Consider the following 273,979-nt stretch of genomic DNA (forward strand, 5'->3'; position numbering starts at 1 on the left):
ACTTGGCCAACGGACTATGACCTAATCTTTCTCATTCTGAGAGGAGCCCCGTGCCCAGCAGTGGGACATTAATGAGTTGATAACGACGTATGACACAATTAAGAAAAGCTTCTGTTGACTAGAAGGATTGAAGGTGGAGTCCCCGGAGACCATCACACCTATATCTAGTTTTTTTTAATTTATTATTTATTTATTTAGTTGCACCAACAAGGTATACACCAACACGAGATCACGGAATCCTCTTGGCAACGTAGAGGACGGCCACCGGGGGGGTTTTAGTGCGGTAAAAATCGCACATAACCCTGTGTCACTCCCACGGCACCGGGTACCTTTTGAACGTTTCCCCCTCGTAAACAAAAAAAAAGGTACAAATTATCACAAGCCACAAAACAAGTGTTACCTCTATTATAGGCGCAAACAACACTGCACAGAGGATAACAGAAAGTATCAAAGTATCGGAGTATAAGAATAGTTTTAAGTAGTCTTACATATGAGGCACCGATCTCAATCATCACGAGATCATCAAATTAACGCATATGTGATCGGCTTCAAGCTTCAGCCAGAACCCCTGTTTATACGAATTTGTTTATAGTTTACCGACCGATAAACGATGGGGAAGAAAGGTCCTCGAGTGGCTACCACGTGTAGGCAAAAGGAGTTCAGGCCGCCCAGACCAGGTGGACCGACGACCTGAAGAAGACGGCGGGAAACCGCTAGATTCAAAGAGACCGGTTGGAGCCAATTAGTGGAGGCCTATGTCCAGCAGTGGACCTCAAAAGGCTGATGTATGGATGGATGGATGGATTATCCTTACTAATATTATAAATCCGAAAGTAACTCTGTCTGTCTGGTTGTCTCTTCTTCACGCCCAAACCACTGAACCGATTTTAATGAAATGTTGTACAAAGATAGTCTGAGACCCGAGAAAGGACATAGGATAGTTTTTATCCCGGAAATTCCACGGGAACTAGGGATGGCGATCTAAGATCAATTAATCGGAGAAACGATCTTTTGGACCCAAAACATCGATTATTTTAATCGATATTAGTAAGGATTGAATCGTAAACCATGCATTTGATCAAGTGATGATCTTTAGCAAAGTTGAAGGTACGTTTTACGTATGTTATATTATTTTCTATTAAAATTCTCGGGTCAAATTCTCGGGTCTCAGACTATTTTGGTGCAAAATTTCATTAAAATCGGTTCAGTGGTTTAGGCGTGAAGAGGAGACAAACAGACAGACAGACAGAGTTACTTTCGGATTTATAATATTAGTAAGGAGTAAGGATATGAATCAATTTTTAATAAATGAGATTTGAATTTGAATTTAATATTCACAGGTGGCCTATTACCATCAGGTGGACTAGCTGTACGTCAGTTTGCGATCTTTGTCCCGATTTTCTCATCAAAAAAGGTGCAAAAGAGTGCTCAAAACCAGCGATGCTATACACTCCTCTGGTGTTAGAAAACCTCGGCTGAAAACAACAAAAACAAATCTCTATGCTAAAACTAGTTCCTACAGCCATACTCATATGTAACCCGGCGGGGTGCTATCTCAATTCGTGAAGATATAAAAACACCCTTGTTCATATTAATCTGAATTACGTACAACCCTTCCAATAAGGGTTTATTTGTACACGATTTTGATGCATATTGTCTGAAGCATTGGGCACTGTGTTAGGAGAGATTGAAGCTGTGTCGCCTGCTGTATTTTGGTGATGTAGTAGAATACAGACTAAAACGGAATAGAGGTTTTGTTTTTTTTTTTTGTATCAAAAATTAAAAATGTAGGAATTTGGTTCAATACAATTGAATGTCTCTATTTACGCACAGGGTACATAGAAAGTTATTTCATAGTGATTTTTTTTAAATTTTTACTATTTAATCTAGATAGTTCCACATTTAATTGAAAATATAATTCATAAATTTTATTGGAAAAAAACAGTGTTAATTGCATGCGTTGCTACATGCTAATTTGAAGGTTGTGGTCAAAAACATTTGTTTGAGGGATTTCAACTTAGTCTTCACGTACGCTAGTGTTAGCAACACTTCTGTGACTGATCTTAGTTAGGATTCTTAAATTATTTGGAGATGATTACAGATGTGTATGGGCGGTAGCGGCCACTCACCATCAGAGGGACTGCATGGGAAACATCGACATTATTTTGTAAAAGTAATATGCAGAAAAGAACATATTGTGATAGGAACTAAATATGTCATAATGATGAAATAAAATATTACGATCCGCATGGCGACGCGTCGCCACACCGTACACACTACTGCATATAGACTGTATATATATACCATCGTATAGCGTGGCGACGTCGCCACGGCATGCGTCGCCACGCCAGAAATCGGTTTTATGTGCGGCTATAGATGTTCCACATCAAAAATCTCTCTTCTGCGAGTGAAGCAAGTAATAATTAATTTTTAATACGCGAGTAATTTCAGTAAGAGAAGTGCCTGGGAATCGAACCCCGGACTCCCAATGTTAGACCGTGTTTACCGAATTGCCCACAACAAGAAACTATATTTATTCCAATTAAAAATCGAGAAAAAAACGTAACTGTGTATTTTGCAAAAACAAAAGTGATGCAGGAAAGAGAACCAATCGTCTTCCAGAAGTCTACGCTTTATGTCTGTCAGGTGTCAAGTTATAATAATTAATTAAAAATCAAAAATCCCGACTGCACCATAAAAGCTAAAGTAGAATTTCCAAAAACGGTGAAATAGGCGTTTTATTATTTTTATCCAGAAAGCCAAATACATATAATAGTATCATAGAAGGTATCTGCTTCAAAATCAAAATATGTTTAATTTACTTTCATTTGATACCCCACTCGATAGGTTCGGTTAACTTTTTTTTTTTAATGTGTTACTATTTTCCGCTAAAAATTCGCCCTTTTGATTTTTTTTTCTAACACCTATCTAAGGACACTCGGGTCATTGAGACGAATATAATGACACCTTAATTGTTGAAATTTATCCAGCCGTTTGTAAGATCGGATCAAATAAAGAAAGACAAACATACAAGATACGCGCGAAAAATATAACCCTTCCTTGGCAGTCGGGTAAAAAAGGCAAAGATAATCTTTTTGTGCGAACAGACCGAAATTTAAACTAGCGTCATTAGACTATAACTGCATTTAACTCAAATGGTTTATCTTATATATTATAAGGTTCTCGTGTCACAATGTTAGTTACCGTACTCCTCCGAAACGGCTTTACCGATTTTCACAAGTTCATATGCATATTCAGTAGATCTGAGAATCGGCTAGTATCTATTTTTCATACCCCTAAGTGATGAGGGTTATTCACCCTTAACATTTTTTTATTTATATGGCAGCACAACGTTTTCCGGATCAGCTAGGTTTTTTATAAAATCTTAAGAAACCTCTATATTAAACTACTCTATACCCAGTAGTACGCAACACACATCTCCAGATCTCTTATCTTTTATTGCAAAGATAGTGATGACTCACGAAGAATCTGATTTATCGACACTCGATACTCTAGCAGCAAACGAGGGAAGATTAAAATGTTCGATATAAATTTATTCCGGTTTCAATATTAAGATGCGTCGGGAAATATTTATTTATTATGGATGTCATTTCGTGTGTCGTTTGGTAAGTAATGCATTATTAAAATGGTTGCTTATTTAACCACTTATTAGAAATTAATTATCACTTGCTAAACGGTGTAGGAAAACATCGTGAGGAAACCTGCATACCTGAGATTTATATTAAAAAAAAGGAATCTCGAAGGTATGTGAAGTCTACCAATACGCACTTGGCCAGCGCGGTGGACTATGGCCTGATCCTTCTCACTCTGAGAGAAGACCCGTGCCCAGCAGTGGGACAGTAATGGGTTGATGATGATGATGCTTATTTAAAGGCATGTCTAGTATGCAGCTATTTAGTTTAAAAGTGTTCGCTATTTGCGTCAAAATTACCATATTAAATACAGTACCAATTGCGAACCACAGATTGGCAATTTCTGCAAAGTTTTTTTTATAAATGTTACAGGATAAATATACCTACATAGGCTAGTGCTTTCGAAAAGCTAAATATATAAATATAACCTTTAATCCTTCTAAAATATTTACCTTTTTAATACAGTCCACCATAGATATCCATAATCAATCCCAGATCATACCTGAGGTCGCTCACAGATGCAGTGCTACTCCTGAGGACCAAGTTTGAATGCCTCGGATTAGTTTGTCTCCCCGTGTATTCATATCGATGATATTTTATCTATGATTGATAGGAGACATATTTTTCTGAATCATTACAGCTTAGTCCTCAGGGGTAGCGGCGCATCCGTGGCCGACTTCAGGTAGGAATCTCATTTTATCTGAGATTGATTACGGACGTCAACGGGCGACAGTAGTCACTTATCATTAGGTGGACTGCATGTGGTTTGAAGGTGGTAGAACTCTCTGTGGTTCGACTCCGGCGGCATCACCGCCACATCTATTTCTACCTAATAACAGCAGTGATAGGCGCTGCTGTGTTCCGTTTTGAAGGGTGTGGTAAGGGAGACAGACTTTATCGAGACGTTCCAGCTTAGTCCTCACAGTAACGGCGCATCTGTGACCGACCTCAGGTGGGAATATCTAATCCTACCTGGGGTTGATTACAGATGTCCATGGGCGACAGTAGCCACTTACCAGTGTGGACTGTATGCTCGTCTGCTACTCCTATATTATAAAAAAAAAATGCTCGTCTCTTACTCCTATACTATAAATGAAAAAAAGAAATATATATGAATACAAATACAGCCGAAAAATTCACGCAATTCCAAAACTAGCCATTAGTTTCCCTATAAAACACTTGGTTAATAATCCAGAAACGGCATGCATTTAGCAGCTCCCACCCCTATGTTTATGGCATCATAAAAATATTCATAATGTGCGCCCCAAGGACTGAGCTATGACTCTAACGAAAGGAATCGAATCGAATTATTTCGAGATGTACGTTTAATAAATAAATGGGTTTGCATTTCGTTTTGGAGTGCACGTAAATTAAGTTATTTTGGTGTAATAAAATAATCATAAATAACTTTTTAAGTAATATCAATTTTTGCTAACTATTGAAAGGGAATAATTTTATATGAGGCGTTGCAATTTAGTCATTAGATTAGAACAGATAATAATTTAGGAGTGATGATTTAGTCCATATATTAGAATAAATAATAATTTAGGAGTAATTACTGTATTCGTAGGAGTAATTACTGTGTTCGTTCGTATGTGTTAGTGTTGTTTGTATTTGTGTGTGTGTTGGGTGTTGTATTGTGTTGTGTCTAATGGACTACTTGCACAGATTAATAAATAGTTTGCTGCTTGTTCGTTCTCACTTCGATAGTTTTTTTTTAAATTTCATAATTGAAAGCCGATAGGTAAAGTTAAATAAAAAACATTCAAAAATCGATATTGGTGACTACTTATTTGTTAATTTGTATATCAATTTGGATATACGTATCTACTTAATATTAATGGTGGTTAAAAACGTCGCTGTATTTTAAACCACATACCTATTAAATATTGTGAAATGATAAACATAATTAAAATCAATGAAAAAATAATTAATAGCAACCACATTCTAACTTGTACTTAATAAAGGTCTATTTAAATTATTTCCTTGTAATCTTAAAAGCAATAAAATTGTATTATATAATTTACCTCGGGCAAAGAATTAGCTTTGCTATTCAGCGAGGTAATGTCGCCAGCGTTTTGGGGACTCTTCCAAAAGACAAAAATTTGGATGAAGCTTATTATATTTAACTATTTTATTATAAGTATTTTTAAAGCCTGTTTCATATATTATTTTGTACTTTTTATTAGGTTAATATTGTAAATAATTAAATGTAACTTGTTGAAAATAATAAAGGCTTATATCATAAAATTGTGAATCTTCTTTTTATTGTGTATATTACTAAAATTCATTATTACGACTTGTAAGGAATTATCGTAAAAAAATAAATATTACGCCGCGCTCACTTGGTTTCATTTCACGTTTGAAGCTATTCAACAATAGATGGCGTTGTTGTCAAAATCTTTTAAGAAAATACATTTGGCATGAAAATATTTATTTCGTAATACTTGAAGACCGTAATTTCCAGATATCTTTTCACGTAAGGCCTTATTCATATTTTCAACACAATTATTCGAATTGTGTCGAATGCATTCTTACTTTTCCATTAGTACCTTAATAATTAGCATATTAAAACTGAATTAAAATACTTTGCTCATACCTTTTCACAGGCGCTTGTTAAGTATTACCAAGCCAGAAATTACCAAGACAGAGAGATAAATACGGAATGATTTCGTAGATATATTTAATGATTACATTCTTGAAATCTTAAAGTAATATAAAACAAATACTTTTCAAATCAAATAGGTACTGAGTTTTGTGGTATCAGTATTACGTTTTCTTGTTAGCAACTTCCATTTAATATCATGATAGTTAGGTCGTTGGCAACACTGTTCCTTTTGCCGGAAGGCATAATATACAATCTGGTTACGAATGTGACATATTTAGGACATTATACATGCATAACAATAATAAATATATCAACCACAATAATAGGCCAGTATTAACGACGCACCAATTTGCATTGTAACAGCAAAAGGTGTGTTATGCAGATATGTGAGATATTTTCACTAAGTCTTGACTTGTAGTTACGTATTTGGGTATTGTAAGTACCTAATGAAAGGAGCAGTTGATATGTGGCCACTACCGACCATGACTATTGGTCGATATCTTATAGGGCAGAACGTCGATCACAGATGCATCAGTTCATCTAATAACTAACTTGGAAAGTCTTATTTTACTTTCTCTACTTAATCAGGTCCTTTAAGACAGGAAAATTAAGCGATCTTATAAGACAGAAATGGGTGTGGCGGTCACGCTGTCCACATTGTAGACTACACTTTTGTTTTTCCTTAGTTACTGAGAGATCCCAGCTGTGAACAGTTGGATATAAAAAGGGTTGCAGCAAGACTTATCGATATTTCAAATAACGACAGTAATTAGCGATAATCATACGGTATTGTTAAAATAAAACATTGATATGGCACTTGTATAGGTCATTTCTTATTATAATGATATAAAAATGCCAACAAAACAATTTACTCAATTATTTGACCTAATAGGCATGTCGGACGAACCCACGCGTTACGCCTATCCATATCTTAGAACTACCTGTAACTTCCATATCTGTCTTTACAAGTAGCCGTAGATGGCACAAGTAAACCATAGTGTACTCTTGTCTTCGCTCATTCTCCGCTAAAAAACACACATCTACAATAAAAGAGCAAAAATATCGATGACTCAGAATATTCGTAGCAATTTGCGCGAAATCGCCACTCGCTTACGTTATGCTTGGGAACGTGAATCAGCTGCAACAAAAAATCAATACTTGACGCTATACGCCAATCTTTACCCATTTGTTACCGTTTACGTACCTCCAATTAAACATAAAACAAACATTTAACGTAGTTTTAACTATTTATGACCTACTTTTGTCTCAGTTTAGCCGAAATTAGCACTAAAAGCGCTAATTAGGGAGGCAAAATTGAATTAGCAGCGGTGTGAACATAGCCGCAGGTGATCGCAGTTAGCTGAACCTCGCCCAGATGGCGCAGTGTACTCGTGATGTTGATACATACTGTAAGGGCGTGTGTGTGCTTGTGTAAAAATTTAAGTGTTTTGTGATAATCCAAGCGCTAATGGGAGTCAAAAACGGTGAGTCCATCAACCTAACTTCCTTCTCCGCCGTCCACAGTATTCGCAAGCCAACAAACTTTACAGGAATCGCGTAAGAATTACGAAACCGTACATATGTCCGATCAGACGTATAACCGGACCAAATTTGGGTCGCGTCTTCGCTCTCGCGCTTCCTTCTGCACCCGGTCGTCTGAATTTAGTCGGGTTGCATTCCCGCCATCTTGTGGCTGGAGCTTACAGGATTTTGTATAAATATATACCTATCGATCGAAAGCTCCGTGTAACCCAATTTCGGTATTATTTCCTTCCTGCTTTACGCTTTGGGCGTTGGAGACATACTATTCGACATGCTAATTCATTCATACCGAGGTAGATATGAGTCATATACGTTTGTTGACATAGTAAAAGTTAGAAATTTGGCTGATAAAGTGATTTTTTCGGTGCTTCCCAGGGGTGAATGACTTGGAAACTTAATTAGAATTACGGAGGGGTGTGCCTCCACCCTCCGTAAGCGTATTTGTCTTCGCTCGCTTCGTTGTGGCCTTGCAAGAGGCGCCTACATGACCGTACTCAGTAGAAGTGACATCACAAATTTTAAATAGAATATAATGGTTTTTAGAAACACGAACGAACGCTAATGAACGTTGTTATAGCGTTACTTTTATGCAACAAACGAGTTTTTGTAATTAGGTGAATGTCAAATGTAGTTCTTACATTTTTTGCTAATTTATGCCCTTATGTATTTTCAAATTAAGTTTTACATTACATTTTAATAATCTCCTATCGTATATTGTATGTATATACCAGCTATATAAAAGGTACTTTGTAAAAATATTTCGAGTTACCCTATGAAGGATCTCAATTCTCAACTACTTATATAAAATTATTTTGTATTATCACTGGCATCCATAATTTACATAACAAAATATGTGACATATTATTTGTCAAACATTCGTTTACTTGACAGTTTTAAATAATTAGAAAAAACTTTGTCAATGATTCTGTGATCATTCAGCCGAGACAGACAATTTGCAAACATAGATAACATTGAATGCTGAATTACCTTTACTTAGTATTCTATATCAGTTGTGACCAAAGTACCACAAAAAGGCTCATTCATTAAGAATAAGCTCCTTATATGCAGTGTTAATCAGAAGCCTACTCGCATATAATTTGCATAATGTATCAATCAACTCCCATATAATTAAACAAGTTACTTACAATTCTTTCAACGTACTGGCAAGTTATGTAACTTGGTGGCTATTATGAAATTTGTGTATGAATTGGATTTTTTTTGGATTTTATATTTTTAAATATTTTTTCTTCATTATTCTTGTCTATGGGTTTTATGACCACTTTAATTTCTTTTTATTTATATTGTCTATTTTCAATTTCAATAAACAATATTTATATTAAAAATAACATTAATAAGATATTTTTATATTCTCATAAACGAATAGTAGGGTTCTGGAGTTATAGATTTAATATACATATGTTTACCTAATTAGGAATCGAACCTGGTACATTGACAGCTATACTGCGTAGCTGGTCAAGTTTTTTAATACTTGTAAAAACAAATTAATATATTGAAGAGTTTATTTTCCTTACAAAATATATTTTCCTTCTAAGATAAGGCAAGATTATAATAATAAAAAATATGTACAGTTAGCATAATACAAGGAAAATTCTGTTTTATCAATTTTCCTCAAAAAGTTTACCAATTAATTTTATATTTCTTTAACTTCACATAAGCTATAAATATGTATAAGCCGCTGACTAATAAATATATGACTAATTGGATACTATTTGGATGTAACATATTAGTCATAATGGTCTTCGTTTGACTAGCGTAGGGAATAAGGTTTGATTCTTGGCTGACAAATATTTAATTGAATAAAATGACAAATATTTCATTGAATTAAATGACGGTATAATCATCGTCATACTTTGAATTGTAGCACGGAATAATTATTTATTCTTATCATGAACACTAGTTAATATCTTTTCTTAGTGATGATGATGATGATGAACTTCTTAGTGATTATGATGATGATGATTTTTTGCTAAAAGTTGTTAACCATAATTTACTTAACATTGCCTTTTTATTATCGAGAGGCAAATCTTCAAAAGGTACCCTGTGCCGTGGGAGCGGCACAGGGGGACTCTTACCGCACTAAACCCCCCCGGTGGCCGTCCTCGCCGCTGCATAGAGGACTCCGGGATCTCCAACGGAACCCCTCTTGGCGCGTTGTCCCGTCGGGGTCCGCCCAGGTGAGCTTGACGCTCGGCACACCGTCTTGTGTATACGACGGTATGCGACCACACGTACCGTCGTCCATCCCAGGGTCGCTGTACGGGCGGTTCGAGCTCCCACTCTTGCCGTCCGCAACCCCGGAAGCCCCCTTTTAGCCGCCTCTTACGACAGGCAGGGCATATCGTAGCCCTATTCTGGTCACGGAACTACAGGGACAAAATACATAAACACCTAGACTCAGAAACAGAAACCTAAATTCATAATTTAGATACCTGTCTGGCCGGGGATCGAACCCGGGACCCTCTGCTCGTCAAACCGGTATGGTGACCACTCCGCCACGCGGGTTGTCAAATAATATATGACGTCATGTTAAATTCGCTTAAATTGTGGGAGTAAATGGTATATTTTTAAGCAGTCGAATATTTTTTGTTTTTATAATATCACTATGTTTAATGTGCCACTAAAAACAAAAATATTAATAAACATATGACTAATCCACAATAAAATGATTCAATTTGATTTATTTCCGCAATTTTGCGTAGCTTATTATCATACTAGGTATGTGGTTGTTTCATTCAATAATTGTTATCAACTTTATGGTAACACAGTAACTAACACTGGTTATCCTTATTAACATTATATCCTTCAAATGCGGAAGACAGCTCACGATATCTCAGACAGAGATATATATGGCGCCTGCTCTGTTTATACTAAAATATTACACACTAGCTGACCCGGCAAACGTTGTACCGCCTCAAAAATCTATTTATCAAATATATTTTATATAAAATATAGCCTATGTTAGTCGTGGATAATGTAGCTTTCGAATGGTGAAAGAATTTTTAAAATCGGTCCAGTAGTTTTTGGGCCTATTCATTACAACCAAACAAACAAAGTTTTCCTCTTTATAATATTAGTGTAGATAGATATAGGTGGCATCTGCTATTTTCATGCTAAAGTGTGCATGTATTATGGTAGTAGAACCTTCTGTTTCGATTCCGCCACACCTATTTCTGTTATAACAGCAGTGTTAAGCGCTGCTGTGTTCTGGTTTGAAGGGTGTGGTAAGGGAGACGTACTTATCCAAGGCGTTTCAAGTTAGTCTTTAAGCAATCTGCGGCAATCGCATCTGTGGCCAGCCCTATGACGCTAGGACGCTAACCTTATGTGTGGTTGGTTGATGTCCGTGGGCGGCAGTGGCCATTACCATCCGGTGGAGGGCATGGCTTGTTTGCTGGCTCAATATTATAAATAATTGGCCAAGTGTGAGTCGAGCTCGCACAGGGAGGGTTAAGTACCACCAAAAATTTCATATTTTTATTTTTTGTTATCATAGCAGCCAAAGAAAAGAAGTAAATTCAGTGCGAAAATTTAACTGTGTCTATTACGGTTCAATAGATAAAGCGAAAAACGCCGTAAAATAGCAGTATCTTGTATTGCGATACCCATTTTTTATTATTTTTATTTTTAGCATTGGTTGTTATAGCGCCCATCCTCATACTATGTAATGTAAAAATCACGCGTCTATCTATTACGGTTTAAGAGATAGAGTCCTGTGACAAACGGACAGACGGACAGACAGACAGCGCAGGCTTCGTAATAGGGTACCGTAATACCCTTTGATTACGGAATTTTAATTACGGAACCCTAAAAAGGAGTTACAGAGAAAATACAAAACGTAATCGAACGAGTATGTAATGTTATATCATAAGAATTTCTCGTGAGTGTAAAGCGCGGCCGTATCCCGTAATAACGAGGTCTCCGGTCGAATTTAGCGTTTATGTCGAAACAATTGGGCCGCCGCTTCCGTGGTTATGGCGTGTCGGGACGCGGATTTGTCTGCGTTCAAATCTTAGGGAGTTAACACACTAAACAATTGTCGGTGGATGGTAAAATCCATAAAATGATTTTTTTTCACACGAATAAGGTCATAAGGATTTTTATGAAGTATGAAAATCTTTAACTTTACGAAGTGAGAGCCTGGTGCCTGGTGCCTGGTTGTTCGTCTTCTATGGCGATTTCATCCTCCACGCTCGCGTTGTCCATACAGGCTGAATACATATAAAAATACTGTTGTAGATAGCGACTCATGGTAAACTGGTATCGATCGCAGACATCGCAGATGTATCGATTTTCAATTTTCCTCTTGTAATATGTCTCAAATTAAACCCTTGAAACCAGAACACTCGCTTAACACTGCTCCTATAAAAGAGATATAAAATGGCGATTACGCTGTCCAAATTATGTCGTTCAATAAATATTTTGTAAAGTAAACTTTACATAAACATCGGTGCATCATAATGAGGGCGCGTTCAAAGCAACGCGACGACAGCTCGCTAGCAGATTGCCGTAATTGTGTCAAGTGCGGCACCACAGCAGCACCGATGACACTGCTGCTGTAAGCGATGATGTAACGCTGCGGCCCGAGTTGTGAGAGGTAGCGGAATAGTAAGAAAAAAATAATTAATAATCGCGCACCGGCTTGTATTGAAATCGGTAGTTTTTTATTTGTTGAGAGTCATTAATTATTCAATTCTTTTTTTTTCATAGATAATAATATCCTTCTTCTCTATAACGAAACACCTTGTGAAGTGGTGGTAGTTGTATTGACGTTCATTTTGATTTGATTTGAATACGGTACCTTTGTATGTTTGTCCGTACATCCGTTCCACACATTGTGACTAGCAAGAAAATAAGAGAAAATGTTACTTATGTGCAAGTCTTAAAAATTAGCAATGATTCTAATTTATTTGATTATTCCCTATATAAGGGATTTGTGTCATGATTTATTATCTACGTTACTTTTGCCATCTTTTTTGAAATCCCTATGGGATTTATTTTATTGCAATCCCTTATTTAGTCCCACATACTACAAGCGATTTGAAAGATAGCAGTTTCGATGCAGATGAACTAATTGCATAACAATCTCAACATTGCAGTGCGTCTGCAATTATTGCAGCTCCAATGCAGACCGTCTGTATAGAAACGAGATTTACCGAGAATGCGCAGTGAATTTCGATGCAGTAAAGTTGACTGCACAAAACTGCATCCAAACTGTAATATTGCAGTTGGCCTGCAATGTTGCCGTTACAACACAAACAGTTATTCAAACATGGAGTTTTATTAATAGACTAGCTGACTTACGAACTTTGTACCGCCTCAAAATCTATTTATCAAATATATTTCATATAAAATATAGCCTATGTTACTCGTAGTTAATGTAACTTTCGAATGGTGAAAGATTTTTTAAAATCGGTCCAGTAGTTTCTGAGCCTATTCATTACAACCAAACAAACAAACAAAGTTTTCCTCTTTATAATATTAGTTTAGATTATTGAACGCTTTGTAACCAAGACTAATCGCTTATGCCTTGACCTCTACGAAGGCTGTCTACACACGTTTGTTCAGATTCTTAGATTTCTAGACTCACCTTGTTTATAAGGAAATGGTTAGGATTCTGACATTTTGTGTTTTGGTTTTAAACTGGATATTTCAAGGTTTCGTCTTAAAAATTCATCTTCTGTGTTACATAATGCTGTAGACTTTGTGAAACTAGTAGTGTCCGCGGCTTCGCCCTAGTTTAAAAAAAGATGACATATATATAACTGAAAATTTGTATATTCATTGGAATGACAGTGGTGCCATCTGTCGATAATTGGTCGTACTATCTCAGAAACCTTCGTGGGCTCATGCACAACAACTGCTAAAGATCATCACATGATCAAATGCATAGTTTTACGATTCTATAAAAGAAATACAGACAAACATTATTTTATCTATATATAGATAGAAAACGAGCTTGCAGTCCAACTGATGGTAAGTGGTCACCAAAGTTGCGTTACTCATCATCATCATTATCAACTCATTATTGTCCCACTGCTGGGCACGGGTCTCCTCTCAGAATGAGGATTGGGCCATAGTCCACCGCGCAGTCCAAGTACGTATTGGTAGACTTCACATACGTTTGAGATTTTTTTATATATCTCTCAGGTATGCAGGTTTCTTCACGCTGTTTTCCTTCACCGTTTAGCAAGTGATAATTAATTTATAATACGCACATAACTTTGAAAAATCAGAGGTGCGTGGGATTTGAACCTCGGACCTCTCGATCGAGAGGCCGAGTTTCTTAACTACTAGGCTATCACTGCTTATTTGTGTTATTATCTGAAACTAAGTTCAATGCAGCGTTTTTCTCTCTTATCACACCCTTCAAACCATAAAACAGCAGCGTTAAAAACTGCTATATCCTTCAAACTAGAACACAGCGGCGCCTAACACTTCTATTTTAAGGCAAAAATAGGTGTGGCGGTGACGACATCTCGAACGGTATAAGTAGTTCTACACCTTGAAAAATGTTTTGCGAATAAACTTTTTTCACAACTCTGGAAGGTAATGTTTTTCAAGCGTATGTAGCTGTTTATGTATAATTCAATGATTCCTGCAGTCCAAACGACAACGGATTTTAACATACGAGGTGTCGTTGGATTCGCTGTGGGAGTGACATAGGCTATTTTGTTTTTATATAATACTAGCTGACCCGCAAAACGTTGTGTTGCCATATAAATAAAAAAAAATGTTAAGGGTGAACAACCCTTATCACTTACGGGTTTGAAAAATAGATAGAATATTTGAAACTGCGATGGTAGCGAAGTCTGTCGAATCCAATGTGAAACATTCCAAAATCAACAATTACTTACGTATTACTTATTAAAAAATAATTAAAAAAACCTTTTCCCACGGACTAAATTGTGAATCTAAACCATTCTCAAGTCCCCTTGAACACATACAACAAATTTCATTAAAATCAGTCCAGTCGTTTAGGAGTTCAGTGACATACACACGCACATAAGAAATATATATAAAGAATAAATATAGGAGTAGCAGACGAGCATGCAGTCATGAGCATGCACCTAATGGTAAGTGGCTACTGCCACCTGGACATCTGTAATCAACCCTAGATAGGATCCGATATTCCTACTTGAGGTCGGCCACAGATGCGCCGCTACCCCTGAGGACTAAGCTGGAACGTCTCGGAAAAGTATGTCTCCCTTACCACACCCTTCAAACCAGAACACAGCAGCGCTTACTGCTGCTATTATGAGGCAGAAACAGGTGTGGCGATGGTGCCGCCGGAGTCGAATCACAAAGGGTTCTATCACCTTCAATATATTTTTAAGCAATCTATTTTTTTTTGTCTTTATATAAATTACTAGTTTCAAAACAAACCTTTAATAACTATTCAGTAAATAGGCTGATCAATGATCGCAATCTTGCAAATATGTAGGCTATTTTAAAAGCATACTAGACGTTCTTCCATTGTATTTTTTTTTTTAAAATTGTCACGACACTTTACCTAAACACTATTAGAAACGAGGCGCCTCATATATTAAATAATGTAAACAAATTGATAGTAGAGTCAAAGAACTCGTAATTAATAATATACTTTTTGGATTTTAGTCTCTACTATATAGTACTGTGGTTCATATTGCGGTGTTATTGGCGGCAAATGTACGAGGTGTTTGCCAAAATTTCTAGATCTGTCACCGTCTAATGTTCTTTGTGTTTTTTTTGAGTTGGATTAACCTTTTTTTATTTGTTCGTGTGTGGGCGGTTACATCCGACGCCAAATTCTTGTACGGTTTTTCAGTTTTTGCTAAGGAACCCTAGATTTTTTCGGTGCAGAAAGTAGACATTCTGTAAAGTTGTCTGTTATAAAGTCAGCCTTGTTAAAATTAATTCATCATTTTGATTCATTGATCGACTCCAAAATGGGTTTCTGTTTTGATATTTTGCAAATTCAGTAAATGGAAATGGCACTATTGTCATTAGTTTTGCTACAGCAAGGTGAAATTTTAGTAATCGATAGGGCTAAAAATAAGACTTGGTTAATTGGTCCCATGCTCTATAAGGTGGTAGGACCATCAGTGGTTCGACTCCGGCGGCACCACCGCCACACTTATTTCTCCTTAATAACAGGAGTGTTAAGCGCTGCTGTGTTCTGTCTTGTAAGGTGTGGTAAGGGCGACGTACTGTTCTGAGGCATTCCAGCTTAGTCCTCAAGGGTTCATCTGCATCTGCAAGGCGCATCTGTTGCTGATCTCAAGTAGGAATCTTATCTGGGTATGATTACGGATGTCCATGGGCGGCAGTAGCTTCCCATCAGGTGGACAGCATGCTCGTCTGCTACTCTTATATTATTACAAAAATCTATCTCAACGACCTTCAAACTTTTGCCATATTTTCGGTAAAACGAAGCCAACGCCACGCCCAATTAGCGCCAATCAGTTGGCCCAACTTCCAACCTTGGCGCTCCGCCAGCTGTGAACTCATTGTATGGTTTGCTGATGCTTGCCCCAATAGCTTTTAGCGTAGCACTCATTGCATATGAACTGGATGCTTTTTAGGGTTCCGTACTCAAAGCGGAAAAGCTGAACTCTATTAAGCCTCCGCTGTCTGTCCGTCTGTCACAGCACTCTATCTTTTGAACCGTAATAGATAGACACTAGATTTTTTTACAGACTTAGTATGTATAACGGTGGCCGCTATAACAATAAATGCTAGAAATAAAAATAAATTATAACATTGTCGCCATATAAGAAAAAATACTGGTTGTATTTTTCGCCGTTTTATCTATTTAACTGTAATAGGTAGATAATTATAACTTTCAAAATGCAAGTTCTTCTATGGCTGCGATGATAACAAATACTTAAAATAAACATTTCTGGGGACTCGAGCCGCCTTATATTATGTAAGTCAACATAAGTAAAACATTGCTGGTTTAAGACAGAAATAGGTGTGACAGTGGTGCCGCTAAAATCGAAACCATACGAAATAACCTAATTCCAAGATGATTCTAAAATGTCTAAAAGTTTTCAAAGATGTTTAAGTTATTTCTAAAAATAAAACAACTTTTCTAAGAACGGACAAGTAAGCAGTCGATGATTCACGGAACGAGGCCACAAGAGCAAGGTCGGCTATGTTGATCATATTTATGTTTATTTAAATGTAAATGGTAATAGTTGTGGTGATACTGGTGTGTGAATGTCAATTTGCAAACTTCTTTAGAATAAGAGTAGGAAAAGCATGATGTCCACCTGATGGTGACTGGTTGTTGCCGAATGTAGTGGTTTTAATCGGTATACCGGCGCGAACTAAGTTTTTTATTTAAAGAAGTTTGTTCAAAAGTATATGTGACGGAAAAAGTTACACTACTTTGACGTAAGTAACAGATTATATGTGTTACATCGACGCGCGCAATTTCGTCCCTCCCTGAAATGTACTTTGATCTGTTTTCCTAATTTATGTGTTACATCTGCGCGCGCAACTCCGTTTTACGCCAAAAAAATACAATGATTTTTTCCAATTTATGTGTTATATCGAAGCGTGCAACTCTAAACTAATCTATGCGCTAACACTATGCGGAACCAAAATGCACTCTCATCTGTTTTCCCAAATCCGCCAGAAGTCTATCTTCAAAAATAAAATAAAAAACTCTTTCTACACTCATATAATATAAGAATATTTCTACACAAAAACCCAGACCCAAGTCAAAACCCAAGAACAGAAATCTAAATTCACCAATAAGATATTGATGTTGACGATAGTGGACGACCCGGGTGGCGGAGCGGTCACCATACCGGTCTGACGCGCAAAGGGTCCCGGGTTCGAACCCCGGCCAGACAGATATCTAAATGATGAATTTAGATACCTGTTCTCGGTCTGGGTGTTTGTGTATTCGTCTTTGTGTGTGTACATGACACCCATAATACAGGGAATCCTAGTATGGGGCTGTGAGTGCGTGAGTTTTTCTTTATAATATAGGAGTAGCAGACGAGCATGCAGTGCACCTGATGGTAAGTGACTATTGCCGCCCATGGACATCTATAATCAACCCCAGATAGGATTAGATATTCCTACCTGAGGTCGGCCACAGATGCGCTGCTACTCCTGAGGACTAAGCTGGAACGCCTTGGGAAAGTATATCTCCCTTACCACACCCTTCTAACCAGAACACAGCAGAGCTTAACACTGCTGTTATAAGGCAGAATAAGGTGTGGCGGTGGTACCGCCGGAGTTGAACCACAAAGGGTTCTACCACCTTCAAAAGCGAGTGAGTGAGAAAGGGTTTAAATTGTTTATCTATCGGGCCTAGGATAGAACTCAAACCCCTTTGCGTATCAAACCAGTAGTGACTCTTCCGCCATGAGAATCATCAAAAGTTGAATTCTAAAACTTACCTAACATGAAATAATTAATATACCACTGACTCACACTTCCCGGCTGATAGTCCTCAGGGTGAGTCAACCAGGATGTATTTGCTACCGGGAACATTTTTATCTATCGTCTGTTTATTATTATGGTTAATCATTGATAAATTGGGTAATATAGTCATTCGGGCAAAATCTGAATATAATTAAATCGTTTTATTTTCATATTTTGTTTTATAGATATGTGTTAAATATCAATAAACCGGACAAGTGCGAGTGAAATACGCGTGGACAGGGTTCCGTAGTAATTTAACACTGTACATGGAAAACTTGTTCTCCGTACAACATACTCCGGAAAACATACGTAATTTATGGAAAATATGTTTATCAACAGAAAATCTATAGTCATACAAATTAGGGACGATCTTCTTTCATCCGTTTATTGAATGCAATCTATTTTTTATATGAAAGTTAGTGTCGTTAAGATACTCAGCCTCTTGATCGAGGGATCCGAGGTTTAAATACCATGCCCACATATTTTTGAAGTTATGTGCGTATAAGAAATTAATTATCACTTGCTTAAACGGTAGAGGAAAACATCGTGAAAAAACCTGCATACCTTAATCTTAAAAAAAAAGTTTTCAAAGGTATGTGAAGTCTACCAATACGCACTTGGCCAGGGCGGTGGAGTATGGCCTGATCCTTCTCATTCTGAGAGGTGACCGGTGCCGTATTGGGTCAGTAATTGGTTGATGATGATGATTAGCAGAATAAGTTTTGTTTTAAATGGAATTAATTAAAACGTGATTTGACGGTGAGGGAAAACATGGAAACCTATGTAGGTCTCCTTATGCTTGTTGACAAAGGATAAGAAAAGGAGTTGACAGCCAAGTATGGATAAGTAGGTATATCCGTACTTGGCCAGCGCGGTGGACTATGGACTAATCTTTCTCTCTGCGAGAACATCTACCTACAACTATTATATCTACCATTATACGCCTACCTTTGTTTACTACCTACTTATAAGTTTATAGGGTTCCGTACCGAAATGGTACGGTTCGAGGGGGACTGGGCGGGCGAAAGGGATGGTTCACCCCGGGCCTCCGATCTTGGGGGCCTCCAAACACAGTTGCTAAAAACATGTGTATCCGTCAGCGAAAAAAGAAAGTCACCGAATCACAGCCTAACTTTACACTGGAGGCCTCCTTACGAGACCTTAGTACGCCACTGTTGCTATGATAACAAATATTAAAAATAAAGTAAAAAAATGTGGTACGGACCCATTCATGTGCGAGTTCGACTTGCACTTGGCCAATTATTTGTATATTGCAAAATAATCCAATTGCGGTCAGCTGGTAAATGACTGTAAACATTGTATGTCATGGTCACTTTATTGACCAAAATGAGTCAGATTTGTAAACAATAGTACTTGTTGAGGAAAATTGTATCAACCCATTGAAAACATTGTTAAATTCATTCATAACATATTATGCTGTTGTTTTACTTAATGATTAGTTTGTAGGATCTTTGTTTGTAGATTATTGCCCTTTTCTGTTCGATAATAGCAGTATTTGGTGTAAAGTGTGTGGTAAGGGAGACATACGTATCCAAAACCTTCCAACTTACTCCTCAGGGATATTTACGCGTCCATTGCCAACCTCGAGTAAGAATCTTTTTTTTTATTATGTAAAGAGTAGCAGATGCGCATTGCAGTCCACCTGATGGTAAGTGACTACTGCCGCCCAAGGACATCTGTAATTAACCCCAGATTGGATTAGATATTCCTACCTGAGCGGGCGCAAATTCGTTCTCGTTACTCCGGTCTGGGTGGTCTACCAGCGCTGCGCAGTGACAAAACGCTCGGTTAAATTACCGGTAACAGTTTCATAAAAAACTCTTTAATACTAAATCTTTCGGGAGTTTTACCGAACCGGCAAGTCTGCCGGTCCGGCATAGTAGGAACCCGGCCAAAGGGTTCTACCGCCTTTAACACATTACCACATAACTTTGTGTCCTCGCCTTACGTCGCTTCTATGTGTCTTGTAAAGATGACGGCATGTCTAAAATTTGTTTATATATTACTACTATATAGTTTAACATTATATATGTAGAAATATCGTCATTCTATTTTATAACGGTGACATTTAATTCTGGCTCGGAGATCGAAAATCAATGAATCATTAGGAAAATCAGCGTCTTACGAGATGAATCAATAATGATGAGTCAAATGACTTGAATTAAATGTAATATGAACAAACAAAATTCAATATTGTGTTTTGTTGACCTATTTTATATGGTCTAATCGAAGTACTGTCCATTCGAGATCTTATAGCATTAGAAGTTATGAGATATGGGTCCGTATTTGTGTATTTTGAGTTTTTTTTTAATCGCAATAGTCCACTTGTCAACTCCCACCGGGCACCTTATTGTAAATGGTCACTGCTATATGGACATCAGTAATCAACCCTAGATAGGATTGGTCTCCACTGGAGTCTACCTACCTGAGGTCTATATTCGGCCTCCGACCACAACACTTAATATAAATACTAGCTGACCCGGCAAACTTTGTACCGCCTTAAAATCTATTTATCAAATATATTTCATATAAAATATAGCCTATGTTACTCGTGGATAATGTAGCTTTCGAACTGTGGAAGAATTTTTAAAATCAGTCAAGTAGTTTTTGAGCCTATTCATTACAATCAAACAAACAAAGTTTTCCTCTTTATAATATTAGTATAGATAAAGAGTTTTATATTCTATTCACTAAGTTGAAATATCTCGTGTAAAAGAAGTCCATTCATATGGCCGCGCGAACTAATGCTTCATCACTACTTTGGGAACTCCCGTAAATCTATGCCCATACCAACTTATAAAACACAACAACAACAACTACAAAAGATTCGCTACGATAGGCAAATCGGAAAAGATAAAGAAACGTTATCTATCTTAAAAGATAAACGACAATTGCGCCACTGGGCGACTTTCTCTACGTTAGCGCCCTTCGGCTGCGCGTGGGGGCGCCCACGGCCGGATGTGACGAAATTTGCGCCTGACCAGCTCCAACGATTATGCGATGGATCTTAATGGTGTACATATTTATGTTCTGAGAATTGGTGCAAGAGATTGACGCCCGTTGTCAATAATCCATCTATCCAAGGTTTTGCCTAACAAAAGTCGAAATTTGTCAATTTGTGCATTCTTCAAAAAAGGTGCAAAAAGAGCACTCATCCAAAGGCAGCGATGAATTGGCGTTGCAAATGTCCATAGGCTACGATGACTAATTTTAACCACCTAGCACGTCTGCTTAGCTAGTTAGGCTAAACAAAAATAATAATAAAGGTTAAAGGTGGTAGAACCCTTTGAGGTTCGGCTCCGGCGGCACCACCGCCACACCTATTTCTGCCTAATAACAGCAGTGTTAAGCGCTGCTGTGTTCCGTTTTGAAGGGTGTGGTAAGGGAGACAGACATACTTTTCCGAGGCGTTCCAGCTTAGTCCTCAGGGGTAGCGGCGCATCTGTTGCCGACCTCAGGTAGGAATTTCTGGTCCTATCTGGGGTTGATTACTTATGTCCATGGGCGGCAGTAGCCACTTACCATAGGTGGACTGCATGCTCGTCTGCTACTCCTATATTATAAAAAAGAAATATATAGTTAAAAAACTAAAAACCACGCTAAAATCGCACAAGGCAAATCGAATATCAATGATTATTCCTGACGATCCTGACGAGGAGAATGGGATAAAATCGTGTAATGTCATCGGTTCTTGATAATTGTTCAAACTTTTAAATTAATCGGACCGTTCGAAGTGGGTAAGAATCGAGTTTAAAGATTCCGTTACATACATTCATATATAGATACAACCCAAGCTAATAAAAGCGTGTTAAAAAAAACTTAAAACTTTTTTGAAATCGATCAAGTTACGATCTTTGGTAGTCGTAGTAGTAGTTTGGTAGTAGTAGTAGGTTGTCGACAAATTGAGTATTACTAACGGCATATAGCCCTATTTATGTCTACAGACATTGAACGTGTCACGTCAGACAAAATTATAGTTTTGTGCAATATCTTGACAGGCACCGCCCGTGTCGGTGTAGTCGTGTTATGGAAGATGTAAATATGTTCATACACATTGTGTTGAATGACATTATCTTGCCTGACAAGATCAGTGTCTGATACGTTGCATGCATGTAGATATACATTTTAATATAGTTTAAAAGTTTCATTAAATTTGTGGTGTACCGGGTTTGATTCCCGTAAAAATTGCATACTTTTGTAGCTTGTATAGTACATAGTTGAATTCCGTAGTATTATTCACATGCACACAAAGATTAGTAAACAAATACCCACATCCGGATCTATTTCAATCGTTAAGATTGCTTCCCGGGACTCGAAGCTGGGACCTTGTACGGACGACTATCATGTCATGTCATGAATGTGCCACGTGTGTCAGAATTCTCAACTGAATTTACAGTGCATATATGTTCTATATATCCTTACATGTCCATATATATCCATATATGTCCATACATGTTCTATATAGATATCTTTCGAAGGACTTGTGATAAGAGTCGTTCTATATATAGAGTTGGACAAAACCTCCATGGTTCCCACAATCGCGAAGATTTTCAAAATTATATTTTTCCACTACATCATATACATCATATTCCCCAAAACCACCACATTATTATCGTTAAAATTTAAATATCCTATTTTCCATAATTATTCATAATTCGTGAGGCTGTAGTCAGTGGTGTCAAGTCAATTATTATACGTGTTTGAACGGCGATGGGTGCCGGAGTTGATGTGCTTACCATATTGGGGGCAATGTACTGAAATGAAGAGACGATTAAGTTCTCAGGAGTGGCAATGCATCTGTGGTTCAGAAAAAATTGAAGGTGGTAATTTTTTTATTTTTTTTATAATATTAGAGTAGCAGACGAGCATGCAGTCCACCTGATGGTAAGTGGCTACTGCCACCCATGGACATCTGTAATCAACCCCAGATAGGATTAAATATTCCTACCACAGGTCGGCCATAGATGCGCCGCTACCCCTGAGGACTAAGCTGGAACGCCTTGGAAAAGTCTGTCTCCCTTACCACACCCTTCAAACCGGAACACAGCAGCGCCTAGCACTGCTGTTATTAGGTAGAAATAGGTGTGGCGGTGGTGGCCGGAGTCGAACCACAAAACATTTTGAAGGTGAAGTAGTAGAACCCTTTTATTTCTACCTTTTTTTTTTGTTTACGAGGGGGGGGGGGCCTTAAAAAGGTACCCGACGATGCGGGAGCGACGCCGGGTTATGTGGGATTTTTACCGCACTAAAACCTACCCGGTGGCCGTCCTCAGCGCTTGGTGGAGAACTTCGGGATCTCCGGGGGAACACAACCGTAGTCCTCCAAGCGCGATGCACCGATCGGGCTCTGCCCTGGGGGGAACACTTTTGGCTCCTCCCACACCATCTGGTGTTTACGGTATGCGACCGCACATACCGTCGTCCTTCCCGGGGTTGCTTGCTGGACGGTTTGAGCTCCCACTCTTGCCGCTCGCAACCCCGGAAGCCCGCTTTTAGTCGCCTCTTACGACACGCAGGGGATACCGTAGCCCTATTCTATTCCCGGGACTACAGGGACAACACATATTTCTACTTAATAACAGCTGTGTTAAACGTTCTCGTTTGGTTCTGGTTTAAAGAAACCACTGTTTTCGACGTTATTAGCTTTATCTTTTGTATAGAGACCACGCAAACTTTCGCATTGCACACACTTCAATAGAGCTATAACAACAAATACTAAAAATAAAAACAATGTATGTTACATTGTTTTTATTTTTGGTGCTACCGAACCCGCCATTTGCGAGTTAAACTTGCACTTGGCCGATTATTCCTCTTAATAACTAAGGCTTTCCAGTTATAGGTGTGAGATTATACCTTTTGAGTACGGAACCCTAAGTTATGTAAACATGCTGGAAGTCACCCAAAAACCTACTTCGGTATCTCAACGCGGAGTCTTTCAACATCTCTTAATTAGGCTGTAGGTGTAATAATTCATGCAAACGGTGATATGTTTATCTCGGAGGTTTGTTTGAAAATGTGTATTTTTGACGACTTGTGGTGTGGCGATGCGGAGGTGGTCTAGATTTGGTTCCTGGCCGTTTAAATTTTGATGGGATTTTTGTTTTGAACTACGTTTGCTTAAGGGCGAATTGGTAGACTTTCACTGTTGGTTTTTTTTTAAATCTCCAATATACCTACATACGTGGCTACCATATATTATTGTCCCACGACTGGGCACGGTTCTCCTGCCAGAGTAAGAGGGGTATAGGCCATAGTCCACCGCGCTGGCCAAATGCGAATTGGTGACTTCAAACACTTTTCAACAACTTTTTTAAAGTATTCTCTGGCATACAAAATTCAGAACCGGGGATTTGAACACTGGACCCCGAAGGCTGAAATCCGTACCACTACGTAATCACTGATATCTTATAGCCGCGTGACGGCGGCGTGGCAAAGCGGTCACCATACCGGTCTGACATGCACAACGTTCCGAATTCGATCCCTGGCCAGACAGATATCTAAATGATGAATTTAGATGTCTATTCTGGGTTTGGGTGTTTGTGTCTGCGTCTTTGTGTATTCACGGTATCCATGACACAGGGAAAGGATTCCCTTAGCATCCACATTCCACATAGGAATGTGGAGCTGTGATTATAGAAAGCGTCTTTTAGCGTATCTTATTTCATTTAAAATTTAAATTTATAACAAAACAGCAAACAATAAAGGATATAATTTTTAATTGTAATATTCCATTCCAAACCGGCTACTTGAGTTAGCGCTGCCCGCTGGGTCATTATCACGCCCTTATCACCGCAGATACGGCACGTCAGTGGCTCGTCTGTGATAAACGAACCAACATGCATACTAATCGTTATATATACAAAGTAACGTTTTTCTATAGTATAGCAGTAGCAGACTAGCATGCAGTCCACCTGATGGTAAGTGGCTACCGAGCATGGGTATTTGTAATCAACCCCAGATAGGATCAGATATTCCTACCTGAGGTCGGCCACAGACACGCCCATACCCCTGAACACTAAGCTGGAACGCCTCGGAAAAGTATGTCTACCTTACCACGCCCTTCAAACCGGAACACAGCAGCGCTTAACACAGCTGTTATAACAGAAATAGGTGTGGCGGTGGTACCGCCGGCGTCGAACAACAAAGGATTCTACTACCTTCAAATATCTTTGAGGCCGTAACACTAGAATAGTAGTTTTACAGTTGAGTTGGTTTAGTTTTGTTGTGTTGCATTTGTATGTTAGAGTGTTTTTGTGTAGTTATGATCTAGAAGTTTGATGGATGGATGGGAATATAAGATGAGGCACAGCGAAACTTAGTCGAGTTAGAACCAACTAATTATAAATTTTAAAAGGAAAAACTCTTCTGCTTAATAATAAATAAGTGAAGTAAGTAATGTAAGCTAGGCCAAATTCGTCAAGCTGTTTGGGCTATAGAGCATGTCAAAGAATGAGACATACGAGTAAAGGCTAGAAAAAGATTCCACTCCCTAGTCAGGTATGCAAATTTTCTCTGAAACTATTCATCCTAGATTTACGTGTGTAAGAGAATTTGATATGATTCAAAATTTCGAGAGCTCCGACCGCGTTTCTGTACCGTTGTTCCGACCATCCAGAAGCCCGTTTTGTTCAGGAAAAACCCGGTAAACTGAGTGATAAGCAATAAATTAAAACAAAAATGTTATTTCAAATATTAACTTCATTCAAACTTACTGGAAATCTTCAACGATACTGATTGGTATATTTTTGATCAATTGTTAAGCCTAGCAAACCTCAAAATTAAACAATTTCTTCATACAAGACTCAAATTTTGATCTTTGGTAGAAAAAAACTGGATAGATTATTAAGTACGGGCGTAACATATTCCTGAAAAAGATTGGTGTCGGCGTAAAAATCTTAATTTGACCAAAATATCCCAGGATGACAAGTTTTTAACCTGAATTCCAATAAGAATTGCAACCCCAATTTGGCTTCCTAGTCCAATTGTATTTGTGCCCAGCACTGGGTCAGCTATGGATTACTATCATAACCATGACTGAGATACAGAATCAGGGTTCGAACCCGGACCTTCAGCTTGAAAGCCGCCAATCATCACGGTAACAATCTGGAATACGAGTTGAATACTAACAAGCATCGACTAAATTAGCTAGGTCACCAATGAATCAGTGGTAGTAATACAAAGTGGCCGATTGTAGCTAGATTACACCAGTACGTGGCTAGCACGTCAATGTTTGACGTATATGTAGCCACGTATGCGAATCTTATTATTTGCATCATGTACTCATTATTTAAACTAAGTCGACGGTACCCACCCATCTATTGGATATTTTTTCAATCTAAGGTGAACATCGTCAGAGGTAGCGCACTTGTGACCGACTTCAGGTAGGAATCTAATCGTAACTGGAGTCCAGATGTCCATGGGCGGCAGTAGCCACTTACCATCAGGTGGACTGCATTATCCTATACTAGTTTTTGCCACGCGGCTTCACCCGCGTTTAAAAGAAAATAATATGACATACTAACATACATAAAACTGAAAATTCGTACCTTCATTGGAATGACACTGGCGCCATCTAGCGAAAATTGGTCGAACTAACTCTGAAACCTTCGTGGGCTCATGGACAACAACTTTGCTAAAGATCATCATTTGATCAAATGCATAGTTTACGATTCAATCCTTACTAATATACTATTAATATATATATATGTACCTTAATAACATATAGTCGATTAAAAAATCGATTTTTGTGGTCAAAAAGATTCTCCGATTAATCGATCTTAGATCGCCATCCCTAGTTCCCGTGGGATTTCCGGGATAAAAACTATCCTATGTCCTTTCTCGGATCTCAGAATATCTTTGTGCAAAATTTAATTAAAATCGGTTCAGTGGTTTAGGCGTGAAGATGAGACAACCAGAACGACAGACAGACAGACACAGAGTTACCTTCGGATTTATAATATTAGTAAGGATAAGGATTATAAAAAATCTTACCAAAACACCCCTGATGGTCTTCAGATAGGATCAGATTCCGATCAGATCGCTCTGGTGATATACACTTGTTTGGTGATTTTATTGAAAGAACAAGTCTCAACCCTCTTTTGTTATATAAGTGTACACCTACAATCACGATTAAAAAATGTAAAAAGTGAGAAATGCATCGCAACGAAAGCGCAAAAATAAATGTTGTTGTGTCAAGAGGAGACGAGAAATTGGAAACCGAAAAATAATTTTACAAAACCTACACATACAAGTTGCCAACTTACCCCAAAACGTCCCCACTATCAGGAAAGTCGATAAATTTAAGCAAATCAAATCGCCATAAAGGGAAAATACTTAGAAAGTTGTCCCGTCGAGACGCTAGTCCCTCGTTGGGCGCCAACAATTTCAGGCTATACGGCGATAGAGCCATCTTTCTCCCGGCGCCCGCCGCCGCGGCGCCGTCTGTCGGTCGTCTGCCGCCGCTCTGGAGCCTCTTACATAACCCCAAGGATTTCTGCCTCCTTGCAAGAGGTCGCGGGATATGGAAAATGGGGTCATGATTGTATGTGGCCATTTTTGTTTTGCGTTTAGGGACACCAAGGTATACGCAATTTTGGGTTTTATTGTAGGCACATAGGATTCCTTACAGAAATTACTCAAATAAAAAAAGTAAAAAAATTTGAAGACTTAATAATTGTCTCTGATTACTGAAAAAAAAATACGTAAAAGTAAATTGGAATTACTTGTTGATTAACGGACGCTATTTTAATTTTTTATTTTTTTTTGTCAAATTTGACATTTTTGGATTCCCAAGTTCTTCAAGACACCGGGACAAAATTGAAAACGGGATAATCCCGTTCAAACAGCACCGTATGGTCACTCGTATCCCGGGCTAGCTCGTAATAAATATGCTTTGAATACAGGAAGATAGGCTCGGTTCAGCTTATCACGATCATTGGCAATCCCTACTAGTACTTATGTATGGAAATTTGTTGGGTTTTTGGCCACTTAGCTTAGCTTTTATATAACTTGTTATGTGAGGTCGTATGTATGTGAGGGTCGAATCGAAGTCGTTGAATTATTAACTAGATTTTGTTGGCAATAAAAACTTGAAATTATTGTCTTTTAATTTTTTTTTTATTTTTGAACCTGACGATAAAGCAGACGTGCTACCTGATGGAAAGTAGTTAACGTTGCCTATGGACATTTGCAACACCAGAGGAGCTGCCAATGCATCGCCGGCTTTGAAGGAGAGCTCTTTTTGCACCTTTTTTGAAGAGCCCATTCATTGAAAAGATTTCTGGCATGCGACACTTTGATTTTAATTATGTACAAATTTTGATTCTTACCATTAATGCTCTTTTTCTATTTAGAGTATTTTTTTTATTTCTGGATGGCGTAAGAAAGGAATTTCTATAGAAAAAACATATCATAAGAGCATTGGAAGTTTAATTTTCTTGAAGCATTTTTTTTCTTTTACGAAGTAAATTAAAACTTTATATTAATAAAACCGCATTATTTTTCAAAATGTTATATTTTATTTTTAAATTTTATCAAGATAAACTAAATATAACATAATAATATATTATCTGAGACTTGCAACATCTGCAACTTCGTCAATATATCGATTTCATCTTTCTTATCTTCGAAGTCAAATGATTATAATAATAAGTACTTATAGGAATTCCTTCTAAAAATATCTGTCTTTCTTCCAGGTACAAAAACTGCGATGTGATCTAGAAGTAAATGAAAACACGCCAAACCAAGTGCCTTAACTAGTTAACCCACAAGTGCCTAATTAGTATAGAAGGAAACTAACGAACGACTACGATACGACTTACGACTTATTATTGGTGAGTTTTTATATTGTACGATTTTTTTATCGTAACGAACTTTTAATTTTATCTTCTATTTTACATTCTGAGAGGATTAATTTTCTAAATTCTCTAGACGACAGTCGACACTTCAAATTAAGTTCTCTATATGCCCTTTTTGCTTCTTAACACGCTTTTATTAGCTTGGGTTGTATGTATGTATGTAACTATGTAACGGAATCTTTGAACCCGATTTATATCCACTTTGAACGTTCAGTTTAATTCAAAATTTTAACGAATTATCAAAAACCGATGACAATACACGATTTTAATAATTTTGTACCATTGTCCTTATCAACATCCTCACGATTAACGATTTTCGAGGCGAGATTGTTCGAGCGCCTTAGAGAAAGTTCATCGCAAATTTTCTAGATTGCAACAATTGTAGCTTTTTAGTTTCAATAACTCTTATAGTGTGGTTTTTGGTTTTGAAAATATTTTAAACTAGCTGACCCGGCAAACTTTGTACCGCCTCAAAATCTATTTATCAAATATATTTCATATAAAATATAGCCTATGTTACTCGTGGATAATGTAGCTTTCGAATGGTGACAGATTTTTAGAATCGGTCCAGTAGTTTTTGAGCCTATTCATTACAATCAAACAAACAAACAAAGTTTTCGTCTTTATAATATTAGTATAGACAAAAGGAAGTATTTGATGTAATATAAAATATGTAGCATGTAAAACATAAGGCATTTTTCCACTAAATCGATGTTGAACCCCGCTGAGCTAACAATGAAAATATTTTAAAGCTATTCGCCACTGACTATGAGTTAGTTTTATGAAAACGAACAAAGTAAATAAGCATGCAGACAATAAAGGCGGTAGAACCCTCCGTAGACTCCTACGGCAATACCGCCACACCTGTTTCTGTTATAACAGCAGCTTTAAGCGTTGCTGTGTTCTGGTTTGAAGGTGTGTTAAGAGAGTCATACTTTTCCGAGGCGTTCCAGCTTAGTCCTCAGGAGTAGCGGCGGATCTGTGACCGACCTCAGATAGGAATATCTTACCCTATCTGGGGTTGATAACATATGTCCATGGGTTGTAGTACCCACTTACCATCTGGTGGACTGCATGCTCGTCTGCTACTCCTATATTATATTAAAAAAAATGTAAAAAAAGGTGTGACTGTGGTGCCGCCGCTGACGAATTACATATGACTCTGGCAACTATTATTTATTAGCATAAATATATATATATGTACATATGTGTGTTTGTGTGATGTAGTGTTGATCTATTTATTAAGGCTCATATACGATTAGATTGAAGCTTATATCAACTGAATTGGTTCAAATTGAAACAAACACGTCTCCCACTCGAATATGCAAAATAAACTTTGCTAAGTGCTTTAAAATACTGTCGTGTGACGTATCAGTTGCAACGTACTGTTTGTAAATATGTTTGAAAATTGTTAGCAGGCATGTTATAACTAGAGAATTGGTATACAAGCAAAAATCCGCCTGCTTAAACATATAGCCTTTTTTTATAAAATAAGAGTAGCAGACGAACATGCAGTCCACAGTGTGGTAAGTGGCTACTGCCGCCCATGGACATCTGTAATCAACCCCAGATAGGATTCGATATTCCTACCTGAAGTCGGCCACAGATGCGCCGCTATCTCTGAGGATTAAGCTGGAATGTCTCGAATGAGTGTCTCATTACCACACCCTTCAAACCAGAACACAGCAGCACTTAACACTGCTGTTATGTGGTAGAAATAGGTGTGGCGGTGGTGCTGCCGGAGTCGAACCACAAAGGGTTCTACCACCTTCAATGTCACTAAGCCACTCCCACAATTTAGACGTATCTAATGACTTCATATGTTACAATCTGTCAAACAGTTTGGGCTTGGGTGTGATAATGAATAAGATAACATATGCTCGATAAACATTACCCTCTGCAGTTGAATAAAAAACAGTAATAGCTTATTGAAGTGGCCGGAAATCTCGTCATCCAAAAAATACAAATATAAAGCGAGCTATGGTGAGCTGACCACTGGTCTCATAGTTTCAAATTCGGCTTCTAAGTCTAGTGTCCGAAGTTCGAATCCCAGGCACGCATGCCTAATTTGTCAAACATCACTAGTTCTTACCAAAAACTTGTCAAAGGTATGTGAAGTTTATTAATCCGAATTTAGTCAGCGCGGTGGGATATGACCTAAACTCACTCTGAGCGACACCCGTGCAAGCAGTGGGACAATAATAAGTCGAAAAAGGGTTCGGCAGAATTTGCATCTGTCTACACAGCAATCAAAGTTTTTCCAAAATGTTATCACTACAAATAGTTTTTTTGAATTGACTATCATAACATGGAACCAATTCAAAGAACTTAATGGATTTCAATTCAAGTAGAGGTAAATATATAGGTAGGAATAATATTTTGAGAGACGTTAAAATTTTCAAATGTGTATCGGTTGTGGTGTATCCCTATCTCGTTGAGAACATAAACATCTTCAATTGAAATGGATATTATCATTTCAACCCCATCCAATATCATATCAAGTATTGCTGTCAAAATATCAAAATTTTCATTTGTTAAAATAATATTGGTGACACACAATTAGTGCAATTGAAGTGCTCTATCCGCCATTATGAAGAACACGTGGCTTCAATATACTCGTCGGATGTGCTGAGGGTTCTGGGTTCGATCCCAGGCCAAGCAATTTTTTTTAATAGTGAGGAGTAGCAACCTAGCATGCCTATTTATTCAAACCTAGATAGCATTGGAATCTTACCAGAGGGCGGCTACAAGTATAGTCCTCGCCATACTGCTAGTCCGCCCTGAATATAGGAATGAATCGCGTCGCCATAGCAAATTGTATGACTACACCTGCTCGAAACAATTTCAACTATTTCTCTAGCATTTTATTTTTTTCTGAGTCTTTATGGTTCATGTAGGTTTCATTATGTTATCATACACCATTAAAGCAAGTCATAATTCATTTCTAAAACGCTCATAATTTCCAAAAAATGTAAGGCCCTGGATTCGAACCTCAAACCTCATGGAGAATTTACAACCACCAATACATCGCAACCCCTCACCTCACACAGTCTAGGAGCCCATAAAGCTGTTGTCACCACCCTTCCCGTCACGAGCCATTACTTCCACGTCGCTGCCCTTCTACTCCGCTGGGTTATGCATGATTGTAGCATATATTATTATTGTTATGGTATTGTTCTGTAGAGGATTGTGACGTCATGATTTGGTCTTATAAGTTTCGAATACCAGGCTTTTGGATTGTAGCATATATTATTATTATTGTATTGTTCTGTGGAGTGTGACGTCATGATTTAGTCTGTTTCGAATACCAGTTTCGGGTGTGGTAAAGGAGACATCCCAGCGTTATAGCTTAGTCCTCAGGGGTAGCGCACCTGTGGACGACCTCAGGTAGCAATCTAATCGTGTCTGGGGTTGATTACAGCTGTCCATGCCCGGAACAGCACGGGTGTTTTAGTTTAATTTAACAAGGGATCATTAACTTAATTAATGAATAATGCGATTTGCCAAAAAATCTCTGCTTCTGTATATTTATGACAACCGTCACTATACAGGTCTACTGTAAGGAGGTTCGGGATTTGATCCCCGGCTAAGCAGATATATAAATAAGCTTTTGTTTTGTACCTGTTAATAGCGTTATTAATTTACTAATTATTTACGTTTTTTTTATAATATAGGAGTAGCAGACGAGCATGCAGTCCACCTGATGGTAAGTGGCTACTACTGCCGCCCATGGACACCTGTAATCAACCCCAGATAGGATTAGATATTCCTACCTGAGGTCGGCCACAGATGCGCTGCTACCCCTGAGGACTAAGCTGGAACGCCTTGGAAAAGTCTGTCTCCCTTACCACACCCTTCAAAACGGAACACAGCGGCGCCTAACACTGCTGTTATTAGGTAGAAATAGGTGTGGCGGTGGTGCCGCCGGAGTCGAATCACAAAGGGTTCTACCACCTTCAAACGTAATTAGTAAGAACTTTTGTCTCTAACAAACATTTTAAAACGTTCTCCAATAAGAAGGTTCGGGGTTAAATCGACGGCCAAGCATATATTTGGAATATAAACGTGTTCGTGATAGGAATATAATTATTTATGTTATAGGTAAAAATGAGAGATTTATAAACAAAAAATAATAATAATAATAAAAAATAAAAAAAACTAAAAGGTACGTGAAGTCTACCAATACGCACTTGGCCAGCGCGGTGGACTATGGCCTAATCCTTCTCATTCTGAGAAGAGACCCGTGCCCAGCAGTGGGACAGTAATGGGTTGATGATGATTGGTAAGAATATATTTTTTCCCATTCATTCAAAATTATTTCCCTATCGTACCTCTAAACACTGTTTAAACATCGCTTGTATATAACCACAAAAGTCTTTAATGGGTCATCGTATTGCTTTTAAAACGCGAAAACCCCTAAATTCAACTCTTTTCCGCAACACACAAAGATGATTTTAACTCAAATATTTCGTCTCCCTGTTACAACCCTTTTCGCTAATTTAACATCAACAACCCTTATAATAGAGGCGATTTTTGTGTGAACAGTTTTGTGGTTATTTTTAATCGAGTGTCAATCACTTGAAGCAAGTGATTTATAAAGGGTTCTTTAAAATCTGAATGCCTGATTGATCAAACATGATTATCATGACATCATTTGATGCGCTCACATATAATATGATTGAAGTAACTAATGAACATATGTTCTACATGTAGAACTGTGGTTCTACCTGTAAATCACAGATGCATTGTCTGATGAGGACATAGTTGGTCGCTTCACATGTAAGTTAGTCGGTATTCAGAACTTAGCGCATAATAATATGTAAATTAGTCGGTATTCAGAACTTTGCGCTAAAATGCAAGATCTGCTTCACGTTAGAAATAGGTGTGGGGGTGATACCGTTCCGATCGAACTGTATTAGTTGTAACACCTTTCAAAACATAAAACATATTTCACAGATGTAAATTACAATGTAAAAAAGCTTATAAATTAAAAACAACATGCATTTACAATAAAACTTAAGCATCTAGATGAACAGGAAAACACGAATATATTGTGTAATTGGCGTTTCTCAAGGCAGCATTCGGGGCCCTTATACCTAATTAATTTCTAAGTTACATTATTTCAAATTTCAAGTCAATAGTCTTAAGTGAAAAAAGTTAACAATGCATATGTAAGAACTGACCCTTATATCCTTACTTGATAAAATATTGCCAGATTATGTTACACTTAATAAATCATGACTAATAAATTACTACACGTTCCGGATTAGATATAAGCAAATTGCCGATACGCATCAACGATTCAGGACTTTTTATTGGACTTCATAAAAGTTCTTGGCATTAAATCTTGTCTTGACATGATAAGGGGATTAATATCTCCACCAGCCCCTGTGCCATCGAAGGCTCCGATACGAATCAATAAACAAAATCACAAGCGCCGGAAATCCGAGCGGAGTCCGAGATGCATTTCCATCTTTCACCGTCTTTTCACCCTCCGAATATCATCCCCAAAGTTTACTCCCTTCGCCCGTGTGCGAGAGGGACGCGAGGCGTGGAGAGCGCGTGCGCGGATCAACCCCTCGTGAAGCTTTGGAGAAGGTTTATAGTTCAGAACGCGAGGTCCTGGCGCGTTGCCGGGGAAGCGAAACATTCCTCCGTGGACCGTCCGCGGAGGCGGTGGTCCCGCTCTCTCAACCCCTAGTCACTCTTGAACTTCACTCAACTACAGCCTACACAACTCCTATCTTCAACCACTTCGAAATTCCCCATCAGTTCCCAGAAGACCTTACAGTCGTCGCTACTTCTATTCAAAAGCTATTCAGATCCATCGAGAGAACTTGCCCTAAAACCCATCAAACCCTTTCAAGTGACGAAAGTAACCAGGGAGTGAGAGAGCGAGAAGGAAGTAGAGTATTTCTTTAAAGTGGGAACGAGACGACGCGATGGCTCCCCGCTCCCGGCCGAGGTAAGTGCCACTTGTAAGCCACGTGTTCGATGAACTTTCAGGTTCAGGCGTCACAAATACTCCATTACTATACTTGTTCTCAATGCTTTGTATTTCCTCGTTTTCATTTTTAACATCTGGTTTAAATAGCCTACGTGGTTGCATATTTATTTCAAGTTTAAATGTCGTAGCGTAGTGTAGTGTCGTAGGAGTAGCATGTAGGCGGGAAATTGGAGAATGGTATTAAATTCTTTACGATATCAGGTTCATCCACACATTTTAATTTGTGGAATTGAGTAGAATCTAATTCGGGTCACGATAACGTGATATTGATAAAGTTATATTACGATTATTGTATTCTTTTTCATTTCGTTGAAGTGAAATTGTTAGTATTACATTTTAAATGCTTGTGTTTTCATATTAACAGAGAGTTCTTTTAATTTACTTTTCAGGATTTTTCCTGACACATTTTTTGAGATATTATTTTACTTATTATTTGATTCGTCGATTCTGATACTTTCTATTATTTGTAATTTTTTTATTAATATTTCATTTAACTCCCTATGTTTTTCGAATGATTTTTCTACAAATAGTAATTCTCTATCTTCGTCTCGATATCGTTTTGATAATTGTTATTCGTAACTTAAATTAACCGCACATTCTGTATCTCCAAACTGTGCATACCCTTTAATTAAACCTCACGCAGCCCCTTCAAAATTAGTATCATTTATTAATTCGCAAACAGCTCGATGGCTTGTTATTATACTTCGTTAGAGCGCTTTTGAGGTCAATTGTTGGGTGTCCCGTAGCGATGGGGGATCTGCATTCATGCCAACTTTCAATGCTCAGTGTTTACTGTATTCTGTATCAGATTGAGATGTTTTATCTGGTTAATTGATTTGGTTGTATGGTCGCGATGTCATTTCGTTCTTTTGATGCCAATGTGGTTTAGTTGTGCAATTAGTTATATCTTGTTTGTCCGTACCCTTTCCAGTTTTATATAATTGTCGTGGTCGGTAATCTTGTTGCTTGTAATAGTATTCGTAACATTAATTTTATCATTATTTAGAATGTCACTGAAAGATAAATAAATTGACATTGATTAATCGATTAAGAATTTTTGTAAAGACCGATTGGTCATTTTTTGTATGATAAAAGTTGTATATCTATCGACGCCTCTCAGTATGTTGTCTATATTTGGTTAAACATGATTATATGTTTAGCTTTAACTCTCGCTAGGCTTAAAGGAATTATCACGATGCTTACTTTTTCATTTAAATTGATTGTCCTAACAAGGTGCTGAATTGTGTTCGTTGTATCCATTTTCGTTAACACTGTCTTCTCGCTTCGTTAGTTCATTTTTTACGACCCCAGGGGTCCGTACATTCGGTGTCCTGCTGCGATGATTGCTCTGACGGCCTCCTGCATCACTCGATTGATTGGCATTGACATAGGGTGCAGGATTACTTCTGTTTGCCAACTCCTGCCATATTGTTTATGTTCGTGACTCGCTAAGTGTATTCAATTATCGTTTTGTCTCGAATTACGTTGATTTAGTAATTTGTTTTAAATTTGTGTAAATTTATAATGCCATATCTTTGATTAAATGCGCCACCCAAATCTGTCAACTCCATTTGAACTTCATATGAAGAAGTAAGCAGCTTAGCACATTTAGCTAATGATATGGTTATTTGTTCATTTTTGTAAACTCATAAAAATTAGGACTAAACTGATAGATGCACACAAGTAAAATTTACGACCCTTTTTTAGTAAATTCATGAAAAATACATTGTCACGGTCAAATTTTCGCTTCACGAAATATTCAAACGTGAAAATCTTCAGCTGCCAATTTGCGTGCGTTATTTATGCGTTTGACTTGAGTTACGTGTCCTGGGGTGACCCTAATAATATAATCCGTGATATTATGTTAAAATCACTAACGTGCAATCCCACCCTCCTCCGCTGACCACTCGACAGTCCCCTAATTCGCTAATAGATAAGCTATCCGATTTCCTTCGGACACTGTGACGACTTCCGGCACACTCTAATGTCAATTCCGCCATTTTTATTTTCGTAATTCTACCCCGCTTTATTCTCAGCTCATTCATTATCTTCTTTGTCTATATTTGTCTCAGCAACGCTGATTGGAAGATAGGAAACATGTTTGTTATAATATTCATTTATTTTCACTATTATATCAGTTTTAACGTTACTACGTGAATTATTGCGATGACCAACAATTTTGCAATTTTTGTCTGTTTCGTAAAATCATGTAAAAAGCTTGTTTCATATTTTTTTCGCAACATTATTGATTCGTACTGTTCAATATGTAAAAATTGTTTACTGCTTTGTGCCTGTGTAGGCGAAATTCTGAGTAATTTCTAGAAAAAATTGACCACACCCATTTTATATCATCCCCCGGTATCATCTATCCCATCTATCTCAGTTAGTGCGACAAGGACAGAGCATCCTTTGGCGCCAGACACGGCGGCGCCGGAGTCTATCGATCCTCCCCTCCAGCCTCCGCCGCGCATGCGCTCAACTTGTTTGTTCATCGGATTATGGATTTCTTTTATTAATATGAGAGTGTGCTTAGTGGTTTATAGGCTTTTAGTTTTATTGCAACCTCTCGGAGGAGCAGGACTCTTATCCAATGTAAATATTTTACATTACTTTGTTTTTTTTTTCTAATTGTGCTCTAGTGTCGTATAATTTCATCTTTAATACTTTTGCTTTTGTCTTTTTTTTTGTATTAGGTTTGTCTTTATTTTTTTTCTCGTCTTCGCTTTCCCTTTTGCCAGTTCTTAGGCGTACTTATCAATTATTTTATTTTATTCTTGTATACGATTTTTTATTTTTTTTCTTTTATTGTCAGATTGTGATCAAAGTATTTTTATAGTATATATGCCAACGGTAAGTGATCATCAATTTTTAAACTACACAGCTTTTCATTACTTTCCATTTACTCATTTCTCAATAAAAGCTTTCCTAATACTAATGTATACTGCAGCTGCTTGATCGAAACATTTTTTTTATATTACTCACAAGCCACATCCCTTACAATTCGTCTTTTATGATCGATAGCATCAAGTTGTCATTCACTTCCAACCCTATTTCGCTTTCTTATAATAAAGCAAACATTATCGACAAATAGCTCCAACATGTAACACAACACCATAATTGATTTAATGTATTGTATCTGGCTTTTGTCACATCTTCTCACAAAGGGGTGGCTGTCGAGCCAGGTCCTGTGACATCTCCCATTGTTCTATTGTCTTTGGCGTGGAAGGGTTGGTGGTGCGGGGTTACGGGGTTATAATAACTTTCTTTATTTTTTAGATCTTTCCTATTGACTTTAGTCGATATTGTAGTCTTTCCTATTGACTTTAGTCGATATTGTAGAGATAAGAAGACTAACTGTCTTCTTATCTCCTGCCTATTCATTATTGTTTCGGTACGCATTTACGAAATGAATAGATCATCCATCTTTGCACTCATTCGCTTCTTGGCCACCAACCAAATCTGAATTCGACTTTAATTCTCGTTCCTAATCAAACTGATTGGAAATAATAATCATTCAATTAGAATCAATTCAAAGCGGTTTTTATTTTAAATTCACCTTTAATGAATCCAATTTCGTCCTCTCCTTCAATGAGATAATTATCTTGAAGCGAAAGAATAATTTTAAACTTTGGTATCGTTAAATAAGATTCAGTTTGTTCCGTCCCTTCGTGTTGGATGCATCTGCAGTGGATTTTGAACCTTGTTCGGTTGTGTTGGAGGGTAATGTGGCGTGTGTCGCGTCTCGATGTTGCTATTAAGTGTTTTCGTCCCACATTTTCCGTGACCAAGCGACGCCGTCTTCTCGGCGCCACTGAAAGTTCATTCAAGACTTGTATTTCACCGCGTCTCTGTCTGTAGGGAATATGGATATTGAGATCACATTTTAATTCTTATTAAACTCGACTGTTATTATTAATCGTCGTTGTCTATGTTGCTATATCTGTTTTGATGTAATAATTAATATTCATATTATTGTGTCAAAAAATAGCATTGATGTCCTATTTAATATTGTTCACCGATCCCTTGCTACCTTTGAGAGCTAAGTTGGAGCTGCTTGTGATTTCTCCCTTAATATGTTTTTAATCAAAACACAGGCGCTTTTAACATCGGTGCTATATGACAGATATACGTAATGTGTTACTTCGAACCTTCGAATGTTTCTACCGCATATTAAAGTTCATCTTAATCCAACTCTCGTCTTATATTCCTAAATATCTCAACAATAAAGACAATTTTGTCAGTTAGTAATAGTGTATCAATATTTTCTTTTATCTTTGTATTAATTAGGTGTCTGCTTATACAACGATTAGTCGCCCTCCTTAGTTATCTGAGCAAACATCCTTATTACATTCTAAATATACATGTCCCTTAATTAAACGAATCTATATTTATATACCTATCGTATTTTATATATACGGTTTTATGTATAAACAACTTTTTCTTTCTTCATTTATAGCAATATTCTTTGATGAAAGATTCGTCCAAATTTAATGTTACAACTTCTATTTTTATAACAGTTAGTTTCCCGTTTTAGCGGGAACTTAAGTATTAAATGGATGGTGGTAGATCTCTTTTTGGTTTGCCTCTGGAGGCATGATTGCCACACCTATTTCAGCCTATTAACAGCAATGTTAAGCGCAGCTGTGTTCTGATTTCAAGGGGTAGTAAGGGAGACACACTTATCAGAGAGGTTCTATCTTCCTTAAGCAAAGTATAGGTGGCCGAACTCAGGTAGGACTGTCATCTTATCTGGGTTTGATTACAGATGTCCACGGGCGGCAGTAGCCACTTACCATGTGGACTGCTTGTTTTCTACTTTCATATCATCAAAAAGTATACAAAAATACTGTTATACATAATATGTATTGTGTAAGATATGAATGTCAACCAGTTTCGCGCCCGCTAATTAAGGAAACATATGAACACGACTTAAATAAAACATGTTTAATGCAATCTTATACTTTTTAACGTGATATCTTGATCTGACAATCTTAATGCGTCAGTGCGTTTCTGTAAACACCATGTACTAGGTCAGTGTATCACATGTGAGCTTCGAGATGTCGGAATCAGATGTAGCAAGTAGGAATCTAATCTTATCTAGGATTGATGACAGATGTGCATGGGCGGCGGTAGTCACTTACCATCAGATGAAATGCATGCTCGTCTGCTCCTATATTATAAAAAAGTTGAATTTTGAGCACACGAGATACATAAAGTTTATATGAAATTTCATACTTATTAACGTCAGGTAGGTAGGTACATATATCTGACAATCTTAAAGCGTCAGTTCTTTTAAACACCATGTACTGGGTCACTGTATCATGTCAGTATCGAGATCTCGGAATCGGGTCGAGCGGGCTCGTAAGATTTTCGTTGGAAAGCTTCATGTACGAGTGTGTTTTGTGTTATGTGTGCCTGGTACTCGTACTCGAACGATTTTAGATGCGTCGTAAATGTAAGTGGGTTTATTGTAAAGTTGGTAAATTATCTGTGGTTCTACTCCGGCGGCACCAGCGCCATACCTATTTCTGTCAAATAATAAGGTGTTTAGTCTATGTTGTTTTCTAGTTTGAAGGGCGTGGTAAGCGAGAGATTCATCCGAGGCATTCCATCTTAGTCCTCAAGGGGGAGCGGTAAGGTTAGCGTTGTAAATGTAATTGGGTTTAAAGATTTTGATAGTTTTAGTGAAGACTAATTATAACATCTATCAAAAAATATACGTAATACATAGACCTCTCTTCTTTGGAAAGTCTGTTAAAAATGAATATGTATAATAGTGTGATTGTCACCTTTTGTCTGATGACGTCATGTGTGTAAAGAAGGGAACTTCTCTACAATAATTAATTATTTGTTAATCTCTCGTTCTAAATCGGTAAATATCTAATATATGCGTCAGTAAACATTGAAAAAGAACCAATCGATATATGTTTTTACTTCATATGATATATATGTGTATTTGTCTATGTGTGTGTCCATGGCACCCACGGCACAGCGAATCCTAGTGTGGGGCTGTGAGTGTAGAAAGCGTTTATTTAAAGCGTTTTATTTATATGAAGTGTTCGTATCAAAGGAAAAACTCTTCATTCTATTTTTTTTATAATAGGGGAGTAGCAGACGAGCATACAGTCCATCTGACGGTAAGTGGCTACTGCCGCCCATGGATATCTGTAATCAACCCCAGATAGGATTAGATATTCCTACCTGAGGTCGGTCACAGATGCACCGCTACCCCTGAGGACTAAGCTGGAACGCCTCGGAATAGTCTGTCTCCCTTACCACACTCTTCAAACCAGAACACAGCAACGCTTAGCACTGCTGTTATAAGGCAGAAATAGGTGTGGCGGTGATGGTGCCGGAGTTGTACCACAAAGGGGTCCTACCAACTTCCTAAATTTTTACTAAAACGCGAATCAGCGTAATTTGCATTGTGTCCGTAAACGTAATTCGTATTAAAATAATTTAAATTTAGTTATATATTTTGTTTGAAAGTCTTTTTTTCCTTTAAGGGAGTAATATTAATTTCAATATTTTTTTTTATTCAAAATAGGTTCTTCACAGAGCACTTTTTGAATGTCAACACATCTACCGCCACGTCACAAGGTGTTTCGTTATGGAATATGAACATTTTATCAAAATTAAAGCATATTTACGCAACCGGTCGTAAACCGCGCGTCGACCGCGCGGCGCCGCGCGATAACCGTCGCCGTTGGTGCGCGTAATGCGGCACGACAAGCAACTCAGAGTTTAATGGGTGAAACGGGAATGACGGGGACCCATACGTCGGGGTGATGTGGGGGTACGTCAATTGTTTGATGTGGTTCTGACAGAGATATGTGCATACGAGATTTTGTTGGCATTAAAAGTCGGGAATTTTTTGAGATCAGGAAAAAATACAAGAGATTTTGTTGCTACTTTTAAAGACTTAGAGATACTCGAGATCAGCAGAAGCAATAAATACAAAATGGTCAAATGCGAGTCGAAAGCGCATACGGAGGGTTCCGTGCCACCATAATTTTATTATTATTATGGTTCAATAGATAAAGCGAAAAACGCAAAAAGCGGTTTCTTGTATGGCGACCTCCATTTATTTTCTAGCTTTTTTATTTGTTGTTATACCGGTTACCATTATACATATTCTGTAAAACAGTTCTATTCGATCTATTACGGTTCAAGAGATAGAGCCGTGACAGACGGACAGACAGCGGAGGCTTGGTAAAGGTGTTTGAACGGAACCCTATTCGTGTTTATCCTTTTGGTACGGAACCCTAAAAAGCGAAATAATGGTAAGATTCATATTTCAAGGAAACAGTGACGTCATATCCATATTACTTAACACCATATTTGCGAGGGGATAGCAGGCAAAACCTAGCGAACCCATAAATCTAATATTAGTATTTATGCAAATAACTCGCCTTTATTAAAACGGGCAATGCGAGATGTGGTCACCATTGAAATGGTAACGAAGGAGCCCACCACTCTGTAGTATTGGACTATTAAAATTCCTGTAGATCCCTCGGGATGAGCTGAACGCAGTTTTATGCAAAACACAGCAATAACCGCCTTATGGGTCCCGGTATGGGTTTTTTAACTATTACTATGGTGTTAAGTGACGTCGAAATTCTTATGGGATGGGGTGGTTTATGGTAGGGTTTGATTAAAAAGTTTTAGGGCAATAAAATGTCTAGACATTTGTGTGGAAATGTCCTTAAATTTTAGGGTCTTGACTCACTGTCGTGGTAGTATAAGATTTTGCAAAAAATTTACTAATCCATCTTTTTGTAAGTGGACGAACTTATGCCTTATACCGATACTTTAATGCTGTTTACATCTGAGCTTATTAATATGGGTAAAATCCGTTGTTTTGTCCGAATTTTTGGACTTTATTACGGTGTACATTCCGTACGAAGTTCGTAGTTTTGTCCGAATTTTCGGACATTACTGTGTATTTACGGATGTCGGTTTCTGAAGAGTTTATGAAGTAACCGATTTGCTAACGAAAGCAAAACTTAACATTCTACTCCTTTTAGCAATTTTCAACATTGCAGTTTGTTTTATCAGATTCTTACGTCTTTGTGAAATAGCGGGAAGCTTTCGGATTCATCCGAATATTCTTTTACAGGCTTTCATAGTAGTCTCCCTGTTCTGAAGATTCCAACTTAGTTCTTAGGCTGTACACTAGTATGTCCCTGTAGTCTCGGGAATAGAATAGGGCGGTATTCCCTGCCTGTCGTAAGAGGCGACTAAAAGGGGGCTTCCGGGGTTGCGGGCGGCAAGAGTAGGAGCTCGAACCGTCCAGCAAGCAACCCCGGGAAAGACGACGCTATGTGTGTTCGTTATCTTTAAAAGGTTATTTTTGTTCGTGAACAAGATTTATTATTTAATGTCTAATGATCTGTCTTGTACTTCCGTTAACAACAAATATTTAATTTTAATGAGACTTCGAAGTTTTCGACAGTGTGTAATGACCCTATGTTTTAATAGCAACTCTGAGACTCGGTAGTGTGCATCGACCCCAACTAAACGATAAAGTATAAATATGTAACTGTTGCGTACGGTTATGGATTATGGACTTGTTAACATACTCTATTTGTGGCTACAGGGTCAACGAACTGCGAAAACTGTTTTATACTATTTTGTACTATTTCCTATTTTATTATATCACGTTTACGTATACTCAGTCTATCCAAATTAACGGAACAAAGATGGAAATTTTACAATTTGTTGTACTGAAGTAATTGCCTTTTTACACGCTTTATATTAGCTTCACTTGTATGTTTGTCAGTGAGTAACTCCGTTTTTCAGTAGAAAGAGATCAACATACATCCTTATCTTACCCTGCATGTATGAAAGAACGAAGTAGAATACCGAAAGCTTTTTAGTTGATTTTATCATAAAAGCGTGTTTTTTAGTTTTTTGAACTATATTTATTTTTCTGCGTCGATTTTGGCGAAATATTAGATGGATTGATTATAAATTTGTGTGACGGTGGTACTTCCCCAGTCAAAATATACTGGCCTTTCTACCAACGGTCACCCATCCAACTGCCAATCGATCGACGTTACTTCACTTTGTATATCGAATGCAAAAAATACGAATAGAAAATTCGAGTACTATTGCAAATAAAAAGTAAAACTTATATTGTCACATACATTCCATTCTTTCACACAAGCGATCATGTGTTGTCTCCATGTGTGTTGTGTGAACAGCTGTTCTTTTGTTTTCTAACACATGTGGCGGAAGCTGGCCGGAAAGATGAGTTGGAATACTCTAATGAATATGTCTTTGGATTACGATGTTCAGATGTGTGTTACAGTCGAGCTATCCAGTAATCCACTAATGTTATTAATGCGAAACTGAATTTGTTTGTTTGTTTGTTACGCTTTCACGTCTTAACTACCTATCTGATTGTCATGAAATTTTGTACACACGTTGTCAAGGGGTCCAGAAAAAGAGCTAGGTTTGAATAACTCTCTCAGTGTTTTTTATTTTGAAATTGGTGGGTGTGGAATCTTAGGAGGACGCTTGTATAAACTTTATACAACAAACTATTTATTATTTTGGGTATATTGAAATATTATTATTAGAAATATTTTTTTACTTCAAGGTTTTAGAATTTTATACGAATGGACTCTTAATTACCTTTAGACACTTTTGGGGTAAAAACTAAAGAAAGCCAATGAATGAGAAACCGTTAAAATTTTTGCAAATATTTTTCAAAATGCGTTCAATCATTTTAAAAAAAATATATATATTTTTAATTAAAATATTATTTTATTTTTATAGCATTGTTCTGTTGCAAATGTCTAATAAAGGAGATGTTTCAAAATGTATGGGCTCCCGGCCACCTTTTGTACAGTATACTAAAAACTAAGAAAACATGCAAAGAACAATTCGTAGTGGTTCATTTTCTTCAAATCATGTTCGTTTAATTGTTAAAAACAACAATTATCACTTAAACTTGCAACACAACAGTGGAAAAACATCATGGCGGTAGTGATTACCGTAATAATGTCATCTGTCATTCTATTTTAACTTACTATATACATTATATACTTTTTAATATATTTTTTAAGCGATTGGGCGTAGATATATAAATATTGTATTGTATGTATTGAGAAACAATACCTATATTTGATAAACATTAATTATATTTACTTTCATAAATCTGGACTTAAAACAAACATACCAAAATAAGTACTTCTATACCAATTTATTTTAGTTAAAACATTTAAGTGTGTAAATAAAACAACTTTAACTACACATTTAGATAATATTTAATTTATTCTTCACTTCAATGTATCTACATTATTTATTCATTTTCAATATCTTCCTTCATCAATATTTTCATCCAATCATGTAGCAGGTTCTGTAATATCCTGTGACGAGCTCAGCCCAAACATCAAACAATGATCATAATGTGAGCGCAACTACCTACGAGTACGGTTCGTTGCCCAGCGATGCAGTTGCAATAATAACTGATTATTTTGTCATCCCAAGAATGTCCTTGTCTTGCTATTGTAATTATCTAAAAAAAGAGGAATGTAAAAAGATTAGCTTCCCTAGTTTAAAATTATTAACGATTCTTTCACGATTAATACAACTAACTGATGTATATTTTATTACCTGATGATATTGAATTCTTGTCAACACAATCCACAGCGATCGCACGAAATTACAAGAGTCCATAAAACATAAGCTGGGTAAACAAGTAAGGTAGAATCAGTCCAAAATCGTAAGCAGCACAGAGCAGAAACATATTCAGGATTGAAATCGAATCTTCTCACCAGTACATATTTATTCAACGTTTACATTGGAGTCCACTATTATATAATATGTATATATCAACTTTTACACATATCAAATTGACAACTTCTTCTTTTTCAATTTGACATGTCACTTACATCTATAAAACCAGATACTATTTAAAAGTAGTTTTGTTGTAATTATTATAAATAATTAATTAAATTCAGAAATAATGACGGGATACACAAAACAAAAGCCAGGTTGTAAAGTACTGAGGTAACAATAACTTTACGACAAAAACAGCGAAATACAGAATTACCGACATCCAAAGAGTATAGTAACCTATGTGTGGGGTACACATAGGTGTGGGGTACACATAGGTTCCCTGACCGACATCGACATTGGCCGGTTTGAAAACTTGACATTGACAGTATCCCGCCATATTTAATATTTCAATGAGGAATGCTTATTTTAAATATTTTTAAACAGGAATACTTTAGGTTATCAAAATATATGTGTATTTTTCTTCAATTATACAAATTATTCGTGTTTTTTAGATATAGTGTACATGAGATGGCCGAAAATGAAACATCTCCTTTGAAACGTTCTAGTCTATAGTGTCTATACCTACAATATGTGTACATATATGTGTGTGTGTTTAACCTGTGTGCGTGTCGGTTGCAGGTGTCGAGCGAACACCCACAGGAAGCACGCGAGGGAACGTGACGCAGCGTCCTCGAGCGGCTGCAGCAGAACTGGAGACGGCTGACGGCATCTCGACCGGTACAGCACCACTGCACTACAGCCTTTTATAATATAGGAGTAGCAGACGAGCATGCAGTCCACCTGGTGGTAACTCTACTGCCGTCCTTAGACATCTGTTATCAACCCCCGATAAGATTAGATTCCTGCCTGGGGTCGGCTAGAGATTTTTTTATAATATAGGAGTAGCAGACGAGCATACAGTCCACCTGATGGCTATTGCTGCCCATGGACACCTGAAATCAACCTCTGATAAGATTAGATTCCTACCAGAGGTCGGCCATAGATGCGCCGCTACCCCTGAGGACTAAGCTGGAACGCCTCGGATAAGTATGTCTCCCTTACCACACCCTTCAAACGAGAAAACAGCAGCGCTTAACACTGCTGTATTAGGCGGGAGTAGGTGTGTGTGGTGTCGCTGGACTCGAACGAAGGGCTCTACCGTCAAAGGGGTCTTAGGGGTTTAAGGGTTTTTAGCGCGAATAACGCGTCTCTCCTTGTGCGCAGTGTGTAAGTACTTACTCATTATTGTTCGCCGAGTTGTTCGACGGATTGTTTGTGAGTACAGATCTAAATATGTCTTTACGTATTAAGTGTATCGTTTGTAATTATTCCAAAACAAAAGTCAAATTTCAATCCCTATGCCCTTCAATGTGTATGCGGTTGCCTCAAAGGGTTGGCACCCTAGCCCTTATTATACAGCGTTTAAACTACCTGTTGCTTCAATTTAGCTTCACAAGTCCACTGTGGGTTGTGGACGCCCATCGCACGCCCTTTGGGCATAGGGTGGCCAACTGTCTTGTATTTTCTAGGACATGTCCTGGTTTTCGGTTATTTGGAAATTTTCTGCTTACAAGTAGGGTTAACAATTGTTTTGTTTCTGCAGTACAATTTTATTTTTGTTGTGTTTAAAGGTATCCCATTTCAAAAAGCGGTTTTTAAAGCATTCTGATTTTTTTCATGACAATTTGTCTGAAAACATAGATTTTTATGAAAGAGCACTGCGCCCTTTATCATTCTCAATTAAAATTAGTGAAATAAATTAAAATATATTCATTATTTTGTTTTGTTTTTTATTTCATAAGCTTGATATACTTGATAAATTGATGTCTCCTGGCATTTTCACTTCCGAGTCCGAGTCCAGGTGAGCTTGACGCTCGCCACACCGTCTGGTGAGCGCGACGGTATGCGACCACACATACCGCCGTCCTTCCCGGGGTCATAAGCCGGGCGGTTCGAGCTCCCACTCTTGCCGCCCGCAACCCCGGAAGTCCATTTAGTCGCCTATTACGACAGGCAGGGGATACCGTAGCCCTATGCTGGTCCCGGAACTACAGGGACACTCACTTCCGAGTCCTGGTCTTGACAACTTTAGGGTAACCCTATTCCCACCTGTGGCGTGAGGAGTTCGGACAATATTTATCTGAATGTGTACCTAGTAGGGTTAGGTTTCATGCTGTTTGCATTGAATGCTAAAGTTAAGCGAATAAAGGCAACTGAATTTGTGGTTAGAATTTCGTAGATTCGAAAACAAAATGTATTTGTGAGAGCAGTGTTTGTAGTGATCCTAAGTCGGTTTGTCTGTTTGGTTGTATGATTGCTTATGAATGTAGAGATTTTTTCAGAAATATCTACTTTAAATGCATTGTTTTATGCCCTTACGTCCTTGGTTCGTGTGGATCTATGATTACGGGTTGATTTTCTCAAATTATTCTACTTCAGGCTTAGACCCGCGGAGCGGTCACCATACCGGTTTTGCAGAGGGTCTCGGGTTCGATTTCTGACCAGATGGATAACAGAATGAAGAATTTAGGCTTCTGTCTCTGGGTCTGGGTGTTTGTGTATTTGTCTCTGTGTGTGTCCATGGCACCCACGACACAGGGAATCCTAGCGTGGGGCAGTCAGTGTAGAAAGCGCTTTTTTTTCGCCTTTAAATTAGATTTTATATATTTTCAAAAAGTTATATTACGGCGTCGTTAACTTTATACCTATTTCTACCTTAGAACAGCGTGTTTCTACATGTGCCAATTTTTTAATGATAAGACAGGAATACTGATACTTACGTTCTTACTTAGTCCTCAGTTTGCAATATGGCCTTGGATACGACTCCTATCTCTCCTCTAGCCCCGACAGTAAAGTTAAAACCTGAAACCCTTGAAGCTAATTTAGCTGCTATAACAGACATGTATAAATAATAATAATGTGTGTTTGTTGCAGGAGCCACCCCCAACCCGGCCACGACACCGCTCGTTCAGCCACGAGCGACGCCCGGCGCACAGGCGCAGTAGCGTAACCTCTGAACACACTGCTACTATACACAGGTAACTGGTTCGATGCCGGTCTGAACATTCATGTACAATGTTGTAATACTAGAGTAGAGGAGGATGCAGTCCACCTGATGGTTAGTGGCTACTGCCGTATGGATATCTGTAATCAACCATATATAAGATTAGATTCCTATCTCAGGTCGGCCACAGGTGCGTCGCTACCCCTGAGGATTAAGCTGGAATGCCTCCAAAAGTATGTGAGCACTTAGATGAGTAAAATACATAGATTGATCACTCCTAACACGAGTGTAACCAGTTTTGAGAATTGGAATTGTTACGTATAGGTATAAAGTGTTGCCACATCTCCGAGTTAAAATGTCCCTAAAAGTTTGAAATACTTATTTACTCGGAAATTAGGTAGTATTATTTATTTATACGTAAAATTTCTCTTACAATGTTTTTAATTTGTCAAGAATTCAAAAAATAAACCATAAAATAGCTTCTTTTAATTTCAAGTCGTTGAAGTATTTTTCTATTTTAGTTATCGATGTTTTTTCAATGGATTTTGATTTTTCTTTTTGTCCCCAGAGCGCACTCAATAAGCGCGATGGCGGCGTTATCGCTGAAGATATCGATGGAGGGTGGTAAGGTGGTGAAGACGATCCAGTTCGAGCCCTCCACCACCGTGTACGACGCCTGCCGCATCATCAGGGAGAAGATCCTCGAGGCGAGCGTCAGTGATCGTGAGTGGCTGGATCATTGGGATTATATATGCTACTAGCTGTCCCGGCAAACGTTGTGTTGCCATATAAATAAAAAAATGTTAAGGGTGAACAACCCTTGTCACTTAGGGGTATGAAAAATAGATAGTAGCCGATTCTCGGACCTACAGAATATGCATATAAAATTTGGTGAAAATCGGTAAAGCCGTTTTGGAGGAGTACGGTAACTAACATTGTGACACGAGAATTTTGTATATAAGATTTATTAATTAAATGTAATAATATGCGATAAAAAAGGAACAGAATATAATGGTTATCGAAAAAAAGACTGGATGATCTCAGTTGAGGTCGCTTTTCGATCGTGTGGTACAAGGAAATATTGTAACTGACAATTTGTAAGTGCCTCCGAAGGGATCAATACAAACTAAATGTTTATATTTCATTTCATAGGAGCGGTGATTGGATTAAATGTCTGTCCTCTATAGAAAAGAAAGAAAGAAAAAAAAAACATTTATTTGTTAAAAAATATATACAGCATAATTTTAAATATAAGATGGCATAAATATTAGAATTTTACTTCTATTATGTTTAGTTCAAGATAATTTAACATTACATCAGTCAAATAGATCTTATGTAAAGTAACAGCTCCGAATCCCATTGGGTACCCTATATAGGGCGTTTGTCTAACAAAATCTAAAGTTTAAAACTTCCAATTCAATCTAGATTAACGACAGTATGTTGGTTATCCATAGGGATTGTTGGCATGCCTGCTTGATGTACAAATGTCCAGGGTTCGATACCTAGTTGATTATTTAACAATTTTTTTAACTCTGCCTACAAATTTCTTCTTTTTTTTGTCTTTAGAAATCGATATTTTATGATGAATGATTTGTCAACGACATTTAAGAGGCAACCCACTAAACCTATTTCTATCTCGCTCCCACAGCAAAGGAATATGGCTTGTTCCTTGCATCGGAAGAAGACAACAAGAAGGGCATATGGCTGGAGGCCTCCAGGAGTTTGGACTACTACATGCTGAGGAATGGTGACATCCTGGAGTATAACAAGAAGACCAGGAACCTGAGGGTGCGGATGCTTGATGGTGAGTGTCTCATCCCCTATTATTTTTTTATAATATAGGAGGAGCACACAAGCATGCAGTCCATCTAATGGGTACTGGCTACTGTCGCCCATGGACGTGTTTAATATCCCTAGATAAGATTAGATTCCTAACTGAGGTCGGCTACAGATGCGCCGTTACCCCTGAGGGCTAAGCTGGAAGGCCTCGGAAAACTATGTCTCCCTTACTACACCCTTCACTGAACATATCAGCATTTAACACTGCTGTTATGTAATCTGTAATCAACCTCAGATAGGGTTAGACTCCTAGTTGAGGTCGGCCACAGATGCGCCGAATAAGCTGGAACTAACACACCTTTCAAACCAGAATCATTATAAAACTTTATTTATAAAGCTAGTAAAGTCTTGTTTTTTCATTCCCAGGTACCGTGAAGACTCTGCTGGTGGACGACAGCCAGGTGGTAGCCAACCTCATGGTGGTCATCTGCACCAAGATCGGCATCACCAACTACGATGAGTATGGGCTGGTGAGTGGTCAATTGTCAAATGTTATATTTTTTCTTTTTTGGAAAATTTATGGAGGAAATGACCATTTAGTCACTCTGATGGTATGTCTGCTTGATGATCTGCGGTTATGGAGGAGCGTCACTACACTTGAGGACCAAGCTGGAATGTCTCCGAATAGTATGTTTCTTACCATACCCTTAAAACCAGAACATAGCAGCGCTTGACACCTCTGTTATAACAGAAATAGGTATGACAGTGGTGCCGATGCAGTCGAACCACAGAGGGTCCTATCACCTTCAAACAGAATTCTTCCTCATTAAATCATATGTCCGATTATTTTCTTGTAAAATTTTTATATTAAAATCCCCACATATAACATTTTTTTTATCAGCCCTTTCGGTACATAATTTAAAAAGCCATTGTACCCCCTTTACAAATCCTTTCCCCTGACTCTGGTCTTGGTGAAGAATTGTCTTCTAATGTCTCCATGGTGCCCAGGTCCGCGAAGAGCAGAAGGAGGAGAACGATCCATGCGAGAAGCCCAACTACGGCACTCTCACCCTCAAGAGACGGCACCAGGAGAAGGAGCGAGACGCCAAGATGGAGCAGCTGAGGAAGAAGCTGAGGACTGATGATGAAGGTAAGTGAGAATGATCCTTGGAGAATAAAAACTATTTCTTTTATTACATCTATTATATATTTATAGAGCTGTTATGTGTTACAAAAAATATGTGTTACAAAAAAATCTGTTTACTTATACATACACAGGTAAAAAAATGTGCTTTGGCGCAATTATTGAAATATTTATTTAAACATTCAAACAAGTTTTAATTGACCCATGTTTAAGATACACTATTTTTTTCTAATCACGCCAATAAAATACACCATTACAAATTGACAAAATATATTTAGATTAAGGAGTTAATTATGCGAAAATTGAATTTATATAGCAATTCCAGACAGATAATTTTTTTTGAGCTTTTCGCGGAGTCCACCGCATTGAAATCTTATAATCATTTTGTACGTCGACTTGAAAATAATTTCGATCCATGGTCCAGTAATATGAACATCTGCTTTCTGCGCTATGAGGCCGAGAGTCGAAGCTGACATGTGCAATGTTTTTTTTTTTATTTTAAATTTCGATTATTTTATCCAACAGTGAACTGGGTGGAGGGTGCCAAGACCCTCCGAGAGCAGGGCATCGACGCCACGGAGACCCTCCTCCTGCGTCGGAAGCTGTTCTTCTCCGACCGGAACGTGGACTCGCGGGACCCCGTGCAGCTCAACCTGCTGTACGTGCAGGCCAGGGACGCCATCCTGGACGGCACGCACCCCGTCACCCAGGACAAGGGTGAGTGCTGTAACACACAGTGTAACACATGCGTCGGAGTTGTCCGTCTCCGACCGGAACGTGGACTGTCCCTGTCACCTAGGACAAGGGTGAGGACTTGGATTTTTGGGCTACGCTAAAGACCACAAAGTGCTTAATAACAACAGTTTGAAGCGCTGCTGTGTTCTGGTTTGAAGGCTATGGTAAGGAAGATATACTTATTCGAGGCATTCCAGCTTAGGGCTCGTGGCGCGTCTGTGGTCGATTTAAGGTAGGAATCTAATCTTACCAGGGGTTGATTATAGATGTTCATGGGCAGCAGTAGCCACTTACGATCAGGTGGACTGCATACTCGTCTGGTACTCTCATATTATAAAAAAAAACCAAACTAGAGAGAAAGAGTTGCATAGAGAAGTTAGATCCTGTCTATATAAATTGAAAGTAAGAAGCAATATCATCGTTCAGCTTCAGGCTGTTTCAGTATTTCGAGAAATATACTAAGGTCATTAAATAATTACCTTTTTTTCAAAGAGGTATCTTGCTTAGTAGCTGATAGTGATGTCACGAAACCTAACCTAACCTAACCCTGTTATTAGGTAGATATATTTTATAAAAAACGTATTTTTGTTTCACAGCTTGCGAATTCGCCGGTATCCAGTGCCAGATCCAATTTGGAGACCACAAGGAGGACAAGCATACACCTGGGTTTTTGGAGTGAGTCCATTTTTTTTATTTAGTCCATTAGTATTAGAAAATATAATTTCTCATACATGATAAAAAGTTACTTTTTATATTTTGTTTTATTTTAGCCAAGATGGCCGACTGCAGTATTCTATACTTTTAATTTATTGAAAATATTATAAATGCTAATTTTTATATTAAAACTGGGTTATTTTTGAGCATCCTTTTAACATATTGTTTTTATTTAAATCATTTATTCTTTGATATTTTTATACTGTCATCATGCCCATTATAATTTATTTTTGACTTCCAGCCTCAAAGAGTTCCTCCCAGCATCATACGTGAAGGTGAAGGGTATAGAGAAGAAGGTATTCAAGGAGCACAAGAGACACTTGGGGCTGAGCGAGCTGGACTCGAAGGTGCTGTACACGAAGAGCGCCAGGGACCTGAAGACGTACGGTGTGGCGTTCTTCCTGGTTAAGGTCAGTTCTTGTTGGTAGAACCCTTTGTGGTTCGACTCTGTCGGCACCACCGCCACACCTATTTTCGCGTCATAACAGCAGTGTTAGGCGCTGCTGTGTTCTGATTTGAAGGGTGTAAGATTGACATACTTTACCAAGGCGGTCCAGCTTAGTTCTCAGGGGTAGAGGCGGATCTGAAGCCGACCTCAGCCCGGAATTCAATCTTATGTGAGATTGATTACAGATGTCCATGGACAGCAGCAGCCACTTACCATGCGGGCTACATGCTGGTCTACTACTCCTATAAAAACTTATTATTTATCGTACAAAAAAAGGTCTTGATAAGCAAAATCAAAAGAAAATGTCGATAGCGCGATTCAGGACGTACGCAACGCCATCTGTCATCAAGATCGTAAAGTTTCATCAAACATTCTTTGTTCACAGGAGAAAATGAAAGGCAAGAACAAGTTAGTGCCTCGCTTGCTCGGCGTGACCAAGGACTCGGTGCTGAGACTGGACGAGAAGACCAAGGAGATCCTGCAGACCTGGCCGCTCACCACCGTGCGCCGCTGGTGCGCCAGCCCCAACACATTCACCCTCGACTTCGGGGACTACAGGTACTGTGGTGCTTATTGATAATCGGTCTACCAGTTGTGGGACTATAGGTAGTGTGGTTAGGTTAGGTTAGGTTAGGTGCGCCAGCCCCAACACCTTCACCCTCGACTTCGGGGATTACAGGTATTTTGGGGGCTTACTAGTTGTTGGTTAAATAACGACCTTAAAGTCCATAAAAATCCTATACTTTAAAATATAAAAAATAACAAAAAAAGTACAAAAAAATTGGCCAAGTGCGAATTGAACACACACACGAACTTGTCCCGTATCACCAAAATTTTTAATTTTTCTTTAATTTCTAGTATTTGTTATTATAGCAGCCATTGAAGTACATACATTGTGAAAATTTGAACTGCTTTTCATAATGGTTCAAGAGTTCAAAAAATATCGAAAATGGCATCAACTGAAATTCTCCAGTCTGCATATACGTCATGCAGTGTTAGAAAAATTACTTCTGTCTTTAAATTTTACTATTTTTATAGACTAAATTGGTTTTAATGAAATAAAGATTTGCGCATTCATTTAGACGTGTCATCCTACTTTTTTTTTATAATATAAGAGTAGCAGACGAGCATGCAGTCCACCTGATGGTAAGTGGCTACTGCCGCCCATGGACATCTGTAATCAACCCCAGATAGGCTATGATATTCCTACCTGAGGTCGACCACAGATGCGCCGCTACCCCTGAGGACTAAGCTGGAACGCCTCGGAAAAGTCTGTCTCCCTTACCACACCCTTCAAACCGGAACACAGCAGCGCCTAACACTGCTGTTATTAGGTAGAAATAGGTGTAGCTACTTGCACCTATTACATAGTTGTAGTGTAAATTACTCGTGATGAGTGCCACCAAAAAGCGCCGATTATTTTGTTAGTAACTTATCTACGATTTTTACTAGTGGTATATCAATGGTTAATAATATGACTATTCTTGTCCCCCAGCGACCAGTACTACTCCGTGCAGACCACGGAGGCGGAGCAGATCCTGCAGGTGATCGCGGGCTACATCGACATCATCGTGCGGAGACGCCGCGCCCGCGACCACCTGGGGCTGGAGGGGGACGAGGGCTCCGCCATGCTGGAGGACTCCGTGTCGCCCTCCAAGTGAGTGGGGGGGGGAGGGGGGGAGGATAGTGGGGGTTGGGGACTTTGATTGGTTAAGCTAGGTTTTAATCCAACTCAGACTTACAATTATCCGAGTAGACCCACTTGACCAAGGTCACCATACCGGTCTGACGCGGGTTCGATTCCCGGCAAGACAGACATCTGAATGATGAATGTGATAGCGTTTCTGGGTCTGGGTGTTTGTGTATTCGCCTATGTATGTGTTCATGGCACCCACGATACAGGGAATCTTATCATGGGGCTGTAAATGTAGTAAACGTTCTTACATCAGCAATATTTTTATATTATTTTAGATGTTTTTGTAGATTCTAATTCCAATATTTACGTAAGCATTAGTCAAGAGAGGCTTTCGCTTATTTTCACTTATAAGAAAGGGGGGTAAAAATCATTAAATTTTTTACGTAAAACTTGTATAACCCCTTTAACATAATAATTATTGACATTCAAAAAACGTAAATTTATTTCTTATTGTACATATTCGTCTGCAGGGCGAACATAATCCAACACGACACATACAAGTCCGGCAAAGTGAATACGGAGTCTGTCGCGAAGCCTGCCGTGTTACGACCCGGCGCTGAAGGTACGTAAAGCTAACGACAATATTTATCTGTACTTAAATTATGTTATATAATGTTAATAGTTATTTTAAGGAAGAATCACTTTGAAGGTGGTAGAACCCTGTGTGATTCGACTCCGGCGGCACCACCGCCATACCTATTTCTACCTAATAACAGCAGTGCTAGGCGCTGCGACGAATCTGTGGAAGACCTCAGGTAGGAATATGTAATCCTATCTGGGGTTGATTACAGATGTCCATGGGCGGCAGTAGCCACTTACTATCAGGTAGATTATATGCTCGTTTGCTACTCCATATTATATAAAAAAAAATTGAATGTTTTATGGAAAATACGTTGACGGAAAATTTTAATTATAGTGTTATGAAATTTTCCTTGTTTGGGAATGGGTACAGATGTCCATACGACAGACACTACTTATCAAGAAGTTTATATTATGGCAACGGCCAATTATCATAAAGGTATCCTTTAAATCATTGGTCAAGCTGAAATACATGAGGATTAGTGAATTTTAGTTAAAATGTGTATTTGTTATAGAACTTTATTAATTGAGAAATTTCAATAAAGATAGATAATTTGTAAATTATTTTTATGCTTTATACAAATTGCAATATTAGTTTATTTTTTTATTTTAATGAACAATTATGATTGTATTATACATTGGCTTATTATACGCTAGTAGCTCTTTGATTTATTTTTTATTAGGTTTTGTAAAAAAATATGAAAATTCAAATGTATCAATTATTTTCTCTTTTCTTTTCTTTTTTGTTTTATTCTTTTATTTATGAAATTTAAATCTATGTTACCAAAGTACTGTTTTATTCTTTTGTACATAATATGTATTTGTTTTGTTTGTTTTTTTCATTTATTTATCTGTACCACCGGCGGTCCCCCATCCAGGCGCGCGTCCGTTCGCGGTGGGGCACGTGACGGGCGCGCAGCAGACGACGGTGTCGGGGCAGCTCATCACGGGACACACGCCGCCCGCCGTTAGTCTTTTTTAGTTTTTTTTAGTTTTTCGGTTTTGGTTTTTGAGATTTTGTGTGTGTCTGAATAGGGTGGAATGTCGCCGGTATATGTGCAGAGTTTTTTGTGATAAAGCCATTTCTGTCCCACTGCTGGGCATAATTAAACTGTTGCAGTAAGAAGGGTGGAAGCTATAATCTACCATACCGGTCAAGTAGACGTTTCACACACCTTCAAGGAAACTTTCAATCAAATACATTATCATATTACGTTTTCCTTCACCGTTCAATGATAAGTGATGATCTAACTAGAAAATTAAATATAAAAAAGATGTGGTTGCCTATCTTGGTCGTTTTATAAATTCAGACATGTACATTATCTTTGTTTTATATGTTACAGTTATATATTTAATTATATGTTTTATGTTCAATTGCATGCTCTTTATAGCAGTTTCATGTTGTTATGGTCTGCTATGCAAAATGTACACCAAAACGCATATATTTATTTACTTGAGATTTTTTAATATAGCCCTTGAAAATAGCAACAGCTAGGATCTGCCATTTTGAATATAATTATAAATACATTTCATGTAGTTGTTGTAATATTAATTTTACTATATCTTGCCCGCTATAACTAATACATTTAGTATATATATGTTTTTCAAATATATCATTTGTTATTTTTTATTTACAGCACATTAAACACATTCGCTTAATAACCTAGTTGAATACTTATCAGATATTGTATGTATATTTTTGTAAATATACCTCTAAATCAACTTGAATTACTAATGTTAAACTGATAATATAAAATATATTTATGTTTTTATAATATGTTGTTACACGCTTACCTCACTGGACACTGCAGTCTACGAAATTGGATGTGTAGGTACCTGAAGATATCGTATTATATATTTTTGGATATGTATTGACAAGCTTTGTTTATACGTGTACAAGTTTATGAAGAAACTCTATTTTTTATTAATTTATTTACGTCACTCCTTATAAAATCTCGGGTCTTCTTCATTCCCTTCCACACCCACATAGAGACAAACAGACTGACACACAAATATATAAAACATTATGTTTTTTACCCTTGAAATAAAAGTATTATAACCATAATATATATTATTAGTATTTTCAATGACAGATATTTGAAATTTATTTATATATACATATATTTAGATTTTTATGAAACATGCTAGAAAATAGCAACTAATTGCAATAAAACTATGTACATACCTTTTACACTTTCTCTCAGAAATTCAAATATGATATATTTACATATCTTATACACTTTCTCTCCTCAACTCATAACCTATAACTAACACACTATTTTATAAAATTAACACATTATGTTTATTTAAATTTTATTTATTTAAATGAATACTAGATGTGGATGCCGGGTAACTAACATACTAGGCGACCATCTTAATCTTCAGTGGCAACTCATGATCAGCTTCAGGTAGAACCAGCTCTTTATAGAGTTGGTTACAGATGTCCGTACGACAGTGACTACTTACGATCAAATGCTTCTTATGATATTTATATGTGTGTTAATGGAGACTTACTTTTCTGAGGCGTTCTAACTTAGTCTTCAGAGGTAGAGGCGCATCTGTGGTAGATCTCACGTAGAAATATCGAATCCTATCTAAGGTTGATAGCAGATGTCCATAGGTCCCAGTAGTCACCATCAGGTGGACTGCATGCTCGTTTGATATTCCTATACTTCAGATAGGAATGTAATTCTATCTGGGATTGACTACACATCTCCATCTACGGCAGTATTTACCAACAGGTGGACCAATTCTTTTTTATTTATTTTTTATATAAAATGATAATAAAATGGTTGTAACATTCTTGCAGGCGACTCAAGTGCAACAGACAAAGATAACGTCAGTACTGACGGAGCCACAGCGTGCGCTGCTGACCACTATCACCAGCGGGAAGGAGATCATACGCACCACCGAGGAGGGGCTCGCAAGGGTATGTTCCGGGTTCGATTTCCGGTCAGATAGATGTTTGTATGATGAGTTTGGATTTTGTGTTTGCTTTTGTGTATGTTCCTGGTATTATGACATAGGGAATCATGTTGTTTCTTTATTAATGTTATGTTTTTTATTCTTTAATTTAATTAAGGCTCACCAACGCAGAAAACAATAACAATTCACAAAGATAACAGTAGAGAATAAAAGGTCGTGTTCCCACAATTATAGGTGAGCACGGCATACATAATAAATAGACGCCTTAAAAGATTATACAATACAAGATAAAGTACAAATATTTACAATATTTCCATTTAAGTTTAAATTTACACAAAATATACAATAAACTTAAATTTCTCTATACAAAATTATATAAAATAAAATATTAAAACAAATCATACATAACATTATTCAAAATTAAATTATTATTCTAATTCTGTGTGTGTCAGGCGAGTGTGCCCACGCTGGGCCAGGACCCGGCGGCGGCGCGCTGGAGGCGCAGCACGCTGGCGAGCAGCAAGCAGGTGGTGACGTCACAGATCGCCGCCATGAACGCCGCCACCGCGCAGGTGGTCACGCTCACCGCGGGTGAGTACGGCTCGGAGGACTAGGGGTGGGGGGTAGTGGGGGGATGTTTCTCGGTGGACCGAGTGTGGGGGTAAAATGGTGCGATCCGGCTTGGAGGACCAAGTTTAGGGGGCATAATGACGTGATCTGGCTGGGAGGACCATGTGTATGGGGCATAATGGTGGAATCTGGCTTGAAGGACCAATTATGGACTGACATAATCACGCGATCTACCTGGGAGAACAGAGCTTGTGTGTAGAACATATTGGCAAAATCCAATTTAAAGGGCTATGATTTACATATCCGAGATATAAGTTCATACAAAATTCTTAATACATGAAACTCGGTGGATAAAAATTTGTGGAATAAACACTATCATATGCGATTCGGAGAACCATTTATATTGAAATCTTCTAAATTTTCTCTTAATCAATATGACTCGCCAATTTAATTCAACGATAACTTTTACAAGACTTTAGAAAATTGATTTGATCGGCTGTTAATTATATTTTGATTATTTTGCAGGTCCTACAGAAGAGGTCGACCACACCGCCGTCGGCGCCGCCATCACTACCATCACTACCAACCTACCCGAAATGACTAAGGGTGAATTTTTTAATATTAATTTTTTAATATTATTCAAGAATACTTAAAAATATGTTCTTTAATAAATGTGTATGTATTGAATAATTTACGAGTCCAAGATACAAGAAAATATTTTTTTAATCATAGCGTAACAACAGGTTTTGAAATAATTGATTAATTGCAACGAAATAATAAAGTAATAATTATTTACACCATACAAATATTTTTTATAGTATGTACACGACATACCTACTTAAATGTAAATTCCTTTCAAACCGACCTACTTAAATATAAAGTCCTTACAAACAAACCTACTTAAACATAAGTTCCCTTCAAACAGACTTACTCAAACAAAAATTGCCTTCAAATAGACCTACTTAAACATAAATGTTTGAAACAGGTGTCCAAATGATAGCGGCATTGATGGACGATACTGATAACGGAGATAGATTGCTGGACGCCACTCGCAAGCTGTGCAGCGCTTTCAGCGATCTGCTTAAAGCGGCAGAACCCGACACTAAGGAGGTGAGACATATGGAAAGATATAGATAAAGAAAAAAGATATATTAGTACTACTACTAAGGCAGAACCCGACACTAAGGAGGTGAGACTTATGGAAAGATAGATAAAGAAAAAAAGATATATTACTACTACTAAAAGATATACAGTACAAAAATACCAAAATAAAGAATATTCTATTATAACCAAAGTAGATTCTTAAAGTGGTCAGAAACCTATGGTTATTTTTTAACCGACTTCAAAAAAGGAGGAGGATACTCAATTCGACCGTACATATGCTTTTTTATGTTTGTTCAGCTATTTTTATGTAATAAAACACACTTCTTAAGAAACATAAGTAAGAACACTATATTTTTTGTTTTAAAGAAGAATTCTTTTTGCAACTTATGCGAAAATTTCTGATTGTTGTATATAAATCACGTATCAAGTTTTTATTTTATGTGTGTGTTCAATTTTTAGCATCTTTCACTAATGGACATTGTTTATGTGTGTGTAACGAAATATATTTACTTTTCCTTACATATACTTTTTTCTTTATATGACAAGACAGAAATTTTCGTTATTAACTGCCAAAGCAAGACAACGAATTGTTTTAATACAATTACTGTGACTGAGTTGCTGAATATTTACAAGTACACACAAAGAAACATTCATTTAAATATAAAAAAACTTAATGATTCAATTGATTTATCATTAATTATATGAATCCGTTTCCAGCCGCGCCAGAACCTCCTGAACGCGGCCTCACGTGTCGGCGAAGCCTCCACATCGGTCCTCCACACGATCGGCGAGGAGACAGAGCAGGACAAGGAGACCCAGGTAACTAGCCCTAGCGACGACAGGAAAGGGAAAAAGTCATTCTTGTACCGAAAACTCAACTATTGTTACGATAACTTCTATAGAGTTTTCTTTGGTAAAGATAAGTTGGAATACGGCGCTGATTTCGAAACTGATATGTCTGATGATGAGGATTACACTAAGATAAAACACTATGACGATGATGGGTTGTATGAGGATGTCGATACGAGTAACAACTGGGGTAAGATGCTGGATGTTATTCAGGAGGAATCGGATAGCGATTACTATAGGAGCGTGGATTATTGTAACGCTGTCTTTAGGCAAGGTAGACCGGTCTCCATCACTGATATAAATCAAAGTTTAAACTCAAAAGATAACAAAGTTAATAGAAATAGCGATTTCGAAAGTATTCTAGAGAATTGTGAAGGTTATTTAGAAAGTACGAATAAAAATAATAGTGAAGTTAACAATGATAATGTTTTAGATAACACAGATAGTGACAACCCTAAACTCTATCCCAAAACTGTATCGGATAAAATATTCAATTTCAAAAAAGATTTCTCGAATCACGACTACGTTAATATCAATTTTGATCCAAAACATGATTATTCGAATATTAATCTCGATAGACGTACTAAAAATGAGATTTTAAGAGAGAAATTCTTTATGTCCAACACTAGTAATGATAAGAATGATATTAATGATAGATTCAATAAGTTTAATGAGAAAAAGATAGAGTGTCATAGCATTAGGAATGATATCACTAAGACGGGACCTGATGTAAAAGTTTCCGGCGCTTTGAATATGAAACTTATTAATCTAGACAAATATAATCGAGTTCTGACTACAACAGAAACATTTATGGAGACAGCCGAAGCTAGTTTCACTAAGAATGAGCTAAATAAACATAAAGATGACTTCGAATCATTCATAAAACGTAGCGAGAAATACTATACAAGTGAAGTTAGGGATAGGAAGACTACAGTCACTCTTAATAATGAGACAGAGGTACCTAAAGGTAAGACAGAGATACGTATTTTCTACAATCCGACGTTTTTGGCGACTGGAGATGAGAATATACGTGGTTTTTGTGAGTTCTGTCGACGAAGGTGCCCTAGGACAGAGCGCAAATGTTGCCCTAAATGTATCTGTTTAGAATTGGAGCTCAAAACGGTTTTCAAAGAGAATTGGTTGAATATTTTACTGATACTAGCGCTAATTTTCGTGTTCATTGCGATTTTTGTTCAATGGTTGTTGGAGAATGTCGGTTGCTTCGACGGCGATGGAACGGGTGACGGGGAGAAATGTTTTGAGATGTTGTGATTTCAAATGACTCCATTTCTCTTAACTTTTGTTAAAAGTAAAAGAGACTTCTAATTAAAGACATAACTTCTGACATCACGTTTATCTAATTGATGATATAACCGCTACAAAATACTTTGAAAATACTACAGTATATTTTATAGCTAGCTTGTCCAAGTCTTAATTTTTGCTTTCTATACTTTTACATATTAAAATTCTATTTGCTCAATAAATTTGGACAAAGGCTGTAGCTAAGAAGAGTTGAAATATTACGTCGTCTTTGTATTATTGAATACTTAAAAATCTGAGTGTTGCCAAAAAGGTATAAAGCGTCTCTTACCTAACAGAGGGCGCCACTGTACACCCGTTCCTATATTCTATTTTAGCAATTAAATCTATTTTTAAACTTGACAAAAATCTATTTTAAATCTTCAGATCGTTTTAGGATATGATGGAGTCATTTTCTATTTACAATACACAAAGTACATTTTTCAAAATTGAAACTGTCGGAAAGATACGTATATTCAAAAATATAAACCGTACGCTATCGTATCTCGTCGGCGTAGTTTTTAATAACAATTTACCATCACAATATAACATCACCTTAATTAATTTAAATTTATTTTAATGTATTAAAAATGTTTCCTAAAATACTTGCCATATATTCGGTATAACATTATGGAATTACATCAGACTATTAAAGTACTTACGATGTTATATTAATTAACTAAATGTTACTTAAATACCAGTTATACATTTATCTTGCACATAACATCAAATCAAATGTTACATAACATTTCGTTAAATTTACAACATAACATCTTTATGACAACAACTACATCTAATGATGTCATTATGACAATTAGTAAAAGTCGTTAACGACTTTTTAAATAATTAAAAAGAAACCCTTTAAGTACTATACCAGGGTATAATAACTTAAAGGTTCTTATAGCTTCTTAAGTGGTGTGGGCCCAATAATAATAATTAATATAAATATGTTCTCGAATAATAATATATTAATGCATAATATGTTATTAAAGTAGATTTATTATTTTGAAAATCGGACGTCCTTCTCACTCTTATTTGCTGTCCTTTTCCTTAGATTCTTGTACGAGAGATTGTTTTTATTCTTTTTTTTCGTGATTTTTTATCGAACTCGAAGTATTAAGTTTTTGATCAAAATAACATAGATTACATATTTCTTAAAACTAAATATTTGTCTCGTTCTAATAAAATCTCTCTTTCTTTTACAAAATTTTTTTTCGGTAAAGTCTGTACGTCAAAAATTCTAAAAAATAATTATATTTATTTGAAAGACAAATAAATGTGTAAGGAAAAAGACTGCGAAATGACAAGTCCTATTTATTTTTAGATTTTAAGGGATGTTAGTTGACAGTCGGGGGTTTTTGAACAACATATTCAATTTTAATAACAGGCTGTGCTTACTAGACAGTAAATGCAAAATTAACTTAACCTATTTGGAATAGTTGTGGCCTACTAGACAAATTTTGGTATTTGGTCTCTCTGGTCTTGTCTATGAGGGTGATAGCACTCTTCGTGGAGGATAGCTACCTATTTCCTAGACTAACTTCTACCTTTTGGGTATGTATCGCTGCCTTGTTAAGGCAGTCACTGTTATAAGGTACCCCATCAATAAAAATCAACTCCATTAGGCTCCTTTCTTGGGGACGGGTGAGATTAACATTATATAAAACTTTTTTGTGTTTAATTTAAAAAAATATTTATTTTGGCTATTTGGCAGCAAGAACTATGGAATACATATCATTTTTTTAACTTACCGACTGTCGACTATATTATTTTTAATTTTTACACATGTTTTGTTTTTAATTTTTTTATAATTAAATATTTTTGTTAACCTTAATTTTAATCTAGTCGTAATGGTTTTTTTTTTGTTATTGAAAAATGCAAAATTAGCACCAGATTAATTTTGATTTTTGGTTTTGATTTTGTTTGTCGCCATATAGAATCCGTCCACGGTTTTTTGAAAAGTTCCTTTTTTAAATTTATATCTAAGTTTGTCATTGGTTTATTGTCGCCATTTTGTTTTTCTGGTCAAAATGTCATCATATTATTAATTTAGCTTTGTTCAAACCGACAGAGTAAAACGGTATTGCAACCATATGTATAATATGTTCATATGTAAAATATTTTTTAATCAGAATTACATATTGTACAATTTAAAATTTCATTTACATTCTAACATACATTATATAAATCCATTTTATCATTTTGAAAAATATGGAGTTCATATGCATGCTTACTTGAAGTGATGAGAGAATGGTACAACACTATTCTAGCGGAAAGAGGAGAGAATAGTGATGTTAACAACATTTTTAAATTTATGCAAATACAAAAAATAAATAATATTTAAAGTTACTTCATAACAAATAAATTTTTGATTAAGTTTTTGTGTCGGTTTGAACAAAGTTCCAACTTTGGCAACTAATATGTTAATTATGTTATCATTTATTTTTAAGTTTCTTTTTTTTTTTTGGTTACGGGATTTCCATATAATTCAATTGTACAGTCAGCATCATCAATATGTGTGCAGTGTTTGTTTCTTTCATTTCAAATTAATAATGTGTACATATTTTTTGTGCTGGTTGCTTTAACATGGTTAATTTTGTTTATAAGTTTTTTTTTATTTTTATTTTAACTTTTTTATTAATTTAAGTGCCTGATCGGGACGGTTGAACCCTAACACTATTTTGTCATATTTTTGTTGTTTATAATTTACAATTGTTATTAAAAAAATCCCTTTTCTCAGTTTTGTTACTAAATTTTTAATTGTGCTAAATCTCGTTAAAACTATAATTTTTATTTAGCACTTGAAAATTGTAATTTCAAACACAAAGATACTGAAAATTACTGATTCGACTAATTAAAAGTAAATAATATGATCATTATAAGTGTTATGCTGTACATATGAGCCATATGAGTTCCATCGTAAAAAAATTTAAAATGAGATTACAAGAAATATTACATTACTGAAATTATTATTTAAAAATATTTTCAAAATTAATAGTTTAGAAAGTGTATTTGTTATGTTTAAATACTATTTCCTTTTTTATATTTAGTACAACATTTATTTTTATTTTGCTTATGTGATATTTTTAGACAATTTTTTTTAACTAAATGTTCTAAACAATAAAACAACGCCGTTTAATTACATTATGTTAAATTTTGAATATAACAAATAAATCTCAAATTTGCCACGATGTTATACTGCGAAACATAAGTAACGTAACATTCGGTTAACAATACGATTGGACTCATAACTGTAACATTAAGGTAACGCTTGCCAACACGTGCCGGTTGAAATATTATTTTTGTTAATACATTTGCTTTTATAATCAACTTGGGGTTTTTATTTAAAACTAACTGTCCGCAAAAAGTGAATGTAGTGACAAAAATAATGATAACATCGCACTAAAAATGTTACTAATACCTCCCCCCTTTTTTTGATCGGATGTTATTGTACAGTTGACCGATAAATACTTCAGTTTCTAAATATATTACAATCTAGAAGAGTTTGTTATTTTTTTAATTTAATTTTCTTATTAATATCAAAATGATTTGTTGCCAATATCTTGTTAAAGTAATTATTTTAATCAACGATGTAATAATATTTACCTCATATTTCTAAGCTTGACTGTACTTAGCTCTGAATATTGTACTGACTTAAAAGATATTTCGTCAAATTATATTTCATTTTATGATAAGAGCATATAACTTTAGTAAATAAATAGTATCAACAGCAAAGCAATTACAAGTCAATTTTGCAATATAGATGTTTAAATATTGCTATCCAGAAAGCAAAAAAAAATCATTATATATGCTTCAAAATCGAAAGATTTCAAACAACCTGTAATCCTCTATTTTACTACTCTAAGGGATTTCAAAATTACTTTTTTGTACACTATATAAAGAACCTATGTAAAAGTTTTTAAAATTAATATCAGCCTGAAACCGCTGATCTCTTCTTAATCTTAATCTTTGACACAGTGAATTAGTTATTTAGTCAGTCACAGTCAGTTAGTAACTATAATCACAATTTGTGCAAAGATAAACTATCTATACTAATATTATAAAGAGGAAAACTTTGTTTGTTTGTTTGATTGTAATTAATAGGCTCAAAAACTACTGGACCGATTTTAAAAATTCTTTCACCATTCCAAAGCTACATTATCCACGAGTAACATAGGCTATATTTTGTATGAAATATATTTGATAAGTAGATTTTGAGGCGGTACAAAGTTTGCCGGGTCAGCTAGTCAATAATAAATTACATTGGTACATGTTATTAGACTATCATTGGTACGTACTTGTTTGGAATTAACGCCATCTATGTTTTTGTACTCCTAGTTGTTAGAGCATTTTTGGAAAGTTTTGAACTGTTATTCCTCGAAAAATTATCAATGTTAATTGAAGAAGGTTATGTTTCGCTATATCTTAATAAGATTGAAATTAAAATGAGCAACTACATTGTATAGTCCGTGTAAAACTGCTAGTCCGCTCTGAATATAGAAATGAATCGCGTCGCCATAGCAAATTGTATGACTACACCTGCTCGCAACAACTTCAGAGCGGACTAGCAGTTTGGCGGGGACTATACATCTGTAACCAGAGCTTATACCAGGTCGATGATGATATGTCAGTCGATATCTACATCCTTCCATTGAACTGTTTGAAATGGATGTAGCGGTTGTACTAAAGATGTGTTTGTCTGGGGTTGATTACAGAATACAGATGTCCAAGGGTAGTAATTGCCATTTATCAGCAGATGGATTGCACGATCGTTTACTATGTCAATATTATTAAATAATTGATCAAGTGCAAGTCGAAATCGCACACGAAAGGTTCCGTAACACCAATATTTTCATATATTTTTTTATTTTTAGTATTTGTTGTTATAACGGCCACTTTTATATATGTATACTCTTTAAATTTTCAAGTGTCTATCTATTACGGTTCAGGACATACAGCCCTGTGACAGACGGATAGATGACCAGACGGACAGACAGCGGAGTCTTAGTAATAGGATTCCGTTATTACCCTTTTGGTACGGAACCCTAAAAAACCTTCTATTATTTGTATGTTATGTAATTATTTGTATTTTAACACATATACTTTCCACAGGACATCCTGCTATCCCTGGCGAAGGCAGTGGCTAACACCACGGCAGCGCTGGTGCTGAAGGCGAAGAATGTGGCGGCGCAGTGCCGCGACGAGCCGCAGCTGCAGAACAGCATCATAGCGGCCGCTACACACTGTGCGCTCGCTACCAGCCAGCTGGTCGCGTGTGCTAAGGTGAGTGGCACTTCAGGGTTATATCTATAGGGTATGAAGATGTCGCTGATGAAGGAGGTGGTTGACGCAGCAGAGCTATCAGCCAGCTCGTAGCGTGCACCAATATGGCTGTATGATGGCGTTATGTGCGGTGTCCACTGACATACCTATTAGGGTTCTACGGCTCGCGATCCTTAGTTAGCATCTCTTCAAAAGCATAACTTAATTACAAGAACCAAGACACACAGACACACTATTGACACACAGTTACGCTTAACTATCTCATACGTATTTGGTGGAAAGACACCCTTAGGGTGCTTAATTTTTTTTGCTTAGATTAACTTAGCTGGGGTTGGATTTAGAGGCGTGAATACCTTGGGGCAACGGAAGAGTGGACACCCATAATTCAAAAATTAACAAATATAATAATTCCAACGATGTTTGGAAAGCACACACATTTAATAGTGTTTGGATAAAACTTATAAGTAGCTGATACGTCGTAATTTGGATATTATTTCTTTATTGTGGAGGCCCTTCCTCTCTTCTAAATCCAGTCTTAACTTATCACTGCTGGAACTATATATCTCATCAGAACACAGTCTCTATAGTCGGATTCATAATTAGTTGTCCAAAATGTAATCAAAGAAATGTCACTGTCAAAATTAACAAGAAACCAAAACTTTAAAAAACTCAACAAAAAACGAAAACTTAAAAAACTATACACAATTTTCTACAGTAAACCTTGTTTTTTTATTATTGTTACTGTATGGAACGAAACTGAGAAAATATAAATATTAGAAAATGTGAATTAATCTTTATTTATTTAGATTATTATTTTATTATTGTTGTATTAATTTAATATCGTCAAATAAGAAACTACCATTTGAAACGTATTTTCTTGATAGGTCAACACCTTTGTTTACATTTTGGACACCTAATTATGAATCAGACTATAGTGTGGTGTAGTGAAATTATGCACTAAGGACTAAATGAAAATGACAGAAATTTATATACAAAAACTATAACACATTATAATATTGCACTTTTATATATAAATAAATAATTTGCAATATCTTATCACACCAGGTGGAAATAAAGATGCCACAAAAAATCAAAAACTATAACACATTATATTGTACTTTTCTATATAGATAAATATATGAAGGTGGTAGAATCCTTTGTAGTTCGAATCCGGCGGCACCACCGCCACACCTATTTCTGCTTCAAAACATAATTATATAGTTTTGAAGGGTGTGTAAGGGAGACTTACTTTTCTGAGGCTTTCTAACTTAGTCCTCACGGGTAGCGGCGCATCTGTGGCCGATCTCAGGTAGAAATATCTAATCCTATCTGGGGTTGTTTCAGATGTTCATGGGCGGCAGTAGCCACTTACCATCAGATGGACTACATGCTCGTCTGCTATTCCTATATTATAAAATAATGATAATAATTTGTACCATTCCTCTCCAGGTGGTAGCCCCAACCCTCCACAACCCAGCCTGCCGGGAGCAGCTGACCAGCGCGGCTCGCCAAGTAGCCCAGGCGGTGGAGAGGCTGGTGGCCTCGTGTGCCCAGGCGCCAGAAGCCGCTCAGCCCGGGGTGGAACAACTGATGATCGCCGCGCAGAAGGTCACGGATGAGCTGGAGCGCCTGTTGGCGCACTGTGACCTGGGTGAGTTGGATACGAGTTGATGTACAGGGGTTGTGGGCGATGGAAGGGGATTAGAGGGAAGTGTGGCTTGGAGGAAAGTTTGGAAAATATTGATAGCAGATATTTTTTTCTTTAGCAAATCCGATTACTATTCAACTATATGGCAAATATAATTTATATATTATAGCAAATATAATTTAGAAACTCACATGTAGCTTATTTTATGTGCATAATGTTTATATGGCACTCAACATTCTTAATTGCTTTTTTCTTATTTTTAGAGAAATTTAAATAGGCCAAATACGCTATTTTAGAAGATAGGGTTCTGGGGTCGATCTTCGGCCATACAGACATTTGAATGACGAATATGAATGTCTGATCTGGGTCTGAGTGTTTGTGTATTCGTCTTTGTGTGTGTGTGCATGGCACCCGCGACACAGGGAATCTTAATATGCAGTTGTGAGAGTAGAAAGTGTATTTTTTATATCTTTAAAAGTGTAGTGTTCATCATTCATAGCGATTTATATATTTTTATATTATCGCACATAATGAACACTTGTTCTAATAAAACTATTCCTAATCCATTGCGACTACTATCAACCGCGTTTGTACAAACTTGTTCGTAATCCATTGCGATGTTAACAGACCGGCGCACCGCCCCGGCGCTATCGGAGCGCGCAGTGGAGGTGGTGGTGGCGGCCAGCGAGCGCGTGGCGGACGCGGCGGACGCTCCGGAGATGGTCCGCCGCGCTAGGCTACTGGGACAGGCCACCGCGCAGCTGATCGCTGACATCAAGGTTGGTGTACATTGCGGTGTTAGCAGAGCGTCGCACGGCACTAGTGCTGTTATAACGCGCAGTCGATGTGGTGGTGGGGAGATGGTCCGCCGCGCTAGGCTACTGGGACAGGCCACCGCGCAGCTGATCGCTGACATCAAGGTTGGTGTACATTGCGGTGTTAGCAGAGCGTCGCACGGCACTAGTGCTGTTATAACGCGCAGTCGATGTGGTGGTGGGGAGATGGTCCGCCGCGCTAGGCTACTGGGACAGGCCACCGCGCAGCTGATCGCTGACATCAAGGTTGGTGTACATTGCGGTGTTAGCAGAGCGTCGCACGGCACTAGTGCTGTTATAACGCGCAGTCGATGTGGTGGTGGGGAGATGGTCCGCCGCGCTAGGCTACTGGGACAGGCCACCGCGCAGCTGATCGCTGACATCAAGGTTGGTGTACATTGCGGTGTTAGCAGAGCGTCGCACGGCACTAGTGCTGTTATAACGCGCAGTCGATGTGGTGGTGGGGAGATGGTCCGCCGCGCTAGGCTACTGGGACAGGCCACCGCGCAGCTGATCGCTGACATCAAGGTTGGTGTACATTGCGGTGTTAGCAGAGCGTCGCACGGCACTAGTGCTGTTATAACGCGCAGTCGATGTGGTGGTGGGGAGATGGTCCGCCGCGCTAGGCTACTGGGACAGGCCACCGCGCAGCTGATCGCTGACATCAAGGTTGGTGTACATTGCGGTGTTAGCAGAGCGTCGCACGGCACTAGTGCTGTTATAACGCGCAGTCGATGTGGTGGTGGGGAGATGGTCCGCCGCGCTAGGCTACTGGGACAGGCCACCGCGCAGCTGATCGCTGACATCAAGGTTGGTGTACATTGCGGTGTTAGCAGAGCGTCGCACGGCACTAGTGCTGTTATAACGCGCAGTCGATGTGGTGGTGGGGAGATGGTCCGCCGCGCTAGGCTACTGGGACAGGCCACCGCGCAGCTGATCGCTGACATCAAGGTTGGTGTACATTGCGGTGTTAGCAGAGCGTCGCACGGCACTAGTGCTGTTATAACGCGCAGTCGATGTGGTGGTGGGGAGATGGTCCGCCGCGCTAGGCTACTGGGACAGGCCACCGCGCAGCTGATCGCTGACATCAAGGTTGGTGTACATTGCGGTGTTAGCAGAGCGTCGCACGGCACTAGTGCTGTTATAACGCGCAGTCGATGTGGTGGTGGGGAGATGGTCCGCCGCGCTAGGCTACTGGGACAGGCCACCGCGCAGCTGATCGCTGACATCAAGGTTGGTGTACATTGCGGTGTTAGCAGAGCGTCGCACGGCACTAGTGCTGTTATAACGCGCAGTCGATGTGGTGGTGGGGAGATGGTCCGCCGCGCTAGGCTACTGGGACAGGCCACCGCGCAGCTGATCGCTGACATCAAGGTTGGTGTACATTGCGGTGTTAGCAGAGCGTCGCACGGCACTAGTGCTGTTATAACGCGCAGTCGATGTGGTGGTGGGGAGATGGTCCGCCGCGCTAGGCTACTGGGACAGGCCACCGCGCAGCTGATCGCTGACATCAAGGTTGGTGTACATTGCGGTGTTAGCAGAGCGTCGCACGGCACTAGTGCTGTTATAACGCGCAGTCGATGTGGTGGTGGGGAGATGGTCCGCCGCGCTAGGCTACTGGGACAGGCCACCGCGCAGCTGATCGCTGACATCAAGGTTGGTGTACATTGCGGTGTTAGCAGAGCGTCGCACGGCACTAGTGCTGTTATAACGCGCAGTCGATGTGGTGGTGGGGAGATGGTCCGCCGCGCTAGGCTACTGGGACAGGCCACCGCGCAGCTGATCGCTGACATCAAGGTTGGTGTACATTGCGGTGTTAGCAGAGCGTCGCACGGCACTAGTGCTGTTATAACGCGCAGTCGATGTGGTGGTGGGGAGATGGTCCGCCGCGCTAGGCTACTGGGACAGGCCACCGCGCAGCTGATCGCTGACATCAAGGTTGGTGTACATTGCGGTGTTAGCAGAGCGTCGCACGGCACTAGTGCTGTTATAACGCGCAGTCGATGTGGTGGTGGGGAGATGGTCCGCCGCGCTAGGCTACTGGGACAGGCCACCGCGCAGCTGATCGCTGACATCAAGGTTGGTGTACATTGCGGTGTTAGCAGAGCGTCGCACGGCACTAGTGCTGTTATAACGCGCAGTCGATGTGGTGGTGGGGAGATGGTCCGCCGCGCTAGGCTACTGGGACAGGCCACCGCGCAGCTGATCGCTGACATCAAGGTTGGTGTACATTGCGGTGTTAGCAGAGCGTCGCACGGCACTAGTGCTGTTATAACGCGCAGTCGATGTGGTGGTGGGGAGATGGTCCGCCGCGCTAGGCTACTGGGACAGGCCACCGCGCAGCTGATCGCTGACATCAAGGTTGGTGTACATTGCGGTGTTAGCAGAGCGTCGCACGGCACTAGTGCTGTTATAACGCGCAGTCGATGTGGTGGTGGGGAGATGGTCCGCCGCGCTAGGCTACTGGGACAGGCCACCGCGCAGCTGATCGCTGACATCAAGGTTGGTGTACATTGCGGTGTTAGCAGAGCGTCGCACGGCACTAGTGCTGTTATAACGCGCAGTCGATGTGGTGGTGGGGAGATGGTCCGCCGCGCTAGGCTACTGGGACAGGCCACCGCGCAGCTGATCGCTGACATCAAGGTTGGTGTACATTGCGGTGTTAGCAGAGCGTCGCACGGCACTAGTGCTGTTATAACGCGCAGTCGATGTGGTGGTGGGGAGATGGTCCGCCGCGCTAGGCTACTGGGACAGGCCACCGCGCAGCTGATCGCTGACATCAAGGTTGGTGTACATTGCGGTGTTAGCAGAGCGTCGCACGGCACTAGTGCTGTTATAACGCGCAGTCGATGTGGTGGTGGGGAGATGGTCCGCCGCGCTAGGCTACTGGGACAGGCCACCGCGCAGCTGATCGCTGACATCAAGGTTGGTGTACATTGCGGTGTTAGCAGAGCGTCGCACGGCACTAGTGCTGTTATAACGCGCAGTCGATGTGGTGGTGGGGAGATGGTCCGCCGCGCTAGGCTACTGGGACAGGCCACCGCGCAGCTGATCGCTGACATCAAGGTTGGTGTACATTGCGGTGTTAGCAGAGCGTCGCACGGCACTAGTGCTGTTATAACGCGCAGTCGATGTGGTGGTGGGGAGATGGTCCGCCGCGCTAGGCTACTGGGACAGGCCACCGCGCAGCTGATCGCTGACATCAAGGTTGGTGTACATTGCGGTGTTAGCAGAGCGTCGCACGGCACTAGTGCTGTTATAACGCGCAGTCGATGTGGTGGTGGGGAGATGGTCCGCCGCGCTAGGCTACTGGGACAGGCCACCGCGCAGCTGATCGCTGACATCAAGGTTGGTGTACATTGCGGTGTTAGCAGAGCGTCGCACGGCACTAGTGCTGTTATAACGCGCAGTCGATGTGGTGGTGGGGAGATGGTCCGCCGCGCTAGGCTACTGGGACAGGCCACCGCGCAGCTGATCGCTGACATCAAGGTTGGTGTACATTGCGGTGTTAGCAGAGCGTCGCACGGCACTGACGCTGTGATAACGCGCAGTGGATGTGGTGGTGGGGAGATGGTCCGCCGCGTTAGGCTACTGGGACAGGCCACCGCGCAGCTGATCGCTGACTTCAAGGTTGGTTGGAGTGGGAGATGAGCACCACTTTATAGTAAGTGACCACTGCCGTTCATGAACATCTGTAATCAAGTCCAGGTAAGATTAGAGTGCATGAAGTCGGCTACAGATGCGTTCTAAATTGAAACGTCCCGAATAAGTATTACGCTCTTATCACACTTCGAATTGGAACGTCACCGCTGTTATTGAACAGAGATAGGTGTGACGGATGTGCTCACTGCAGGGATCTATCACTTTATAGTAAATGGTTAGTACGGACAACTGTAATCAATGTATAACAGATCCATTGCCACTCCTGAGGACTAAAATGGTCGCCTTATGTATAAGTCAAGCTGAATCTCTTTCACAAAAACGCAGAAGTAGTTGCTGCAATTTTCTTGTATTCCCCCAGAGTTCACTGTTAGAGATTGCCTTTAGGCATTCAGTTTACCCTTTTATACCTTCACTTTGTGTTAATATTACAATAAATAAATGCTAATAATAAATATAGCGATGAGGGACTAAAATTACGTCCTCAGGTTGGTTGTAAAGCTAAATATTTTTCTTTCTTTTATTTAACAACTAATTCTATTGATTTAATTTGAAAAGCTTTGTGTGCTGTTTTTTTAAATAGTAAACTACTATTGAACGACTGAATCATTATCATACACATAAAATTAATCCTTAAAATGTCGTGTGTACAGTCGGAAGCAGAGAAACAGCCGTCGGAATCTCAGCGCAAGCTGCTGGCCGCGGCCAAGCTGCTGGCGGACGCCACCGCCCGCATGGTGGAGGCCGCGCGGCTCTGCGCCTCCGCGCCACAGGTACCATGTCCCGTGTAATTATAATAACACTGTAGTCTGATTCATAATTAGGTGTCCAAAATATAAACAAAGAAATGTCACTGTCAAAATTAACAAGAAACAAAATCTTTAACAAACTCAACAAAAAACTAAAACTTTACAATTATTCACATTTTAACAAACGCGCTATGAAAACGATAATACATTCGAGTTCAATTACAATCACGAAAATGAATAACATCAGCTACGAAACTTAAAAATGACGGCACAAGAAATGTTCTGGGTTCCGTTTGTGTTACCATTATCACATTTTAATTTTCTACAATGAACCTTGTTTTTTATTATAATTACTGTATGGAACGAAATTGAGGTAATATAAATATTAGAAAATGTGAATTGATCTTATTTTTTTAGATTATTACTTTATTACTGTTTTATTAATGTAATATTGTCAAAAATAAGAAACTACCATTTGAAACGAATTTTCTTGATAGGTCAACACCTTTGTCTACATTTTGGACACTTAATTATGAATCAGACTATAGCTGACCCGGCAAACGTTGTGTTGCCATATAAATAAATAAATGTTAAGCGTGAACAACCCTTATCACTTAGGGGTATGAAAAATAGATAGTAGCCGATTCTCAGACCTACTGAATAGGCATTTAAAATTTGGTGGAAAGGTAAAGCCGTTTCGGAGGAGTACGGTAACTAACATTGTGACACGAGAATTTTATATATAAGATTTTTTGACCAATACATCTATATACAGGGTGAATTTTTAAAACGGGCCTTCAGGGCCAATTCCGAAACTATAAGGATTAGCGAAAAATGCTGAAAGGAGTTACGAGGCCGATTTTGATAAAAACTAAAACTGCGTCATTACTTTTTTAAAATAACTTTTTCCCTAGCCGGGAATCGAACGAGTTCATTTTGAAAAAAAAAATACACCCTCTATATTATTCCACCATCTGGTAGTGTCGCTTATAAGGATCAAATTCTGGGAAGTAATGTTATGTGACAAATTAAAGGAAAAGTAAAATTTTGAAGAAAATACATATTTTTTCATATTAATTTGGCAGTTAAGTTCCCGCCATTCATCAATTTAAACATTTCGCGTATTAACAATTTTTTTGGCTCAATGTTTCAAATCATTCGAAATGGACGTTTTGTTCTTCAAGAATTTATATTTTTATGTCCGACTTAGTTAAGGTTACTTTTAGGACCATTATAATAGATTTTACTTGCTATGGGCGGAGTTTTATTTAAATCAGATGTAATATTGACAATTTGCGAGAATGTCTTCTTCGAGTCAAATCCGAGTGATAACTGTTGAAACGTAGTTATAAACAACAAACAATAACAATTTACTATTTAATCACTTATCTATTTTTATTAAAAAATAAATCCTAAAAACGGCGGTGATTTACTTGCCAAACTATTACTTTCTCATACTAAGCCGTATGTCACGGTTATAACATCGAATAATTAGTTGATTAACCAACAAATTCTTCAATGGTATGACTTACGTATGTTTCTAAAGAATTATACATAAATCATTTGTTATGTATAATCCTTAAGGATTAGTATGGCAATGTATGAAAAAATATGTATTTTCTTCAAAATTTTACTTTTCCTTTAATTTGTCACATAACATTACTTCCCAGAATTTGATCCTTATAAGCGACACTACCAGATGGTGGAATAATATAGAGGGTGTATTTTTTTTTTCAAAATGAACTCGTTCGATTTCCGTCTAAGGAAAAATATATTTTAAAAAACCAATGATGCAGTTTTAGTTTTTATCAAAATCGGCCTCGTAACTCCTTACAGCATTTTTCGCTAATCCTTATAGTTTTGGATTTAGCCCTGAAGGCCCGTTTTAAAAATTCACCCTGTATATATATATAAATCAATTGCTGTTCGCAAAACTTCGGAACGGCTGGAGCGATTTGGCTAATTTTAGATTAGAACAATTTAAGGAAGTCCAGGGAAGGTTTAAGAGATGAGTAAATATGAAATATATTTCAAAAATAGATTCTGAGGCGATACAAAGTTTGCCGGGTCGGCTAGTAAAATATATTATAATGTTATCGATTTGTTATGAAGAGACTTTCCGGAATTCGTGGAGAGATGGCGCTAGTGATTTACTGAATCGCGCTATCGAAGTTTTCTTAATATCCCGTATATACTAGATGATGTTACAACCAGGCGTCGATAACAAAACTTTAATCTATAAGGAATATTTTTTGAACTTAGGGCAGGCTATAAATTCGTTAAATTTTGAAAAACGATTGTCAAATTGTCGTAGACAACGAGAAGAATATTGTCAGTTTTTTTGTAGTCGTTCGTAAGATAAAAACGCGTTTCATGACCCGTTATGACGAATAGTTTAAGATTTTCAATATGTTATTTTCTCTCTAGGATCGTGAACGTCAAGAGGAGTTGCGTCGCGCGGCAGAGGAGCTTCGCTACATTACAGTGGACTACGCTCGGGGATACGACGCCGCTGCCGCACATGTGCCTCGGCTGCAGGTACACTTTTTTTTTATATTATAGGAGGAGCAGACGAGCATGCAGTCCACCTGATGGTAAGTGGCTACTGCCGCCCATGGACATCTGTAATCAACCCCAGATAGGATTAGATATTCCTACCTGAGGTCAGCCACAGATGCGCCGCTACACCTGAGGACTAAGCTGGAACGCCTCGGAAATGTCTGTCTCCCTTACCACACCCTTCAAACCGGAACACAGCAGCGCCTAACACTGCTGTTATTAGGCAGAAATAGGTGTAACGGTGGTGCCGCCGGAGTCGAACCACAAAGGGTTCTACCACCTTCCACCACCACACCCACACTACTGTACTACTGTACCTACTGCGCTATAGTACATAATGTTATACTACACAACAGTACACTTGATACTACATTATTTTTTATATAATATAGGGGTAGCAGACAAGTATGCAGTCCACCAGTCCATGGTAACTGGCTACTGCCGCCCATGGACATCGGTAATCAACCCCAGATAAGATTAGTTTCCTATCTGATATCAGCCACAGTAGCGCCGCAACCCTTGAGGACTAAGCTGGAACGTCTCGGATAAGTATCCCTTATCACACCCTTCAGACCGGAACACAGCAGCGCCTAACACTGCTGTTATTAGGTAGAAATAGGTGTGACGGTGGTACCGCTGGAGTCGAACAGTTTTACCTTCTTCACTACACACTGCATTAAATTAATGATAAACTTTGGATGGCTTGATTAATAATACATAGTTTTATAGAAGTGGCAAAGTAAGTAGTATCACACAATACTAAATTCAAACCATTGATTTATTAACAGGAAAGCGCTAGAAACGCAGCCTCGAGTGCAACTCAACTGATAACGTCGGCGCACAATGCTACGCAATACAACACGAACAAGTATTCACAGGTACGTGTGTGTATTATAAATACAGGTCAAATTCTAAGTAGGTGTTCAAGGCGAAATCTGAAGGATGGATTTGGGAAAATTCTGAAAGAAATACCGAGGCCAATTTTTATAATCTTTTTCGTTAGCGGGGAATCGATTGAGTTTATTTTGAAATAAACAAAAAAAAGTATAATTCCGCCATCGGATGTTTTGCTTATAAGCATCAAATTCTGGAAGGCAATGACAAATGAAAAACTATAATAAACTGGGAAAAATGCTGAAAGAAGTTATGGGGCCAATTTTGATGAATATTAAAACTGCATTACTAGTTCTTTATCTTTTTCCTTAACAGGGAATCGAACGTATTGATTTAGAAAAAAATAAACACCCTATATTGTTGCGCCACCGCTTAAAGGGACAAATCCTGGAATGCAATGACAAATGAAAAACTAAGGAAAAGGCTCAAGTTAAAAAAAAATACAATGTTTCTTCGTACATCTGTTCAGTTAATTATTTTCAAGCAGTTGGATTTATTTGTTTTTAATAATTCTATTACTCTATATGTGTCTATAAAACAGTAGAAAGTACAATGAACCTAAGATGTGTGACAAATAACAATTTATTATGTGTTACATACACAGGAGGCCCTATCCGGAAGCGTTACTTACTATTAATAATTTTATTATGTGTTACACAGGAGACCCTAATATCCGAGTGTGAGGTGCTGAGCGAGCACATCCCGCGGGTAGCGGACGCGGCCAGGGCGGCGGCGGCCCGGGAGAACGAGGCCGCCGCTACCCTGGACCTCATCACTGCCTCGGAGACATTCTTGCAGGTAACACAACACTCTACTCGACTCATGAGTTACATGAGTAACGACCCGCGTGGCATATCGGTCTGACACGCAAAGGGTTTCGGGTTCGATCCCTGACCAAACATTTGAATGATGAATTTGCATATTTGTTTCTGGGTCTGGGTGTTTGTGTGCGTCCATGGCACCCGCGATACACGGAATTCTAGTGTGGGGCTGTGAGTGTAGAAAGCGTTTATTTTTGTTATATTTTTTTAGTGTCTCCGTGTAGAAGGAGATTTTGAAGATGGTAGAACCCTTTATAGTTAGACTTCGGTGTCACTGCTGTATCACTTATTTTTGCTTACTAACAGCAGTGTCAAACGCTGACCAGACCAGTTGGTGACCAAAAAACCTGGAAGCACAGCTTTTTTCTTCATATGTGAAAACTGTACTACCTTCGAGATTGATAATTTCTAATAATTCTATATTATTAATTATAAATTTCAGTGATTTAAACCTCGTATATGATAAATATATTATTAAAACAAAATATAACTAGACTCACCCCCCTCCTCCCCCACAGCCGAGTGGTCACGTGATCTCCGCAGCTCGTGGTGTGTTACCAAATGTGAATGACGCTCAGGCGGCGAAGCAGTTAGCGGACACCACACATCAGTTCACCGCCAGTTGCGCTGATCTCAGGTACGGTGGCTTTGTAGTTGGTCTGCTTTTGAAGTTCAACTGCTTGATTATATACCTATGAGTTGAGTGTGGTGATAATTAGTTGGTATGTTACTGCAGTGTGTAAACGTTTTTGACTGCGAGAAATATAATCATATATCAAAAGAACATATTAAAAAAAAAAGTGGTCACGTGACTGTTTTGACAAGTTTATAGTTTATATAGTTATTTATTTATTTATTTATTAGATAATCCAACAGCGTACACAGTACATATTTTCACAATATATACAGTATGTTTTAAATTAATCCAAAACAGGATTACACAATTAGTAGATATAGGTAGACAATTGACGGTGTGCGTTTATGCGTACGTCCGTGCATATGGGTGTGTGTGTGTGTGTGTAAGTGTGCGTGTGTGTGTGTGCGTGTGTGTGTGTATGTGTGTGAGTGAGTGTGCGTGTGTGTGTGTGTAGTTTGTGTGTATGCATTTTTTTAATAGTATACATAAGAAGGAGTGTATCTAGTTAACGTTATAGAAATAGATAACGCTTATAGCTCACGTAAATTGCTGGCGTAGTAGAATTTACGACTTGCCTCGTACAACATTCCTGTAATATTAGTGAATATGATTTAATAAATAAATAAATAAATAAAAAAGTTTCTGATGGCAATGTGAATGTGATGGTTATGATAGTAGATAGGATACGTTTGAAAGCTTTTTACTCTCAGATACATTTTTAGTTACAACTGATACAGTTTACATCTGTAGTTTGTTGTTTTCTTAAAACTCTACAGTGTTCAGTTTAAAGTAGAAAATATACAGATAACTTTTTTTTCAGCATGTTATATTAAGACTTCTTTGTGTAATAAACAAGTAAATATGTAATTTTATTTTAATTCCCCAGGTCTGCGGTGTCCCGAGCGCGCATCTCGTGCAAGGGTCTGGAGCTGGATGCTGCGGCGGAGATCATCCGCAGCCTGCAGGCCGAGCTCGACGAGATGGACGAGGCCGTTAGGGCCTTTGAGCTCAAGCCGCTGCCCGGACAGACGGTAGGACAGAGGCCTTTCTTTATATATACATATTGAACGTGTCGTGTTCGACCACCTCCGATAAGCGCTATGGGTGAGAGAATCTTCATTATACTGTAGATCTTTGATGGTATAGCTGTGACGTCATTAGAGTCTTTTGTGGTTGAATACATTTTTTTTTATAATATAACATGTCATTTTTTTATATAATATAGGAGTAGTAGATGAATATACTGTCCGCCTGTAAGCTACTGCCGTATGTATATTTGCAAATAATGCCAGATAAGATTAAATTCCTACCTAAAGTCATCCACATTTGCACCTCTACTAAATAAGTGACTAAGCTAGAATTACTCGAAGTAGTGTGTCGTCTTTACGGCACCCTTGAAACCAGAACACAGCAGCACTTAAAACTGCTTTTGTTAAGCAGAAGTAGATTTTGCGATGGGGCTGCTGGAGTAGAACTACCTTTAAAACATGTCAGAAAGATCAAAAAATCTTATTTTTATATCTAACTATGGAGGGTAATGTTTTTAATGGATTTTAATGGAGGGTAAAGGGTAATGTATGTATGTCTTATTATTTGGCGTGCCCTGTAGCTCAAACGGCTTCACAGATTTTAACATACGACGCTATATTATAAAGCGTTTTTATTTTTATAGTACTCGTGTAGTTTACAAAGTTAATTGAAACGTACCCTTGCATCATCAGGCGGAATGGGCATACAGTCGCATGCAGAGCGCAAGTCGAGCTGCAGCATCAGCGGCCGCAGCTCTCGCGGGAGGAGCTCGCCGTGGTTCTGGTGGTGGAGCTGCGAGAGCTGCTGCTGAGCTCGCCGCTGCCTTGAGAGAGTATACACCACCACTGAGAGCCGCCGCTGCCAGTGTACAGCCCGCCGAGCCTGAGACACAACGCAGGTGGGTACACAGATTAATACACACATATATATATAGATACAGGAATACATAACGCAACGGAGTAGTTATCTTACACATCGTATCTATGTAATGTACACATTCTATCATAAGTATCTGAAGCGTCAAGCACGGAGACATTTATATACATACGCCCTCAGCACGTGGTACATGCACTTACAGCAGACACGCAGGTAGGGACATACATGGGTGCAGGAAGAAAGGACACGAACCGGGACATGTACACACACTGACACATACAAACACAAATATGTGTAACAAATTTGACGCGGCAATTGTAATGCTTACATTTATATGTAACGCGTCAACCATTACGCTCAGACGAATATTATATACACACATGAATTATCACATGTAACGCGGCGATATATCAAACACACACACACATGATCCACTTAACGTGAGTAGACAAGCACTAACATATATAAAAATACTCATATCTACGTAGAACACATTCTTATACAGAATCTAACACTCGCACGTAATGCGGCAATCGATTACGTATACGCCGGTTATAAAGTACACACATGTAATCGTAGTGTGTATGAACCGCGGCGACTCTCGCCGGTGGAGCTACACTGCCATAACAGAAATAGGTGTGACGGTGGTGCCGCCAGAGTCGAACAGGATTCTACCACCTTCAACTAAACAATGAAACTCATAAAAATCCTCATAACAAATTCACGTTACTACGTACAAGTTATATGTCGAACCTTAAAATGAATATAAAATTTGTCCCCAGGGTGATAACCTCCGGGCGTCAGGTGCTGCACTCCTCGCTGACGCTGGTGGAGACCGTGAAGCAGTACCTGGTCAGCTCCGAGCAGACCGACATCGCGCACATCATGGCCATCGCCAAGGATATCTCGCAGGTGGGTGGCCACCCATACACCATTAGTGAAAGGGAAAGTGTCGGTCGCTTTGGCTAAGACTTGATAGAATAGAATATTTAAATAAAAAGAGGAAACTAAGTTTTTAAACGCATACAGACATAATCACATGAAAACCACAGGTTTTTTTTTAATAATATGGAGTTTCTTTCGCCGTTTCTTCTCCATAACGAAACACCTTGTGAAGTAGCGGTAGTTGTATTGACATTCAAAAAGTGCTCTGTATAGAACCTATTTTGAATAAAAAAAAATTGATTCGATTTGATTTAATATAGGAGTAGCAGACGAGCATGAAGTCCACTTGATGTTAAGTTGCTACAGCCTTCCATGGACATCTGTAATCAAGCATAGCATTAGATATTCCTACCTGTGGTCGGCAACAGATGCACCGCTACCCCTGAGGACTAAACAGCAACGCCTCGGATAAGTATGCCTATCTTATGACACCCTTCAGGCCAGAACAAAGCACGTAACACTGCTGTTATGAGGCAGAAATAGGTGTGGCGGTGGTGCCGCCGGAGTCGAACCTCAGAGGGTTCTACCACCTTCAATTCTGGTATCCTACAATGGGCTAATGCTAGATAATGATTGAATCTGTTTTCCCCCAGGGTCTAGAGCAGACGATAGAGTCGGTACCCTCGCACGCGGAGCTGGACGCGGCCATGGAGGACATCAACCAGACCCTGGACATCCTCAACATGGGAGAGTTCCCCACGTCAGACAAGAGCTATGGGTGAGAGACGCTATCATACTGTAGATAGTGTTATGGTGTTTGGTGAGAGACGCTTCGTTGTACTTAAGATCTTTGACGGTGATATGCTGGGTTGTGACGTATTGAGTGTAGTTGCAGCTGTGACGTCATTAGCGCCCTCTGTGGTTGATTTAAGGTTTTTTTATAATATAGGAGTAGCAGACGAGCATGCAGTCCACCTGATAAGTGGTGATTGTTGCTCGTGGACATCTGTAATCAATTCCATATAAGATTAGACTCCGACGTGAGGTCACAGATACGCCGTTATCTCTGAGGACTAAGCTGGAATGCCTCGGATAAGTGTCTCCCTAACGCTTCACACCAGAACACAGCAGTGCTTAACAATGTTATTTAGTCAAATAGGTGTGGTGGTGGTGTCACCGGAGTAGGGACCACACAGGGTTCTACCATCTTCCAATTCTGTAGTCTGCAACTTACACTGACGTTACTAGTGCTATTTCTCAACTTCAAATAAACTTCATTAAAGTGATTCGCGTTGCCCTCGACCAAGAAATAGGCGACGTAAAAAGGTTTTCAGGACCATACAGTGTAAAAAGATCTACATGAATATACCTTTAACTTCTGCGATATTATATTTGTCTCCCTTGCTTCACTAGCGACCTCTACCCAAGAACTATGTATTGCCTTTTGCTTAACGATGTACCTACTTGATTATAAATGTACCACTTAATCTAAAAATTTACTGTAGTTGATTATATTCACTAAATTTATTAACGTATAACAAATACTTTTTCTTACTCTAACGCATTAACTTGTACTGTTAGCTGTAACTATGATTTAAATAAATAAATAAAATAAACTACAAAAACTAAACAGTACTCCTTACCTCTATGGCGTTGCAATCGGTTAACTTACACCATTACATATACATAACCAGTGACGTCACTAACCCTCCTCCTACCCCCAGGGTGTTGCAATCGGAGTTGAACGCAGCGGCAGTGGGTCTGAGCGCGGCGTCGTCGGAGGTGGTGGGCTCGGTGGAGACGCGCGACGCGCTGGCGGCCAGCGGGCGCAGGTTCGGCGCCGCCTTCAACCGCCTCATGGGCGTCTCCGTCGAGATGGCCGGGCAGACTGAGGTATGCATTACATTTTATTGTTTTTGTCTATGTGTAAGATTCAGTGTGGGAAATTACTTCAGAAATTATGTATAGTGACCGGCATGAGTCTTGAGCACAACTGACAGCTGCGCAGTAGTTAATGTTTCGGTCTCTTTGGCGGAATGAAGAAGCCATGCGGGCGGGGCGGGGTGCCGAGCTGCACGCGATTGGTTCCTCAGTCAATGCACATCGTCTATTGGAGGCTCGCGTGTCATTCGGCTACTGTACACTTTCGTGCAATTTTAGCGACTTACGTTTTGGATTTTAAAATAGTAGTTTATTTTTGTTATTTCGTATTTGTTAAGTGTTTTTGTTTTAATGTAGTTTATTTTTATTATCTCGGTGTATAAAAGTGTTGTGTTTTTTAAATTTTTGGTTTTAGAGTATTTGTTTTAAGTTTATAAAATTCTCGTTTTATAAAATTATTGTTTTTAAATTTTTGGTTTTATAAAAATTTTTGGTTTTAAAAAATGCCGAGGGTAAAAAATACCGTTTTAAATAGACAGGCAAGGCAAATGGTCTATTCTGTTTATTGCTTCATAAAGAACAACGCCGAGTTAGGGATTGACAAAAGTATGCTGGAAATTTATAAACAAACAGCGGAGGCGACCAACACCTCAGTAGCAACTGTACGGCGGATCGTTAAAGAAGCCAATAGTTCAGAATTTCTGGTCGTATTCAGAACACCAGGAAAGAAAAGACCAAGAGAACACCCTGTCACAGATGTGGATAGTTTTGACCAGGGGGTTATTAAAAGGTGTATTCAAAACCACCACCTCACCAATAAAGAAATGCCCACCATTGAAAAACTACGACAAAAGTTGCGGGCAGATATACATTTTCAAGGGTCTGAACGCAGTCTTCGCCGTATAATAAAAATGTTGGGTTTCAAGTGGAGAAAAACCGAGAATAACCGGAAAATTTTGATCGAACAATCCCATATTCGCTTCCAGGTATATATAATGTTCATATTTCATATTTTTAGATAATATTCATCTTAATTTTTTAAGTCACGTGGTGTTGCTTTTAAAGCTTTAATAATCGTAAATCTTAGATCTTGCTAAGATAAACTAAATCGTAAAAGTAAATATTATTCACTTCATTTGGATTAATAAAATACTTATCTTGTTCCAGCGAATAACATATTTGCAAAAAATGCAAAAATTCCGAGAAGAGGGAAGAACAATTATTTATACGGATGAATCATACGTAGATTCGTCCCATTCATCGTCTCAGGCATGGTCAGATGGCACAACAAAAGGCCTAAAAAAGCCTATATCAAAAGGGCAACGAATCGTGATTGTCCACGCAGGAACTGAGACAGGTTTTGTGCCAAATGCCCTGCTCACATTTAAAGCAGGTACTAAGTCGGGGGACTACCACGACAACATGAACTATGACAATTATGAAAAATGGCTTCGCACGCAGTTAATCCCAAACATTCCTCCTAAATCTGTTTTGGTAGTAGATAATGCATCCTACCACAACAAACAGTATGACCCTGCACCAAGTTCAAATGCCAGGAAGTCTGAGATGCTGGGATGGTTAAGGGAAAAAGGGATTCAACACGAAGAAAGAATGCTGAAGCCCCAACTACATCATTTAATAAAAATTAATAAAGATCAATACAAGAAATTTAATATTGATAAGATTATGGCTGAACACGGCCACGATGTGATACGATTACCTCCATACCACCCAGACCTCAATCCCATTGAGATGGCATGGGCTGCAATAAAAGGCTATGTCGGCAGTAAGAATGTGACCTGGAACGTTAGCCACGTAACGGGTCTTGTTAAGGAAAAAGTAAATTTAATGGGAGCTAATGAATGGACAAAATTATGTCAAAAAGTAAAGGAAAATGAGAAGGAATATATAAAAAGCGATCACATAGTGGATGCAATGACAGAAGAATTTATAATTCACGTTGGTGACGATGACTCCGAGACCAATTCGGAGGATGAGGACAGTGACGATGTTGAGGAGATTAATGAGCCAGTGGCCTCTACCAGCACCAACGCAGCGTCTAGTTTTATGGAAGGCATATTACCTATTCCTTCAGATTGAGGCGATTTAAATTTGAAAAATAAAGAAAAACAGTTATACTCAGATTATATTGTTTTATTGAGTTGAGATTATTATATTTTATTCACGAAGGCCTACAACACTACTCTATCAAAGTAAAATTTCAAGTACCACTAATATTTTAATTAGTTTGTATAAATATACCTATCAATCATTTTGGTAAAAAACGGTACTGAATAAATTTGGCCAAAAGTGTACATGCGCGAGCTTACCCCCACTACTGCCCACCTGTGCTCACGACTCGTGCCGGGTATTATAATCGACATACTTATTATCTAAATATATATATAACTCAAATTGACTGGCTGACAGTGATCTATCAACGCACAGCCCAAACCACTGGACGGATCGGGCTGACATTTGGCATGCAGGTAGATGTTAAGACGTAGGCATCCGCTAAGAAAGGATTTTGATCAATTCTACCCCCAAGGGGATAAAATAGGGGATGAAAATATTACTTCGTAACGCAAGCGAAGCAGCGGGCAAAAGCTCGTTTTTTTTTAATGTTAAATAAACATTGTAACCTTTGTGTTATAAAAATGCGAAATTAACTTATTAATTATTATAAATTGCGTTAAAAGACTCAAATACTAAATAAATAGATATAACTCGTGAAATAGAATACAGTAGCAAGATGATGGTTATAAAATTACAATGAATAAGATACAATAAAAAAAAAAACGCTTTCTACACTCACAGCCACTAGGATACTTGTTAATTTGAATGTATTCTTTGTATATATCATATAAAATATAGCTTACGTTATTCGTGGATAATGTAGCTTTCGACTGGTGAAAGAATTTTTAAAATCGGTCCAGAAATTTTTGAGCCTATTCATTACAACCAAACAAACAAAGTTTTCCTCTTTATAATATTAGTATAGATAAGCATAATCAGTAAGTAGGTAAATAAGTTTTACAAAGTAACATTTTTATTTATAACTAGCTGACCCGGCAAACGTTGTTGCCATATAAATAAAAAAACGTTAAGGGTGAACAACCCTTATAATTTAGGGGGATAAAAAATAGATGTTGGCCGATTCTCATAGATACCGGATAAGCACAAAAAATTTCATCAAAATCGGTCAAGCCGTTTCGGAGGAGTATGGCAACGAAAACTGTGACACGAGAATTTTATATATTAGATATAAGTGTAGGTATATTGAGTACAATGGTAGCTATATTATTATCTTAATAGTTGACTAAAATAAAACTAAATTCTCATCAAGTATTTTGATTATGCATATGATCATATTTAAGTGGTTTTTAAGTGCATATTTAGTTAAAGTAACGAAATCAATCGAACACACCGTGTTAGTGTCTCGTATCAATTTTAAATCGAAATAAAATAACACTTAACTATTATAAGAAAGAACTAGAAATAGTAAAATTTCAGTCCAAACTTAAATAACTACAAATTTTAAGTTCACGTAAGAACCTTGTACATAATGAAATTTAATACATAGTACATGTACACACATGCATATATAATATAGGAATAGCAACGAGCATGCATTCCACCTGATGGTAAGTGGTTGCCGCCCTTGGACATCTGTAATCAACCCCAGATAGGATTAGATATTCCTACCTGAGGTCGGCCACGGATGCGCCGCTACCCCTGAGGACTAAGCTGGAACGCCTCGGAAAAGTATGTCTCCCTTACCACACCCTTCAAACCGGAACACAGCAGCGCTTAACACTGCTGTTATTAAGCACAGATGGGTGTAATCTTAACTATAAATTCTCTCGCTAACAATAATAATATATGTTTCCCACAGGACCGGGAAACGCAGTCGCGTATGGTGAGCTCGATGAAGACTGTCACCGTCAACTCCTCCAAGCTACTCGGCACTGCCAAGTCTGTCAGCCAGGTAAATATTTAGCAGTGGCGTTCTATACTTTGTATTATGTTAAAACAATAAAATTGACTTCAAAAATGTGAATGTAAAAAAAATAATAGATGTCGGTCAGCGTTTAAAATGATACGATGTGAACAATAAATACTAAAAAATGCTACAATAATACTTTAAATTTATTAATTGATAATGTTGGCTCAAAATACATTCGAAAAATTGTTAACTAAAAAGTACACTATTACTGTACATAACAATTCATTTTAGTACACATATGTCCGAACAAAAAGTATTCTAAAACGATAAAATTGCTACAAATATCTTCCTTACATCCTTCTTCTACCAAAAAGGAAGTGAGCTGAGAAATGTTAATACTGGATATTAAACACTATGTTACTATACATATACAGGGTGTCCCGTAAGTACCAACCCTATATTTTCATGGGTTCTTAACATGTTTTAAACCCATATCTCAATATGGTAGACCAAATATCTGATGATATTTTACAGAAAAAATAAACACCGCATCATCAAATTTGTACACGCAGTTAACGGAAGGAGAACTATAGGGCTGAATTTTTGAAAAATTATAAATAATCGATAGTTCAAAAACGGTGACACTTTTATTAAAATAATTTGTCTTTCTGTGAGATGCCAGTCTCGAACCTATGTCTATGTTCTACCTAATTGAGTCGTGGTACTTACGGGACACCCTGTATAAGCAAGTGAAGTAAAGTTTGTACGTAACCATTTGTATCTATTTTAGGACCTGACTAGACCAAATGCTAAGAACCAGCTGACGGCCGCCGCGAGAGCTGTCACCGAGAGCATCAACAGATTGGTGAGTGGAAAATCAATAAAACATCTATACCAGTGTTTTTCAAAGTGTGGATTGTGGGTCACCCTTGGAACTAACAAAACCTCCATGAGGTAGTGAAACAACAGAAAAAAAAATCGGAGCATATGTTTACACTTTGAACAAATATGTAAATCTGTGAGTAGAGTTTCAATTAACACTTATACCAGTGTTTTTCAAAGTGTGTATCGTAACTCTATTTGGGGTCGCAAAGAGTCCATAAGGGGGTCTTGAACAGCAACAGAAAAATTAAATTTCGTAAACATATTTTTATTTAGAAAATTGTAACTATTAGCGTTTTCGACATTTTTTTAAAAAATACATATTATTATGTAACAATATTTTTGTTACTAAAACTGATATGCTTATTTATTATTTACAATACCTAATTGCGACAATAATAAAAATGTTCGTATGGATTTAATTTTTGTAATTTAATGAAATCCAAGTCAGAAACGTGATGTCGTGATATTAAACGTCGCAGGTCGTAGATTTTCACGACGGGACATTGCAATACTACACGTGCGATAATGCGACGTCGTTTCGTGTGTATGTTTTTTGAATTGAAAGAACGTTGTAGCCATTTTATTTGTAATGTAGCTGTCAAATATCGCGGACAGTCTGCCGAATAACTCGTGGTACATTAATTAGTATGTAGACGCCGTGCACGAATAAAGATGGGTAATCTTTTGATTCACGCTAATAAAAAACTTACACAACGCGAAAACAGACGAGCATCACGGCGGCTATGAGGCGATTATAGACAAATAGTCTGTCTACACATAGTCGCGTCTATTCGTGTATGTTCGGCGAATATTTAGTTACACAAAAATGCTTTTCTTCCCAGGTGGACGTGTGCACAGAGGCAGCACCAGGCCAGAAGGAGTGTGCTGCAGCCATCCGCAGCATCGAGAGCGCCCGGCCGCAGCTGGCCCCGCCCACTCAGCCCGTCACCGACCTGGGCTACTTCGCCTGCCTCGACGCCGTGGTGGAGCAGAGCAAGGGGCTCAGTGAGTGTCCTCCGTCCCCCTGACCCCCAGCGTCCGTGGCATGAAGTGTTGTTGATGGCTTATTCGGCTCGAAGGACCAGAATACTTAAACATATTAAAAGCTTTACTGGCAAAGTGTGGCTCGAAGGACCACACAAAAGTAGAACATGCATGATTATGATTATCTTAAATTCGATACTCTTCTTATGTGATCTGTTGGTCTGGCTCAAAGACCATAGAACTATCGTATACTGAAAGCTTAGCTGGTGATTCAGCTCGAAGGACCAACATAGGAGAATAGAACTTACGTATAACTGTATAAGGCTCTATTTACATCTACAGACATCGTAAATGACACACTAGTGGAATCTTTAGATTAGCACAGGAATTCATTATAATAATACGTAGATGAACACTAAAAATGTTTTTTTGGAAAATTCATTCCTTACGTAACGGAAGGTCTCGTCTTAGTTCCCAGCGCGTATATATGTAACATGTTGGGAAACCTTGAATATTTTGAAGGTGGTAGAACCCTTTGTGGTTCGACTCCGGCGGCACCACCGCCACACCTATTTCTACCTAATAACAGCAGTGTTAGGCGCTGCTGTGTTCCGGTTTGAAGGGTGTGGTAAGGGAGACAGACTTTTCCGAGGCGTTCCAGCTTAGTCCTCAGGGGTAGCGGCGCATCAGTTGCCGACCTCAGATAGGAATATCTAATCCTATCTGGGGTTGATTACAGATGTCCATGGGCGGCAGTAGCCACTTACGATCGGGTGGACTGCATGCTCGTCTGCTACTCCTATATTATAAAAAAAAAATATCGTGATTCAGAATACCCGTGGCGCCATCTCTTGTAAGGTAGTAACGTGTAATGTTTGTTACAGGCGAGGGTATGTCGGGTATGGCGAGTGCGATCAAGCGGTCGGAGACGGAGCAGTTCAGCAGCAGCGTGGCCGCCGTGGCCTCCGCCGTGTTGGGCCTCGTCGAGTGTACCGCACAGGCTGCTTACTTGGTGTGTAGCTTTGTTTGTTTTTTACATGACTACCCGCGTGGCGGAGCGGCCACCATACCAGTCGCGCAAAGGATCCCGGGTTCGATCCCCGGCCAGACAGATATCTAAATGATGAATTTAGATTTCTGTTATTGGGTCTGGGTGTTTGTGTATTTGTCTATGTGTGTCCATGGCAACCACGACACAGGGAATCCTAGTGTGGGGCTATGAGTGTAGAAAGCGTTTATTTATTTATTTACATTATAACATGTTTATTTTCTTGAATAAAAAATGATATATTAAATTAAAGTTAAATCAGGCTTCTATTTCTATATACGATGAAGTTACAGGCGGTCAAAAATGGCCCGAATTGCTTCGAGAAAATAATGGTACGGCTATGCCACTTTTTTTGGGTTTTTTGGCTTGACTTGACGGAGACACTGCTGTGCCTCCATATATACAGTATTCTTTAATTAAATTTATTATTGTGTATACATACAAAAACCTTATAAAATAGTAACAATAACTAAATTTAAATAAAATAGGCTTCATTAATTTTTTTATATGGTATAGAAAGACCAGATGAGTATGCAATCCACATAATGGCAAATGGCTACTACCGCCCATGGACATCTGTAATCAATCCCAGATAGAAATACATATACCCACTTGAGGTCGGCCACAGATGCTCCGCTACCCCCGAGGAATAAGCTGGAATGCCTCGGATAAGTATGTCTTCCTTACCACACTTAAAACTAGCACACAGTACCGCTTAACACTACTGTTATCGGTGGTGCCGCCGGAATCGACCCACAAAGAGTTCTATCACCTTAAAAATTGTCCTTAATTAAAAAAAAACTGTTATGCTACAATCTAATAACATTTTATTCGATGTTTGTCGCTAGGTGGCGGTGTCGGATGAGACGAGCGTAGCGGGTCGTCCAGGGTTGGTAGACCAGGCCCAGTTCGCGAGAGCGGCGCTGGCCATCGAGCAGGCTTGTAGGACCTTGGCTGATACACACACCGACCAACAACAGGTATGGTTCATCACACTAACCGATTCGCATATATCATCATCGACGACCCACGTGGCGGAGCGGTCACCATACCGGTCTGACGCGCAAAGGGTCCCGGGTTCGATCCCCATGCCAAACAGATATCCAAATGATGAATTTAGATTTCTGTTTCTGGGTCTGGGTGTTTGTGTATTTGTCTTTGTCTTTGTATGTGTCCATGGCACCCACGACACAGGGAATCCTAGCTGTGAGTGTAGAAAGCGTTTATTAGCGTTTATCATCATCATCATCTTCGAATTCATGATCTTTCGCGTGTACATTACTATCCCAGGGTTGCTGGAAGTAATTCCATTGGGAAATGAGAAGTCTTTTGCACTTTAAATTAGTAATATTTGTATGTACGATTTCTGTGTTTATAAACTTATTTAATAAATAAATCAATCAATCACAGTTTTTATCCTAACTTTATCAAATTACATTTTTTATCGAATCTTCGTTATATAGATTTTCGCAAACTAACGAATTCTACAAAAGAACTATTTTCTCAACACATTACATATACAAGTTGTGAATTGAAACTGTCCTTTTGCAAAATAATTGTATTGTTTTTTACGCGAATAGATTTTGCAATTCATTCGAATTGAATTAAAAGGTCACATGTTTTTAAAGCCATATATATTGATGCCTATTATTAAATCAATCTAAATATTTTTCCCCTATAAAATGTAACATTTAACAATGTCTCAATTTCTATCTACTACAAGTAATATTTCGGTCGATAGTAAATAAAAAAATCACAAATCATCACAAAAAAAGTAGTAATTTAATATGTAATAACAATAAATACATCAATTTTCGAGTATATCAGATTCACTAGATCCATTCATTCATTGGTATTTCATAATAATATCGATATGTACCATCTAAATAATCGCTTCTTTGTCTAATCAAAATCCCTATACTGTATTGTATTTTTTAAATAATCACTTCTTTGAGTAATCCACTTACTGTATTTAAAGAAAGAAGAAAGAAACAACTTTATTACGTAATGCACTGTACACACACATGACAACAAAAAATTATTTTAATTAATTATAAAATAGTGGGATATGGGTAAATATTTAATTATTTCTCGTTGTGTCCAGGTGCTATCAGCGGCCACAGTGATAGCGAAGCACACGAGCGCCCTGTGCAACGCGTGCCGCGTGGCCTCGGGCCGCTCGGGCGAGCCGCAGAGCAAGCGCCACTTCGTACAGGCCGCCAAGGACGTCGCCAACTGTACCGCGGCCTTGGTGAAGGAGATCAAGGCGCTAGATACTGATTATAGTGAGGTGTGTGCGCTTTGTTGACGTTTTTAATAGTTGTAGAGTTTGAGAAACTATGTGTGGAGGTAATAAAGCGTTCGAGACAGAATACAGCTATGTATAACAAATTATAAAGTTAGCTGTTTTTACACACTAAAAACCAGATTCCTTAAAAATATGTAGCATATGCCACTTTCATTGTTCGCACGTTATCTTTGCCTTTTTATAACCTGACTAGCTGACCCGGCAAACCTTGTACCGCCTCAAAATCTATTTATCAAATATAATTCATATAATATATAACCTATGTTACTCGTGGATAATGTAGCTTTCGAATGGTGAAAGAATTTTTAAAATCGGTCCAGTAGTTTTTGGGCCTATTCATTACAATCAAACAAACAAACAAAGTTTTCCTCTTTACAATATTAGTATAGACAACTGACAGACATAAAACGTGGACTTCCGGAAAACAATATGTTCTGTTTCTTGTATGACTTTTACGTGTACAATATACACAGTTACATTTCTATCGGTTTTTAATTTTATAAATACATTTTCTTGTTGTGTTGCAAGCAATTCGGTAAACATTCATAATTTACGAAACCAACATTTTATATGTTAAAGTCGTTTGGGCTGTAGGGCGTGACAAAGTATGAGACATATAAACATGTGCTTTACAATTCGAAAATTTAGACGTCTATTACTTTAATACCTGACGTGGGTTTCGCAGCTGAACCACAGACTTGTCAGTTTTGCCGTCAGTTTGAAAGTTGAGGCTTCTATTATCTTTGTATCCAACATGAATAAATTTGAGACCTATATAGGAATAGAAGTCTAAAGTTATGAGAAGGATCTCACCTAATGCGTAATATCTATCGATAGTCGAAAATTTTGGATTTGGTTTATTTCTTTAATAATATATGACGTGCGTAAAGTTTAGACCTCTATCCTCTTCTCACTGTATGTGTAAAGCAGGCGAATCGCAGATATGTTGTTTTTCTTGAATCTACAATTCAGGCGTCTAATCTTAATTTTAAACGTCTATTAAAATGTATCACGTGCGTGTCGTTGGTAAATCGTAGACGTGTCCTATTGATTTTAGATGTCTAAATACCCTACATGCGTGTATCTTAGACGTATATAAATTAGTGTGTATTTTAGGCGTTTTTATACCTAGATTTTAAGTAATCTGTTAGAGTCCGTGCCAAACTTCTAGTCCGCTCTGAAGTTGTTGCGCGCAGGTGTAGTCTGAGAGCCAATGCGGTCGAACACAACTATAGTCTGATTCATATATAGGTGTCCAAAATGCAAACAAAGAAATGTCATTGTCAAAATACGAGTACAGGTATATTGTAAACCTTAATAAATTAACAAGAAACAAAATAAAAATTGAAACATTTCAGTTCGAGCACGAGAAGGAATAACATTTCGAACAAAATTAAAAAAAATGGCGGCAATAAAAATGTTTAGAATACCGATTGTGTTACCATTATCATATTTTCATTTTCTACCATAAATCTGGTTTTTATTATTATTACTGTATAGAACAAATTTGAGTTAATAAAAATATTGTAAAATTTGAATTGATCTTAATTTATTTAAATTATTATTTAATTATCATTGTATTATTTCAATATCGTCAAAAATAAGAACTACCGTTTGAAACGTATTTTCTTGATAGGTCAACACTTTTGTTTACATTTTGGATACCTAATTATAAATCGGACTATACAAGCATGTACTTCGTAACGTGCGGGCACACGGCGGGGGGTGCCGGGGGGCCGTGTTGTCGTAGTCTTGCTAATATCTACAATTTGCTGTTGCAACGCAACTCGTTTCTATATTCAGAGCGGACTAGAAGTTTGGCGTGGTTTCTACTAACCACATATGGGTTTTATTTGTCTGAAATAAATGATTTTTAACGTAACTAAGACTTCGCTGTCTGTCCGGCTGTCACATGGCTATATCCGGAACCGTAATACCAGTCTACGCTTGGCTAAGGCCCGCGCAGGCGGATTAACTTTACCCCTTACAAGGGAGAATCAAAACAACATACAAAATAATAATAATAATTTATTTCGGGCGTAAATCCATATTTTAGTTAGTAATAAATACCTTCAATATTAGCAGTGATAGCCTAGTGGTTAAGAAACTCGGCCTCTCGATCGAGGGGTCCGAGGTTCAAATCCCAGGCACGCACCTCTAATTTTTCGAAGTTATGTGCGTATTAGAAATTAATTATCACTTGCTAAACGGTGAAGGAAAACATCGTGAGGAAACCTGCATACCTGAGAGATTTATAAAAAAAAACAAAAAAAAACCTCAAAGGTATGTGAAGTGTACCAATACGCACTTGGCCAGCGCGGTAGACTATGGCCTAATCCTTCTCATTCTGAGAGGAGACCCGTGCCCAGCAGTGGGACTGTAATGGGTTGATGATGATGAATGAACAATTTGTACTTTATGATTGAATGATATATTATTTGTGTTCAGGTGAACCGGCAGCGTTGCGCGGCGGCGACGGCGCCGCTGCAGGAGGCGGTGCGCTCGCTGGTGCAGTTCGCGGACCGGCCGGAGTTCGCGGCCGTGCCGGCGCGCATCTCCGCGCACGCGCGCGCCAGCCAGGACGCCGTGCTCGCCAGCGGCAGGTGGGTGCTGTGGTAATGGGCGTTTGTCCACCGCCGCCGTCAGCGGACCGAGAACGAGATGAGTGACGACACGCACCGTGCTCGAGTGTCGGACCGCCACCGAGGACGAGATGACGTATAACTCATGCCGTGCTCGGATGACAGACGTGCAGTGGACGCGCGGCTATAGTAAATGTCAACGCCGTCACCTCGGTCTCGGTGACGGCGGCGATGGACAAACGCTCTATGAGTTTTTAACGGACTTCGAAAAAGAGAAGGCTATGTTTGGCTGTACGTAATTTTTTATGTTTTTTCTGTTCAATAATTTTGTGTAATACTATAGATTTATACACGTTACTAATAATTTATCTATACATTTTTTTGTCTATCAAAAATCAAAATAAACACTTTTTTTTCATAGATTAATAGATTACTCGCTCCTAACAAAAAAATGTAACCAATTTTGACAATTGAAATTGTCGCTGTCATCTATTATAGTGTTTGAAAAATATTTAAAAAATACAGTTTTTAGAGCATTTACGAATGAAACGACACCTCAGGTAGAAATATAATCCTATCTGGGGTTGATTACAGATGTCCATGGGCGGCAGTAGCCACTTAGCATCATGTGGACTACATGCTCGTCTGCTACTCCTATTTAATAAAAAAAAAGTTGCACCTATCATAAAATTCTTTTGAAAACAAATGATTTTTTTATCCATGTATACCACGTTTACTATCTGTATATGTATCTGTATCTGTATCTGTCTTATAAGAACATTCGTCAAATACTATAATTTTCGACCACTGATAACACTACCCCTCTCCCCCAGGAACATAATAACGGGTTCATGCGCGATGCTGGAAGCGGCCAAGGCGTTAGTGCTGACGCCTAATGAACGATCGCAGTGGCAGGCGTTAGCGGCGCATAGCAAGGAGGTCTCTGATGGGATCAAGACACTGGTCACCGATATACGGTAAGTGTCTCTCTTCCATAAGTATCAAAGCAGTCTTTGTTTGCAAATAATGTTATACAATAGGTGTTTAATTAATATTATTAGCTATCAGAAGCGGTTTTTATTAAAAAAAAATACACGTGGTAAATAACCTAAACTAAATTTAATATGAATTATGTAATTAAAACAATAACAATCAAAGATTCAACACAAAAATAGATGCCTAATGAAAAATGACCAGAGGTCCGCTCCGCACAAAGTCTTGAATAATAACCGACCGACGTGCTCGCACCGCCTTTTATACCCATTCTTGATTTTTATATGTCAACCCTCTAACAATATAATGATCTCTTATTTTGCTAAAAAGCATGCAAGTATCTGATTCATAAATACGGAATGGATTGATGGTAGCTATCAGAAGTGTTGTTATGTGACGACCCGTCAAGAGATAGCGTTTTCTGAATCAAGCTATCGAAGTATTCTCTAATTGCTGGAAATATACAGGGTGAATTTTTAAAACGGGCCTTCATGGCCAAATCCGAAACTATAAGGATTAGCAAAAAATACTGAAAGGAGTTACGAGGCCGATTTTGATAAAAACTAAAACTGCATCATTACTTTTTTAAAATAACTTATTCCCTAGCCGGGAATCGAACGAGTTCATTTTGAAAAAAAATACACCCTCTATATTATTCCACTATCTGATAGTGTTGCTTATAAGGATCAAAATCTGGGAAGTAATGATAAATGACAAACTAAAGGAAAAGCCTTAATTTTAAGAAAATACATATTTTTTTATATTAATTTGGCAGTTAAGTTCCCGCCATTCATCAATTTAAACATTTCGCGTATTAACAATTTTTTGGCTCAATGTTTCAAATCATTCGAAATGGACGTTTTGTTCTTCAAGAATTTATATTTTTATGTCCGACTTAGTTAAGGTTACTTTTAGGACCATTATAATAGATTTAACTTTCTATGGGCGGAGTTTCGTTTAATACAGATGTAAAATTGAAAATTTGCGAGAATGTCTTTTTCGAGTCAAATCCGAATGATAACTAAACAAAAAGATATAGAAAATTATATTTACTGTTGAAACGTAGTTATAAACAACAAACAATAACAATTTACTATTTAATCACTTATCTATTTTTATTAAAAAATAAATCCTAAAAACGGCGGTAATTTACTTGCCAAACTATTACTTTCTCATACTAAGCCGTAGGTATGTCACGGTTATAACATCGAATAATTAGTTGATTAACCAACAAATTCTTCAATGGTATGACTTACGTATGTTTCTAAAGAATTACACATAAATCATTTGTTATGTATAATCCTTAAGGATTAGTATGGCAGTGTATGGAAAAATATGTATTTTTTTTTTAATTTTCCTTTTCCTTTAATTTGTCACATAACATTACTTCCCAGAATTAAATCCTTATAAGCGACACTATCAGATGGTGGAATAATATAGAGGGTGTATTTTTTTTTAAAATGAACTCGTTCGATTCCCGGCTAGGGAAAAAGATATTTTAAAAAACTAATGATGCAGTTTTAGTTTTTATCAAAATCGGCCTCGTAACTCCTTTCAGCATTTTTCGCTAATCCTTATAGTTTCGGATTTGGCCCTGAAGGCCCGTTTTAAAAATTCACCCTGTATATACCTACAAGCTTCGCACTGAGACTGTTTGAACACGGCCGCGTCCCGGCCATTAACCTACTAAAGCTAACCAATAAGAAGATCCCCTTACCTTTTATTGCTTTTGTAATACTTGAATCACTTAAAACAAATTTTCAAAATTATGAATTAAAATTTCCTTTTTGACGTTTTCGAGCATAGCTGTTAACTTTAGTGAAATTGATCTGTACCACTCTGGAATACTTATAGTATTATTTTTGTCCACCAACGAAAGAGCCCTAATACAATCTAATATATAAAATTCTCGTGTCACAGTTTTCGTTGCCATACTCCTCCGAAACGGCTTGACCGATTTTGATGAAATTTTTTGTGCTTATCCGGTATCTATGAGAATCGGCCAACATCTATTTTTCATCCCCCTAAGTGATAAGGGTTGTTCACCCTTAAGATTTTTTTATCTATATGGCAATACAACGTTTGCTGGGTCAGCTAGTAAACCTATATAAAATTGTAGTACTTACAGTATTATTTCTGTCCCTTAGCGAGAAGGCCCCAGGCCAACGCGAGTGCTCGGCGGCGATGGAGACGCTGAACCGGCTGCTGCGGGAGCTGGACCAGGTGGCCATCGAGGCGGTCGGCCAGGAGCTGCAGCCGCGCCAGGCTAACACGCTGCAAGGTATGTTACCTTATCATACCCTGGGAAGACCACATACCAGTATGTGAAATGAAATGAAATTAAATATATTTATTTGTATAGGCCAACGACGGCACTTACAAAATGTCAGGTACAATATTTTTCTTAAACTACTACCGGATCGGAACGCGACCTCTACTGAGAAGATCCGGTAAGAAACTCAGTGGGTTTGTCTTTTTTTTTAAATAATAATTATTCTTTTTTTTTAATGCCATCATTTTTACATATACATAATTATTAAAGCATTAGCTCCAGTATCTTGATTTACATTTATCTAAAAAAGAAGTTTGTTCAGCAAGATACGCTACACTTTGTCATTTTTTGTGAAAGGGGGGGAAGGGGGTAACTTGACTTATTATTCTCTGTGAAAAAGGTGATAAGGGAAGGATGATGACGAAGAACGACGAAGATGAAGGAATAAGACCACAGACCTGTATGTGAAAGGTTTTTGAGCCCTTGAGGTGGAAGAACCTTTAGCCTCCAAAAAAAAGGGGGGAATGATTATTTTTATAACATGGGAGTAGCAGATGAGCATGCAGTCCACCTGATGGCCCAAGAAACTCGGCCTTTTGATCGAGGGGTCCGAGGTTCAGATCCCAGGCACGCACCTTTGATTTTTCGAAATTATGTGCGTATTAGAAATTAATTATCACTTGCTCAAACGGTGAAGGAAAACATCGTGAGGAAACCTGCATACCTGAGAGATTTATAAAAAAAATATTTCAATGGTATGTGAAGTCCACCAATACGCACTTGGCCAGCGCGGTGGACTATGGCCTAATCCTTTTCATTATGAGAGGTGACCCGTGCCCAGCAGTAGGACAGTAATGGATTGATGATGATGATAGATATTAATAAGGTGTATCACTTCTCAGGGTACTCGGAGCAGGTGGAGAACAGCGCTGCGGAGATGCTGGAGCGCCTGGAGCCGCTGCGCCTCGCCGCGCGCTGCCAGGCAGAGAACCTGGGACACGCCGCGCTGCAGCTGGTCTGTATCCACCACACATACACCCACACGACATATACACCCATGACAAATAAGTCATATCTGTACGTCATGTAGGTGTATTCCGCGTCAAACTACTAGTCCGCTCTGAATATGGAAATGAGTCGCGTCGCAATAGCAAATTATAGAAGTCAGTGGAACCGTGACAGCTCGGTTCCCCGACACCCCCCGCTACTCTCGCCCGCGGGGACATAGCGCAGTTAGTATGCCCTTACATTGCTACGGAGTATATGCTTGTAGTTGTGTTCCGCATTGGCTCTCTCACTACACCTGCGCACAACAAATTCAGAGCGGACTAGAACTTTGGCGCGGACTATACGACACAAGACATTATACGTTGTTAACACACATACGATACAGATACACATAATAATAAATAGATTATACATTTTGCTTACAGTAATGAAACTTGAAATCGGAAGTACGCAAGTAAAGAAATTGTCATTTATCATTACTTTCCAGAATTTAATCCTTATAAGGGACACTATCCGATAGTGGAATAATATAGGGTTTTTTTTTCAGAATGAACTCGTTCGATTCCCGGCTAGGAGAAATGTTTATGTTTTTTTTCAAAAACGAATGATGCAGTTTTAATTTTTATCAAAATCGGCCTCGTGTCTCCTTTCAGCATTTTTCGCTAATCCTTATAGATTCAGATTTGGTCCTGAAGGCCCATTAGAAAAACCAACCTGTATATTCGTCATATTACTAACCTAACATAACAAGTTATTATTATTAATCCATAAATTTTGCAATCATGTAATAGAATTTAAAAGTACGAGTATGTTTTTCAAATCCTCATATCTATGTACTCAAAACAGATCTGGAGCGAACTAGATAAAAAACCTTAACCCAAATATTTATAAATACATCGCCAATCATAGACAAACACACAACAGTCATTTCCGAACCATAGACACGAAACATCTGTTATTTACACGTACAAATATATATGTAAATAAATGTATTTTACAGTGTGTACATATATTTACATGTGTACGTATTAATAAACAATCTATCCATTGTTTTGCCTATCGGAGATCGATTTTTGACAATATCTTCATATATTATCAAAATTCGATCTTTGGTTAATAGAAATTGGATGGATTGATTATCAATAACGCACGATAGCGATGTACCTACGATCTAGCCTAGACTTTCGTTTTCAAACGTGACGTAGTGCACTGTCAACTCAAAATAGTCGACTAAAAATAACTTTAATGTACTGCATCGGCCCTGATGGCTTAGTGCTCGCCCTAGTGTGCGTGTAAAGGGTATATGAAATGGGTGGTTTTAGTAAAACTACTTAAAAACACCCGCGAATAAGTCTCAGTTTAATTGCGTGTGTGTTAGTGAAAATATGTGTTACATATAGGAATTTGTTAGATTTGTTTTTGTTTAAACCGAGTTTTTTTTATTAAATACGTTTAAGTGGAATAATTTGATATTACTTTGTGTGTTTGTGAAAATATGTGTTACATAGTCATTTGTTATATTTTGTGTAACTTTGGGAAACGCTCGGAATTTAAAAATCATGTGGGAATTTCGGAATAAAAAGTATATAAAAACACTCGTTAATAAAAATTCGATGTTGTGTAAAATTTTCAAAAGGATCTTTTGATTAGTTTTCGAGTTTTGTTGATACAAACATACAAAAATATATTTTTATAGTAAGTTAAGGATAGATGTGTGTTTTGTATGTGTATAGTACAAGTCGATTTTGATCGGTTTTAATATATTCGATGCGTAATAATGTATGTTATAACTATTCTAATAGCTCTTATTAATGTTTTCGAAATTATTGATAGTTATAAAAAAATCTGTCGTATGTTTCTTTAGGTTGCATTGATAGTATTTTAGTGTTGTTCTTATGTGTGTGTGAGGGTGGTGTTGTAATAAGGTTGTGTTGCATTGGAAATATGTGTGGGTAATTGTGGTGTGAATGTGTGATACGGTTGTGTTTGATCTCGTTGTATGTGTGGGTAAAATTAAAGTTTTAAAAATCTGTCTAAAATTTATTAAGGTTTTTTGTTTCCAAAACATTTTGGTGTCATTGTGAATAATGTAGATGTGATGGAGATGTCAATATGTGACAAGGTTTGTGTTTGATCTTGTTGTATGTGTGGGTGGGAAATTACACACATTTAGAAAAAATATCGAAGACTTATTTAGGGATCTTGTTTTCAAAATATTTTGGTATCATTGTGTGTTACGCAGATATGAGGATGTCGTGTGTGATGGTGGGTGGTGTCAATATGTGACGTGTTTGTTTTTGGTCTCGTTGTATGTGTGTGGGTGTGATGAGGTCATTGTGATTAGTTTTTGAAATTATGTCAGTGCGTTAAATATTTAGATACGTCTAACGTTAGGGTTTTGGGTTCGATACCCGGCTAGGTAGACATATAAATGATTTATTTGGATTTCTGTTCTGGGTCTGGGTGTTTGTGTACTCGTCTGTATGTCGTCATAATATTCACAAGGAAAATAGCAAACCTTTAAACTAGAAATATTTCCTTGATAACAGTAAATGTTTTATTAGATTCGGTTCAGTAATTTTCAACTTTATGACAGAGCGGAATCATCAATCAATATGTTCGAAGCGGGATAAAAATATTATGAGAGGGAGATAAAGACAATATTATAATATACACAACGATATTTAATATCAAAAGAATATAAATACATATATACACAATGGAGACTCGATCTTCGAAAGAGGAGAGTTACTCTTCGAAGAAGGAGAGTTCTTCTTCAAAGATGGAGAATTATTCTTCAAAGAAGGAAATCACTAAGAAAATTGTAAAACGGGTAAGACGGAGTAACATAAAAATTGTATAAAATGTATAGTTACTGTTTTTTAGTGGAAATTTAAATTAATTACTGTTACGGTTACATTAATCTAACATAATTATTTCATAAACATATATTTTGAATAATATGTGTGTGCCTAAAGATTTTCTAATAGCTTATCTAGCTCCTACCTCTCCAATTCTAATTTAAAGGTGGTAGAACCCTTTGTGGTTCGACTCCGGCGGCACCAGTACACACCTTTTTTTAACTAATGACAGCAGTGTTAAGCGCTGCTGTGTTTTGGTTTGAAGGGTGTGGTAAGAGAGATATACTTTTCCGGGGCGTTCCAGCTTAGTTATTTCATGTTATTTTATCTTTCTGTTATTCATTCTAGTTGTGATTACCCGAATACATTTCTTTCTTGCAACAAGTAATTACTTTACTCCCTTATACCTAGGTGTCATAAACTCATATAACCCTCTCTCCCCAAGTAAAACTCATTTACCCCCCTTATTCCTGGGTGTCATAAACTCACTTACCCCTCTCTCCGCAGGTGTCTATCAGGCGCGTGTGGTGCCAATTTCCCAAATTAAGAGTGCATAAAGATGTTTTACCTCAACAAAACCATATACCCCTCTCTCCTCAGGTATCATCTTTCTTTCAACAAAACTCATTTACCCCTCTCTCCCCAGGTATCATCTTTCTTTCAACAAAACTCAATTACCCCTCTCTCCCCAGGTATCATCTTTCTTTCAACAATACTCACATTCCCCTCTCTCCCCAGGTATCCTACGCGGAGCCGCTGGTGTCAGGAGCATGTGGCGCCGCCTCCAACATGACGGAGTCCGCGGCGCAGGCTGCCCTGCTGCAGCACGCGCGCACGGTGCTGGAGACCCTGGCGCTGGCGGTGCACGCGGGCAAGGCCGCCGCCGGGAACCCCAGGGTGAGTGGCCACTCGAGCTGAGAGTGGGGTTTGAGGAGAATAGATGTGGTGTTGGTTGGGTATGGGTGGAATATATAATTAAAAAGATTAAGTGTAATGTGTAAAAGCTGTTTATAAATATTTGTAATTAATTCTGGACCGGTTAAGAATATTATTAAGGTTGGACATAGATGTCTTACTGTTAAATAATTGTTTATTTCGATTATTTTTAATAGGAAGGTTTTAATTGTAATTTAAAAACGATTGTAAATGAAATAAGTAATTTTTGGTTTTAATATGCTTTTTAAAACATGATAAGATTATATAAAGCATATTAAATTGAGTTTTTAATATTGAGAAATATTCAATCCTTATTCAATTGTGCAACTTTAACGTCTTTTATTAAGAAATGTTGAAAGTTCGCTGACATACATGATTTAAGTAATTGGATACTAACTTAATCGATTGTAATTCTGTGTGCGTAACTTTTGTCATAACGTGTCAAAAGAAGCATAATAAAAAAAAATCTTAATACAATTCGTATGTGCGTATGAATGTCTATCTTTATATTCAAGTTTCAAAATGACAAAACAATTATTTTGTATGTATAATTTATGTTCGTATTTTTTTTGTATGCAAAATACTTGTACATGTTCGTGTGTCTGTGCACACAGGCGGCGAGCGCACACGCGGAGGTGGACGCGCAGATGTCTCTCGCGCACGCGGCGCTCAGCGAGCTGGCCGCGCGCGTGCGGGAGCTGAGCGCGGCGCGGGGCGCCGTGGGGCCGCTGCTGGACTCGCTGGCCCGGGCGCTGGCTAGACTCACCGAGCACAGGTGAGTGGTGACCCTGATATAGCTTCTACGAAAGATACTGATGGGTAGGTTGTGTGATACGCTGGTGTGTTAAAGGTTTCGACCGAGGGAGGCAGAAGCGTAAACGTCGCTCGTGCACACACACACAAACACACACACATCGACTTGCTATTGTAAGAACATGTTCATATACGAAACTTTACACCCACATACATACACACACTGGTGCGGCCCACCCATGCTGGCCCACCTCACCGAGCACAGGTACCACTGTCGCGGCACTGAAGCGGCTCGGTGCGATGGTATACTAGGCCTCGAGCGAAACGATAAACGATCCGATATCGCTCGTATGTGCTTGCTAAACTCACGAAGCATGCGTAACATCGATTTTCACAGTAACAACATATTCACTCACACACACATATACTGGCATAACGTCATAAGTACAATGTGCCTTGGTACCACCGTCACGTACAGTATGAAGGTGGGCCCACTGCTGGACTTGCTGGCTCGCACGCTGGCCAGGTTCACTAAACACAAATGGGTACTGGGATTTAACTGATGGGATACCACGGAGTTAAACCACAGAAGGTTCTACCACCATCAACTATTCTGATACCATGGAGTCAAACCACAGAAGATTCTACCACCTTCAACTACTCGTACTTCTTACTTCACTACTACACGCTCATTTATCCCCAAATTCCTTAATAACTATTTCTATAACACAAAAGGCAATACAATAAAGTGACGCGCATTGCCGATGTATAAATAATTTCATTCAATTAACCATCACTGATCCACTCGATGTATTTAAATTTGAACTGAAGTGTTTGTTTAATGTGCTGTTTTAGTATTGTTTTGAGATTTCCGATTTGATATTACAGTCCCATTCTAGAATTTATTTCGTTGTGAGGACGAGGGATACACAAAGACAAGTTTACTAATCATCATCAATCCATTACTGTTCCATTGCTGGGCACGGGTCTCCTCTCAGAATGAGAAGGATAGCCTAGTGATTAAGAAACGCGGCCTCTTGATCGAGGGGTCCGAGGTTCAAATCCCAGGCATACCTCTGATTGTTACATAGTTATGTGCGTATTACAATTTAATTATCACTTGCTTGAAACGGTGAAGGAAAATATCGTGAGGAAACCTGCATACCTGAGAGTACTTAAAATAAAAGTTCTCAAAAGTATGTGAAGTCTACCAATTCTCACTTGAGCAGCACGGTGAACTATGGTCTAATCCTTCTCATTCTAAAAAGAGACCCGTGCCCAGCAGTGGGAGAGTAATGGGTTGATAATGATTTAAAAGACAATATTTTAAAATAATTTTCGTTAATTATATTATTATTCAATTCTGTATTGTAGATTAAAAAAGTATACTACAAAATAGATACAGCACATTTGCTTCCATTTGAGTCCCTTCTCAAAACAGACATGACATAAACTTTAATAATATACAAAAATATGACGCAATGACAATAAATAAATTATCTATATATATAAAAATAAAAGTATTGACGCCCAATCTATCTCTATATACTATAATTAACATATAACATTGGATATGACGATAGATAGCGTTGAAGAATGCATATAAATAATTCGGTTGGCCTTAACCGAGCGGTTAGTCAGCTGGGAATGTATTTATAGACGGACGCAGTGCCGTTTGTATATATATATATATATATATATGTAATTGAAGAGTATATCGTGTATGTGTTATAAGTGATTGAACCTTTCTGTGTTTTGAGTGAATGGTATCGAACTTTGTACTTTTGTGGCAATATGAGCATATATACGTTTAGTTAATGGGGTATCCAACTCCCTTTGATAAAAGGGAAATTCTTCAAAGAAGAGGCCCTGTTTTGTTTGTTTGCCGACAAATAACATTGACTATTCTAGAGCCCCCCTTTTCATTATGAGAAAAGTTAGAGACTGCCCTGTAGATTTTGAAAAAAAAAAGATCTTTAGTATGTCAATGATTTTGGACTCCCAAGTAGCTAAGATTGTCATTTAAATCAATTTGTTATTTCCTACAACTTTTTTTTTTGAAGGTGGTAGAAACCTTTGTGGTTCGACTCCAGCGGCACTACCGCCACACCTATTTCTGTTATGACAGCAGTGTTAAGCGCTGCTGTGTTCTGGTTTGAAGAGTGTGGTATTGGAGACATACGTACCCGAGGCGTTCCAGCTTAGTCCTCAGGAGTAGGGACACATCTGTGACGTACCTTTGGAAATTTTATCTGAGGTTCATTACAGATGTCCATACGGCAGTAGCTTACCATCAGCTGGACTGCATGCTCGTCTGCTACTCCTATATTATAATATCCTTTCTAAAAGCCGGATACACCACCAAAACAAACGGATACGGAGAAGTTTTGCTACACGTTGGCGCGTCGCCAGCGATGAGACAAGCGCACGGGAATATTGGCTTCTAATATAGATTTATTGCTCGCCGACGACTCGCCGAGACATACGAGTGATGGATTTATACTGATTTGCTTTGAGTTTTGATACGGAAACAATTAGGAGACTATTTTGAAAAAAAATAAAATTGAGTTACAAAATAAAAAAATAATTAAAAAACATATAATCCAAAATAGTGGCTCTTCTTTGAAGTCCGTAAAAAGCGCGTGTGTATTATGTATATATGTTTTTTTAAAATATAATATAGCCTACTGCCGCACACAGACATCTGCAATCAACACCAGATAGGATTAGATACTCCTACCCGAGGTTAGCCACAGATGCGCCGCTATCCCTAAGGACCAAGCTGGAATGTCTCGGAAAAGTATATCTCCCTTAAAAGTGGATAGTTAAAATTACCTACACCAATCTCTGTTGGAATAGTAAGGAGAGTGTCCTAGCGGTTCCAATTTCTTGACACTGGCGGTCACCCATCCAGTTGCTACCTGATGCTATATGACATAGGCCTTTAGAACACCTTACTCCCATAAACCTGCCCTACCACACCCTTTAACAGAACACAACGTCACTACACAACAGTAACTAAACAGAAATAAGTGAAAAACAAACAAACAAACGATAAAACAAATGTTATTGTTTGAAAGCGATCATTTCCTGATTGAAACAGCCATGACCTACTCTTAAACACTCAAGTTTGTTAATGTCTATGTTTAGACTTTATAAACTAAGATATGTTATAATTGGTTTTAGTCTCATAATAACTACAATAAATGAATTTGAAGGTGGTAGAACCCTTTGTGGTTCGACTCCGGCGGCACCACCGCCACACCTATTTCTACCTCATAACAGCAGTGTTAGGCGCTGCTGTGTTCCGGTTTGAAGGGTGTGGTAAGGGAGACAGACTTTTCCGAGGCGTTCCAGCTTAGTCCTCAGGGGTAGCGGCGCATCTGTGCCCGACCTCAGGTAGGAATATCTAATCCTATCTGCGGTTCATTACAGATGTCCATGGGCGGCAGTAGCCACTTACCATCAGGTGGACTGCATGCTCGTCTGCTATCCTTATATTATAAAAAAAAACTACAATAAATTATGACCGTAACTATAATTATACGAGTAAATGCTAATGTATGTTTGTTTGTTTGTTACACTTCCACGCCTAAACAACATAACCGATTGTCATGTAATTTTGTACACACGTTGTCAGGTGTTCAGAAAAGGACATAGGGTACCTTTTATGCCGAAAAAGATGACGTTTCCGAGAGATAGACAAAAAACTATGACCGCGAGAAAAACTGCGGGAAAAAGCTACTTTTTTATAAATCGCTTCGTCAACTATTACTATCCCACTGCTGGGCACGGGTTTCCTGTTTGATTGAAAGCTGTTAGACCATAGTCTACCGCGCTAGCCAAGTGTGAATTGGTAGACTTCACATACCTTTAAGAACGTTTAATCTCTCAGATAGGTTTCTTCACGATATTTTCCTTCGCCGTTTAAACAAGTGATAATGAATTCTGAATTTCTTGTACTCAAATAATATTGTAAAATCAAAAATGAGCCTGGGATTTGAACCTCGGACCTCCTGACTTAGACGCAGCGTTGTAACTACTAGACTATCTCTTCTTAACACAATATACCGTTATAGATTTCACTCTCATAATAATTATAATCGAAAGTCCCAATCTTATACGTTATAAATAAAGTTTTCATCTATTCGCGGTGTTAATGTAATAATTATATACTATATCGATAATATGTTGAAAATGACTCAGTTGTATGGCTGTGCGTGTAACGGGCACGCGTGCGTTCGCATTTTGAAAATTTTTGGATTTGTGAAGTGTGTGTTTTGGAGTTTAAGCCGATATGAAGAAGCTGTGTGTATTTTTTTGTTGATATGTCTATATATTTCAAGTGTATCGAAGAGTCTGTTTCTGTTTTAAATAGAACATTTTTTTCGAGACTTTGTTTGTTGCTAAAAATATTAATGTATTTTGTTTACGTGCTATGTTTGGGAGACTTCATCTTGCTAAGGAATGAATTGATTTTGATGGTATCTAACGCGAAAGTAGAGGATTTTACAAGCAATAAAATAGATAGAATATCAAGGTTCTGGTGAAAATTTATAACACGAACGGTGCCGCCTTTGATGATTGGAAATAATGTGGTTATTAGAAATTAATTATCACTTTAACAGTTAAAGATTACATGAGGTGTGAACTATTTTTGTTTTATATTTGTAACATCTGCCGCAAATTCGCTATCAGGGTTTCTTGGCGTAGGTCAATTAAAAAAAATCTCTTTGAAACTACTTATGTACAATAGAGAATAAATACAAAAATACGTAAATATATTAATAACAGGCTTTTAGTCGCCATCAGACGTTTTTATTTATGCCTTGGGAATGGTACTTTTTTTGCTACAAAAGGTACCTTTCTGGACACCATGGTAAACAAAGTGAGGAAAGTGTGACAAACAAAAAAGTTTGGAAAATCCAAAAGTGCACGACTCATAATGCTCATTTAATTATGAAATATAAAAAAAAAAACGTAAGTCGTTCAAAATTAATTGCCGAAAAAACAGCTGTAGTAGGAAGAAGGTACTGCACAAGCGCCCCTGGTGGAATAAATGTACATAATATCTATAGATATACAGTCTTGTAGTTTTCGTTTTTTATTAATTGCAATTAAACGACACTGAATTAATTAATCATTCGCATTCAGTGACCTACAATCATCGATTAGAATTTTTTTAAAAAAAAATTAACTCAAATGATGGATTTTTTCACAAGTTACAGTGTTTTCAGGTTTCACACATGACGGACAGGAAAATTTTTTGACCTATTTTGGTGTTTTTTTCCAATTCTATTGCAGTAAATCAATTTTTAAAAAGTATGGAATTAATCTCCATTAAATTATCTCGACAATAGTATGCAAGATATCTTGATTCCGTGAACTATCAAGGCTATAATAATAAAAATAGCCGCCAAAATGAAGCGAAAAAAAATTTTCGATCGTAAAACACTCTCTGATGCTTCGCATCATGAGTCGTGCAAAAAGAAACAAACTCTTAATAGTTAAATTAATGAATAAATGAAAAAAATAAATGTTTGAATGATATCTATTTGTCGTAGGATGTCGCTGATCGGCTCGTACGACGAGACCGACTCGTACGTGGACTACCAGACTCGCATGGTCGGCACCGCTAAGGAGATCGCCAAACTTGCTACTGACATGGTAAGTTTATTTATATATTTTCAATAAAATCAGTAAAACTACATGTTACACGTTTAGTGATACATGCTTAAGGTTATATGTCTGTATTGAGTATGTAAGACAATATTTGAATTCATCATATGCTTGATAAAATTTTGGAACACTAATTGTTCTATTTAATTGATAATTATTTAAACTTATTTTTTACTCTATGATTGATATATGTTAGTAGTTCGGTTGCGGCACCATCATCGAATCCAATTCTGTGTATAATAGCAGCGAGAAACCACTATATTATAATTTAAAAGTAAATTTGTAAAAGACACTAGCAGCATTTCCTAGTTGTATTGCTAAACTTATTTGTTGGTCGAGGTAAGCTCCAGCTCTTACCTAAAATTGTTTTAACACATTCCATTCCACCCCCAGACAGCGAAGTCAGCAACGGAACCGTCGAAGCTGGTGGAGGTCGGCAACGAGATGTGCGGACAGTACGAGCGCCTCGCCGCCGACAGCCTCGGCGCCTCCGCCACCACGCCGCACGCGGACATCGCTAACAGGTGGGTACTGGGACACGCTGGCTCAGAGGGACACAGGGACCTCTAACGACCTAAGGGGGGTGGAAGGGACAGTCGCTACATACAGGCGCAAACATAGTTGGTACAAAAAACAGTTGTCAGAACCAAACAATCTATGAAATGTGTATAAGTCAGCAAAAAAAAAAAAGAGGTCACCGAATTACAAGCGAATAATTCTATGACACATTTGTTCTTTTCATGTGAGGAAGATATAATTATCCGAGGCGTTCCAGCTTAATCCTTAGCTACAGATGCCCCGTTACCCCTTAGAAGCGGGTTAGGGGCCAGTAGTCACTTACCATCAGGTGGACTGCATGCTCGTCTGCTACTCTTTTATAGATTTATTTTGTATCTCTCTATTATTTCATGTGTGTTGCAATTACCCGAATAAAATGTTTCTTTCTTTCTTTCATATAAGAAGTTGTCAAAGCATTGGATAGATTATTAATAACGGCTGTGTTTGGTCCAGGATCCGTCTGGCGGCGGTGGAGCTGGGCGAGGCGGTGTCGGAGCTGGTGAGGGCGGGCGGCCACTGCCGGCTGTCCGCCATCGCGCAGAACCAGCGCGCCGTGGCCGAGGCGGGCAGGAGGGTCAACGAGAAGGTGGGTGGTATACATGGCTGGGCGGGGCGGTGTTGGAGCTGGGCGGGCGTCTACTGCTGGCTGGGGCTGGGCGGGGTGGTAGAACCCGCTGTGGTGTAAATCTGGAAGCATCACCACAGCAACCAATGGAACCACCGCAATTACTATTTGGCTAATAACAGCAGTGTTAAGCGCTGCTGTGTTCTGGTTTAAAGGGTGTGGTAAGGGAGACATATTTTTAGACGCGTTCCTGCTTTGTCTATAAAGGTAGCGGCGCATCTGTGGCCGCCCTCAAGTAGGAATCTAATCTTATCTGGGGTTGATAGCAGATATCCGTATGCGGCAGTGACTTAACATCAATTCTTTCAAAAACAACATCTTATCACTCAATATATTAAACGACCTTTCTTTTTTTTCTTCCTATTATGTGTTACACCCGCTTTTGATGTGACGCTTTTGATGTGAAACATCTATAGCCGCACGTAAAACCGATTTCTGGCGTGGCGACGCATGCCGTGGCGACGAATTCAATAAATAGTCATCGTTATCTGGAAAAAAATCGTAATATTTTATTTTATCATTATGACATGACATATTTAGTTCCTATCACACTATGTTCTTTTCCGCATATTACTTTTACAAAATAATGTCGATGTTTCACATCTGCCAGGCGTCCCGTGACGGCTCACATTTTTTTCTTTCTTTCTTTCTTCTGAGTATTATGTGTTACACTACGTGTCCCCAGGTGGTGTCGGTGCTGAGCGCGCTCCAGGCGGGCTCTCGGGGTACTCAGGCGTGTATCGACGCGGCGGCCACCATCGCCACCATCATCGGGGACCTCGACACCACCATACTGTTCGCGAGCGCTGGTGAGTTGCCACTCAGTGATAGTGACTGCTGGTGGGTAGGGAGGTTCCGGTTTGAGTTCCGTGTAATTAGGTGTCTAATGATATTCAGTATTTTGAAAGATTTCGCTGTAGATAAAAGTTACAGGTATACTAGATATTGGGTATACTATATTTTTGGAGCAAAAAATAGGTTATTATCTATCTGCGAATGTAAGTCGTAAAGATGTTTGTAAGTTGGGACAGATGAAAACAATTAAAAAAAAGGGGGCAAAATAAATCATATAACAATATGTATGTGGAAAATGGGTCTTATATGTAATGTTTTGGGTTTGATTTCCGGTTAACTAGATATCTAGCTGTTTGTTGATTCGTGATACTCACGAGTTACTAGTAGAATCCTGTTTTAAAGCACATACTCCTAGCTTTATATTTAGCCTAGAAAATATTAACCTGATGGTTTTTAATCAAAATTTCCAAAGCTTCATGACGTAACTTACATGTAATGTACCTAGAAATATTATTTTAAATAGATTTTAATGGAAGATATAATTTCTATGTAGTCTCAATTTCTTACATTACTTCCATATACCTGAAAAATATATAATTTATCATATTTCGACCTATCCAGGCACACTACACTCGGACAAGGAGGGCGACACGTTCTCGCTGCACCGCGAGGGTATCCTGAAGACCGCGAAGGCGCTGGTGGAGGACACCAAGACGTTGGTGGGAGGAGCTGCCGGCTCGCAGGACCAACTGGCAGCCGCTGCACATCAGGCCGTTAACACTATCGGTGAGTGGGTGGTTGGCAAGGAAGGATCTTGGCTTCAGGTGGTCTTGGATGTCAGTGAGACTGGATAAATGGCGCTGCAAATGGGGATTTTCTTTTATACCGTTGAAGTAGTAACCTATGCAGTGCACTTCGTAAGTGATTACGACGATTACTGCCGCTTGTGGACGTCTGTAGTCAACCCCAAATAAGATTGGATTTCTAACTGAGTTCGGCCAGAAGATGCTATCCCTGAGGACTAAATTGGAACGCCTCGGATAGATCTCCCTTAAAACTCGACACAACAGCACTTAAAATTGCTAATATTAGTTAGAAATCGGTGTGACGCTTATACCAGCTATTTGGAATGATCTTAACTTAATTGCAAGTAACAGTAAACCATTACTCTCAATAAGTGCCGATAGATAACTTATTTCCACGTATAACAAACTCCAACTATATTTATGAAGGACGTAGATAGAAGCTAATAACTCGCCATCTCTCCACAGTGCAACTGTGCGAGGTGGTGAAACAAGGCGCCCTCTCGCTTGGTGGGGGCGGGGCGGAGCCCCAGGTACTCATTCTCAATGCGGCCCGAGACGCCGCCGCAGCCCTACGGGACCTCGCCGCTGCTACGGCCGCGGCTAGTGGCAAACATGTCGCCCATCCCGATATGCAGAGGTTGAAGCATGCTGCTAAGGTAAGGGGGTGGGGGGTAGGGAAAGGGGGGGGAGTAAAGTAAAGAGGGTAGATTGTGTTTGTGAAGGAAGTAGATGGTGCTAATGGAGGGGGGAGATGACGTTAGGTAGGGAGGTAAATGGCGCTAGGTTGAGAGGTATACATGGCGTTAGTAAGGGGATAGATTATGCTAATAGAGGGGAGAGGCCAGTAAGGGGGATAGATAGCGCGAATAGAGAATAGGGGGTAAATGGCTCTGGTAAAGAGGATAGATGGTGGTAATAAGGAGGTAGAGGTTAGTAAGGGGGGATAGATGGCGTGAATCGGAAAGGGTAGGGGTAAATGGCTGGTAAAGAAAGTAGATTATTTAGGAAGATAGCGATAGAGATAGCGCTAGCAAGGAGATAGATGGCGCGAATAGGGAAGGGGGTAAATGTGGTGGGTTATGGTGGTTGATGCTAGTGAAGGGGGGACAAGGGCGCTAGTGTTGTGAAAGTTGTGGGAATATATGTTGGGGTTTTGTGTCTGTAAATGTCGATATTGGTACCATGATCTATGTGTAGATGTCGCTAGTAATTTTGTATAAGGTTCTAGATATATAAAAACTGAAATAAGAGTGAATTTATCATTTATTATGTACCCTAATGATTGTGGTATTGTTATTTTAAGATGATTTCAAATCGATAAAATCCTCTTTGTTATTACGACATTTTTTTATGGTATTATACCCTGGGAAAGATAATCAGTGAAATCTTCAAAACTACATAACATAGAACTTTAATTAAAATTGACCGAATATATTTATTATTTCGAAATCTCGAAAAATTGAGACACAGAGATACCCAGTATGATTGTTTGAAGGTGTTTTTCAAAATTTAATAAACTTTCGAAATTGTACATAGTTTGGGAGATCAGTAAATAATATTTTAACCAAATTGGCTTTAAACTGTATATAATCAAAATTTTACTAACATAATATTTTTTAGACAGTTTGATTTTCTTTTTTTTTTCAAAATTTATTCATTTCAAATCTCAAAAAACCTGTTATTATATTTTAATTATGACTCAATATTATTTTATTTCAGAACATAGATTTTCTTTTAATAATGAAGCAATTTATTTATTTTGCCATTACTTTTCATTGTCTATGTCCTGTTGTCTATTGTCTGTCAAACTCGTTGTCAATATTGGACTTGTCGGGCGACTAATCGTCAGATTTTGTCATAGCGGCTGTCGGACACGAGCAAGCGGTGGAGTCTCCCCCTCAGGAACACGTTCCCTCGCCACAAACGAAGGTCCACTAACCTGAGAGATTATAACTCTTGTGATTCAGAGACGGATTTGAACCAATCAGACCAGGAAGAGGAGCTAGTGAAGCTCCTAGACTATTCAAGCCAAGATGATGATGTCTCTCCGTCGATATTTCATGATAATTGCGAGGAAATGATAGCGTATATAGAACGGTTTATGAATGAAATACCTGAAAGACCTGAAAAAGACGATGAGGTTAACGTAAGGTATAATATCGCAGCGAAAAATAGCTTGTTTGATATGGATTGGCGTGTTTTAAAATACGGTGAGAATATATTCTTAGGTGAGGTGAAGAAGCTAGTAGATCTCTGTGTAGATCTGTTTGAGAAAGCCGAGAATAAACGTAAACGAAACGTAATTAAACGAATACAAGCTAATTCAGATCTGGATAACGAAATGAAGAGGTTATCACAAGTTATCGAGGACTTGGATTATGAAGACCCACTGGTCACTAACAAAATGGTCACACAAACAACAGAAACTACAATATTGACTACAAAAAAGAGTAAATCGGATAAAATGAAATTGAAAAACCCAGTATTCAAAGTAAAGAAAGTGAAACCAGTGAATTTAGTTATCAATTTAGATGTTAAAAGTCCTGAAAAAACATCAGTTGAGCCTCTAAAATCACCTGTCACTCCTCAAGTAGAAAGAGAGAAAACACTCACTCCAGACGTGAAAGACAAGGATGGAGATACAAAAGCTTTAACTCCGGAACAGAAGGAGACAGACAGATCTGAAGTTGTAGTAAAACCAGAGACGGCGAGTGTTAAGGAATTTTGGAAAATGTTCAAAGATGACACTGAGTGGTGGAAGGCCTTAGCTAAAAGAAACTTAGAGAAAATGGAGGAGACCAGAAGAGAATTAGAAAGATTCAGTGGCCACGAGTTAGTCTTAGGAGAGATAAAGACAGAGATAACGAAATACGAAAGAGAGAAAGAGACGCTAGAAACGTTTATAGAGGAGGTTGATAAATCGAAAGCGGTTAAAAAAGATTTGGAGTACGACAAAAAATACGAAGATATGGTTTTGAAATTGATTGAATTTGCCAAAAAGGACTTCATTTATAAGGGCTTCGATCCCTTAATAGAAAAGTTGAAAGCCCTTTCTAACATTCACGTTGAAGGGAAACGTAAAAAGGTTGTACATATACAAGATATAATAGACGTGTACAGTAGGATAGATATTTCAAAGTACACTTACGAAGAGTTGTGTCTCTTAGAAAAGTATTATAAGGAGATCATAAGGAAATACAAAAGCGATCAAAAAGAAAATATAGTTCCTATAAATAACTTGCCCAGAGAACGGTCTGCACCACCGTCTTATAACAGAAACGTCGTATTTAACATTAGCTCTAAAGATTACAGAAACAATTACTCAACCTTAAACGGAAACAGAAATAAAGAATCTAGAAATAGTCTAGAAATACACGACCTAACTCGAACCTATCCGCTAGAGTACTACGCTAATAATTGGTGGTCGATTTACGAGGATATCCTAAAAAGTCGGGAACGACAATTCGGTACTATCGACAACTGGTGGAATGTTTACGAAGCGATACTTAATAATACAGCTGACCGGTCAGACCTGAGCCACGTGGAGTATAGAGTCAGACGCTCTCGACCAACCAGCCGGATGGAGGAACAGCTGAGGATGCTGGACGAGGTGGACAACAGCCGGTTCCGTGAGAGCGAGGACGTCAGCCGACACGAGGATGACTCGGTCAGGTTCTAATGGAGGTCACGGTCACGTTGGAGCGTGACAGCATGTTGTGTTCGAGCTTCGGCTGGTGTTTGGTCATGGTGTCGTTGTCGTCGCATTACGTTGAGGCTAAAGGTGCAGGGTTCAATCTTTACATTGGGTGCAATTTCAAAAAAAAAATCTGATGGCTATATTCCAATTCTTGTTAATGAAATTTTGAATTAGGTTTCAAATTATTTTACAATTTGTAAAATAATATGTGTGTCGTTGAAAATATTATTTTGTCATTTGATCAATTTGAATTTGTACTATTTTGATAAAGCAGTAAGAGACTGAAAAGCTAACGAAATTAAAATAATCTGAAGAATACTGAAAATTGAACGATTGTGGTTTAAATTCATATCTTTATTTCAAAATGTGGATAGGTAGCGCCATCTATAATATAGATCCTAATATGTTTTTATGTCTCGGCATACGTACAATTTTTGGCGTCAAATAAATACATTTGTATTCATCGCCAAAACGAAGAACATGAACTAATTTCATGAAGATCGATTCATTCGTTCACTCAGACAAATTGATTTTTATAAAATAATATTAGAGATTAGAGATTACAGTCCATATGTCATCATGACACACATTTATAACTAGTGATGTCACAGATTAATATTAAAAATTCCAAACTAGCTTTCATCCGGGACTTCGCTCGTATTCATAGGTTATATGTATACCTCAGGAACAGTACTTAATCTGGATAAAACGTACCCTATGTCCTTTTCTAAACACCTGAAAACGTGTGTACAATATTTCATGACAGGGTTATGTAGTTGAGACTTGAAAGTTAAGCGAATAAACAAAGTAACACTAGAATTTCGTAGTTAATTATATTATTTTTAGTTTCAATTGTTGTGAACCTGCACCTTTAGCCACCACTCCATCTATCTCTTCAATCATTTCAGCTCTACTCACGACGCCGTCAGAAATGTGTTTAGTTTGTTGTATGTCAGCCAGTGTGGCATGACCTTTATCCTTTATCCTTTATCCTACCATCTCATGGGTATCGTCAAATGGTACATTTCACTTAGATTGAGTAACTAGAGAAACATTATAAGAAGAGAAACTCGATTAATATGTAGGCGATGTTACATAATTTAGACGATTCAAACGACACCTCATATGTTAAAATCCATCATGTTACGTAAGGCGTGACAAAGAATGAGACATTCGAGTACTACATACGAACATGTGCTGGAAAACTTACATTTAAATTTGTTTTGAAGTTATATTGCAAATAATCAATATTTATCTTTAAGGAAGTCTACAAAAAAGACGCTTTTAAATGTTATTTTTTTTTGTAGTTGAAACACAGCAGCCTATATATTTATATATTGACTGACAGGCTGACGAATTGCGAAGAATTTGAAAAATACATCAAAATTATAATTATATTTATAATTGTAATTATAAAATTACAATTATAAATATCTTTAAAAAAATAGGTGTCTGTGAACAACGTTTTCTTCTGCCAATTTCATTATTTTAATGTTATAAAATCGGAACAAATCCTAAAAAAAAATATTTTTTACCCTAACACTCGCAATGAGCAGCATACCTACGTAAACCATTAATTGTTCAAAAATATGCATTTAATACTGTTTTTCATGATTTATTGAAATATTGTTATATCTGGAGGCACGGCAGTGCCTCCGCCAAGTCGAGCAAAAAAAAGCGGCACGGCCGTAGCATTCTTTTCTCCAAGCAATTCGGCCCATTTTTGACCTCCTGTAACTTCGTTGCATATTAGAAATGCCTCCAAATAAGTTTGACGATGACCCAAAAATCACCAACCACAAACTTTCCATCATTAAGCACGGGTCTTCAGGAGGGACTGGGCTCTCCACCACCCCACGGCCTCACGGTTTAATGGTCAATCCGTTCCACACTAAACACATTTCACCATCAAATCACGATGCCAGTCATCACCATCGAGTGTTTAACGTTTAAAGCCACAAGCTTTCATTTCACAACGAGCTTTCAAAGTCCAATATTGACACTACGAGCTATTTATTATCTGTGTATACGATTTTTCAATTTATTATCTATGTCAAAGTTTTGTTTTTTATTATTTTTAATTATTTTTTTATCTATGGTTGAAAGCTTCTGGGTTTTCCGCTACCGCATGAGCTTTTGCTGGATTTTTTTAAACCTAATTGGAGTATTTTTAATCTGTCATTAAATAGCACCGTTGTTAAGCGCCATCTATCGGTCGGCAGCGAATAATTGGTTTTAGCTTCACCCACGACACAGTGGCTTGGCAAAATTCGTTTTTATAATGCAGTCGGTAACCCAAAGCTTTGTTCGTGACAATTTGAAAGCCTTGAGCGATCATCACGTCATATTTTGGGCTCTTGAGGGCGTCATCATAGTGATAAAACGCAAAGGTTTATTGGCAAATGTTAGAAAAAAAATACATTCATAAATAGGTTTCAAATCCATAAAAATTGTATTATCCCTCAAGATTATCAAATTAATAATCTTCAGGGATTATTTGTCTAAGTTTATAAAATACTATATGCTACTATATGTATAATGTATATACATAACGTGAATATACATAGTTACAAATTAATTAATCTATGTGTGAAATACGAACATGCAAGTCTTTGTTGATACGTCTTGTATGCGTTGAAATTCAAGAATGAATTTTAGTACGAAATTGCAAATTTTATTTAAATAAGTCCATAATTGGTATTACGAAATATTTTTAATGTAATATTTCAGGATTATTAGGGGTAGATAAAGTATTGTGCGTGTGTAGTTTTTGTGTTGACTAAACTTTAGTTTCCTTTAGTTCTTTTGTGTAGCAAATGTAACTTTAAGTATGTAAATATGAAACAAATCATTGCGTTTTATCAACGATCACTTTCGCCTTTTATTAATAATTGATCTATCCATTGTTTTGTCTACCAAAGATTGATTGGACAATTTCTTTGTAAAAAACCTCAATTTTAGATTTTTGTTAAAAAATGAATAGATCGTTTATTAAAAACAGGCGTTAACGGCAATCCTTTCACACTATCGATTTATGAGAACAACCGAAAAAAATATACAAAAAAATACATTGTCACCTCCAAAATCGCTAGTATGAAAGGAGCCACTATCACATATATGAAATGTAGTGGTGTTATAAGTGTGTCGGTTGCAGGTGATGGTGACCAACGTGACGTCACTGCTGAAGACGGTCAAGGCGGTGGAGGACGAGCACACGAGGGGCACCAGGGCCCTCGAGTCAACCATTGAGGCCATTTCGCAGGAGATCGAGGTATGATTTTTTTTTTATATATAAAATAATTTCGGACAATTTTAATAATAATTACGTAATGCCCTTTTGTATTTAGATAGATCTTATTTTGAAACTGGCTTTTTTATCCATTACAGTTTTTTATCCATCTACATTTATGTTAACCATTTGGATTCCTTGCTACGTCACTCAAGTTATTCATTTGGATTTATTCTCTTACTCATCTGGATAGCTGCAACCTACCTGTTTAAATTTATCTTAATCCAAATCATGTATTGTCATCTATATTTTACGTATTTATTTCAATTGATCTTCTATTTTAATATAACTTATCGATTTCAATCCAGATTACCTTTAAGTTGCTCAACTGGATTCTTATTTTTATGTTGATTTAATTTGTCAATTGAAACACCTATTGAGATTTGACTCAAATGTCTAGATATCGATACCCCCATGGATTCATGTCTCCTGATGGTTCAACCTCTCGTCACCCCTAAGTGTCGATACCCCCCATGGATTCATGTCACCTGATTGCTCAACGTCTCGTCACCCTAAGTGTCGATACCCCCACGGATTCAAGTCACCTGATTGCTCAATATCTCGTCACCCGCTAATTGTCGATACCTCCATGGGATTCATGTCACCTAATTGCTCTATGTCTCGTCACCCTCCAGATGTCAATACCCCCATGGGATTCATGTTTTCTGGTTGCTCAACGTCTCGTCACCCCTAAGTGTCGATACCCCCACGGATTCAACTAACTTGACTCAATATACAGGGTGAATTTTTAAAACGGGCCTTCAGGGCCAAATCCGAAACTATAAGGATTAGCGAAAGATGCTGAAAGGAGTTACGAGGCCGATTTTGATAAAAACTAAAACTGCATCATTAGTTTTTTAAAATATTTTTTTCCTTAGCCGGGAATCGAACGAGTTCATTTTGAAAAAAATGACACCTCTATATTATTCCACTGTCTGATAGTGTCGCTTATAAGGATCAAATTCTGGGAAGTAATATTATGTGACAAATTAAAGGAAAAGGAAAATTTTGAAGAAAATACGTATTTTTCCATACATTGGCATACCAATCCTTAAGGATTATACATAACAAATGATTTATGTATAATTCTTTAGAACATACATAAGTCATACCATTGAATAATTTGTTGGTTAATTAACTAATTATTCGATGTTATGACTATGACATACGGCTTAGTATGAGAAAGTAATAGTTTGGCAAATAAGTTACCGCCGTTGTTAGGATTTATTTTTTAGTGAAAATAGATAACTGATTAAATAGTAAATTCTTATTGTTTGTTGTTTACAACTTCGTTGCAACGTTAAATATGATTTTCTATATCTCTTTTTTAGTAATCACTCGGATTTGACTCTAAAAAGTAATTCTCGCAAATTGTCAACTTTACATCTGTATTAAACGAAACTCCGCCCATAGCTAAGTCGGACATAAAAATATAAATTATTGAGAAACAAAACGTCCATTTCGAATGATTAGAAACATTGAGCCAAAAAAAATGTTAATACACGAAATATTTAAATTGATGAATGACGGGAACTTAACTGCCAAATTAATATGAAAAAATATGTATTTTCTTAAAATTGAGGCTTTTCCTTTAGTTTGTCATTTATCATTACTTTCCAGATTTTGATCCTTATAAGCAACACTATCAGATAGTGAAATAATATAGAGGGTGCATTTTTTTTCAAAATGGACTCGTTCGATTCCCGGCTAGGGAAAAAGTTATTTTAAAAAAGTAATGATGCAGTTTTAGTTTTTATCAAAATCGGCCTCGTAACTCCTTTCAGCATTTTTCGCTAATCCTTATAGTTTCGGATTTGGCCCTGAAGGCCCGTTTTAAAAATTCACCCTGTATATTATCGTCACTCCCTACATATCGATACCCTCTGATTACCCATCGCCTTGTTACCCCTTAGTTTTGATACCCCCATAGATTCAAATCACCTGATTGCTCAACATCTCGTCACCTGGTAACTGTCGATATCCCCAAGTGGTTCATGTCACGTGATCGCTCCCTATCACCCCTTAGTTTTGATACCCTCATGGGTTCTAATCACGTGATTGCTCAACGTCTCGTCACCCGCTAACTGTAGATATCTCCAAGTGGTTCATGTCACGTGACCCCGCCAGGTGCTGATGTCCCCGAGCCCCGCGAAGTCGGCCGCGTCCCCCGAGGAGCTGGTGCGGTGCACGCGGCTGATGACGGCGGCGACCGCGCGCGCCGTGGCGGCGGGCGGCGTGGCCGGCGCCGCGGGGCAGAGCCTGCTCACCGCCGCCGCCAACCTCGGCCGCAAGACCGTCGTGGATATGCTGGTCGCCGCTAAGGTAACCTACGGTCATGTGGTGTGCCCAACTGACCCCAGGAGTCGACAGGAATCAAGTGGTAGAACCTGCCATATACGGTCATGTGGTGGTATACCAAGCCAGGGCTTGGTATAGGAGGAGTGTAGAACACTTCGACTCCGGCGACATCACTGCCACTGCCTCATAACAGCAGTGTTAAGCGCTGCTGTATTCCGGTTTGAAGGGTGTGGTAAGGGATACATACTTTTCCAAGGCGTTTCAGCTTAATCCTTACAAGTAGCAACGCATATAGATGCGTTGCCGAACTAAGATAAGGCTCTTATCTGGCACTGATTATCATAATGATGATCAATAGACAGCAATAGCCAGCGTCAGATAGACTAAATTCTCGTTTACTACTTCTATGTCACTTACTATCAAATGAACTACATGCTACTCCTATATTATTTACACAAAAACCCGCGTGGCGGAGCAGTCACCATACTGGTAGACGCGCAGAGGAAACCGGATTCGATCCCCGTCCAGACAGATATCTAAATGACGAATTTAGATTTATTTTTCTTGTTCTAACTGTTTGTGTATTTGTCTGTGTGTGTCTATGGCACCTACAACATACGGATTTCTAGTTTGTGTGAACGTGGAAAGCGTTTTTTTTACAAGCTACTCCATATATTATTAAAAAAACCCCTAAAATGTGTGTGTATGTGTCCAGGGTGCAGCGCAAGCGGCGGAGAGCGAGGAGCTCCGCACTCGCACGCTGGAGGCGACGCGAGCGGTGGGGGAGGCGTATCGGGCGTTGCTCACTGCGCTATTATCAGCGCCAGCTTCAAGATCGACGCTGCCGGAGCTGTCGCGGAACGTCGCGCGAGCTGTGGCGGACATGCTGGCGGCCGCTGAGCTGCTTAAAGGTAAGGGGGTGAGTGGGGGTTGTTGGGGAGGAGGGTGTTTTTGAAAGTAAGCGCAGGTTATTCAGCTGCTGGAGGGTAAGAGGGATATTAGTGAGGGAGGGTGTATTTAGGCTGAAAGTAGGCCCAGGTTTCTCAGGTTCTCGATGGTGAGAGTGGGGGGGAGGGGTAGTGTGTAGAGGGGATATTTAGACTGAAACTAGGCGCAAGGTATTCAACTTCTGAAAGGTAAGAGGAATGTTAGTGAGTAGGGGGGCTTATTAAGGCTGAAACGAGGCGCAGGTCATTCGCTGCTGGAAAATAAAAGGGGGGAGGGGTAGTGAGTAGTGGAGGTGGCAATGGGAAATTATTATAACTATAATATAAAATCAGGGAAAGTTTAATGGTGGAATTAAAGATCCTACTATTTATTAGTCTTTTTGGGAATCAAAAAAATCACACTATTTAACATAGGTAAATGTTTCATAAATACAACACAAAGGATGGTTTCCTCTAATAAATTTTACAAAAAGATTAACATAACACAGTATTATAATGAAAGAAAAGAGAACCACAAACAATGAAAAAAGTACATAATAAATTGATGTAGTCCTCATATTATCCGTCGTATATATCTTGTAGAAACTTGAGAAGTAAACAGATACATAATGTCTTGTTTCAACCCTCAGGCTCAGAATGGGTGGACCCCGCCGACCCAACGGTGATCGCTGAACAGGAGCTCTTGGGTGCCGCAGCGTCTATAGACGCTGCTGCCAGGAAGCTGGACGCCCTCAGACCTAGGATCACACCTAAAACCCAGGTAAGAACACAACTTTGACAATTTTTTTTGGAACTCACATGTGAAGGATACCTCACGATGTTTTACTTTACTGTTATAGGAAGCATTTTTATTTTATTTTATTTATTGAACACCAGCATAACGTACATTTAAACAGTACAACAACTTAATGTACATTTATATAGGAAGTGCTAATTTCTAATACGTATTTTCAAAAATCCGAGGTGCGTGTCGGAGATTTGAACCTGGGTCCCCCTGATTACGAGGCCGACTTTTAACCACACAAAAAGCTACTGTTTCACAATCAATACTACTGAATCAAGAAAGAAGAATTGCAAGAGAAGCAGAGAAGAGAACAGAAGAGTGTCGCGCGTCGGTGAGATATGTTTGATATTCTTGGTTGTTTTCTGAATCACCCAGGAATCAAACATATTACACATCGACCGTGTACCATGACATCGGCAGAAAATGAGAGAAGAAGAAAGAAGATCGTAGAAGAAGAATATAATAAAAATCGCATAATAATTGGTTATTTGCAAACTGAAATTATTTTAAGATTTTTTTTAACTATGTATGTGTGTGGTTTAATCTTGAGTACGGCTGAACCAATTTTAGTGAAATTTGAAATATATAATTGAAGATTTCAGATAGTATCACTGATATATTGGTCCATAATGTTGTATTTAGAGTATAATGTATGGTAATAAATGGAAAATTTGGATAATTTGGATAATTTACAAGTACTAATAAGTATACTACAGCAATCTCACACACTTTTGAAACCATTACGAATTACATTTTATATACTTGTGTGTATTAGTGTGTGTTGTATTGTATACTCTTCAAATCTGAGATCCCACCTTCAAAGTAAGTGTTAAATTCCAATACTGACATAACTGAAGGTGGTAGAACCCTTTGTGGTTCGACTCCGGCGGCACCACCGCCATACGTATTTCTACCTCATAACAGCAGTGTTAAGCACTGCTGTGTTCCGGTTTGAAGCGTGTGGTAAGGGAGACATACTTTTCCGAGGCGTTCCAGCTTAGTCCTCAGGGGTAGCGGCGCATCTGTGGCCGACCTCAGACAGTAATATCTAATCCTGTCTGGGATTGATTACAGATGTCCATGGGCGGCAGTAGCCACTTACCATCAGGTGGACTGCATGCTCGTCTGCTACTCCTATATTATAAAAAAAAAAAAAACTTAAATGTAAAATATAACGAACAAACAGAGATGTTTGGGATCCGAAACTGGACCCCCCATCATTTGAACTATCATTATTTTTGATTTACACCGATTTAATAGGAATGCCCGGAACCCCTGAGGTTCCCCATCGTTACAGCTATTTGCGATTTCGACGTCTTCCGTCACACACAACGCGTACATATGTAAACTCTTATGTGTGTTACGTTGTCCCCAGGAAACAGACGAGACCCTGAACTTCGACGAGATGATCCTGGAGGCCGCCAAGTCCATCATCGCTGCTACCTCCGCCCTGGTCAGGGCTGCTTCGGCCGCGCAGAGGGAACTCATTGACCAGGTGCGTACGAAACTTTGAGTGTTTCAGGATTGGGTAGGTGCTGCCACCTGTTGGTGGGTATATTAAACTAAGTTAACGAAAAAATGGTGCATTTTTCAGTATGGTGGTATTCTAAAACTATACGGATTATTGAAAAATGTTGAAGTTGTTACGAGACTGATTTATATGAAAACGGCAACATTACATTTAAAAGCTTCAGAATGTGTTTCGCTATGGAGAAAACATTTTATATGTGTGCAAATTTAAATCTTTTTTTTTAGTATATAATACAAATTTACATAGTGATATAGTCAGCGCCAAACTGCTAGTCCGCTCTGAAGTTGTTCCGAGCAGGTGTAGTCATACAATTTGCAATGGCGACTCGATTCGTTTCTATATTCAGAGCGGACTAGCAGTTTTTCGCGGACTTTACAAATAATTATTTTGATGAATGGGTTGTTTTATATTGTGATTTTACGGGACGATATGTTCGCCCAGCGAATAATTCATTTGTAAATTAAATAAAACAAAGAATATTAAATATGTACTATTATGTGTTATATCATATATAATTCTACTGTCCCCAGGGTAAAGTGGCCCGTCGTCCGAGCTCGTCCTCCGACGACGGCCAGTGGTCCGAGGGTCTGGTCTCCGCGGCGAGGCTGGTGGCCGCAGCCGCCCACGCGCTGGTGGAAGCTGCCAACGCCCTGGTGGCCGGGGCTGCGAGCGAGGAGAGGCTGATCTCCAGCGCGAGGCAGGTGGCTTCGTCCACCGCGCAACTGCTGGTTGCTTGTAAGGTGAGTGGAACAGTTTTCAGATTATTTTTTTATTTATTGAATTAGTTTCTGTACAAAGGAATCGTAAGAATTTTTAACTCTTTTTTCTTTTGATCTTGAAAGTGCATTAGTCAAATGTAATAATAGACGGCGGCACGTTTATTTGTGTCAATATTTGAATCGCTAATAACTACGAGATTGAAAGGAAAAAATCAGGGATCCGCGCGCGGATACGGGACCGCAACGAGCGTGGAAATATGAAAATGTAGGGAAAAGTTGCCACTGCAACGGTGGACGACCGTGGCTACTTGATTAAGTCTGTGATTACAAACACTATACTGCCGTCGCAATTACAAAAGGCACAACTAACATTTTGCAAATGTTGTCAAAATCGAGATTAATTTATTTTTTGGAATTTTGTTAAAAAAAACACGTTTAAAGTGTTTTTTCTGAATTGTGTAAAAGTTAAAAGTTGCGTTTATTAAGTATGCATACAACGAAAGTTATATATTTTTTTAATTTTAATGGATATACTAAATAATTAGCATATTTATTTTTAACTTAAAAAAAAATTAACATTAAAACAGCAATATTACGTTTAAAAGGCACATATAACCAAATATGCCTTTGAATATATATATAACTCAATTTACCCAAAAAATGGAAGTTGTGCCTTTTTTCGGTAACACGGCAGTATAGTCTTGCGAGTGTTATGTGTGAACGCAAAAAAATAATTTCTCGTCCGCCATGGCATAAAAGCCGAATAATTTCTGTCACCCATTTTAGAGCAATCTCCCTTAAAATTTGATTAAGATAATTTATGCGTAGCTACCGCTGGGGACGAAATGCATTCAGCATCAACTTATCCTTTAAGCCCTGTCATTTTAAAATTGAAATACATGTAACATAGGCGAGGTACAAAGAACTGTGTCACCTTTTTTATAACTTTTAATCGGTTTACTAAATAATGCTACTCGTGTGTCAAAATTTGTATATCTCGCATTTAAAGTCTAGTTTTTCTATATCTATTAAAGTATGATTTTTTTTGTTTCTGTAGTACCTTCAAAAGAGCTAAAGTAGTACTAACATTTGATTTTGATTACTAGGGTTGACTCTGTGGTCATTTCAACCTGTATTAATGTATCTAATATGACTTCCAGGTGAAAGCTGACCCGACATCGGAGTCCACTAGGCGCCTCCAGTCCGCCGGCGCTGAGGTGATCCGCTCCACGGACAACCTGGTCCGTGCGGCTCGGGACGCGATCCACTGTGACGATGAGAGGAGCCTCGTGTTGAACAGGCGCATGGTGGGCGGGATCGCGCAGGAGATTGATGCTAGGTGAGTGCGAGAATACGTCAACTGGTTTGTTAGGGAAAGTTTGGGGTAGAAGGGTGGTTGTAAGTGCAATGAGGTACTGGGAATGGGCAATGACCAGAGATATAACGTAGAGTTCTTCAAGGCTAGTACGAGTTTGAGTTGACTGGTTTGTAAGGGAAAGTCGAGGGTAGAAGTTCCATTTTACGTGCATTGGGGTGTTAGGGATGAGCACTGACCAGGTATAAGAAATTTGGCTCGTTCTAGGCTACTGCAAATTTAGATCGACTGGTTTGTATGGGAATTTTAACGTTAGTACTGGTATTTTGGGTGTAAATGAGTAGTGAAGGTGAGTAATGAAGAGGGATCCTTAAATCTCTCAGATACTAACATAAAGTGATTGCTCCTTCCAGGTCCGAGGTTCTCCGCATCGAGAAAGAGCTGGAGGAAGCCCGCGGGAGGCTAACGGCCATCAGGCAAGCCAAGTACAAGCTGCGAGCGGACACTTCTGGAGACGACACCGACACCGACCAGCTGGGGTATGCGAGTGATGCCTCGCATCAAAGGTGAGGGCTGGAGACTAATATCTCTACACACATTTCTACCACTGTACTGAGAACCAAAATGTCTTCATATATTTTTCTCACTGTCTCGAATATTAGGTAAGATATGCAAGGTGGTGGAACAAGTTGTGGTTGGACTCTGGTGGCACTTGTAACACATCTAATTCTACCTAATAACAGCAATGTTATATAGTCTAATTCATAATTAGGTGTCCAAAATGTTAACAAAGGTGTTGACCTATCAAGAAAATACGTTTCAAATGGTAGTTTCTTATTTTTGAAAATATTAAATTAATACAACAATAATAAAATAATGATCTAAAAAAAATAAGATCAATTTATATTTTCTAATATTTATATTACCTCAATTTCGTTCCATAAAGTAATAATAATAAAAAACAAGGTTTATGGTAGAAAATTAAAATGTGATAATGGTAACACAATCGGAACCCAGAACATTTCTTGTGCCGTCATTTTTATGTTTCGTAGCTGATGTTTTTCATTTTCGTGATTGTAATTGAACTCGAATATATTATCGTTTTCATAGCGCGTTTGTTAAATTGTGAATAATTGTAAAGTTTTCGTTTTTTGTTGAGTTTGTTAAAGTTTTTATTTCTTGTTAATTTTGACAGTGACATTTGTTTGTTTACATTTTGGACACCTAATTATGAATCAGACTATAGACACGCATAGTTTGAAGGTGGCAGAACCTTCTGTAATTAGCCTCTGGCGGCAGCCCCGCCACTCCTAAGCGCTGCTGTTTTCTGGTTTGAAGAGTGTTTAATAATAAGGGAGCGTTATATTTTGGTCCTCAGGTGTAGGTTCAGGTGGACTGTATGTCCCTTAGTTACTTGTATACTTTGCCTACGAAATATTGAAATTATTCCATTGATGTTATATGGAAATTGTTTAATGTCGATCTTTAATAGGCATAACATTGGATAGATTGATTATTAATAATGGAAATTAATAATGTATGTAACTTCATCCCCAGATTCAAAACGCCGACAAGCAGCTTCGCGAACACAACGTACAGCCCGAATAGCACCTACACTACCCACAATACCACCCACAATACCACCCATAACACCACGCACATGAGCCAACACACCAGCCACCACCAGCAACCTACCAGCCCGGGACCGTACTCCCCCCACACCCCCCAGCCCCCACACACCCCACAACCACCCCAGACCCCAAGCCAGGGTCACAACGGCCACCAGCGCGAGGAGAAGCAGTATACAGTGCAAAGTCCAACGTTCTCCAGCTTCAGACCTCAAGAGGAGTCCCCGAAGCAGAATTACGAGGGATTCACCACTCGGTAAGTGTATTGGCGACTTTAGAAATGGCGGTCGAGGTTTAGTTTTCATTTTTAAGTACTTTTATGAACAAACATAAATTCACAATACATATATTAAAATAAATACATGAATAAAATTATAATAAATTAATTATATAATAAATATTACAGTTAGGTTAATCTAAGTAGTAAAAAACGATATTATGTATGTTTGGTTTTTATTTTTAAGTATTTTTATAAACAAAAAAATAAATTCTATTACAGAGTTAGGTTAGATTAGGTTAGCTTAAGTAGTAGAATTTGTGGATCTTTTTCTGTCTTGTAACAGAATTAAGTGTTCGAGTATGTAGGGTGTGTTAAGAGAGATATAAGTAATTGACAGCTACTGGACCGATTTTGATAAAACTGATTTTCAATAAAATATTAAAGTTATTAGTTTCATTAATCGATTTTGATTATTTTATGAAATGAATGAGCTTCCATGTTCGATTCTTGACGGAAGAAATGTAGAAAACAAATTGTTTTTGTTTTTTTATTTTTTGAGTCAAAAAATATATTTTGTATGTATTTTGGTTTTTATATTTGAAACTAAACTTCGACCGCCAAAAGAAAACACTATCACTCTAATCTTAATCTTTTTTAATATCTTTTCTAATCTAATCTTTTGCTTCTTTTCACGCTGATCGGACATCGCAGATAACATATTATTTCTAATTTTAATACAAATTAATTAATAATAATAATAATAAGATTTAATTAAATAATTATGAAGTGCCTTCGATTACAACTTATGACACGTGCCTGTATATACCATGGTTCTACTAGATTTAAGTCGAAAATTTTGAAAAAAAACGCAAAAAAAAAAATGAAAGTTTTCTAAATTATATGATTTGTACCGAATGCCTTAAATGTATTAGAGTAATTGGTAATTAAATTTTATATTAATTAACTGCTTAAGATGCTTCTAAGAATTTACTGTGTACTATTTAGATTACAAAAAAAAATATTATTTTATACAGAAAATATTTTGTAACCATTTTTTTGATATGATTGAAATAATATGCAGTCTACCTGATGGTAAGTCATTGTCGTATGGACATCTTAGTATTAATTTTCACGTTTTTTCTAAAAATGACTGTTTTTGTAATTATTTACGTATTTGCCTATACGTTTCCAATCAGCGCCCCTAGCGGACTGTATCGGAACTAATTGGAAATGTATGGGCTAAGACGTAAACAAATGCAGTAAACGAAAACAGTTATTTTTGTGAAAACGTAAAAACTCATACTAAGGGTACAGTTTCTACCTGAAGCCGATCACATGCGTTACCACTGAAGACTAAGATGATTGACTTATATATAAGTCATACCCACACCCTTCCAAATAACGCACGATTGTTTCACGCTAGAAATAGATATGACGGTGGTACCTCCCCGAAACTAGCTCCAGAAACTTTAAAATAATATGAATTTTCGATTTTACTTTTCATATACACAATTACTATGTAATCTGATTTTTATTTTCATTTAACATATCTGTGGTCGACTTCAGGTATAGTCCGCGCCAAACTGCTAGTCCGCTCTGAAGTTGTTGCGAGTGTAGTCATAGTAGTCAAATTGTATAATTTGCTATGGCGACGCGACTCAGTTCTATATTCACTATAACATTCTAATCAGGGATTGATTATAGATATCCATACGTGACTTATCATTAGGACTGTGTGCTCGTTTTATTTAAAAAAAACTTTTTTTGTAATCTTACATCATTTACTTTAAGATATTTTGTCATCATTCTAATACAATTTTGTATGCAAGTGTATATTAATTTCACTATAGCCCAACCACTAAGCTATAGGCCTCAGAGCATGGCTTTGTGCTTCACAATTGTATTGACGACACAAACACATTGTAAGACTGTTTTTTATATAGATATTGATTTTATTTTGATTTTTTTAACTGTGTTTGGTGCAGTCTATGTTTAAGGTCTATTGTATAACGGATTTTCAACAATAACTACATTTTTGAAGTCATTTTCTTTGACAATTCGAAATATAATAATGTAAAAAAATCTAAAGAAATTAATTTAGTATTTTTTTACAAAAAATATTTTTAAGTACAATAATTGTAAAAATATTTTATTGTGAAATACTTAAAACATAATTTTTGTAAAGTTTATTTAACATAAATTAATTTAAAATATTTTGGTCTACCTTTTCCAAATTATGTATTTAATTCCAAAATATGATGTATAATAGTAATATATTATGTTACCGCCAAAAATTAAATAAAAAAAACTCATCTCGCATATTTTTTCAAACGAAATATTTTAAGTTTGCATTATATATTTCGAATTGTAAATCACACACACACTAAAATAATATACAATTGTTACTTTTGATAGTTTTTTCAAAAAACTCAAAACTTTTTTACAAAAGAAATTGTTGAAAATCCGCCCCAATCTCTATAAAAAAATCTCTGTAATCCTCACTGCCGTCTATATCTTATTCCGTAACGCAAACAATAATATAAGGTGTCTACGATTAATATATATTCAATTAATATTTCCTTTGCAGTTCAAAAACCAGTAATGACAGAACGATGACCAATAAGTAAGTCGTCTGAAAACTGAAACCTGCGAGAGCTTTCCGAAAATGTATATATTGTATATTGTAGGCATGATGACAGTATTCAATTATCGAAAATTAAAAAAAAAATGTGAAGATTTAAAAAAATAGTGACCGAATGAAATTAGGATTCCGTTTCGGTCGAAATTAAAACGAAAACCGAACGTTCGGTTTGGGTTTTTATCGAAAAACCAGTTTCGGTTGGTCACTATAAAAAAAATCCAAAATTAATAAATTTTAAGATTAATTCTCATCAATAAAAATATTAAAAAGTAAAAAATATTGAAGTCGAATGATCGCTAATTGGAGCGAATGACGTCACACCTCAGTACATATTTTATGCGAGCTCGACGCGTGACGTCACTATTGTCGCCATGACATTTGTAGGTTCGAGCCTAATTCGAAATAGATAGAAAAAAATCTGTTATTTGTGTCAAAATTTTAAACTAACGACATATTATTTTTCGAAAAAGTAGAAGTTACTGTAGAAGGGATTTTCAAAGTCTGTCATCATGCCCTTTCATTTAAACGCTGCTTGTCTGTTACGCGTTTGTCGAAGAAGCATCGTTCTGTACATATGAGTTGACCTTTATGAAGAACTTGTGTCGCCTGAGACATTGTTTCTCAAAGTTGTCGCGACCCCCAGGGGTTACTATTGTAGAGGGGGGTTGAAATATTGATTGAAAGTATAGTAATAAATAAAATTTGAGTTCATTTTCAGAAGAACTTATGATTTACAGGCTATATAGGCTTCTTTTATTCCTTAATTATTTTCATTTAAATTCTACAAAATCACAATTAACTTAATAAGAAAAATCAACCTATAAAACCCGAATAAAGTAATAAATTTGGGGGCCGATTTATATTAATTTTCTTGTCTCGCCCGCTAGGGGGTCGTGACAGTTTGAGAAACAATGACCTACCCTTTACTTTACCTTACTTTACCTGTCTGTAATCCAAAGCCTGTTTAATCTGTGCTTATAACTGTCCCAACGTCAACGAGATCTATATAAGTATACCATTTTTATTCTATATTTTCTAAAGGTCATAGATTGCTCATAGAAGAGGCATTCGAACTTAGTCCTTAGATGTAGTAGCATTTTAGTTGGCGGCAGCTTAGAGCTGATGTAAGCATGGAGTAGACCACCAGATCAGACCAGAAAATATAGAGCTTATACTGTTACACCTTTCTCTTAAATTTTGATGCGTATAAGAAATTATCACTTGCTGAAGGAAGACATCGTGAGCAAACTTGCATACCTGATCATTAGAAAAAGTTGACAAAGGTATGTGAAGTCTACCAATACGCACTAGGCCAGCGCGGTGGACTATGGCCTAATCCTTCTCAGTCTGAGAGGAGAGGAGGACAGACGACTAAGAAATACCTAAGGAAGTTAAATCAACTCATTGACGTTGCGACAAATATAAAAAAAAATCTCTTTCTACCCTACTCATAGCTTGGTAGAGCAACCCTAACATAACTAGAGCTAACCAGTAACATTTTCCGTACGCGTGCATGGGGGCGTAGCGCGAGCATGTCCGAGGTAACGGTGAGGTCGTTGCAACTGCCGGAAGTGCGCACCGCGCTGCTGGTGGGGGGCGAAGCGCCCGAGCGGCCCGAGCGGGGCGGAGCGCCCGAGCGGGTGCTCTACCGGCGCGAGAGGCCGCCGCCGCCGCCCCCGCGACGCGTCTCCCTACTTAAGTACGAGGACGGCTTTAGTTCGTGATTGGGTTCGTTCTGGTTATATCTTTACGCACTGGGTGGGGTGGGGGAGGGGAAGGGGTGGGTTGAGTGGTTTGTTGGCGCTGAAGGTCGTGTCCGGTTTTGTGAAAAGGTGTTTATTTTAACGGAAAAATAGGGTATCATTGTTTTTTGTAGCAGTTATATAAGAGAGAATATGCTATAGACCAGTGTTTTTCAAAGTTTAGATAGATGGGTGTGACAAATATCTTCTAACAACCGTCAAGAAGAAAAAAAATTATAGAAAATTTTAAATCCTTTTTTAACTAAAGTAAAATATGGGGTTCAAGGGTTCATAGAACAGGGATTCCGAAGTGTAGTAGTTACGATTCCCATCTACCTCGCAGGGGATTTTAGTTCAATTCCCGCGAGATGCAAATCTGAATGAATGAATGAATCTTAATCTGAGTTCGTCTGCTCTCGGTTTTTGTTTGTGTGTGTACCCATATCGCAGGGTATTTTAATTTGGGCTTTTATTGTATCATTAATATTCATTAAAATACTTTAAATTATTTTTTTCTACCTATTCTGAAAGTAAATAAAATTGGTCTGATTTTCAGTTAAAATACATCAAAAGTCTATTCTATTCTAATCAAAATCTTATCTTTCATTTTCATTATTATTATTCACCAAAAACAAAGGGTTTCATAGTCTTTAAAATGGGATTTCAATATAATCATATATCTGGGATTTCATATTAATACATTGTGGCAATCTAAAGTGTAACAGTCTCAGGGGTATCGTAAAACATTTGGTATTCCACGAGATAGCGGGGTTCAAGCTTTACAAAATGGTTTTGTTAATAGTCATTGTTTAACTGCTTTTAGAGGCAGGAATAGACAGAACTTTGCAGAATACAACGCACTAGCAATAACTGAGATATTCCTTCGTGGTTCGATTCCGGCGGCACCACCGACACACCTATTTCTGCTTAATAATAGCAATGATAAGCGCTGCTGTGTTCCGGTTTGAAGGGTGTGGTAAGGGAGACAGACTTTTCCAAGGCGTTCCAGCTTAGTCCTCAGGGATCGCGGCGCATCTGTGCCAGACCTGTTGATTACAGATGTCCATGGGCGGCAGTAGTCACTTACCATCAGGTGGACCGCATACCCGTCTGCCACTCCTATATTATAAAAAAAAAAAACTATTTTTGCCTAATAATAGCAATGTTAAGCGCTGCTGTGTTCTGGTACAAAAGTGGAGTAAGAAAGATATTTAGTGCTCAGAGGTAACGATGAACCTGTAGTAGATCTCAGACTTTTATCCTATCTGGGGTTGATTACAGATGTCCACACGGCAGATGCTACTTACAATCAGGTCAAGTACTCGTTAACTATTTTTATATCATAAAAATATCATCCGGGTTTATTAGCATACGATCATTACCTTCAGCGACCATAACACCCAGTGAACCACCAACTCGTTCACCATTCATTTCCCTCCAAAAAACAAAATCACCAATGGGGTATCACTTGTTACATGTCCAAAAAATTTTGAAAAAAAAAACAAAAATTTGGTTTTTCCAAAATCGATATTCAGTCAGCAGTGTGACGACTGTCTGTGTACAGGTATTTGTGCGACCTTATAACCTATTTTCCAATCTTTTCTATGTTTGTTTTGTGGTTAATCTCTTTAAAGTTGTCATTCACTCATTGAACGAACGAATGAAGTTTATGACCTTAAGTTTAATTCATAGCAATAAATAATTTTCATTTCATTTAATTCATGTCTCTGTCAATTTTTCAGTATATTATTGTATTAGGGAAAAATATCTAATTTCCCTTATATGTCGTGACAACGATCCATGCAACTGGATCTGGATTGCAATATAAACACTTACGCTCGTTATTAATAATCTATCCAAAGTTTTGTCTACCAACGATTGACATGTGACAAATTACTAGAATATGTCACAATTCGATGTTTGGTAGGCAAAATCTAGATGGATCAAGTATTAATAACGGGAGCTACTAAACATTGACAAATCTCAATCTATGCTAGATAAACAACTTGGTGAATAGGTTGAAATAGCATGAAGCAATAAAAATTGCCCATCGTTCTACTTTATAGTACAACCGTTCTTATATCGTTCAATGAGTGAATGACATCAGTAGTTACCTAACGCATGCCGCATGTCGGTGTTGGTGCTAACTGTCGCATCTATGGGATATGGCATTAAACATCATTAACGATGACCACTAACGGTGTAATCAGCAGATAATGACGTTTACAGTTACGAGACGCGTTTGTACGACACCCCGCGACCCGTCAATGAGTTTAGCAAAAGCGAGGAGCAGCGGTACGAGAGCAGCCAGTACAGCAGCTCACAGTTCTCCAAACAGGAGCAGAAGTACGGCTACGACGCCCCGAAGATCCCGTCCCCACTCAGCCCCAAATTCAACGCCCGAGATCTGAAATTCGACGAGAAACCCGAACCGATCTACTCGTCGCTCAAAAAACCAACGACACCGAAGTCACCGTTCGATGGAATCGGTCAAACGTTCACCGAACATCAGAAGTCGAGTGAGGCTATCCCCGGAGGAACGAAGCATTCAGAGTTTACGGTCAAAAGCGAATCCTATCAGAGCTACCCTAAAACAGAATACATGAAAACGGAGACGAGACAAGAGGTCAAATCTCCATTTGCGACCTCAACTCCGGCAAAATTCGAAAGGGAACAGTTTGATTACACCAAAAACATGGATTTGGTTAAAGCTCCAACACCAGATTTCGATAGGATCTCGTCGCCCTACGGCAAAGAGGTGCACAGTTACGGCGGACCGAACTTCATGGAGGAGACCACGACAGAAGTGAAGGAGATACCGAACGGCACACAGAAGATAACAACCACGAAAATATACAGCTCATCCCCCGTAAACATGACGAGCACGAATACGAAGTACGAACCGATAAAACTCGAAGGGATCGACGAGTTGTCGAAGTCGTTCGACAACGAATCGAGATACAGCACTCTGGACTCGAGATTTAATACTCTGGAGTCCAAAATGAGTTCGGATACCAGCCGCTCCTTCATGAGACCTTCGGAGTTCCAGTCGTCAGATTACCAAGCCACCTCCAGCGTGACTAAAGTGAAGAAACCGGCTGAGTTGGTGAAAGAACTCGACAGCATGGACAAGAAGTTCTCCAAAACAGTCACATCGGAAACCATCGAGCGTAAGTCAGTGATGACCAGCTCCCACAAGTCGGAGACCAGTTCCACTGTCACGAAGAAGTTCGGCAATTTTTAAGGTTTGCGCACATTTGATCGTTTGGCGTGTCGCTTTTATAACGCTTTCGTTGTTAGAGACGTTTTTAATAGCAGTTTTTATAGCAGTTATTAATAGCAGTTATTTTTAGCAGTAGCGGTTTGCGATAATTGCACTTTTTTTGTATTTGTGGAGTTTGTTGGACGTTCTTGTGGTTTTTAATTCGAGATTTGAAATTTAAGATTTCGCTACTTTTAAATTTTGATTAGAAAAATGATTCTCGGCCCAAATTTGTACTTATTGGCATGTTTAGGTTAGGTGATATTTTTTTTGGGTTGCTACCCTCAAAATTTATTATAATTCTGATTTTTAACCACAAGAATGTCTTTAGTTTTAAGTATAAATTATGATATACGGTGCTAAGATATTATTTATTGACGGTAAATCCAATCGGTGCCTCAATTGGCCTTATTGAACAAATTTCTATGGGATATTATGCGAAATTTTATATGAAAATTCTATTCACGTTGAAAAATTATGGTATTTATATTTATTAGGACTGGGGGCAAGTTTAATTTATGAAAATAAAACAAATTTATTTAAAAATAATATTCTTGAAAGTGCCTTTATATTAAGAATGGATTTTGAAATTTATTTTAGAGTATATTTATGACAAAATATTATTTAGCAAATGGATTAAATAAATAAAACTTTTCGGAAACTATTTTTTGTACGTTAGCCCCCGGTCATTTATAATTCACAAAGTGCTAACTCCCATCTGGGAGGTCTTTTCCACGTTGCCTTTAGTTTGAAATTACGAAATGAATATTATAAAAATATGCTAATAAAGAAATTTAAAAAGCTGAAAATTTTTTGAACAATTTTATTGTTTATATTTTGTGTACCGTATTTTTATATGCAAACTTTAAGCAATTTAAAATTGAAAATGCCGACTTAATATATTTAAAAGTATTTTTAAATTCACTAATGTGTCAGTTACTCTAACTTAAAAAAACTTAAACCTCAGTATTCATAAGTATTGAACATTAATTGTTTTTTTTTAATTGTCCTGCACTTTCATATTAAAAAAAATATTTAAAAAAACTTAGCATTTTGTATTACGCAGAATAGTAAAAAGAATACATGTATGTCACTGTATGTATTGTCATTTCGTAATTTCAAAATTACTATAAATTTTATTAAATATATAAAAATACCTATTGTTGCCGCGAGTGCCATGAAAATACTTATTTATTTCCATTGTGCCTTCGCTGAAAAAGAAAAAAATATAATATACACATAAATATATAATATATTATACAAGTTTTGTCGGGCTGTGTGTGATTGATATAATATTCATTGTCACAAATAAAATCTGTAATTCTCGGCTACCTTTTTTATCTTTTTAAGATATCTTTTACACATAGCTCCAAAAGATACGATTACAAAATATTAAAACGTGCCATACACAGCCATAAAATAAGTGTATATAAAATAAAATATTATTTTCAAATGTTTTTATTAATGTTAGGCGTAGTGGGGTAGATTTTTTGGTGCAATCTTTATATATATTAACTCGAAATTGAATGTTTTCACTAACTAGAAATATATTATATTGTCTTCGTGAAACTAATTTACTAAGGTATTTTAATTGTATAACTTTTGACGACGGTTTAATGACCTCAGTTACAAAAAAATCTTCAATTTTTGACATTTTAGCACACAGACTAATAGTACATTACAATACGAGGACGAAAAATTTTTTTCTGACAAGTGTGAGTTTGCAGGCCGAGCCGCAGGCGAGGACTGCAATCACACGAGTCAGAAAAACATTTTTCGTCCGCGTGTTGTATAAAATTTTATATTACGGGGTCGGAAATGGGGGTTTTGCGCACGCGAAGCGTGCGTAAAACGTCCATTTACGCACGCCGTGATATAAAATATTATTTGTATTTGTAAAATTATCTGAGGTCATGCAACCATAGTATCTAAGTAATGGATTAAAAAATAACAACGTAACGTATTTAAAAAGCATGATTATAACGGAATGAATATAACGATATAATTATATAACGATATTTTTGCTATTTTCATGTGATATTTATTTCTTTTGTAGCACAATAGTGACAGTGGCGTCTACCGAGGTAGCTTGAAGTCTCGACGTAGATTATATACAAATACAGATTATACAAGAGTACCATAGATTAGTAAAGATACTTCGCCGCCTTGAAATTGAATTAAGCCACAAACGGCTTATTTTTGTAAGTTCTTTTTTTGAATTCTTGACAAATAAAAACATTTTTAGAGAACATTTACGAATAACTAACTAATACTGCGTAATTTACGTGATAAATAAATAATTATTTCAAATATTTTAGGGACATTTTAGTACGGAGACGTGGCAAAACTTTTTTACGCAACTATTTTCTCAAAACTGGGTACACTTTCTTGTTAGGAGTGAGTAATCTTTACTAATCTATGAAGAGTACAGATAAAGTATATACGTGCCTTAAATGAACGCAGCTTGATATATTTTATTTAATATTTTCCATAAATATTTTAATGATTATAGCATTTAGTGTATAGAAGCCCGCGTGCGCGATTCGTCCACTGAAGGTATTGAAACACCAATTCTGATAGTTTAGAAACGAGTAGATGTAGTCATAAATATGTTATACACTATGTAGTAGGATCTGAGCCCTTACGATGGATAGTATGAAAAGTAAATAAGAGGGAATGAATCTAATAAATAATATATGATTCATGTTTCTTGGGACAGTTATATGTTATTATAATTTGTGTAAAAGAAACAGAGAAAGAAAAGAAAAGTTGCAACTGTTATATTTTTTACACTATGTTTAAGCAATAACGTGTATCATTATATTTTTGTTATTGGTTATATTCGCCAAAACCGTTATATTTGAAAATAACAGTTATTTTATTTTGTCAAAAGTAATTTTGAGGTTTTTTTATTAAGAAATAATGTAAGGGCTCTCTATAATATAATATATATAACGGGGAATATTATCCCAGGCTAAATATTGTGTCTTATAAATATAATTAATATTAATATTATTATATATGAACTGTAATCTTCTACGTAACAATTGTAATTTTTAACGTATTTACTATTACCGTAGTGTTACACTTGTAATGTTACTCGCGTGTAATGTAACTAGTTTTTTATACTTCTGTAATTATAATTATATTATCTAATATTAATTGTTAGTTCTAAGCTATATTTTTCATATAATCTCAGTATGTTAAAACCAAATGGATGTTTTACTAATAATTTCTTTTAGTAATAATTTATTCGGTTTGATGTTTGGAAATTAATAATTATTTTATTGTTAATATTATTTTGAGATTTTATTGACAGCTGCGTCGGTAGCTCTAGTGGCTAGTGCGGCCCACGGTGTCTGTAACTGCTATATTTGACGTAATAAACTATACTTACTGTACTGTGGTTGTTTTTTTTTATAAGTTTGGTATTTAAATAGCAATTCCAAGGTTTTTACAAGCGTTTAAAGTTGTATGTATGGACCAAATCTTGCAAATTTTTAAATATTTGTACTTAGCTAATTGAGCTAGAAAAATAAAATTAAAAAAGTATTATTGAAGTAATGTAATAATAAAATTAATCGTTTCAGTTATTTTATTACATTATTGTTATTAAATTTAAACAGCTCATTTTTTAAATTAATGAAATAAAAATCCTATTTATTTAGTAATGAAACAACGTTTTACAAAAGCACTGTAACTTTATTATTTATTTACAATGACTTATCCTTAATCTACGACTAAGGAATATAAAGTAAAATGACAATTTTTGAAGAATGCTTATAAACAATAATTTAGAATACATATATATATAAAAATATAATTTATAATTATTATTACTTAGCCTACTTCAATTAAACAACTAAATAAAAAACTACTTTTTTTAAATATTTCAATAATGTCTCAAAAATTGATGAATTGAAGAACGCTAAAACAGACGCACAGGGGATTTGAGATTGAATCCCTGGAGAAGCAAACAACTAACCAATCAATCTTAATAAATTTGTCTGCCTAGATCGAAATTTGATAATGTTTCTAAATAGTTTTGTTGGCAAATTTTAACTTTGTGTATAAATTGATTAAGGCTCAATTTACATTGCCATGGAATGGAATGGGACGGTAGCGTCAATTTCGCCTCATTGCGCAGAAAAGCGCGAGAATTCGCGAGAATGCTCGAGGATGTTTCGTACGCGCTTGACACTGCACTTGTGCATTACCGACCTGACGACTGCCCCTTCCGTCCCTACCCGCCACTTCCCGCGGATTCCACAGACGGCGCCTACAGTTGTTTAGAGAATTCTCGAAAATGCGCGAGGATTCCCCGGAAGACGCGCAACCTTTTATTTGGCACGTATTTAGTTTGTACGTTCCACAATTGACATAAAGTTCATTATGCTATGCAGAATTTGTTTGCAAAAATTAGCTTCCATTCCATTCCGCGGCAATGTAAATTAAGCCTAAGATTTATTATTTCTAAATGCATAAATGACGTATTCCCTTTTAAATTAGATGACATTAATTATTAACAACAGCACTACTATCCTCCAAGGAAACCACATTTTTGTCAACTTCCGCAGAGCTCAACCTATTGAACCGTTTCCTCTTGTCTTTCCCATGGTGTTTCTTGTGGCCTTTCCTCTTCTTGTGGGAATGCTTCTTATGTTTCTTGGTTTCGTCTGATGCGTCGCTTAATATGTGGGATTTGCGACGGGTTTCCACTGGTGCCATGTAGGTTTGAGCTGGTTCCTGTAAAAAAACACCAAATGTATAAATTAAGACTACACAGCGTTGAGATTTTTACGCTTTAATGAGAAGTTTTTTTTTTAATCTGGCAAGCAGCTGGCAACGGGTGATCAGTTGTCCTTAAGCGCCATCTACTCCTAATTCTTTTTGAATACAAACAATGCTATCTATTGATAGCAGACTAACATCGTACTCTCACAGGATAGTAAGAGAAATCCTTAAAATAAAAATAGTAATTTAAAAATACTATATCTTTCAAATATTTTTTTTATTTAATGTTTACCATTTTTAATTCTTATGCACCTACAAGTCATTACATAAAAGTATGAAAACCTTTTCCATATCTACTTGTATTGAAAGATTTTGATTTTGGAAACTGTTGTTCCGATTCTATTCGGTACCCACTTTGATTCAGAAAAAGTATTTATTCTTCCCATCCTAACTTGAAGAAAAGCCCAATAGGGAAAATCTTATAATCCTTTTACCTTAGGAGGGTTAGCTCTCCTCAGCACAGTGTTGCTAGCATCACTGAAGTAACCGTTGAGATGCGCATCTTCCACGAACAGCGGCGGCTCACTAGTGACATCTACCGTGCTGTGGAGATACTTGCTGCCTTTGTTACGCTCCGTGAAGCTGCAAAGGTTTACTTGGTATTAGTAGACTGCTTATCAATTCGAAATGTAGCTACGTTTTTTTTTTGTTTTATCGAAGTCTTGAAGTGTAGTGCTGTGTTCTGATAAGAAGGATTACCAGATGGGATTACCTAGATAAGACCAACCCCAGATAGGATTAGATATTCCTACCTGAGGTCGACCACAGATGCGCCGCTACCCCTACCACTATTAGTGTTAAGCGCTGCTGTGTTCTGGTTTGAAGGGTGTGGTAAGGGAGACATACTTTTCTGAGGCGTTCCAGCTTAGTCCTCAGGGGTGGCGGCGTACCGGTGGCCGAACTCAGGTTGTTTACAGATGTCCATGGGGGCAGTGACCACTTACCGTCAGGTGGGATGCATGCTCGTCTGCTACTCCTATATTATAAAACAAAAAAATGTCAACTCCGTACCGTTTATAATGGTCAGCATCAGGTCCTGGCTGCTTAGGTTTGATGACTTCTTCTTTAGCGTTCAAATGGTCATTCACATCACTCTTGTGGTGGGAGTGCGTTGGTAGGATCTCAGCGTCAGATAGAACCCTGGGCCATTGATAAATTATATTAATTTACTTACTATTGTAAAATTATAAGTTTTGTAACAACAGGGCGATTACTGTCATCCACCAGAAAGGGCCTGCCGCCCCATGGTTATATTGTAGGTAGGTATTTACATTGTATGCGATGGTAGTGATCAAAAATGAATATGATATTCTGTACCCGACTGAGGTAATGTTTTTGTGCGTATGTAGGTATATCTGATTTGATGGCACACCTTCCAGCCCAGCAAGCTTAAAAGATATTCACATATGGGGTGTCGTTTTATTCATTAAAATTACTTCCCTTTTCAGCTAATTATTCTTAAGTAATTATCATATTGCTAAAGATAACTAAAATATTACATACGAGTGAGAAAAAATGATATTTCCGCACATAACGTCCTGCATCGGGCCTTTTATGAGTGATCTGCAGTGAACGTGTTAAGATAAATGATTTGTTTTTGAAACTGTTCTCCTATATAGACAAGGGTGTCGCCACCTGATGACCCAGGGGCACTTGACCCACCCATGGGCCAGTGGTTCTTACAATAATTGTACACAATAATTATTATTGTGTTTGGAGACATTAAACTGTACAAATCGAATGTGTAAAACCATTTTTGAATTAGTTCGTATTTACCCTAAGGGCACACAGGGTCCCTGACCTTAGGAGCCCCGACTCGCCAATATATATATATATGAAATACAGACAAAATGTCTTAATTGAAATGTGAGCTATTAACTATGGAATCTTTTAAAGGTGAAATCTAGTGACACAGTTTATATGTGACTTTTGCTTGATATTCATCATTTGCTTAGTTTATAAATAAACACATATAATTTGGTCAGGATTTTATGTTCTCTTTATTACTTTCCAATAGAGCCCCCAAATTTTATGTGCGCAGGGGCCCTGGGATTCCTTAAGATGGTTCTACTTTTTATTTAAGATGGCTCTTATTTTTTACAAAGAAATATTTCTTTCTCTACTTATTAAGATTGTCGCTTTTATCGTAACGAACTGACCTCTTCTCGAAGCTGCCATCAGCATCCCCCGGTTTCACCTGATGCACCTTCTCGCTCATCTTCTGCACCACGTTCTCGATGTCCCTCATCCTGGTGCCGATAGCGTCCACCAGGGCTTGGAGTGCAGGCTTGCCCTTCTCATCATCTGAGATTTCGGACTGTTGGCCTGCTTCCTGGAAAGAAATGAAATGAAAATTAAATATTTTGTATTTTTTTATATATTTGAGCCTAGCGATAAAGCAGACGTGCTGCCTGATGGAAAGTAGTTGACGCCGCCTTGAACATTTTCAACCAGAAGAGTCGCCAATGTATCGCCGGCTTTGAAGGAGAGCTCTTTTTGCACCGTTTTTGTAGAGCCCTATGTCATAGCGCTCCGGGAATACCTCAGGAGGAAGTTCATACCATATTTTGCACGTTTGTGGCAAGAAGATAAGCCTTCGGTGGCATTTACTAATTGTCAGTTGCAATATTTTTTCTTAGACTACTACCGGATCGAAACGCAACCTCAACTGAGAAGATCCGGTAAGAAACTCAGTGGATTTGTCTTTTTTTTTCATAATTGGTTCATGATGATTCGTGTGGTCGAGCGGTCAGCGTACCGATCTGACAGTAGGTTCCGGATTCGATCCCCGGCCAGATGAATATGTAAATGATGTATTTTAATTTCTGCTCTAGACCCCAAATCCAGTATTTGTGTAATAAATATGTGCATTAAGTACACAGTAAAATGCCAAATGTGGGAATGAGCTAACCCATTTCTGGTCCTTTGCTGGGCTTGGTTCATGTAAAATTTAAATAGCAAAGATGCCACCTTGATGGTAAGTCACTCAAGGACATCTGTAATCAATATGTCCCAGATAGGATTGCAGTCCTGCCTAAAGCTACCACAAACACGTAACTACCCTTAACGGATAGATAGGGCCCTTCAAATGTTAACGCTCCTACGTTTTAGTAAACTGTTATTAGGCAAGAATAGCTGTAGTCGTGGTGCCTCTGGGCTCAACCCACAAAAGGTTAACCTTAACTACTTATTCAAAATTTGGACATAATTATTCCTTACATGAAATTAAAATCTATTTTTAAGTCTACCTTAAGTCCTTCATTATCTGTGGCTGGGTCCTGCTCGTTCCATTCTTTCTGGGGGATCTCCGTCCAGGCTCCTTGGTGATGTGCCTGTGTTATAACATTTTTTTTTTATTTTACGACATAGAAAATGTGAACGGGTTTGTTTTTATACTTGAGCCTAACGATAAGGTAGACGGGCTACCTGATGGAAAGCAGTCACCGTCGCAACATGTGCACAACATGTGCGACACCAGAGGAGTCGGCAATGCATCGTGGGCTTTGAAGGAGAGCTCTTTTTACACCTTTTTTGAAGAGCCCCATGTTGTAGCGATCCTTGCTCCTAGCGCGCTTGCAATCTCTTTGAAGGTAAGTGGTCACTGCACTTGATACAAATACGAGTAAATAAAAATGATGTGTATTTGTATGTATGTAGGCAGATGTTGACGAGACTTTCTCTAGGTCAGGAAAAATAATTAGGGTTTCGTTTAAACTTTAACACTGAAATTTCTTGAGAATTTATAATTTAAAACGCGGATAAAGCTATCTATAATCATCAATCATTCGGGTACAATTGGCATTCTAACTGCGAAAATATGAGAGAAAAACGTGGTTAATCTACACCAAACCCCGTTGTAACGTGGGGCGGTGATGGTTTGTTGGTGGCGGTGGTGTGGTAGTGGTAATAGTGTGAAGTTCTGAAGTAAACTCTTTAATTCAAACTTACTTTTATTGAATTCTTCCGTGTCACTGCATTTGAGTTGATTTTCTCGTCAGAACCTTCCGCAACCTGTAGTAAAGACGAGTATTAATAGAAAGAAAGAAAGAAAGAAAGAAAGAAACATTTTTATTCGGATAAATTGCAACACAAAATAAATATAACGGAAATTCAAAAACAACATAAATAACATAAAACAAAAGAGAAAAAAAAAAAATAAAATAAAAAAACAACAATTCAATTTTTACCATAATATGTGTTGCAACGACCGAAAAGGGACAAACTCAGCTTGTGCCACGAGCAGGTAACTGAGTAGTAAAACTTATTTTAAACAACCCATTTTTTATTTTGCGTTATTTGGTTATAATAACTGAATTTTAAGGTAGTTACCCCTGAGGAGCTGGAACGCCTCAGAAAAGTATGGCTCCCTCACTACATCCTTCAAACCTGAACACAGCATCGCCACACTGATGTTGTTAGACAGAAATTGGTGTGGTGGTGGTGCTGCTGGATTCGAACCACAAAGGGTTCTACCATCCACAGTAAAATAGTGCTTACCTTCTCAGTGACAATGACAGCGTCTTCGAATTCCACCTCATTATGCTGTTCCCGGTCTGATGCCTCGTCGTCAGTGATGGAGTTCAAAGCTACTGAAGCTTTTCGTAGTTTGTGTCTGAAAAGTTTATTTTTTTTAATAGAAAAGCACATCATTATGCAGTTTACACGATGGCGCTTACCAAAAGTATTATTAGCAAAATTAGAGAGAAACTGGTGGGGAAACATCTTATTTTTTATAGAAAGTTAGTGAATAATTGCAAAATGAAAAACATGAATACTTAAAATGCCATTTCCTCAATTTACACGTATGTAAAGGCATCTCATTTATGTAGGAAGTGCTACTATTATACTCGAAAACATTTTTCTTATCTACTAAAAGTTTGTATTTTTCTGTAGATGTTTTTTCTCTTAAATACTTTAGAAATTAAAGTATTTAAGTACTTATTTAAATACCAAGTCGTGAGTAAGTATAAATTACTAAAGTGCTATAAATTATCCTACATAATTAAAGTTGACATCGGTACCTTAGCTCGATCTTCTTGTGGTCCTTGCTGTCGGACTCCGTCGCTAAGGCAATCTGCAACAAATGAGTGATTTCATTGCACGATTATAAATTTTAACTAATAACATAATAACAATTCCTGCTTCTACAAAATAACTTCAATAGAATTAATTAAACTATACATTTCAGGCTACGACGATAAATATTTTTTTACTCTCTCTCTCTCATGCTCTCTGTTCTTCTCTTCTCGGTACCTCTCGTGCACGTAATCATAGTAAAATGCCATAATGCCACACACCACTGTCTCACACACATGTTATCATATTGATATGTACATGACTATGCTCAGTACTCACACATAAACAAGAATTACTTTTGCCACTACTATCAAAGCGAAAATCAATATTTCAATATTATAATAAGTATATTATAGTATGTCGACCCGCGTGGCGGAGCGGTCAACATACCGGTCTGACGCGCAGTGGGTCCCGGGTTCGATCCCCGGCCAGACAGATATCTAAATGATGAATTTAGGTGTCTGTTTCTGGGTCTGGGTGTTTGTGTATTTGTCTATGTGTGTGTCCATGGCTCCCACGATACAGGGAATCCTAGAGTGGGGCTGTGAGTGTAGAAAGCGTTTATTTATTTATTATTATTATTTAAAGTCGTTTTTTACAGTATCATATTTAGCTATCAATAACTTAGCAACGTGTGCCTTATGTAGGACTTAAAATTAACAAAAAAATAAGCTTTTAATTCAAAACATGAAATGAATAGAGAATTGAATTTTCGAAAGAATATACCACGATATCAGGGATGGGCACAGATTTCTGGGTGTTCTCACAATCTGGTCCATCAGTGGTCTTCTTAGTGGCCCTAAGTACCTTCTGGCTCCCTGCGTTAGAGTCTGCGGACAGCTCGTAGATTGGACCTTGGCTGCCCACGGCACCCATGGTCCTAGGACAGAAAATTAGGACCTAAAAATGAAGGATCGAAACACTTATAACCAGGAATAGCAACTGTTTTTTGTATTATGGATATTTATAATCAGTGTCAAATCTTGTGACTGAAGTCAAAGCTGTAGTCGACAAATGAATTACAATCCATAATGACTAAGTTTGAAACTCCATATACTTATACCATTTTCTACTCATGCAGTCCATATGAAGTAATGTGGGCACTGCAGCCCATGGACATCTGTGACTAAATCCATTTAGAACAAATTCTGCCTAAGACGGATACCTAGTAGCTGCGTTTCCACTGAGGACTAACATGGTTGCCTCATATCCTTACTAATATTATAAATCCGAAAGTAACTGTCTGTCTGTCTGTCTGGTTGTCTCTTCTTCACGCCTAAACCACTGAACCGATTTTAATGAAATTTTGTACAAAGATAGTCTGAGACCCGAGAAAGGACATAATATAGTTTTTATCCCGGAAATCCCACGGGAACTAGGGATGGCGATCTAAGATCGATTAATCGGAGAATCGATTCTATTATTCGTAAACTATGCATTCGATCAAGTGATAATCTTTAGCAAAGTTAAGGTACGAATTTTTAGTTTTATGTATGTTAGTATGTTATATTTTTTCTTTTAAACGTGGGCGAAGCCGCGGGCAAAAACTAGTATGTATTATAAGTCAGCCGGTATCCATACCATACCCCTAAAACGGAGAACTTCACACTAAAAATGGATATGGTGGTTGTATGATCCCTTCGAACTATAGAACCTTTTCGAACCTTTTGAAACACTTCTTTTACACATTTAAAGTATAACACAAAAGTTACATTACAATTACAAAAGGTAGATAATATTTCGTATATACATATATATTCGTTATAACATAGTTATATTCCGCGTAAAACTGCTAGTTCGCTCTGAATATAGAAACCAATCGCGTCGCCATAGCAAGTTGTAGTCAACACCTGCTTGCAACAACTTCAGAGCGGACTAGCAGTTTGGCGCGGACTATACCTATGGTGACGGTAGTGTCACACCAGCACCAAAATGTTAACTTACTTAGACAACAAAGTCCCATTGGGTGGTGGTGGTTTTTTCATCTTGTACATGTGGCTCCAGGGCGCTGCGGGCAGCGTCTCCCACGGCTGGCCCAGCACCCTCGTCCACACCTCCCCGCGAACTACCACTAGGCACCTGTTGGAATGGAATGTTAAGAATTTTTGTTTTTATAATCCTTATAGGAGTAGCAGACATTTTTTTTTTTTATAATATAGGAGTAGCAGACGAGCATGCAGTCCACCTGATGGTAAGTGGCTACTGTCGCCCATGGACATTTGTAATCAACCCCAGATAGGATTAGATATTCCTATCTAAGGTCGGCCACAGATGCGCCGCTACCCCTGAGGACTAAGCTGGAACGCCTCCGAAAAGTATGTCTCCCTTACCACTCCCTTCAAACCGGAACACAGCAGCGCCTAACACTGCTGTTATAAGGTAGAAATAGGTGTGGCGGTGGTGCCACCGGAGTCGAACCGTAAAGGGTTCTACCACCTTTAAACATGAACTGAACACAATCAAATCAGAACACAGCAGCTCTTGACACTGCTGTATGAGACAGAAATAGGTAGCAAATGTTTGCACCAAAGTGCACCACCTGATGGTAAGTGGCAACTGCCGCCCATGAACGTTGTTTTTAATCTTGTATTATGTAATTACCTAAGTCTGGTGCAGCAGAACGGGAATTGCATGTTAGTGTCCTCTACCACCTCCTCGCACTCGATGGCTGATTCTGGAGCCTCCACACGCTTGCATCTGTGTATAAAAGATTTTTTTATAGAAGTGAAGACGTGACACTTGTACTAAGTATCTGCTGTAAGCAGCTATCCTAGTCGTTAAGAAACTCGGCATCTCGATCGAGGGGTCCGAGGTTCAAATGCCTGGCACGTACCTCTGATTTATCAAAGTTACTAGAAATTACTCATCACTTGCTTAACGCGGTAAACGTTTTCTTTATTCCCTTTTGTAAAGTTTCTTTTTATTTTTTTTTTGTGTTTGTGTCCTTTATTTTCTTCAATTTATTTTTTTATTTTTATCTTTGTACATTTAGTTTTAAAAATTGTACTGTGTGCTGCAATCGTCTTGAATAAATGATATTATTCTTATTATTATTAAAACTTCGTGAGTACACCTGCATACTTGAGAAATGTTTAAAAAAAAAGTTGTGAAGGTATGTGAAGTTTACCAATACACACTTGTCCAGCGCGGTGGACTATGGACTAATCCTTCTCCTTCTGAGAGGAGACCCGTGCCCAGCAGTGGGACAGTAATGGGTTGCTGAAGATGATGAAGTAACTTCTGCGACAACAGGCTATTGAGTGGCGTAATTTTAATATCTATTAAATGAGAAAATGTCAGAAAGAAAGTGATTGAACTTGGTTGCAAAGCTTAGTTTATGTACAAGAACAACAAACTAATAATTTTACCCGACTGCCAAGGAAGGGTTGTGTTTTTGGTACTGCCTATATTGGTAAATTTATTGAAAAATCACTTGTGTTTTATCAATCGTTATAATCTCCAAACACGTACTGATAGTAATACAGTTGATTGAAGGGATACTTGTTTTGTTATAAAAGGATCGCATAATAATGAATCCTTGCCAAAAATATGAAATAATTACAAAAGGCAATCCGTAATAATTCCCTAACCGTGCCCCATAGATTAGTAAAGATACTTCGCCGCCTTGAAATTGAATGAAACCACAAACGGCTTATTTAAGTAAGTTATTTTTTGAATTCTTGATAAATAAAAACTTTTTTAGAGAAAAATTACGAATAAATAACTAATACTGCGTAATTTACGTCATAAATAAATAATTATTTCAAATATTTTAGGGGAATTTTAGCACGGAGACGTGGCAAAACTTTTTTACGCAACTATTTCAATTCTCAAAACTGGGTACATTTTCTTGTTAGGAGTGAGTAATCTTTACTAATCTATGGCGTGCCCTTATAGTTCCGAGCGTACACTCGTTACCGTGATTCAGGAACTTAACAGCGCCATCTCGTAGGTTGCAGTTAGAACCGAAACTGTAAACAATATTCTGAATAAACTGTAGATGGCGTTACATTCGTAGACTTAAATCTCATATGTTTTATGTTCTGGAGGCACGGCAGTGCCTCCGCCAAGTCGAGCCAAAAGAAGCGGCACGGCCGTACCATCCTTTTCCCGAAGCATTATCTTTATCTTTCACAATCTTCAACTTGATGCCTAGACTACGACTTTACAAAAACAAGAGATTCTGTATTCGATTGCCATGTCACATTCACATTTGACATTTGTACGGTTTGCTTAAAAACTACTGATCCAATTTGGGTGGGGTTCTGACTTGGTTATTGCAATTATATTCGATGTACAGACACGTCAAGCTTACATACTTATTACATGTATATATAAATCAAATTTTCGTTTTGTAATACAAGGATCGCATAATAATGGATCCTGTCAAAAATACAACCGAGCATTATTTGGGAGTCTTCCGTAATAATTTTAATCATATCATTATTACACGTCCTACTGCCTATCAGTCTAAGAAAGCTGTAATTAGCGTGCCCTTATATTGAGTTCCGATTGAGTTCCGTACACTCGTTACCGTGATTCAGGAACTAAACAACGCCCTCTCGTGGGTTGGAGTTGGAACTGAAACTGTAAACAATGTTCTGAATAAACAGTAGATGGCGTAACGGTTGTACTTGTTAACTGACGCTTGAATGTTGCCATCTTTATTGTATTTAAAATGTCAAAAGGTTATTCTATGACTACATATAGTGCGACCATAACCTCAGATTTTTTCGCTGCGCTAAACACCAACAAAGCACGAGAAAGAAATAAGTGAACCCATATAAACAATCTACTAGATAGAAAGAGATGTCAAGAAAAATCAAGTCATGTCAATTTATTCTTGAATAAACCTCAGAACAATTATGCATTGTTCTGAAGATACTTTACAAAAATTAATAGGCTTATTAATGTAGTACTAAAATGTATATATGTATAACAAAATTGGCTTGCTCTAGGGACAAATGTACTATAAAAAGTCTAAACAATCAATCAATAAACTTTACAGGAAACGATTACAGGATACGATTCCCCCACAACGTTTAGGCAATATTTGGGCAAAATATATATTAATTGGTCCCATTCATATTTGTTACAATTATATTATGTTCATTTTTCTTGCTATAAATACTTATATTTTATAATTAATAAAATATATCAATTTTACTATAACGGCACACATACGCAGATCGATTTTGGTCATGAATTCAATCTAACATTAGGTATCTTTGACATTTTATATCTATGAGGCCATAGATTATATAGATATCTCACCGCCTTGAAATTGAAGGAAGCCACAAATGGCAAAATGGCTGACAAACAGTCAGCAACACGAAATCGAAGAAAAAGTGCGGAGAAATGTCGTTTCATTCGTAAATGCTCTAAAAACTACATTTTTTTAATATTCTTCAAACACGAAAATAGCTGACAGTGACAATTTCAATTGTCAAAACTGATTACATTTTCTTGTTAGGAAATAGTTATTGTTCTGAAGTTAGGAATAAGTAATCTTTACTCAAAGATATACGTCAGTAGGATAATATATCTATAGTCTGATTCATAATTAGGTGTCCAAAATGTAAACAAAGGTAGTAATGTAAGTAAATGTAAACAAAAGTAGAAATGGTAGTTTCTTATTGTCGATATTAAAGTAATACAACAAAAATAAAATAATAATCTAAATAAATAAAGATTAATTCACATTTTCTAATATTTATATCACCTCAATTTTGTCCCATACAATAATAATAATAAAAAACAAAGTTTATGGTAGAAAATTAAAATGTGATAATGGTAACACAGTCGGAACCCAAGACATTTCTTGTGCTGTCATTTTTAAGTTTCATAGCTGATATTATTCATTTTCGTGATTGTGATCGAATTCGAATGTTTTCTCGTTTACATAACGCGTTTGTTAAATTGTGTATATTTGTTAAATTTTCGCTTTTTGTTGATTTTGTTAAAGTTTTTGTTTCTTGTTAATTTTGACAGTGACATTTCTTTGTTTACATTTTGGACACCTAATTATGAATCAGACTATATGTCTTTACTAATCTATGTATGAGGCTGACAATGCGACTTTTCTATGCGTGTCAGGGGCGACACTGGCCATTACAATGTTGCTAGGTTTTCAAAACCACCTAACAAGTGGAAATTTTTAACGATTATAAACATTAATTTTTAACATAACAAATCATAATATTATTACGATTCTTTAAAAATAAGTAATCAGAAATAAAAAAATATTCATTTTTATATAATAACGTAAGGTAAAGTAACCTATTTCCCACAAAAGTAGAACACTACACCAGTATGCTTATATATCAGACACTCTTTCTTATTAAGCCTTATTGAGCAGTAGTCGGCTTTCACACATGTATTTCATTATTAATACGCCGTATGTGTTTAAGTTTCTAACGCTACACCCAATACGTTTTTTATATAATATAGGGGCAGCAAACGTCGCATACAGTCCACCTGATGGTAAGCTACTGCCGCCCATGGACATCTGTAATCAACCCCAGATAGGATTACATATTCCTACCGGAGGTCGGCGGCCTGACATTCCACAGACGCGCCGCTACTCTTGAGGACTAAGCTGGAACGCCTCGGACAAGTATGCCTCGGACAGAACACAGCAGCGTTTAACGCTGCTGTTATGAGTCAGAAATATGTGTGGTGGTAGTGCCACCGGAGTCGAACCACAAAGGGTCCTACCACCTTCAAATACATTTACAAATACAAACAACACTTATTTACAACTTACATTTTAAAAAAATACATTTACATTTACATTTCCTTACCCAACAGTATAAATAGCGAGGTTTCTGCCACCAGGCTGGCAGCGATGCCTGGTGCAGGAGTACGCATCAGCCCATTCTGTATACGCTGCGTGCTTCTGCATCGTTCTGGGGTCCGTGCAAACTGTGGTAGAAGATTAACAGCATATTTATGAAATGAACTGACTGCCTTTTTCTTAAAGACGCTTATAAGTTTAGCATCACGACAAATTGCGAAATTGCTAAAGGAATTTGGTGATGATTCATTTCTAACAATGCACAGTTAAGCAACGTTAGACGGGGATTGTAGTTGGATGGGTGACCGCTAGTGTATTGTGCGTTTTCGAACTTCAGAGAACTCGGTTAGGCTTAAAGCATATGACCCGAATTTTTCAGTTATGTGCATATTAAGTAGATATAGTCCGCGCCAAACTGCTAGTCCGCCCTGAAGTTGTTGCGAGCAGATGTAGTCATACAATTTGCTATGGCGATGAGATTCATTTCTATATTCAGAGCGGACTAGCAGTTTTATGCGGACTATACCTAAATGAAGTGTTATAAGTATTCAAGGAAGGAAGAAGGAAAATATTTAAGACAAAATTGCGACCCGCGTGGCGAAGCGGTCACCAAACCGGTCTTACGCGCAGAGGGTCCCGAGTTCCTTCCCCGGCCAGACAGATATCTGAATGATGAATTTAGACATCTGTTCTGGGTCTGGGTGTTTATGTATTCATCTTTGTATGTGTCTGTGGCACCCACGACACGGTAGTCTAGTGTTAGGCTATGAGTGTAGAAAACATCTTTAAAAATACAGCTCTCGGTGGTGTGTCATCAATACGCACTTGGCCAGGGCGGTGGACAATGGCCAAAACTTCTCACTCTGAAATGAGATCGGAGTCCTAAATCCTTATCGGATAGTTTTTCCCGGAAATCCCACGGCAACTAGGGATGGCGATCTAAGATCGATTAATCGGAGAATCGACCTTTTGGACCCAAAACATCGACTATTTTCATCGATATTAGAAAGGTTTGGATCGTAAACTATGCATTTGATCAAGTGATGATCTTTAGCAAAGTTGAAGGTACGAATTTTCAGTTTTATGTATGTTTTATTTTCTTTTAAACGCGGGCGAAGCCGCGGGCAAAAACTAGTAGGACAATAAAATATTGACGATTCCTTAAAATATATCTTACACTGATCTTTATAATTTTCGGTTACTGGTCCCGTCGACACCACTGTCACTAAACTGAGTACTAAACTATGAACAAACATTGTAACTAAACTAACTTGTCCGGTATGAGTTAGTAACTGTTATAACTTAACGTTGAAGTGAACAAGTGTTTTGTAGTGGGTTCTCTTGTAGGTTTACTGATGTTTTGGTATTGTGAGGGAGAAAAGTGTTAAGTGAGTTATTAAGTAAATAACTGTTAATAGTAAAGAAAGAAAGAAAATAAAAATAATTTATTAAAACAATCTAAATAAATATGTAGATACATTTATGTAGCCGAATGGTCTGATCGTTTGCCTATCTGAGGGAGTCTGAGGTTCGGATACCAAGCATAAATATATATATATTTTTAAGTTTTGTTCGTATTAGAAACGGTTACCACATGGTTTAACAGTGAGGAAATCTACCTACATCTTCAAAAGACATTCCTACTTAGTATTCAAGGGTAGTTGTTATTTTCATTCGATTAATAGCCAACCACAGACAGGATTATCAATGATAATGTACAATCATGTCAATCTTGTTTACTTCTACTGTTAAAATTATAAAAAGTGGCTCTAAGTATAATTCAATTGTCAGCTGCCAAATTGTCTGCAATGCCGTGCCAATTCAAATGTGTGGTTAGAAGCATTTACATAGTCTTGTGTAGGCTTGCAAGCATGTGCTAAAGCTTTTTCATACTACAAACGTCTACAAAGAATTGGAGTTTGTTGCAAATGCCAGATCAACGGACGTGGTATAAGACTTGGACGAATTTTAGTTGTGAAAATTAAAAATAATTTTTGAAAAACGTTATGTCCACGCCTGTACCCTATCTGCAGTAGTAAACTCACGTTTTCTAAACAACGGAAAACACATCCGGTTGTTCTCTTATTGCCATAAAAGTTATCGAAAAATCTAGCATTTTATGCCTTAAGACTTCAAAATAAGACCTATTTTCTTTTTGTGACAAATAGGATCAAGGCGTGGGAGCCATCCACTAAGAAATTGGAGTAGTATACGAGCATGCAGTCCACCTGATGGTAAGTGGCTACTGCCGCCCATGAACATCTGTAATCAACTCCAGATAGGTATTCCTACGTCAGCCATAGATGCGCCGCTATCCCTGAGGACAAAGATGGAACGCCTCGGAAAAGTGTGTGTCCCTTACTACCCTTCAAACTAAAACACTGCAGCGCTTAACACTGCTATTACGAGGCAAATAGGTGTCAGATAAGGGCCCCTGGTGCGGTGTCCCTGTAGTTCCGGGACTAGAATAGGGCTACGGTATCCCCTTCCTGTCGTAAGAGGCGACTAAAAGGGGCTTCCGGGGTTGCGGGCGGCAAGAGTGGGAGCTCAAACCGCCCGGCCAGCAACCCCCGGAAGGACGGTGGTATGTGTGGTCGCATACCGTCGTGTACAACAGACGGTGTGGCGAGCGGCATGCTCACCTGGACGGAGCCCGACGGGGCAACGCGCAAAGAGGACTCCGGTTGCGTTCCTCTGGAGATCCCGGAGTCCTCTACGCAGCGCCGAGGACGGCCACCGGGGGGGTTTTAGTGCGGTAAGAATCCCACATAACTCTGTGTCGCTCCCACGGCACCGGGTACCTTTCGAAGGTTTCCCCCTCGAAAAGAAAAAGAAAAAAAAGCATCTTCATTCACACCACCACATTTTATCACAAAAAAGTACTGTCCCTTAGGCATATATAAGTACTGTACTGATAAATAAAAACCTTTGACCGCTAGCCATGTCGCGGGTGAAAACTAATTACAATCTTACACAGAAGGTCCTTCCAATGAACGGTCCTACATTCCTTTTAAATTTATCAGAAGTTATAAATAAGTTGACACAAACAATGTGTCAGTCTATCAAGCCCAGACATGACTGGCACCCGTATTTTAATGCCTGTGTTTATTCTGGTATGTAGACTTTTACATTGTTCATAATTTACAAATAAATACAGTTACGGTTCAACTAATTTATTTCACAGATAAGAATATAACTACACTACATGATTAAATTACTTAATTAGTTAAAATATAAGTGTAGTGTTTAACAAATGTATGCTCTCCTCTCTGGATTTGTGGTATTCGGCATCGTTCGTTATGAATGGGCAATTGCCTTCTCCTCTCTAGAAATGCATAAATCATACACCAGCTGCCCTACCCTAAAATAAAATATTAATTTCATTACATTCATTTCAAATGTTAATTAAAAGGAATTTCAATTAAACTATTTAAAACATATACTTCAATAAATAAGTAGACAAATAACTAATACTTAAACCAAAACTTAAAATGACGATTTTAAGAAACATTTTTAAACAATTATCATGGTAGAAGTTTATAAATTACAATTGATAACATAATGACTTACAAGGTTGTTTATTAGCACAGGTCATGAGCGAGGTCATGACAAGTCATCAGCGCTGGGTCATTGTACTTTACATGCCCAAAACATTACCACACTACAAACACAGTACAAATATTCCATATTCTACTTATCAATGACTCATTATGTTTTAAATTGCCCATTACGCCTCCGATGTTCATGGACTTTATCCAATGACAATTATAACAAAAAGCAGTGTTTCATTGTAGTCTAGTATAGTCCGCGCAAAACTACTAGTCCGCTCTGAACTTGTTGCGAGTAGGTGTAGTTCATAGATTAGTAAAGATATTTTGCCGCCTTGAAATTGAATGAAGCCACAAACAGCTAATTAGTAAGTTCTTTTTTTGAATTCTTGACAAATAAAAACATTTTTAGAGAAAATTTACGAATAAATAACTAATACTGCGTAATTAACATAATAAATAAATAATTATTTCAAATATTTTAGGGACAGTTTAGCACGAAGTTTTGCCACGTCTCCATTGAAATTCTCAAAACTGGGTACATTTTCTTGTTAGGAGTGAGTGATCTTTACTTATCTATGGTGTAGTCATACAATTTGCTATGGCGACGCGATAATTTCTATATTCAGAGCGGACTAGCAGTTTTACGCGGACTATACATATATTTTGCAACTTGTACTGGAGGTCTGAGGATCAATTCCCAGTCATAACAACAGTGTTACACTTTTTCTGAGTTTTGAAATAATAATTTTTTAAATCGATAATAAACCTTGGAGTGGCCAGTTTTTAAAGTAAAGTAATGTTAATCTTTATCCAGTTAAGTAGAGCTACTGTGTAGCTAACTACATTATAGCTAACAAATTATTATCATATTATATTATATATTATATCATTCTTCATTCTATTATAGAATACACAAGTACGCTGTTGTGTATAGTTACGCGGGTATTTTTGTACGAAAATTAAGGCGTTCTTAAGGCAGTTGTCAAAGAAGCCATTTTGAATTAAATATAAGACCACCCTCACACTCTTGCATATTTCGGTGACAGTTTATGTAATGCGCAGTTTATTATTCACTAAGTAATTGTCTATTTCATTTCAAAATCGTTTTTACTGTTTTCCAGATGGGTAGTGCAGCTGAAGTAACTAAATTAAAACTTAATAATGGAAGAGAGATGCCTGCTATCGCATTGGGGACTTATTTGGGATTTGATCAGGTAAGTAGGTTTTTTCTTATTTGGAGTGTATACTTTAATGTTTTTCTTAACGTATTTGTTATCTTATAGAGCTAATGTATAGGCCAGTGACATTTCACCAGTGGTTAGTAAGTATACATTACAATCCTGCAAAAGCAATACACGGTATCTGCAGTAGATAGTTAAAACTTTTTTAAAAATAATGAATATACATACATATGTTATGTACATACATACATACATACACCCAAGCTAATAAAAGCGTGTTAAGAAGGGCAATCTATACTAATATTATAAAGAGGAAAACTTTGTTTGTTTGTTTGTTTGTTTGATTGTAATGAATAGGCTCAAAAACTATTGGATCGATTTTAAAAATTCTTTCATCATTCGAAAGCTACATTATCCGCGAGTAACATAGGCTATATTTTATACTAGTTTTTGCCCGCGGCTTCGCCCGCGTTTAAAAGAAAATAATATAACATACTAACATACATAAAACTGTAAATTCGTACCTTCAAATGCATAGTTTACGATTCAATCCTTACTAATATCGATTAAAAGAATCGATGTTTTGGGTCCAAAAGATCAATTCTCCGATTAATCGATCTTAGATCGCCATCCCTAGTTCCCGTGGGATTTCCGGCATAAAAACTATCCTATGTCCTATGTCTCGGGTCTCAGACTATCTTTGTACAAAATTCCATTAAAACCGGTTCAGTGGTTTAGGCGTGGAGAAGAGATAACCAGAGAGACAGACAGAGTTACTTTCGGATTTATAATATTAGTAAGGATGAAATATATTTGATAAATAGATTTTGAGGCGGTACAAAGTTTGCCAGGTCAGCTAGTAGGTAATATTTTAACACCCTTCAAAAATATTACCTATTGCCTAACTAGTTTACGGATTATTTTTACAGAATGGCATAGTGCAATCAGAGAATAAGAAGCTACGTGATGTAGTACTTCATGCGATTGATGTCGGATACCGGCATTTCGACACTGCTGCCATCTACGGTACCGAGGAGGAGATTGGGGAAGCTGTGAGGATGAAAATCGAGGAAGGTGTTGTGAAGAGAGAAGATATTTTTATTACAACGAAGGTATTTTTTGAAGCACGTTCAATCGTATTGTCTCAACAAAAATATTAAAATAAATGTGTAAATTAATAAGGATCCCATAAAAAGAAATACGCAGATGTTTTTGTTAATAGTAATTTTGTATTTAATAACCAGACTTATTATTACATTATATAGTTTTGTTATGGCGGTACCACCACCTTACATTAGCAGTGCAAAACTATGTTCTGATGAGATGGACGTGGTTAGGCAGATTTACATTTTAAGGCCATTCCATCTTAATCCTCAATAATTTAAATTACTATTGCTATTTGAAGTTTATTATTTTACATAATTACATGTATCAATTGGAAACAACTACTTACCATCTAATATATACTAAGTTTCTACATGGTTATGACAAATATTTTTGTTCCAGTTATGGAATACTGAGCACAGAAGAGAGCAGGTCGTCAAAGCCTTGGAGAAAACTGTAGAAAAAATGAGACTTGACTATATAGATTTGTATCTAATGCACTGGCCAATGGCTCTAAATGTAAGTATTTGTTTTGTTAATTTAGCGTAATTCAAACCATACAGCATAAAATTCAACATAACTATGTACAACATTAAAAATATAACAATTTATTAATATTAAGATTTTAGGTACATCTAGGAGTATAATCTTAATTCGTAAAAACAGAACGAGAAATATATACTTACTTATTTTTATGTATACCATGTGACCGTCTTATTCAACTATTATTAGAACAATTACAATAATACACGAACCCTTACTTGGGAACTATTTTGTTTGTAAATTTTAATCAATTTATAATACATTACAGGAGGATTACACACACTCAGATGTAGACTACATGGAGACCTGGCAAGGGCTAGAAGATGTGCAGAAGCAAGGGCTTGCTAAGTCCATTGGATTATCTAATTTTAACGAGAAACAAATAAAGAGGGTTATTAAAGAAGGAAGCGTAATGCCTGCAGCGTTACAAATTGAGGTAATTTGTAAGATTCCAGTTTAAGTGCTCGACTGACTTACATATGAAGTGATAATCGTAGTCCTCAGGAGTGGTAGGTAAAGCATTTGTGAACGGCTTCAGCTGGAACCCTATTCTATACCCTTCAAGTAATCTATAAGGAGTTGGGTACAGATGTCTATGGGTGGCGGTGATCACTTACTATCAGGTGGAATGCCAGCCATTTCAAAGATCATGTAATGTTATGTGATTCATAGACCATGTATGATCGCATATGTGGCCGTCCTCAGGTAGGAATATCTAATACTATCTGGAGTTGATTACAGATGTCCACAGGCGGCAGTAGCCACTTAGCATAACGTGGACTGCATGCTCGTCTGCTACTCCTATATTAAAAATGGCAGGCAATTCGGCATGGTCAATTGGACTGCTTGTTTGTTTCGTAATCATTTACGAGTTATTAATAAGCATTCTTTTCTTAGGTCCATCCACAAATAATACAAAGAGAGTTAGTGCAATATGCGCAGTCTGAAGGTCTAGTCGTGATGGCCTACAGTCCCTTCGGTTCCTTAGTATCCAGGCACGGCATGCAGTTCTCCGGACCGAAGATTGATGATCCAGTGCTCTCTGCGATAGGCGAGAAGTACGGAAAGACCACGCCTCAAGTTGTTTTGCGGTGGCTGGTGAGTTTTGAATGCAAAATTAGCATTTTTGAAAATCTTTTGTCATAATCTATAAAAAATATATTCTGAGAAGCTTAGGCTTCAGTATGGTAATAAGTTAATTTTGTAGTGAACGTTAGATAACAAGATGTTTTTTGGATATAGAACATGTTCATAGTTAAAAGTGTAATGCTTTATTTGTTAAATCCATATACAAGTTTTATAAGACAACAAATTAAAAAACAACTTGTATTGTTTAGCTATTCTTATGGCTTAGTAATAATGGACATTTATTCTAATAAATAAGTAAGATACTTTAGTATAGTAAAAAATACTCAACACCATTTTGCTTTAAAAATATATAAAGTTACTCCATAAAAATCAAAATGACATACGTACTAAGTACGGTTTTCGAAACTGGTTTTGGATTAAAGTCACAGATTCCAATGTGTTTGGAAAATTTCTCTAGTTCCCAGAATTCCTCGGTAATATAGTAAGATAATTTAAAAGTTCCGATAAAAAATAGCCAAGACATTAAAAACGCTAGTGCTAAGTAAGCTAAATAAATACGTATGTCAATATTAGTATTTTAATAAGTTTTATTTTCAGGTTGATAGAAACATTGTACCAGTACCAAAAACAGTGAATTACTCCCGTCTCAAGGAAAACATCGACATTTTCGATTTCAAGCTCAATAAGGAAGAGATTGAAGAAATAAACAAGTTTAACACGCATACAAGATACACGTTCCCGTCATTTTGGCAAGAACACCGTCATTATCCGTTTGAGAAGATTGATAATCCGATAGCAGATCCATTTATAGCGAAAAATTAATTGTACTTAGTTAATTTGCGTATTAAATTATGAAAATATTGCGATATGTTTATTTTCCTTATTTTTAAAATGTATGTAAATTTTTAAAATGTAATACTTATATAAAATGTATATAAGTCATTTCTAATCTGGAGATAACATTGAAAATTACAGGTTGATCTCTGGCCCGCTATATAAATGTTATATAATGTATTATCGTAATACCATTAAACATCGTTGCATTTTTAATTTTCCTCGTCTCACTACGAAACTCAATTTCCTTCTTCAATTTAAAATGTTTCTTTTTTGCATTTTTTATATTGTTATCTTTATCGTATCGAAAATTCTCTCTATTTCAACGAGAGTGTGAAACGGGCAATTTTTTTTACAAATATTTTCAATAGTTAAATAACATTGGATAACAATCTGTCTATGTGGAAATAATTATTTTCTGCCTATCTTATAACTAGAGTTTTTCAAACTATCTGCTTAATTAAACCATAAGCGAGTAGGATATAAAAAAAATATATTTCTTTTTAGGTTTATAAAATCGTGAGTTGTTCTTTATCTTTTAAGTAATCATTGCGTATTTATTCACAATATTTTTTTTTTTTTAATTGACATAAATCGACTTATATTTTCCATAGTCTGTGGCCTGTGGAGGTAAACGTCAATGTCATAACGAAACATCAAATTTGTTGCGTTCAGAATGTAGAACTTCTCTAACTTATCTTTATAACATTTGGTTTTTTTATTATAAGTATCTGGTGGCCATATATTTATATAATTATAAAATTAATTCCTAAGTAAATAGTCACATAAGTAACAATAAAATATTATGTTTCTAATTTAAATGAGTAGTTTTTAGTGTTGTCAAAATTTCAATATATTCGGTTTCTGAACAGACGTCTTAATGTAACGAAGCGGCCATTGTTGTCGGTCGGCGAAAATTACTTCGCAAGTGAAATAAAATTGTTTTGTGCGATACCAGCCAACTGTGGATACAATTTCAGGTCCAGTGGTCAGTGAAATTCAACACTGTGGCTAAGGTGACGCCATACCCGAGCATGACTTATTCCGGAAGGAATAAATTCGAGGTGCGTACATCGATCGTGCTCGTACTTTGTTTGTGTTTTTGTAACAGCAGTAACAGCTGACATCTATGTACATGTACTTAATACTCGTTTCTTTGTTCTCCGATTCCATTTTCAAACATGTATTCCTTTTTTTTCGCAACCACGATACGTTCTGTGTTCGAATAAAAAAAGATAAACAGTTTAGATGTTAGTAGTGTAGATAAAAAATACGCAGTCTATTTTTGATGTTATGTTCGTTTTCATTTCCCGCTTTATTTTTGTCAGCCAGTTGCATGCTCATCTTTTTCGCGTCGAATTGTTAACGTTAGCACTGAGGCCGTATGAATAATATAATTGACGTCTTTGTAATGGTGTATTGACCTCAGTTAGTGCGTTCAGTCAACTCGATGCTCGATTACCGTTATATTATATTTAATGGCCTTGAATGACCCTGGCTTAACTTCCGGAACCTAGGTCAATAAAAGAAAAAAATGACGAAGACAGCACGCGCCAAAAAGGTACCTTTATTTTTTTCACGCTTATTGCTGATAAGAATTCCGATGATTTCAAATTCGAATTTCGAATTAGCAAATTCGACCACGTTTTAATTTTTCCCCCAGAAAAGATAATTAGGTATGCAATTTACAATTATTTTGTAATTTATCAATGAATAACTAGTCTTTCAAAAGATATTTGTTTTTATTTACTTATCGTGTTTTCGCCATTCGTAATAAAGGTGTCGTGTGTAGTTCATTACCATTATTATTATTTGCACAACTTACCACATGTCTGGTATTTGACTGATATGCATTTATGTACTCGAAACTTCCTTATTTTATATGCGTAATAATAATACAGGCTATAGCACTGATAGTAGCTTAGTGGTTTTAAGTTTGGCCTCAATCTGTAGGTCCATGGCTCAAACATAGATTAGTAAAGATTACTTACTCCTAACAAGAAAATGTACCCAGTTTTGAGAATTGAAATAATTGCGTAAAAAAGTTTTGCCACGTCTCCGTGCTAAAATGTCCTTAAAATATTTGAAATAATTATTTATTTATTACGTAAATTATGCAGAATTAGTTATTTATTCGTAAATTTTCTCTAAAAATGTGTTTATTTGTCAAGAATTCAAAAAAAGAACTTACTAAAATAAGCCGTTTGTGGCTTCATTCAATTTCAAGGCAGCGAAGTATCTTTACTAATCTCAAAGTAAAAAAATTAAAAATTTTGATGGTGAAGGAAAACCTGAGACAATCTCTATAGTTGAGAGTTTTTAATAATATATTTCGGCAGATAAAAAAAATCTATGTTAAATGACCTCATGGTTTTGGTTTAATTGCAAACTTGCTTTGAAGAATCTTTATTTCTCATAATATGTTTTTAGACTATAGGAAAAAAACTACACCACTTAACGTCTATTTCTGCCTTATAACAACAGCGTTAAGCGCACTATGTTTTGGTTTGAAGGGTGTGGTGAGGGGCACATCCTTATCCAACGTTCCAATTTAGTCCTCAGGATTCGCAACTGACAGAAGTAACATCTATGGGCAACCTCAGTTTGGAATTCAATCTTATATGGTTAATTACAGATGTCCATGTGTTACAGTAGCATAGTAATTTACCATCAGATAGATTGTATGCTATTTTACTATTTCATTATTATAAAAAGATCAGTTTGATCAGTGGTAATCACAAACTTTAGTATCAAACAGTAAAATAATCTCTTCTTTTTTGTTTTGTTGTTGTTTCATCTTTTGCATAGTAAAATATCTCTTGCAAGATGCCTAAGTAGTACAAATGCAGTTATTAAATTGTTCTACAGTACACATGTACTGCACAATGATTGCATACAGAATTGCTCTACTCGTGGGTTCAAACATTATCATAGTCGCATAATTCCTAATTGAGTAATTTGGTTCAAGACCTTCAATGCAATTGAGAACTTGGTAGGATTTTATGACAAATGACATGAAACATGAAAGCTGTTATTTCCTTGTGATAAAGAAACTCTGTTTGCTTTTTTATAAGGAGCATGTGACCAATCAAAAGCAATTAGGTTTTTGTTTTTAGGGTTCCTTAACTAAAGGGTAAAAAGGGAGCTGTATTACAAAGACTCCGCTGTCTGTCCGACTGTCACAGGGCTCTATCTCCTAATCTATAAGACATACTTTGTAAGAATTTCAAGCGTCTATTACGCTTGAAATTCTTACTAAGTTTGTATAGGGGGGTCGCTATAACAACAAATATTATAAATGAAAATAAATGTGGGTCACCAAACGGAAACCGCTATTTTTCCTTTTATCTATTGAATCATAACAGAAACAAAGTTCAAAATTTTACAATGCATTTACTTCAATGACTGTTATAATAACAAATACTGAAAATTTTGATGTTATGGAATCCTCCATGTGTGAGTTGGACTTGCATTTGGCCAATTACTATAATAATTGTTAGTTAACCTTGAATTTCATTTTAGTTTTTTCTATTTTAAGTGTTCTTTGTTTGTCAATGTTTCAGATCGCTCGTTTTTCGGGCGAAGACGACAACCACATAAACAAGAAGTTGCCCAAAGAGCTCTTACTACGGATCCTCTCCTACTTGGACGTGGTATCACTCTGTCGGTGTGCACAGGTACTGTTTCAACTTTTCTTGATTTAATATGTTGTAATCTAAATATATATAACTCAAAGGTGACTGACTGACGTAGTGATCTATCAACGCCCAAACCACTGGACGGATCGGGCTGACATTTGGCATGCAGGTAGATGTTATGACGTAGACATCCGCTAAGAAAGGATCTTGAACAATTCTACCCCCAAGTGGATAAAATAGGGGATGAAAATATTACTTCGTACGCGAGCGAAGCCGCGGGCAAAAGCTCGTCGTATATATTTTCAGAATAAGGGTTATTTTTCATCAGAGATGTGTGAGGTAGTTAAACTTGGAATATGTGTCTCAGTAAAAAACCTATTTTGAATTTAAAAAATTGTTTTGGTTTTGATTTGTCAAATCTTGCTTTATATTATTGAATGATAAGCAATTCTATTAGTAGATAAGAGACACATCCATAACTTAGTAAACTAGAGTGCAGGCCACCTTTTTTAATAATATAGGAGCAGCATGCAGTCCACCTGATGGTAAGTGGCCACTGCCGCCCATGGACATCTGTAATCAACCCCAGATAGGATAGATATTCTTACCTGAGGTCGGCTACAGATGCGCCGCTACCCCTGAGGACTAAGCTGGAACGCCTCGGAAAAGTCTGTCTCCCTTACCAAACCCTTCAAATCAGAATATAGCAGCGCTTAACACTGCCGTTATTAGGCAGAAATAGGTGTGGCGGTGGTGCCGCCGGAGCCTAACCATAGCGGGTTCTGTCACCTGATACTAAGTGGTTATTGCTGCATATGGACATCTGTAATCAACCCCAGATAAGATAAGATTCCTACCCAAGGTCGTCCACAGGTGCTTTGCAGTCAAAATAACAAAACAAAAATATTTAGATATGTAATGTAATAACAAATAGTGATACTTAATAATGTCTTTGTGTTTATATGTTTAGTCATTTCTAAGATTACAAACTAAAAGATGGATAGATAAAGACTATTTGTTATTTAAAATTTAATCTTTGTTTTATTATGTTTGTATAGTATTCTAATGTTATTTGCAAATAATTATGTTATTATGACTTTAAGGCTTATTTTCTTATTTAAAACTGTAGATAATACATAAGGACAACTATTATCAATATTATATTATTTACAGTATTGTTAGAAACTCGACCTCTCAGTCGAGAGGGCCAAGATTTAAATCCCAAGCATGCCCGTGTGATTTTTTAAAGTAATTCTTGTATTAGATTATTTATCACTTAAAGTATTTACTTATTAATCACTTAAAGTAAAGTAAATTAAATTATTTTTCACTTGCTTAAACGGTGAAGGAAAACATCGTGAGGAAACCGGCGTGATCTTTAAAAAATGTTCTCAAGTTTTGTGAAGTTTACAAATCCGCACGTGCCCAGCAGTGGGACAGTGATGGGTTGAAGACACTTATTATCAAAATTATATTTGTTTCAGGTATCAAAACTATGGAATATATTGGCACTGGATGGATCAAATTGGCAACGGATAGATCTGTTTGATTTCCAAAGGGATGTAGAGGTATGTTCACCTACACTGTGATATCCTAGTGCTTTTTGAAAAAAATTTTTTTTTTGACAACTAATATTATGACTTGTGTATGACTGAGCTCTACTATTCAAAATATTTTTTTTTTCTATATAGCTTTTTATAAAATTATTTTAGTAAGTCGTTATGGAGGTGTGATGAAAGCAACTCCACAGCACACATCTTTTCATATGTAATATTAAATTGTGCTAATAAAGAGTGTGGAGCTGGCCCTGCTTTAATGCACAGTTTTATTAGTCAAACAATCACTTGTTTTATAAATACACTTCTTTACGTAGCGTTTGTTTCACGACCATTTATTAATTAGAAGGTTTTGTAATTATAATGGGGGCCTCCAAACACAGTTGCTAAATTAGGTCGTCAGAACCAAACAATCTATGTATTTTTTTCTTCTTTTTTTTTATAATATAGGAATAGCAGACGAGCATGCAGTCCACCTGAAGGTAAGTGGCTACTGTCGCCCATGGACATCTGTAATCAACCCCAGATAGGATTAGATATTCCTACCTGAGGACGGCCACAGACGCGCCGGTACCCCTGAGGACTAAGCTGGATCGCCTCGGAAAAGTCTGTCTCCCTTACCACACCTTTCAAACCGGAACACAGCAGCGTGTAACACTGCTGTTATTAGGTAGACATAGGTGTGGTAATGGTGCCGCCGGAGTGGAACCACAAAGGGTTCTACCACCTTCAAAATCAGTCAGCGAAAATGTATCAGTCAGCGAAAAAAAGGCGTTGATCCTTTTTTTCACAGGCGAACTTAGTATACTGGGGGCCTCCATTCAACTTTCCGTCCCGCCCTCCGACCTTAGTCCGCCACTGAGTGTGTGTCCAAGGGTCCAAAGGGGGCAAGCGTAATGAAAACAACAAATTCCAAAACGAGAGCGCTTATTTTTTTCGTTGGGGTACTTATACGCTCAGTAAAAAATCTCGTTACCGCGTTTTAGCTTATGGCGCAGCGCCATCTATTGGTGACTGCAGTCATAAAGGGGAACATCGAACAGTGTGATTCAGAGTACTAGTGCTGCCCTCTCTTATTGGGTTACAGCAAGTAACTCAAATTTGTCAAAATTCAGTTTTTATTGTCACTCCAGTTGTAGGTATTTAAATTGTGTTGATATCTTAATAAATGGATTATTAATATTTAATTGATGCAACTTGTTTCAGGGACCAGTAATAGAGAACATATCGCTAAGATGCGGTGGTTTCCTACGCCAGCTCTCGCTCCGAGGGTGCGAGAGCATAGCGGATGGCTCTATGAAAACTCTAGCACAGGTACGTAAGATGGAGTATACATGCTTTTGACGTTACAAATTATTATAAAAGTGTTAATAAAGTAGAAATTATTTCTATTTCAATTTTATAAATATTGTTTAATCATGATAAGAACAAACCATTGTATTCGCAAGATAGGTGCATCTTTGGTACGTTTTTTAACCTGTTTTTAGTTTTTAATCGTCATAACTATAAAGATCTTATGTCATTTCCAGTCATGTCCAAATATCGAAGACCTAAACTTGAACAAATGCAAGAAGATCACGGACCAAACATGCCAGGCACTTGGTAGACGATGTAATAAATTGCAAAGGTAAATATTATTTATATGTATACTAATTTGCTTAATGAGGAGATCTGTTAAAGTTGGTTGGAAGACCATGGCATAAAAACTGAGCCGGGCGTTGAGAAAAAGGCGTATGTGTGTAAATGATAAACCCAATGTCTCTATGGAAATTTAGCTTTTCAGGAATTTTCGTTATTTCAATTGTCTAAATTGACTGGACTACTAGCCAACTTAATGGTGTCAATTTCGGATGTCATTGAAATATCAGTTTCATAATTTTGCCAAAATGACTCAAAAGAAGCATATCTTCATAATGACTAGTTACGCCCCTAGTGGTAGAAAATGGTAACTATATATTTTACTGAAAACTACCTACTACCGTTTTAACGAAACAAGAAATTTTTCATTTTCTTTTCAGGATAAACCTAGATTCTTGTCCGAGCATAACAGACATATCTTTGAAAGCACTGTCAGATGGATGTCCGGTGAGTGAAAATTAATTTTGAACTTATTTTGAAAATAATTTTTAAATATATTAATGCTAATTTATACCATGGGGTGTATATAAATTAATTCCTCTCCCTAACGATACACCCCATAGATGTGTTTATCAAATCTACATCGTAACCCCTAAGGGGTTGCAAAGTCAGAAAGCAATATTTTGGAGTCGATTTTAGAACTATGTAGTACTTCTAACTCCTTGGAATTCAGAGTATTTAAAGAAGTTAGGGGCTCTCTTTTTGTACTCGTTTGCGGAAGGTAATGTATTTCGTATGTATGTCTCATTCTTTGTCACGCTGTAGCCCAAACGGCTTGACAGATTAACATATGAAGTTTCGTTTGATTCTTCTAAAGTGTATGAGTGGCGTAGACTACATTTTTAAATATTGTTTTTTGGTTTCAATGTTTAGTCTTTGATAAGAAATATGTTATTTTTGAATTTGTTTTACAGCTTCTGACACATGTAAATGTGTCCTGGTGTCAATCGATAACGGAGAATGGTGTCGAGGCGCTGGCTAGAGGGTGTCCTAAATTGAAAAGTTTCACTTGCAAAGGTATTACATTATTTTTTCATATGCGTAAATGACTTCTAAGGGTTGTGTTTATAAATAACAAGGGTTAGAAAACAAAACTTTACAAAATATTTTTTAAACAGAGTATAGGAGTAGCAGACGAGCATGCGGCCCACCTGATGGTAAGTGGCTACTGCCGCTCATGGACATCTATAATCAACCCCAGATAGGATTAGATATTCCTACCTAAGGTCGACCACAGATTCGCCGCTACCCCTGAGGACTAAACTGCGATTCGGAATGCCTCGGAAAAGTTCAAAGTTCAAGTTGCACCCTTCAAACCAGAACACGGCAGCGTTTAACACAGCTGTTGTTACGCAGAAATAGGTGTGGTGGTGGTGCTGCCGGAGTCGAACCACAAAGGGTTCTACAACCTTCATATTTTTTCTTTGCATTTTTTTGTGACAGTGGTTTCTTTGCCTTTATAATCCTATACTTGTGGCACAAGGGTCATTATGGCGGTTGACTAAAGGGTTCCGTCCGGTTAGATTTAAATAGGAATCCTAAATTTATAAGAACGCTTTTTTTAGTCAGTCTTTCTTTATCTGTGTTAAATAAATAGTAATAATTTTTCAGGTTGTAAAAACGTAAACGATAAAGCCGTGTCATCATTAGCGACACATTGCCCCGATCTAGAAGTACTCAATGTACAGGGATGTGATGTAAGTATCATTGACGTCATTGCTCGTATCATTGTATCATTATTGTTTTTATCATCACTATATTATCGCCATCATCATTATTATTATATTTTATCATCATTGTGTTTATTATCACTATCATCATTATTGTTTTTATAATCACTGTCTTTATCATCGCCACCATCATACATTATTATTTTTATGAGGGCCGTGATTTTGTTTATCTTATTACGCAATTGAAATAATCCGCGCATATTGCATTCTAACGCGTGGGCGATGACACCCGCGTGACAGGAAAGCGGCCCGTAACGATTCTCAAACGTAAATTATTTGTTTTTTTTTCATGTTACAGAGCATAACGGACGAATCGATATCGAAGCTCGGCGGCGCGATGCGGAGGCTGTGTGTGTCCGGGTGTTCGCGGCTATCCGATGCGGCGCTGTGTGCGCTAGCGGCGCGGTGTCCGGACCTCGCCACGCTGGAGCTGGCGCAGTGCGCGCTGCTCACCGACGCCGGCTTCCAGGCGCTCGCGAGGGTCCGCACGCACACACACACCGCGCACATGTACACACACACACCGCACACACACACCTCGCCACGCTGGAGCTGGCGCAGTGCGCGCTGCTCACCGACGCCGGCTTCCAGGCGCTCGCGAGGGTCCGCACGCACACACACACCGCGCACATGTACACACACACACCGCGCACATGTACACACACACACTGCACACATGTACACACACACACCGCGCACATGTACACACACACACTGCACACATGTACACACACACACCGCGCACATGTACACACACACACTGCACACATGTACACACACACACCGCGCACATGTACACACACACACCGCGCACATGTACACACACACACCGCGCACATGTACACACACACACCGCGCACATGTACACACACACACCGCGCACATGTACACACACACACCGCACACATGTACACACACACACACCGCACACATGTACACACACACACCGCGCACATGTACACACACACACTGCACACATGTACACACACACACCGCGCACATGTACACACACACACCGCGCACATGTACACACACACATGTACACACACACACCGCGCACATGTACACACACACACCGCGCACATGTACACACACACATGTACACACACACACTGCACACATGTACACACACACACCGCGCACATGTACACACACACACCGCGCACATGTACACACACACACCGCGCACATGTACACACACACACTGCACACATGTACACACACACACCGCGCACATGTACACACACACACCGCGCACATGTACACACACACACCGCGCACATGTACACACACACACCGCGCACATGTACACACATGTACACACACACACATGTACACACACACACCGCGCACATGTACACACACACACCGCGCACATGTACACACACACATGTACACACACACACCGCGCACATGTACACACACACACCGCGCACATGTACACACACACACCGCGCACATGTACACACACACACCGCGCACATGTACACACACACACTGCACACATGTACACACACACACCGCGCACATGTACACACACACACTGCACACATGTACACACACACACCGCGCACATGTACACACACACATGTACACACACACACCGCGCACATGTACACACACACACCGCGCACATGTACACACACACACTGCACACATGTACACACACACACCGCGCACATGTACACACACACACCGCGCACATGTACACACACACACCGCGCACATGTACACACACACACTGCACACATGTACACACACACACACCGCGCACATGTACACACACACACTGCACACATGTACACACACACACCGCGCACATGTACACACACACACCGCGCACATGTACACACACACACTGCACACATGTACACACACACCGCGCACATGTACACACACACACTGCACACATGTACACACACACACCGCGCACATGTACACACACACACTGTACACATGTACACACACACATGTACACACACACACATGTACACACACACACCGCGCACATGTACACACACACATGTACACACACACACATGTACACACACACACCGCGCACATGTACACACACACATGTACACACACACACATGTACACTTCCACGCGCACGCAAGCGCTCTCATACGCAACCACACACAACCTTGCACGCAATCATACATTCACCTGCGCACACTCGCATACACGTACATACAAATGCGCGTGCACGTGCGCAAATACGTAGCCACACTCTTGCACATACTCATACACAAAGCACACGGACACGGCACACATACAAACGCGCACGGCCGCGCTCACAAGCGTACACACCCGTTTAATTGAAGTTAGAACCCTTTGTGGTTCGACTCCGGCGGCACCACCGCCACACCTATTTCTGCCTAATAACAGCAGTGTTAGGCGCTGCTGTGTTCCGGTTTGAAGTGTGTGGTGGTGGTTAGGGAGACATACTTTTCCGTAGCGTTTCAGCTTAGTCATCAAGGATAGCGGCGCATCTGTGGCCGACCTCAGGTAGGAATATCTGTCCTATCTGGGGTTCATGAAGTGAAGTGGACTACATACACTCGTCTGCCACTCCAATATTATAAAAAAAGCACGTACCCTGCACGCAAATACAGACTCACACTCACACACACACACTAACACATACATACATTAGACATAACACGATAGATTGATTATTAATTGCGACCACTTATATTCGTAAAAAATCCGTAAATTCTGTACTCAACAACCAGCAATAAGATACTAACACTCAGATGATGACATTTACCTATTTCTCTTTCACAGAGTTGCAGAATGTTAGAACGAATGGATTTAGAAGAGTGCGTTCTTATAACGGACGCTACGTTAGTTCATCTCGCTATGGGGTGCCCGAGGTTGGAGAAATTGGTCAGTATTTACATTGTTATTGTGTATTTAATTATTTGACTGGTGCAGTGATAGGCAAGTGGTTGAAATTTATTTTTGTGTAATTTGATGTCTTGTTTTCATGCTGTCGTTGCCTATAATTATTCTAGCACTCACCTTAGACTTTTGTGTATTGTTTAATTTAAAATGTAAAGGTGTTGGCAAGCTTTTAATAAATAAATAAATTCAAGGTTCGAATCACAGGCACCTCTGATTTTTCTAAGTTATGTGCGAAATTAATTTTCACATGCTCTTAGTAGAGGATACTGTAAAGGACGATCTTCACCGAGCTGGTTAATGGATAAAATGTTATTTATATCAAATTAAATGTGTCAAAAAATATTGCAAATGGGTTGACTAAAAAATGTTATTCCAGAAAATGATTTATTTTTCTTAAACATTTCACTGGTTTGGTGAATAGATACTGTAGTGTATTAGTAAGTACGCTCATAATTAGACACTAAACATAGATACGAGTACTAGTACGAGTACTGGTATGGCGTGCGGTATTGGTACGCACCTGGCGACATCGAGTTGCTGTCAGTTGATCTGGTACGTCACTCTTTGAAGGTGGTAGAACCCTTTGTGGTTCGACTCCGGCGGCACCACCGCCACACCTATTTCTACCTAATAACAGCAGTGTTAGGCGCTGCTGTGTTCCGGTTTGAAGGGTGTGGTAAGGGAGACAGACTTTTCCGAGGCGTTCCATCTTAGTCCTCAGGGGTAGCGGCGCATCTGTGGCCGACCTCAGGTAGGAATATCAAATCCTATCTGGGATTGATTACAAATGTCCATGGGCGGCAGTAGCCACTTACCATCACGTGGACTGCAAGCTCGTCTGCTACTCTGATATTATAAAAAAAAAAAAAAAAAAACTCTTAGTGTGGACGCCGTGCGGGTAGGACAGTAGTGGACCGAACCAGTACAGATACATTACATACCAATCGAAAGCATGAAGCCTATATAATATGCAAATGTTAGGTGGACTATTTGTACGCGTCACAATCAAGATGGCCTATCCAAGGGTTGTGACAGGTAAAAAATAGTTAAACTAACGTTTGCATATTCTATAGGTATATTTTATAGGCAAAGAATGGACAGATTGACTATCAGAAAACAGATCGTATATTGAAAAAGAAGGTCCTTGTTGAATTTTCTATCATTTACCGGAATAGTGATGTTGTTGCATGAAATTGTAGATATTATGTGTATATCGATATTATGGGACTGATATAAATATCTATATATCAAAAAAATCAATGAATTATTTATTTGTTCACAATTTATACATTATATAAAAGTTATTGGAGCCCACCTGTTACATACATGCTTGTGTTTATCAATAATGCATGTATAAATAAGTATCAATAATGTCACATTTATCAAAGGATTATGTGTGTTTCGTTTTCAGACTTTATCACACTGCGAGCTAATAACGGATTACGGTATCAAGCAGTTGTCGATGTCGCCCTGCGCCGCAGAACATCTGACTGTGCTCGGTGAGTTGAATATGACCATCTGCTAGTAAAATTCCTAGATACATTTACTCTAAGTAAAGGTGTCCCTGTAGTGTAATAGTACACTCATCATTAGACACTAAACATAAGTACGAGTACTGGTGTGGCGTGCAGTAGTGGGGCGGATCTGGCGACATCTATAGTCTTATTCATAATTAGGTGTCCAAAATGTAACAAACGCGTTATGTAAACGAGAAAACATTCGAGTTCGATCACGATCACGAAAATGAATAATATCAGCTACGAAAATTAAAAATGACAGCACAAGAAATGTTTTGGATTCCGATTGTGTTACCATTATCACATTTTAATTTTCTACCATAAACTTTGTTTTTTTTAATTATTATTATAAATATTAGAAAATGTGACTTAATCTCTAGATTATTATTTTATTATTGTTGTATTACTTTAATATTGTCAAAAATAAAAAACTACCATTTGAAACGTATTTTCTTGATAGGTCAACACCTTTGTTTACATTTTGGACACCTAATTATGAATCAGACTATAGTTAGATGTCAGTTGATCTTGCACCTCACTCGGAGTCTGGACGCCGTGCGGGTAGGACGTGTTGTGGGCCGATTAGTATAATATTTGTACTAACCGAACAAGTACAGTAAACTCAGTATGTATCAGTGGATCGTATAGGAACATAATATTGTCATTTAACGGAAATCGACCTCTTGATTCTTCGATTGAAAACTCATTTGGCAATTGGTGAAGGTGCATTGCTAGCGCTCAAGTTAATCTTTTTTTTTTTTTTTATCCTATAACCTAACGATTAGGCAGACGTGCTACCTGATGGAAAGTAGTTAACGTCGCCTATGGACATTTGCAACACCAGAGGAGTCGCCAATGCATCGCCGGCTTTGTATGAGAGCTCTTTTTGCACCTTTTTTGAAGAGCCCCATGTCATAGCGCTCCGGGAATACCTCAGGAGGTAATTCTAAGGTATATTCTTTAGGGTATTTGTTATATGTACCTTCCTTGGTCGTATCAAGGTTCTACTACCTCAAGTAGGACTTACTCTTATCTGGTGTTGATTACTTCTATTAGATGCACTGCATGCTCGTATACAAAAGCAATTTTAAGCGCCACTATATTCTGATTTGATAAATGTAGTAATACATTATAATTAAATCTTCTTTCTAATAGGAAAACATTGCATTTAAATCTGTCTTACCTTTCTAATCATTTTTTCTATTATGTCGAAATCTAAGCAAAGAATTGAAGTGACTCTTCTGTCCACTTGTCTTTATGTGTATTTATAGCACCTACAACATTATGAAGCTGGATTATATAAGGATGGAAAGTAGTAATTCATTTATTTTTTCTTCCAGGTCTCGACAACTGCCCCCTAGTGACTGACGGAGCATTAGAACATTTAATATCCTGCCACAATTTACAACTAATAGAGCTTTATGACTGTCAGATGGTCTCCAGAAACGCCATTAGGAAGTTAAGAGTGAGTTACTATTCAATCATTAATTCAAAGATTGATTTTCATACAGCAGTGTTTGAAGGGTGTGGTAAGGGAGACATACTCTACCGAGTCATTCCAGCTTAGTCCTCAGGGGTAGCGGCGCATCTGTAACCAATCTCAGGTAGGAATATCTAATCCTATCTGGGGTTGATAACAGATATCCTTACGGCAGTAGCTTACCATCAGGTGAACTGCACTCCTATATTATATAAAAAGTATTTATTTCTTATATTTTCCCTTTCAGAACCACCTACCCAATATAAAGGTACACGCATACTTCGCGCCGGTAACGCCGCCAGTGACCGGCGGCGGTGCCAGACCTCGGTATTGTCGCTGCTGTAATATTATATAAAAACTATGTTATATACGTGGAGATTAGAGGGGGAGAGGGGGGTTTAAGGTCCATTTTGTTCATGTCGCTACGAGAGAAGTTGAGTTGTTTAGTATTTGAAACGTTTTTTGATTTTTGTGAACTACCCTCGTTTGATAAGTTGGGTTTGGAAGTACCCTCGGATTTTTTTGGTTTTGTTTTTGAGTCACTCTCACTTAATAAAGAGGGGAATTGGTCGAATTTGAAAGTACCCTCGGATTTTTTTTTTTTTTGGTAAATTTTTGGATAACATTTTTATTCCGCTAAAAAAGGAGACAATTTTTTAATTGGTCTAAATTTTAAATTTCGAACTTTTTCATTTATCTCGAAAAATTGGTAACAATTAACATGAGGGTAGATTCGAAAATCTGTTCATTTTACAATTACCGTATTTTTACTTTTGATACTTTGAAAATGGAATGGAAATTTGTTGTCGTTTTAATTGTTTAGGTTAATAACTAAATATACAATTACTAAAAATGTATCGCATGTAATAATTTAGAAAATTCATATAATGAATATAACATAACAAGGAATAACTTATGAGTAATAACCGGTTATTATGATAAAAATAGCAATAAAAAGTTATATTATTTTTTTCATAAAGCAACATTGTATTATTAATATTAATTTTTTCAAGTAATTAACAGGTACTATAACGTTATGGTAATTACTGACTGGAGTGTAATGTGGTATAGTCCGCGCCAAACTGCTAGTCCGCTCTGAAGTTGTTGCGAGCAAGTGTAGTCATACAATCTGCTAAGGCGACGGGATTCATTTCTGTATTCAGAGCGGACTAGCAGTTTTACGCGGACTATGCATTATCGAAGATTTCATTATACAGGCTGTTTTTTTTTCAAATTCGCAAGGCCAAGTCCGAACTATAAGGATTAGCGAAAAATGTTGAAAGGAGTCACAAGGCCGATTTCGATAAAAACTAAAACTCTGTATCATTAGTTTTTTAAATGTCTTTTCCCTTAATGGGAATCGAACGAGTTCGTTTTGGAAAAAAAAAACACCCTATATTATTACACTATCGGATAGTGTTTCTTATAAGGTACAAATTCTGGAAAGTAAAGGTAAATGACTATGATGAAATGCCAATGATTGAATAATACAGGATGTGTTTTTTTTTTCTTTTTTTGAACTCGTTCGAAAATGAACTCGTTCGATTACCGGCTAGAAAATTTGATTTAAAAAAATCTAATGTTGCAATATTACTTTAATATTACAACACTTTTTGCTAATCCTTATAGTTTTGTATTCGGTCTAATAGAGCTATTTGAATATGATTGAATTCACATTGATTGAATTGAATTCACCCTGTATATCTCCTACACACTTTTAAATATTGAAATGCTCGTCTCGAAATCTTTACTAACGTCAAGTAAGAATTGTAACATTACAATGTGCAATGTGGTTACCGATCTGTTACATTACACGCCATAAGCCCGTTATTAATATTCAATCTATCCAAAATTTCAATCTAAAGCGAAATTTGATTTACTTTTAAACGATGTGTATGTGAAATGTCGTTATTTTGTAGAAAAAACATTGGATAGATCGATTTTTAATAACGGACGTCAGTCAGTACATCTTTAACGGTTTTGTTCTGTACTGATTCATGAACTAAGGTGATTTCAAACTAATATAATACATACAATAATTTTAAAAATATTGCGTTTACAGTTGTGAAATTCAGTTCCTATATTTCAGTACAAATTTGTTATACATTTAACTGATTTTGAGTTTTTTTCGAAATTTGAAATCACCTTTTTTTGAAATGGGAATTTTGTGTGTCTATCATCAACAGTTAAAGTAATATTGTGTTCCATATTTCCTATGACGTGTAGTTATGATACTGGACGTCGGGTTTGCGTTAAAAACGTCCGAAGAAAAAGTGCTACAAAATTTTAAATGTCCTACAATAGCTTAAACAAGGTCTTATTTATCATCCTTAAAAGTAAAAATTATTAGAAACACATAAATATGACCTAAGTTTTAGGGTGTGGCAACACATCTGTGATTGTCTTCAGGTAAAGACGATGGTATTCCACCTGATGGTATATGGTTATGTCATAGATTAGTAAAGATTACTCACCCCTAACAAGAAAATGTACCCAGTTTTGAGAATTGAAATAGTTGCGTAAAAAAGTTTTGCCACGTCTCCGTGCTAAAATGTCCCTAAAATATTTGAAATACTTATTTATTTAGTATGTAAATTACGCAGGATTAGTTGTTTATTCGTAAATTTTTCTCAAAAATGTTTTTATTTGTCAAGAATTCAAAAAAATAACTTCTATAATAAGCCATTTGCAGCTTCATTCAATTTCAATGCGGCGAAGTATCTTTACTAATCTATGGGTTATATGAAAAAAACTTTTTTCGGGCGCTTTTTTCAAGCGTCAGATCCGATGTCCAAGTTTATATGCGTGTAGACATAATTTTCGGTAGTGAATCCGTTAGACAAATATACCCAAACAACCTCGGGAGGTTCGCTTAGGCGTTTCCTGCTTGGGAATTTTTTAGACGCCGAAAATTCCCAACGGGAATTTTTTCGACCCTGAAAATTCCCATCGGGAATTTCATCCGGGGATATTCCCCGTAGCATAACGTAACGACAGTGTTCATTTTTAAATTCTTTTGTAACTTTATCATTCAATGCAAGTGTTTGCGGTATTTGACAAAGTTTAATTTTGAAAGTGGTAGAACTCTTTGTATTTCGACTGCGGAGGCACCACCGTCACACTAAGTCTAATAAAAGCAGTGTTAAGCGCTGCTGTGTTCTGGTTTGATGGGTGTGGTAAGGGAGACATACTTATCCGAGTATTTTCATTACCTGGGGACACTTCTATAGTCGACGTCAGGTAGGACTCGCATCAGAGAGGACAACGCCTCTGGTACAACCTTAGGTAGACATATCGTATCCAATCCTATCTGGGGTTGATTACAGATGTCCATGAGCGGCAGTAGCCACTTACCATCAGGTCGACTACATGCTCGTTTGCTAGCCCTATATTATAAAAAAAAACTTTTGCGACTGCTTTACACCTTTCAAACCAGAACACAGCAGCGCTACACTGCTGTTATTAGGCAGAAATAAGTGTGACGATGGTGCCTTAGGCGCCAACCGCGAAGGATTCCACCACCTTTCTACCACATTTATACTTGTACTATACAAGTTGGACTTAAAGTTTGTCAATAGACCGTATGGATGTTAGGAGGGTAGAAATGACGCGCGGATTATATGTCATGATCGAAATGTTGACCACAAGTGGGCAATTTATTGTATGACCAAATATCGCGGCTCGCTTGTCCAAATCCGGCTCGAAGGACCATAAACTTAAATATAATATTTATTTTTCAATAATATTTTTTTTTATTTTAGAACTAGTTAAATCCAACCGATTGAACTAAAATTTTGCGTAAAACATTCGGTTTGGATGGCAATGTAAAATTAGATTAGTGACGTCATTCTAAATCCAATATGGTGGACGCCCTCACCCCAAGATGGTGGACCAATTATTTTTGTATGTACCCCCATAATATGGGTGACAAATGGAAGGGTTTTTTGAGAAAAATATGAAATATAAGACGTCACTAAGAAGGTGGTTCTAGAACATCTTCTTTTTCATATATATTTTAATTAAATGTTAGTTCGATTCTGCTAGAGTCCTATATTTTTAAATTTTGAACGATTGTGTAACACATTTGGAATCATGACGTATTTAATAATATTATTAAATGTCAGTTTGGTTCAGCTCGAGTCACATATTTTTAAATTTTGAGCGACTGTGTAACACATTTTGAATCATGACGTATATCCGCGTCCACAGATTATAGCGGTTACAGGGACGGTAGGTACTTGGTCGTGGAGCCAAGGTTGATAACGACGCTTTAATAATAGACAATTTAAGTTCGTACATAAGTCCATAGACGATACGATTTATTTTTTTATTCATTCATTCAATCGGTGTTCGTACTTGACTCGTTTTGACGGATTGTCTATGGTGGAACAGCGTCAAGTGTCTTAACTCTTACGTCAAAAGCGGGCTGTCATTGTCTATTGATAGACAGGAACGTACCATAGACAAATGTAGAGTAAAAATGTAGTAATAAGTTTTGTACGTTTGTGTTTTTTTACTTTAATTTAGGTAATTAAATATCGAAAATATTTTTATTAAGTTTACTCATAATTATTGCATCGGTTAAGCCTTTACACTTGAGCGATTGTCGCTCCGTTTGTAAGGGCCCTTAGGAAATAATAACTAAACTACGCTTCTTACTTATGATTTGTAAAGTCAAGTATGTACAACCAATTGGAAACGAATTATTGTTATGAATATGTAATTAAGGGCTTGTTTCAGAATGTCTGTGTAAAATGACATGTTAGGAAAGTGCCGTAGAAAGACATTGAGTGAGTTTAAAATATCGAGTTTTGTGGATATTGAACTATTACCAATACGCTATCGTAATATCTGAGACAATGAGATATTTCGAATATTGATATCTGAAATATTTTTATATTGTACTGTATTGTACTAAGTCGGAGAAAAAGAAATGGTCATCAAAATTATTGTTTCTTTATCGGCGAAAAGTGATTTTACTTTAATATTATGTGAAATATATCGCGTTGAAATTATCGGTGTATCGATATTTTGGGTTTTGTTTTAAATATCATTTTTTTTATCACCAACTTACATCTCTATTCGATAGTCAGAGTTCAGAACTTGTAAAGATATATGATCAAATCTTTTTGGTCCAAAATTGACCAAATGTATGGATGTTTATAAAACTTCGATAGCGTGATTCAGAATACTAGTGACGCCATCTTTCGACGAATGACGGGAAATCGCGGTAGAAAACTCTGTTGTCAATCAAATTGGCAATGAGACATTTTCCGCCAGGATAGGTGATCATGCCGGAGCGGCCGTGCCCCAACAATCTCTGTTCGGAGCTCGTATATGTTAAAGATGTCGAGAAAATGCCGATAGCGTGATTTAGAAAAGTGTAGCGCCATCTATTGATGAGTTACGGAAAGTCTCACGAAATTTGTTAAGTAATTTTACACAGATATTGTGAAACGCCCTAACTCGCCCTAATATATTGTAATCGGTGATTATTTTAAAATAATTATATATTATGGGACACAATTTCTTAGAAAGTCAGGTTCCAATAGTTTACTTGTAGGTGTAAAAGTGCAATTAATGTGGTGTGTTGTCGTTAAGATGACTACAATGTAGAATTACGTCATATATCAGCATTGGAGCTGTGTGATAAAGTATTTTCCACTTACTGAGTTGTGGGAAGAGGATGGGTGCCCAGCAATGGCATATCAAAAGCGTTAAGGCATCTAAGAATGTAAATTTTTGGGAATAAATTGGTATTTGTCAACACTCGGGCATTTGCTTCGGTTGTTGATAACGCTCGGGCTTTCACTTCGGTCGAGTCTCCGAAGCAATGAACAAGCAAGAATGTATTTTATATATGATGGGAAGATGTTACGTAAGTTAGTGTAAAGTTTCTAGAATACTAAGTGCTCGAGTATGGAGTGAATGGTATTTGGTGACTCGGGCCTTCGCTTCGGTCTTTGTAAAGTTGTTCGGTCGATTTAGTAAATTTAGTCGGTTCAGAGACAAAGAAGTGACAAGAATTTATAAGTAACGATGGATTCGTGTTGCTGGATGTTTTAAACTGGAATATTGAAATTGCCCGAGTCTAAAACGGTGACATTTTATTATACGTTGAAATATAATGCATTTATAGACGATTTTAGACTTATAAAATTATCGCGGAATTGAAACTTTTTAATATGTAAAGAGTAGTCACGATGCGCGGTTTTATATAATTTATTCACGCAGCTATGTTGAAATATTGGCAATAAAGAAATTAAAATCGCATATCGTGAAAACATCGTTACATATTACAATGAAATCATGTTGCTGTATTTTAAGAAAATTCGAAAGATGGTTCGGAATTTGATTATAATTTTTCAAATTTAAATACTCGAATTGATCATGTCTACGCCAAATACGGAGACTCGGGCATATGCTTCGATTGAATTTATAAGCAAACCTAATGCTTCATTTATGATTATGTGGCGCCATCTCTTACTAACCAGCGGAAGAAAGCATTATATATTTTTAGCTATAAATATGAAATAATTTTACATAATTTCATATTAACGATAATACACTATTGGCCTTAGGAAAGCGTTGGTTTCAACAGCATTTTGTTTGAATACAGTTCAAATATTATATTTAAATAATATATATACATAAATAATATAAGCGAAGATCAATTTTGCTTGAATTTATTTACAATCTGTGTATCACTGTGATAATGTTATACAGGGTGAATCTCCATAAAGTGCACATATTGAAACAGGTAAAATTAAACCGCATTTTGTCGACAAAAAAATATAAAAAAAAATAAAAAAAATTTTTTTTTGGGTTTTACGACCTTTTGAATTTTTTTCTGGGAATTGTGCACCTGAAGTAAATAAATCGCTATAACTTTTAAACTAAGAGGGTTATCAGGTTCAAACAAAAATAACACTGATTGCCAATGATAGGCCGTACTGATCCATGAAAAAAAAAACAAAAAAAAAATCATCTTCCCGGGAAAAAAATGTCAGATTAGTGCAAAAAAGCACTTTTTTTAGGTAAAATTTTCGGTAATCATCAATTTCCTCAAAATAATCTAGGCATTTTATTTTTTTATTATTGTTTAATGCAATTCTACGTCGTATTAGCTTTCAAACACTAAAAAAACCACGCCTCTAACTCAAGTATAAAGTTTGCTAGGAACGTTTCAAAAAAGATACTCATGACGCGACGCACGTGCGCCCTAATAAAACTGGTATAGTCCGACCCATAATTAGATGTCCAAAATATAAACAAAGAAAACTATCAAAAATATGTTTCAATGGTAAATTCATGGTAGTTTCTTATTTTTGACGATATTAAAGTGATAAAACTGTAATAAAATAAATCTTTAATAATTAAAAAAAAAACACTAGTTTGTATTAAAAATGTTATTTATTACCAACACCCTTAAAAACTGCCTTTGTTTAAGCGCTCGTAGGAAACTTTATACTTAAGTTAGAGGCATGCTTTTTTTAGTGTTTGAAAGCTAATACGACGTAGAATTACATTAAATAATAAAAAGAAAATAAAAAGCCTAGATTATTTTGAGGAAATTCACGATTACTGAAATTTAACCTAAAAAAATTGCTTTTTTCACACTAATCTGACTATTTTTTTCTGGGAAGATAAGCTTTTTTGTTTTGTTTTTTTCATGGATCGGTACGGCCTATAATTGGCATTCATTGTAATTTTTGTTTGAACATGATAACTCTTTTAGTTCAAAAGTTATAGCGATTTATTTACTTTAGGTGCACAATTCCAAAAAAAAACTTCAAAAGGTCGTAAAACCCAAAAAAAAAAATTTTATTATTTTTTTTATTTTTTTTGTCGACAAAATGCAGTTTAATTTTACCTGTTTCAATATGTGCACTTTATGGAGATTCACCCTGTATATTTTCATTTATTTATTAGTTGGTTATGTAAAGAAGGAATTTCAGTCCATCTGATGGTAAGTGCTGTCGTATGGATATCTGTAATCAACCCCAGATTGGGGTCTTATCTGAGGTGTAGAGGCCTTTGAGGACTAAGCGATGCCTCGTAAGTCCTTAGCACACCCTTCAAACCAGAACACAGTAGCGCTACACAGCTGTAGTAAGGCAGAAATAGGTGTGACAATAGTGCCACCGGATTCTAACCTAGGTTCGCACCTTTAGAGTTATAATGTAAGTGCAAAAAATCCCCAATGTACAAAGACACTTTAAAAAATGCCAAACTATGCAGCAACATTGTCTCTGGTGTTCACGGTACCCTCCGCCAGACGGCAGCAGTGTCGCTGTCGGGAGAGGCGGCTGGAGGCGACGCGCCTCATTCTAATGCATTTCTCTCCAATGTATCATAGTATTTACACTTTGTCATTATAATTCTAAAAGGACAGCTGTGAAATCGGATGGACTTACGCTTTTGCTAAATAAAAATGAATTTAAGTACATTTAAAAACTTAATAAATTCAAGCAAAATTGCATCTAAAATTTGAAATAGTTCTCGATGTAATACAAGATTATATTTACTGTAATAAATGTTATTATAATAAATAATCACTCACTCACTAACGACTGCTAAATATGTGAATCACTAAATAATCTTGTTTCGATAAAGCTGATCGCCGGATACTATCGCGTGAGCGACTGTTGCGTTGACCATCTTGTCGCTTACCCGTTGTTAATAACCTATCTATCCATTTTGTCTGAATAAAGTTCGAAATTCGTAAATGTCTAGTGTGAAACAAATGTCAATGTTTGTTAAGAAAATCCTTAGATTGGTTATTGACGAGCATAAGTTACTAAGCAGATGTTTAATCTGTTGCCACGTGGGCGTGTCATATACGCATGATATTATAAGTCAATCTATCCAGTGTTTCGCCTACCAAAGATTGAAATGTGATAATGTTTAGTATGAAACAATTATCATATGTCGTTCTTTTGTAAGCAAAACATTGGTTAGGTTAGGTTAGGTTGTTAATAACGTACATAACAATTGCTCGTAACGATAGTAGCCTATGGGCGGACAGCCTTAAGATTCTAATCCGAAAATGGTAGATTTTCTATATCTTTCTCCCTCACACATTATAAAAAGAACGAGTGAGATATACGAGATACCGTCATTTCGGATTACAATTCTATTGAAACAAGTAATACATGTAAAATTGCTTTTAACTAATAATAATTGTTTATAGACAAATGTTATGTTTGTATAACTACCCTTGTTTATGGTCGGAGTGGGACAGCGTTGTCCAGTATGGTCTAAACATCTCGAGCGTTTGAGCAATGAATAATTTGAAAAAAGTGTTCGCGCCAAACTGCTAGTCCGCTCTGAAGTTGTTGCGAGTAGGTGTAGTCATACAATTTGCTATGGTGACGCGATTCATTTCTATATTCAGAGCGGACTAGCACTTTTACTCGGACTATACAACGGTTTGTTCAGTATAGATTCTATGCATATCATTGGTTCTCAACCGATGCAGAAAATGCCAAATAAATATTAAATATTTCAAATGGAGGCAGAAGTATATAACATTGGCATTTTGACAGAAAAAGTTATCTTTAATATGAAAGTATAGTAATTAATTAGCCTACATTTATATTGCTACGTTCATATTCTTTATTATTTACAGTCACTAACTGTCTTTCCGTCCATTTTTAAACTTTTAAGACGAAAATGTAATGTATACGTTGACTAATTTTTGTTATGTATGTGAGGGTCAAAATTGCACCTATATCTTATACTGATTGACCTGAAATTTGCAATATAAATACAAGTTTGGTTTGGATGGCAATGCATGATTATCTAAGTGACGTCATTTTAAATCCAATATGGCGGGACAATATTTTTTCGCATGGATATCTTTATTTTTTCATCAAGTTCTTATTTATTTAGAGTGTTCAACACAGGGCACTACAGATCACGGAAAGAAGCCGCATTTGATCAGTAACGTGGACTTTGGGCTTATTGCCAAACTGTGGGGTAGCAACGGTTTATAATAAAGCATCATATCATGCTTAAAATATTCTCAAATTGTTTTAAACTGAAATAAACTTGTTTGAATTGTCTGCTTTACTTTTTACGCGCTATTTTCTTATTATCTGCTCTTAATTGAGACACTAAAATATTTTCTGTTATGCAAGAAACTTTGACAATCTTATGTATTTTGTATTAAAATCTGATTGATGCATTAAGATAACGCTCTGGGTTTGGGTTAAACACCCATTGCTGTCTATGTGTGCGTAGATGAAATTTAAATAGAAATAACTTTGCCACCATTCCTCCATCACACCACTCGCCGAAGGATGAAGCTCCATCCACACCAACTGGACTCGTGACGGTCCTCCATGATTCGGTTTGCACGGACGTTCTTGCCACGAACGTCCAAGATGTGAAATGAGCTTCCTCCTGAGGTATTCCCGGAGCGCTATGACATGGGGCTCGTCAAACAGTGCAAAAAGAGCTCTCATACAAAGCCGGCAATGCATTGGCGACTCCTCTGGTGTTGCAAATGTTCATAGGCGGCGTTGATTACTTTCCATCAGATAGCACGTCTGCCTAATCTAAATATATATAACTCAAAGGTGACTGACTGACATAGTGATCTATCAACGCACAGCCCAAACCACTGGACGGATCGGGCTGAAATTTGGCATGCAGGTAGATGTTATGACGTAAGCATCCGCTAAGAAAGGATTTTGATCAATTCTACCCCCAAGGGGATAAAATAGGGGATGAAAATATTCCTTCGTAATGCGAGCGAAAGCTCGTCGTTACATAAAATAACTTCGTCTTGCAACTTAGGCTATAAACAAGGTAGTTAGAGTACGGCGTACGATATGATTGTATGGTTCGGTAGCGAATAATGTTATAATTGCATATTTATTAATATGTATTGTGATTATTTTACTTTACAAATTGTTTACAAGCCTCGTGCATTGGATAATAAAAAATAAAATTATGTTGGTGTTTTATTGTTTGAAATTGTTGCGATGCTGTGTTCTGATTTCAAGGGTGTGGTAAGGGAGATCCGAGACGTTCTTAGTCCTTGAGGACTAAGGGGTAAGAATGTATATGTTGCAGACGTCGTTGAAGGTGGTAGAACTTTTTGTGGTTCGACTCCGGCGGCACCACCGCCACACCTAACAACAGCAGTGTTAAGCGCTACTGTGTTCTAGTTTGAAAGAAATGGAAAGGGCGTCATACTTTTCCGTGGTGTGGGTAACGGCGCATCTGTGACCGACCTCAGGTAGGAAACTAATCTTATCTGGAATTGATATAGATGTCCAAGGGCGGCAGTACTTACTTACCATAAGGTGGACTGCATGCTCACCTGTTATTCCAATATTATAAAAAAAATACATTATGTTCAGATGTCCGTATTGCAGATCACCATTAGATGGACTCGGTTGTCGCTCGCTACTTTAAATTTAAAAACATGCAAATAGTAACTGACGTAATTGTGATGGACGACCTGCTTTAACAGTCAATAATTATGGACTGTATGTATGTATAAATATATTTACTTAAAGCTATTTGACATAGAAATTCGACATACCTATATAGTAGTATCTCGTAACTCTCGTAACTTCTAGATAGAGACTATGTAATCCAAGTGGCTCCCTCTTCTGTATTGTAAGCGTAATAGTTCAGGCTCACTAGAGGGCACTAAGACTCGCGCTCTGCTATTTTTATGTACCTATTATAATAGAAATAGGTAATGTGATGTGGAGTCAGCTACTTTGAGAGAAGCCAGTTGCCAAACTATTTAATTCTTTAATTATTTTGGCATTAATTTCCGATCCATTGATGTCCGATAATTCGGTCGATTTTGATTCGAATACGTTTATTATGATTGAACTTCTAAACGATACTTACTTTTGTTTGATTTAGTGCCAAAACGAAAATCACAATTATGACTATTTATTTACGTAATTGCTGACACAAACTATACATTATTTACTTATTTTATTGAACACTGATAAGAACTAAAGAAAAAAATCATTACTCGCATTATCGAATCAAATGAAATTAAAATGTTAGTTGAAGGTGGTTCGACTCCGGCGGCACCACCGCTACACCTATTTCTATCTAATAACAGCAGTGTTAGGCGCTGCTGTGTTCCGGTTTGAAGGGTGTGGTAAGGGAGACAGGCTTTTCCGAGGCGTTCCAGCTTAGTCCTCAGGGGTAGCGGCGCATCTGTGGCCGACCTCACGTAGGAATATCTTATCCTATCTGGGGTAGATTAAACAGATGTCCATGGGCGGCAGTAGCCACTTACCATCAGGTGAACTGCATGCTCGTCTGCTACTATAGGAGTTACTATTATAAAAAAAGTACCTACTATTTATAGCAGCATAGCGCTAGCAGTATATATATAAATTGCAGTTTATAGCAGTATAGCATAGCATCTACCTTATTTAGCTAATAGCCAAGTGACTTGAAATTCAGATTCTCGATCTAGAAGTCTAGGTTTAGAATCAAAATCCCTCAGATATTTCAAAATCATGACGGTATTAGAATTAAATCTGCAATTGCTTTAACGTGACGGAAACATCGTGTGATATCCTACCCGTCCTACTTAAAAACGTTTTAAAAGTTGATCTTTATTCTTAAGAAATTATAGAAAACAGATAAAATATTTAACCAAACCTTGTTTGACCTTATTATTCAAGACATAATTACGCATTATCTTATTGTTATATAATTAATAGTTATATATAACAGCTAAAGATGGACGTGAATGTAAACTGAAATTTCTTTTATTAATCGGGTAATTTCTTTTAAGATTGGAGTATGAAGCTCCGTATAGAACAGGAAATCGACTTGAAGCTGATGACAAGTGCGTAGCCACTTCAAAATACTAAAATGGTCGTGCTATAATCGGTAGACAGCAGGCATCCACCGCCCATCCACTGAAACGCAAGGACTGCTTACACGCTAGAAATAGATGTGACGGTAGAAGAAAAAGTATAACGTAAAATATGATATATATGAGTAGGTAACTCAAATTAAAATCTCATTAAATGGGAAGGCCATTTAATGATTTCATATTGAGTTACGTGTATGGCGCGCTGGTTTGTACACTGTACCTATTCTGTGCAAAGAGGTCCGGGTTCGATCCTAATCAGAAAATTAAGTATCGATTTTAGATTTTTTGGGTCGAGGTGTTTGTGTCCATGAAATCCAGGATACGGAATATAAATTTTGAAAAACATATTCTTGAGTTTTTCTACGATTTTCAGCGGAATGAGATGTTTACCTATATCTAGTTTATGAAGACATATAATGAATCAATAATGATACATGAACGCTCCTAAACGCATATAATATAAGCATAATTATGGTTCCTTAAGGCTACAACCATTTTTAGGGCTTTGTTCAGTTTTTCCCAACACTGGACTAGGAAGATGTTACACGCTGCCCCCATGCTACTTAGAAACAAAACTATAGAACTTCCAATGTAGTGTTATCTTAAAACATGGTCACTTAAATTTTAAAAAGATTTCCGCGAAATGCTTACAAAAAAATCAGATTCGCAATAGTTAAAAATATTTTAGAAATTTTACGAGTACAAAAACTATATAGTTCTGTATCTTAATCTTACAAGGTAACATTGCAAATTCATAAATATATCATACATAATTAATTAGGCCTAAAATAGGACGCATCTCACTTAAAAAGACGCTATTAAAACCCTAAACTTAAATGTACCTATAAATATAGCTAATTACAAAACCATGGCAGTTTCACAGCCCTTATGGGGTGGTAAGGGTTTTCTCGGCTTATATCCATGAATTTGCACGCAGTACGATTCTTCGCATCTCTGCATAGCGGCAAACTGTAGCCAATGACGGGTAAACGGTGTTGCCCTTTGCAATAATTTTGGGGAATACGTGGGAGATTAGTTTACCCGACTTACACAAAAGAATGATATTAGTTAGGCATATATATTTTTGTCTACATGATTCAGTTATTTTAAAAGTATTAGCAAAATCAAAATGAACAGTTAGGAAAGTTAATTGCTTAAAATTAAGTGGAGGACAAATTAACATTTGTTTAAACATTCCAAATTATTCTATTTCTATTACACTGCACGGTACCTTATTACATCGAGTATTTTATTTCAAAGCTTAACGTATGTATTTATAGGGTCTAGACACAGATTCATAAATAGTTACTACGTAAGTCTAGATTTAAATTCCGTACATGTATGATTTTAGTCCTAATACCGCTAGCCTAGATTTTTCGCTATGATCATTTAGAAAATTCAAGTTTAGTCACCTTTACTATAGTGTTCTATAGAAAATTCACCGTAAATCTTACCATAGTGATAAGAATATAACTAATGTATTAGCAAGTACCTACAATAAGTAGGTAGCCAGTTTAATTTTCATAAGTCATATGAGATTGGTGACGCTTGACGTTGTTAAAAGCTATTCACGAGAACTATTTTTCATTTTATTTTGCCACAGTTCATGTTTGTATATCAATGGAATATATTTATAATCTCACGGTAATCTTTACAAGGAAACGTCAATCCACGTCGGGGTATTTAGATTCAGAGAGGTGTCAACTTTGGCAGTCTCTCCCGAGCGCGCGGTAGACGCTCACGTCCCGTTCCCGCGTACGATGTGCTCAAAATCGCTTAAAACCCGCAAAACGTAGAAAAATGTTCCATATAGCGCGATTATAGCACTATTATGCACGTCGCAGATAACATATCGACGTAAAAATAATTAGGTAGTGATACATAATATTCGTTTATTTCTTTTTATTCAATAAGGATAGTCAACGGTAAGAATTGTTTAATAATTTCAATTAAATTCTATTACATTTAAACTGGCTGAAAAAATAAAAAAAGTAAAAAAGAACACTAATATTTCGGATGTAAATAACAGGTGTCTTTGCCTAAACGTAAATGGTGCATTCGTAAAAATATGCGTGAATAAAAAAGTGTTTCATTCAAACGTGTTTTTAATAAAGTGTTATATTAAATGTTAATCGTAAACAATGTTCAACATAACCCCACGTTCGGGGTTGCCCAAAATCGATAATGTCTGCGCAAACCGAGTAGGCACGAGGACAACCGTTTTTACGCTAACATTCTTTAAGAGCCCCTTCCACGGCCATTCTTTCACTGAAACGTGTAAATAAAGCTAATTTGCGACAATTTTCAAGAGGTTTCAGTTCAAATTTCGAATAATGCTACCTTTCTGTCATGTTTAAGTTCAATCCAAGCCATAACGTGGAGCAAAAAATAAAAATTATGTAAGAAACACACTAATATAAAAAGAAATACTCATAGAACTTACGTAAAACAAATATTTAACAAAAGTTGTCGTTTAAACATCAAATTGTAGCATATTTTATTTTTACAAGCGCATGCTGTAATAAAGCTAAAATAGTGGTAAAATTATGACGGTTCGCGCCATTTCGGCTGTCACATCTATGACTTTTTAAAATCAAGGACATCATTATAAAAATTCAAAGGGATTGACAATATATATTTATTTATCGATAAGCACTAAAATTCAGTTTTATTTTGTTAAATATTTTTATGTTTTGTTTTATAATTTAATTAACTGTTCTTATTTACAGTTATTTAAAGATCAAAAGAAATAATAAATCTATAGTAAAAGTTTCCAGTCTATTTAATAAATATGTATCATATCAAATATTTTATTAGGTATTGTGTAAGTGATGAAAATGTATCGATGAGATGTAGATTCGTGTAAAACAGTAAAAAACGAAATTATTTAATACGTAGGCACGTTAAATTACGTAAAACACTCTTATATTAAGACGAAGACGATATCTTGTTGTATAATAATATGTAAAAATATGAGAAAATAAATATGATTACGTCAGCGTTGTTAAAACTATAGAATTTGGAAATTGTCCAATGAAACGCCAGATTATCATTTCCCTTGTCACATACTATCCCGTGTTATTCGTAACGCACGAAAAATTGGTCAGATTAAATTATTTCATAGGCCTAATTCTGTATTTAACATATACATAGTTTTCAAAAATTTTGAAGAAATCTTAACACTGATTTGTAAGTTCATTATGAATGAAAGTTATAGTATTTTGTGTCCCAAAATACATCTAAGAAGTTGAATATATTTCTGAAACGTTTTCAAAGACTCCAGAAATACAGCAGCTACGAGACCGAAATAAATATAGCTACAAAAGTATAATATATCATAACATAAATCACAAAGTAACATACATAACATTTATTATATAGTATTTTTTTCACGTAACTCTATTTTGTAGTTTTGAAGCGTACATAAGACTTAGGTACAAATTAGGGGTAGCAACCTATCTGTTATTATTTAACAGTAATTTTTACGTACGTATTTGATCTCGTTATATGAATGGTTTAGAAGTTGAGATAAACTGCATGATATATTATTAAAATGCTTATTGAAGCTTTTTTTTACTACAACTAACACAATCAAATTTGTCATACACGAAATTTGCAGACGATTTCTTATATAACATACATAAAAAATAATGTTCTAAGACTAAAAATAGGCCGAATGCTTGTTGCATACATAGAATAAATCTAGAGGCATTGAACAATCTATAGAGGATTTTATTGCCCATTAACCTACGTTTCTTCAGAAGAATTACTATCTACAATAGGCACGCAATAATTCCCGAGATGTTTTCAAATGAGACGAAGAAAAATCAATAGTCGCTAACATCTTCACGCTGCAGTGACTTCTTTAAGATGTTCTTAAACGGGATAAAAATAGACATCTTACAAGATCCCACTTAACTGATGTGTTCCGACTCCCGTGAAAAGAATTATCACTCGTGGGTAAAATAGTTTTCTGTAGACACAGTTAAAATATGATCTGTAAGAAATAGAAACAAGAAGTTATGGAATTCGTTGGTTTAAATCTTTTAGTCTAATTTAGTATAATAAACTACCCTATAATTTTAAAGAATTGACTTCTTGCAGATTTAAAAATGAAGCGTCTGACTGGCTCCTTGATAAATGTTTTTTACGACTTGGGCGAATACTTTGCATATAAGGAAAATAATCAGCTGCCATATTGACATACATATTTTTTTCATGTTATTTAAATAAATTTAATTAAATTAAGCATATTTGACATTAATATACATAATTGAGTTAAATAACTAAACATTATTACTGTATTATGAACATTGCATATTATTTTGATAGTAGAATGTAAGAATATATAAAATATTTGTCACCATTTACCAATAAATATTCTGGCAATAAATAATTTTCATTTTCTAATATTAAATTGATGTTTTGGTTAAGACCTCAAATATTAGGATCGCAGAAAAATCGATAGGAATTTGATTAGGTTTAACACTTACCATCACATTAGTTGAGACCAATCGTAAGCCTGATATATCTAAAATAAAATGATATAATTCAATTACAATTAAAAAAATATAAAAGATCAGCTACCAATCATAGGAATACGTTTTTAATTATTCCAAGACGATCTTTTAATTAAAGTAACTAATAAGGGTAGACAAACGGATAAAACGTTGTAGAAACTTGTATTATAAAATTAGGGTAAAAGTACTCTTCTGTTGAAAAATGTATACCATCATACTTATTTTATACTTACTGTCAAATGCCAAATATTAAAACTTATGACGTCTGTATGATTCAAGATGATAAAACTGAGTTTTCAGTTAAATATATCTGCGTAGATACTGCAATATTTCGATGAAATGCAGCCAACTGCAGAATTAGAAGCATTTGACATTTAGTTTATTAAAATACATTAGTAATCTAATATTAGGCGTTATTAGTTCTTAAGGATAACAAAACATTTGTAACCAGTTTAAAGATTAACTCTACTAAGCCCTTAACATTCATTAATACTCCTATATAAGAACTTAAAATCATTTCTATAACTTAACATATCGCTAAAATCACAATACAGGTAAAAATAATCTTTGAACGCTAGTTATTAATAATCAATCTATTCATATATTACCTGCCAAAGATCGAAATTTGACAATGTGTATGAAGATCTTATGAATTGTCGATCTTTAGCTGGTAAAACAGTGGATAGGTTGATTATTAATAACGGGCACAGATAATGTGAACTTCCTAAATTTAAAAAAATAATCAGAAATACCTAAAACAATGTATAAACAAAATCCGAAATTATTTTAAAATTATTTCTAATAAATACCTCGGCAATATTTGAAAAAAACTGACTAAAACTTTAAACCCGCAGTTTAAGTTGTTAAAAAAAAAAAAAAAACTCGTCGTCTTGAAAATCAAGAAGCACAGTGTAACCGCTAAACCTTATAGGGTTTCAGTTATTACAGTAAGACCTTACGAAGCAGCGGGATGCTAACCGAAGCCTGAAACCGAAGGATGGCAGTTCAGTCGAGCTGATCAGGGCAACCACGTGTAACAACGAAAATGCGGTGGATTTTTCCCGTTCCAGGTATCTATTGTATATTTTTATTATTATATGTTTACTAACCTTTTGGAAGGTGGTAGAACCCTTTGTGGTTCGAGTCCGGCGACACCACCGCCGCACCTATTTGTGCCTAATAACAGCAGTGTTAAGCGCTGCTGTGTTCCGTTTTGAAGGGTGTGGTAAGGGAGACATACTTTTCCGAGGCATTCCATCTTAGTCCTCAGGAGTAGCGGCGCATCTGTGGCTCACCTCAGATAGGAATATCTAATCCTATCTGGGGTTGATCAGAGATGTCCACGGGCGGCAGAAGCCACTTACCATCAAGTGGACTGCATGCTCGTCTGTTACTCCTATAGTATATATAAAAAAAAGTATATTATGTGGTGAAGCGGTCATCATACTGGTCTGGAACGCAGTGTTTGGGTTTCCCAGTTAGAAAAACATGTCAATGATGAATTTGTTGATGGTCTGAATGATATTTGTTTTAGTTTGTGTATTTGTCTTTTTATTTCCAAGACATCCACAAAATATCAGCGTGGAGGTATGAGTGTAAAAATCATTATAAGAAGACTATTCTGTAGCGGTGTTACTCTAGTTATATGAATTTCAACTTTCTAGTCCGTGGTTTGGGAACCCAAGCACGCATGTGTCATTTTTTCGTAGTTATGCGCATATTATACATTATCACATGGTGAAGGAAAACTTTGAGGAAACCTACTCACATACCTAAGAGTTCTGTAAAAAACGATATGGTGCACTTAATTATTGTTGTGGTATATGTCGCAACCATCGCTCTGAGTGGAGATCCGTGTCCAGCAGTAGGATTACAATGGTTCGATAATAATAAGTACATTTATGGCACATGATATATCTAACACTCGTTCACATTTTCAAGTCGCAGAATTTTTACAATAAACAATCATTTTAATTTTCATTTCTTGTTTTTATAAAGCCTTAAAGTATTCGGCTATCGCGACCAAAGCTCGAGCATAGAAAGTTAAATATTAAGGTAGGATTATTTATTATTCCATTATTCCGGTTCTAACGTCAAGCACGCGATGAATCAATTTTTTTTGGAAATTCATTACCACTTTCTTTGATATCAAATGTAACGCATAAAACTTATATTTGTAAAAGTTCTGTGATATTTCGAAATTTTATTGTCTGAGAACCGTGAAGCTGAAGTAGCCTATTCAGTTATGATAATGTTAGACTGCAGTAGCACGTAAAGCGATCCAACATAGTTATTAGATAACAAGGCATCTGTAGCGAGAAATTATATTAGAGATCGGACCTCAACACGATTTGTGTAGCTGCTGTATTTTACAGCTTATTACGGCTCATATAAGCTGTAATGAGCCTAACAGTTGACGGTCTGCTTGTCCTTGTGCGGTAAACTATTGCATCAATGATAAATAAGCATAATTAAAGGTGGTATATCCCTCTGTGGTTCGACTCTGAGGTACCACCACCTGCCTATTTCTACTTAATATCAGCAGCGTTAAACGCTGCTGTGTTTTATTATGAAAAGGTGGTAAGAGGGTATTATAAATATAAGGGTTTTCAACTGAATGCTCGTTGGCTACTTGAATATTTTAAAAAATAATGTGCATTTTTCAAAATAATTATGAATTGCTGTAACGATAACTGAAAATAGCGCAGAAAAATATGTCTATGAAATCTATATCAAACGTGTTACATTTCTCAAAAGTGTCCGAAAACTACCGATTCACACTTGGCCACCACAAAGTATACCGCTACCCTCATTTTGAAAGGAGACCTAACCCCAAAAATGGTCTTGATGACGCTTACATACATTATTACGTCATTCGCATTTGCATGCAAAATGGAAATATAAACCCTAGCGCTATTGTTGCGCTGGCCACTGTAATCTCTGTCTTGTCACGTAATACCTTGAATTTTCCAGTTATTTCAGTTCAAAGGAAAACGTAACTTTGATGTATGCGAGGGTGGTAGAGTCTAAACAGTTTTAATGCAGTATCTCATGCCAAAATTAAGCTATTTTGGCAACTAGTGAAGTTTAGATATAATCCAGTTTGGCATTTTAATAAAATGTTAATTTAAGCAATCAATTATATAATGTTGTAAAAAAGTATCGATATTTATGAAGACAGTGACATCACTATTAATGTAAAATTTGTATAATATTACGAGGTAGTTTTATTTAAATGAATCAGAAATCTGAAGGTAGAATAGGTTTGGAAGTAGCGGAACTGGTAAGTTCTGTTTATCTGGACTGCAACCCTCTATATCCTAGTGGAAATGGAAAGTTCTAGCGAATTGTTGGTCCATGTCGATTTTCAAACCAGCCCAAACACTTCCAAAAAAAAGTTCGACTGTTATTGAACTACCGACATCGAGGACTTACGAGTATCGTGCCGTCTGAAAGACAGAATATAGTTGTCAACAGCGACACCTTTTTCTATTTTAATAAAAACGAACAACTGAAGCGCTATTCAATGTTTTGACCACGGATTTAAGTTCTACCCAAGGTACACTAGGTAACTTTATGTTGAACATAAAGTTGGAACATGTCATGTAAATGTCTGTTAAGGCACTCTTCGAATCAGAAAACAGCGTTAACTATCAGTGGTATAAAATAGAAATAGGTGTAGCAATAATACCTCCAGAGTGACATAACGTAGGATATTTAATACAACATAAACATCAATGCCAACTCTATGTCGCGCAATTGATATAACATACAAACCGGAAGTACGACTTAAATATTGTAATAGATACTAATGTTTTAAATTAGAATAGTAAACAAATGGGGCTCGACATAGTGATGGACATAAAACAGAATCGTTTTACGCGTTTCATAGCAAACGTAACATTTAAAACGTTCATAAAGTGTGATATATAGCTCAGTTATGATGTCTTTACGACTTTCCCTACATTAGTTCATTATCGTTGGCCCCGAATTTTAAATGTATGAAAACCGAACTAATACGATGTTATCAACCAATTTACCAGGTTTTTTAAATGAGCTATTTTAACTTCCGACTTAAGACAAAAGTTTTTTTAGTATATAATATATGCATAGCACACGAGCATGCAGTCATTGAACAGATTCCTTGCTCAGTATGTGTATCTTTTACCCACTCTCTTACATCTCTTACCACCGTTAACTTAAAATCATAGTAAAGAAAGAGATTGGTAGAAGCCTGTTTCTTTACCATGGTATAACTAGTTTTTGCCCGCGGCTTCGCCCGCGTTTAAAAGAAAATAATATGACATACTAACATACATAAAACTGAAAATTCGTACCTTCATTGGAATGACAGTGGCACCATCTGGCGAAAATTGGTCGTACAAACTCTGAAACCTTCGTGGGCTCATGGACAAGAACTTTTCTAAAGATCATCATTTGATCAAATGCATATTTTACGATTCAATCCTTAATAATATCGATAAAATAATCGACTTTTTGGTTCAAAAGAACGATTCTCCGATTAATCGATCTTAGATCTCCATCCCTAGTTCCCGTGGGATTCCCGGGATAAAAACTATCCTATGTCCTTTCACGGGTTTTCGACTATCTTTATACAAAATGTCATTAAAATCATTATAATATTAGTAAGGAAGGATAGTAAGGATACAACAAGCCTGAATACGATGAGGATATCTTGTTAAGTTGTGAGGCGTTGCTATGGTTATTACCTGGTTCCATCATCAGATCAACTCAAAAATATCCATATTGCTACTTATATATGTTTTCACATACATAAGTACCTATTCCAAATTTTAGCTCAATGGTTAAGTAGGTACTTCATAAAAAAATGTTCCAAAAATAAAGTCATACTACACTTGGGCTTACCTCATATTTTTCTTACTTTGGATTGAAAGATTAGTGAAAATTGCACCAACTATTTCCGATTATTTTGTACAGGATATTATTTTATTGAATAAACAGGCTCTGTCATATACTCCTTTACTTTTTATTGAAAGATGAGTCAAATGGTCCATTTCCGTGCTAATCTTGTGTGAAATGGCACCTAGACTATATGAGAAACAGCTTCAAGGTTATGTTTAGCAAAAATCTGTTGACTACAATGATGTAAGTAATTTCGAAGGGTGGTAGAAGTCCTTTATGTTCGACTCCGGAGGTACCATCGCCACACCTATTTCTATCTAATAACATCAGTGTTAAGTTCTCCCGTGTTCCGATTTGAATGGTCTGATTGAGAGGCATACTTTCTGAGGCATTTCAACTTAGTCCTCAGGAGAAACGGCTGTGACCGATTTCAGGTAGAACTGATCTTATCTGGCTTTGCCTACACATGTACATACCAGCAGTGTTAAGCGCTGCTGTGTTTTGGTTTGAAGGGTGTGGTAAGGGGACATACATTTCTGAGGCGTTCCAACTTAGTCCTTAGGGGTAGTGGCGCATCTCGCATCAGGTAGGAATATCTAATCCTATCTGCGGTTGATTACCGATGTCCATGGGTGGCAGTACACACTTACCATCAGGTGGACTGCATGCTCGTCTGATAGACCTATATTATAAAAAAAATATTTAAAAAAATATGGGCGGCAGCCACTTATCATCTGCATGTCTTTCTTTTATACTACAAATACAGTGGAATTACAAACTGACACTCCAATTATATTGATTTGTACACATTTGGCAAGACACTCATTACATTTTGGATCATAAAGTGTGTCGATCTTAGACGTCATGTCCTTCTTGCAGCCATTTATACGCTCGTAATGTCGAACATAATTAATGGGTTTCTAGCAACAATTTGACTAACATAAAATAGTTCAGATCACTCCAATGTTTTTAGTAGTGTCGATTTTTTAGAGAATTGTTTTTTGTTGCAAGATATTGCTGCGTCATAAGTTGCCATATACTATTAAAACAAGACGGAATTGGCCATGTTTGCTACTATCATGTGTGGAAACCAAATTCGCATGTATTGCAAATACGTTCGATTAGAAAACTACCTATTATTGTACATTTATGTATACTATAACTTATTAGAGCCTATAACTGTCAATTACGCATAGCACATTTTTGAAATTAAGGCAATAAAAATAAATTAGGTAAAGCCAATATATTAACAAACGGCTTTATCACTGTATCCGATTTGTAACAGAATTCTGATTGTATTTAGAATTTATTAAGAATGTAGTATCACTACCCAATTTCTATCACATAAACTGCAAGCTCCTTTGCTAATTAAATGTTATTTACGTAATAAATAAGATATGTGTGTTGACCATATTGTTATTATAAGTCTGGAAAATGCAGATTAAAGCCCATATAAGTAATTTAGTTTGTACTTGTACTGAGATCTCGTGTTCTTATCTACATAGATAACCCCAAGTCCTCGATGCATCCAAACAATAATTATCTGACTTTGTAGATTATATTTAAATACTTAAATAAAAAAATACATACAGCGTTACATACATCATTATTAAATTAATTCAATTTAAATTTCATAGACTAATTTAAATTCCGTAACTTTTCGTACCCAAAAATAAGACCCGACAAATAGTATAAAATCACAAAAAGTATCGATACGTCCCATCACTACGTCCTATTTGCGGCCATTTATAAAATCATAACGTCACAGAGGATATTAATGTCATTCCCGCCACAACTCATAATCTAGGAATAAATAGCTATTTCTATTTATCCGCGCCTTTAATAATATTAAAGTGTAACAGTTGTGTATATTTGAAACGGAACTGTTTGTTTGTCTATCGTATTACGATTCTTCAATGAACCACATTTAAATGAAGGTGGTAGAACCCTTTGTGGTTCGACTCCGGCGGCACCACCGCCACATTTATTTCTACTTATAACAGCAGTGTTAGGCGCTGCTGCGTTCCGTTTTGAAGGGTGTGGTAAGGGAGACACACTTTTTCCGAGGCGTTCCAGCTTAGTCCTCAGGGGTAGCGGCGCATCTGTGGCCGACCTCAGGTAGGAATATCTAATCCTATCTGGGGTTGATTACAGATGTCCATGGGTGCAGTAGCCACTTACCATCAGGTGGACTGCATGCTCGTCTGCTACTCCTATATTATAAAAAAAATAGGTACTTACCCATAGATGGAAATAGGTACGTAGTATTAATTTGGCGCCTAAAAATCTTTTTCATTTAAAATGGAAATAAAAAATAGCATACTCAACCTGATAGTAAATAATTACTGCTTTATGGACACCTATTATCAACCGCCGATAAGATCGGAGTCCTACTTGAGATCGACCACAGATGCTTTGCTATCCCTGAAGTCTAAGCTGAAACGTCTCGGATAAGTACGGTGAAAAAAGTGTGACAGTGGTACCTGAGGAATCTAACCCCAGAGTCTACCACATTTAATTACTTGGCAAATTATTCAATTACAAAATTAAATTAGAAAGACTTAGCCAAAATATCTATGCCTCTATTTCTTGTGATGTTTTGCTATTAATAACGGCGTATGAAATTACAACAGTGTTATAAAGCTGATGTGTTTTTGAAGAATTTGAGGTTGATCACAAACGTCCAAACGACAGAGATCATTTTCCATTATCTTAACACGTTCCCTGCGGCACAGATTTTTCTGTACTTTCCATTACTGCGTTACGAGTTGTTTTAAACCTCGTCCTATATCCGACATTGTGGCGGCACGAGGCGTGTTAAATCCCATCGCCCGAAGGAGACTAAAATCCTTTTTTTGGCGCCAAATAAGACAAAATCGACGGCTTTTGTCTTGATTATTATTAACAATGAGTTGATTAACCTAAAACTGCCGCCGCCCTTGGTTAAATTCGTTACTTTAGATTCTATGGGTAAAATAAAATGTGGGTCTAATGCACCTCGGACCGCACTGAAAAATGGCAGGTTTCCATATAATTTAGTGATGGGAAAATAAATATCGATTTTATTTTATTGTTTTTATTTATCAACGTTATGGACAGAATGAATACAAAAAGGGGAAAAGTTATGGATGTTTTTCATTGAAACATTTCAAACAATAAGGTTTTTTGCAAACAGTGCATTCCGTGAGATTTTTTTTTTGGTTTTTTTGTCTGCCTCACGACATGTCAAGAATGTGCGGAGTTTTTCGTAGCATCCGACACATCTCTTCTTCTTTGGACCCTTATCGAGATGATGTGCTTTCTATGCAGTGGATTCTGAAAAGTAGGAGCGAGTAGATTAGGGTAAAGAGTAATCGGAATACTCGGTAACGATTTTGCCTACGTTTCCTATATGAATAATGTAGCTACTTAACTTTTGTTTGAACCATAACAGGAAACGTAATTATCTATAATGTAATTTCTTACTATACGGATATACGCCTAGCCTGCCAAGTCTCACTACTGGACTTTCACCTAGACAGAGTATATTTGTGACTTACCTGTTTTTGAAATATCTTCCTGTATTCTGATTCTGGCTCAGATTTTTCAACCGGTTTTTCTTCATCTTCCTCCATGATCAACTTTTTTCGGCAACGTTTCGACATGATAATTTTCAACATAAAGACAGCGGTCCTACTTCGTCGCTACGCAGCCTCGACTGCGTTGCACAACACTAACCACGTGAAGCTAGCGTGGGGTGCGGTACGAGGTGCGTGGGGAAACGAGGCGTTCCCAACCTCGTTCCGCACTGTGTTAGCATTATTATTTGTTCAGTGCGGTACGAGGTCTAACAAACCCGACATTAGGTTGGTGTACCATAGAACTAGGAATCAGTAGCACATCACAAACATATAGTTATCACTCTCCTACACTGAACCAGACGGAAGTTATGCCTCTCGCACCACAGAGAAGTTAAAGTTTTTTCTTACCGCTATAACGACCAGACATGGACGAGGTGTTTTAAGCCGCGTTCCGCAGCTAACGTGTTAATGTGTTTTAACTTATAGTTAACTATTATTCATTGAACATTTATGTCAAGGTCCGCCATTTAGTGAAATAAAGAAATGTCTTCAGTCTTCAATGTAGCAAGTTTGTCGTATGCGGCAAACGGAATAACACAATGATTTACAAGTGCCGGCATGTGGGATTATATTAGTTAAACAATGACGAAATAGATTAATTACCATTAAATGTTGCCAAAAACATATTTATATATACCGAATCTATTTGAAGTTAACATGTTTTGCGAGGGCCAATTACAGTGATCCTTCCTTTTCACTATCTCTACCTATTTTCTCTTGTCTCCTGGCCGAAAGTGGAAAAATTGCGATAAGCCAAATATGTCTATACTAAAAATAAAATTTGAGTAGTGAAACGGTCATTCAGTGTAATGATAAAAGTCTTATCATATGCAACAAATACGGGTGTTGTGTATACGGGTAACGTACTCCGTGCTTGTTGATACAAATCTAGTTATGATTTAAGTTTTCGATAAAAAAACAATTGAAAATCATCTAAACCTAACGTAACTTGAACCCTCTTCAGTTCAAATCAGGCGGCAACACCACTACACCTATTTCTACCTAATAACAGCAGGCAAAGCGCTGCTGTGTTCTAGTTTGAAGGGTGTGGTAAGGTAGACATACTTTTTTCAGGCATTCAAGCTTAGCCCTTAGCTGTAGCGGTGCATCTGTGGCCGTCAAGTAGGAATCTAATATTATAGGGGTTGATTACAGAGGTCCATGAGCGGCGTCAGCCTTACCATCAGGTAGACTACATGTTCGTCTGCTACTCCTATATTATAAAGAAAAAATAAACATAAGAAACACAAGAAAACCAAGTGTGCTCGTTTTCGTAGTAGTCTCTTTTTATTTTACGTAAAATTAGAAATATTGTGACGCCATACGAAATGAGGGTCAATGGAGACTGCTATATTTATTTATGTTTTACGACCACTAAAAAAAGCACTGAATTGTGTTTCATTATGAAGTTAAAACTGATGTAATAGTAATAGATGTGTATGTGTAGATACGAGGAAGAAAGAAATATTTCACGTAGTATAGTTTAGTTCTGTTCTTCGTGCCTTTAGGTAGCTCTAAGAAGGGGCAAGACCCTGTAGTTCCTGGACCAGAATATCGATATCCCCGGTATCCCCTGCCTGTCGTAAGAGGCTACTAAAACGGGGCTTCGGGGGTTGCGGGCGGCAAGAGTGGGAGCTCAAACCGTCCAGCCAGCGACCCCAGGAAGGATGGCGGTATGTGTGGCCGCATGCCATCGTACATGCCAGGTCATCTGAGTGGCGATCCCGACGAGACAACCTACTTAGTGCAGTAAGAATCCTTCATAGCCCTGTGTTGCCCCCCCCGGTGGCCGTCCTCAACGCTTGCTGGAGAACTTCGGGATCTCCGACGCAAACGCAACCGGAGTCCTCCAAGCGCGATGCCCCGAGGCGATGGCTCTCCCCTGAGGGAGCAGTTTTCACTTCTCCCGCACCATCTGGTGTTCACGACGGTATGCGACCACACATACTACCGTCTATCCCGGGATCGCTTACTGGACGGCTCGAGCTCCCACACTTGCCGCCCGCAACCCCGGACGCCCCCTTTTAGTCACCTCTTACGACAGGCAGGAGTTACCGTAGTCCTATTCTAGTCCCGGAACTACAGGGACAAAACAATTAACTACTACCTATGTATCTAATTTTTATTTATTTTATAACATATATATGACAATTTCTAGTATGTAATAATTGTCTAATATCGATTACTTTGTCAGAAAAAATTTCAAGTGTGAAGTTGTCAAATGTAGATCTTTGGTACACAAATCGTTGAATAGATTGATTATTAATAATGGCGTTTACAGCCAGAACTCTTCTTTAGATTTACACAATTTGCGTTGTTTTTAGTACCTAAGTCCACCATTTTTGTTATCCCACACATTTTGAAGTGCCATCAGGCGGGATTGCCGGGAAGTGGGATATGCGCATTGCTGTATTCCAAATCCCCATTTCGGCTTAGCTGGCACGGTAACAAAAGACGCAAGTGTACGTTACTCCAGTTTTTAGGGCACATACTTACATGTGCATCAAGCTCTTGAGTTTTAGAGTAGGAACGTTATCTCACCGCTAAAGGAGAATTTTGTTAAATGATATGAGTAGCAGACGAGCATGCAGTCCACCTGATGGTAAGTGGCTACTGCCGCCCATGGACATCTGTAATCAACCCCAGATAGGATTAGATCCTACCTGAGGTCGGCCACAGATGCGCCGCTACCCCTGAGGACTAAGCTGGAACGCCTCGGAAAAGTCTGTCTCCCTTACCACACCCTTCAAAACGGAACACAGCAGCGCCTAACACTGGTGTTATTAGGTAGAAATAGGTGTGGAGGTGGTGCCGCCGGAGTCGAACCACAAAGGGTTCTACCACCTTCAAACTGTTACTGTTCTAGTTGAGGAATTAAAAGGTGGTAGACTGTCAACTTAATACGTCTACTACTACGGAAGCCGCTAGTGGTCACCCATCCGACTGCCGACCTCCCAACGCAGCTTTTGTAGGTCGGTCATTATTGCGAATAAATCATGTCAATATGTGAAATGATGTATGAAATTTTTCCCCTACTCGTATCCTCAAATACTATACTGTGCGAATTTTTTTGCTTCCCTCATCTTCATATACACTTCCTTTGCGTCATTTAAAATTAACTCGTTCCCCTAAAAAGGTAAAGCCCATGATAAAAATAAGTAAGACATATAAATTATCTAATACCAATTAATTGAACTTCATTTTAGTATATTTGAATAAAAGATTTATTAGAGATTTCTAAACATAGATTATGTAGCTAAAACTTTCATATAGCGAATACAGTTGTATTCGCTACTACAATAAAATTCCCGACCATATTTTGAATCTCACAGAAAAAAGTTTAAACGTGTCGTTAAACAAACGCTATGTAAAAAAGCGTACTATAAACGACGTGATTATTTGACAGATAAAACAGTGTGGACTGAAGTAGCTCCAGCTAAACTATTTTAAAGTAAATAACATTTTTTTAATGATGTGTGTTATGGAGTTTCTTTCGTTGCTTCTTCTCCATAACGAAACATCCTGTGAAGTGGCGGTAGATGTATTGACATTCAAAAAGTGGTCTGTAAAGAACCTATTTTGAATTAAAACAAATGATTTGATTTGATTGAAAATTTGTCGCTTCGCCTCTAATTCCTGTGTTAAGCGTCCCCATATCCAGGGTAGACGTCACCTGCGTGGGTTATAATGATCCATATTTATAGGACAGTATCTCTGAAGTGCTCCAGCGCCAATAAACTGGATATTTCCTAATTATAATTTAATGCTCTTCAGTAAACTACTTTTTATCGTAAGTTTTTTATCGTTGATTTTTGTTTTTCGATCTTCTTTGTAAAAACCCGTCTTGGGTCGAATCTTGAGATGTCATGGCCACACCTATTCCTGCCTTATAATAACTTCTTCTTTCTTTTCTTGAAGGTGGTAGAACCCTTTGTGGTTCAACTCCGGCGGCACCACCGCCACACCTATTTCTACCTAATAACAGCAGTATTAGGCGCTGCTGTGTTCCGGTTTGAAGGGTGTGGTAAGGGAGACAGACTTTTCCGAGGCGTTCCAGCTTAGTCCTCAGGGGTAGCGGCGCATCTGTGGCCGACCTCAGGTAGGAATATCTAATCCTATCTGGGGTTGATTACAGATGTCCATGGGCGGCAGTTGCCACTTACTATCAGGTGGACTGCATGCTCGTCTGCTACTCTTATATTATAAATAAATAAATAAATAAAATTGTCACTGCAAGTCACACATATCTCAGAACGAGACAGGTTAGGGCATAGGATACCACGCTTGCCAAATATAAATTGATATTGATTGCATTAATATATTTTAAAGAACTTTTGAGCATTTTAGATGAAGTAGGTTTCCTCATGACTACGTAAAGTCAGCAATGATAATAATTGATTATAGTCCGCGCCAAACTGCTAGTCCGCTCTGAAGTTGTTGCGAGCGCGTAGTCATACAATTTGCTATGGCGACGCGATTCAGAGCGGACTAGTAGTAGCGTAGTAGTAGTAGTAGTAGCGGACTATACTAATTCGCATATGACTTCGAAAATATTTATGTCTGTTTGGGATTCAAAGCCTTTTATACTAAGAGGCTAATATTATACCGTGGTTATTTATTTATTTACTAAGAATGAAGAAGTTTGCGGTAAATGCCAAAAATATGGACGCAACATGAAATATGTCTGAGACGATATGGCGCCTGTATGTAAAGTCTGTTCTGTATTTACCCTAAGGGCATACGGGGCCCATGCCCAGGGCCTCTGACCTTAAGAATTAATATCGGACAAGATTTCTTAATTGAAATGGTGATAATTAACTAAAAATCTAAATATAAATTTGTCTGAACAAAAAAAATAACAAGCAAAAAACTATGTGACTGAATTTAAATTTAGATTAAGTAAAAACTTAAGTATACCTAAAAAATAAGATGTTTGTTTATTCTTATAAAGTGGGGCCCCGAATACTTATGTGCCCATTATCATCAACCCATTACTGTCCCACTGCTGGGCACGGGTCTCCTTTCAGAATAAGAAGGATTAGGCCATAGTCCACCGCGCTGGTCAAGTGCGTATTGGTAGACTTCTACACCTTTGAGTTTTTTTTTTATAAAATCTCTCAGGCGAGCAGGTTTTCTCACGATGTTTTCCTTCACCGTATAGCAAGTGATAATACGCACATAACTTTGAAAAAAAGAGGTGCGTGCCTAGGATTTGAACCTCGGACCCCTCGATCGAGAGGCCGAGTTTCTTAACCACTAGGCTATCACAGCACATGTGTCCATGCCGTGGTATTTTATGTATGTATGGAAGCTAAAATTTCAATTTTGAATGTTTCAGTTCTCCTCATGTCCTGGTTCGGAGTGGACCAAGTAAAAGGCACCTCGTGTATGCGTACTGGTAATATAACATTCAGTTCTTTGAGTGTTGTGAAGACATAGATGTGGACTTAGACATCTGTGATCGTGTGTTGTTTCGGAATGCCGATATCGATATTTTGTTGCCCCCATCACTAGTTTGTTGTGTTGATTCTTGTCTTTTTGCCCGAATAAAAATATGTAACGAAGTCTGTTATCTTGCTAACAAAATAATGAATAAATTATGAAAAATAATTGTTATGATAGGCCGAAAACAGAGAATCCAAAACAGTTAAACAATTGAAAAAATGGTTCTTGTCTTTTTGGTCAACATCACAAAAATATTTGTTGTCCGTTTACACAAGATTAGTTTTTCCTTTAAAAAAATTGAAATAAAAAAATATCATACATTTTATTACTGTCGCCTGTTATGTAAGCAAAATTGAAAAAATAACGTGTTATTTCCCTTTAGGTACTAGTATTTCTGTAAAATATGTAACAATCTACATGTTAACTTTTTCAATACATATAATCATTTTTCTATATACTCGTACATTCAAAATTTAATTTCTTATAATTCCGTGTAATTTAATTAATATGATTATGTAAAAGTTCACTCACGTAAAGAATATCGATACCGGCATTCCGATATTAATGTTTGTTGTGAAGATATTACATATGTCTAGATTGACAAGCACGTGAAAAGAAAAAAAGTCAATTGACAGTAATGTTCCCGCTATTATTTATCTGTGGTCAATCACTACAGATGGAAAATAAAAAAACGCAGAAAATAAAAATGAAAAAATTACAGTAAGTTTCCCGCCATTGTATCTGTCAATTTAACTTTCCCGTCTTTTGTGTTATCTGTGCCAATATTGTTATATCTAGACATATAGAAAATCTATAGTTGTTGTGTTACTACACGTGTTGGGTGTCCACAGGAATGTGTGTTGCCATGTTAAGAGTTAAAGGAATGGGTAATTTATGCATGATTTTTTTTAAATAAACGTAATTTAGATGTGTACACTGAACAAACAAATACACGACCTCCTGTGAATAACTGATTATTGTTTTCAGAATCGATAAAACACAATTACTTAAATACAATACAATACAATTGGTAAGATTCGTATTAAAACATACTACCTTATAATATAAGTTCAAAAAAAACAGAATAACATATTAAAAAAAAAACTTAAAATACGATTATCAGTGCAGCAGTTTTTGTATTATAAAAAATGTTTATTCCAAATTTTCCCTCCGAAATACTAGTATGTTTTTTTACGTTCTGTTATATATAGCGTTTTATTTCTCTTCAAAATTATTTTTACCTTCCGACCCAGTCTATGGTTTTTATTTTTCAAAATTATTTCTTTAATTTTCAGTTATTTACAGGATCTTGATAAATCCATCTCTTCCGCGACTGTATTTTTTTAGATGAGGGCTACTGTTACAACTCGCTAGAGGCGCCACTGTCCACGGAGGTATATGTACCTTAGAATATAAAAAATATGTAGTAGACATATACAAAAATGCAGGAAATGCTATGATTCTAGAATTATTTCATTGGCCTGAAAATTAAATTTTGAAAGAAGTAGGTGTGATTTCCAATTTTAATTAGCATTTAAATATTTATATAGTAAAGTCACCGATAAAACGTCCTAAAACCTAATTTTTAAGGTTCTGTTTTAGACTGTTATTTTGTAATACATTTATCGCGGATTCTGTATATTTTTTATACTCTAAGCTACTAAAACTATATAATAATATTACTATGAATATCAATTAACAAGTTGATTTGAGTTGATTTCACATCTGTGAATATTTAGTATTTAAATAAAAAAATACATTTAAATATAGATAGGGATTTGATGTGTATTTTACAAAATGTGTAAACAATTTAGAGCCGGTCCACACGGCGCGTTGCGTCAGCGTTGCGTCGTCGCAACGCAAAGGTTTTACGCATAGCCGGCCACACGGGCGCTGCGCCAACGCAGCGTTACTACGACGGAGTCGTAACGCTCCGTAAGTGAGTACTCCCCCGCCCGCTTCGTCTCGTGCGCTGCAGCTCAGTCGCGTATGCGCTGCGTCGACGCAGCGCACCGTGTGTACACTATGATTATTAGTATGTAAAACGACGCAGCCACAGCGCTACGTCGACGCAACGCTGACGCAACGCGCCGTGTGGACCGGCTCTTAGAGTTCAACAATAGTAAAGTTATCGCATAGCACTCCCAAATATATTTAATATTAAAGTTATTTTGTCTCTTATATTTTACAACTTGCAACATTTACAAATCTGTTGCGAGTAGCGACATCTGGTGGTAAGGCGGGTAGCCCTCATTTTATAGCTTTGTGTATTTTGTTTTTACTAATGACAGCATGGATTTTCAGCGTTATGGGCACTAAGTCTGACACCCCTTGTTCAGGCCGAATGCCAAAGTAAGTATTTTTTATCACTGTAAAAATATTTTTAATTCACCAAAAACGCTTAAAGCTTAACCAAACAGCGTTTTCATCAGCTTTCTAACGCTTATAAACACATTGGTGAGTAATTGGTGATATTTTGAAAAATGGGACAAAATGAAAGATTTTTTCAAATTTATTTTTTTGAAACTTTTTGTTATTTAAGTATCGAACCTTAGGCTGGGTCTTCTAGATTAAGATGGCTTTTAGCTAGATTTTAGTTGCACTTACGCGACGGTTCCAGCTTGGTTTCTTTTGAAAACGAGAACAAAACACTACACACATAAGGTAAGTAAGACAGACTAAATATTACAAAGGTTTTTGTTCTTGCATGGTTTATTTACAAATGGAGTCATCCATCATTTAAATGAAGCTTAAGGCCTTAAAAGCGATCACTATAGGTACACTATAATTTGAAACATGAATCATTTGTATTTTACTAGCTGAGCGATCACGCTTTGCTAAAACTTAGTTTGATAATAAATAGGAGGGGATAAATTATATATTTTTCCATATCCGTAAGAACTTCGGGATGACAAATAAAAATGATTTTAAGTATATATTTTTGTTTGTTTATAACATTTTTTTAAAGTAATGGTACATTGTTTAAAAATAATAAGTCAATTTGTCGATAATTTTTCGAGAACTACATGCGATGAGAGCTAAATTAGAGTCAAATGTCAAAATTAAGTTAAATCTGAAATTGTCTAAAAATTAAGTTAGGAAAGCTGTATTTACTTAGTAAGGGAGAAAGAAAATGATAATTATTCGTTATTATATTTGTATATTTTTAACACGTTCCCTGCGGCATAGATTTTTCTGTACTTTCCATTACTGCGTTACGAGTTGTTTTAAACCTCGTCCTATATCCGACATTGTGGCGGCACGAGGCGTGTTAAATCCCACCGCCCGAAGGAGACTAAAATCCTTTTTTTGGCGCCAAATAAGACAAAATCGACGGCTTTTGTCTTGATTATTATTAACAATGAGTTGATTAACCTAAAACTGCCGCCGCCCTTGGTTAAATTCGTTACTTTAGATTCTATGGGTAAAATAAAATGTGGGTCTAATGCACCTCGGACCGCACTGAAAAATGGCAGGTTTCCATATAATTTTTTTTTTTTTTTTTTTTTTTTTTTTTTTTTTTTTTTTTATATTTGAACCTGACGATAAAGCAGACGTGCTACCTGATGGAAAGTAGTCAACGTCGCCTATGGACATTTGCAACACCAGAGGAGTCGCCAATGCATCGCCGGCTTTGAAGGAGAGCTCTTTTTGCACCTTTTTTGAAGAGCCCCATGTCATAGCGCTCCGGGAATACCTCAGAAGGAAGTTCATTCCACATTTTGCACGTCCGTGGCAAGAACGTCCGCGCAAATCGAACCATGGAGGACCGCCACGAGTCCAGTTGGTGTGGATGGAACTTCATCCTTCGGCGAGTGGTGCGATGGAGGAACGGTGATGTAGGCACCAGGTCAAATAGTTCCTGGGAACACTCACCATTGTAAAGCCGGTAGAACACGCAGAGGGAACCTATGTCCCTCCGTAAACTTAAAGGTTCTAGCCGATCGGAAATCCTCGGATCGTTGACGATTCGTACTGCGCGTTTCTGTACGGAGTCAAGTGGGTTAAGTTGGTATTGGGGTGCTCCTGCCCAGAGATGCGAGCAGTACTCCATGTGGGGTCTCACTTGCGCCTTATAAAGCAGAAGGAGTTGCCCCGCAGTGAAGTACCGCTTCGCTCTGTTCAGAACGCCCAGCTTCCTTGATGCCAACTTCGCCTTAACGTCCAAATGACCCCGGTATTGCACATCACACGATATGTCAACTCCTAGGATCCCTATACTTTTATCAATGGTGAGTGGAATTCCCTGGAACCGTGGCGCTATGACGAATGGGGTTTTTTTAGCGGTGAACGCGCAGACTTGCGTCTTCGTGGGGTTGAACTCAACAAGGTTAAGTCGACCCCATGTCGAGACCTGCTCCAGAGAGTTCTCGATTTCAGACACAAGTCGGATTCTGCTTTCCTCCACGAGAGTCCGAGAGGTGTTTGCACGGCCTGTGTACACAGCATCTCCCGTACTATCATCTGCATAGCAATGAATGCTGCTAGATTTTTGCAACATGTCATTGATATGCAGAATGAATAGCGTGGGAGAGAGGACAGAGCCCTGGGGCACGCCAGCATTAACAGGCTTCGTGTCTGAGCAGCACCCGTCAACTACGACTTTGATTTGCCGCTCAGACAGAAAACTGGCTGTCCATGTGCACAACCTCTCGGGAAGACCGTAAGATGGAAGCTTCGCGAGAAGGGCCCTATGCCAGACCCGGTCAAAGGCCTTTGCGATATCCAGGCTAACTGCCAACGCCTCACCATTACTCTCAACGGCTTGCGCCCATCGGTGTGTGAGGTACACCAGAAGATCACCAGCTGAACGGCCCTTGCGGAAACCATATTGGTGATCGCTGATCAGCTGGCGATCCTCGAGGTACCTCAGAAGCTGGGTATTAACCACACGCTCCATTACCTTTGAGAGCAAGGAGGTTATCGCAATAGGCCTGTAATTAGCCGGGTCACTGCGGTCACCCTTTTTAGGAATCGGGTGAACGAGGGCTACCTTCCACGAAGACGGTACTTCACCTGTGGTATAGGAAAGCGAGAATAAACGCGTTAAGATGGGAGTCAACTCGGGAGCACACGTCCTCAGCACCACTGCGGGGATTTCGTCCGGCCCACTCGACTTCTTGACATCAAGGGACAATAGAGCTCGCCTGACAGCTTTCTGCGTAAAGCGTATATCAGGCATAGAACCCTCACACCGCGGGATGGTAGGCGGTGTGGCCCCCTTGTCATCAAGAGTCGAGTTTGAGGCAAAGAGGTTGCCCAGAAGATCGGCTTTCCCCTTTGCCGTGTGGGCCAGAGAATCGTCTGATTTCCGCAGGGGCGGTAGTGAGGAGTGACAGAAATTACCCACGACAGCTTTGGCCAGCGACCAGAAGGCTCGACTCCCGGAGGGGTAACCAAGTAGTCGCTCGCCAATTCTGCCAATGTGCCTAGACTTCGCCTTGGCCATATACTTCTTTACTGAACGGGAGGCAGCGTTAAGTGCGGTTCGTAACTCGGGGGTCTTCGGATCCTTGCACGCGTGTGCTGATGCCCAGGCTTGGTAGGCCTCTTGCTTATGACGTGAAGCCTTAGCGCAAGGCCCATCAAACCAGGGCTGACTCCGCCCACCGACGGACACGACAGAGTTTGGAATGAAGCATTCCATACCCTGCCGTATGACGTCGGCCACAGAGTCAGCGCACGTGCTAGGATCACCCGAGACGAAGCATAGCTGCCTCCACGGGTACGAGGCCAGGAATTCCCGGAGCCCGTCCCAATCTGCTGACCTGTAGTGCCAAACTTGTCGCTTCCCCGGTGGTCGAGCCCCCGTGGGACGCGACAAGGGCACAGAAGAACTTACCAAGCAATGGTCAGAAGATCCAAGAGGAGCCTTGACCATCACTTGGTAGTCATCAGGATAGTTGGTTAACAGAAGATCCAGCAAAGACGCAGTATGGGTCTCAATATCAGGTACCCTAGTATGACCGGGTACGACCTGGGAGAGCCCATATGCCAAGGAGAAGTCATACGCAGTTCTTCCGGCGAAGTCCGTGATTCGGGAGCCTAGCCATTCAATATGGTGGGCATTGAAGTCACCCAGAATGACCAACTCCGCCGAAGGGCACTGCTGCAGCATTTTGTCAGTCCCCCACTGGACGTGCTCGAATAGTCGAGTTGTCTCAACATCTCCGCTGTAGGACCTATAAAGGCACGCGTAGACGCGGGTCTGCCCCCCAATATCCACGCGCACCCACAACAAGGATAGGTCCTTGTCTTCGAGGCAGCTGAGACGGCGGCAGCAGATATCATCCCGAACATACACACATACCCCGGCTCGACGCCTGAAGGCATGTTCTAAACTGTAGCCGGGGTAATTTAAATACGATGTTTCGCCCGAGGGCGATATCTGCGTCTCCGTCAAAAAGAGAAAAGCCGGCTTTGCCGTCTCAAGGTGGTGATGGACGGCATCCAGATTGGAATGGAGCCCCCTGATGTTGCACATGTCCACAGTAAGTGTGGAGGAGGTCGCCGCTGAGTAAACGTTTCCCTTATTATTCTGCCTTTTCATTCTGGTGGTATAAGAAAAAGAGGAGGAATTTGAAAGGACTTGCGATGCTCCTTCGACGCCTCTCGGGACAAGGTGCGGATCCCGTAGCGCCGTGCTCACAGTGGTAATGTGGGATGCTGGCGCGGGGGACGGAAGGGCCCCCGGTCCCCCCCGTGCACGACTACCCGGCTCCACTCCGGTCTCTTACTCCGGCAGGGTAATCGTGCAACGGGATTTTTCGCCGGTTGGCGGGACAGCCTCCCGGGCCAGAGGTTGACGGTGTTACCCGGGTTCGGGTCCCCAACTAACCGGCGGGCGGCCAGCGGAAAACCGTTTCACCGGGTCTCCCTGGCCCCCGCGCCAATACACCACGCCTCCGAGAGCAACGACGCCTAGAAGGACCCACCGGACCAGAAAGGTACGCCGTCGGAAGCACCACAGAGGATGGGAAGGGAGGATAGGGGATGAATAATTTAGTGATGGGAAAATAAATATCGATTTTATTTTATTGTTTTTATTTATCAACGTTATGGACAGAATGAATACAAAAAGGGGAAAAGTTATGGATGTTTTTCATTGAAACATTTCAGACAATAAGGTTTTTTGCAAACAGTGCATTCCGTGAGATTTTTTTTTTGGTTTTTTTGTCTGCCTCACGACATGTCAAGAATGTGCGGAGTTTTTCGTAGCATCCGACACATCTCTTCTTCTTTGGACCCTTATCGAGATGATGTGCTTTCTTTGCAGTGGATTCTGAAAAGTAGGAGCGAGTAGATTAGGGTAAAGAGTAATCGGAATACTCGGTAACGATTTTGCCTACGTTTCCTATATCAATAATGTAGCTACTTAACTTTTGTTTGAACCATAACAGGAAACGTAATTATCTATAATGGAATTTCTTACTATACGGATATACGCCTAGCCTGCCAAGTCTCACTACTGGACTTTCACCTAGACAGAGTATATTTGTGACTTACCTGTTTTTGAAATATCTTCCTGTATTCTGATTATGGCTCAGATTTTTCAACCGGTTTTTCTTCATCTTCCTCCATGATCAACTTTTTTCGGCAACGTTTCGACATGATAATTTTCAACATAAAGACAGCGGTCCTACTTCGTCGCTACGCAGCCTCGACTGCGTTGCACAACACTAACCACGTGAAGCTAGCGTGGGGTGCGGTACGAGGTGCGTGGGGAAACGTGGCGTTCCCAACCTCGTTCCGCACTGTGTTAGCATTATTATTTGTTCAGTGCGGTACGAGGTCTAACAAACCCGACATTAGGTTGGTGTGCCATAGAACTAGGAATCAGTAGCACATCACAAACATATAGTTATCACTCTTCTACACTGAACCAGACGGAAGTTATGCCTCTCGCACCACAGAGAAGTTAAAGTTTTTTCTTACCGCTATAACGACCAGACATGGACGAGGTGTTTTAAGCCGCGTTCCGCAGCTAACGTGTTAAAACATTTCGAAGGACTTCGGGACAATACGTTAAAATATAAAGAAACTAGCTGACCCGGCAAACGTTGTGTTGCCATATAAACAAAAAAATGTTAAAGGTGAACAACCCTTATTACTTAGGGGTATGAAAAATAGATAGTAGCCGATTCTCAGACCTACTGAATATGCATATAAAATTTGGTGAAAATCGGTAAAGTCGTTTCGAAGGAGTTTGATAACTATCATTGTATCACGAGAATTTTATATATAAGATTTAAAAGTTTATTTAAAGACGTTTTCGATTGTCATAAATACTAGGGATGTATCACAATAATCTATAATTGTCGATAAACGGTCACGTTCTAACACTTACGACACTTAAGACTAATTCAATTAGCTAATAGAATAAAGTAAAGTTGTAAAATATGTTGAAGCCCTGTGGCAGATTGCTATTGTGTAAGACGGTGGATTATACTATTTTTAGCTTAGAACTCTGGTTTAAAGATATAACTACACATACTAACAGCGATTTAACATAATTGGATGCTTGGTACAATCCTTATTCTTCACTATTCTAACGTAGCATTTCAGGTTTAAATTCTGATCTTACTTTTTTAAACTCTTGTGGTGTTGCCAATGGTCTAAGCAGCTTTAGAGATTTATCAATTGTGGTAGCAATTCTCAAGGTAGAACCCTTAGAGGTTCGACTCCGTCGGCACCACCGCCACACCTTCTGCCTAATAACAGCAGTGTTAGGTGCTGTTGTGTTCTGGTTTGAAGGGTGTGGTATGGGAGATATACTTACTAGGGGTGTGCGAATAATTCGAACTTACGAATTATTCGTTCCGAATCGAATATTAATATTCGATTCGAAACTCGAATCGAATAATTCGAAAATTCGAATTATTCGAAAGTTCCCGAATAATTCGAAAAATTTCGAATAATTCGAAAATTTTCGAATAATTCGAAAATTTTCGAATAATCCGAAAATTTTTGAATAATTCGAATTTTTCAGGGTTTCTTATTTTCAATTTTCGAATAAAAATTTAACAGTCAATAATCAATATACATTTTATTTAAACCATATAGTTACACAAATAGAACAATTAATATAGTTTTTTTTTAAAATAGTAAAAATTGAAATTTGGGGATGATCCTATTCTTGTAATGTTAATAAATAACTTATAAAAAAATGGATGGTAAAAATATTGATTGCCTTTTTTTACGGCACTTCAAAAAATTACCTGAAATTCATGCTTCTAGACTAGAATACCCCCTTAATTCGCGAATTATTCGAAAACTTTCGAATTATTCGAAATTTTTACGAATTATTCGAAATTTTTCGAATTATTCGAAATTTTTCGAATTATTCGAAGAATTTCGAATAATTCGAAAATTCGAATTATTCGATTCGAATTTCGAATCGAATATTGATATTCGATTCGATTCGATTCGAACGATATTCGCACACCCCTAATACTTACCCGAGGCGTTCCAGCTTAGTCCTTAGGGATAGCGAGGCATCTGTGGCCGACTTAAGGTACCTGGGGGAATGGCAGTGCCCCGCCAAGTCGAGCAAAAAAAAGGGACACGGCCGTACTATTTTCTCGAAGCAATGCAGTAAACTTTTCTGGGGTTGATTACAGACATCCATGGTCAGCAGTAGCCACTTACCATCAGGTGACTGCATGCTCGTATGCTACTCCTATATTATAAATAACGTAATTATAGATCGTTATGCACGATAAGTCACTTCGCATAAAACACAAAAAAATGACATTTTTCTAAAATTTAACCATGCCAAGGTTAGTACTAAATCTAAGCTAATATATGCTTCGCGTGACTAAAGTTTGCATGTGTTTAGCATCTAGATTTACTGAATAGCCTAGCTTACCTGGCTAGGCAAACAATTATAAATGTACATAGATTGTGTTTAGGTGAAATCCAGACTAGCATTTTTTTAAAATATATTTTTACTAGTTGACCCGGCAAACGTTGTGTTGCCATATAAATAAAAAAATGTTAAAGGTGAACGAACAACCCTTATCACTTAGGGGCATGAAATAGATAGTAGCCGATTCTCAGACCTACTGAATATGCATATAAATTTGGTGAAAATCGGTAAAGCCGTTTCGGAGGAGTACGGTAACTTACATTGTGACACGAGAATTTTATATATAAGATTTTTATCACGCTTTTATTAGCTTGACCTGTATGTATGTATGTATGTAACGGAATCTTAGAACTTGATTTTTACCTACTGTGTCAGTCCGATTAATTTAAAACTTTGAATAATTATCAAGAACGGGTGACAATACACGATTTAAATTTTTGTCCCGTTTTCCTCATCAGAATCGTCAAGATTAACGATTTCCATTATGCGATTTTAGCGTGGTTTTTAGTTTATAAACAATAATTATTTGTTATCTTATATATAAAATTCTCGTGTCACAATGTTAGTTACCGTACTCCTCCGAAACGGGTTTACCGATTTTTACCAAATTTTATATGCATATTCAGTAGGTCTGAGAATCGGCTACTATCTATTTTTCATACCCATAAGTGATAAGGGTTGTTCACCCTTAACATTTTTTTATTTATATAGCAACACAACGTTTGCCAGGTCAGCTAGTTTTAAATAATATTGAAGTAGCGAACGAGCATTTAGATAGCTGATACGTGGCTACTGTCGCTCTTGGATATCTGTAATCAACCCCAGATTAGAGCCCTACCTGAGATCGCTCATAGACCATACGCTGTACGCAACTCAGAGGAATGCCTTGGAAAAGTATGAAATGGAAAAGTAATTTCTGCTTCTTTTATTATAAAAATAGTATATTGGAAATTTAAAGTTCAATCTCTTGGCAAGCACCCCTGATTTTTTATAAGAATCTTGCATAATACCAATCATAAGTTTTTTAGTTAGAATACTTAATAAGGATGTTACTTAGGAATAGGAGTAAGTTAAGATATTATATTTTTTATCTTAATGAAATAGCGAGCTAATATAATATGCAGGTTATTATTTAAATGCTTTTTTTTATAATATAGAAGTAGCAGACGAGCGCCTGCTACGTCTTTTAGTCCAGCTGATGGTAAGTGGCTACTGCCGCCCATGTACATCTATAATCAACCCCAGATAGGATTAGATATTCCTATCTGAGGTCGACCCCAGATGCGCCGCTACCCCCGAGGACTAAGCTGGAACGCCTCGGAAAAGTATGTCTCCCTTACCACAGCCTTCAACGGAACACAGCAGCACCTAATACTGCTGTTATTAGGTAGAAATGGGTGTGGCGGTGGTGCCGCCGGAGTCGAACCACAAGGGGTTCTACCACCTTCGAATACTATACTATATCTTATAATGTCCAAGATGTTCGGTTAGGATGTAGGTGAAAATTGGATGAGATGCCTCAAACGACACAAGATCTAATAACAATTTGCCGCGCTTCAATTTACGCTAGTCTGACTGTGCCCTAAGGGGTGGTAACTGAAACTGTATATTATAAATAAATTATTAACAATAATTAACATATTTTATACATAATCACGCAGCACGCTACACTAATTTAAATTAACCATACGAATATTAAATTTTAACTAAAAAAACTTAATAGCAACTAATGTTAGTTTTTTTAACGTTAATTTCAATATTGTTCTAGAATCTAGGGCATAAAAATACTTGACTGTTAAATTCATAGTATGTTTAAACCCTATGTTTTGATTTTTTCTAGTTAAATAAAAAATATTGAAGAAGAACAAGATTATAAACATTACAATATTCGAAACAATAAAACTAAATACTAATTAAACTAGAAAAAAATCAAATTGTACACTAGTAGAAACGTATTTACAACAAAATAAACATATATACAAAAAAGAAATACAAAAATATAAAAACATAAAAACCACCGTATAAAATTATATATAAAATATGTTTTGAATTAGGTATGTAAAAATAATTGAAGTTTAAATTTAAAAAATACTTTTTCTTTATTTAAATAATTTATAAGATTAATAATTAATAAGATTTCATAAATCACCTCTTTAATTAATTATTTATATAATTGAATTATTTCACACTTGTAACACCTTACTTTTACACTACATAACACCACGGCCTACAGCTTTCTCACTCTTTCAATTCAAAACTTTTGGTTCTCCGAGCAGTATCGCTTTTGAAAACCGTATGTTTCTGTGTGTGTGTTATCTGCATACAACAATAGCACACACTGATCCATAGTCAACAAGCATACTTCTTCTGAGATATTATCATATTACAGAATTAGTTTTTTTATTCAAAAATTATGGTCCTTCGAGCCGTATTGAGTAAAACTGCAGTGTTGTATACAGATGTAACATGTGTGTGTTTTCTACAAATATATTATACACAGTAATATAATTAAATGTTAATACAAATATTAATAATCAATCTATCCAATTCTTACCTACCAAAGATCAAAATTTGACAATGTCTATGAAGATATTGTCAAATGTCGATCTTTGGTACAACATAGGATAGATTGAATATTAAAAACGGGTTAAGCTTCTAACGCCCATAAGCTTATGTTTCGAGATCATCAACCGTAACAACACGAAGCTGCACTAACCATCATTAATGATTAAAAATCTGATTATCATTAACAATTTTAAATCAATATGGAAATCAAGAAGCATTGATTCTAAAATCTAATCATAATATCATTTACATATTTTATACCAAATAAAGTAATTCTATTTTGCATGGATTTACTCGTAAATCGTGGATTCAAATTAGAACGATTGATCATCTCGGGACAGAATTAAATGCCAAAAACTTTAAAAACGACACATTATTTTCACAATCATTATCTTAAGTAAACTTAACATATTAAAACTTTGAAACATTTATTAACTTTGAATTAAAATGAAGTTATCATTATTATTATAAAAAGGGGGGTTATTATTAAACTATTATTAAATGTCAGGTTGAAATACTTTGTTGTCGATCAATAATTTATTAGGACTAAAATTGACCAATTTAGTATTTAATTTATTTTAATTTAGAAAAACATAAAAAAAAAGAATTTTGAAGTTACTATTTTTCTTTTGACACATTTCTAAAAATCAATCAGTGTATTTTTAGCGTAAAATTTTGTTGCGCGTATCGATGTAACACATATTTTTTGGAGTGGGTCGCAGTTAGGCGCGTCGATGTAACACACATAATTTGTAGTACTAATCGTTTGGTAAGAGACAAAGGAAATGCATACATTTTTAAATTCAAAGTTAATATTGTACTTCAAAGTTACCTAAATACCAATTGTTCACGATCAATACACTCTAATTCCAGCTCGAACGATATACTGCTACGAGTGCGACAGTTGGACTGATTTCCGGTGTAAGGACCCCTTCAACTACACAGCACTGCCGCGGGACCAGCCGCCGCTGCAGACCTGCAACGGTTGCTGCGTCAAGATGGTGCGCTACTCAAAAAGTCGTAAGTATTCAGCCCTAGCGACTTAGGTTACTACACTTTGATCTTAGCCAAAAGGCCGATAAGCAGTGATAACCTATAAGCAGTGATAGCCTAGTGGTTAAGAAACGCGGCCTCTCGATCGAGGGGTCCGAGGTTTAAATCCCAGGCACGCTCTCTCTCACCTCTGATTTTCAAATTTATGTGCGTATTAGAAATTAATTATCACTTGCTTAAACGGTGAAGGAAAACATCGTGAGGAAACCTGCGTACCTGAGAGATCTATAAAAAAAAAATATCTCAAAGGCATGTGAAGTTCACCAATACGCACTTGGCCAGCGCGGTGGACTATGGCCTAATCCTTCTCATTCTGAGAAGAGACCCGTGCCCAGCAGTGGGACAGTAATGGGTTGATGATGATGATGATGATGATGACTTAGGTTAGGTTAGGTTTGGGGGGCGCAAGGGGCGGTCCGGCCTCCGATTCTGGGGGCCCCCAAACACAGTTGCTAAAAAAAGGTCGTCAGAACCAGACAATCTATGAAATGTGTATCTGACAGCAAAACAAAAGCTCACCGAATCACAGACGAACTTTTTACTCTGGGGGCCTACATTCAACTTTCCGCCGGTATTCAGTCCTTCCGGTTTATGATATAGGAGTAGCATTCATCCATCAGCCTTTAAGAGTCCATTGCTGAACATAGGCCTTCCGTAATCTGCGCCACTCCGGTCTTGAGCAGTCTGGATCCAGCGGTTACCCGCCGTCCGCTTCACGTCATCAGTCCACCTGGTTAGGGGGCGTCCTATACTCCTTTTGCCGAGACATGATCGTCATTTGAGGACCTTTCTACCCCAGGAGTAGCAGACGAGCATGCTATCCACCTGATGGAAAGCTACTGCCGTATGCACATCAGTGATTATCCCTAGATTAGTTTCCTCCTTCCGCTACTCCTGAAGACTAAGCTGGAACGTTCGAAAAAGTATGTCTCCCTTACCACACCCTTCAAACCAGAACACAGCAGCGCTTAACACAGCTGTTATATCAGAAATAGATGCGGCGGTGGTGCAGCTGAAGTCGAACCATAAAGAGTTCTGCCACCTCCAAATAAAACTCATAGTTGTTTAATCGTGAAGTTTAAAATGTTTAATGTTTGTCTTTCCAGCGTACGAAGTAGTAAGACGGACATGCACATCGCAGCTACAGATCAACTTGTTCATGGTGGACCACGTTTGCATGATGGAAAGTACAGGCACTGGCCACATGTGTTTTTGTGAAGAGGACATGTGCAACGGCGCTTCAACTGTCGACCTCACTCTGGCGCTCACCGCACTGGTCTTGTTCGCATGTGCATGTTGCAGGTGAAGTAGGTAGGGGGCTAGTCGCATGTCGGCGTCGAGCGATTCACGATACAGCAGTCGCTAATCACAATCGATAACGACTTGTCATGACAGCCAACTGACATCTGTCAAACGATGGCCAATGAATTGTCGATGTCGATGGTCTAAGCCTAGCGGTTAATTACATTCTTCGTCCAATGTAGTACATGTAGTTCACAGAGGTGCTTAGTTTTCACGCAAATTACGTCTCGATTTAGGTATTATAAAATTGCGATCGTTTTCGAAATTTCCGTATAACAACGGTGCGCTAATGCGTTTTTATAGTAATATTAAGTCGTTGAATGAATTGGACTCGTTATTGGTACGAAATGAATGTAATAACGTTATAACGTAACGTTATCGTCGTTTTCGACGCTATTTCTAACGACTGTTTTGGTGTGAAAACTAAATGCTTGTTTTTTTTCGGCTAAGGCAACTTTATGTCCAGTTTGCTCTGAACTATCTGCGTACTTTAAGAATATCAGTAATATAGTTAGTCTAATTAGTTTCCTGAAGATTCCGAACATTTCTAGCGTGTAAATTGCGATCTACGAACCTGTTACGGTACAGTTATCTCAGCTACGCTTTTCAATCGGTCCAAAACTGCAGACCAAGTTAAATTTGCTCATAGATGCACTTTTAAAAATAGATGTGGGGCACTTTTTAGATAGAAAAAAATATGGTGATTAAAAATGGATACTAGCGAGAACTGCCGTGAACGTAGACGGAATAATATAGACCAGCGTTTCCCAACCTTTTTCAGTCTGCGGACCCTTAGGAAATCAAGCACATTTTTCACGGACCCCCGTAATAAACTGAAGAGCAAAAAAAAAAAACAATCCCAGCCAAAACATAATTTGAAAAAGACCGATTTATATATACCGTGTGCTTAGATCACGTTTTTCTAATAAAACTGGTTTGCTGATTTTTCGTTTTGCGGCCCTTTTGCATTTAATGAGCAATTTATGTATTGTTCAGAGATGACACCGCGGACCCCCATACATATACTCGCGGACTCCCAGGGGTCCGCGGACCACAGGTTGGGAAACGCGGATATAGACGATAGTTATCAAATTGTTACGTAACGTGATATTGTAGTTTATTTTGAAAATTGGGGCGAATGAAATGATTTGGTTTCATTTTGTTGATAGCAATATTAGAATAATGGGACGAATGGTTAGTTAGGGAAATTGTATGCAGCGATTGTCTTTTTTTAAAGTAGGAAAGTAGATTAAAGTAATTTTACAGAACAATCTCAAACCAGAATACACAGGGTTTGGTTAATTTGTTAAAAAGATAATAAGGATGGGCTAAATTTAAATTTAAAGTTACAATTCAACTGTACTGCCTATACCTCAAATATTTTTCTCTTAGATCATTGTAACGATTTTATGTTCTGACTTTAAGAATGTGGTCATGAAGATTTATATCAGGCGAATGCCTGATGTAAATAATAATAATATACATCATACCCTTGATACGTTAGAATTAACTTAGCCATCAAGAGTAGGAATCAATCCGGTTTCAAGTAGAACTATTTTGTTGTGGTTATAGATGTTTACGGACAGCCATTTAAGCTGTATGTTCGTTAGCTAGACCTTTACCAAAAATAATTGTAGATTTACGGAACCCTTTCTATTGCTCATGGCTTCCCATGAGTCTCTCCTCACAGCAAGCAATCTTAAGTGTAGGTTGTTATATTGCATAGTGGAAGAAAGTACGGGTTGGTGGCAACCTATGTCAGATGTTTTCCAACCAACAAAGTCTCCAATAAAGTTTACCAGATGCTTTAGTAATAACAATCGGCTTAATCTTTCCTCTGAAGGATAGAAACGGGCATATCTAGCCACTAGAGGCGACCCATCTAACTGGAAAGCCCTCAATGTTGCTAATTTTGTCTCAATTTCAAAATAAACTCCTTTCCAAGTGAGTCAAGTTGTAAATGGCTATCCCGTCCAGTTAATGTAAAAACAAATAATTCTTTAACTAGGAATTCAATATAATATTTTATTTGGTGTTGAAATCAGTAACCACTTAAGCTCAGATCTTAAAAGAAAATCGCTGTAAACACTTTTCAAAAACGTATAGATTGGATTTCTTTAGGAATAAGATTTATTGTCCTTTCGTGTACAAAGTACAAAATAATATAACGCTTGGATAAATAACGGGTTATATTTGAAAGATTATTTACAATATTAATGTTTTCAGACGTTAGGTATGGTGGGCCTATATTTACATAGATTGATGGTCACATGAAAAAAATGCTATTTTTACATAACATCATCAATGGACCCGTAACTTATATTTGGTCTTCCAATAAGATCGTTTGCGATTCGCTTTTAATCCTTTCGGTAAACTCATGAAGATGCTCACAGAATGCGGTTATTAGACTCAACTTTAGGGCGCTCCTTCACCAGAAAAAATGTATATTAGATTAGATAGTTCAGATTAAAATCAAATCAAATCATTTTTTTTTCAAATCATTTTTTTTATTCAAAATAGGTTCTTTACAGAGCACTTTTTGAATGTCAATACAACTACCACCACTTCACAAGGTATTTCGTTATGAAGAAGAAGCGGTGGAAGAAAGTCCATAACACACATCTTTAAAAAAAATGTTTTTTACAATGTTAAACTTAACCTAATGGTGTATGTGGAGCTGGAACTACTTCAGACCACACCGTTTTGTCAATCAAATAATCACTTTGTTTATAGTACGCATTTTTACATAGCGTTTGTTTAACGACATGTGTGAACTTTTTTTCTGTGAGATTCAAAATGTGGTCGGGTATTTTATTGTAGTAGCGAATACATAACTGTATTCGCCCATGAAAGATCTAGCCACCTTACGAGCATTAAGTACATGAGTTTAAAATCGAGCGTTACAAAACCCATTGTAATGTTAACTTAACCTGTAAATTAACTGATAAATTAACTTGTAATTATGCAGTAATGAAAGAAAATCTGAGATACAATCGGTTCAATCTTTATCATACATAAATTTTTGGGTAGTTACATTACAACCAGTTAGTAAGGCAGTCTTATGTAATGCTCAAAATCGATTTTTGGATACAGACGATTGCTTAATGAGGGAGCGCTTATTATCTTTCGGATCTGTAATTGAAAAAACGCGCGATATTTTCCTACCCAGTCAAAGGTGATAACTAAGCGTTCGATTAATTAGAAACTTTGGATTCAAACCCGGAAAATGTTACATTAAATATCATATCAATGGGACATTACTGCCTGCTATATTTGCTCACACGAAATAACTTTTACAGATTTAACCGTTATTTTTAATACAAAATAGCAATACAAATATAATTTATTTTTAACGTTACGTTATGTAGATACCGGTATAATATAACGTTATAACATTCCGTTATATTATATTATAATTAGATATCGTACACATCACGGTGAAACGAATTATTTTATCGACACGGTTGTAAATTATACTAGGTACATCACTACCGATTTAAGTATGTAAAATGTAAGTTCTTCCAAATAAATATGAAAGTTTATTTATAATTATTCCAATATCGAGTAACTTAAAGTATTTATACAGCGCAACTTATGATAATTATTAAAATTCATTACCGTCATGGCGGGAATACATAGCTATATCGAATCTATGTAAATGTAGTCAGTTTTACGTAAATATAATATAAAATTCAGTGTGGTTTACTATACGGGTGAATTAGGATTACAAATATTAATATTGCTAGGTTAGAGAGGCTACGCGGTAGACGCGGTGACATTAAAACTAGGCAAATTAACACCAAGTAATTTAATATAGAAATACTATTAATTAGTTCGGTTTTATATGAAGCTAATAGATTAGTTAACGTTACATATTAGAAAAAATATTTATTTAAATTAAGCAATATTTTTGAAATAATAATTGTTCAATATGTTATAATTATAATATATACTTTTAATAACGTAATGAAATAGCAGTAACGTTCGTCGTTGTTTATAACGTTAACGAATAACGCCTTAAAAGGTATCAACGTCCCATTTAAAATAAATATACGTTCAAATTTTAAAGTGTCAATACAGCTTTATAGCAGTTTTATGCTAGATATTGATATTATATCCAAAGATATTTACAACTGTCGGTATCACGATAGATTACGTAACAAAGCTAATATTTTCAATTTCTTCCTATGTTATACACCTATGTATTGATTTAACCAATTAAATTGGAAATTTTACACTGAAATAATCATTTAAACTTGCCTTTCTGCTGTTTGCCTGTTAAATTAGAATAATTCATGTATAATTTGATACTCCATGAAACCTTGCGACTCCATTTAGTATTTCATTGTCATGTATTGTTAAGTATAATTTAGATATAACCATTTATCATATGAATAGTGATAATGTATTATACAAAATACGATGTATATAATTAAAAAATAGCTTATGATTGTATAATAGTTATACTTCCTACTGGAACCCTGTAACGCTTAGCACAGCTAGTTATATTACAAATTTATTACTTAAACATTTATAAAAGTTAATATATAATTAAAAAACGAATATTTTTGGTCGAGGATTTTACCTGGATTGGGTTGATAAGTTTGACAGTAATCTGACTTATGAGAGCGAACTTTACAAAACCTTATTAATAAGTATTGGAAAAGATTGTGTCGTTAAAAAACAAAAAGAAGTATCGTTTCAACACATCCATTGCATGTGAAACCTCTAAAGATACTTTAAGGTTATGCTCTAGAAGGTTCTAGCATGACAGCACTGTAGTTGGGCTTCCACCCAGCGTTAGAACTTCGGAATGCTCCAATAAACTCCGAAACATACTCCATTTAAGATAGCTGTCACTCTGTACACGTTTATTTAATATTTAACGCTACTGTTCCTTAAACACTAGTAGTTACAGCTATTTTGAATTTAAATTATATCTAGAAATGTTAACGACGCTGTTGATAATACTTAACATTTAACGTTTTACCTAACTTGCTTTAATTTACACTATAAATAGTACTTTAAGAATGCAATGTAGTGTTGGAATATATTTTCCATTCGGAGCGAGGGAGATAATCTTCCTGAATGTCATAAATTACCTCATAATTGTAAATAGGTATATATTGTAAAAATATATTTCAACACATTTGTTATTAATAACTACTTCCTTCACTTTCTAATTACTTGCATATCACGCATAGAGAGGATTTTAGCTGTTCTCAGGTTAAAACATAATAGTCAATTAGATTTTTAACATATCTACACGGCTACAGCTCAGTTGTACGCCTTGCGGCCCAACGCTGGGCAACTGGGCGATGCCCAGATCAAGCATGTATCTATTACTAAAACTTAACCTTTTTAAAAGTGAAAAATATTTTAATAACGCTTCAAAAAGCAAAAGCTAAAAATAGCGTAGAAAATAACACGTTATAGCAGCTATATGACAAAATATAATGAAAAAGAAATATATATCGGGTCGTGACGTTAATCATAGTACGCTAGCTATTGAACGGGCGTTATTGAAATATTTTTGACAGTGGTTCTAAAATTCTTGCACTCGTTCTGTTTACACTAACCAGCTTTGCAAGTTAACTTAAAATAAGACCACCAGTTGAGTCGACGTTGTTTTAACTGAGATATTGATGTCAGTGGCAAAAAATCCACAAATATGTAACATGTAAAGCAATCAATATAACAAAGACCGTTATTCAATACAAACTGAAAGGGAAATTATTTTTCATACTGTCGTTGGCATCATAATCTCAGAATGGAACACGATGTGGCCTGTCTGTCGAATTTTCTCATGTTATTCGATGATCCATAACGATGTACGAATTATGAATTTAAGAGAACGCCATATTCATTTCTTTAATAGAAATCTAGAATGAATAACTACTCATTTTATATATCGATGGAATTACTATGAAAAAGATAAACTTCCTTTTTTTGCAAATAATAAAATAAATAAATATACTGCTAATGTAGAGAAAAATGTTATTAACTATCTACTCGCAAAAGTAATTATTATTTAAATATATTTCGTGCAGACTTGTATGATAAAATTAAAATAACTTTATATTTCATAATTAATTAATTAATTAACTTCAATATGTAAAAGGACTTATTAAGTAGTCATATACACTAGGACTAATATCGTGAATACCAGCGTCATATAGAAATAAACTCATATAATTATTATTATTAAATTGTTTGCTTGTCCTGGGACCGAACCCAGAGCCCTCCGCGAGTCAGATCTTAAGCTCTGCTCAGAACAAATTATAATTTCAAACTGTAGTTCAGTTTTGGTATAAAATGGTAGTTATTTATTTTATGAAAATATGGTTGTTCTCTTAAACCATTTTAACATTATTTTAAATATGTGCAGTTCTATTTCTAAGCCTTATTGTATCTGAGTATCTTTGATTATATGTATTTAATTAACAAATCCTTCAATATTAAATGTATAATATTATATTTGACATTATATTTTGTATAACATAATTGGTTTAACTGCTATATAATTATAACGGTGTTGTATTCGTTGCTATACTATATGTATGGATGTATATGTAACTAAATCATTATTATCACTATCAACTACAGCGTCTAGTGTATTGAACGTCGCTCTAAAATTGTTAATTATTTAGTTAAATATTTAAGTAAAATTAATATATATGTTAGAGATATGTTCGAAATATTGTTGGGTGACGGTGTAATTCAATTAAATTAAATTGTTTCATTAAGTTGTTAAGAATAATTTTATTTTCATAAATAGCAAGTGTTAATATTATAACGTCGTTAGATAATAAGTTTGGTAATAACGATGAATAACGTTATCATATTATAGCGGTTTAATATAATTATAACGTTATTTGTCACCATTTATTCCGTTTTAATAACTTGAATATTTTTAGTTAGTTGATTTATTATGTAATGGGTTTATATTATGTATGGGTTTGTTTAGTAGTCATTTAGTTTTGAAGTAAGGGAGATCCCATGACAAAAGAAAGTTACTTTTACTTTCTTTTTGCCAAATAGTTTTAAGTTTATTATATTCTTTATTTTTAGTTACAAAAATAAGAGCGGTGTTTCAAAAATACAACATATCTCTATAGTAAATACTGTCATTATTATTAAGCTTGTATCTCTTCTAGATAGATGCTTCGATCCTAACTTAGGGGATGTAAAAACTGCAGCAGAGTAACCTATAAAATGCAACTAAAAAGGGTATACGGTAGAATGAAATCTGATGTATTCTCAAGTTGTAAAATAGCTATATAACATATCCATTAATTGCCATGAGAGTTTTCAATAAATATAGGCTACGGTACAAAACGTACGTAGGTACTTCTCTGCAGTTTAATTCATCCCTTATCTTTACATCTTTACATAAAATATAATTTTGGAGAAAAGACACTTCTGAATTCTAATACTTGATGGGGCTAGAGTGATAAAGGAAGCCACTTCGTAATTTGAAAATATAGCATTTTCACTGCATCCGTCTATGTATGTCTTATAAATATTAGCATTTACTAAAATATGTGAAATTTTATTTGTATCCGAAGTCTTGTATGATCAAGATCGCTTACTTTTCTCAAGTACTGAATTAAAACAGCAAGTGTTCTACGAGTAACAATCTGAATCGAACACTTAACATTTATATGGAAGGGAAAATACTGCGCGAAGAGAATTTATTTGATATGTGTAAAGGGTAAAGCTTTGTTTAAACCGACGAGAATACACCACAAAATAGGGGGTAGAACACGTATTGATCGACCAGAAAAGCGTCTCACACCTATTTCTGTGATCAAATTTCGATAAATGAGGTGCATGACCACTGACTTACATATGAGAAGATTATCTTAGACCTCAGTTACAGTACATATACTATAGTATATAACTGAATGAAACAGAAAATAAATCTATTAGAGTTCTTCTGTAAAATGCGGTTTATACAAATCTTTAGTCCCTCTACAAGCGTTTAAACGCACATATGTTAAACCAGATGCCTTAACTCGATGAAAATGAAATTTATATACAAAGTAACAATATATTAGCGCCAACAGACAAGTGAGACGAAGCAATACATTATTGATAGAAAAATCGAACCTCATTTTGTATATTAATTAGAATATTTGTTAGAAAACGTGTTCAGTATAAAATGGCATATTTAATAGGGATTTGTGTACTAAAAGTATAAACTGATAATATAATTCATGGTTATTTGCGAATTTTTTATGATAAATAATGTATTTATAGATTTTAGTTATAGATAGTCCTGTTAAGTATGAGATTTTGTTCAAATATTATCAAGTGTTATTTATTAATATAAATTTTAGTTTAGACAAGAACTGTGCATACATATATCATATGCAGAGGCGTTTCGCTTTTCATAACAAAGTGATTTCAATCGATATATAAAATGCAATTGTCACATCAAGGAAAAGTGTCTTTCAAGAACATTTTTAAAATTAATGATTTTTCAACACCATTTTTAATGACGATAATTTGAAATTATTATTATTGTAACGTTTACTGGAGTATAATTATAATGTTTCAAAATATTTTCCAGTAAAAAATAACGCATTTATATTTTTAGCTTCTGCACCTGTTATAAACAGGATAATTAAGAATATATTAATGTCTTCTAAAATAATCTTTATTCATTTATATCACTTTGTTATTAAAAATGTAATGCCGTTATAAAATACATTGAAAACAACTGGCGGTGAAATTAAAAATAACAAAAAAATGCTATATTGCTGACAATAAAACGGATCAGTATTATTTCTTGTTCATCTTTATTTCTATTCATGTTATCTCAGCAATTTTTCGAAAATTCACGTTTTAAAGCTTTTAGTTATAAATATATAACTGTACATTGGAAAAGGCATAACTGTAATATATGTAATATAATATATTAGTTGAAATATAACGATATTTTTATGTAAAAGTAACAGGTGATATTTATAACAGCTACTTAAATTAATACCGTTGTCGTATCGTCGTATAAATAATTAAATCAAAAATATTTATATGTGTTACATACCATATTAATTTAAAATTTTCATGATTTGCAAAAAATGCTGAGGTAATATGAATCGTCAGATTTTTTTCAAATATTAAAGTGCCATAAATATAGAGATATTGTTATAAACTATGTTTTATTTATTTACATAACCTACGAGTCCCTTATAGGCCTTTTTCTGAGTAGTGATAGCCATGTGGTTAAAACTAGGCGTCTCAATCGCAGGTCCAAGATTCAAACCCGAGACGCACCTCTGATTTGTCAAAGTTAAGAAATTAATTATTACTTTCTTGAATTGTAACGAAAAGGCGCCAAAATTAACATATTTAAGGGTTTATTTTTAAATCCCAAAGATCGTGTATCAAATGCATAGATAAGTATAGATATCTCACCGCGTGTAATTGAAGGAAGCCACAAATGGCTGACACTTACGTAAAATGGCTGACTGTTTTCCCATTACGTCTCAGACTGTCATGGTGTAATTTACGCGGAACAATGCCAACATGTGCAGTTAAGTGGTGCAAAAACACGAAATCAAAGAAAAAGTGCGGAAACATATCGTTTCATTCGTAAATGCTCTTAAAACCACATTTTTTTATTTTTTTAATATTTTTCAAACACGAAAATAGATAACAGTGACAATTTCAATTGTCAAAACTGGTTAAATTTTTTTGTTAGGAGTGAGTAATCTTTACTAATCTATGATAAAATGAAAAACAGATATAAAAAATATATAATTTATTTAAATTATGAATTATCCAGTTAAATATTAAAATAATTGTGATTTCAATTCAACTAATTCGTGATTTATGGCAAGAAGGTGGGTTTGTGAATATTGCTTGTGTAGGAGGTGTATCCCACTGCTGGGCGTCTGTCCACAAAGATGTGGGCATAGCCATACTGTTCCGGAATATTAGAGGCAAACTATCATTATTTGTCATTGTATCCTCTGCAATTTTTCGTGTATATTTCCTGAAAAGCAAAAAAAAATTTTCATTTTATGTAATGAGATTATACCACCGTCACATCTATTTCTACCTAATAACAGCAGTGTTAAGCGCTGCTGTGTTCCGGTTTGAAGGGTGTGGTAAGGGAGACATACTTTTCCAAGGCGTTCCAGCTTAATCCTCAGGGGTAGCGGTGCATCTATACCCAACCTCAGACAAATCTAATCTAATCTGGCGTTGATTACAAATGTCCATTCGGCAGCAGCTTACCATCAGGACTGCATGCTTATCTGCTACTCCTATAAAATACTTTTTAAAATGATTGCAAAATACTTATTTTTCTATATCATTCACTTACTCAGCTCATCACTAACAGGACACTTCTTCAAATGCTCTGTTATTATTAATTTAAGGAGAGCTTTTTCAGCAATCAACTTTTGGTTCAGTTCATGAAGTTGACGGTTCTCTTCTGTCTGTTTTCTCATGGATTCTTTTAATCTCTCCCTGAAATAATTTAAAAATACTTCAAAACAAATCTTCGATATGACATCCTATTAATAACAGATAGAGATTTTAATGAGGTATTTCTAATTAGTTCTCAAAACACATTAGCAATGTAATTAGCAATTCCTTTCCCCACAATTTCGTGATCAGAGGTTTTTATCGATCTCTAGAGGTTTTATTTTCGTGATAAAAGATCTATGTCCTTCTCTGAACCCCTGACAATATATACATACGGAGCCACTCATTAATTACGTAAGGATGATTTTGGCAATTTTTGATCCTCCCTTTCCCACCCCTTCATGTAAGAGTACGTAAGATTTTTAACCCTATACCCAAGATTCCATTCCCTTTTTCAAAATAATAAAATGTTCTTAAAATATACATGTTCTAATATAAAATATCGAATTGGAAAATATTACGTAAGAATATATTTGAACCAAAAATTAAGATTTTTCCAACGGCCCTCCCGTTACAATTACGTGAGGGAACTGCTTACGTAAACGCTTACGTAATTACCTCCCCGGAAACGCTTCCGTAATTAATAAATGGCCCCTTTTTTTTTTCGAGGGGGAAACCTTCAAAAGGTACCCGGCGCCGTGGGAGCGACGCAGGGTTATGTGGGATTTTTACCGCACTAAACCCCCCCCCCCCCCCCGTGGCGGTCCTCAGCGCTTGGTGGAGAACTCCGGGATCTCCAATGGAACACAGCCGGAGTCCTCCGAGCGCGATGCCCCGGTCGGGCTCTGCCCTGGGGGGAGCACTTTAAGCTCCTCCCTCACATCTGGTGTTTACGACGGCGAGCTCTCACTCTTGCCGCCGGCAACCCAGGAAGCCCCCAATTAGTCGCCTCTTACGACAGGCAGGGGATACTGTAGCCCTATTCTGGTCCCGAAACTACAGGGACATAATAATAATAAATGACCCCTAAGACGTGAGATTAAATGTCCGTACATTGACATAAAATTAAGGTTAAAAAGCATAGATTAGTAAAGGTACTTCGCCGCCTTGAAATTGAATGAAGCCACAAACGGCTTATTAGTAAGTTCTTTTTTTGAATTCTTGACAAATAAAAACATTTTTAGAGAAAATTTACGAATAAATAACTAATACTGCGTAATTTACATAATAAATAAATAATTATTTCAAATATTCTAGGGACATTTTAGCACGGAGACGTGGCAAAACTTTTTTACGCAACTATTTCAATTCTCAAAACTGGGTACATTTTCTTGTTAGGAGTGAGTAATCTTTACTAATCTATGTTAAAAAGGTTCATTATCTGTTGCGTTTATTTAAAAACTAACCTGTATCTTCTAGAAGCAGCGCTGCGACTCTCCAACACAGACTTAGGACTGGGCTTGCTTTTATCATCATCATCATCAATCACAATACAATCACTCCTATCATCACACACATTGTTAACCGTACTATCAACATTATCACTTTGATTAAGTTTTTCATCTACTTTTCGTTTAACTGTTTTATAGTTTGGGATGCTTTTCGCCGGGCTGAAGGGTACTATAGGTATCTTAGGGACTGCTTGCTGTAAGATAGGGTTAACAATCGTCACTGGTATTAAAGTTCCTGCGACAGGTAATATCGACGGAACAATTTGTGCAGTATTCGCTATTCGTTGATACTTATTGGCTTTGTTTTTGATAGATTTCTTTAGTTTTTCCTTTGTATCTTTCTGTATCGTCCTCTCGATGTCATCTTCAACGCCTTTCATCCTAACTTGCCTGCCGTTCGGTAGTTTTATAATAACTTCATAATCTTCTGTAATATTATCATTTTTTTCGTTCAAATTCGCTTTAGGTTTATCTTTATTAACTAAATTATAGTTTCTTTTCAGACATTTATTTGTATCTTTGTCCAAATCTGCGTTGCACTCAGACGTAAGGCTGTCTACAACAAAATCTAGGGATTTCTGGCTCATTATCGGTGGTACCTTTTCCGGCATCAATCTTCTATCATCTTTATTATCTTTTATCACCGAATCTGTATAAGTTCTTAATACTGGTGTCTTTTCTAAGTTCAGAAGGTTACCATCTTTCCTTATTTCTACATTACTATGGAATTTTATAACATTATTTGTGTAAGAAACAGATGTTTCGTTGACTCCATCTCTATTTCTAGCTGTCTCCTCATGCCTCACTATAGATACGTCATCTGTTGTTGTAACTCTATCTAGAACGTCTTTACCGACAACTCTACTTATAGTTGTGACTTCGTTGGTCAATTTTGATATTGTAGTTGTTTCATATTCTTTTACTGCGCCCGATTCGTCGCTAGATGATCTGTAATGGAAGAATATTTCATGGTAGAGAATTTTTTCATCTAAAGGTACTACAGGCACACCTATTTCTGGCTTATATCAGATGTGTAATATTAGTATGTACTCGCTTGAAAGTTGTAATATGGTTTCATAGGAGACATTTTAGGAGGTAGACTCTAGACTAGACTTTGTGGTTGAACTTAACAGCAGTATGAAGCGCTGCTGTGGTCTGGTTTGAAGGGTTTAATAAAGGTGACACACTTTTCCGAGCCATTCCAGCTTAGTCCTCCGTGGTAGTGGCACATCTGTGGCCGACCTCAGGTAGGAATATCTACTCCTGTCTGGGGTTGATTACACGTCCACGGACGGCAGTAGCCACTTACCATCAGGTGAACTGCATGCTCGTCTGCTACTCCTATAAATCAATTAAATCAAAATGTTTTATTCAAAATAGGTTCTTTACAGAGCATTTTTTGAATGTCAGTAAACTACCACCACTTCACAAGGTGTTTTGTTATGAAGAGAAGAAATAAAAATAAAACCTACTAATTTAGCCTACCTGCTAATAGTGATGTTCCTATGGTTATTAGTTGTGCTGTACGAAGCACAGTCCCCCGGGTCTATGATGGGGAACATCATGTGCGGAGTGTGGAGCCCGTCATCGGCCACAGAGGATGCTGGAGTCTCTGAATGTCCGTGTCTGCAAATATACACAAAATGAAATACATTTTGTACACAAAATTAAATACATTTCATACACAAAATTAGATACATTTTGTACACAATATTAGATACAATTTGTACACAAAATTAAGGGATTTTGTACGCAAAATTAAATACATTTTGTACACAAAATTAAATACTTTTTATACACAAAATTAAATACATTTTGTACACAAAATTAAGGGATTTTGTACAATAGATCTTTTTTGTGATGATCCGTGTGGCGTAGGGGTCAACATACCGGTCTGACGTGCAGAGGGTCTCGGGTTCGATCCCCGGCCAGACAGATCTAAATGATTAATTTCGATTTCTGTTTTTGGGTCTGAATGTTAAAAAAAATAGACAAATACACAGTCTATTGACAAATACAGATAGTTTTGAAAGATGGAAATCATCATAACCAATGCCAATGATTGGTAGTAAATCTATGGAGTGTTTAGTCTATCTTAGTCTAATAGGCAGAAATTGTCAAATTTTGATCATTAATAGACAAAAATTGGATAGCTTGATTATAGGCGTAAGAACTCCTATTTTGTATGGAGTTGATCACAGATAAAAAAGACGCTTTCGACTCTCACAGCCCACACTAGGATTCTCCATCGTGGGTGCCATGTACACACACATAGACAAATACACTAACACACAGATCCAGAACAGACAGATATAGAAATCTAAATTCACCCTTTAGATATCTGTATGGCCGAGGATCGAACCTAGAACCATTTGCGCGTCAGATCTGTATGGTGACTGCTCCGCCACATAGGTCTTAAACTACTATAATAGAAAAAGGTATAGTCCGTGTAAAATTCCTAGTCCGCTCTGAATATAGAAATGAGTCGCGTCGCCATAGCAAATTGTATAGCTACTCCTGCTCGCAACAACTTCAGAGCGGACTAGCAGTTTGGCGCGGACTATAACTCACTTTATCTCCATCGCTCTCTTGAAGCCCTCATCGAATGGGTTGACATTTTGCAGGTCTTGGAAGAGGCCCACCTCCTCACAGTTCCTGATGAATCTTGTTGGTGTTGGGGTCTGGTCAGCTGTGGAGTAGAAATTCCAAAAATTAATGCAAATTTTTTTAAAATTCTTACACAACACTACAAAGGTGGTAGAGCTTTTTGAGGTACAACTCCGGCGGCACCACCGCCACACTTATTTCTACCTTATAACAGATCTGGTTCTGGTTTGAAGGGTGTGGTAAGGGAGACATTCTATTCCGAGGCGTTCCAGCTTAATCCTCAGGGGCAGCGGCGCATCTATTGCCGACTTCAGGTAGGTGTATCTAATCCTATCTGGGGTTGATTACAGATGTTTATGGGTAGCACTTACCATCAGGTGGAATACATGCTCATCTGGTACTCCTACATTATATTGGTGGTTTGAAATCCAAAATGCATACTACCCTATAGTTGCTTCATAGAATGGGACATGCTACAACCCTCAATCATGAGCAAATCCGTGCCCAGCAGTGGGCATACTTACCAACGAAAGCAGCCTTCTGCTCAATCCCGAGCTGCAACACCATGTCATGTTTCTTGGTGTGGACGTGCAGATGGTCTTCATTGGTGAATGTCATGCCGCAATCAGGCAGACTGCATGCGAACGGCTTTTCTGGTTCCATTGTGGTCTGCAAGATTTTCGTGATGTAATCAAATTTATGGATGATTTTACTGCAGTTTCTAGGTGCAAATATCGTGAAAATAAGTTTAAAAATTGCATATTTATGGATTTGAGCGGTGATAACTTAGTGGTTGAGAAACACTGGCTCTCGATCAAGCAGTCTGAGGTTCAAATCCCAGGCACACAACTCTGATTTTTCAAAATTATATGTGTATTTGAAAATTAATTATCACTTGCTTAAATGGTGAAGGAAAACATTGTGAGGAAACCTGCACACCTCAGAGATTTATAAAAAAAAACTTAAAGGTATGTGAAGTCTACCAATAAGCACTTGGTCAGCGCAGTGGACTATGGCCTAATCCTTCTCATTCTGAGAGGAGACCCGTGCCCCGCAGTGGGACAGTGATGGGCTGATGATGATATTTATGGATTTTGTAATATAATATGATTCTGGAAATTGCATAGGAGTTAAGGAAAGAGAAGCGCACATTATTGATAATCTTTTATCTACCAATGTAATGCCTACTAAATATTAACATTAACATTTTTTTCATATTAGACATTATCAAATTTCAATTGTTGGTAAGTAAAATTAGATAGATTGGTTATTAATTTTGGGTGTCACTAACAAGTGATAGAGTAAAGATAGGTTATCACTGCTAATCAAAATACTAGTCTAATGGTTTGAAATTCAACTCTCAATCTGAGGGGTCTCTGGTTTGAATCCCGGACATGCACTTCAGATTCTAAGTTATGTGTGAATGAGAAATTCATTTTAGTATTTGCTTAAACAGAAAAAAAACAACGCGATGAAACCAACATGCCAGTTTCTAAAAAAAAAATGTGTGTAAGGTCTACCAATTCTAAACCATACCTACTGCCCAACCCACCCATAACGTGAATAAGGAAAAAGACTATTTATTATTTTTCTACCAAAATTTTCCTCAACGAAAATGCTTAGGCTTACCTTGGTTATATATTTTTCCCCAGTTGAATGTCTTCGCTAATTGCTATTGATGTAGCTGATTATCGATAGATTCAATACAGTAAGAGATAACAATAATTATTACACACTTTCATTTTTAAAATCATTATTTTTGAGACGGAAATGTTCTTATGAAACAAATAAAAATAGCTTAAGTTATATTTTTTTTTAAGTATCCAGCAGTAATGAAGGACCTTCTCGTTTAAATTAAAAAATAAATATAAGACATCAAAATATACGCGAAATTAGTCACGTAGCTTTTATTTTCAATACTCGATCAATTGACAATGACATTTTATTGATTCAAAACAATTATAATTGTCAAAGTCAACAATGGATATTAACAGATAAAAATATTTTTAGTCATGAGAAGCGTTCAATTTAATTAGAATTAAAAAATGACCAACATTATATTACTTTTCATGTTTCATTCTGATAAAATACAGGAAACATTTGAATGATTTATTTATAAGTAAAGAATAAATACATAAAACAACAATAAACAGTTTTAGGAGTACTTTAATTAACAATAAACATAAAAATCAAGAAAACAATAAACTTTCTTAAAACTAAAATTGCATTGATACATTTAATTACTAACTAACCACTCATAAAGCCATAGTGAAAAATTGAAATAAATATAATAAATTTCAAGATCTTAAGATAAGTTGAAAGGTATTTTCGAGCTAGACGCTCCCTTTACGCCATTACTGAAGTAGGAGGTATATCTTTCGGGTGTATACCCATGTATCTTGACCGAATGTGGTTGGTATCCAGTGTTGTCATGCAATGAGGCTCTGTCAAAAAGTGGGTAGATTGTGGACCTCTTCTTGCGTGGAGAATCCTGCAGCTGCTGGTTGGGGTAAGGGTCCACGTAGCGACGCCCGCTAATATCGCTTCCATCCGCTGTCGGGAATATCGTTGGCTAGATTAATAAAAGATGGGAGTTTAATTTGCAAAAGTTACACTTGGCAAAGGAAAATATCTCGTTACAAAAATCAAGCACTAGAATAAACTTCCTTTTTTAGCTTGTAAACAAAATATTATATTAATAAAAATAATATTTAGAATCTACATAGCTCCAAGTTGCAAATAAAGAGTGAAAGTTGTCAAATAATCGTGAACTAAAAGGTGGACAATGGCAAAAAAGGAAAAATGTCGATTTTAGTTAATGATACTTTGTGATGATTTCGTTTACCAAGATATCATAAGCTATTGCTACCACTGAACTCAGCGTGCAGTGGTAAAATAGCCAATGACATCTTACTTTGCTTGCCTGCGCCACGGTTGTTGAAGATGCCAGGCGCGGCCTGAGCCTGGGGTTCGTTTCCGATTGTATTTTGTTGAATTCCAGTCATGCCCACGACCGCTGGGTTAGGTTCGTTCTGCTGTCCTTTCCAAGGCCTAAAAGTAATTATTTACAAAGATTTTTAAGTTACAGAAGTAGCATACAATCAAGGAATCTCGTAAATATCTTAAGCAACTAAAGTTGGTTCCAAATATCGTATTACTTTATTATTAGATCGGATAAAAGCAGGCCTTTGGAAATAATGTTTCAAGTAGCTCACGAATCCAAATTTAACCAGCTAGGAGAAATAAAATTTAGGCATCCCTAAGTTGTAGACCCGTGCTCAATAGAGAGAGGGTTACAGATATGCCTGACTTAATTTTCAAGTGTTGTAAAACTCCACGAACTGTAGTGTGAGTTTTTTGTGTGTGTATGTGAGTTGTCTTACTTATCCGGGAAGAGTTCTCCTGGCTGACCACGAGTTTGTACAATCCTTTCACCATTAATTTCCACGACACATCTTAGTCTAGCACAGCAAGTCGGAAACTCTGTAATATAAAGTCAGAATTAAACAACTGTTCAAATGTGACTTATAACACTGTATTTATAAATCCACTAGAGTTATCCTCGATAACTTAGCAAAACACTTACCAACATTTTCATCTTCAATATATTCGTGACATTCTAAAGCATTTTCAGGTATTTTTGGTTTTCGGCAACTAAAATATACATTAATTTTAAAATATAAAATATTAAATTTTGTTGATTTATTTTTGTATTTTTAAGTCTTTTATTTGCGATTAAATCAAGCAATAAGGCAGAAAGGACACTTGATGGTAAATAGTCAAGGCCCAAGTCAAAATATTTGCAACACACAAAACATTACTATTTATATCAGTTTTCAAGATCTAACTATGCACCTCTTTTGAAAGCCCCTATTGTAGCATTCTAGGAATAGGTTATTGAGGAAGAATCCCAACTTCTTTTAAAGGATTACACAGATCGAACCATTTATCTTTCTTACTCTGTTGTTACTTAGTTTTAGTTTTTTCGTATCGTTCTTACCCAACTGCAGCAATAAAGTACTTTCCATCGCGTATTTCACATCGGTAGCGGTGGCAGGTGTAGTGGTCAGACCACTCTTGCCACGGTTGGTAGCCCTTCCTCGAGTATTTGTCAACACAAGCTTGATCTATAAGGAAGATGATATTATGTAAACGAATATATGGTTCATTAGATATAAGTGGTAAGTGTGAATTTTATGCCAATTTTATATTTTTTAATATTCAGAACGCTAAAACATATTTTTTCATATAATTTAAGCTCAAAAGTGAACATAATTAAATTAGTTACAACGTAATCCTTTATTATCATTTTGCGGTCTAAGTAATGAGCATCGGCAGCCAAAAATAACTACCAAAAGCGACATCTATCGGGCTCAAAATCCCTATCACTCAGACAGAAACCAATTACACATACTTAGAGTATTTGAATGAAATCGAAATATAATTTACTATTTAAAATTACATTTATATAGTAAATTGAGATACTTACAACTCACATCTTCAGCAGAAATTGCAGGTGTCGTCATGTATAATAAAACAATGAATATAGCAACTTGCATTTTAAGAATAGTAATGTCGACCTGTAAAGATATTATCAAATAACTACACACTTCTTGGAACTTCAAATCACACTGAAGTTGAACATCCATTTGTCCGCTAGAAATACATTTTCAAACCGAATATTTAGTAAACAAATGTCAATTTTTGTTTGGAATATAAGTGTAATGTTTTGGGAATAATCCGTTCTTCCGTGAAAAAATTCAACAAACTTTTAAACTTCGTCATTTCAAATTTCATGAAGAAAGATAGTAACAGTTACTGTTGAACTATGCGGTGTCTAAAATTTTGTACCTATGAACTCATAAAGCAAAAAAGGCAATCTTATAAAGAACCCTTAAGAAACATGAAGAACATAAGTAGTGTCATATTATTTCGAGGATCCCGTAAAGTAAAGACACATTATTTATATGGAAGTAAATAAATTGATGAATAATGCCACTGCGGATTCTACAAAGACTTATATATAATTTATGTTATTTTCGTATATGTATTTATAATTTATTTTAAGATTAATTAGGCACGGACGTGCCTTATCAGTAGAATAGTTATTTTTACATTGTCCCTAAGAATGGGATTAATTATTAAAAAACTGTTCTTAATGAAAATTAAATTATTAGTACACAAGTACACAACTAAATGAAGGTAAGAAACAAAATAAATCACTAACAACTGACCGCGATAAAAACCCACTAGCAAGTGTAAAAGTTTATTAATTGAAATTGTCATCGCATTTACAAAGGTGCATTATGTGCACTTTTCCTGGAAAATTTCATTGTTTTTCTTGGTTTCCGGTACTTAAATTACATTCTCAGATCTTGTATCTTTTACTGATTAGCAATGGTACCGTTGATTCTTGTTCTACCTTCGTTATGATTTTATAAAATGATAATAAAAGTAATAATTAACTATTCTACATTCCTATTAGCAATTTCATGAGAAGATGAGTAAAGTGTTTAAATAAAAAAAATATTTTCTTATTTTGAATGCAGCGATAACTAAAGGCATTTTGGCTCATTCAAAATGAAAGCGAATGATATCCGATAGCGACAGTATGCGTCAGTTTGGCGTCCGTCACACATTGCTTAGATCTGCTTACTTGAATCTTTTATTAATTTCAAATATTAATTTAAAATTTATGTGTTTTCCAGTGTTTAGTTCGTTAACAATTACTTTCCGTAGTGATATAAGTCGTTACAGATGACGTAAGTGATTTTTATATGGATTTTCTTGTTGATAATCTTAATAAATCTCGCAAGGATTTTTAATCGAATGTAGTTTTTAAGTATTTTCAGTGTGTTTTTTCATTCGAATGCAATTTGTGGATTGTAAACAGGTTTTTGATATCTCAACACCCTTCTGCTGTTTAAAAATACGTTAAATATAAATTTCGGTCAATTTTTTTCCCACCCTCGAATCAAAAATATATTCTTTATATTTATGTGCAAACGTCACGGAAGTCTTCATGCCTAATTATTTAATGATTAGAGAATCGCGTGCGATATTGCAATGACGGATTATATTTATTAAAATTTCTAAAACAATTAAAATGTAAAAATATTTTCGAAAGCCACAAAGTTATGACGGTTTAGAAGTTATTTATATATATTTATATTGAGTATTTGGGACACAAAACTAAATTACACGCAGAAAAATATATCATCATTTTAATTTGTTTATTTATAAGTTACAGTAAAACATAGAAGTATTTAATAATAAATTACAAAAGTCTTACTTTATGTATATTTAGGGTATATATAGTATGTATATAAAATACGACAACATAAAATGTATTGTTTTTAATGTATTTATTTATTAATTATAATAAAATTATTAGTTACATTATAGAAAAGTCATGCAATAATAATCCAATACATATTGATACCGTAAGTCGCAAATCGGCCAACTCCACTTTGTGTCACAATGCTTTTTTTTATTTATTTTGATAGTAAATGGCGTTGAACGAAATCATAATAAATAAAAAACATTTTGACAAAAAGTGGAGTTGGCTGATTTGCGAATTAAGGTATTGATATAAAATATTATTGTAATCACATTTAGACTTTCAAAAAGGTTACACCCTTTATATGCACCACAGCTGACCATAGGCCTCTTTAGAAGTAGGGACTAACTTAACACCATGATTTTCCAATCTAAATTAGAGACAGAATGTATGTCAAATATCTTCAAACTGCCCCCATGGCATGTCACATAGACTTTTCCCAGCCAAGAATCAAACCTGGGAACTTGTGAATTAGACTCATAATATAAGCCTATGTCGCTACCTACAAAATACTGCTTTAAAAGTCTACAGAGAAATATATTTTTTAAATTCCTTTAGTGTATAAAAAAAGTATTCAATTATGACCCTTGATAATATTGTGTTAAAAATAAATTTAAAATAAATTAGGGTTAAAATGGGATAAAAAGTTGTGCAACCCCCTAGTTCGCAAAACCTATTAGGGGGTCTTGGAATTACAAAAAAAATGTGTATAAAGTAAAAATATATATTTATAAAGTACTAGCTGACCCGGCAAACTTTGTACCGCCTCAAAATCATATAGCCTATGTTACTCGTGGATAATGTAGCTTTCAAATGGTGAAAGAATTTTTAAAATCGATCAAGTAGTTTTTGAGCCTATTCATTACAATCAAACAAACAAACAAAGTTTTCCTCTTTATAATATTAGTGTAGATAACTTAAATGACATTTCGATACCTTAATTCGCAAATCAGCCAACTCCCCTTTTTTCAAAAGGATTTTTTTTATTTATTTTGATTTCGTTCAACTCCATTTATTAAGAAAATAAATAAAAACATTTTGACAAAAAGTGGAGTTGGCTGATTTGCGAATTAAGGTATTGAGTTCTAGCTATTTTATAATATTTTCACAACCTTATTATGAAAATAAATCCAAAATTTTGTTCATATAATTTAATTTTATATATATCAAAAATAGCAGAAAGTAGGGTTCACAAAATATTCATGTACTGAGGGGGTCATGCCTTACAAAAGGTTGAATAACACTGTCTTAAACTCACAAAGGTACATACAATACAAATGTTAATACTTCTCACACCTACAAAAAATGTTTTTTATGTAAATGTAGAAATTATTTAAGTTTCATAAAATAATGGGAACTTGGGAACATAATATAATTATGAGAATTGACAGTAGTAGGAATTATTTAAGAAACTTTCGTACTTAATTGTAATTAAAGCTCCATAAAGATGGTAGAATTATTTGTGAATATCTGGTAATGTATAATGCAGTTCACCTGATGGTAAGTGGTAAGTGCTCTCTATAGATATTAGAGGTGGTAGAACCCTCTGTGGTTCGACTCCGGCGGCACCACAGCCATACCTATTTCAGTTATAACAGCAGTGTTAAGCGCTGCTGTGTTCTGGTTTGAAGGATGTGGTAAGGGAGACATACTTATCCCAAGCGTTCAAACTTAACCCTCAGGGGCGCATCTGGACCAACCTCAGGTAGGAATCTTATCTGGGGTTGATTTCAAATGTCCGTGAGCGGCGGTAGCCACTTACCATCAGGTGGACTGCATGCTCTTCTGCTATTCTAATATTATAAAATGAGTTATATACAATTACACATTTTATTAACATTTACTTTATAATAATATGTTGGTAATTGAATATATAATTACTTTGTTTACAACTTCAGTAGCAGTCTTTGCATATATTTACATAATTTAAAAATTATCTTTACTTAAAGTATATTAAGACTTTTGATTTCTTATAATATATCTCATAAGTACTTTATTTGCTAAAGAAAGTTAATATTGTATTCAGAATTGTAATATTTTTTTTTAATTCTATCAGGTAAACTTGGGTTTTCTAATGAGTCTAATGCACAAGGACCCAAATAAATATAGTATTGTATTGACTTTCACAGAAAAAAATTGTGCAAAAATAGGAGAAAGAATAAAACCCTTTGTGGGTATATATGAGTAGAGGACTAAGTTGGGACACCTTGGAAAAGTATGTCTCCCTTACCACCCTCCAAACCGGAACACAGCAGCGCTTAACACAGCTGTTATAACAGATATAGGTGTGGTAGTGGTGCCACCATGAACCACAAAGGGTTCTACCACCTTCAAAGGGTTCTCCAAAACACATATCTAGTCCGCGTAAAACTGCTAGTCCGCTCTATATTCAGAAATGAATCGCGTCGCCATAGCAAATTGTATGACTACACCTGCTCGCAACAACATCAGAGCGGACTAGCAGTTTGGCGCGGACTATACCTTATTTAACGCTATAGAGACCTTTCAAGAATAATGTTTGGAAAAATTAAATAAAAATATAGCACATATGATCTCATACATACTTTTTATTGTAATTAGTCATACGGATGATAAAAAGGCAGATGAGTAGTCATCACTGGTTTTATCAACCGGTTTCAGCTTTATTTACAATTAGAAGTGTCCGCGCTTCGCCCGCGTTTTTAAAAAATAATAAGACACATATGATTGAACATTTGTAAAGTCCGTGCTAAATTTTCTAGTCCGCTCTGAAGTTGTTGCGCGCAGGTGTAGTCAGAGAGCCAATGCAGTCGAACACAACTACAAGCATATACCACAATTCCGTAGCAACAGTAACGCTGTTTGTTCACCAACCACCGATACCGAGCCGATACCGATAATTAATGACGGCACCGAAGTAGCGAACATACATTTACTATAGCAGCTTGTCCACCGCACGTCCGTCACCCGAGCACCGTCATCCCGCCCGCCGATATTCCGAGTAGATCGGCGTGACCGCTAGATCGGCACCGAGATTTGGAACTTGTCAATACACTGCCGTCACACGAGTGACAGCTGGAACAAAATAAACCGCCGATATCGGTCGCAGTGGACAAACTATTGCCGTCACGACATAATTAAAATCGGCCCGAAATAATCGTTCTCGGTATCGGCTTGGTGACGATGCAGTGGACAAACAGCCTAAGGGCACACTAAATGTGTCATGTCCTCGTGGGCGAGAGCGGGCAACGGAGAGGGCCCGTGCTGTTTTCGTCCCACTAATATCTACAATTTGCTGTTGCGACGCGACTCGTTTCTATATTCCGAGCGGACTAGAAGTTTGATACGGACTCTACCTTCATTTGAATAACAGTGGTGCCATCATTCGAAAATTGATCATGGCTCGTGCACAACAACTTTGCTAAAGATCATCACATGATCAAATGCAAAGATAACGATTCTATAAAGGACATGCCATCAAAAACACTGCTTGTAAAAAAATCCAAGCCTCGCCATTCAGCTCTTCCACCGTAAAAAGTCGTGAGATCCATGGAATCCAAGCCGGTTGGTTCATACAGACTCTACTTAAGAGACCTTCTGTCTTAAGGTATTATCTCACTATCTAACCTAACAACAACTCATGGGACCATATCAATTTTAAAAATATTTTATGTTTCAAATAAATAGATTGGATTTGGCAATCGTACTAAACGAACTAATTTAATTTAATATACATATACTTGTGATATACATTGTTTTTTTTTATAATATAGAGGAAGCAGACTAAGCTGGAACGCCTCGGAAAAGTATATTTTCCTTACCGCACTCTTGAAACTAGAACATAGCAGCGCTTAAGACGCAAAAATTGATCTAGCGGTGGTGCTGCTGGAAGCGGTGATACCACAAACAGTTCACATTGTGTTTTAATCGCATCATATCGCAGCACATGAGTAACATTACTACGATTGCCAAGTCCAATCTATTTATTTGAAACATAAAATATTTTTAAAATTGATATGGTCCCATGAGTTGTTGTTAGGTTAGATAGTGAGATAATACCTTAAGACAGAAGGTCTCTTAAGTAGAGTCTGTATGAACCAACCGGCTTGGATTCCATGGATCTCACGACTTTTTACGGTGGAAGAGCTGAATGGCGAGGCTTGGATTTTTTTACAAGCAGTGTTTTTGATGGCATCTCATTCCTTTTTGTAGGTATGCCTACTTTTTTTCTTTTCCGGGACCTTCTATTACTTGAATGTCGACAACAGATTTTTTAAAGCCCCCTCACTGTCTTACGAGAATGAGCGTTCTTTTTTGTAGGTAATATTTGTAGTTATTGTAAGAATTATTATTTGAAGAGTATATTAATAAAACATATTTTCCGCTAGACCACATTTTTATTCATTTCTATTTTAATCTTGAGTCACCGAACAATATCATTTTATACACAACCAGTAATATAGATTACAATTTATATTAAAAAGGTTCTTACAATACGCCCCCTTTATCTATATTACCCATCTATAACAAAACTCTACATAAATACATAGATTTTATTTTAGCACAAATTACGATCAGGCCTACACTCAGGCCGTTACCACCACTCTCTGAAATTTAATTAAATGTTAAAAAGTTGTAAAATTCAGTTTATTTCCTCTCTCTAACAGGATAACGCCTATTACTATCATTACTTATATCAACAGATTCACGTTACATTACTTCAGACTCGCTTACATCCGTCATAGCATTAGTCACATTACTTACTTCACTTGTATCTGTAACCGCAGGCAAACGTACACCTATATCACCTGTAACACCCGCATCAGTCATGCACTCTTTTCATTCATCACCACTTTCATTCGAACATGACAATAAATTAAATCGAAAAAGTTAATATTTTGACAACTGGAATTACTCCCGTTATCCTCAGGAAAAACATCGTCTAAAAACTTAACAACTCGATTGATTGTGATTTCACGTGTCTTCGTATTAAATAATCGATATCTTCTTATGAATATCCGACAAAAATCATTGGTTTTGACTTTGCATCCAATTTTCGTCTTTTCTGTTTGGTATAAGAGTATACGCTGCACATCCAAATAAGCATAAATAGGTAACATCTACTCGTTTCCCAGACCATTTTTGTAGTGGCACGCAGTCTTTCACTGCCTTCATTGGACTCCGGTTTTTGATATAAATCACAGTATTTAACGCTGTTGTTCAAATTCGCTGCAATTTATAATAGACTTCTCGATTTTTCGATAATAGTTCTGTTAGCTCTTTCAACCATACCATTCTGTTTGGTGGTAAATACTATATATCGCCTTCTGATGTAGAATTTCATTTGTTGACAAAAAAATATCGTAAGCTCTATTACAAAACTTAGTTCCACCACCTGATCTCATACACTTGTTCGACTTGCTAGTTGCCTTTTCAACGCGAACTTTATATTTTTTAAATTTCGTAAAGTCTCACTCTTATGTTTGAGAAAATTAACATGTGTCATTCGAGTATATTCGTCGATAAATAATAACATGTACCTTGAACCGTTGAATGAAGTAGCTTCCATGGGACCACATAAACCTGTATGTACGATCTCCAGTATATCGTTCGCTCCCGTTCAAAGTTTTGGAAATGGTTTCTTACTAGTCGACATATCCGTCGTAATGTTCACATCATCAAGACGAGTCACAATATTCTTTAAAATTTGCATATATTCCGGATTAGTACGGACTAGTCTTCTATGCCAATATTTATTTGACATTGTCAAATTACAAATCGGTGATTTGACAAATTGTTTAAATTTATGTATACCATGTACGTTGTGGCCAGTTGCGATGATATTATCCATAGAGTTACTAATAGTGCAACTGTTTTTCCGGAAATTAACAGTAAATCCTTTTTCAGTAAGTTTACTCACCAATAACGAAATCATACTTAAATTATTAGTCTGTATTTGTCTTCTGCATTCAACCTGTAGTTATTTTTAAAATTATTACTTGTAAAGTATATTAATAATACATATATTCAGCTAGACCATATTTTTGACCGAACAATATCGAAAAGTGCATTAGCGAAAAGTGCTGAAAGGGGTTACGAGGCCGATTTTGATAAAAACTATAACTGCATCATTCGTTTTAAAAAAATCTTTTGCCGTAGCCGGGAATCGAACGAGTTCAGTTTTAAAAAAATATACCCTCTATATTATTCCACTATATGATAGTGTTGCTTATAAGGATAAAATTCTGGAAAGTAATGTTATGTGACAAATTAAAGTAAAAGGAAAATTTTGAAGAAAATACATATATTTTCATACCTTGGTATACTAATCCTTAAGGATTATACGTAACATATGACTTATGTATAATTCTTTAGGACTATACATAAGTCATAAAATTGAAGAATTTGTTGGTTAATCAACTAATTCTTCGATGTTATGGCCATGACTTACGGCTTAGTATGAGAAAGTAATAGGTTGGCAACTAAGTTCCCGCCGAGGATTTATTTTTTTAATAAAAATAGATAACTGATTCATTAGTAAAAGTTTCAAGAATTTTATCCTTATAAGCAACACGATGAGGTAGTGGAATAATATAGAGGGTGTATTTTTTTCAAATATTACGTAAGTTGAAAACATGATTTTTTGTTTGTGTAGATATTGGTTTGTCTTTAATGCCATTTGGTAGGTTTAGGTCTAAAACGGATAGGGCAAAGAATTGTGTAATTAGGGTAATCCGTTTAAAAGTTATTAAGGACTTTACATTGTGAACTTTGTAAAGTTTATAATTATGTATGCTTATTTTCATACAGACATTTATTTAAGCGCAACAAGGGCGAAATTTGCCTAAATATTTGTTTCCTTGGAAACAAACTTATTATTATTTTATAATACTGTGACAGTTGCTTTACCTCACGACAGTTATTGTATTTTGTGTATGTTACCGTTAGATTGCAGAATACGTTAGCATACACATTAACTAGTTAGTCTCAAGATTAGCTAGAAGATAATAATATACAGATTAACTATGTAGTAAAATTCGAAACATCTTTTCAGACTTGTTCTTAGGGCTAAAACATATGCCTTTTTACGACATAACGACGTATACATGATAGCGACATCATGCCGCAAAGCGATATTGTTTCTTGAAAATATGCAATGTTTGTCGTAAATTCATGACACGACTACGCATCATGGCATGCACGAAACGACGTCAAGGGGTGAAAATTGATACAATCTTCGTTTTGTACTTTAGGTAATGGGCAAGCTAATCTGCGTTTTAACTGATTAGGCACATTAGCCGCAACATATAGTTTTATTCTCATGACATTTGTCAAAAATTCGGAATGTTTTTGATATTATATTACTTTTTAGGGTTCCGTACCTAAAGGGTAAAAGCGGAACCTATTACTAAGCTGTCCGTTTGTCTGTCTGACATAGAGCTATTTTTTTTTTTAGACTATTTCTGGAACCTTAATAGATAGAAACTTAATTTTTTTACGGAATATGTATAATGATGGCCACTTTAACAACAAGTACTAAAAATAAAAAGATAAACTTTCAAATAAAGGATAGTTTTTTTTTTCTTTATGAGGAGGAAATCTTCAAAAGGTACCCGATGACCTGAAAGTGACGCGGGGTTATGTGGGACTTTTACCGCACTAAAACCCCCCGGTGGCCGTCCTCAATGTTTGTTGGAGAACTCCGGGATCTCCGACGAAACGCAACCGAAGTCCTCCAAGCGCGATGCCCCGATCGAGCTCTGCCCTGGGGGAGCAGTTTCGCTCCTCCCTAACTATCCGGTGTTCACAACGGTATGCAACCACACATACCGCCGTCCTTCCCGGGGACACTTATAGGACGGTTCGAGCTCCCACTCTTGCCACGCCCAACTCCGGAAGCCCCCTTTTAGTCGCCTCTTACGACAGGCAGGGGATATCGTAGCCCTATTTTAGTCCAGGAACTACAGGGACAAACATATAAGGACCTGCTATTTTTTGGCGTTTTTCACTTTATCTATTGAACCGCAATAGATGTTACAGTTGACATTTTCACAATGCATTCTATGGCTGCTATAATATCAATTAGTAAATATAAAAAAACACATGTTTTTTTGGTACGGAACCCTCAGTGTACGAGTTCGATTCGCACTTCACTCATTATTTGTATTGAAGTTAAATTGAAGTTGGAATTGAAAACTTCTTTTGTCTCGAGAATAAAAACAATTGACGTCGCCAATAATAGTAGGGGAGCCCAAGAGGGGATTTCGAGAGTGACTCGAACGCGGCAGATTAAGATATGGGAGATACCTTACATCATATAGAGTATCTTAAACCATGCATTTGGGGGGTTCGCACGGGGAAAATTATCGTGAAATCTATAGTAGCTTAATTACATGTTTTTTTTTTTTTTTTGGCGCCCAGATGTAGGTGGAAAAAGGGCTGACCCTCTACGGAGAGGGAGGAGCAAAAAATGCGTCCAAGCACTTACAGGCCGCGACGGCCGGTGCCTGCGTCGTGTGGGGCTGAATGAAAGGTCCTCCTGAAGGGAGGACCATCCCACTAAAAACTCCTTTAAAGCATTCGTCCAAGGGGACCGTACAGCCGACATCGGATAGCGACCTCTCGTTGCGGATCGAGAGGCGCTAGCGGCGCTCCCTAGAGAGCTACCGCTGGATAGATGACACTGAAGGTGTCAACGTATCATGAATAAGATTAGAATCGTCGGGAAGACGATTCTCTATGGAGAGTTGTACGCCCCTGTGGGCGGCCAGAAGATTCTCCACATCGGTGGAGAGTTTGTTAGGAGCGTCGGTCAAGATATTTCTTGGCCGACGGCAATTGTAACGGGTAGGAAGAGGGGCAGCATAGTCCGCTGCACCCTTGATTAAGGGGTTGGAATGGTTTTCTGAGCGGTCGAAGAACGCTTCAGAGAATTGTCTGAGGACTTGTTGTATTGGAGCGAGCTCCAGGTCGCGGTGGAGGTCAGCGTTTCTGACATACCAGGGGGCATTAAGTGCCCGACGACAAAAGAGATTTTGTATGACCTGGAGTTTGTCTAGGATGGTGGGATTCGCGTGAGCGAAGACTGGAGAGGCGTATGTTAACACCGGTCGAATGCAAACCTTATACAGCGTTCGCTTATTCCTGGCTGACAACTTGCTGTGTCTGCCAATCATGGCGTTGAGGCGGCTCATGTAAGAGCGGGCGGTATGGGTGACCTTAGAGACGTGGGGTCTAAAGGTGAGGCCCGGGTCAAGGGTAACTCCTAGGTATTTTACTGTGGGCCTCCATGGAATGGGGGCCCCAAGTAATTTGACGGAGGGCAGGTTTTAATTACATGCTGAAAACAATAAATTTATAACAATCTGACGATTTGAGGATGGCGTTAGGGAGTAATAAGGTTGCAAAAAAATCGTTACCTGGACATACTTGAGCGCGGTATTTTTTTAATATAAAGGAAATAATGCTAGAAAACGGGTAACATCATAATCATACCACACGTTGATGTAGTGAAAAATCAGTCATTTAAAAAGAGAATATGTACATACACTATCTGATAACGTCACTTATTAGCATGAATCCCTGGAAAGTACTGGTGTATAACAAGCTAAAGGAAAAGGCAAATTTTATGGAAAATACATTTTTTTTTTCAAATCGTCGGTATAAAAAGACCCCTCCACTAAATCGTCAGATGAAGGGTTATGAGAAGTAAAACATCAGCTGGAATTTCCTGTATAATAATCTTACGCCCTCGAGTGTGTCAAGATATCGATTTTTTTTTTGCTTTTTAGAAGAGTCACTGATAGTCTTTCGAATCGAATCGTCAGTCTTTCGAATGGGCGACTCATCTGGGGTAACTTAATATCCCCTTTTGAAAATCTAATGCACTGGTGTAATTTTTTTTCTCCATTTTTACCTCTCGTATGGCTGCAAACCAGCAGATAAACATATTTCTGCTGCGCCTTGAGTATGTCCGTCTGACTCATTTTTTTACATCTTTCGAATCCTCTAGAAGCTATTCCCACCGTGAATCGAAAAATATCATACAAACTTTTCTTCACTCACTAAAGTGTAATCTATACAATCGTATAGGTCCAAACGACGCTCGAGTTTCTACCCATTTAGCATCATGGGCTCCCCTACTACTCGTACATTTCGCGGACAGGAACACAGATTCATTAACTGCAAATATAACTTTGTAATCCTATATACTTATATAGGATACAAAGTTATTTTATGTAGTTGGTGTATCTAGATAACCGGACAGAAATTGCAAAATATTATAGTTTTTCCGTGAGTTATATACTAAACACTAATTGTATTCTCAATCTTAACCTTCTATGTCTGCTAGAAGTGCCTTAACATTTTGATGATCGGTCAGTCAGTGAGTGACAAAATTACGAACTTTGACTACTTGTAATTCTTAAACTACTGGTTCAAATTAAATGAAATTGGTAATACACCGTGTCTATACAATGCTTGCTTGGCTTCTGAAAATTCAGGCTTCTAGCTTCATATACAACGAAGTTACAGGGGGTCAAAAATGGGCCGAATTGCTTCGAGAAAAGAATGCTACGGCCGTGCCGCTATTTTTGGCTTTGGCTCGACTTGGCGGAGGCACTGCCGTGCCTCCAGATACTGACAAACATTCATTTTTATGTCTAGAAGAGAATGTTTATATGAAGTTTTGTTATAAATATATTCCCACGATATAAGAAAAAGTTTGCATTGTTGTGTGTAGTATTTTGAAGAAATGCTAATTTTAATGTGTTTCTTTCAAGTTTTCTATGTTTGAGTAAAGTGAGGAAGTTTTTTGGGTTCTGTGTTAATTTTTATTTAATTTTAAGATATTTTTGGCGTTAAATATTAGTCTTTCTCATTAGCTGTGAAATTATTAATCATTTGTGAAAGTTATGTTAGAATTAGTTACTCTGTTTCTGGTTGTAGTCTACATAGAAACGCGGAGAGTTAAAAATTGAAAAAAGCGTACAATGTACACACGTCAGAAGTTTTATTGTTTCGTCGTTGCTCATAAATGTCCACTGCTGGGCTCTGGTCTCCTCTCAGAATGAGAAGGATTAGGCCTCTCCGCTAGACAAGTGCGTATTGGTTGACTACTATTGAGACTTTTTTTAATCTCTCAGATATTCAGCTTTCCTAACGATGTTTGCCTTCACCTTTGAAGCAAGTAATATTTAATTTCTTTCTAGTACGCACATTGAAAAATCAGAGGTGCGTGCCTGAAATTTGAACCTCGGACCCCTCGATCGAGAGGCCGAAGCCTCGATCGGGTGCAATCACTAGGCTTACACTGATATATTTACTAAGAAATTAAAAAACAATACAAAATATCAGAAAATTATACGACACGACATCCAAACGGTTCATACCCAAAAATACTTTTTTCTGCAAAAATTACAATATTTAGACAGAAAGAAAGAAGGAAACATTTTATTCGGATAGTAGCAACACAAATGAAATAACAGAAAAAATAACATAAAAGAAAATTATAATGTACATTCAATTTACTAGAAAATTCTATGATATCGATCTTATGTGAAAACACCTTATAATTATTGTATTTTATATATGTCTTACATGGCCATATCTTTCCAGTAGCTTCCACACTCCAAGGTTGAGCGAAGACGACCTGCACAGTTCACAGTCCTCAGATGAGAAGATGGACACTGGGTCAGAGTCGTTCCGCTCACAGGACACGCCCAACTCGGTGTTATCATCAGACTTCGAAGGCGAGGATGTCCTCAGACTCCAAAACCCAGACGGAGTCCTCAGGCTCTCAGAACCTGATAGAATTGACCCAAGAGTGACTAAACTTAAGTCTGAGTTGAACGATAGTCTAATATCCAAAATGTCGACGTTAAATATAAATTCGCCAATCGATAACCGACCTAGAAATCTTGGAATCAGCCCTCCAAGACTAAGTTCAACCTTAACACTAACAACCAACCATCCCTTGATGGGTTTAGGCAGCCCTGATGAGAATTACCCAGACGTAATCCCAAAGAAATCAAAGGTAGAAGACGATAAGGATCTATCTCTCTCCAGCATCGAAGACGAGAGAAATGCTCACACAAACGGCTATGAACTGTACTCTCCTCAGCGTAACACATCGAAAAACAACTTGTACTTTTCGGAGAACTTCGTGACAGCTGATAGTCAGCTGCTAAATGATTCTTTGAACACATACACTCCGGATGTCGCGAGGATCGAGCAGAGGGAACGGAGGAAGATCGTGCCGAGGTTCACGGAAGCGAAGAAGGTGTCGACGCCATTGAAGCAGGTGATGAGAGCGAATGGTGATGACAGCGCCATCATCAAGTACGTTGAGGAGAGGAACAAGAAGCTGTCCAATCAGAGCACTCCAAAGGTTGGATTCGATGGAAGCGAGGATGCTTTTCATTCTGGGGTAAGTGGATCCCTTGGTCTTGGCTTGGATGTCTAACCATTACTGTCTCACAGCTGGCTACGGGCCTCCTCAAAGGCGCGCAAAGTCGACCAAGTGCAAATAAGTCGATTTTGCGCACCTTTGAGACGTTTTTTTTTAAAGAAAGACCTTCTGCGGCTGCTACACCGGTCTGACGAGCAGGCGGTCCTGGGTTTGATCCCCGGCAAAACAGACATTTAAATAATTAATTTCGATTTCTGGGTCTGGGTGTGGTCTGGTATTCGTCTTTGTGTGCGTCCGTGGCACCCACGGCACAGAATCCTAGTGTGGGGCTGTGAGTGTAGAAGATGTGCCGCTACTCCCTGGGATTAAGCTGGAACGCCGCGGAATAGTATGTCTCTCTCACCACACCCTTCAAACCAGAACATAGCTGCGCTAACCACTGCTGTTATTAGGCAGAAATAGGTGTTTATTATCAATATAAAAATATTAGCTATTATTATTATGAAAATTAAAAAGGTTTTCGTACTGTAGGATGTCATCCGTAGATTTCGATAGATTTTTTGACGATTTGTCGATGTCCTCAGGCCTCAGAGTGGTGCGATTCACCACTAATACGACCAGTGCCAAACTTCGAGCTACCGATCGAGATGTCCACCAATATTGCTTCACAAAACGTAAGTTGTGTCTGTTTATTTAAGTCACTTGGTAGTATGTGCTAAGGTATGTGTGTGTTAAGTTTTCACGGACCCAGCCTAACAAAAAATTTAGGTGTTGCAATATCATTTTTTTTTAATAATACAGGAGTAGCAGACGAGCATGCAGTCCACCTGATGGTAAGTGGCTACTGCCGCCCATGGACATTTGTAATCAACCCCAGATAGGATTAGATATTCCTACCTGAGGTCGGCCACGGATGCGCCGCTACCCCTGAGGACTAAGCTGGAACGCCTCGGAAAAGTCTGTCTCCCTTACCACACCCTTCAAACCAGAACACAGCAGCGATTAACACTGGTGTTATAACAGAAATAGGTGTGGCGTTAGTGCCACTGCAGTGAAACAGAAGGTTCTACCTTCATCTACTTCCAACAGGACCTGGACTCTCCAGACGTGGTGTCCTCGTCAACCCAGGAAGACAAGTCGGCGTACCAGGCGCTCCTGGACCCCTACACGGGGTCCGTGGCGCTTCGCCCCACCGTACAGAGGAGCCCTGCGCCGCAACGACGGAAAGTTCAACTGGTGAGTTTGTGACCAAAATTTTTTCCCAAAATTCCCCAAAAATTTTTCGAAAAAAATTTTCAAGCGACCCGCGTGGTGAAGCGGTCATCACGCCGGTTTGAAGCGCAGAGGGTCCAGGGTTCGAACCCCGGCCAGACAGATATCTAAATGATGAATTTAGGTTTCTGTTTCTGGGTCTGGGTGTTTGTGTATTTGTCTCTATGTGTGTCCATAGCGCCCACGATGCATTGAGTCCTAGTGTGGCACTGTGAGGGTAGAAAGAGTTTTTTTTTAAATATTTTCGTGATCTATTTTTCACATTATATACTTAACGAGCCTTTGCCCGCGGCTTCGCTCGCGATACGAAGTAATATTTTCATCCCCTATTTTATCCCCTTGGGGGTAGAATTGATCAAAATCCTTTCTTAGCGGATGCCTACGTCATAACATCTACCTGCATGCCACATTTCAGCCCGATCCGTCCAGTGGTTTGGGCTGTGCGTTGATAGATCACTATGTCAGTCAGTCACCTTTGAGTTATATATATTTAAAGATAGATTGTTGAAAATGTTCATCATCTCTTAATCTTTATACATATATTTCTTATGTGCGTGTGTATGTCACTGAACTCCTCCTAAACGACTGGACTGATTTTGATGAAATTTGTTGTGTGTGTTCAAGGGGACTTGAGAATGGTTTAGATTCACAATTTAGTCTGTGAGAAAAGGGTTTTTTAATTAATTTTTAATTCGTAAGTAGTTGTTGATTTTGGAATGTTTCACATTGGATTCGACAGACTTCGCTGCCATCGCAGGTTCAAATATTCCATCTATTTTTCAAACCCGTAAACGATAAGGGTTGTTCATCCTTAACATTTTTTTTATTAATATGGCAACATAACGTTTGCCGGGTCAGCTAGTTTCCTTATAATTTCTAATACGTCAAGAATATATTTTGAATAGAATATTTCGAATTGAATCCCCGAATCCTAGTGAAATAAACTTTCAATTTGAACCCAATGAAACAGGTTGTATGACATTAGAGCATACGAGTTGCAACCGACAATTATTGTTATGAAATCGTGTTATTCAACATTGCAAAAACAGGTAGCGGGGAACTTTCCGTGCGTTTGTTTTGTAGTTGATGTGGTAAACATGTGGACTTAAAGGCAATACACAGTATGGATATACATACACAGATTTTTGAACTTAAAACTCATAATAAAAAAAACAATGTGAGCCGTCACGGGACGCCTGGCAGATGTGAAACATCGACATTATTTTGTAAAAGTAATATGCAGAAAAGAACATATTGTGATAGGAACTAAATATGTTATAATGATAAAATAAAATATTACGATTTTTGCGCATGGCGACGCGTCCCCACACCGTACACACTACTGCACATAGACTGTATATATATACCATCGTATAGCGTGGCGACGTGGCATGCGTCGCCACGCCAGAAATCGGTTTTACGTGCGGTTACTATAGATGTTTCACATCAAAAAGTTTTAAACAAACGTTATATAATAATTCGCCAAGTACGAGTCGAACTTGCACATGGAGGCTTCAAATGTTTATTATTTTCATTCATTTAATTATGTTCAACAATACTTAGTTATATGACAACGGCATCTAGTCAAGCCCAAAGAACTACCGATAATTATGCCGTATGTAACTATTTTTTTTTTTTTTATATAATATAAGAGTAGCAGACGAGCATGCAGTCCACCTGATGGTAAGTGGCTACTGCCGCCCATGGACATCTGTAATCAACCCCAGATAGGATTAGATATTCCTACCTGAGGTCGGCCACAGATGCGCCGCTACCCCTGAGGACTAAGCTGGAACGCCTCGGAAAAGTCTGTCTCCCTTACCACACCCTTCAAACCGGAACACAGCAGCGCCTAACACTGCTGTTATTAGGTAGAAATAGGTGTGGCGGTGGTGCCGCCGGAGTCGAACCACAAAGGGTTCTACCACCTTCTAAACTTATTGTATATTTATCGTCGGACAATGTACCTATCTATCATCATATATGGAGTTGCGGTGATGATTAATGATACGTAAAAAACGTATAATAAAAGGATTGCACAAATTTCAACGGTCTCCCTAATACGGTTAAACTATTAGATCGAAAAAAAGCCGAAAAATACCAATTTGTTGTATGGAGACCCCGTTAATGTTCAACTTAATTTTATTTTCAGTATTTGTTGTTATAGCGGCCACCGTTAAGCATCCTTTGTAAAAATTCAAGTGTCTATCTATTACGGTTCCAGAGATAAGAGTCCTGTGACAGACGGACAGACAGCAAAGTCTTAATAATAGGGTTCCGTTTTTTACCATTTGGGTACGAACCACTAATAAGCAAGCGAATAAAACAAACGACAATTTGATGGTGTGGTCTAAAGTAGCTAGATAATATAACGCTAAATAAATAAATATAGTAACGATAATCGAATAACGCTTCTTAGGGTTCTGGACCGTAAGTAAAAAGGGTATTTGACTCTTTAGGGATTTTACCCTTTTTACCCAAGGGAAACCCTAAACCTAGGAACCTACCTACCTAACCTACCTCCCTATCTAAGGTAAAAAACTTTTGACCCTCAGCCACCAGACGACGACTGCTGCAGCCTGGACAGCGTCAGCGGGTGCTCCATGGAGTCCGAGGAGGAGCCCCCGGCGCCCGAACCCATGCCTGATGACCGGCACAGCGACGATGAGGACACTAAGAGGTGAGGGACTCTTACTACACAAACACACAAACTCATAAAGAAATAAACATACAAAATACACATACTCTCTCTCTCTCTCCCCCTCTCCCTCCCTCTCTCCCCCTCTCCCTCCCGCTCCCTCTCTCTCCCTCCCTTCCTCTCCCTCCCTGCCTCCCTGCCTCCCTCCCTCTCTCCCTCCCTCTCTCCCTCCCTCTCTCCCTCTCCCGCCACAAACCCACCCACGACACAGGGATTACTAGTGTGGGACTGGGAGTGTAGATAACGTCTTTTTTGGGGTTCCAATCAATCAGAAAGAAATCAGGGGAAACAGATATCGAAATTCATCATTCAGATATCTGTCTCGCCGGGGATCGAACCCGGGACCCTCTGCGCGTCAGACCGATATGGTGACCGTTCCGCCGCGCAGGTCATCAAAATAATATAAGTAAAAAATAATTAAAATTTGGTAGTACAGAACTCTACCTGTGCGAGGTCTACTTGCACTTAGCTAATTATTACTACACTTAGTAAGTTAAGATTAAAACTACTTCGCAACAATCCGCTACAAATATGTATGATGGTATATATTTTAAACCATGAGAATCGTAATCGTAAGAAGAATAAGAAGTTAATCGCTTAGCGATTAACCGTCGTAGAGTCAACTTACCCTGATGATGCTCCGTTTTGGAGCGAAACACGTGTTGGTGGTGGTATGTATGGTGGTGTATATTTTTAATTTTTGCATCTGCACGCATCCTTTGAGGGAGGGAGGGTGGTACATACTGCATGGTTTGAAATATATACCATCATACATATTTGTAGCGGATTGTTGCGAAGTAGTTTTAATCTTAACTTAATAGCATGGATTTCCGCAAAGTAACGCCTGATACAATTAACTATTACTACACTTGTTACGATGCCACCAGACACAAAATATCTCATAGATTGTTCAATTACTTGTTATTATTATTTAAAGTTAAATCTCGGACGTTTCCTATATTCCAGGTCGAAATCAACGAACACAGCTAGCGAATGCAGCGATCCCATACCAGAGTACTCTGCTGCCGAGGAGTTCAGAGACGAGAGGTCGTGGCTCTCCGTGGCGCACAGTGGCGGCATCTCCAACTGTGATATGAAGGTAAGACTGCATCTATAAGAAGGTGGTAGAACCCTTTGTGGTTCGACTCCGGCACCACCGTCACACCTATTTCTGCCTCTTAACAGCAGTGTTAAGCGCTGCTGTGTTCTGGTTTGAAGTGTGGTAAGGGAGACATACATATCCGTTTTATCTTAGCCCTCAAGGGTAGCGACGCATCTGTGGCAGAGGGTTGTAAGTTATTTTTATAGTGTAGTAACAGACGAGCACGCAGTCCACCTGATGGTAAGTGGCTACTGCCGCCCATGGTCATGTGTAATCAACCCCAGATAAGATTAGATTCTTACCTGAGGTTAGGGACAGAAGCGCCGCTACCCCTGAGGACTAAGCTGGAACGCCTCGGAAAAGTATGTCTCCCTTACCACACCCTTCAAACCAGAACACAGCAGCGATTAACACTGCTGTTATAACAGAAATACATATCTTTATATGTATAAATATATTTCTTATGTGCGTGTGTATGTCACTGAACTCCTCCTAAACGACTGGACTGATTTTGATGAAATTTGTTGTGTGTGTTCAAGGGGGCTTGAGAATGGTTTAGATTCACAATTTAGTCCGTGGGAAATGGTTTTTTTAATTAATTTTTAATTCGTAAGTAGTTATAGAATCAAGTGATGCACTATGCATTTGATCAAGTGATGATCTTTAGCAAACTTGTTGTCCAAGAGCCCACGAGGGTTTGAAAGTTGGTAAGACCAATTTTCGACAGATGGCACCACTGTCATATTCCAATGCAGGTACAAATTTTCCGTTTTATGTATGTCATATTATTTCTTTAAAATGCGGGCGAAACAGCGGGCACCACTAGTACACTATATATTTAAGCAGTCGCCTAATTAGTTTCAATAATATTTCGTTATTTGTGCCAGGTAATAGAGCCGTACAAGCGCGCGATATCGCACGGCGGTTACGACAAGGGTGAGGCGGCTATAATCGTGTTCAGCGCGTGCCACTTGCCGGATAGCGCGCGACCGGATTACAGATACGTTATGGATAATCTCTTCCTGTGAGTATGGTTTATGGAAGTACCCGCAAAAGATGGGAAATAACCATAATAATAAGTAATTGTGGAGGTAGTTGTGGTTCGACTCCGGCGGCACCACCGCCACATCTACGAGTATTTCTACCTAATAACAGCAGCTATTTCTACCTAATAACACCAGTGTTAGGCGCTGCTGTGTTCCGGTTTGAAGGGTGTGGTAAGCGAGACAGACTTCCGAGGCGTTCCAGCTTAGTCCTCAGGAGTAGCGGGGCGTCTGTGGCCGACCTCAGATAGGAATATCTAATCCTATCTGGGGTTGATTACAGATGTCCATGGGCGGCAGTAGCCACTTACCATCAGGTGGACTGCATGCTCGTCAGCTTCTCTTATATTATAAAAAAAAAAGTTGTAAATTTTGTTGGGATACCCACAAAAGTTGTGAAGTATCCTTTGTTGACGTACCCGCTAAATTTGAGAGATACACACAAATACGTACTCACTATAGGGGTAGGTACAAATTTTGTTGATATACCCGCTATTGAAGTACCCGATAAATGTGGTGAGGTATCTGCAAAAGGTAGGAGTTATCCGCAAATACTTAGTAATTGGAGATTTGGAGGTAAATTGGAGGTAGTTGCATATATTGTTGAAATATCTATAAAAAATATAAAGTACCCACTATTGTAGTACCCATATGCTACATTTATACGTTTGCCAAATTGAAACACTTTTAAAAGTTATTAAATACCCTCACAGTACACAAAAATTACCCTCTAAATGTATAAAATAAACGGTTTATTAAAATAAAAATTCTAACATATTTTTTTAATCTTCCCAAAAACTCAAAAATTGTAAAATTCTCAAAACGTAATGCAAAATTCTTAAAATTTCTTAATACACGCAGTGATAATAAAATGTACCTCTAAATGTTGTAATACCCTCAAAATTATGATGGGCATGGTGACAAATTTTGAAAACTCCTATAATGTACCATAATGTACCTACCTAAGTTAGAGAAGTTCAAGCAATACGGTGATACGCCAGAGAAATGACGTCATCTACCCCGATTAGCTTTCAGACAAGATGGCCGACTGTAGTATTATAATATCTTTATTATATTAAATATATGAAGAATCTTAAAAATATCTTATATTGAAGATTTATTATAATCTTAAAGTTTATATTAAAACTGGGTCATTTTGGAGAATTCTTTCAATTTCAATATGTTGATTTAGTTAATTAAATCATCTATATTTTAATACTGCCTATTATGTGTTACAGCTAAGTAATATAAGTGTTATTATGTGTTACAGCTACGTAATATGGACGTTGGAGCGCCTGGTGACAGATGAATACGTCCTAGTGTACCTCCATGCGGCCCGACGCAGGACTCCGCCCTCGGTGGCCTGGCTCCACGAGTGCTACAAGCTGGTGCAGCGCAGGTGAGTGTAAATGGGTGGCCACCGATACCGGGAGGGGAGGAGGTGGCAAAACTTGCGGTACTATTAGTCTAAGAGTCCAGTATAGGATGATCTGCACCGAGCTGGATAGGATAAAATGTTGTTATATTAAACTAGTTTTTGCCCGCGGCTTCGCCCGCGTTTAAAAGAAAATAATATAACATACTAACATACATAAAACTGAAATCGATTCTCCGATTAATCGATCTTAGATCGCCATCCCTAGTTCCCGTGGTATTTCCGGGATAAAAACTATCCTGTGTCCTTTCTCGGGTCTTTCGACTATCTTTGTACAAAATGTAATTAAAATCGATTCAGTGGTTTGGGTGTGAAGAAGGGACAACCAGACAGACAGATAGAGTTACTTTCGGATTTATAATATTAGTAAGGATTAAATATGTCAAAAAAACAACAAATGGATGGATTAGAAAATGTTTGTCCACAATATGATTTTTTTTCACTGGTTTGTTTAATAGACAAATTACATACCAATCGAAAGTATGAGGCCTATAGAATATGCAAACGTTAAGTTTACTATTTGTTCCCGTCACAACCCTTGGGTCGAACTTGTTTACCTGTTTATATAGTCCGCGTCAAACTGCAAGTCCGCCCTGAATATAGAAATGAATCGCGTCGCCATAGCAAATTGTATGACTACCCCAGCTCGCAACAACTTCAGAGCGGACTAGCAGTTTGGCGTTGACTATATCTTCCTACCAAGAAGTTTTACTTCAATAAATATTTTTTTATTTATTTCAGGTTAAGGAAAAGCTTGAAACATCTATATTTAGTACATCCAACGTTTTGGTTGAAGTCTTTCGTGGTCATCACTAAACCTTTTGTGAGGTAAGTAAAATTTCTATAGAGTCGTTGACGAACGAATAAGATAGACTCCAAAAATACTACACATTTTACAACGTCAGTCTATTGTGATCACCGATCACGTACAAACTTGGTGACATGCCGGTTAGACGTGTAGTGGTTTTCCGGTTCGATCCCCGGCCTGACTTTTTTATAATTGAACCCTTTTTAGTTCGACTCCGGCACCACCGCCACCACACCTATTTCTGTTATAACAGCAGTGTTAGACGCTGCTGTGTTCCGTTTTGAAGGGTGTGGTAAGGGAGATAGACTTTTCCGAGGCGCTCCAGCTTAGTCCTCAGGGGTAGCGGTGCATCTGTGGCCGAACTCGATTAGGACTCTGATCTTATCTGGGGTTGATTACAGATGGCTGAAGTACTTAACATCAGGTGGACTGCCTGCACGTTTGCTATATTATTATTGATGAACGAATAAAATAGACCCTGAAAACACAACACACCTCAGTATGTTAATCTCTTGTGGTCACGTGACTCACTTACGGTCAATAATCAATCTATATTGGATAGATTTGCTTAACAAATGTTAACATTATTCATTACAGCTCAAAATTCTTCCGCAAATTAAGTTATGTGCGCAGCTTGGACGAGTTACTGTCGAAGGTTCCTGTGGAACCCAACGCGATCCCGGATTTGGTGAAGGAATATGATGCCAGGCGGCGGTAGGACAGTCTTCGCTAGATGGCGCTAGAACCAATAGTACAAAGGTTTCGCTGGTAAATGTAAAGTGTCCGCTCCAAACTTCTAGTCCGCTCTGATGTTGCGCGCAGGTGTCAGAGAGCCAATGTGGAACACAACTACAAGCGTATACTCCGTACCAACGTAAGGGCACACTAACGCAGCTATGTCTCCGTGGGTGAGAGTGGTGGGGGGTGCCGGGGGGAGGGGAGGAAGTCGCAGTCCCGCTGATATCTACAATTTGCTATTCGACGCGACTCGTTTCTATATTCGGAGCGGACTAGAAGTTTGGTGCGGACTTACAATGGCGGACTAAGCTCGTCGGTCCTGGGCGGGAGGTCGAATGAGGCCCCCTTGTCTAAGAAGTTCTAATTTTACGAGCTTTTACAAATGTCGCGTAGAGATTCCGCTTATAATTAATGATGAGAATAATTATGATTATGATGAGAATAATTAATGAGTTTCTTAAACCACAGATTCTGCTTATAAATACACGTTTCAGAGATTGTTTGCTCTTGGAGACCTTTGACAACGCTGTACTGCTTTTTAATTTTAATTCGGTTTGGCAATTGTTTGGAGGCCCCCCAGGGGGTCCAAATCGGCCCCCTATCCCTTAGTCCGCCAGTGCGTTGCGAATCGATAGATGGTGTTTTCAAGTTGGTAGTGAGTAGGCGCTGAAACTAATTGTTGTACGGCGAAGTTGTCTGTGTGTGTAGGGGGGGGGGGGGCGCCACTGGCGATAATGTTGCTAGGTTGGTAAAACTGCCTAACAAGTGGGAAAATGTTAAGGATGGTTTTTATCAATTTTTTTTTTACACATTTTTCCATTTTGTTTTTCTCATGTAAATAACAAAAAATTTTTTTTTTCGAAAACCGTCACACAGACAAATTTGCCCCACTATAACTTTATCTTATATAGAGGTCAGTAATATATCAATAATATTAAGAATTTAGTATGTTTTAAAGTATTTTAGTTCACGTTTTAAATTTATTTGAACGAGACGTTACAAAATTTTTGGCTTTAAATGTTTCATGTGTTCAAAATGTGTATTTTCTTTTCGTATTAAGTAATTGTATTGACGGTAGATGGCGTTGGTTTCTTTGTAAATATCTTTTTTCCACTATTTTTAGTTTAAATATATTTTTTAGGTATTAATAGTTATAATTATTTATATCCGCGTGGTAGAGTGGTGATCATACCGGTTTACCTCGTTGAGTACCAGGTTCCATCCCCGGCCAGGTATAAAGCTAAATGATGAATTTAGATTTCTGTTTCTGGGTGTTTGGGTAATTGTCTTTGTGTGTGTCCATAGCACCCACGAAATATTAAATCCTAGTGTGGGGCTGTGAGTGTAGAGATGGTTTTTATGTACTTTCTTTTAATATTAGGGACGTGAAAATTATTTAGGCTTGTTATTTTCTTTTTTTTTATAGAGGGTAAACTTTAAATCTGAAATAATGAATAGAGACTACAAATTTAAAAGGTAAATAAATATATTTATGAGTAAAAAATAAAAGATTTATTGTACTAAAACATTATGTTTTTTCTTAAAAAATAAGTATGCGACGAAGAGGGCGGGTCATTAGTATGGAATTATGAGCCATTTATTATTTAAGAACTTAAATCTCGGTGCATACATTAATATGGTCCGACAAATTTCATGTGCGATCTTTCAAAAGTATAGTACATTACAATACGAGGAAAACATTTTTCGTCCGCGTGTTGTATAAAATTTTATATTACGGGGTCGGAAATGGACGTTTTACGCACGCGAAGCGTGCGTAAAACGTCCATTTACGCACGCCGTGATATAAAAATTATTTTTATTTTTTCAATACTCGTTCTCTTGTTAGTTAACATTAAAACAAATTTCACATTATTATTATCCTTACTAATATTATAAATCCGAAAGTAACTGTGTCTGTCTGTCTGTCTGGTAGTCTCTTCTTCACGCCTAGACCACTGAACCGATTCTAATGAAATTTTGTACACAGATAATCTAAAACCTGAGAATAGGATAGTTTTTATCCTGGAAATCCCACAGGAACTAGGGATGGCAATTTAAGATCGATTAATCGGAGAATCGATTTTTTGGACCAAAAACGTCGATTATTTTAATCGTAAACTATGCATTTGATCATGTGATGATCTTTAGCAAAGTTGTTGTCCATGAGCCCACGAAGGTTTCAGAGTTGGTACGACCAATTTTTGCCAGATGGCGCCACTGTCATTCCAATGAAAGTACGATTTTTCAGTTTTTTGTATGTGAGTACGTCATATTATTTTCTTTAAACGCGGGCGAAGCCGCGGGCAAAAACTAGTAGATAATATGTTAAGTATTAATAAATAGAATCGTTGAAATTTCCCACTTTTTGGGTAATTTTGACGAATTAGCAACATTATAGCACCCTGTGGCGCCCTTGACATACACATAAAGTTTATCGGACTATATAAAAAAAACTTAATAAATAAACTATTTTTTAATTATTTTAACTTTTCAGCAATAGATGGCGCTATTTCCTATATTTAGACTAATTATGTGTTACAACGCCATCTACCGGTTTTTTAATTAGACATATTTTTTCGCATTTATCTACAATATTCGTATAATATTAAGTATTTAACGTTTATTTAGTTAGAAGAAATATTTTTAAATGTTGAATTATATTTATGGAAATTTTCACTTATTTTTCATATCAATTCACAGACTTTGGGACTTTAAAAAATATATTTACAATCGAATAACTTTAGAATTACAATGATGTAAGTACATACTTTGAGGCATTCCAGCTTAGTCCTCAGGGGTAGCGGTGCATCTGTGGCCGACCTCAGGTAGAATTAATCCTATCTGGGGTTGATTACAGATGTCCGTACGGCAGTAGCTTACCATCAGGTGGACTGCGTGCTCGTCTGCTACTTCTATATTATAAAAAAGTGCAAAAAATGTCTAACTCATGTACGAAAACACTTTAAAAACTGTGCAGCAACATTGTCTAGTGTTTACGGTACCCTCCGCCAGACGGCAGCAGTGTCGCTGTCGGGAGAGGGGGCTGAAGGCAACGCACCTCATTCTAATGCATTTCTCTCAGAAATACCTTAGATATAGTCTGATTCATAATTAGGTGTCCAAAATGTAAACAAACAAATGTCACTGTCAAAATTAACAAGAAACAAAAACTTTAACAAACTCAACAAAAAACGAAAACTTTACAATTATTCACAATTTAACAAACGCGCTATGAAAACGATAATACATTCGAGTTCGATTACGATCACGAAAATGAATAACATCAGCTACGAAACTTAAAAATGACGGCACAAGAAATGTTTTGGGTTCCGATTGTATTACCATTATCACATTTTAATTTTCTACCATGAACCTTGTTTTTTATTATTATTACTGTACGGAACGAAATTCAGGTAATATAAATATTAGAAAATGTGAATTGATCTTAATTTATTTAGATTATTATTTTTATTGTTGTATTAATTTAATATTGTCAAAAATAAGAAACTGCCATTTGAAAAGTATTTTCTTGATAGGTCAACATCTTTGTTTACATTTTGGACACCTAATTATGAATCAGACTATAGCATTGCATTAGATATGAAATGCATTTCTCTCAGAAATACATTACATAGTGCATGATAGCCTAGTGGTTAAGAAACTCGGCCTCTTAATCGAGGGGTCTGAGGTTCAAATCCCAGGCACGCACCTCAGATTTTTCAAAGTTATGTGCGTATTAGAAATTAATTATCACTTGCTTAAACAGTCGGAAAACTTGCATACCTGAGAAATGTTAGAAAAATGTTTTCAAAGGTATGTGAAGTCTACCAATACGCACTTGGCCAGCGCGGTGGACTATGACCTAATCCTTCTCATTCTGAGAGGAGACCCGTGCCCAGCAGTGGGACAGTAATGGGTTGATGATGATGATGATGATGATGATGCATTCTATGTGCACTTACATCATTGTAATTCTAAATATATATATTTTCGTTTAAAAATATATGCGTCTCGTTCACTCAGTGCATGAGTGACAGAGACACAAGATATCATCTTCCGTCATTCAAAACGTGTTTATGGTTTGAGAATCTCTATGGAATATCGTTTGTCTGTGATAGAACCAAAATTGAGCAATAATTCTATATATACAAAAAAATTGTCGAAATATAATTAGTATGAAATGTAGAAACTTTATTTTTAAATAAAAATGTTTTACTTTGTTAATGGCTATTAGAAAAGTCTTGGGTTCGGTTCCAGACCTACCTACAGCAGCGTAATAGAGAGCTATTTTTTAAATTTGTTAGGGTTCCCTAAGTACAGGAAGAACCTTTTGACTAACTTCTGTTATTAATCATTTTGTCTAGCAAAGATCGAATTTAGACAATGTCTTCCTACTAGGAAATCAGTCTTTCAATCAATTCAGTCATTTTCTCTCTTCTCTTTTGTTTATTTTTCCGAGGCGTCCCAGCTTAGTCCTCAGGGGTAGCGGCGCATCTGTGGCCAACCTCATGTAGGAATATCTAATCCTATCTGGAGTTGATTACAGATGTCCATGGGCGGCAGTAGCCACTTGCCATCAGGTGAACTGCATGCTCGTCTGCTACTCCTATATTGTATAAAACTGCCTGGCTAGATAAATATCTCATTTATTTAAACCGTTATACATAATCTCTATTTTAACAAAAAAAAAAGCTAAGTCATTTTCAAACTAATTATATTTCGACGAATAAATCTATAATTGTTTGATGTAATTATAAGGTGTAATTATTATGGAGATGTGTAATTATTTTCTTAGTCAATGTGGCCATAAATGTCTGTAAATAATTATAAAAGAAATAAATTATTTTTAAGGCACTGTCGCAGTGATAGCGAAGCGAATGCCTGGCGAGGCGATTATTTGTAGTTTTCGCTTAAACGCTTTTTTTTAATCAAAAATATCCTTTTAAGATATTAAAAAAATGAATTATCTTTTATCATTACTTATTTTTAAAAGACTTTACAGTAAATAGGTGGTTCTCTAATTTTTTATACTTTAATAGTAATACAGTACTTTAATTTTTCTGTCGACCATTTTTCCTTCGACTCACTATAAATTATTTCGCTGACTAACTACACGATGACTACTTTATTATATACTTTATTTTTGTGATGACCAATAAGTTTTTTTTCCTTTCGCCGATCTTCTGTAATATTATAATATCACATAGATTCTGCGTTTTTGCAATCGGTTAAAAACAAAAGTATTGAAAGCATCGCATCGCTTCACTATGTATTCGCTTCGCTGTCTATCTGACAGAGCCTTTAGGTTTAAATAAATTAATATTGTATTTATATTTTATCGCTTAAGCACTATATTATCATACATTGAATCTTATTTATAACTTGCTTCAATAAAGAGTTTAATTCTAAAATAAATTTGAAGGCGGCAGAGCCCTTAGTTCGGCTCCGGGGGCACCACCGTCACACTTATTTCTGTTATAACAGTGTAGCACTACTGTGTTCTGGTTAGAAGGGTGTTATGAGCCAGAAATAGGTGTGATGATGGTGCCGTCGGAGTCGACCCACAGAGGGTTCTACCACCTTCTATATTCTGGGTTATAATATCTATTAAAACAAGTTATAATAGTATATTTATGTATTTAGTATAATTGTACAGTGTAATTCAAAGGCATAATAAAAAAGAAATTGTGACAGACACACAAACAAACAAACAAGACGTATATAAGGTTTTTAACGAACGTACGGAACCCAAATATGACCAGTATGTAGATAAAAAAATATGTAACACAATGAAATTTTATGAAAAAAAAAAATGTTCCAAAAATAATTGTGTAATACACGAGGCGTTTGAACTTAGTCTGTTTTTCGTTTTAAATTTAATTTTATTTATGTGAAATGGTAGATAATTAATATACAACGAAATAGTGTAATTTTTAATGTTTTTATTTTATTAAATAATATTTTTTTACGATAACTTTGATATAATACTTTGGGCGTAGTTATAGCTTTTATAAAAGTAATATACTTTACACAAATAACCTAAAGTGAAAATATTGGAAATAGAGCTAAAATAAAACATCTATTTCTGTTATAATAGCAGTGTTAAGCGCTGCTGTGTTCTGGTTTGAAGTGGTGGTAAGTGACATACTTATCCGAGGGGTTCCAGCTTAGTCCTCAGGGGTAGCGGCGCATCTGTGGTCGACCTCAGGTAGGAATATCTAATCTGAGTCCTTCGAGTCCTTCTGAGTAATCTGAATCTATCCTATCTGAGCTTGCTTACAGATATCCATACGGCAGTAGCCACTAACCATCAGGTGGACTGCATGCTCGTCTGCTACCCCTATTTCTGTCTCATAACACTGCTGTTATAACAGAAATAGGTGTGGCGGTGGTGCTGCCGGAGTCAAACCACAAAGGGTTCTACCACCTTCAAATGTATGCCCATGTATTTTATCATAGGTATCGGTCAATCTAACTTACTTTTCGTCTCTTTAGTATTCTCATGAAGATATTAATTTTGTAAGAAATGTTAATTAGCTTTAATATTAGACGTGGTTAGTTAAAATAATAGTATTTCGTCGTCCTGTACCTGTTCCTATTTGGGAAATTGATTTTTGATTGAGCTTGATCGATTTGGATGCTGTTTTTACATTCCTCACGTGCATTTTCTATGAATCTCACTAATTTAGGGGTTTTTTTTATCTTAGGGATGTATATTTTTGTGATTAGACTGAAGACACCGCCCTATTTCTGCGTAACAACCAATAGAAAAAAATATTTCTTGATCCAATTGACAACATTTTATTATTCCCACGCAAAATACAACTCAAACGTCAAGAGCGTTCTTTTTCTTTTTTATGCTAATTCTTACAATCGTGCCAGCCAGTGACTATATAAATGAGCACTTATTATTATAAAAATAGCACATCATGAATATAACACAAAATAATTAATTTAAATAATACTATAATTAAATAATTTGAATGTATATTTAACACAACAGACTAGCTATGTCACGTGGTCTCAACGTATTTAAAAAACTATCTACAGTAATTCCCCTTTTAAAGCCCGCGTAACACTGCTAGTCCGCTCTGAATATAGAAATGAATCGCGTCGCCATAGCAAATTGTATGACTACACCTGCTCGGAACAACTTCAGAGCGGACTAGCAGTTTGGCGCGGACCATACTATCCTTACAACTACTTGTCCTACTATCCCCACCTAATGGATTTATGTTTTGTTCACATCTAAAAGATCCCAAAAACCATTTTCATTGATCTCTCGTATATATGACAACGCGTATTACAGAGAGGTCAAGCTAAATCCCTAATTACAGATTACCGATTTTTATAAATTATCGTCTTAATTATTCTTCATCTAAATACTATGTTATTTGTAGATATGTTTTGAATAAAATAGCTCTTTTGCAGAAAGTAGGGCGGTGATTACACTGAAAATATACACCAAAAAATGTTCCCAATAAAACCCATAAATAAATAAATTAAGTTTGTAGTGACATCTAGTGGTTTTTAAGCGCATATTGTAATGTGGGATTTTGTGGCCAGAGGTACTAAACTTTCGATTTGCTTTAAATAAATCGTCATTGTCGAATATGCCAAAAGTTTAAAATTAGTTAAAAAATATATTTTTTGGAATAATATATGTCGGAGGAAGAGTCGAATACGACATAGAAGTTATTTAATATAGCTAGACTAGAAAGTAACAGTAACTTTAGTATTTTAGTAATGTTATTGATACTTGATCAATCGAAGGGAATATTGTTTTAAATTATAATTAACAGTCATTGTATTGCTATCGTATTAGATGTCGAATCAGAGTAGAGACTTTTAAGAGGTCTCTAGCGGAGTCGAGGTATGTGGCCGCGCGGTGGGGAAACATGGATAAGAACTGATGTGAGTGATCGAGGTGGATCATTATTTTGTTGTGCTTTGGAGCGTGTAGTCACTACCTTGAACCTGCTGCTCAAATCCTTTGTTTGTAAAGTAATAGTAGTAGTATAGTATAGTTATTTTGTAAATCCGAAGTTATAAATGTTATCAACAATAAATTCTGTGATTACTGTATTTGTGCCTGCATCTACCCTATGAAAACGCCCACAAAAGCCATAGATTCTATCAATGATGTCGATGAGAGCCGTCCTTCTCCGACATATATATAAATTTCAAAAATAAAACCAGTATTTTTCGAAAAGTATAAGGGGGTATGAAGAAAAATTGGGTTACCTTTATTATTTATTGTGTTTTTTTTAATAGGTTTGCTTTTTTTAATAATATTTTTATCTTTAAGTCCTTTTATTTAAATGTCTTTAGCAGTTATTTTCTTTTTATTTATCTAATTTGCCTCCAAAATAGGGATGGGACAGCCCTAAAGCAGATCCTAAAGTCTGTCCCACTTCCTCCTTCAAGTTTCACATACCTATGGTCACAAAGTCAGCGCATTCATTATATAAATATAGCACATACTAGTACATAATAATATTATGTATAGCTTGTAAATTACAATAAATAGTTGTTTTGAGATATA

At 37.3% G+C, this 273,979-nt stretch overlaps 9 protein-coding genes across 17 annotated transcripts; 6 read left to right on the forward strand and 3 right to left on the reverse strand.

Moving 5' to 3' along the window:
- The first annotated feature begins 46,624 nt into the window (after positions 1–46,624).
- On the forward strand, positions 46,625–141,011 carry rhea (Talin_middle and talin-RS domain-containing protein rhea). The gene is made up of 63 exons (XM_073081633.1): positions 46,625–46,653; positions 48,850–48,953; positions 49,488–49,642; positions 50,568–50,723; positions 51,125–51,228; positions 51,707–51,848; positions 52,368–52,559; positions 53,174–53,252; positions 53,533–53,701; positions 54,125–54,297; positions 55,235–55,396; positions 55,906–55,997; positions 56,893–56,981; positions 58,824–58,943; positions 59,392–59,530; positions 60,035–60,115; positions 60,495–60,619; positions 61,331–61,430; positions 61,530–62,584; positions 67,874–68,044; positions 69,494–69,695; positions 70,320–70,471; positions 74,821–74,940; positions 77,344–77,454; positions 78,264–78,353; positions 79,030–79,167; positions 79,709–79,827; positions 80,714–80,858; positions 81,549–81,754; positions 82,515–82,644; positions 83,271–83,395; positions 84,342–84,510; positions 88,394–88,486; positions 89,235–89,309; positions 90,172–90,334; positions 91,198–91,325; positions 92,210–92,341; positions 93,466–93,651; positions 96,118–96,272; positions 97,085–97,228; positions 99,392–99,525; positions 100,419–100,531; positions 104,124–104,282; positions 104,936–105,096; positions 110,639–110,741; positions 111,147–111,277; positions 111,765–111,897; positions 112,622–112,745; positions 113,353–113,517; positions 114,003–114,193; positions 115,399–117,204; positions 120,389–120,505; positions 122,651–122,845; positions 123,537–123,732; positions 124,398–124,528; positions 125,928–126,047; positions 126,614–126,823; positions 127,963–128,141; positions 128,531–128,683; positions 129,675–130,001; positions 134,132–134,305; positions 136,578–137,593; positions 139,667–141,011. Exons 3-62 carry the CDS (start codon positions 49,507–49,509, stop codon positions 137,590–137,592), a joined length of 12,105 nt encoding a protein of 4,034 aa, XP_072937734.1. The 5' UTR covers positions 46,625–46,653; positions 48,850–48,953; positions 49,488–49,506; the 3' UTR covers position 137,593; positions 139,667–141,011.
- On the forward strand, positions 85,387–86,868 carry LOC140748756 (uncharacterized). Its single transcript, XM_073081622.1, has 2 exons — positions 85,387–85,484; positions 85,666–86,868. The coding sequence occupies exons 1-2, from the start codon at positions 85,410–85,412 to the stop codon at positions 86,596–86,598; spliced, it is 1,008 nt and encodes a 335-aa protein (XP_072937723.1). The 5' UTR covers positions 85,387–85,409; the 3' UTR covers positions 86,599–86,868.
- A 280-nt stretch (positions 141,012–141,291) lies between the features above and the next one.
- On the reverse strand, positions 141,292–155,602 carry LOC140748774 (uncharacterized). Of its 3 annotated transcripts, XM_073081645.1 has the most exons (13): positions 155,454–155,602; positions 154,284–154,404; positions 150,082–150,177; positions 149,425–149,559; positions 148,207–148,360; positions 147,426–147,478; positions 146,902–147,016; positions 146,353–146,415; positions 145,653–145,736; positions 144,564–144,736; positions 143,416–143,544; positions 142,839–142,986; positions 141,292–142,356 (listed from the first exon to the last, which is right to left on the reverse strand). In XM_073081645.1, exons 1-13 carry the CDS (start codon positions 155,530–155,532, stop codon positions 142,126–142,128), a joined length of 1,581 nt encoding a protein of 526 aa, XP_072937746.1. In that variant the 5' UTR covers positions 155,533–155,602; the 3' UTR covers positions 141,292–142,125. The 3 variants fall into 3 exon arrangements, with proteins under 3 accessions (XP_072937746.1, XP_072937745.1, XP_072937744.1); XM_073081644.1 differs by lacking the exon at positions 155,454–155,602 and having other exon boundaries at positions 148,288–148,360; positions 154,284–154,414; XM_073081643.1 differs by lacking the exon at positions 155,454–155,602 and having other exon boundaries at positions 148,210–148,360; positions 154,284–154,414.
- A 1,664-nt stretch (positions 155,603–157,266) lies between these two features.
- On the forward strand, positions 157,267–162,610 carry LOC140748754 (aldo-keto reductase AKR2E4). The gene is made up of 7 exons (XM_073081619.1): positions 157,267–157,389; positions 158,949–159,041; positions 159,938–160,120; positions 160,515–160,631; positions 160,924–161,091; positions 161,553–161,753; positions 162,342–162,610. Exons 1-7 carry the CDS (start codon positions 157,351–157,353, stop codon positions 162,564–162,566), a joined length of 1,026 nt encoding a protein of 341 aa, XP_072937720.1. The 5' UTR covers positions 157,267–157,350; the 3' UTR covers positions 162,567–162,610.
- Positions 162,611–163,429: 819 nt separating this feature from the next.
- On the forward strand, positions 163,430–177,639 carry LOC140748612 (uncharacterized). 2 transcript variants are annotated; one of them, XM_073081453.1, is made up of 13 exons: positions 163,430–163,642; positions 166,142–166,255; positions 167,701–167,784; positions 168,979–169,086; positions 169,302–169,399; positions 169,791–169,857; positions 170,325–170,427; positions 171,022–171,107; positions 171,439–171,621; positions 173,928–174,029; positions 175,459–175,546; positions 176,905–177,029; positions 177,292–177,639. In XM_073081453.1, exons 1-13 carry the CDS (start codon positions 163,613–163,615, stop codon positions 177,397–177,399), a joined length of 1,296 nt encoding a protein of 431 aa, XP_072937554.1. In that variant the 5' UTR covers positions 163,430–163,612; the 3' UTR covers positions 177,400–177,639. The 2 variants fall into 2 exon arrangements, with proteins under 2 accessions (XP_072937554.1, XP_072937555.1); XM_073081454.1 differs by lacking the exon at positions 163,430–163,642 and adding an exon at positions 163,670–164,139.
- A 14,000-nt stretch (positions 177,640–191,639) lies between these two features.
- qvr (glycosylphosphatidylinositol-anchored protein quiver) lies at positions 191,640–226,297 on the forward strand. 5 transcript variants are annotated; one of them, XM_073081627.1, is made up of 6 exons: positions 191,640–191,840; positions 195,367–195,505; positions 208,278–208,337; positions 210,689–210,736; positions 221,691–221,837; positions 222,977–226,297. In XM_073081627.1, exons 2-6 carry the CDS (start codon positions 195,481–195,483, stop codon positions 223,174–223,176), a joined length of 480 nt encoding a protein of 159 aa, XP_072937728.1. In that variant the 5' UTR covers positions 191,640–191,840; positions 195,367–195,480; the 3' UTR covers positions 223,177–226,297. The 5 variants fall into 5 exon arrangements, with proteins under 5 accessions (XP_072937728.1, XP_072937729.1, XP_072937730.1 ...); XM_073081628.1 differs by having other exon boundaries at positions 195,375–195,505; XM_073081629.1 differs by having other exon boundaries at positions 191,640–191,786.
- Positions 226,298–232,926: 6,629 nt separating this feature from the next.
- Positions 232,927–239,543, reverse strand: Atf-2 (Activating transcription factor-2). The gene is made up of 7 exons (XM_073081612.1): positions 239,240–239,543; positions 238,135–238,279; positions 237,575–237,692; positions 236,489–236,629; positions 234,959–235,951; positions 233,509–233,654; positions 232,927–233,175 (listed from the first exon to the last, which is right to left on the reverse strand). The coding sequence occupies exons 2-7, from the start codon at positions 238,271–238,273 to the stop codon at positions 233,141–233,143; spliced, it is 1,572 nt and encodes a 523-aa protein (XP_072937713.1). The 5' UTR covers positions 238,274–238,279; positions 239,240–239,543; the 3' UTR covers positions 232,927–233,140.
- A 215-nt stretch (positions 239,544–239,758) lies between these two features.
- Positions 239,759–242,252, reverse strand: LOC140748708 (uncharacterized). Its single transcript, XM_073081559.1, has 6 exons — positions 242,100–242,252; positions 241,611–241,737; positions 241,197–241,264; positions 240,994–241,093; positions 240,525–240,661; positions 239,759–240,163 (listed from the first exon to the last, which is right to left on the reverse strand). The coding sequence occupies exons 1-6, from the start codon at positions 242,167–242,169 to the stop codon at positions 239,916–239,918; spliced, it is 750 nt and encodes a 249-aa protein (XP_072937660.1). The 5' UTR covers positions 242,170–242,252; the 3' UTR covers positions 239,759–239,915.
- A 968-nt stretch (positions 242,253–243,220) lies between these two features.
- LOC140748747 (uncharacterized) lies at positions 243,221–265,422 on the forward strand. Of its 2 annotated transcripts, none has more exons than XM_073081610.1 (10): positions 243,221–243,372; positions 255,546–256,356; positions 256,923–257,012; positions 257,428–257,574; positions 260,166–260,290; positions 261,275–261,407; positions 262,298–262,434; positions 263,724–263,852; positions 264,630–264,716; positions 265,294–265,422. In XM_073081610.1, the coding sequence occupies exons 1-10, from the start codon at positions 243,368–243,370 to the stop codon at positions 265,412–265,414; spliced, it is 1,785 nt and encodes a 594-aa protein (XP_072937711.1). In that variant the 5' UTR covers positions 243,221–243,367; the 3' UTR covers positions 265,415–265,422. The 2 variants fall into 2 exon arrangements, with proteins under 2 accessions (XP_072937711.1, XP_072937712.1); XM_073081611.1 differs by having other exon boundaries at positions 255,549–256,356.
- The last annotated feature ends 8,557 nt before the right edge of the window (positions 265,423–273,979 follow it).

This window comes from Epargyreus clarus, unplaced genomic scaffold (assembly GCF_041222505.1).
Source record: "Epargyreus clarus isolate Ecla_fem2 unplaced genomic scaffold, WU_Ecla_fem_2.2 ptg000016l, whole genome shotgun sequence".
NCBI classification, from domain to species: domain Eukaryota; kingdom Metazoa; phylum Arthropoda; class Insecta; order Lepidoptera; family Hesperiidae; genus Epargyreus; species Epargyreus clarus.

Excerpts from the sequence above, each read along its gene's own strand:
- rhea (XM_073081633.1), top strand. The coding sequence starts at position 49,507 with ATGGCGGCGTTATCGCTGAAGATATCGATGGAGGGTGGTAAGGTGGTG. Across the intron at positions 77,455-78,263 it reads CACATGTGCCTCGGCTGCAG|GAAAGCGCTAGAAACGCAGC; the intron begins GTACACTTTTTT and ends ATTTATTAACAG. Across the intron at positions 89,310-90,171 it reads CCGAGAGCATCAACAGATTG|GTGGACGTGTGCACAGAGGC; the intron begins GTGAGTGGAAAA and ends TTTTCTTCCCAG.
- LOC140748756 (XM_073081622.1), top strand. The coding sequence starts at position 85,410 with ATGTTGGGTTTCAAGTGGAGAAAAACCGAGAATAACCGGAAAATTTTG. Across the intron at positions 85,485-85,665 it reads AATCCCATATTCGCTTCCAG|CGAATAACATATTTGCAAAA; the intron begins GTATATATAATG and ends ATCTTGTTCCAG.
- LOC140748774 (XM_073081645.1), bottom strand. The coding sequence starts at position 155,532 with ATGTTTGTTCATAGTTTAGTACTCAGTTTAGTGACAGTGGTGTCGACG. Across the intron at positions 154,405-155,453 it reads CGAAAATTATAAAGATCAGT|TTTGCACGGACCCCAGAACG; the intron begins GTAAGATATATT and ends CTTCTACCACAG. Across the intron at positions 149,560-150,081 it reads TTCTGCTGCACCAGACTTAG|GTGCCTAGTGGTAGTTCGCG; the intron begins GTAATTACATAA and ends CCATTCCAACAG.
- LOC140748754 (XM_073081619.1), top strand. The coding sequence starts at position 157,351 with ATGACTGGCACCCGTATTTTAATGCCTGTGTTTATTCTG. Across the intron at positions 159,042-159,937 it reads CTTATTTGGGATTTGATCAG|AATGGCATAGTGCAATCAGA; the intron begins GTAAGTAGGTTT and ends TTATTTTTACAG. Across the intron at positions 160,121-160,514 it reads ATATTTTTATTACAACGAAG|TTATGGAATACTGAGCACAG; the intron begins GTATTTTTTGAA and ends TTTTTGTTCCAG.
- LOC140748612 (XM_073081453.1), top strand. The coding sequence starts at position 163,613 with ATGACTTATTCCGGAAGGAATAAATTCGAG. Across the intron at positions 170,428-171,021 it reads GAAAAGTTTCACTTGCAAAG|GTTGTAAAAACGTAAACGAT; the intron begins GTATTACATTAT and ends ATAATTTTTCAG. Across the intron at positions 175,547-176,904 it reads AGAACATCTGACTGTGCTCG|GTCTCGACAACTGCCCCCTA; the intron begins GTGAGTTGAATA and ends TTTTTCTTCCAG.
- qvr (XM_073081627.1), top strand. The coding sequence starts at position 195,481 with ATGCGGTGGATTTTTCCCGTTCCAG. Across the intron at positions 195,506-208,277 it reads GTGGATTTTTCCCGTTCCAG|TTCTCCTCATGTCCTGGTTC; the intron begins GTATCTATTGTA and ends TGAATGTTTCAG. Across the intron at positions 210,737-221,690 it reads TGTTCAGGCCGAATGCCAAA|CTCGAACGATATACTGCTAC; the intron begins GTAAGTATTTTT and ends CTCTAATTCCAG.
- Atf-2 (XM_073081612.1), bottom strand. The coding sequence starts at position 238,273 with ATGGAACCAGAAAAGCCGTTCGCATGCAGTCTGCCTGATTGCGGCATG. Across the intron at positions 236,630-237,574 it reads AAGAGAGCGATGGAGATAAA|ACACGGACATTCAGAGACTC; the intron begins GTGAGTTATAGT and ends GTATATTTGCAG. Across the intron at positions 235,952-236,488 it reads AGGAACATCACTATTAGCAG|ATCATCTAGCGACGAATCGG; the intron begins GTAGGCTAAATT and ends CTTCCATTACAG.
- LOC140748708 (XM_073081559.1), bottom strand. The coding sequence starts at position 242,169 with ATGCAAGTTGCTATATTCATTGTTTTATTATACATGACGACACCTGCA. Across the intron at positions 241,265-241,610 it reads TACTTTATTGCTGCAGTTGG|TTGCCGAAAACCAAAAATAC; the intron begins GTAAGAACGATA and ends TGTATATTTTAG. Across the intron at positions 240,662-240,993 it reads GGAGAACTCTTCCCGGATAA|GCCTTGGAAAGGACAGCAGA; the intron begins GTAAGACAACTC and ends AATTACTTTTAG.
- LOC140748747 (XM_073081610.1), top strand. Across the intron at positions 260,291-261,274 it reads GACGATGAGGACACTAAGAG|GTCGAAATCAACGAACACAG; the intron begins GTGAGGGACTCT and ends CCTATATTCCAG. Across the intron at positions 263,853-264,629 it reads TACAAGCTGGTGCAGCGCAG|GTTAAGGAAAAGCTTGAAAC; the intron begins GTGAGTGTAAAT and ends TATTTATTTCAG.